The 288,358-nt window shown below is 39.9% G+C and overlaps 10 protein-coding genes and 3 pseudogenes across 22 annotated transcripts in view; 4 read left to right on the forward strand and 9 right to left on the reverse strand.

The window, feature by feature from the left end:
* Positions 1-211: 211 nt before the first annotated feature.
* LOC113169458 lies at positions 212-6,930 on the reverse strand (annotated as a pseudogene).
* Positions 6,931-8,870: 1,940 nt separating this feature from the next.
* On the reverse strand, positions 8,871-12,108 carry LOC113170442 (annotated as a pseudogene).
* A 6,872-nt stretch (positions 12,109-18,980) lies between these two features.
* Positions 18,981-33,539, reverse strand: LOC113169459 (C-C chemokine receptor type 1-like). Its single transcript, XM_026370858.1, has 3 exons — positions 33,407-33,539; positions 32,688-33,062; positions 18,981-19,962 (listed from the first exon to the last, which is right to left on the reverse strand). The coding sequence occupies exons 1-3, from the start codon at positions 33,537-33,539 to the stop codon at positions 19,430-19,432; spliced, it is 1,041 nt and encodes a 346-aa protein (XP_026226643.1). The 3' UTR covers positions 18,981-19,429.
* LOC113170443 (C-C chemokine receptor type 1-like) lies at positions 25,288-28,540 on the reverse strand. Of its 2 annotated transcripts, XM_026372547.2 has the most exons (4): positions 28,504-28,540; positions 27,780-27,832; positions 26,782-26,940; positions 25,288-26,622 (listed from the first exon to the last, which is right to left on the reverse strand). In XM_026372547.2, the coding sequence occupies exons 2-4, from the start codon at positions 27,784-27,786 to the stop codon at positions 25,715-25,717; spliced, it is 1,074 nt and encodes a 357-aa protein (XP_026228332.1). In that variant the 5' UTR covers positions 27,787-27,832; positions 28,504-28,540; the 3' UTR covers positions 25,288-25,714. The 2 variants fall into 2 exon arrangements, with proteins under 2 accessions (XP_026228332.1, XP_026228331.1); XM_026372546.1 differs by lacking the exon at positions 28,504-28,540 and having other exon boundaries at positions 27,780-27,843.
* A 9,795-nt stretch (positions 33,540-43,334) lies between the features above and the next one.
* LOC113170444 (C-C chemokine receptor type 5-like) lies at positions 43,335-46,163 on the reverse strand. Its single transcript, XM_026372548.1, has 4 exons — positions 46,133-46,163; positions 45,496-45,676; positions 44,292-44,450; positions 43,335-44,125 (listed from the first exon to the last, which is right to left on the reverse strand). Exons 2-4 carry the CDS (start codon positions 45,500-45,502, stop codon positions 43,335-43,337), a joined length of 957 nt encoding a protein of 318 aa, XP_026228333.1. The 5' UTR covers positions 45,503-45,676; positions 46,133-46,163.
* Positions 46,164-48,367: 2,204 nt separating this feature from the next.
* LOC113169461 (C-C chemokine receptor type 8-like) lies at positions 48,368-49,861 on the reverse strand (the record flags this gene model as incomplete). Its single annotated transcript, XM_026370859.1, has 3 exons — positions 48,368-49,183; positions 49,431-49,603; positions 49,741-49,861. Coding segments are annotated over 3 exons (1,008 nt in total), but the record flags the coding sequence as incomplete, so codon positions are not given.
* A 1,125-nt stretch (positions 49,862-50,986) lies between these two features.
* LOC113169462 (C-C chemokine receptor type 1-like) lies at positions 50,987-54,195 on the reverse strand. Its single transcript, XM_026370860.1, has 3 exons — positions 54,189-54,195; positions 52,779-52,937; positions 50,987-51,783 (listed from the first exon to the last, which is right to left on the reverse strand). Exons 1-3 carry the CDS (start codon positions 54,193-54,195, stop codon positions 50,987-50,989), a joined length of 963 nt encoding a protein of 320 aa, XP_026226645.1.
* Positions 54,196-55,998: 1,803 nt separating this feature from the next.
* LOC113170441 lies at positions 55,999-64,518 on the reverse strand (annotated as a pseudogene).
* A 4,261-nt stretch (positions 64,519-68,779) lies between these two features.
* cobl (cordon-bleu WH2 repeat protein) lies at positions 68,780-116,605 on the forward strand. 6 transcript variants are annotated; one of them, XM_026371348.1, is made up of 19 exons: positions 68,780-69,250; positions 80,457-80,648; positions 82,380-82,590; positions 84,622-84,850; positions 86,297-86,341; positions 87,171-87,259; positions 87,675-87,749; positions 91,537-91,710; positions 100,706-101,294; positions 103,953-104,126; positions 107,307-107,631; positions 110,158-110,270; positions 110,539-110,730; positions 110,904-111,356; positions 111,444-112,480; positions 112,612-112,845; positions 112,938-113,054; positions 114,427-114,744; positions 115,352-116,605. In XM_026371348.1, exons 1-19 carry the CDS (start codon positions 69,222-69,224, stop codon positions 115,433-115,435), a joined length of 4,680 nt encoding a protein of 1,559 aa, XP_026227133.1. In that variant the 5' UTR covers positions 68,780-69,221; the 3' UTR covers positions 115,436-116,605. The 6 variants fall into 6 exon arrangements, with proteins under 6 accessions (XP_026227133.1, XP_026227129.1, XP_026227134.1 ...); XM_026371344.1 differs by having other exon boundaries at positions 110,904-112,480; XM_026371345.1 differs by lacking the exon at positions 68,780-69,250 and adding an exon at positions 78,828-78,994 and having other exon boundaries at positions 110,904-112,480.
* Positions 116,606-119,555: 2,950 nt separating this feature from the next.
* Positions 119,556-172,354, forward strand: LOC113169628 (growth factor receptor-bound protein 10-like). Of its 3 annotated transcripts, none has more exons than XM_026371197.1 (17): positions 119,556-119,732; positions 132,036-132,144; positions 137,498-137,594; positions 143,222-143,549; positions 145,156-145,300; positions 160,312-160,468; positions 164,093-164,208; positions 164,517-164,591; positions 166,362-166,499; positions 166,723-166,833; positions 166,977-167,075; positions 167,197-167,274; positions 167,443-167,559; positions 167,789-167,852; positions 167,958-168,045; positions 168,188-168,281; positions 168,676-172,354. In XM_026371197.1, exons 2-17 carry the CDS (start codon positions 132,094-132,096, stop codon positions 168,820-168,822), a joined length of 1,905 nt encoding a protein of 634 aa, XP_026226982.1. In that variant the 5' UTR covers positions 119,556-119,732; positions 132,036-132,093; the 3' UTR covers positions 168,823-172,354. The 3 variants fall into 3 exon arrangements, with proteins under 3 accessions (XP_026226982.1, XP_026226980.1, XP_026226981.1); XM_026371195.1 differs by having other exon boundaries at positions 119,557-119,732; positions 167,786-167,852; XM_026371196.1 differs by having other exon boundaries at positions 119,557-119,732; positions 137,501-137,594; positions 167,786-167,852.
* A 1,307-nt stretch (positions 172,355-173,661) lies between these two features.
* On the forward strand, positions 173,662-187,103 carry ddc (dopa decarboxylase). Its single transcript, XM_026370333.1, has 14 exons — positions 173,662-173,760; positions 174,919-175,126; positions 175,333-175,446; positions 175,556-175,675; positions 177,859-177,993; positions 178,701-178,844; positions 179,411-179,477; positions 179,681-179,775; positions 181,000-181,067; positions 181,904-181,980; positions 182,872-182,891; positions 183,004-183,102; positions 185,029-185,130; positions 185,639-187,103. The coding sequence occupies exons 2-14, from the start codon at positions 174,926-174,928 to the stop codon at positions 185,837-185,839; spliced, it is 1,443 nt and encodes a 480-aa protein (XP_026226118.1). The 5' UTR covers positions 173,662-173,760; positions 174,919-174,925; the 3' UTR covers positions 185,840-187,103.
* A 10,435-nt stretch (positions 187,104-197,538) lies between these two features.
* entpd3 (ectonucleoside triphosphate diphosphohydrolase 3) lies at positions 197,539-205,007 on the forward strand. Its single transcript, XM_026369886.1, has 10 exons — positions 197,539-197,741; positions 199,731-199,868; positions 200,268-200,385; positions 200,533-200,692; positions 201,352-201,511; positions 201,617-201,844; positions 202,309-202,572; positions 202,663-202,773; positions 202,863-203,000; positions 204,098-205,007. Exons 2-10 carry the CDS (start codon positions 199,734-199,736, stop codon positions 204,284-204,286), a joined length of 1,503 nt encoding a protein of 500 aa, XP_026225671.1. The 5' UTR covers positions 197,539-197,741; positions 199,731-199,733; the 3' UTR covers positions 204,287-205,007.
* A 3,939-nt stretch (positions 205,008-208,946) lies between these two features.
* The window catches only part of LOC113170429 (RNA-binding motif, single-stranded-interacting protein 3), a 96,996-nt gene continuing 17,584 nt past the window's right edge, over positions 208,947-288,358 (reverse strand). For 3 of the 5 annotated variants that reach the window (XM_026372523.1, XM_026372522.1, XM_026372521.1), the window contains 13 exons: positions 277,910-278,091; positions 268,479-268,537; positions 262,009-262,100; positions 239,482-239,639; positions 238,586-238,665; positions 227,495-227,601; positions 223,838-223,881; positions 220,211-220,307; positions 217,668-217,718; positions 211,280-211,396; positions 210,932-211,018; positions 210,605-210,729; positions 208,947-209,435 (listed from right to left, as the gene is read on the reverse strand). In XM_026372523.1, coding sequence (XP_026228308.1) covers positions 209,432-209,435; positions 210,605-210,729; positions 210,932-211,018; positions 211,280-211,396; positions 217,668-217,718; positions 220,211-220,307; positions 223,838-223,881; positions 227,495-227,601; positions 238,586-238,665; positions 239,482-239,639; positions 262,009-262,100; positions 268,479-268,537; positions 277,910-278,091 — 1,203 coding nt within the window. In that variant the 3' untranslated portion in view covers positions 208,947-209,431. Of the gene's footprint in view, positions 209,436-210,604; positions 210,730-210,931; positions 211,019-211,279; positions 211,397-217,667; positions 217,719-220,210; positions 220,308-223,837; positions 223,882-227,494; positions 227,602-238,585; positions 238,666-239,481; positions 239,640-262,008; positions 262,101-268,478; positions 268,538-277,909; positions 278,092-283,205; positions 283,334-288,358 lie in introns of those variants that run through there. The other 2 variants (XM_026372525.1, XM_026372524.1) reach the window with 2 other exon arrangements.

The raw sequence follows: 288,358 nt of genomic DNA on the forward strand, positions 1-288,358 counted from the left end.
TACTTTATAAAACAAATCAGGTACAGATAATATTTGAAACATATGATGTGTACAAGAAAAGCTTAATACAATTCGTACCATATTGCAGCTCTAGAACCACCAACCCCATGCACAAAACTACACACACTGCTATTTTGTAGTCTCTGAAACTCACTGCAAGCCCACACACACAAACCAGCACTACCTCACAGATACAGTTTGTTCAACATTTTTAATAATCCGATCTCACAGGTGTATTGGATGTCTCTTTATCTGTGGTGTCTCTGAGGCTGAAAGCCCCTCTGCTCTGGTGATTCCAGCAGAAAGATCTAGTCAGCACTTTGCTCAATGACTTTCTAAACTTCTCCCCTATCAATACATAGATGACTGGGTTTACACAGCAGTGGGACAGTGCAATGATCTCAGCAAAGCTCATGGCAGTACTAATGTTTCTTGAAGCCTCAAAGGTGTTCAGAATTCCCAACAGCTCCAGAGTCTGAAGGAAAACTGTGACATTGTAGGGAACCCAGCACACCACAAACAAACATACTACAATAAATATCAGCTTCACAGCTTTGTCCTTTTTAGAGTTCCTGGACTTGGACAGCACAATAAGGATTTTCACAAAGCAGAAAATCATGATGGGAAGGCACACAAAGAGACCCACAGTGTTCTCTGTGAAGTTTCGTAGCATCTTCCAAAAAAGCTGACTGTCCTCTGGGTACAGTGGCTGGCACTGGAAGCTGTTGTCATCTGGATCTATCTCCAAGTCGGCAAATGTCACCTGAGGGGTCGCAAGTATGACAGATACAACCCAGATAGTGATGCTAACTATGATCCCTATAGCGACGTGTCCGTGTTCGCATGGCTGCCACAGCATGAACGATGGCCAGGTAACGGTCCACGCTCATGAGAGTCACAAACAAAGTTCCACTGTAGAAACCCAACTGTTCATGTGAGCAGACGAACAATCAGTGTCAGAACCTGAGGCCACACAGGGTGTGAACAATTTCTACATTATGAACATTGTACAGTGTAACAAAACTAATTGTACTATATGTGAAGAAAACTAAAAGCTAATTTTGTTTTGCACTTTGCAGGAAATACATTACTGACAGTAATTATAGTTAAAATATATAAGTAATTAGACATTGCTGGATTGCAAGATTATTTTTAAAGATTATAGAAAAACACCTGATAGACTCCTGTCATCAGTTTGCATGACGCAAGGCTCTGAGAATTGTAGACCCACAGTGGAAGGGATACAGCCAATATGAAGTCAGACAGGGCCAGGTTGAGAAGACATACATCAGTCATAGTTCTCAACTTGATGTGCCGAAGGAGAACCCAGAGAACGATGATATTACCTTTGAAATCAGTTATTAATTACAAATTATTTGGATTTCTTACTGTTTCCAGTGGGAAACAGCAAATGTACAACATGTCTCAAGAGAGTAATGTAGATTTCATTTTGTCCTTTAAGTTTTAGGCTCTTATCAACATACCTAGCAGACCTAGACAACACAGCATGTAGTAAAGAAGTGGTAAGACCAGGAATCCACTGGACCCATCTGGACTGGAATCCTGATTACAGGTGTAATTGTAATCCGTGTAATAGTCCAGATATATTATTGAATCGTTCTCTGTGGTGTTCATGCTGCTGCGTGAGAAGGAACAGAACATTTATGGATTACTTTGATTTAGTTGAAAGAACTAAAGAGAGCTGGTCATGATACTCACATAACCACCTCCCCTAGTAATCATCAGGGTAGTAATAGTAGTATTTAGAAGTATTACAGTTCAGGTGATTCGATTTCCAACTCAAGACAATAGATGGTTCTACTGCACTGCAATCAGACAACTGACATGACCTTTGACATTTTATCCATTATTTAGGAGACTCCAAAAATGGGGGCTTATGTATGAAATTGGCTGTAATTCCTGAAGGTTAATGTCACACTTTTGTCAAACCCCATGAATTAAAGCTGAAAGACTTCACTCACATCTTCTGAGTTTCATTTCAAATTCAATGTGGTGGTGTACAAAAGAGGAAGGCCAAAAAACGTATCACGAGTGCATTATTTATAGAGTGTATTAAAAAGAAAACCTGACCTATTATCTGAAACCTAAACCAGCTGCGGGTGATGCAGATGAAAACATGTAGAAGTTTCACCAAGAGTTAAAAGACACTAGATTAATTCTGTTCTTCATTAAGAATAACAGGAAATGTGTCTCTCAGTGAAGCAGATGATGGCAGCACCTCTATCACAACATTAATGATTAGCACACACTTGTACGTAATGTTTAATGTTCTGTGTGTATATATGTAACAATCTTGTGGTCAGATTTATACAAAACAACAACAACAACGACAAAAAACAGAAGGCTAGCACATATTAAAGCATACAAACATTTCAGGACAGATAAAACTTGTGTACAGCTTATGAAGGCGCAGCTTATAGAAAGCTTTTATATGTTTGGTCAGTTTACATTGGTGTGTTAAGAACCTGGTCACTGAAGACTAACACTGTGCACATATCTTAATATTATGTATGGTGGCCACAACTGTAAAAACTGGATTTTTTATACCTTTTAAGATTGAACCAATATGCCTCTTAAATTAGCCTGGAGCTTGGCAGCAGTGCTGCTGTTTGAAGACTTCAGGAGTACAGGAGTTGCCCCATTGACTTCTTATCTTTACAATATATTTTGTATTAAATGTTGTAACAACAACTGAGCCTCGTAAATGACTGGATTAATGATGACACTAATAGACTATGTCATACTGTGTTTGAAAATGCTGTAGACATATCATATAAGACAGATACAGTAAAAGCATTTGCATGTCAAAGTGAGAAATAAAATAAAGTTACCTGACAGTCCTGGAGAGAAGATAGTTGCTGGTGTTAAGGTCACTTCAAAGACGTTTAGCTTTGTATTACAACATGGGAGAAGTGAGAAATGGTTTGTACACTAAAAACAGAAGTTGGGAGAAGTGCACACACCATTTTATACAGTATATAAATCTCCTCCGCAAGCTTCCAGTCTGTACAGTACTTGTGGGTTTACACATGACAGCTTTACAGTTGCACTCAAAAACTTTTAACCACCATTGCAAATTAGGTGTATTGGCAACATTTACAGACTTTCAGCTGTTTGCAATGAACAAATTGAACAAAAAAAATATTCATATAGCTCAACGCAACTAATGTTAAACGTGTTTCCTTCAAATTTAACACAAAATGAAACTTTTGATGGCACCCTCTCGTTGTTATGGTGATTCCTGAGGAATCTTAGTCCATTCCTCATGGACTATGGCCTCCAGTTCACTAATACATTTGGCTTTGCATCCTGCAACCACCCTTTTCCAAATCCCACTGGATAATTTCTCTGAGGTTCAAGTCAGGTGACTGTGAAGACCAATCAAGAATCCTCCAGGACTTCTTCTTCTTCTTCTGCAACCAAGCCTTGCTGGACTTGTGGACCTGTTGGAAGGTCCAATGACGTCGAAGCTTCAGTTTACACGCAGACAGCATGATGTTTTCTTGTAGAATGTCCTGATACTTGAGTGAATCCACTTTGCTTTCCAGTGCTAGAGGAAGCATAAGCATCACCAAGCCACCACCACGTTTCACTGCACTCTGTTCCTCCAGACATGCTGCTGATCAACAGGCAACAAGTTCCACAGAACAGAATTCCTAAACTTCTGTGGCTTCTCTAAGTGATGTTAAATATGCTGGAGCCAACATATCTTGTACTTTTGGGTCAGTAGTAGTGTCCTTCTGGTAGTCCTGATATGGATATCTTCAGCGTTTAGTCTGCAACTTGCTGTGCAAACGGAAACCTCAGTTCCTGTTGCCACCAAGCCCTCTACATAGACTTGAGGGTTTTCTCTTCCTGTCTCCTCAGAAATCTGGTTGCAGCCCCCAATAACTTCCCTTTTTTGCTACGCCCTGGTGGTGTAGCCACTGTTCCTTTAACTTTGATTTTATGAACTGCAGTTGCAAAGAAACAGTACTTCCCCTATGTTTTTATTTCCTTTTCCCTGTTTACAAAAGGAAATGATCTCTTCTCTTGACTTTTTTGACAATTCTTTGGACTCTTTGGCCATTATTCTAACATGCAGTCAAACATGACACTCAGCAAACCCCAAGCCAGTTCAGGTAGGATGCCCTCGATTTTCTGCATCAGGTGTGCTTGTCATTTGCGAATGTGCTTGCAGGATGCTGCATGCAGGTTTTTGCTCTTCTGCATGAATAAAGTCATTCAGTCAGTGTAGTGACACAGAGTAACAGTTTTCTGAAAATGGCACCATGTAGAGGAAGTCAATTACTTTCTCTGTACAGGGAAATCTTCTGACTAATACCTGAAGGGCTACTTGACATGGGACTGTTGTATTTAAGAGATAATTCTTCATTTTGAGTCAGTCAGTAGCTTAATTGCAGGACCAGATGAACAAACAGTGACATGTTAGTTAGTCGACTGTCGATATATAACACCGGGGTCCTATATATGCTTTACACATTTCTTCTCAAATAACTACAAGTTGCCATGAATGACTGTTGAAAAAGTTTTCAATCATTTCAAGGTTAGAGTCAAGTCAGGAGGATTACAGTAGCTTGTGACATTTTACAAACATAATACACGTACACACACACTCTAACCAAAGACTGTGTTTTTGTTTTTTTTCTCACCTGCTGTGAACAGAATTAAGAAAGAGCATTCAGATTTTTTTTTTTATTTTACTTTATAAAACAAATCAGTTCCAGATATAATTTGATACATATGATGTGTACAAGAAAAGGTTAATACAATTCGTACCATTTTGCAGCTCTAGAACCACCAACCACATTTACAAAACTACACACACTGCTATTTTGTAGTCTCTGAAACTCACTGCAAGCCCACACACACAAACCAGCACTACCACAATGAAACAGTTTGTTCAACATTTTTAATAATCCGATCTCACAGGTGTATTGGATGTCTCTTTATCTGTGGTGTCTCTGAGGCTGAAAGCCCCTCTGCTCTGGTGACTCCAGCAGAACGATCTAGTCAGCACTTTGCTCAATGACTTTCTAAACTTCTCCCCTATCAATGCATAGATGACTGGATTTACACAGCAGTGGGACAGTGCAATGATCTCAGCAAAGCTCATGGCAGTACTAATGTTTCTTGAAGCCTCACAGGTGTTCAGAATTCCCAACAGCTCCAGAGTCTGAAGGAAAACTGTGACATTGTAGGGAACCCAGCACACCACAAACAAACATACTACAATAAATATCAGCTTCACAGCTTTGTCCTTTTTAGAGTTCCTGGACTTGGACAGCACAATAAGGATTTTCACATAGCAGAAAATCATGATGGGAAGGCACACAAAAAGACCCACAGTGTTCTCTGTGAAGTTTCGTAGCATCTTCCAAAAAAGCTGACTGTCCTCTGGGTACAGTGGCTGGCACTGGAAGCTGTTGTCATCTGGATCTATCTCCAAGTCGGCAAATGTCACCTGAGGGGTCGCAAGTATGACAGATACAACCCAGATAGTGGTGCTAACTATGATCCCATAACGACGTGTCCGTTTTCGCATGGCTGCCACAGCATGAACGATGGCCAGGTAACGGTCCACGCTCATGAGAGTCACAAACAAAGTTCCACTGTAGAAACCCAACTGTTCATGTGAGCAGACGAACAATCAGTGTTAGAACATGAGGCCACACAGGGTGTGAACAATTTCTACATTATGAACAGTGTACAGTGTAACAAAACTAATTGTACTATATGTGAAGAAGAACGATAAAGATTATAGAAAAACACCTGATAGACTCCTGTCATCAGTTTGCATGACGCAAGGCTCTGAGAAATGTAGACCCACAGTGGAAGGGATACAGCCAATATGAAGTCAGACAGGGCCAGGTTGAGAAGACATACATCAGTCATAGTTCTCAACTTGATGTGCCGAAGGAGAACCCAGAGAACGATGATATTACCTGTGAAATCAGTTATTAATTACTAATTATTTGGATTTCTTACTGTTTCCAGTGGGAAACAGCAAATGTACAACATGTCTCAAGAGAGTAATGTAGATTTCATTTTGTCCTTTAAGTTTTAGGCTCTTATCAACATACCTAGCAGACCTAGACAACACAGCATGTAGTAAAGAAGTGGTAAGACCAGGAATCCATTGGACCCATCTGGACTGGAATCCTGAATACAGGTGGAATTGTAATCCGTGTAATAGTCCAGATACATTATTGAATCGTTCTCTGTGGTGTTCATGCTGCTGCGTGAGAAGGAACAGAACATTTATGGTTTACTTTGATTTAGTTGAAAGAACCCAGAGTCAGGATGACATTGTACTGTCGCCATACTAATAGAACAATTATCATTCAGAAATTTACAGGTCAATCTTTAAAAATACTTTATATAAATTAGTTACATGGTATGAAGACAGAAGGGAAATTACCTTACACTTCTGAGTTTTCCAAATGCTACAATTTGACCATTTTTCAAAAACCTTTTTGAGTGTTTAAAAGTAGCTTATTCCAAATTTCGGCACCACCTAACCTGAGGCCTTCCGCATAACAAAGTGGAGTGTGAAATTCTATGTTTTAAACTTTATTGGACAGTGGAGTTGTGGTTTTGTCCTTTAAGAGAAACCACTGAAACTTGAATTGGTTCTGGAAGATCTGACTTTAATCTTAATCTCACACCTTCAATTCATTAAGAAATAACAACAAGAGAAACACTGAGAAGTCCAAACCTCCCTGTACTAATTCATGTAGCTTTTCTCAAAAACAGTAATTCACTTTAGCAATAGTCATGAATGCCACAATCTTGCCAACTAAATGAAGGTTTGGCAGAAAATTCTGATCATATGGGACGATCTTTGCTTATGAGCCAAATAAAACCTATTAATTCTTGTCAATGAAAAGCCAACTAGCAAAACCACTAAAATATAGAAATAAAATTACTACCTACATACTTCAGCAACAATGAGATCTTTTCACTCCTGATCCACTTTTCTTGTGATCGTCCTCTCAAGAAACTTTCCTCGACTCACAAATGCCCAATAAACAGAACGAGAAGAGAATAAAGGTTGTTTCTCCTCTTCATTATGATAAACACAGTGTTCCACACCATCATCAGTACTATCATATGTTCCACTATGAACAGTTTGTAGATATAAACTTCAAAAAAGAAGAAATCATCTGAAAAACATTTAAGTCTAAATGTGAGGGATTTCAAAGATATTACTGGATTTTCCTGCCCTTTAAGTTGAACTTTTCAGATCCAATCATCATTTTATGAGTCACCCATGAAAAGCTTCTGTGAAAAACATTTAGAATTTCAGCTGCTACGACTTGAAACTTCTATCCACAAGCCTAAATGGAGACTCGATGCTCGTATTTCTTTTAATAACACAAACCACCTTCTATTGCGACCATAATCAAATTCACGTGATCTACTTTAAACCACATCTCAAACTTTTTTCCTCTCACTATCAACATAAACCAGAACCACCTGCTTTGACACCCATGCCGACCCTCGCTTCCTGTGGCTGACTTTGTTTACACACACACACGTGTGTGTGCATAATCCTCAACTACATGCTTTGTTTGAAGGTGTAGGAGGTGAGAGATATCTAGTAAATAGGGACCAAACATTTAAAAATTCAAATGTTAATGTGCTTACCACAGTCTTTGCCAAAATCAGTGCTCCTGAGTTTGTATGTTCTTGTGTTGCGCCTCAAGCTTGCATGTCATCCCGTCAACTTGTATTGCTCGCTTTTTGTGTCAAATCCTGCTGCACAGCTCATTTCTGGTAACGTGAACTCTGGGTTTTGTTGTTTCCTCTGCATTGTGTCAAACCTGCAAAGAGGTGTCAGCGTGGTTTTCTGAGAAATGTCCCTTTATGTCTTAACATGTGGCAAAAAAAAAAAAAGAACAGGGGAAATGTATTCTAATGAAGCGCTTTTCCTTTGTTCTTTTAGCAATTTACACACCCACTTCTATGTGTTAGACACACATGAACTTACAACATTTGATGCCTCCAGAATTATAGATGATGTTTTAAATTTAAATGTGACTTTCAAGTACTATGTAAAATTACTATATAAATATGCTGGAACGCCAGTATTTTATTTACTTGTCCACTAAAATAAAAATAAGGTACACAGTACTAACAGGCCACAGCACAAATTAATAATTAATTAGCTAATGCTGATTTGTGAATCCTATTAAATTATCTTTATGTTAAAAAGTATCTCTTTTAATTTTCTCAGCTAAACTTGAGACTTGAAATGAAGCAACCTGCCACAGTCACTAGAGTGAAAAAAGCTGAATGAGTCAACTCAGTCTTGCTTATAGAATGAACAACCAGCAGCACACCTACTAGTTTCCAAAATGAAAGTGCAGTGAATACGTTTCTAAGAATGTGGTACATTTCTGATTATTTTAGATAAGGTCTCAATCACACAGTCATGCTGAAAAAGGCAGTCCTTAAAAAAGTCAATGATGCATATGTTGTTGATAAAAGAAGATTTAAAAGGAGAAAACACACAAAAGTTGGTAACCCAGGGTTACAACAGGGTGAAGATGAGGTGAGGGGGTAACACTTTAATAATCTCAACCAAGTAAACCACCACAATAACAAATCATCAACACAATCAATAGCACACAGACCAAAACAAAACGTGTGTGTGTGTGTATATATATATATGTGTGTGTGTGTATATATATATATATATTTATATATATATATGTATGTATATGTGTGTGTGTGTGTGTGTGTGTATATATAGGTATATATATATATATATATATATATATATATATATATATATATATATATATATATATATATATATATATATATATATACACACACACATATATACATATATATGAAGCATTTAATAACATTTGAAAAATATGTGACAATGATGGCTCGAAGATGAGCCAGAATCTGATCCAAATCAACATTCGTAGCAAGTGATAATCTTTGAATATTCAATAAGTTCTACTTAACTCAGTGTTAGTTTCACCATCAGATATTTGACTCATCATCAGACATTTGAACAAAAACATTTTCAACAAGAAAGTGAAAAATTAAAAATTCCATGTTGTTAAAAAGCATTTTGCTTATAAAAAAACAACCGTATTTTCCATGTAGCACGAATGTCTTTACATCAACATCAACAATGAATTTGAAAAAAATAAAACAAAACAAAACACTCATGTTCAAAAAACATCAGGGCCAAATAATGTTGTGGTTACACACTGTGACGAACAAGGGGTTGGACTAAATGTCCTGCTAGGTTTGCTTCAATATCAACAGGAAAAGGAGGAGCATAGCATTTACAAAACAACTGACATCATATGAAGTTTGTTATGGTCAAAACAAAATATCACAGTACAAATGAGCTCCAACAGGTGTAAAGTAAGGCTGTGCAGGTACAAGAAATCAGATTATAGGATTGGTGATGAAAAAAATGTTGAAAGAAGTCTCAAATACAAGAACGCATGAACCATTAACAAGGATGCCATGCAAACGATGTCCATAAAAACACTTGCCTTCCCCCTCCTACATGGCAAAATTAGAGGTGACGTCAGAAGACCTGGACACAATTGAGTTTTTAACGTACGAGCTGTCTGACATATCTCTGGTGGAGGGACGAAGCATCTTAGGCAACCACTTACTCAGTAGGTGCACGGCTCGTTTCATAAACTTTTGGCCAACAAAGGCGTATATGATAGGGTTCAGGCAGCAGTGAGTGTATGCAAAGGTCTCAGTCACTGTTATTGACAGCCTTATATTTTTGTCTAAGCTACATGATCTTGGCAGTTTCTCTTTATTCTGCAAGAATCTCAAGAAGATGGAAATGTTGTATGGGGTCCAGCACAAGAAAAAAACAACCACGATAGCGATGATCAGCTTGACAACACGGTGCTTCTTTGCAGTCCTCATGTTCACCAGTGTGGGGATGATCCTGCAGTAGCAAACTACCATCACAGTAAGGGGAACTTATGAGACCTAATATATTTGTTGCTAAGGGGACGTACGGACGCTCGGCCTCCTCATCCGGGTCATAGCCACAACTCAAGCCGTGCGACTCATTTGTCACTCTAGTGAAGATGAAAGTTGGTAAGGAGACACTGAAACTCAACAGCCACACAACCATGGTTAAGGCAATGCCAACTCTCAAAGTGCGATATCTTCCCACAGTATGAGCGTGTATGATGACAACATAGCGGTCCAGTGTCATGACAATCATGAAGAAGGTGCTGCTGAAAAACCCGGTGTAGTGGCAGCCAGAGACGAAGCGGCACATAAATACTCCAAAGGTCCATTTACTGACCACAGAGTAATGAGTGTAGAAAGGCAGCGTGAGGACGAAGATAAGGTCAGAGACAGCCAGGTTGAAAAGGCAGATGTCTGTCAAGTTGGTCTGGTTGCGGTGCTTCACCAGGACACACACCACCAGGCCATTACCTTAGAGGAGGAAACAACATGGAATCTGTCAGATTACAATGCATCAAACACACACACACACACACACACACACACACACACACAAAGTCATATCTGATGATACTTCTGAGGCATAATGCATTCACTAGCCCCTTACCCCAATCCCGCAACCATCTCAAGTGTCTGCCTCACCCTAAACCTAACCATTCACAAAACCTAATTCTAACCCTAATCTATCTAACCAAAATTGCTCTTTTTGTGAGGCTAAAATGTCCTCACAGGACCAAAATGTCCTCACAGAAATGGTATCTGAACAAAATGTGTCCAGACAAGGAAATAAAGGCATGAGTGAACATAACCTACCTAGGAAGCCGAGGATGAAAACCAAACTGTAGAGAGTGGGCAGGAACACTTGGCCAAACTCCTTCAAATCCACGGTGTCACAAGGGGCGAAGCTTGAGAAGTTTTCATCATAGTATGATGAATAATCAGCCGGCGTGGTGAGGCTGTCATTAGTTTCATTTTCTGCAGACAGACATATTTTTTACAATTTCTACCACAACAACTCATGTTAATTTTTAGGCGACAGTATCATTGTTATATTATAGAAAAAAGCTAATAAGTGGAAAGGTTCTGGTTGCCTGTGATCAATGCTTGCTCACATTTTGAAGACTCAACATGATTATTCAGACTAACCACTGTCTACTATTCGTGCGAAGGTGTTTTAAATGCCATGTAGCGTTATGAGCGTCACAGGAAGTCTTTTCATCTCTTCGCTATATTACACGAAATGAGGTAAACTAGTAGTAGAAGTAAAACCAAATAAATTAGATGTATGCAACTAATATGTATGTATGTATTAATCTTTCTTATAAGAAAACAATAACTATGGACATTTCCACCACTACACTGCAATGATGTGTAATTTAGGTGAACAACCTTCAAAGTCAGCTAAAAATGTAGTTTTTATGCCACCTGCTGGTCATAACAAGTAAATTTACTATCTTGGAAAAAGATTCCCATGTTTACACATACATCAATAAAGGACAGACAAAATAATACCAACATTTAAAAATTGTGATGTAAATAATTGTCATTCATGTCCCTAGTGGTTTCAACTTGGAATAACTGTATCTGGAAGAGATTTCTTTGTATGTTGTATAACAACAAATAGCATCTGGTGTAAAGGGCATTACAACAGTTACACTAAATTTGCCATTTCTTCAAAAAGGATAAAATAATATAATAAGCAATATCATTATTATGAATAAAGTTTCTAATGGAAATACAAAATATATGTGGTACAGCCTGCTGTAACAATTATTTTAATGGAAAATATTCAGAAACATACATATTCTGCCTACATGTTAAAAAAAACATCCCACATGGTCACATAAATGTTTTTGAACGAGCCCACAATACACTGACCTATGAGTTTTGGATATGGAAAAAACAAAACAAAAAAAAAACAAATATATATAGTTGTAAAAATGCAATTTACCTGCCATGGTGAGATTTCACTGAAGCCTTTTCCAGTCAGTTAATAAGTGGCTGGACCTCAGGGCTCTTTTATTCTCCCCTGTCTGGATCTCTATAGGTTTGTTGTTCGCGAATGTATAGTGATGAACTAACTGTCTTATAGTTTGCAGTCCAATAATAATGAAACACTAGAGCAGATGTTGTTTCCTGTACGTCCCCAAATGTGACTGTGAGATCCTTATCTCAAAGCTACAGTTCACACTGCAGACATGAAGACTAACGCGTCAAAAGAAAGTACTACAAAAATGTTAGATGTACACACTTAAATGACGTGACAGCTATTTTTAATGTCATCGCAACAACTGTATTTTATAACCATAAAGACTCATACACAAATTAATTCACAAAAAATAAGCATCAGTATGTTTTCCAACTGATTGTAGTTTTACATGTTCTTTTTTTTAACTTTGTAACACTGACACATACTTGTACTGTGATACAATTAGATAAATAAGCATTCAGTCCAGTAGAATTATTATGATATTAAAGCATCTGGTTCTCAATCAGGGGTGACATGTTCAAAATGCGGTTGTTCTCTGAGTGACGGGCCTTGTATTGTTTGTGCTGTTCAACTTTGTCCTGTTTTAGGTGAAGCTAAATTGAAATGTGTTTGTAATAGTTTCTGCTGTTCTAACTGATATCTTCTTCTTCTTCCTCTTTTTGTTGTTATTTGTATACCCATGCTGTTGACCAGCCATTATCAATCATCTCATAGAACATCCAAAGAGGTTTCTAGGTAAAACTTTACAGTCTGTGAGTGACCCCATGTGGTGAAAAATGATTCAGAGAAAAATTGACCTACATGAATGTCTGGAATCTGTGAAACCTGTTACTTATGAAAACTCATAAATAACAAATGACTGTGTAAATAGTGTAATTGACCGCTGACTGCAACATCCTCCATTTAATGTTAAAAAGAGCATAATTTACTGGTCAGGTTGTATTTTATTTATTACTTTTATTTTTTTATTATTCTCTGTATGTAAGTTCATAGACTTTAGCATGAACAGCAGCCCTATTCTGGATTTTGAAAAGGTCAACATGTATTCTTCTTATTCTTATTATTATAATTATTATTAGTAATAGTAATAGTATTTTATTCTTCTTATTATTAATGACTTATCTCTGCCTATTTCTTTGTCCAAATTTTATTAGTTGCCATATTAGAAACATACTGTATCTGCAGCACAGGCTTCACAATTAACTGGTAATGTAACTTTAGAGTACTAAAACCCTTTCTTTATGCTTTTACTTGTGTGTGGTATGTTTGGTAGTGGGGAAATATTGTCCAGTTGCCAGCAGCAAATTTCACAGTAATAGTGAGTCCTCCAAAGTAGAATAACAAAACAATAGTGCAAATTATAATGATACACATTATTCCAAAAGTAGAATATAATTGTTATTAGGTAGGTAATCTTTATTTTAACAGACAAAAAGTCTTGATCAGAAATATATCTTCTTTTTTTTTCTGTTGTTAGTTTACAGAGCTATTGGTCATGTTAGTGTGAATTTGTTCTACTATCAGTATTACATTCTCCTTCATTATAACATTTTTTGTATTCAACATAGAACAGAGTGTTGGTACCTGAGCCTGATGAGACTGAGCAAATACATTCACATACAAACACTGTCATTATTAATTGATATGCCTTTTTATTATTTTAAGCATCAATATAATATGGAATAATATACATGTAAAATAGAGTATACAGTTGGTCTCAGAACAACCTGCCTACAAAGCAGTACGGTGGTAGCTAAGTGATGCACTGGAGCTGCTTTGCTTTCTCTGGCACTTAAAAATGACAACACATTGGAGCCAAGATACAGTCATTCAAATATCATACTGTCCCACAAGAAAATGTGCTTGTCTGATGAGTCCAAATATGGACAAATACATATTCCAAATAAACATATTTAAATTTATGACAAGTGATGATCTTTGAATGTGCAATAAGTTCTACTTAACTCAGTGTTAGTTTCACCAACTGTGTGGTAAAAGAGCATTTTGCTTAAGATTTCAGAGGCATGAATGTCCTTCAACCAACTTTGCCAATAAACCTGAAAAAAAACACAAATGTCCATAAAAACATTTGCTTTGTTCCTCCTACATGGCGAAATTGGAGGTGACGTCAGAAGACCTGGAAACAACTGAACTTTTCTTGTATGAGCTGTCTGTGCTTCACCAGGACACACACCACCAGGCCATTAACTTAGAGGAGGAAAACACAGTAAAACCCAGTCTTAAAGTTATTATTTTTGTGAGGCTAAAATGTCCTCACAAGACCAAAATGTTCTTACAGCAATGGTATCTGAACAAAATGTGTCCAGACAAGGAAATAAAGGCCTGCATGAACATAACCTACCTAGAAAGCCGAGGATGAAAACCAAACTATAGAGAGTGGGCAGGAACACTTGGCCAAAGTCCTTCAAATCCACGTTGTCACAAGGAGCGAAGGTTGAGAAGTTGTCATAATAGTATGATGAATAATCATACGTGGTGAAGCTGTCATTGGTTTCAAATTCTGCAGACAGACGTATTTTCAAAAATTTCAATTACAACAACTCATCTTAATTTTTAGGCTACAGTATCAGTATTATATTATAGAAAAGAGCTAATAAGGGGAAAGGTTCTGGTTGCCTGTGATCAATGCTTACTCACTTTTTAAACACTCAACATAATTATTCAGACTAACCACTGTCTACTAAATGCCATGTAGCATTATGAGTGTCACAGGAAGTCTCTTCATCTCTTCGTTACATTGGACCAAATGAGGTAAACAAGAAGTAAAACCAAATAAATGAGATATATGCAACTAATATATATATTGTCCCACAGCTACACTTTCATCAACAAAGGATAGACAAAATAATGCCAACATTTAATAAAAATGATGATTTACTTATTTGTCATTCATATCCCAAGTGGTTTCAACTTGGAATAATTTTATCTAGTAGAGGTTTCTTTTTATGTTGTATAACAACAAATAGCATGTGATGTAAAGGACATTACAACTGTTACACTAAATTTGCCATTTATTCAAAAAAGATAAAATAATATAATAAGCACTAAATTACATAAGATATTGTTTTGTCTTATTATGAATAAAATTTCAAATTTAAATACAAAATATATGTGGAACAGCCTACTGTAACAAACCTATTTTGATTTGAATGGAAAATAGGCAGAAACATACATGGTGCTAGAAAAGCATCCCATACGGTCACATAAATATTTTTGAACAAGCCCACAATACACTGACCTATGGATTTTAGATATGGATAAATATATATATATTATATATATATATATATATATATATATATATATATATATATATAAAATATATATATATTAGACCATTCAGTAAACATGCAATTCACCTGCCATGGTGAGATTTCACTGATGCTTTTCCAGTCACTTAATAAGTGGCTGGATCTCAGGGCTCTTTTATTCCCCCCTGTCTGGATCTCTGTAGATGTCATGTACTCAAATGTACATAGAGAAACTAACTGTCTTTTTGCCAACAGTACAATAACATTGAAACACAGTTGTTTCCTGTACCTCTCCACATGTGACTGTTAGATGGTTTCCACAAAGATCAGGGTGTCACTGTTTCGGAGCTTTGGATTTTTCCCAGTTCTTCCTCTCCTTCTCCCTCTCGACTCCACCCACCAGTCGTCGTTAACCTACTTGCTCTCTGGTGACGGTCCAGGGCAGAGTACTTAGACCTGCATGGTGCAGCAGATTATCTGTTTAAATGCCTGGACTCAGCAGGAAGTCCAGAGCTTGTCACGTCCATCACCAATTAGCCATAAAAACCCTCACAGAGAAGGACTTTCTCACGAACTACTCAGAATTCAGACGCCTCAAGGACCTCATCCCGTCCACCCTCAAAATCCCGTGTTCTTTCATCCTTCCACCACAACAGGCCCGATCCAGACTCTTTGGCCTCCCCTGCTGATAGCCGGCCTGCTACTCCCTTAGCCCATCCTACTCATTGTGGTCATGACCTCCCCACTAAGCCAGCTACGCTCCACACACACACACACACACACACACACACACACACACACACACACACACACACACACACACCTTCTCCCCTGACGTCCGTTGCCCTGAGTCCCGAAGAGGCTTGGGACATCTATAACCAGCTGAAAGCCTCGTCAGCCCCAGAACTAGACCTCCGGGTCTCCAGCGAACTTGAGAACTCACCCTACTGGGGAACCCGTCTTTCTCTGCGGCAGGCACCACGCCTGCCAAACGCAGATGCCCACATCCGAGACCCAGAGCTCCCCCGGTCCCCAGCTCTGAATCCTCCTCTGCTCCAGCTCCGGTTCCAGCCGTCGAGATCGCTCCGGCTCCAGTTATCAAGGGTAACAAGGTTGCTAAAGACAAATTACAACTTGCCTCGCAATCTGTGTGCTATGTTGGCCATATAATAACTCTGGAGGGTCGTAAATTGGGTCCTGAATGCATCCAGGTAATTTTGGATGTGCTAAAAAAAAATATATATATATATATATTGTCTTTTTTAGGCCTAGCAGGCTATTGCCGTCCATGGATTAGAAATTATGTGGAGATCTCCCAACCCCTGTATGACATCACACATGGGGAAAAACAGATGGCCATGAAAGCCAATCTGACTTGGACTAAAGACACAGAGACTACATTTAATGACTTGAAACAAGCTCTTGCAAGCACACCAGACTTCCAGACCACACCAAACCATTTAATCTTTTTGTGTCTGAACGTGATGACTTCATGTCGCTGTTCTTACACAAAATCTCAGGATAACAAACAAAGACCTGTAGGGTACCATTCAAAATACCTTTCAACAACAGAGCGAGTTGTGGTTGCATGTTTGAGAGCATGTCACACTAAAATCATGTGCTATTCTTAATCCTTCAACTCTTTCCCGTAGCTGAAGATGGAAAACCACGTTCCTGTATAGAAGTTGTAGAAACTATGACAACTCCACGTGATAACTTGTTTAACACACCTTTGTGCAATCTGATCTGCAAGAGGGATCTCTCAAATAGTTCACCTTGTGTTGCTTATGCCATATGTAGCAACAGTGAAAGTGCCAGATTGCTTGTTAATTTGTCTGCTCAGGCAGCTGAGTTGTTTGCTCTAACTCGTGCTTTCATTCTAAGAGCTGAAAAAAAATATCACAGTTTACACAGATTCACAATATGCTTTTAAATGTGTGTCATAACTTGTCTAAAAACCATGGGTTTCCAACTTCTACAGGTAAATCTATAGCTTATCAGGTTCTCATCCTTAACCTGTTGATTGCATTCCTGCTTCCTACATCAGTAGCAGTATGAAAACGTCAATCTCTCTCCTGTCTCCCCAATTCTGCAAATGCCCGTTTCTTTCCAAGATAATGTTTTTTCCCTTAATGATGTTTCTTTGTTGCAAGCAGGGACTGATGCTGGTGAACAAGCTTCCTGGAAAAAGAAGTGTTGCAAAAAACCTTTCCTCAGGTGTCTGGGGTAGATCCACAGGGTCTCCCAGTACTACTGAGATCCATTTTACATTTTGTAAATAGACTATGGTATGTGTCAGGGTTTTCAGTCTAAAAAGTATAATTTGTGCTACAAAAAATGTTGGCAGAACAACCAAGATGCTGTTATCGACACACCCAAAACCTTATGAGGGGTCGTCCACATAAAACAATAGGACTCTCTCCATATTAAATACTTACTGGTCGGCCCATGCGACTGACTAATACACTCTTTCCCCAAAACAGGTTGACTTTGACAGGCATGGATGATGAGATGTAATACTGTTGTGCACTTAAACATACTCTTAAGAACATATTCTCTAAGGTAAAAGCTGCCCTTCCTGAGCCTGCAGTGGGCCAACTCCACAACATCCTACCTGGTGACTGGATTGTGGTACAGGACTTAAGGGGAAAGCACTGGCAAAAGCCCCGGTGGACAGGAAGATACCAGGTGTTGCTGACTACCCCCACCGCAGTCCGGGTAGGAGAGAGGGATCTGTGGATTCATGCATCCCTCTGTAAACCTGTTCCACATGATGCCTCCACTACAACGATGGCTGGGGACTGAGAGAATACTACGCTGGACCTGTCTGGTGGCCTTCATCATCATAATAATGGGGGTTATTATGCAAAGGAGAGAACAAAATCATCATGGAGAGAACAACAGCTACTATACATCTTCATCTATTGTCACAGCAAAAAACGTGACCAGGAAATCAGACGGAACCCATCTGTGTGTTTACGACCCTAAAGAATGTAAGGGATGATCAGTGATAAGACATTTGGTATCTTGTGTGGGGGTTGTTTCTTTGTGCCTATAAAAGTGGAAGTGTAGAAGACAGAGTCACAGAACACTGGTGATGTCTTCTCTCCATGCTGCATGTAGCAAACATGAGATGAATCCTCACGCTGTCATGCGTGAGCATTGCTTGCTCACTTTTTGAAGGCTCAACATGATTATTCAGACTAACCACTGTGTACTACTTATGAGAACACATGAAGGTGTTTTAAATGATATGTAGCGTTATAAGCGTCACAGGAAGTCTTTTTATCTCTTAGCTATATTGGACCAAACAGAGCAAACAAAAAGTAAAACCAAATGAATTGGATATATGCAACTAATATATGTATTAATCTTTCTTATAAGAAGACAATAACTATCTGCATGGACATCTCTACCACTACACTGCAATGATGCGTAATTTAGGTGAACAACCTTCAAAGTCAACTAAACATGTGGTTTTTATACCACCTGCTGGTCATAACAAGTAAATTTACTATCTTGAAAAAAATGTCCCACAGCTACACATTCATCAACAAAGGATAGATAAAATAATGCCAACATTTAAAATAAGTCTTAGGCACAGTTAAGAAATTAACTGTACCTAACACTTTTGCACAGTGCTGTTTGTGGAACAGTCTGCTGTAACAAACATTTTTTTATTTTATTGGAAAATAGTCAGAAACATACATTGTGTCAAAAAAGCATCCCACATGGTCACACAAATATTTTTTAACAAGCCTACAATACACTGACCTATGGATATTAGATATGGATAAAAAAAACAAAACAAATATATATAGTTGTAAAAATGCAATTCACCTGCCATGGTGAGATTTCACTGATGCCTTTTCAAGTCAGTTCATAAGTGGCTGGACTTCAGGGCTCTCCATACTGTCTGGATCTCTGGAAACACAGTATGTTTCCTGTACGTCCCCACACGTGACTGTGAGATTGTTATCACAAAGCTACAGTTCACACTGCAGACATTTGGACTAAAAAAACAAAGTATTCAAAAGAAAGTACTACAAAAATGTTAGATGTTCAGAAGCTTGGTTAAGATTTCAGAGGCATGAATGTGCTTCAACCAACTTTTTCAATAAGCATGAAAAAAACACAAATGACCATAAAAACATTTGCTTTTCCTCTCCTACATGGCGAAATTGGAGGTGACGTCTGAAGACCTGGACGCAATTGAGCTTTTCTTGTACGAGCTGTCTGACATATCTCTGGTGGAGGGACAAAGTGTCCCAGGCAACCACTTACTCAGCAGGATCACGGCTCGTTTCATAAACTTTTGCCCAACAAAGGCGTATATGATAGGGTTCAAGCAGCAGTGAGTGTATGCAATGGTCTCAGTCACTGTTATTGACAGTCTTAAATTTTTGTTGAAGTTACACTCCATTGGCAGTTTCTCTTTATTGTGCAGAAATCTCAAGAAGATGGAAATGTTGTATGGGGCCCAGCACAAGAAAAAAACAACCACGATAGCGATGATCAGCTTGACAACACGGTGCTTCTTTGCAGTCCTCATGTTCACCAGTTTGGGGATTATCCTGCAGTAGCAAACTACCATCACAGTAAGAGGAACCATGAGACCTAATATATTTGTTGCTAAGGGGACGTACGGGTGCTCGGCCTCCTCATCCGGGTCATAGCTACAACTCAAGCCATGCGACTCATTTATCACTCTAGTGAAGATGAAAGTTGGTGAGGAGACACTGAAACTCAACAGCCACACAACCATGGTTAAGGCAATGCCCACTCTCAAAGTGCGATATCTTCTCACAGTATGTGCGTGTATGATGAGCACATAGCGGTCCAGTGTCATGACAATCATGAAGAAGGTGCTGCTGAAAAACCCGGTGTAGTGGCAGCCAGAGACGAAGCGGCACATAAATTCTCCAAAGGTCCATTTACTGACCACAGAGAAATGAGCGTAGAAAGGCAGCGTGAGGACGAAGATAAGGTCAGAGACAGCCAGGTTGAAAAGGCAGATGTCTGTAAAGTTGGTCTGGTTGCGGTGCTTCACCAGGACACACACCACCAGGCCATTACCTTAAAGGAGGAAAACACAGTAAAACCCAGTCTTAGCCCTGAGAATTGCTCTTTTTTGTGAGGCTAAAATGTCCTCACAAGACCAAAATATTCTTACAGCAGTGGTATCTGAACAAAATGTGTCCAGACAAGGAAATAAAGGCCTGTATGAACAGGCATAACCTACCTAGGAAGCCGAGGATGAAAACCAAACTGTAGAGAGTGGGCAGGAACACTTGGACAAAGTTCTTCAAATCAACGTTGTCACAAGGAGCGGAGCTTGAGAAGTTTTCATCATAGTATGATGAATAATCATACGTGGTGAGGCTGTCATTCGTTTCAAATTCTGCAGACAGACATAATTTCAACAATTTCAATTACAACAACTCATCTTAATTTTTAGGCGAGAGTATCAGTATTATATTATAGAAAAGAGCTAATAAGTGGAAAGATTCTGGTTGCCTGTGATCAATGCTTGCTCACTTTTTGAAGACTCAACATGATTATTCAGACTAACCACTGTCTACTATTTGTGGAAACACACAAAGGATGTTTTAAATGCCATGTAGCGTTATGAGTCACAGGAAGTATCTTCATCTCTTAGCTATATTGGACCAAATGAGGTAAACAAGAAGTAAAACCAAATAAATTAGATATATGCAACTAATATATATATTATCCCACAGCTACACATTCATCAACAAAGGATAGACAAAATAATGCCAACATTTAATAAAAATGATTATTTACTTATTTATCATTCATATCCCAAGTGGTTTCAACTTGGAATAATTGTATCTAGTAGAGGTTTCTTTTTATGTTGTATAACAATAAATAGCATGTGATGTAAAGGACATTACAACAGTTAGACTAAATTTGCCATTTATTCAAAAAAGATAAAATAATATAATAAGCAATAAATTACATAAGATATTGTTTAATCTTATTATGAATAAAATTTCAAACGGAAATACAAAATATATGTGGTACAATAATAATATATTTTTAATTAATATTTTTTAAGAAGCTATAGTTGTAAAAATGCAATTCACCTGCCATGGTGAAATTTCACTGATGCCTTTTCCAGTCAGTTAATAGTTGGCTTGGGCTCTTTTACTCCCCCCGGTCTGGATCTCTCAGATGTGATGTACTCAAATGTACAGAGAGGAACTAACTGTCTTTTTGTCTGTCAAGTTGTTTCCTGTACGTCCCCACATGTGACTGTGACAATCATAGATCACAATCAAGCTACAGTTCACACTGCAGACATAAAGACCACCAAAAGAAAGTACTTGTCTGTCATGTACACACTCAAATGACGTGAGTGTTATTTTTAGTCTCATGGCAAAAACTGTATTTTTTAACCATAAAGACTCATACACAAATTCATTCACAAAAAAAAGCATCAGTATGTTTTCCAACTGATTGTAGTTTTACATATTCTTCTTTTTTTACTTTGTAACACTGACACATACTTATTCTGTAATACAATTAAATAAATAAGCATTTAGTCCAGGCCTGAGATACAGAAGGTTCAGGGTTCAAACCCTGTCACAGACAGGGGATGGGTTCAATGCAGAAAACCAATTTCATCTGTAACATGTAAATGTGACAAATGACAATAAAAAGGCGTTTCATTTTACCTGGTTCTCAATCAGGGGTGACATGTTCAAAATGCAGTTGTTCTCTGTGTGATGGTCTTGTATTGTTCATGCTGTGCGACTTTGTCCTGTTTTAGGTTGAAACTAAATTGAAATGTGTTTATTCTAGTTTCTGCTGTTAGAACTGATATCTTCTTCTTCTTCCTCTTTTTCTTGTTATTTGTATACTCATGCTGTCCTCCTCTGTTGACCAGCCATTATCAATCATATAGAGCTTACAAAGAGGTGTAGTGAAAATGTTTTGTTAGGTCAAGAGACAACAAACAAACTAACTCAGGGAAAGAAAAGTCACAGAAAGGACAGACTATGATCAAAAACCCACCTGTGTGTTTACGACCCTAAAGAATGTAAGGGATGATCAGTGATAAGACATGTAGTATCTGTACACTGGTGATGTCCTCTCTCCATGCTGCCTGTAGTAAACATGAGATGAATCCTCACGCTGTCATTTTTGCAGGTCCCACTGAGATGGATGTTCTGCTGATCGGCTCCTGAATCCAGACTGAAGGTTACTGCCCGTGTTATGCTGAGTTTTCCAACTGTGTCGAGATCTGCGTCCACCGAGCGGCAGCGCGCTAAACTCCGACAAACGGAGACTGGATCCAGACTGACGTCGGAAACAGGCGACGGACAGCAGACGCTCAAAGTGAGGACAGGACCAAGGTGGACGCGTAAAGCCGGGTACTGAACTGAATCTGATCCGCGTAACGCCGGTTGTGGACTGAGTATATGTTTGTCTATGTCTTATATACTTGTATACTATTTATAAATATCATCCTAGAAAATAGAAGTACTTGAATAAGTAATGAAACATATATAAGAGTCTAGTTTCAAGTCCCACTTGATTAAAATGGACGTGTGACTGAAAACAACTGAAACAAGCTTTGTGAGGACTCCTTCAGTGTCCAGTTTGCAATAACTGCACTTCATAGGACAGACTGTCCAGAGTTAGTGAATGTGTGATAAGATCGACCGTACGATGAGATATGATATGATATGATATGATGAAGCCCATTGAATTATAAGCACCAGTACCAATACATTAGTGAACATGGGAATAAACAGGAAAACTGGCTAAATTGGCTGATCCTCTTAAAGTCCCTGCTAAATAATGGTAGAAAAATGGGGACAGCGTGTTTGAGGATGTTCCACTCTGACACTATGTTACACAGATCATTTAAAACGCTGCAGGATTATATTAGAAGAGGGGGAGGCACAAGTTAAAAGTGAAAGTAAAGCAAGTAGGGAAGAATAAAACTGACAGGCTTTGCAAAAATGGGAAAATAAATCTGCCATTAGAGTAATGGTAAAAATGGAAGAGTAAAGTATAGAGGAGAAAAATAAGGAAAACAGACTTCGATTCATTTCACTGACTCAGATCTGTGATGAACGAGTGAGCTGCTGCTGCAGCCTGAGCTGCCTTTCACGTGACGGCTGGTAGAGGAAGAGTGAAAGCAAAACTTATTTTGACAATTAGTGAGACTTTTAAAGCAAAAAGTAACAATGGTGCAGTTATTGTGTCCCAAACGTGACATTATTATTATTATTATTATTATTGATGTTGTTGTTGTTGTTATTAATAATGTTATATTTTATTATTTTATGGAAGAGTATAACACAATTTACATGTTGATATAATTCTCGAAAGTATTTATGTACAAACATAATTTACATTATATTCACAATAACACTACACACATCTATTAGAATAAAAGACCACTAATTAATTATAATGACATGAATAAATAATGTTTGTCAGGCGTCAGGTGACAAATAAATGAACGTCAGATATGGGACATCATTCACTTCCTTGTTTCTCAGTCCACAGCCCCTACAGCTGTCACGTGACAAATGAACGAAAGAACGAAACGTAACGATCCATATGATAATATAATTTGTGCTACAAAAAATGTTGGCAGAACAACCAAGATGCTGTTATAGACACACCCAAAACCTTATGAGGGGTCCCCAAATAAAACAGTAGGACTCTCTCCATATTAAATACTTACTGGTCGGCCCATGCGACTGACTAATACACTCTTTCCCCAAAACAGGTTGACTTTGACAGGCACGGATGATGAGATGTAATACTGTTGTGAACTTAACCATACTCTTAAGAACATTTTCTCTAAGGTAAAGGCTGCCCCTCCTGAGCCTGCAGTGGTCCAACTCCACAACATCCTACCTGGTGACTGGATTGTGGTACAGGACTTAAGGGGAAAGCACTGGCACCAGCCCCGGTGGACAGGAACATACCAGGTGTTGCTAACTACCCCCACCGCAGTCCGGGTAGGAGAGAGGGATATGTGGATTCATGCATCCCTCTGTAAACCTGTTCCACATGATGCCTCCACTACAACGATGGCTGGGGACTGAGAGAATGCTACGCTGGACCTGTCTGGTGGCCTTCATCATCATAATAACGGGGGTTATTATGCATGGGACAGAACAAAATCATCAAGGAGAGAACAACAGCTACTATACATCTTCATCTATTGTCACAGCAAAAAACGTGACCAGGAAATCAGACGGAACCCATCTGTGTGTTTACGACCCTAAAGAATGTAAGGGATGATCAGTGATAAGACATTTGGTATCTGTATTTGTGTCGGGGTTGTTTCTTTGTGCCTATAAAAGTGGAAGTGTAGATGACAGAGTCAGAGAACACTGGTGATGTCTTCTCTCCATGCTGCATGTAGTAAGCATGAGATGAATCCTCACGCTGTCATGCGTGAGCATTGCTTGCTCACTTTTTGAAGACTCAACATGATTATTCAGACTAACCACTGTCTACTACTTATGGGAACACATGAAGGTGTTTTAAATGATATGTAGCGTTATAAGCGTCACAGGAAGTCTTTTTATCTCTTAGCTATATTGGACCAAACAGAGCAAACAAAAAGTAAAACCAAATGAATTGGATAAATGCAACTAATATATGTATTAGTCTTTCTTATAAGAAGACAATAACTATCTGCATGGACATCTCTACCACTACACTGCAATGATGCGTAATTTAGGTGAACAACCTTCAAAGTCAACTAAACATGTGGTTTTTATGCCACCTGCTGGTCATAACAAGTAAATTTACCATTTTGAAAAAAATGTCCCACAGCCACACATTCATCAACAAAGGATAGATAAAATAATGCCAACATTTAAAATAAGTCTTAGGCATAGTTAAGAAATTAACTGTACCTAACACTTTTGCACAGTGCTGTTTGTGGAACAGTCTGCTGTAACAAACACATTTTTATTTTATTGGAAAATAGTCAGAAACATATATTGTGTCAAAAAAGCATCCCACATGGTCACATCAATATTTTTTAATAAGCCCACAATACACTGACCTATGGATATTAGATATGGATAAAAAAACAAACAAATATATATAGTTGTAAAAATGCAATTCACCTGCCATGGTGAGATTTCACTGATGCCGGTCAGTTCATAAGTGGCTGGACTTCAGGGCTCTCCATACTGTCTGGATCTCTGGAAACACAGTATGTTTCCTGTACGTCCCCACACGTGACTGTGAGATTGTTATCACAAAGCTACAGTTCACACTGCAGACATTTGGACTAAAAAAAACAAAGTATTCAAAAGAAAGTACTACAAAAATGTTAGATGTTTAGAAGCTTGGTTAAGATTTCAGAGGCATGAATGTGCTTCAACCAACTTTTTCAATAAGCATGAAAAAAACACAAATGTCCATAAAAACATTTGCTTTTCCTCTCCTACATGGCGAAATTGGAGGTGACGTCTGAAGACCTGGACGCAATTGAGCTTTTCTTGTACGAGCTGTCTGACATATCTATGGTGGAGGGACGAAGCGTCCCAGGCAACCACTTACTCAGCAGGTGCACGGCTCGTTTCATAAACTTTTGGCCAACAAAGGCGTATATGATAGGGTTCAGGCAGCAGTGAGTGTATGCAATAGTCTCAGTCACTGTTATTGACAGTCTTAAATTTTTGTTGAAGATACATTCCATTGGCAGTTTCTCTTTATTGTGCAGAAATCTCAAGAAGATGGAAATGTTGTATGGGGCCCAGCACAAGAAAAAAACAACCACGATAGCGATGATCAGCTTGACAACACGGTGCTTCTTTGCAGTCCTCATGTTCACCAGTTTGGGGATGATTCTGCAGTAGCAAACTACCATCACAGTAAGAGGAACCATGAGACCTAATATATTTGTTGCTAAGGGGACGTACGGGTGCTCGGCCTCCTCATCCGGGTCATAGCTGCAACTCAAGCCATGCGACTCATTTATCACTCTAGTGAAGATGAAAGTTGGTGAGGAGACACAGAAACTCAACAGCCACACAACCATGGTTAAGGCAATGCCAACTCTCAAAGTGTGATATCTTCCCACAGTATGAGCGTGTATGATGAGCACATAGCGGTCCAGTGTCATGACAATCATGAAGAAGATGCTGCTGAAAAACCCGGTGTAGTGGCAGCCAGAGACGAAGCGGCACATAAAGTCTCCAAAGGTCCATTTACTGACCACAGAGAAATGAGCGTAGAAAGGCAGCGTGAGGACGAAGACAAGGTCAGAGACAGCCAGGTTGAAAAGGCAGATGTCTGTCAAGTTGGTCTGGTTGCGGTGCTTCACCAGGACACACACCACCAGGCCATTACCTTAGAGGAGGAAAACACAGTAAAACCCAGTCTTGGCCCTGAAAATTGCTCTTTTTGTGAGACTAAAATGTCCTCACAAGACCAAAATGTTCTTACGGCATCTGAACAAAATGTGTCAAGACAAGTAAATAAAAACATGCATGAACAGGCATAACCTACCTAGGAAGCCGAGGATGAAAACCAAACTATAGAGAGTGGGCAGGAACACTTGGCCAAAGTCCTTCAAATCCACGTTGTCACAAGGAGCGAAGCTTGAGAAGTTATCATAATAGTATGATGAATAATCATACGTGGTGAGGTTGTCATTGGTTTCATTTTCTGCAGACAGACATATTTTCAAAAATTTCAATTACAACAACTCATGTTAATTTTAAGGCGACAGTATCATTGTTATATTATAGAAAAGAGCTAATAAGTGGAAAGGTTCTGGTTGCCTGTGATCAATGCTTGCTCAATTAAAGACTCAACATGATTATTCAGACTAACCACTGTCTACTATTTGTGGAAACACACGAAGGTGTTTTAAATACCATGTAGCATTATGAGTCACAGGAAGTCTATCATCTCTTCGCTACATTGGACCAAATGAGGTAAACTAGAAGTAAAACCAAATAAATGAGATATATGTAACTATAATATATTTATTTAACTATAATATATTTATTTTAATATTAATATATTTATTGTCCCACAGCTACACATTCATCAACAAAGGATAGACAAAATAATGCCAACATTTAATAAAAATGATGATTTTTTTTATTTTATTTCTCATTCATATCCCAAGTGGTTTCAACTTGGAATAATTGTATCTAGTAGAGGTTTCTTTGTATGTTGTATAACAACAAATAGCATGTGCTGTAAAGGGCATTACAACAGTTACACAAAATTTGCCATTTATTCAAAAATGATAAAATAATATAATAAGCACTAAATTACATAAGATATTGTTTTGTCTTATTATGAATAAAATTTCAAATGTAAATACAAAATATATGTGGAACAGCCTACTGTAACAAACATATTTTGATTTTATTGGAAAATAGGCAGAAACATACATTGTGTTAAAAAAAGCATATACCATACGGTCACATAAATATTTTTGAACAAGCCTACAATATACACTGACCTATGGATTGTAGATATGGATAAATTACCTGCCATGGTGAGATTTCACTGATGCCTTATCCAGTTGCACCTGTCTGGATCTCTGTAGATGAGATGTACTCAAATGTATAGAGAGGAACTAACTGTCAATCAACACAACAGTACATCATATTGAAACAGCTGTTTCCTGTACGTTTCTGACATGTCGACACTTGATGACAAGACTGCTATTTGTGTCATAGCACAAACTGTATTTTATAACCATAAAGGCTCATGCACAAATTAATTCACAAAAAATAAGCATCAGTACCTTTTCCAACTGATTGTAATTTTACATGTTCTTTTTTTACTTTGTACACTGACACATTCTTGTACTGTAATAAAATTAGATAAATAAGCATTTAGTCCAGTAGAATTATTATGATATAAAAGCATCTGGTTCTCAATCAGGGGAGACATGTTCAAAATGCAGTTGTTCTCTGTGTGATGGTCTTGTATTGTTCATGCTTTGTGACTTTGTCCTGTTTTAAGCGAAGTTAAATTTAAATGTGTTTGCTCTAGTTTCTGCTGTTAGAACTGATATCTTTATCTTCTTCCTCTTTTTCTTGTTATTTGTATACTCATGCTGTCCTCCTCTGTTGACCAGCCATTATCAATCATATAGAGCTTACAAAGAGGTGTAGTGAAAATGTTTTGTTAGGTCGAGAGACAACAAACAAACTAACTCAGGGAAAGAAAAGTCACAGAAAGGACACCCTATGATCAAAAACCCACCTGTGTGTTTACGACCCTAAAGAATGTAAGGGATGATCAGTGATAAGACATGTAGTAGGCCTATCTGTACACTGGTGATGTCCTCTCTCCATGCTGCATGTAGTAAACATGAGATGGATCCTCACGCTGTCGTTTAGTTTTGATTCTTGTGAGAAATTTCCACGACATTTTTTGCAGGTCCCACTGAGATGGATGTTCTGTTGATCGGCTCCTGAATCCAGACTGAAGGTTACTGCCGGTGTTATGCTGAGTTTTGCAACTGTCTCGAGATCTACGTCCACCGAGCGGCAGCGCACTAAACTCCGACAAACGGAGACTGGATCCAGACTGACGTCGGAAACAGGCGACGGACAGCAGACGCTCAAAGTGAGGACAGGACCAAGGTGGACGCGTAAAACCGGGTACTGAACTGAATCTGATCCGCGTAACGCCGGTTGTGGACTGAGTATATGTTTGTCTATGTCTTATATACTTGTATACTATTTATAAATATCATCCTAGAAAATAGAAGTACTTGAATAAGTAATGAAACATATATAAGAGTCTAGTTTTAAGTCCCACTTGATTAAAATGGACGTGTGACTGAAAACAACTGAAACAAGCTTTGTGACTCCTTCAGTGTCCAGTTTGCAATAACTGCACTTCATAGGACAGACTGTCCAGAGTTAGTGAATGTGTGATAAGATCGACCGTACGATGAGATATGATATGATATGATATGATGAAGCCCATTGAATTAAAAGCACCATTACCAATACATTAGTGAACATGGGGAATAAACAGGAAAACTGGCTAAATTGGCTGATCCTCTTACAGTCCCTGCTAAATAATGGTAGAAAAATGGGGACAGCGTGTTTGAGGATGTTCCACTCTGACACTATGTTACACAGATCATTTAAAACGCTGCAGGATTATATTAGAAGAGGGGGAGGCGCAAGTTAAAAGTGAAAGTAAAGCAAGTAGGGAAGAATAAAACTGACAGGCTTTTCAAAAATGGGAAAAGAAATCAGCCATTAGAGTAATGGTAAAAATGGAAGAGTAAAGTAAAGAGGACAAAAATAAGGAAAACAGACTTCGATTCATTTCACTGACTCAGATCTGTGATGAACGAGTGAGCTGCTGCTGCAGCCTGAGCTGCCTTTCACGTGACGGCTGGTAGAGGAAGAGTGAAAGTAAAACTTATTTTGACAATTAGTGAGAGTTTTAAAGCAAAAAGTAACAATGGTGCAGTTATTGTGTCCCAAACGTGACATTATTATTATTATTATTATTGATGTTGTTGTTGTTGTTATTAATAATGTTATATTTTATTAATTTATGGTATAAAGTATAAAGTATAACACAATTTACATGTTGATATAATTCTCGAAAGTATTTATGTACAAACATAATTTACATTATATTCACAATAACACTACACACATCTATTAGAATAAAAGACCACTAATTAATTATAATGACATGAATAAATAATGTTTGTCAGGCGTCAGGTGACAAATAAATGAACGTCAGATATGGGACATCATTCACTTCCTTGTTTCTCAGTCCACAGCCCCTACAGCTGTCGTGACAAATGAACGAAAGAACGAAACGTAACGATCCATATGATAATATAATTTGTGCTACAAAAAATGTTGGCAGAACAACCAAGATGCTGTTATAGACACACTCAAAACCTTATGAGGGGTCGCCCAAATAAAACAGTAGGACTCTCTACATATTAAATACTTACTGGTCGGCCCATGCGGCTGACTAATACACTCTTTCCCCAAAACAGGTTGACTTTGACAGGCACGGATGATGAGATGTAATACTGTTGTGAACTTAACCATACTCTTAAGAACATTTTCTCTAAGGTAAAAGCTGCCCTTCCTGAGCCTGCAGTGGGCCAACTCCACAACATCCTACCTGGTGACTGGATTGTGGTACAGGACTTAAGGGGAAAGCACTGGCAAAAGCCCCGGTGGACAGGAACATACCAGGTGTTGCTGACTACCCCAACCGCAGTCTGGGTAGGAGAGAGGGATCTGTGGATTCATGCATCCCTCTGTAAACCTGTTCCACATGATGCCTCCACTACAACGATGGCTGGGGACTGAGAGAATACTACGCTGGACCTGTCTGGTGGCCTTCATCATCATAATAACGGGGGTTATTATGCATGGGACAGAACAAAATCATCAAGGAGAGAACAACGGCTCCTATACATCTCCATCTATTGTCACAGCAAAAAACGTGACCAGGAAAACAGACGGAAGATAGGACGTCACCATGTCACAAAGGACAAGTCTATTTAAAAGAGATAAGACTGGGAATCATGGGAGGTGATCAAACATCCCTGTATGTAAAAACCCCTGATTCATCTGAGATAACTCAAGTAGAACTGGATGACATTTCAGAATGGGAAACTCTTACAGTGAAAGTGACAGAGATGAATGAATTATTTTTGTATGCATTTCATTTTCTTATTTTGTTGTCTTTGTTGTATTTGGTTGACACTCCGTGTGGGATTTGAAGAAAGGTTGCGGCAGCACATGTATGTATGTGTGAAAAAAAAATGATACCGAGGGTTGTTTCATGGAAGCATTGACCTGCATGAATGTGTGAATGTGTGACACTTGTTACTTATGAAAACTCATAAATAACAAATGACTGTGTAAATAGTGTAATTGACCGCTCGCTGCACCATCTTCCATTTAATTTTAAAAAGAGCATAATTTACTAATCAGGTTGTATTTTATTTATTACTGTAATTTTTTTTCTCCATAAGTTGATAGACTTCATAGCATGAACAGCAGCCCTATTCTGGATTTTGAATTTTTATTAGTAGTAGTGGTAGTAGTAGTAGTAATAGTATTTTATTCTTCTTATTATTAATGACTTATCTCTGCCTATTTCTTTGTCCAAATGTTATTAGTTGCCATATTAGGAACATACTGTATCTGCAGCACAGGCTTCACAATTAACTGGTAATGTAACTTTAGAGTACTAAAACTCTTTCTTTATACTTTTACTTGTGTGTTTTGTATGTTTGCTAGTGGGGAAATAATGTCCAGTAGTCTGGAGCAAATTTCACAGTAATAGTGAGCCTTCCACAATAGAATAACAAAACAATAGTGCAAATTATAATGATACACATTATTCCAAAAGTAGAATTCAATTCTTTTTAAGTAGGTAGTCTTTATTTTAACAGACAAAAAGTCTTGATCAGAAAAATATCTATCTTTGTTTTGTTATTAGTTTACAGAGATGCTATTGACAGTTATGTTAGTGTGAATTTGCATTGTAACATTATTTGTGTTAAGCATAGAACAGAGTGTTGGTACCTGAGCCTGATGAGACTGAGCAATTCACACACAAACACTGTCATTATTGATTGATATGCATTTTTATTTTTTTAAGCATCAATATAATATGGAATAATATACATGTAAAAAGAGTATACAGTTTGTCTCAGAACAACCTGCCTACAAAGCAGTATAGTGGCTCAGTGATGAACTGGAGCTGCTTTGCTTCCTCTGGCACTTGAAAATGACAACACATTGGAGCCAAGATTCAGTCATTCTAATATCATACTGTCCTACAAGAAAATGTACTTGTCTGATGAGTACTGTGAGGATGCTGAAGCTTGGTTAAGATTTCCATGTCCATAAAAACATAAGCTTTTCCCCTCCTGCATGGCAAAATTGGAGGTGACGTCAGAAGACCTGGACACAATTGAGCTTTTTTTGTACGAGCTGTCTGACATATCTCTGGTGGAGGGACAAAGCATCCTAGGCAACCATGTACTCCCTCAGGTTCATGGCTCGTCTCATAAACTTTTGGCCAACAAAGGCGTATATGATAGGGTTCAAGCAGCAGTGAGTGTATGCAAAGGTCTCAGTCACTGTTATTGACAGTCTTAAATTTTGGTCAAAGCTACATTCTCTTGGCAGTTTCTCTTTATTGTGCAGAAATCTCACGAAGATGGAAATGTTGTATGGGGCCCAACACAAGAAAAAAACAACCACGATAGCGATGATCAGCTTGACAACTCTGTGCTGCTTCCTCATATTCACCAGTGTGGGGATGATTCTGCAGTAGCAAACTACCATCACAGTAAGAGGAACCATGCGACCTAATATATTTGTTGCTAAGGGCGCTCGGCCTCCTCATCTGGGTCATAGCTACAACGTGCGACTCATTTATCACTCTAGTGAAGATGAAAGTTGGTGAGGAGACACCGAAACTCAACAGCCACACAACCATGGTTAAGGCAATGCCCACTCTCAAAGTGTGATATCTTCCCACAGTGTGAGCGTGTATGATGAGCACATAGCGGTCCAGTGTCATGACAATCATGAAGAAGATGCTGCTGAAAAACCCGGTGTAGTGGCAGCCAGAGACGAAGCGGCACATAAATTCTCCAAAGGTCCATTTACTGACCACAGAGAAATGAGCGTAGAAAGGCAGCGTGAGGACGAAGACGAGGTCAGAGAGGGCCAGGTTAAAAAGGCAGATGTCTGTCAAGTTGGTCTGGTTGCGGTGCTTCACCAGGACACACACCACCAGGCCATTACCTTAGAGGAGGAAACAACATGGAATCATTTAGATAACAATGCATCAAACACACACACACACACATACACACACACAAAGTTCTATCTGATGATATTTGTGAGGACACTCATTGGCATAACGCATTCCCTAGCCCCTTACCCCAATCCTACAACCATCTCAACTGACTGCCTCACCCTAAATCTAACCCTTCACAAAACCTAATTCTAACCCTAACTGTAAAACCCAGTCTTAACCCCCAAAATGTTTTCTTATTGTTAGGCTAAAATGTCCTCAAAGCAACGTGTTCTGAACAAAATGTGTCCAGACAAGGAAATAAAGACATGTGTGAACATGCATAACCTACCTAGGAAGCCGAGGATGAAAACCAAACTATAGAGAGTGGGCAGGAACACTTGGCCAAAGTTCTTCAAATCCATGTTGTCACAAGGAGCAAAGCTTAAGAAGTTTCCATCATAGTATGATGAATAATCAGCCATATTTTCAACAGTTTCTATTACATCAACAAAGAATGCACAAAATTAGAGATAATTTTTTTTTATCTCAATCTCAATTGTCATATTAAATTTTATAATGAAATAAATAAATAAAATAATGAAAATAAAATCAATCTGTACATGGTTTCATCATGCAACAACAGCTTTTAGTTGATGCCTCTTTATAGACAGTGTATATAATAAAGTGATAGGTAGACTAAATTATTTATGGAATTTATGTATTTATTCATTTAGCTCTTTCATAATTTTCACAAAAATTGTAAAATGACAAATAAATAAATAATAAACACAACATTTTAAATATAAAAACATAATAAATTACTTTAAACTTTATTACTTTATTGCCTCATAACAATCCAAATTAAAATCTAAAATAAATGTGATGTAGCCTACTGTAATAAACATAATGATTGATGATTAATGACACAGTACATACGGTGACAAGAAAAACTTTGTGAACCTTTTGGAATTTCATGGTTTTCTGCATTAATTTGTCATAAAATGTAATCGGATCTTCATCTAAGTCACAACAATACAAAACACAGCCTTCTTAAAATAATAGTACACAAACATTATATGTGTTGATGTTTTGAAGAAACTATGGACGTTTACATGTACATGTGTATGAATCATAATAATCAAATTGTCCCTGATGAGCAAGCCGAGGGGGCGAGGAAAAATCTCCCTGAGAAAGCAACAGGAAGAAACCTTGAGAGGAACCAGACTCAACAGGGAACACATCCTCATATGGGTGATTACATACTATGTTTACATTTTCATTTAGTCAAGTGAGGAACAAGGCAAGTAAACAAAATCTAAGTCAAGGAGAAAAAACATAAAAGCAAAGTACTGTCAAAAAAGTGTTTCTGTTTCAAGAGATGTGAGTACAAAAGAGCAGAAAAGTGTTGTACTCTGCCCACTCTGTAGGCAAGAGACAGAACTTGATCCTTGCAGCCACAGGAAGCTAATGCAAAGATCTGAAGAGCAGCGTTACATCAGACCTTTTTGGTTGATTGAAAATGACGTGTTCTGCTGCATTTTGGATCGTCAGTAGGAGTTTGCTGGTAACCCCATTAGCAGTGCATTGTAGTAGTCAGTAGTAGATATGTTCAATGACTGTACAATGAGTTGGGTTGTCCGTCAGGTAGCGTCTGATCTTTCTGATGTTGTGGAAGACATATCCATGAAGGTCAGCCGATCATCAATGATGATCCCTAGGTTTCTGGTAGTCTTAGCTGGGACAATCACCGCAGATCCAATGTTAATGCTGATGTTTTGTCCCAAGGGAAGAATAAGACTTCAGTCTTGGGAATGTTAAGTTAAAGGTGTCTTTCTCTCATCCAGGCAGAGTGTCAGAGAGACAAGACAGTAGAGTCATCCGGCGGAAAGGACAGGAAGAGCTGTGTGTCATCCGCATAGCAGTGATAAGAAAAGCCATGAGAATGGATGATAGAGCCTAGAGAAGAAGTATAGATGGAAAAAATAAGAGGACCAAGGACTGAGCCCTGCGGTACACCGGTGGAGAGGTAATGAGAGTCAGAAACACGCCCCTGCCAGGATACCTTGAAGGTTCGTTCGGACAACTATGACCGAAGATAGACCGAAGGTAGAGCTGATCCAGAGATGCCCAAGTCTGAGAGTGCAGTCATAAGAATCTGATGGTTCAAAGTGTCAAAGGCTGCAGATCTAATAGGTCTAATAGAATAAGGACAGAAGAGTTACCTGCAGCTTTTGTCACCCGTAAGGTCTACCACAATAGGGCCGTTTCTGTGGAGTGACCACTCTTGAAGCCAGACTGATTGACATCGAGGAGGTTGTTCCGGAAAAGAAAGTCAGAGAGTTGATTGAAGGCTGGACGTTCCAGGGTCTTGGCCAGATATGGAAGAAGAGAGGCTGGTCTGTAGTTCTCCACAAGGGAGGGATCCAGAGAAGGCTTCTTCAACAGTGGATTAATCTGGGCCTACTTGAACGAGGTGGGAAAGGTGCCTGTTGTGAGAGAGGTGTTGATGATCTGTGTAATGGCTGATATTAGTGTTGGTGCAATAGCTTGACGAAGAGTAGAGGGGATCAGATCCAGAGAGCAGGTGCTTGGGCAGCAGGCGGTCCAGTATACAGTGAGGGAAAAAATTATTTGAACCCCAGCTGATTTTGTAAGTTTGCCCACTAACAAAGAAATGATCAGTCTATAATTTCAATGGTAGGTGTATTTGAACAGTGAGACACAACAATGACAAAAAAAATCCAGAAAAATGCGTTTCAAAAAGAGTTATAAATTAATTTGCATTTCCACGAAGGAAAGAAGTATTTGATCCCTTCGAAAAACGTGCTTTAGTACTTGGTGGCAAAACCTTTGTTGGCAATCACAGAGGTCAGCCGTTTCTTGTAGTTGGCCACAAGGTTTGCACACATCTCAGGGGGGATTTTGGCCCACTCCTCTTTGCAGATCCTCTCCAATGTTTGGCAACTCGAACCTTCAGCTCCCTCCACAGATTTTCTATGGGATTAAGGTCTGGAGACTGACTAGGCCACTCCATGACCTTAATATGCTTCTTCTTGAGCCAGTGATTTGTTGCCTTAGCCGTGTGTTTTGGATCATTGTCATGCTGGAGTACCCAACCACGACCCTTTTCAATGCCCTGACTGAGGGAAGGAGGTTCTCACCCAACATTTGACGGTACATGGCCCCATCCATCCTCCCTTTGAGGCGGTGCAATTGTCCTGTCCCCTTGGCAGAAAAACACCCCCAAAGCATAATGTTTCCACCTCCATATTTGACAGTGGGGATGGTGTTTTTGGAGTCATAGGCAGCCTTCCTCCTCCTCCAAACACAGCGAGTTGAGTTGATGCCAAAGAGCTCGATTTTGGTCTTATCTGACCACAACACTTTCACCCAGTCTTCCTCTGAATCAGTCAGATGTTCAGTGGCAAACTTCAAACGGGCCTGTAGATGGGCTTTCTTGAGCAGGGGGACCTTGCGGGCACAGCAGGATTTCAGTCCTTCACGGCGTAGTGTGTTACCAACTGTTTTTTTGGTGACTATGGTCCCAGCTGCCTTAAGATCATTGACAAGTTCCTCCCGAGTGGTTCTTGGCTGATTCCTCACCGTTCTCATTATCATTGAAACTCCACGAGGTGAGCCTTGTGTAGGTCCACAATCTTGTCCCTGACATCCTTGGAAAGCTCTTTGGTCTTGGCCATGGTGAAGAGTTTGGAATCTGGATTGATTGATTGCTTCTGTGGACAGGTCTCTTTTATACAAGTAACGAGCTGAGAGGGCTGCCAATGTCAGCTCGTTACCTGTATAAGATCCACCTGGGAGCTAGAGATCTTGCTGACGGATAGGGGATCAAATACTTATTTCATATGACATGAGGGCTCCCTGGGATGTAGAGCAACCAAACACTTCATCGTCAACAAACCTGAGTGATCAATGAGAGTGGGGAAGACGGCATCTAAACATACCAGTTCACCATAATGCTCTACATCCTCCTGATGAGGTGGCGGTGGTCTCCTGAGGGATCTCCTCCCAGACCTGGACTAAAGCATCCGCCAACTCCTGGAGAGTCTGTGGTGCAATGTGATGTTGGATGGAGCCAGACAAGATGTCCCAGATGTGCTCAATTGAATTCAGGTCTGGGGAACGGGCGGGCCAGTCCATAGCATCAATGCCTTCGACTTGCAGGAACTGCTGACACACTCCAGCCACATGAGTTCTAGCATTCTCTTGCATTAGGAGGAACCCAAGGCCAACCGCACCAGCATATGGTCTCACAAGGGGTCTGAGGATCTCATCTCAGTACCTAATGGCAGTCAGGCTACCTCGGGCGAGACCATGGAGGGCTGTGGGGCCCTCAAAAGAAATGCCACCCCACACCATTACTGAACCACTGCCAAACCGGTCATGCTGGAGGATTTTGCAGGCAGCAGAACGTTCTCCATGGCGTCTCCAGACTCTGTCCTGCTGTCACACGTGCTCAGTGTGAACCTGCTTTCATCTGTGAAGAGCACAGGGAGCCCGTGGCAAATGGAGGCTGCAGTAAAGCTGGTAAACTATCAAAACCAGAAATGATAATGATTAGGATATTTCCACCATGCTTATCAACTACATCTATGCTATGTAAAAAAAAAGAAAAAAAACATAACAAAATGCATATTAAGAAAACATGTAACCAGAATAGATGTTTTGTTATGGTATGTGAATACAACTCATCTGTCAAATAATCCTCCTACCCGTAAAGGGAAAGAGCACTAGGAAGTAAGACAGAATAATTCAAAAAAGCTAAATAATAAACAAAATAAAGAGAAGTGTGTGTGTGTGTGTGTGTGTGTGTGTGTGTGTGTGTGTGTGTGTGTGTGTGTGTGTGTGTTAACTGTAGACTCAATCTTACCCTTACTGGTCTTCTAGAAAATGATTCTCACTTCAAATGAAGGCGGATATGGTCAATTGCTTGGAAAACATTTTTAAATACTCATTTCCTTAAAATGAACAGTTGCACTCCAGTTCGTGTTTTTTTCTGCAGTCTGATATGTCTTAAAGTGAAGTTTCTCCTAAAGTAGAAAGTGTCCTTATTCTCATGAAAGTGGAACTGGAAAATGTGAGTAAAAAGCAGCAGACCCAACTGCACCACCCACAATCCAGACACATTTGTCTCATAGCAGAAAGAAAAATACAACAACATCTGAGTTTCATAAGGACTAAAAATACACCAGACAAATTCAGTTCTTCAACAAGACCAGAGGCTCAACAATGTTAAGAGGGAATATAGCCCCACGTAGTCATTTACATCTTTCGTAGCTCAGGTGGTAGAGCAGATGCCTATGAACCCCAGGGTGAGTGGTTATGACATCATCATTGTTCTTGGTCAACCTGACTTTCTGCATCCTGTCACACCTTCCGGTTTAACAGTTTCCATATAATAAAGAGAATCTAGTCAAAGCTGTCATCATATAGAGTAGCACCTGAGTTTAGCATAGCCCTTTAAGTGCTGGACCAAGGAGAGGATGAAGATAAATGGCTGACTGCCAGCTGTGTTTGATACTCACATAAACATGGCCTATCGGAAGTCTAGTCCAACAACAAAATCAAATTAACAGGTGAATCAAAAATGTATTTTTCAGAAACAACAAAAAGCTCCTGAATAGCTTTGGTGCATAACTTACAGTATCATCCTAACTTTGTATGAATACATTTGAAAAGATTCAAATATTTACTCTGACACCTTTTTCCCTGTCCTGAGCCGACATAGGTCCAACAAAAGTTAAGAGGGCAACATAGAATGCATGCAAATGTGCTGTTGAGATGCCTTTAAACACAAACTGTTCTAGATTTACCCAAAAAGCATAAAAACTATGAGTGAAAATGATACAGTTTACTAGCAGAGCCTATAATGTGCTGGGTTGGCCATGGCTTGACAAGCCTTAACATTAAATTGTCTGCACGCTATAATTTGGAACTTTGCTATTTTTATCATAGCCACAGCAACAACCCACAAACATACAGAGACTTCCTGTTTTCTTCCACTGCCTCGTGTTCACACTGCATGTCCAAACACTGTCATACCTGTCACAAAGAGAACACAATAAAATACACTGTGTCACCCAGCAACTGTTTCACAATAACAATTGCAGTCCCTATAACATTTTCTTTCAAACTCATATTGTCAGTAGGTGCCACCTTTGGAGTGTATTTCATTTCATTTCAACCACAGGTAAGAGCCAGAGAGATGTTTGCTTCTTTGCATGTGTCTTGTATAAGTATGGCCCCAGATATTCGACTTGTAGTTTTTATCCTCCTTATGCCTACATTATTTCAGTTTCCTGTGTGAAAACTTGTAAGCTTGGTGTTACATAGGCAAATAGTACACTCTGTAATATAAGTGCATTTCACACAGACTCTTGATAAGTAGTTAAGAAATAATTTCATATATGAAATTAAAAAAAACAGAAGATTTAGTTTGGCTGTCATACAAACTTAAAAAGAAGCCATTTATCATAATATGTGTATGAGTAGATTTCGTGTCCTAGTTTATTATGGTTGTATACTTAAATAATTAAAATAGCTGACTATCAGTAAGTGTTTCAATATTGTAACCTGGTTGAACTTAATGGCATAATAACCACCATGCCACCCCTGCGTCCTACATATTTGTAGGTAGCGATTATTTAAGACACAAATTGAAATCCAAAAGAATTAGCATACAATAGCCTAAACCCCCCCAAAAAAATTATATTTTAATAGAAAATAGACAAAAACCAACAACTACTTAGGGCATTAAAAAAAAGACGTTATAGTTGTTAAATATGCAGTCACATGATATGGTGAGACACGTTTTCCAGTGTCAGTGGTTCAACTTTAGTTTGTTTTTCTCTGTAAGGTTCTTTTTTAAATGCAGTGTCCTCAAATGTACGTTAATGAACTAAAATGTCAGCAGTGCCCTAATAATAACCCAACAGAAATAGAAGTGTAGGTGTTGCTTCCTGTCCCCTTTATGCGAGTGTGAGATCTTTATCAGTCCAGAGTTTATACTTTAAGCTTGAACAATAGCACAACATCACTTTTCCATAAAGTATATACTATTATATTATTTTGTAATGTAATCTTGTACTCTACTTTATTACTTTTGTAATCTGTAATAGTTTTTGGTCATAGACCATTATGATTCTTTAAATGTTTGATTATAAGTCAGTTAATTATTACTGTTATAGCTGCAAAAAGGTTTTACATTCAAACGCTTGTTTTTAGCATTTAGTGTTTTTGTTCTTGTTTCCATGCAATAGACAGTACCATGTAAAACACACAACCTCCTCATCATTTCCATGCACTCAGTGCTGGCTGTGAGGAGTCAAACGTTAGAGTGGTCTGTGAGTGACATCTTGTGGTGTACAGTTATACTTATTTGTGCAGGGAGGTGCTGCGTGATCAAAAGACACATATGTACATGTAGATTATTTATCTAGTATGGAGCCCCTACATTACTTTAATTTGATTCTTAAACATATCGATGACACTAATATTGCACACTGAAACTTAGGTCTAAATTGAAACATAAGCTACAAAACACTACAGAATCATTTAAGATCAGATGATGATGTACAAAGAAAACTTACAGACAAGTAGCTTCTGCAGCTGTAGTTTAAAGGTGGAACATTTTGACAGGACCGGACGATCAATGCAGTAAGAAAATAATGATAATACTGCTACTACTACTTCTCTTTCGGCTTTTCCCATCTGGAGTCGCCACAGCAAATCATCCTTTTCCACCTCACTCTATCGTGGGCATCTTCTACCCTCACACAAGGCAACCTCATGTCCTCTGTTAAGACATCCATATATCTCCTCCTTGGTCGTCCTCTTGCCCTCCTGCCTGGCAGCTCCATTTCCAACATCCTTCTACCAATATATTCACTATCCCTCCTCTGAACATGTCCAAACCATCTCAGTCTGGCCTCTCTGACTTTGTCGCTAACACAGGCAACGTGAGCCGTCCCTCTGATGTACTCGTTCCTTATTCTGTCTAACCTGGTCACTCCTAAGGAGAACCTCAACATCTTCATCTCTGCTACCTCCATCTCAGCCTCTTGTCTCTTTCTCACAGCTACCGTCTCTAACCCATAGAGCAGAGCTGGTCTCACCACTGTCTTGTAGACCTTTCCTTTTTCCTGACACTCTTCTGTCACACAACACTCCTGACACTTTCCTCCACCCGCTCCAACCTGCCTGCACTTGCCTCTTTTCCACACTCCCCATCACACTGAACTGTTGACCCCAAGTACCTAAACACCTTTACCTTCTTCACCTCAGCCCCCTGTAACCTAACGCTTCTACCAACCAAGGACAGATATGGTCAATTGCCTGAAAGTAGCAGAGCCAACTACAGTACACCATACACATTCCAGACTGTGTTCTATGCTAAATATAACAAATGTTATACTGCAGGAGAATTCAATACTGATAGTAGAACAAATTTACACTAACATGACTGCCAAAAGCAGCTCTGTAAACTAACAGAAAATTTCTGATTAAGACTTTATATTCGTCAGTAATAGAGATAACCTACCTAATAACATTTATATTCTACTTTTGGAATAGTGTGTATCACTATAATTTGCACTATTGTTTTGTTATTCTATTGTGGAAGGCTCACTATTACTGTGAAATTTGCTGCAGACAACTGGACATTATTTCCCCACTACCAAACATACAACACACAAAGAGCTGCTGTTCATGCTAAAATCTATCAACTTACATATAGAGAAAAGTGAAAAAAATAAAAGTAATAAATAAAATACAATCTGCCCATTAAATGATGCTCCTTTTAAGATTAAATGGAGGATGGTGCAGCCAGCGGTCAATTACACTATTTACACAGTCATTTGTTATTCATGAGTTTTCATAAGTAACAGGTTTCACAGTTTCCACACATTCATGTAGGTCAGTTTTTCTTTGTATCATTTTTCACCACATGGGGTCACTCACAGACCACTGTAACAGTTTACCTAGAAACCTTTTTGGATGTTTAATAATGGCTAGTCAACAGAGGTGGATAGCCCGGGTATACAAATAACAACAAAAAGAGAAAGAAGAAGAAAATATCCGTTCTAACAGCAGAAACTAGAAGAAACACAAACACAAACATTGGCTTTTCCTCTCCTACATGGCAAAATTGGAGGTGACGTCAAAAGACCTGCACACAATTAAACTTTTCTTGTATGAGCTGTCTGGCATATCTCTGGTGGAGGGACAAAGCATCCTAGGCAACCACCTACTCAGCAGGTTCACAGCTCATTACATAAACCTTTGGCCAACAAAGGCGTATATGATAGGGTTCAGTGAGCGTATGCAAAGGAGGAAAATGTCTGTCAAGTTGGTCTGGTTGCGGTGCTTCACCAGGACACACACCACCAGGCCATTACCTTAGAGGAGGAAAACACATGAAATCTGTCAGATTACAATGCTTAAAACACACTCACACACTGTTGGACTGTGGCTCAATCTACTAGCAAAACTTTCTTCTATGTGACAGCCAAGTCTTGCATGCTTGTTTATAAAGGAATAGGAGGAGATATTTCGGTCTCAAGTAATCAGTTTATTAAACAATTAATTAATAAAGTAAATGAATATTAGCAGCAAAATGAATAAAGCATACAGAGCTCTGGGTCTAAAGCTTCCTATCCCTGACAAACAAGGTGTATCAGATCACGAAGTCTGACTGACTATCTTTCCCTGACCCAGTTCTTTAACATTGCAGTAATTAATAGTCAACAGCAATTCATATTATGTGTTTTAGTGCTCTCTCATTAACTCTATAGTGAATAATGGTTAACATTAAATCACACTTGTGCATATTACTCTTGTCTTTATAAAACATGCTATTCAACTATTAATGCTAGATGAGTACAAATTAAAGCATTAATCAACTACTACTGCTAAATTAGTGCAAGTTAAAACATTAGTTAAGCAGCAAATCACATCATACATTTACGTGTTATAAGTGATTGTCTTTGAATGTGCAATAAGTTCTACTTAACTCAGTGTTAGTTTCACCATCTGTGTGGTAAAAGACAATTTTGCTTAAGATTTCAGAGGCATGAATGTCCTTCAACCAACTTTGGTAATAAACGTGAAAAAAACACAGATATCCATAAAAACATTTGCTTTTCCCCTCCTACATATCAAAAGTGGAGGTGACATTAAAAGACGGGGACACAATTGAGTTTTTAACATATGAGCTGTCTGATTCATCTCTGATGGAGGGACGAAGCATCCCAGGCAACCACCTACTCCCGCAGGTTCATGGCTCGTTTCATAAACTTTTGGCCAACAAAAGCGTATGTGATAGGGTTCAAGCAGCAGTGAGTGTATGCAATGGTCTCAGTCACTGTTATTGACAGTCTTAAATTTTTGTTGAAGCTACATGATCTTGGCAGTTTCTCTTTATTCTGCAGAAATCTCAAGAAGATGGAAATGTTGTATGGGGCCCAGCACAAGAAAAAAACAACCACGATAGCGATGATCAGCTTGACAACATGATCCTGCTTCCTCATGTTCACCAGTTTGGGGATGATCCTGCAGTAGCAAACTACCATCACAGTAAGAGGAACCATGAGACCTAATATATTTGTTGCTAACGGGACGTACGGACGCTCGGCCTCCTCATCCGGGTCATAGCTACAACTCAAGCCATGCGACTCATTTATCACTCTAGTGAAGATGAAAGTTGGTGAGGAGACACCGAAACTCAACAGCCACACAACCATGGTTAAGGCAATGCCAACTCTCAAAGTGTGATATCTTCCCACAGTGTTAGGGTGCATGATGATCACATAGTGGTCCAGTGTCATGACAATCATGAAGAAGATGCTGCTGAAAAACCCGGTGTAGTGGCAGCCAGAGACGAAGCGGCACATAAAGTCTCCAAAGGTCCATTTACTGACCACAGAGAAATGAGCGTAGAAAGGAAGCGTGAGGGCGAAGACGAGGTCAGAGACGGCCAGGTTAAAAAGGCAGATGTCTGTAAAGTTGGTCTGGTTGCGGTGCTTCACCAGGACACACACCACCAGGCCATTACCTTAGAGGAGGAAAACACAGTAAAACTCAGTTTTAGCCCTTAAAATTGCTCGTTTCTGTGAGGTTGAAATGTCCTCACAAGACCAAAATATTCTTACAGCAGTGGTATCTGAACAAAATTTATCCAGACAAGGAAATAGAGGCATGAGTGAACATGCATAACCTACCTAGGAAGCCGAGGATGAAAACCAAACTATAGAGAGTGGGCAGGAACACTTGGGCAAACTCCTTCAAATCCACATTGTCACAAGGAGCGAAGCTTGAGAAGTTATCATAATAGTACGATGAATAATCATACGCGGTGAGGTTGTCATTGGTTTCAATTTCTGCAGACAGACATATTTTCAACAGTTTCTATTACAACAACTCATCTTATTATTTTGGCTATAGTATCGTTGTTATATTATAGATCAATGCAAGTTCTCAAGTAAACTGATAATGTTTTCGTTATGCGAACTACTGGTCTTAACAAGTAATTTACTTTATTGTAGAAAACATTTGCCATGGCTGCACATTTATCAACAAAGAATGGACAAAATTAGAGAGAAAAACTTTAAGAAAAAAAAGAAGAATACACTTAGTGTGCCATGCCTGGCCAAAAGGAGCTTTCAAATTATCTAGAATTGTTGATTTACATGAAGCTACAAAGGGTTACAAAGTGGTGTCTCAGACTTTAGAAATTCACCAGCCTGCAGTTAGACAAACAATCCACTAATGGAGACAATTTATGACTGTGGCTACTCTGCCAAGAAGACAGCCAGTCAAAATGACCCCAAGAGCACAACAAACACTCATTAGTGAGATAAAGAAACAACCCAAAGTGACAGCAAAAGATTTGAAAGTGTCATCATTGGAACTGGCTTAGATCTGTGTTCATGAGTCGACAGAAGGTAAAACATTGAACAAACAGGGTGTCTACAGCAGGACACCATGAAGAAAACTGTTGCTTATTAAAAAGAACATTGCTGCACACCTGAAGTTTGCCAAAGAGCACATTGACAAAATGTTTTGTGGACTGATGAAAATATATCAAAATTACTTTGAAACACTACATCTGGCATAAATTCCGAGGGCTTCAAATATTTTTTCCACTTGCATTATGAGGTTTTTATGGTTGTTCTCAATAATAACACAAAAGATCAGAATTTGTTTTTGTTTGTTGTTTGTTGTTGTGTCATTTCATGACAAATTCATGCAGGAAACAATAAATTCCAAAGAGCTTGCATAATTATTCTTGCCATTGTACACACAACAATGTGTCAAACAACTAGCATCAGATGTTATTACATTAAAATATTTTTTTAACAAGCCTACAATACTCAACATTATGGATATAAAAAAAAATTGTATAGTTTTTAAATATACATTTACCTGCCATTGTGGGATCTCACTTTTTCAGTCTGTGGTTGAACTTCAGGTCTCTTTGTTCTCTGTCTGGATTTGATATCCTCAAATAAACGTTCTTTTCTTCCCTTCCTTTCAAATTTCCTGTATGTTTCCAAATGTGACTTTGAGATCCTCAGCAGATGTCAACAGTTCTCAGATGTTAAGACTAACACATCAAAAGTAAAAGTATTACAAAAATGTTAGGTGTGAACATGTGAACTGAGACAACACTTACTGTACAGATTCACATCTGTAATGAACAGACAGGCACTCACAGCAATAGTATAAAGAGGAGGAACTCTAAATACATCTACTGTTTATGTATATTACTCTATAATATGTTAACCTTTTGAATGACTGTGGGTAATCTGTAGATTGTCAGAAAACCCCACAGCGTTTGATACCTCCATACTCTGACACATACCATATTTACTAAAGCTGAGGCAAAACCAGATCGGAGACTGCCAAAACAGTCAGTAAGACAAAATAATGCAAAATAGTGAAAAAATAAAGAGGTGTGTGTGTGTGTGTGTGTGTGTGTGTGTGTGTGTGTGTGTGTGTGTGTGTGTGTGTGTGTGTGTGTGTGTGTGTGTGTGTGTGTTAGCTGTACACTCCATCTTACCCTTGCTGGTCTTCTAGAGAATGATTCTCACTTCGAATGAAAGTGGATATGGTCAATTGCTTGGAAAATATTTTTAAATACCCAGTAGCCATTTCCTTAAAATGAACAGTTGCAATTTAGTTCATTTTTTTTTAAAGTAGAAAGTCAAGAAAAGACAAATTCAGTTCTTCATCAAGACCAGAGGTTCAACAGTGTTAATGGGGAATATACCTCCCTGTAAAGTCGTTTACATCTTTCACTACTGTGCAGAGCTGTACATTAAGGTTTTGTTTGAGTGTGTTAGACTCTCGACTGAGTGTGTAAGTCTTAACATTAAATTGTCTGCACGCTATAATTTGGAACTTTGCTATTTTCATCATGCTGTAACGGCTGTAATGTTGCTATAAATGCTGTATGCCTATGTTGGCCAGCATCTGCAGCAGTACAAAACAATCACAAGAGACAATGTTTCACTTAGTAAACAATTACAAGCAAACAATATTGTGTTGGCTTTACGCAGACAGTGCCGACATTCAGTTGTTTGAAGGTGGGCACAAGGTTGCCTTCCTCCCTATGCCTACATCATTGCAGTTTTCTGTGTGAAAACTTGTAAGCTTGGTGTTACATAGGCAAATAGTACACTCTGTAATATAAGTGCATTTCACACAGACTCTTGATAAGTAGTTAAGAAATAATTTTATATATGAAATTAAAAAAAAACAGAAGATTTAGTTTGGCTGTCATACAAACTTAAAAAGAAGCCATTTATCATAAGCTGTGTATGAGTAGATTTCATGTCCTAGTTTATTATGGTTGTATACTTAAATAATTAAAATAGCTGACTATCAGTAAGTGTTTCAATATTGTATATATATATATATAAATAATAAGCACGCAATCTTTTCTATTGCTCAAAATAATCTTAATGCCTTAAAACATGAATTAATCAAAAACCAACAACAACTTAGGGCATTAAAAAAAAAAACTTGTTAAAAATGCAGTCACATGATATGGTGAGACACGTTTTCCAGTGTCAGTGGTTCACTTTTAGTTCTGTTTTTTCTCTGTAAAAGTTCTTTTTAAATGCAGTGTCCTCAAAAAACACAACAGCAATAGAAGTGCAGGTGTTGCTTCCTGTCCCCTTTATGCGAGTGTGAGATCTTTACCAGTAGAGAGTTCATACTTTAAGTTTAAACAATAGCACAACATCACTTTTCCATAAAGTATATACTATTATATTGTTTTGTAATGTAATCTTGTACTCTACTTTATTACTTTTTTAATCTGTAATTGTTTTTGGTCATAGACCATTATGATTCTTTAATTGTTTGATTATAAGTCAGTTAATTATTACTGTTATAATTGCAAAAAGGTTCAAAACCAAACGCTTGCACTATCTAGAGGTAATTGATTTGATTTTAGAGTGTTTTTGTACTTATTTCCATGCAATAGACAGTACCATGCATTACACACAACCTCTTGATCATTTCCATGCACTCAGTGCTGGCTGTGAGGAGTCAAACGTTAGAGTGGTCTGTGAGTGACATCTTGTGGTGGACAGTAATACTTATTTATTGCAGGGAGGCGCTGCGTGATCAAAACACACAGATATGTACACGTAGATGCTGTACCGGGGCTTCTGAAAAGTGTCTGTCGCGACGCCATATTGGATCAGGACTCTGTCCCGTCCTGACCAGGTCAAATAATAGCAAACAAAAAACTTCAGTGCTGAATATTACTTCACAGTTGCTCTTTTGCATGAAAAATGTCATTCAGTCAATGTAGTGAGTAACAGTTTTCTGGCAACAAACGGCACCATGTAGAGGAAGTCAATTACTTTCTCTATACAGGGAAATCTTCTGACTAATACCTGAAGGGCTACTTGACATGGGACTGTTGTATTTCAGAGATTATTCACCTTTTTAAACTGAATTGCAGGACCAGATGAACAAACAGTGACAAGAGGATTACAGTAGCTTGTGACATTTTACACACATAATAAACACACACACACACACACACACACACACACACACACAGCAGAACAATGGTTCAAACTCACTGACCAAAGACTAAAAGTGTTTTTGTTTTCTCACCTCCTGTGAACAGAATTCAGAAAGAGCATTCAGATTTTTTATTTTTTATTTTAGTTTATAAAACAAATAAGTTACAGAATAAATTTGAAACATATGATGTGTACAAGAAAAGCTTAATACAATTCTTACCATATTGCAGCTCTAGAAGCACCAACCACGTGCACAAAACTACACACACTGCTATTTTGTAGTCTCTGAAACTCACTGCAAGCACACACACACAAACCAGCACTACCACACAGAAATAGTTTGTTCAACATTTTTAATAATCCGATCTCACAGGTGTATTGGATGTCTCTTTATCTGTGGTGTCTCTGAGGCTGAAAGCCCCTCTGCTCTGGTGACTCCAGCAGAAAGATCTAGTCAGCACTTTGCTCAATGACCTTCTAAACTTCTCCCCTATCAATACATAGATGACTGGATTTACACAGCAGTGGGACAGTGCAATGATCTCAGCAAAGCTCATGGCAGTACTAATGTTTCTTGAAGCCTCACAGGTGTTCAGAATTCCCAACAGCTCCAGAGTCTGAAGGAAAACTGTGACATTGTAGGGAACCCAGCACACCACAAACAAACATACTACAATAAATATCAGCTTCACAGCTTTGTCCTTTTTAGAGTTCCTGGACTTGGACAGCACAATAAGGATTTTCACAAAGCAGAAAATCATGATGGGAAGGCACACAAAAAGACCCACAGTGTTCTCTGTGAAGTTTCGTGGCATCTTCCAAAAAAGCTGACTGTCCTCTGGGTACAGTGGCTGGCACTGGAACCTGTTGTCATCTGCATCTAGCTCCAAGTCGGCAAATGTCACCTGAGGGGTCGCCAGTTTGACAGATACAACCCAGATAGTGATGCTAACTATGATCCCATAGCGACGTGTCCGTGTTCGCATGGCTGCCACAGCATGAACGATGGCCAGGTAACGGTCCACGCTCATGAGAGTCACAAACAAGGTTCCACTGTAGAAACCCAACTGTTCATGTGAGCAGAAGAACAATCAGTGTTAGAACATGAGGCCACACAGGGTGTGAACAATTTCTACATTATGAACATTGTACAGTGTAACAAAACGAATTGTACTATATGTGAAGAAAAACTAAAAGCTAATTTTGTTTTGCACTTTGCAGGAAATACATTACTGACAGTAATTATAGTTAAAAATATAAGTAATTAGACATTGTTTGATTGCAAGATTATTTTTAAAGATTATAGAAAAACACCTGATAGACTCCTGTCATCAGTTTGCATGACGCAAGGCTCTGAGAATTGTAGACCCACAGTGGAAGGGATACAGCCAATATGAAGTCAGACAGGGCCAGGTTGAGAAGACATACATCAGTCATAGTTCTCAACTTGATGTGCCGAAGGAGAACATAGAGAACGATGATATTACCTGTGAAATCAGTTATTAATTACTAATTATTTGGATTTCTTACTGTTTCCAGTGGGAAACAGCAAATGTACAACATGTCTCAAGAGACTAATGTAGATTTCATTTTGTCCTTTAAGCTTTGGCCCTTATGAACATACCCAGCAGACCTAGACAACACAGCATGTAGTAAAGAAGTGGTAAGACCAGGAATCCATTGGACGCATCTGGACTGGAATCCTGATTACAGGTGGAATTGTAATCTGTGTAATAGTCCAGATACACATTTATGGTTTACTTTAATTTAGTTTAAAGAACCAGAAGTCAGGTTGACATTGTACTGTCGTCATACTAATAGAACAATTATCATTCAGAAATTTACAGGTCAATCTTTCAAAATACTTTACATAAATTAGTTACATGGTATGAAGACAGAAGGGAAATTACCTTACACTTCTGAGTTTTCCAAATGCTACAATTTGACCATTTTTCAAAAACTTTTTTGAGTGTGTAAAAGTAGCTTATTCCAAATACCTGAGGTACCTTGGTACCTGAGCCTGATGAGACTGAGCAATTCACACACAAACATTGATTGATATGATTTTTTTTATTATTTTAAGCATCAATATAATATGAAATAATATACATGTAAAATAGAGTATACAGTTGGTCTCAGACCAACCAGCCTACAGAGCAGTATGGTGGTAGCTCAGTGATGAACTGGGGCTGCTTTGCTTCCTCTGGCACTTGAAAACGACAGCACATTGGAGCCAAGATGCAGTCATTCAAGTATTAAAATGTCCTACAAGAAAAACGTGCCTGTCTGACGAGTACGAGTCTGTGAGGATGCTGAAGCTTGGTTATCCTTTCAACCTTCCAACAGGACAATGATCCCAAGTGTACCACCAAAGTGTGGTTGCAGAAGAGGTCCTCAAAGATTCTAGAGTGGCTGTCACAGTCACCTGACTTGAACCCTATAGAAAATCTCTGGTGGGATTTGAAGAAAGGTTGCTGCAGCACATGTATGTATGTGTGTATAGATCAGGCATATAATAAAATGGGAAAAAATGTGACAATGATGGCTTGAAGGTGGGCTAGAATGTGTTCCAAATAAACATATTTAAATCTATGACAAGTGTTGATCTTTGAATGTGCAATAAGTTCTACTTAACTCAGTGTTAGTTTCACCACCTGTGTGGTAAAAGAGCATTTTGCTTATTATTTTAAAGGCATGAATGTCTTTCAACCAACTTTACCAATAAACATAAAAAAACCAAAAATGTCCATAAAAACATTTGCTTTTCCTCTCCTACATGGTAAAATTGGAGACCTGGACACAATTGAGCTTTTCTTGTATGAACTGTCTGGCATATCTCTGGTGGAGGGACGAAGCGTCCTAGGCAACCACTACTCCCACAGGTTCACGGCTCGTCTCATAAACTTTCGGCCAACAAAGGTGTATATAATAGGGTTCAGGCAGCAGTGAGTCTTTGCAATGGCCTCAGTCACTGTTATTGACAGCCTTAAATTTTTGTTGAAGCTACATGATCTTGGCAGTTTCTCTTTATTCTGCAGAAATCTCAAGAAGATGGAAATGTTGTATGGGGCCCAGCACAAGAAAAAAACAACCACGATAGCGATGATCAGCTTGACAACACGGTGCTTCTTTGCAGTCCTCATGTTCACCAGTTTGGGGATGATCCTGCAGTAGCAAACTACCATCACAGTAAGAGGAACCATGAGACCTAATATATTTGTTGCTAAGGGGACGTACGGGCGCTCGGCCTCCTCATCCGGGTCATAGCCACAACTTAAGCCGTGCGATTCAATTATCACACTAGTGAACATGAAAGCTGGTAAGGAGACACGGAAACTCAACAGCCACACAACCATGGTTAAGGCAATGCCCACCTTCAAAGTGCGATATCTTCCCACAGTGTTAGGGTGTATGATGAGCACATAGCAGTCCAGTGTCATGACAATCATGAAGAAAATGCTGCTGAAAAACCCGGTGTAGTGGCAGCCAGAGACGAAGCGGCACATAAAGTCTCCAAAGGTCCATTTACTGACCACAGAGAAATGAGCGTAGAAAGGAAGCGTGAGGACGAAGACGAGGTCAGAGACGGCCAGGTTGAAAAGGCAGATGTCTGTCAAGTTGGTCTGGTTGCGGTGCTTCACCAGGACACACACCACCAGGCCATTACCTTAGAGGAGGAAAACACATGAAATCAGTTAGAAAACAATGCTTCAAACACACACACACACACACACACACACACACAAAGTCCTGTCTCACGGTACTTGTGAGGACACTCATTGGCATAATGCATTCCCTAGCCCCTTACCCCAAACCTACAACGATCTCAACTGTCTGCCTCACCCTAAACCTAACCATTCACAAAACCAAATTTTAACCTTAACTGTAAAACCCAGTCTTTGTTACAGTTCCTCCCTCTGGCCCTGTCTTTTGGTTTGGTTTTGTTTTGTTCTGCCTCCACTCTCCACTCCACAACCGGACTAATTACAGACTCAGTTCACCTGTGCATCCCTCTGTTTTAAAAGCACCCCTCAGTCCTCAGTTCGGTGCTGGTTTGTCACTTCTGCTTATTCATTCATGCTGCACACTACTCCTCCACATATCTGGTCAGTCTGTTCGTTTGTCCGTAAGGCACCTGTCTGTTTTTGGTTTGTAGGTTTGATTTGTTCTGTCTGCGTTCATGCAGTGTTTTTCAGTTGATACTTTGTCCTGTTAGCTTCGTATGTTTGTTCTCGTTTTCTCCTGCCTTAAGCAGTGATTTTCGTTTGCTACTTTGTATTTCTTATTCATGAGTTTGTTTTTGTGTTCTGTTCACGATAGTGTGTTCAGTTTCTAGTTAGTATTTTTGCCTGTGTTTCCACAGTGGTTCAGTTGTTACTTTGTGTGTCAGGTTCTGGTTTTGTTTGCATCTCTCCACCGTGTTTTTGGGTCTTTAGTTGATACTTTGTCTGTTGGTGTTAGTTCCCTGTGTCCCTTGCCCTTTCTCTAATAAATATCCTTTTGTTCTTACCCGTTTGGTCCCCGTCAGTCAGTCTGTTTTTAACAGTCTTAGCCCTTAAAATTCCTCTTTTTGTGAGGCTAAAATGTCCTCACAGCAATGGTATCTGAACAAAATGTGTCCAGACATGGAAATTAAGGCATGAGTGAACATTCAAAACCTACCTAGGAAGCCGAGGATGAAAACCAAACTATAGAGAATGGGCAGGAACACTTGGCCAAAGTCCTTCAAATCCACGTTGTCACAAGGAGCGAAGCTTGAGAAGTTGTCATAATAGTATGATGAATAATCATACGTGGTGAGGTTGTCATTGGTTTCAAACTCTGCAGACAGACATATTTTCAACAATTTAAATTACAACAACTCAGCTTAATTTCTAGGCGACAGTATCATTCTTATATTATAGAAAAGAGCTAATAAGCGGAAAAGTTCTGGTTGCCTGTGATCAATGCTTTTTTTTTTTTTAAAGACTCAACATGATTAAAATGTTGATTTACATAAGTGTCATTCATATCCCTCGTGGTTTCAAATTGGAATAACATGCATCTAGTAGAGGTTTCTCTGTATGCTGTATAACAACAAATAGCATGTGCTGTAAAGGGCATTACAACAGTTACACTAAATTTCCCGTTTCTTTACAAGGATGAAATAATATAAGCAATAAATTACATAAGATTTGTTTTATCATTATTATTAAAGTTTCAAATGGAAATACAAAATATATGTGGTACAGTCTTCTTTAAGAAACCTATTTTAATTTTAATGGAAAATAAGCAGAAACGTACAACAATGTGTTAATAAAGCATCAAACATAAATATTTGTGAACAAGACCACAATACATACAACAATGTGTTATAATATAATATATATAGTTGTCCATCCATCCATTTTCTTCCGCTTATCCGGGGCCGGGTCGCAGGGGGAGCAGCTTTAGCAGAGATGCCCAGACTTCCCTCTCCCTAGACGCCTCCTCCAGCTCTTCCGGGGGGACACCGAGGCGTTCCCAGGCCAGCCGAGAGACATAGTCCCTCCAACGTGTCCTGGGTCTTCCCCGGGGCCTCCTCCCGGTGGGACAGGACCGGAAAACCTCCCCTACGAGGCGTCCCGGGGGCATCCGAAACAGATGCCCAAGCCACCTCAACTGGCCCCTCTCGATGCAGAGGAGCAGCGGCTCTACTCCGAGCTCCTCCTGGGTGACTGAGCTCCTCACCCTATCACTAAGGGTGCGCCCAGCCACTCTGTGGAGGAAACTCATTTCGGCCGCTTGTATCCGCGACCTTGTCCTTTCGGTCATGACCCAAAGCTCATGACCATAGGTGAGGGTAGGAACGTAGACTGACCGGTAAATCGAGAGCTTTGCCTTTCGGCTCAGCTCCTTTTTCACCACGACGGACCGGTACACCGACCGCATTACTGCTGCCGATGCACCAATCCGTCTGTCAATCTCACGCTCCCTATTTCCCTCACTCGTGAACAAGACCCCAAGATACTTAAACTCCTCCACTTGAGGGAGGATCTCCCCCCCAACCTGGAGGGTGCAAGCCACCTTATAGTTGTTAAAAATGCAATTCACCTGCCATGGTGAGATTTCACTGATGCCTTTTCCAGTCAGTTAATAAGTGGCTGGACTTCAGGGCTCTTTTATTCCCTCCTGCCTGGATCTCTGTAGATGTGATGTCCTCAAATGTATAGTGATGAACTAACTGTCCTATAGTTAGCAGTCATCTAATAATGAAACACAAGACCTGATGTTGTTTCCTGTACGTCCCCAAATGTGACTGAGCTCCTTGTCACACAAATAGAGTCCACACTGCAGACATGAAGACTAACACGTCAAAAAAAAAGTACTACAAAAATGTTAGATGTACACACTTTAATGAAATAACAGCTATTTTAAATGTCATGACACAAACTGTATTTTATAACCATAAAGACTCATACACAAACGTATTCACAAAAAATAAGCATTAGTATGTTTTCCAACTGATTGTAGTTTTACATGTTCTTTCTTTTAACTTACTTATACTGTAATACAATAAAATAAATAAGCATTTAGTCCGGTGTAATTATTATGATATTAAAGCATCTGGTTCTCAATCAGGGGTGACATGTTCAAAATGCGGTTGTTCTCTGAGTGACGGCCTTGTATTGTTTGTGCTGTTCGACTTTGTCCTGTTTTAGGTGAAGCTAAATTGAAATGTGTTTGTAATAGTTTCTGCTGTTCTAACTGATATCTTCTTCTTCTTCTTCCTCTTTTTGTTGTTATTTGTATACCCATGCTGTTGACTAGCCATTATCAATCATCTCATAGAACATCCAAAGAGGTTTCTAGGTAAAACTTTACAGTCTGTGAGTGACCCCATGTAGTAAAAAATGATACACAGGGTTGTTGCATGGAAACATTGACCTACACGAATAACAAATGACTGTGTAAATAGTGCAATTTACAGCTGGCTGTGCCATCTTCCATTTAATATTAAAAAGAGCATAATTTACTGGTCAGGTTTTATTTTATTTATTACTTTTTTTTTCTGTCTATGTAAGTTGATAGACTTTAGCATTAACTGCAGTCCTATTCTGGATTTGAAAAAGGCCACCATGCATTCTTCTTCTTATAATTATTATTATTAGTAGTAGTAGTAGTATTTTATTTTTCTTCTTTATATGACTTGTCTCTGCCTATTTCTTTGTCCAAATATCATTAGTTGCCATATTAGGAACATACTGTATCTGCAGCACATTCTTCACAATTACCTGGTAATGTAACTTTAGAGTACTAAAATCCTTTCTTTATACTTTTACTTGTGTGTTTTGTATGTTTGGTAGTGGGGAAATAATGTTCAGCTGTCTGGAGCAAATTTCACAGTAATAGTGAGCCTTCCACAGTAGAATAACAAAATAGTTCAAATTATAGTGATACACATTATTCCAAAAGTAGAATATAATTGTTATTAGGTAGGTAATCTCTATTATTAACAAACATAAAGTCTTTATCAGAAATAGATCTGACTTTGTTTTCTGTTATTAGTTTACAGAGGTGCTATTGGCAGTCATGTTAGTGTGAATTTGTTCTATCAGTATTACATTCTCTTGCAGTATAACATTTGTTTTATTCTGCATTGAACAGAGTGTTGGTACCTGAGCCTGATGAGACTGAGCAATTCACACACAAACATTCCTTATTGATTGATATGCTTTTTTATTATTTTAAGCATCAATATTATATGGAATAAAAAGGTTGCTGCAGCACATGGAAATATGTGTGTATAGATCAGGCAAATAATAAAATGGGAAAATACTGTATGTGACAATGTTGGCTTGAAGGTGCATCAGAATTTGTTCCAAATAAACATTTAAATTTATGACAAGTGATGATCTTTGAATGTGCAATAAGTTCTAATTAACTCAGTGTTAGTTTCACCACCTCTGTGGTAAAAGAGCATTTTGCTTAAGATTTCAGAAGCATGAATGTCCTTCAACCAACTTTACCAATAATCTGGAAAAAAAAATACAAATGTCCATAAAAATACTTGCTTTTCCCCTCCTACATATCAAAAGTTGAGGTGATATTAAAAGACGGGGACACTGTTGAGTTTTTCACGTATGAGCTGTCTGATTCATCTCTGGTGGAGGGAAGACGCATCCCAGGTAACCACTGACTCAGCAGATGCATGGCTCGTTTCATAAACTTTACAGACTGGCCAACAAAAGCATATAAGATCGGGTTCAGGCAGCAGTGAGTGTATGCAATGGTCTCAGTCACTGTTATTGACAGTCTTAAATTTTTGTCGAAGCTACATGATCCATTGGCAGTTTCTCTTTATTGTGCAGAAATCTCAAGAAGATGGAAATGTTGTATGGGGCCCAACACAAGAAAAAAACAACCACGATAGCGATGATCAGCTTGACAACACGGTGCTTCTTTGCAGTCCTCATGTTCACCAGTGTGGGGATGATCCTGCAGTAGCAAACTACCATCACAGTAAGGGGAACCATGAGACCTAATATATTTGTTGCTAAGGGGACGTACGGGCGCTCGGCCTCCTCATCCGGGTCATAGCCACAACTCAAGCCGTGCGACTCATTTATCACTCTAGTGAAAATGAAAGTTGGTAAGGAGACACTGAAACTCAACAGCCACACAACCATGGTAAAAGCAATGCCCACTCTCAAAGTGCGATATCTTCCCACAGTGTTAGGGTGTATGATGAGCACATAGCGGTCCAATGTCATGACAATTATGAAGAAAATGCTGCTGAAAAACCCGGTGTAGTGGCAGCCAGAGACAAAGCGGCACATAAAGTCTCCAAAGGTCCATTTACTGACCACAGAGAAATGAGCGTAGAAAGGAAGCGTGAGGACGAAGACGAGGTCAGAGACGGCCAGGTTAAAAAGGCAGATGTCTGTAAAGTTGGTCTGGTTGCGGTGCTTCACCAGGACACACACCACCAGGCCATTACCTTAGAGGAGGAAAACAACATGGAAACTGTCAGATTACAATGCATCAAACACACACACACACACACACACACACACACACAGTCCTATCTGATGATACTTGTGAGGACACTCATTGGCATAACGCATTCCCTAGCCCCTTACCCCAAACCCACAACCATCTCAACTGTCTGCCTCACCCTAAACCTAACCATTCACAAAACTGTAAAACCCAGTCTTAGCCCTCAAAATATTTTCTTTATCTGATCAAAATGTGTCCAGACAAGGAAATAAAGACATGTGTGAATATGCATAACCTACCTAGGAAGCCGAGGATGAAAACCAAACTATAGAGAGTGGGCAGGAACACTTGGCCAAAGTTCTTCAAATCAACGTTGTCACAAGGAGCAAAGCTTGAGAAGTTTTCATCATAGTATGATGAATAATCAGCCGGCGTGGTGAGACTGTCATAGGTTTCAATTTCTGCAGACAGACATATTTTCAACAATTTCTAATACAACAACTCATCTTATTATTTTGGCTACAGTATCATTGTTATATTATAGAAAAGAGTTAATAAGTAGAAAGGTTCTGGTTTCCTGTGATCGCTGCAAGTTCTCAAGTAAACTATACGATATATACGATAATGTTTTTGTTATGCAAAGTGCTGGTCTTAACAAGGAATTTACTTTATTGTAGAAAACATTTGCAATGGCTGCACATTTATCAACAAAGAATTTTTTTAAATAATTTAAATCTCATTGTGATTTACATAATGGTCACATTCAATTGCAAATAATAAAAATAAAATCTATCTGTACACGGTTTCATCATGCAACAACATTTTTTAGCAGATGCCTCTTTTAAGACAGTCTATAATATAAAGGGATAGCTTGACTAAATTATTTATGGAATTTATTTATGTATTCATTTAGCTCTTTCATAATTTTCACAAAAACTATAAAATGATAAATAAATAATACAAAATTTAAAATATGAAAACATAAACAAAATACTTTATTACATTTTTGCCTAATAACAATCCGAATGAAATTCCAAAATAAATGTGATATAGCCTATTGTAATAAACATAATGATTGATAACACAGTACATACAGTGACAAGAAAAACTATGTGAACCTTTTGGAATTTAATGGTGTTCTGAATTAATTTGTCATAAAATGTGATCTGATCTTCATCTAAGTCAAGAGTGTGAACAAATATAAGGTGCCCAAAATAATGACAAACAAATTCTGATCTTTCATGACTTTATTAAGAACAACCATAAATACCTCCAAAATAGTGACCATCAAAAAGCTAATTGGAGCATACCTGGAATAAAATGAGTTTGGAGGAGTGGACTAGAGCTACTTTGACTGACAAAAAACACTCAGACAGTTTGAATACGCTTATGTGAGCCATACCTCGCCAAAAGGAGCTTTTAGATCATCTAGAATTGTTGATTTACATAAAGCTACAAAGGGTTACAAAGTGGTGTCTCAGACTTTAGAAATTCACCAGCCTACAGTTAAGACAAACAATCTACAAATGGAGATAATTTAGGACTGTGGCTACTCTGCCAAGAAGACAGCCAGTCAAAATGACCCCAAGAGCACAACAAACACTCATTAGTGAGGTAAAGAAACAACCCAAAGTGACAGCCAAAGATTTGAAAGTGTCATCATGGGAACTGGCTAACATCTGTGTTCATGAGTCTACAGAAGGTAAAACATTGAACAAACAGGGTGTCTATGGCAAGACACCATGAAGGAAACTGCTGCCTACTAAAAAGAACATTGCTGCACACCTGAAGTTTGCCAAAGAGCACATTGACAAAATGTTTTGTGGACTGATGAAAATATATCAAAATTACTTTGAAAGATCCCATAATACTACATCTGGCATAAAAAGGGCACAGCATTTAATCATGAAAACATCATCCCAACTGTAAAGTATTGTAGAGGAAACATCATCATTTGGACCTGCTTTGCTGCATCAGCTTGCAGTGATTAAGAGGAAGATCCCCATTGTATCAAAAATTCTTCAGCATAATGTGAAAATGTCTGTATGTCATATGAAACTCTGTAGAAGTTGGGTGATGCTACAGAACAATGACCCAAAACACACAACAGAATAGCTTCCAAAAAACAAAATCCACATTTTAGAGTGGCCATGTCAGAGCCCAGACCTCAAACCAATAGAGATGCTATGGAATGACTTGAAAAGAGCCACACATATGAGACGCCCAAAGAATATGACAGAGCTAAAGCAGCTCTGCAGGAAGAATGGGCTAAAATTCTTCCTGACTGATGTGCAGGGGGGGGTCAACCAGTTATAAATTTCAAGGGTTTAAAAATTGTTTCCACTTGCACTATGGAGGTTTTTATGGTTGTTCTCAATAATGACACAAAAGATCAAAATTTGTTTGTGTTATTATTTCACATTTCATGACAAATTAATGCAAGAAACAATAAATTCCAAAGAGTTTGCATAATAATTCTTGCCATTGTACATAAAACAATGTGTCAAACAACTAGCATCAGATGTTATTACATAAAAATATTTTTTAACAAGCCTACAATACTCAACATTATGGATATTGAAAAAAAAATGTTTAGTTGTTAAAAATGCATTTACCTGTCATGGTGGGATTTCACTTTGTCAGTCTGTGGTTGAACTTCAGGTCTCTTTGTTCTCTGTCTGGATTTGATATCCTCAAATAAACGTCCTTTCTTCCCTTCCTTTCAAATTTCCTGTATGTTTCCAAATGTGACTTTGAGATCCTCAGCAGATGTCGACAGTTCTCAGATGTTAAGACTAACACATCAAAAGTAAAAGTAATACAAAAATGTTAGATGTGAACATGTGAACTGAGACAACACTTTCAGATTCACATCTGTAATGAACAGAGGGGCACTCACAGCAATAGTATAAAGAGGAGGAACTCTAAATACTCTACTGTTTATGTCCATCCATCCATCCATTCTCATCCGCTTATCCGGGGCCGGGTCACAGGGGGAGCAGCTTAAGCAGAGATGCCCAGACTTCCCTCTCCCTAGACACCTCCTCCAGCTCTTCCGGGGGGACACCGAGGCGTTCCCAGGCCAGCCGAGAGACATAGTCCCTCCAACGTGTCCTGGGTCTTCCCCGGGGCCTCCTCCCGGTGGGACAGGACCGGAAAACCTCCCCTACGAGGCGTCCCGGGGTCATCCGAAACAGATGCCCAAGCCACCTCAACTGGCCCCTCTCGATGCAGAGGAGCAGCGGCTCTACTCCGAGCTCCTCCCGGGTGACTGAGCTCCTCACCCTATCTCTAAGGGTGCGCCCAGCCACTCTACGGAGGAAACTCATTGTATCCGCGACCTTGTCCTTTCGGTCATGACCCAAAGCTCATGACCATAGGTGAGGGTAGGAACGTAGACTGACCGGTAAATCGAGAGCTTTGCCTTTCGGCTCAGCTCCTTTTTCACCACGACGGACCGGTACACCGACCGCATTACTGCTGCCGATGCACCAATCCGTCTGTCAATCTCACGCTCCCTATTTCCCTCACTCGTGAACAAGACCCCAAGATACTTAAACTCCTCCACTTGAGGGAGATCTCCCCCCCAACCTGGAGGGTGCAAGCCACCTTTTTCCGGTTGAGAACCATGGCCTCGGACTTGGAGGTGCTGATTCTCATCCCAGCACCTTCACACTCGGCTGCAAACCGCCCCAGTGCCTGCTGGAGGTCCCGGTCTGATGAGGCCAACAGGACAACATCATCTGCAAAAAGCAGAGATGAAATCCTGTGATTCCCAAACCGGATTCCCTCCGACCCCTGGCTGCGCCTAGAAATCCTGTCCATAAAGGTAATGAACAGGATCGGTGACAAAGGGCAGCCCTGTCGGAGTCCAACATGCACCGGGAACAAGTCTGACTTACTACCGGCAATGCGAACCAAGCTCCTACTCCGGTCATACAAGGACCGAATGGCCCTTAACAAAGGGTCCCAAATCCCGTATTCCCAGAGTACCCCCCACAGGATGCCACGAGGGACACGGTCAAACGCCTTCTCCAAGTCCACGAAACACATGTAGACTGGATGGGCGAACTCCCATGAACCCTCGAGCACCCTAGCAAGAGTATGGAGCTGGTCCAGTGTTCCACGGCCAGGACGAAAACCGCACTTGTTCCTCCTGGATCCGAGGTTCGACTAGCGGCCTAACTCTCCTCTCCAGCACTCTGGAATAGACTTTCCCAGGGAGGCTGAGGAGTGTGATCCCCCTATAGTTGGAACACACCCTCTGTTCCCCTTTTTAAAAAGAGGAACCACCACCCCGGTCTGCCAGTCCAGAGGTACTGTCCCCGATCTCCACGCGATGCTGCAAAGGCGTGTCAACCAAGACAGCCCTACAACATCCAGAGACTTAAGGTACTCGGGGCGAATTTCATCCGCCCCTGGTGCCTTGCCACCGAGGAGCTTACTGACTACCTCGGTGCTGCGGCACGTTTGGCCTGCCGATACCCATCAGCTGCATCAGGAGTCCCACAGGCCAACCAGGCCTGATAAGACTCCTTCTTCAGCTTGACGGCTTCCCTTACTTCCGGTGTCCACCACCGGGTTCGGGGATTGCCGCCACGACAGGCACCAGAGACCCTACGGCCACAGCTCCGAACAGCCGCATTGACAATGGAGGTGGAAAACATGGTCCACTCGGACTCAATGTCTCCAGGCTCCCTCGGGACCTGATTGTAGCTCTCCCGGAGGTGGGAGTTGAAGACCTCTCTGACAGAGGGTTCCACCAGACGTTCCCAACAGACCCTCACAATACGTTTGGGTCTGCCAGGTCTATCCAGCTCCCTCCTCCGCCATCGGATCCAACTCACCACCAGGTGGTGATCAGTTGGCAGCTCAGCCCCTCTCTTCACCCGAGTGTCCAAGACATATGGTCGGAGGTCAGATGACACAACCACAAAGTCGATCTAGGGTGTCCTGGTGCCACGTGCACTGATGGACACCTTTATGCTTGAACATGGTGTTCGTTATGGACAAGCTGTGACTAGCACAGAAGTCCAATAACAAAACACCACTCGGGTTCAGATCAGGGAGGCCGTTCCTCCCAATCACGCCCCTCCAGGTATCACTGTCATTGCCCACGTGGGCATTGAAATCCCCCAGTAGGACGACAGAGTCCCCAGTCGGAGCACCTTCCAGTACCCCTTCCAGAGACCCTATGAAAGCCGGGTACTCTACACCGCTATTTGGCCCGTAGGCACAAACAACGGTGAGAGACCTATCCCCTACCCGAAGGCGCAGGGAAACAACTCTCTCGTCCACCGGGGAAAACTCCAACACATGGCAGCTGAGCTGGGGGGCTATAAGCAAGCCCACCCCTGCCCGCCGCCTCTCACCATGGGCAACTCCAGAGTAGAAGAGGGTCCAACCTCTCTCAAGGAGTTGTGTTCCAGAGCCCAGACTGTGTGTGGAAGTGAGCCTGACTATCTCTAGCCGGTACTGCTCAACCTCCAGCACAAGTTCAGGCTCCTTTCCACCCAGTGAGGTGACATTCCATGTCCCAATTGCCAGATTCTTTGTCCAGGGATTGGGTTGTCGAGGCACCTCCACACGGCTGCCACCCAATCCACACTGCACCGACCCCTTATGCGCCTTCCTGCGGGTGGTGGGCCTACGGGAAGGCGGTCCCACGTCGCTCCTTCGGACTGCGCCCGGCCGGGTCCCGTGGGAGAGATCCCAGCCACCAGGCGCTCGTCTACGTGCCCCAACCCCAGGCCTGGCTCCAGGGTGGGGCCCCGGTGACGCCAATCTGGGCGACGTACCCGACCTTGATTTTTCACTCGTCATAAGGGGTTTATGAACTGCTCTTAGTCTGGCCCGTCGCCTAGGACCTGTCTTGGGAGACCCTACCAGGGGCTTAAGCCCCCGGCAACATAGCTCCTAGGGTCATTCGGGCACGCAAACCCCTCCACCACAGTAAGGTGGCAGTTCAGGGAGGGGCTACTGTTTATGTGTTTATGTATATTATTCTATAATATGTTAAATGATAATGTGTTGAATGACTGTGGGTAATCTGTAGACTGTCAGAAAATCCCACAACATTTGATACCTCCATACTCTGACACATACCATATTTGCCAAAGCTGAGGCAAAACCAGGGCTGAGACTGCCAAAACACAGCAACAGGGTCCCTACCCTGTTAGTTAGCTAGACCTTGTGGTTTAGGAAATCACTTCACCCTGCAGTGACACAGGGAGACCTACAAGTCTCCTTGTGCTGTCAGGGAAAAGCAGAAATAAGTGGGCCACCTATTTCACCGGTAAAAATGAGCTGCCAGTTCCTGTAAAATTTTTACCTGTTCATGGGGAATCAGTACAATTTCCACAAGAGACTGGTGTCCTCCCTGTTGCACTGAAGAAACCAGTGTGAGTATTTCCTCTCTGGCTATAAGGGACTAGTTGCATTAGAAATATGTTGGCCCCATGACCCACGTACCCACACCCTAGTCATCCTCAGGGTAATTTCCCCAAGGGGATCAATAAAGTATTCATTAATCAGAAAAGTAGTCATATTTTGTGACAGACTGCCTGTCTGTCCTTGATTTCCTGGTTTGGCCTATTCCTTGTTTTCTCCCTCCTCTGTCAGGTGACCTGCTGATTGATTGTCTGCACCTGTGTCTCCCCTGTCCTTTTTATTAGCAGGCCTGTCAGTCTCCTGTTTGACAGATAGTCTCACACTGATCTGAGAGCAATACTATCCAGCATTTATCTTTGGACTGCTTATCTGATACGAACCCGGGTCAGGTCATTTACTCTTCTTTATTACATCAGTATTCTACTGTGTGACTCTATCTAACCCTTTCTCCTCTTATAGACCTCCTCCCACATTTGAAGTAACCCCGCTGCCGCTGTGACGTCACTAGACCTCCTCACATTAATACTATATTCTTTCGTAATAAACCCTTTTACCTCATCCTGTCTTTCGAGTCATCTCTGGTTATGGAGCCTGATCCTAAAAGTGTGACAGGGTGCTGCAGTAAAGCTGGTAAACTATCAAAACCATAAATGATAATGATTAGGATATTTCCACCATGCTTATCAACTACATCTACACTATGTTTAAAAAAAACAAATATGTCAAATAATCCTCCTACCTTTAAAGGGAAAGAGCACTAGGAAGTAAGACAGAATAATTCAAAATGGCAAAATAATGAACAAAATAAAGTGGTGTGTGTGTGTGTGTTAGCTGTAGACTCAATCTTACCCTTGCTAGTCTTCTAGAAAATGATTCTCACTTCCAATGAAGGCAGATATGGTCAACTGCTTGGAAAATACCCATTTCCTTTAAATGAACAGTTTGTTTTTTTTCTGCAGTCTGGTATGTCTTCAAGTAAAGTTTCTCCTAAAGTAGAAAGTGTCCTTATTCTCATGAAAGTGGAACTGGAAAATGTGAGTGAAAAGCAGCAGACCCAACTGCACCACCCACATTCCAGACACGTCACATAGCAGAAAGAAAAATATAACAACATCTGAGTTTCATAAGGACTACAAATACACCAGACAAATTCAGTTCTTCAACAAGACCAGAGGCTCAACAATGTTAAGAGGGAATATAGCTCCACGTAAAGTCATTTACATCTTTCATTACAATAGACAGCAGTTGCCTACGAACCCCAGGGTGAGTGGTTCATTCCCAGTTCCTCCTGGCTACTTGCTGAGGTGTCCTTGGACAAGACACTGAGTACCCTGTAGTGTAATGCTGCCATACCGTCTAGCAGCTGTCTAACCACAATCATTGGCCTTAGATTTGGCATTCAAACCCTGTCATAGACACCAGGTGTGTCCTTGAGCAAAACACTCCACGCTGTATAAAAACTATGAGTGAAAATGATACAGTTCACTAGCAGAGCCTGTAACACACTGGGTTGGCCATGGCTTGAGAAGTCTTAACATTAAATTGTCTGCATGCTAATTTGGAACTTTGCTATTTTCATCATAGCCACAGCAACAACCCACAAACATACAGAGACTTCCTGCTTTCTTCCATGGCCTCGTCACAAAGAGAACACAATAAAATACACTGTGTCACTGTGCAACTGTTTCACAATAAGAGTCCTTTTATAACATTTTCTTTCAAACTCAGCTTTATTGTCATTCCAACCACATATAGTTGAACCAGTACATACTGAAATGAGACAATGTTTCTCCAGAACCATGGTGCTAAATAAGACAGTAACAAGACAGAACATGGAGCCGAGGACTGCTAAGTAGTCCTAGCCACATAAAGTGCATCCTGTGCAACCTAGTGCAAACAGTGCAAGAACACAAAGAGAAAGTGCAGACAGACATCTGAAGACAGTGCAAAACAAAACACAAAAACAGCAGCGACCAGTAGCTGAAATGTACAATGTACATCTGATGTACTGTAAAAACGATGAAAAACGGGTGTTGAGTGACCAGGTGAGGTTCTCCTCCAGATGAACACCAAGAAATTTGGTGCTCTTGACGATCTCCACTGACACTCCGTCGACGATCAGTGGAGAGAGGTCACGCTGTGCTCTAAAGTCAACAACCATCTCTTTAGTTTCCCCAACGCTTAGAGACAGGTTGTTGGCCTTGCACCAGGCTGAGAGCTGATGTACCTCCTCTCTGTACGCTGACACGTCGTTCTTGCTGATGAGACCCACTACAGTCGTGTCATCAGCGAACTTGATGATCTGATTCGAGCTGTACATCGCTACACAGTCGTGGGTCAGCAGAGTGAACAGCAGTGGACGGAGCACACAGCCCTGAGGGGCCCCAGTGCACAGTGTGGTGGTGCTGGAGACGCTGTTCCCGATCCAAACTGACTGGGGTCTCCCAGTCGGGATATCCAGGATCCAGTTGCAGAAAAAGTAGCTCAGACCCAGAGTTCTCAGCTTCCCAATCAGCTGCTGGGGAATGATGGTGTTGAATGCTGAGCTGAAGTCTATGAACAGCATTCGAACATATGTGTCCTTGTTGTCCAGATGGGTGAGGGCCAGGTGGAGAGTTGTAGTGGTGGCATTGTCCATGGAATGATTTGGACGATATGCAAACTGCAGAGGGTCCAGTGAGGGTGGAAGCTGGGACTTGATGTGCCTCATGACCAGCCTCTCGAAGCACTTCATGATGATGGGTGTGAGTGTAACAGGGCGGTAGTCATTGAGGCAGGAGACAGTAGACGTCTTCTGCACCGGCACGATGGTCGTTGACTTGAGGCTGGTAGGAACAACGGCACTGCTCAGGGAGATGTTAAAGATGTCAGTAAAGACATCCACGAGCTGTTCTGCACATTCTCTGAGCACCCTGCCAGGAACGTTGTCTGGACCAGCAGCCTTCCGTGGGTTGATTCTGCGTAGAGTCTTCCTCACGTCATCTGTGGAGAGATTTGAAGGATCATTTCAGGGGTCAGTGTTCCAATAGTGTAACCTGGGTGAACTTGTTGGTATAATAACCACCATGCCACCCCTGCCACCTACATATTTGTAGGTACATGTATATATACATTAAGCACACAATCTTTTCTATTGCTCAAAAGAATTTAAATGCCTTAAAACATTGATTAATCAAGACAAAAATAGAAATTAAAAAGGAATAGCATACAATAGCCTAAACCAAAAAAATATATTTATATTTTAATAGAAAATTGACAAAAGCCAACGACAACTTAGGACATAAAAAACAAAAACGGTATAGTTGTTAAAAATGCAGTCACATGATATGGTGAGACACGTTTTCCAGTGTCAGTGGTTCACTTTTAGTTCTCTTTTTCTCTGTAAGGTTCTTTTTAAATGCAGTGTCCTCAAATGCACGCTAATGAACTAAAATGTCAGCAGTGCCCTAATAATAACACAACAGCAATAGAAGTGCAGGTGTTGCTTCCTGACCCCTTTATGCGAGTGTAAGATCTTTACCAGTCCAGAGTTCATACTTTAAGCTTAAACAATGGCACAACATCACTTTTCCATAAAGTATATACTATTATATTATTTTGTAATGTAATCTTGTACTCTACTTTATTACTTTTGTAATCTGTATTAGTTTTTGGTCATAGACTATTATGATTCTTTAAATGTTTCATTATAAGTCAGTTAATTATTACTGTTATAGCTGCAAAAAGGTTTTACAATCAAACTGTACTCTATCTAGAGGTAATTGATTTGATTTTAGAGTGTTTTTGTTCTTGTTTTCATGGAATACACAGTACCATGCAGAAAACACAACCTCCTCATCATTTCCATGCACTCAGTGCTGGCTGTGAGGAGTTAGAGTGGTCTGTGAGTGACATCTTGTGGTGGACAGTAATACTTATTTATTGCAGGGAGGCGCTGCGTGATCAAAACACACAGATATGTACACGTAGATGCTGCACCGGGGCTTCTGAAATGCGTCTGTCGAGACGCCATATTGGAGCAGGGCACTGTCCCGTCTTGACCAGGTCAAGTAATGGCAAACAACAGACTTTTGAGACTTTTGTGCTGGTTTAGGCTGCTCTATGCCAATAAATGAGGAATATTACTTCACAGACGAGAAGGGATCTTAGAAATTGTAAGTAAAGTAAATACATTAACGTTACAAAGTTAAACTGTCAAGCTTTAAATAGCTTTTTATTTGAACTAACATAATATGTTAACATTTATTATTTATCTAGTATGGACCCCCTACATTACTTTAATTAGATTCTTAAACGACTTAGGTCTGAATTGAAACATAAGCTACAAAACACCTCAGAATCATGTAAGATAAGATAATGACATACAAAGACATAAACAAGGAGTTACAGACAAGTAGCTTCTGCAGCTGTAGTTTAAAGGTGGAACATTCAGACAGGACCGGACGATCAATGCAGTAAGGAAATAATAATAATTAATAATAAACTAATTAAATAACCCGCATTTGAAATTGAACCAACAATCCCTGTATCATAAAATATATTTCTGGCATTTGTCACTAACCCAACTGCTGAAAAATCAATCGCAAAATCCGTGAGTTATGACGATTTTAATTGTACATAAACCTCTGCCTCTATACTTCATGCATTAAGAGCGGGGGGTTCCCTGATCCAACATGGCGGCCGAGATGACGCATCCACGCCAATGGACAGAAGGGGGTCAGGAGGCATCTACTGTGGGTGTATATAACTATACACCGATCAAAACAGCACAAGGCAAACCGGGGGAAAACATTTAAATTCATATCGTGTGATATATAACATGCACGTACCCCATACCCAGCTTGAGTACTGGTAGTTTTAATCTCGTTGTGATTGGGGCGTAGTGGTAGATCGGATGGATGGATGTCGCTGTCGCCCTCCAGCTGACGCTCCACGAAGGCGGCCTGTCTGGAGTGAGCTCCGTCAAGTTGCTGCAGAGAGCAAGGATCCACGAAACACTGCCTCCCGAATAAAACTGGGAGTCTCAAATACATTAGGGAGCGGTATAAATGCAGTTTAGCAGCCTTATTGCATGTATAAACACACGGAAAGCATGGAAAATAAAATGTAACAATAAGGTTCAGTGCCATATGTGAGACGATCAAGTTATATATGTCATAAAAACCTCGGTTTCTAATAGTTTTTGTATCAGTAATACGTGCGGTGGAAAAGTGGGAAACTAAAGAAAACATTTATCGCGAGTTTGATGAGTCATCTTATTTTGAAAAGTCAAACCGGAAATTCCATGTATTATTCCAATGAAATCGAGGGTGCTCGAGTGCCGATGAGCCGGGGGATACGAAGATTATATCAGGTGGACGGGACAAGTGAGGCAGTCCGGGAGGGGGCCGCCAAAGATATCGAGCACTGAAGCAAGTCTGACTTAAAAGCACAAAGGGTGTGTCGAGCAGTGTGTCTGTGGTCAGTGTCAACGGTCACTTCACGGTGTAGGTAACAGTAACTGTTCCTTCGGGTCCCACTGAGCCGCCGCCGCTCCGCGCTGTCACCTGTCGGAGCTGTCCCAGTCAGTACGAAGTTGTTGTTTTCTTAGCAGGACAACGCGTTTTTATCGGTGCAAACTCGACGGAGGAGAAGTCATTTCTATTCCAATGTGCCCAACTAGCAGGTGGTAGCATTATGAATCTCCACCGAGTTTGAGAGCTACAGCGGAGTTGAGGACCGCTGCCATCCGAAGTTGGATATCACGCAATCACGGCAATGGCTGAGTCCTCCAAACCTCCTTTAGGGTGAGTTAGAATATATTATTACTGGTAATTATTCCTCTCCGACGCTTACAAAGAGGTTACAACGAGCTTTGTAGGTAATTAGATTAATTTCAGCTCAGAAAAAGCTTTTAGTGTTAATTTGACTGACTTAAAAATGAGTGCCATTGGTCAACACTAGCTAAAATTCCTCTTGACTAAGTTATTGTATCACATGTGGCTCGACTGTGACATTTCTATAATAATATTAATAACAATATTAACAATTGAAACCTTTCCCCTTAGTTAATGGGTGTAAAACAACACTGGGCTTATTTGGGCTATGCTGAGTTGCAGCCATCTCTTGTCCATATTTCCTATTTTGATGTGTCCACAGCAACTATTTCCAAAGCATGTGTGCAGTCAGCAGTGACAACAGACTGTTCCAGCAGCTCTCAGTTTCCCTACAGCGTTTTTACCACTCAGAGACAAAAAACAAAAAAAAGTACAAACAGATCAGGATCTAAGCACAATGCAGCAGTGGAGTTGTTTGCTAGAGGAGATAGAAAGCCACAAGGCCCTTTGCTGGCTGAACTACAACAAAAGCAACTGTGGGTGCTGTCTCCAGTGTGCTCCTAATTGTGAGGTGTGGCTCGTCGCTGGAGTTGACATGTCTCCGGTCTTTACATCACATAAGATGAACCCATGTCTTACTGCCACTACTGCCTAAATATCAATATAGGCCTTTCACAAGAGATATTTTTGTCACGTCCCAGTAGTAAAGGCACTAAGAGAGCTGCCCTTAATGTTGTTACTAACACCTGTATTTTTTTTTACTGTATAATTAGATAAACTAAAATCAAAAGGTCTGCTCTGAAAGAGTCCTGTTGCCTTTATTCAACAGACAACACTGTATTATCTCTTCTGGAATGGTTGAATACCAATTTATGCCATTGACAATGGTCCATTTTCCAGTGTCCATGCAGTGCTACTTGTTCATAGCAGTTTTCATAGATGACCTTTCACAGTGAATGTGTGGGATTTCTATTCTAAATATAAAAGTATGATTAGAATCAGTATGCATGTTTTTATTAAATGCGAGTAACGCTGAGTTAAGTTTTTTTTCCCAATAGATTTCACTGGGTTGTCTGTTTATAACAGTAAAGTTTGGATGTCTTTGTGAGTACCCAAGTGCATCAGTAATTATGCACTCCTTAGATGTGATTTTATAGTAACAGTTGTGTAGTCAATGGACAGATCCTCCTAAGTGAATCACTTCTGAACTCAGCATTGTAATTATTGTTAAAAGAAGGGATTTCTGTGTGTCCTGTACTCTAAAGGCATGAATGCTATAAAATCCTCTTAACTCCTCCATATGTAGTGCAGATGTGTGGTAAAGGTTTGTCAGCCGTGGAGTGCAGAAATAAGCTAAATATAGTTTTTTTAACACGGGTGACGTGTGATACTGTTCCAAAGTGAATGTTGATAAAGTGTATTAAGTTAGCCTATTTCTCTTTCTCTTTCAGGAAAGGTCCCTTTAGCTGGATACGTAAACACAGTGATTTCAGATACTCAAGAGTTATTTGGTCAAATTACAAAGGAAACTGGTCTCAGAGTCAGTTGGCAGTGTTATGGTGAAACCAAAATGCCTTTTCATCCAGTCTGTGCAACGTTTCTGTCCATATAAATTACCATGACAACTCCCTTTGTGTGGTGATCTCTCTTCCGTCATCAGACAGGCCATAGCTACTTTGCCACACAGCATAGTCCTAAATAAAACCACCTCATAAAACTGCATTACACTGACACAGACACACACTCATTGTCACGGAGCAGACAGCTGAGGAAGGTAGAGACAGCTCTTTAAAGGGAGTGAAATTTGTTTGTACATGATTATTGAAATCTGAGTAGTGGTGTGTGTGCATGTGAATGTGTGTCAAGCCTCAGCACACACCAGAGGATTGGTGGAAAGAGCATCTAATAAAGCATGGACACAAAAGATAACTAGCTTTTCTCCCAGGAATATAATGAGCACTGACTTCTCAAACTGCATTGAGATCAAACCTAGCTGAAAATGTGGCAATTTCTTTAGTATGTTTTACTTAATCTACTAAATACTTAATACTTAATAACATGTTGTATTTTGATGAGAGTAGTAGATTGTTAAGGTATATACACGCAGTCTTAATTAGCTCACTGGTGTTTTCCTGTACATGTCTGGGCCTGTGTGCCTATTAGTGTGTTGAGTGAGCTTTAGCTCAGAAGCCTCTGATTAATGTGGTTTTGTTACATGTTATAGTTTTACTATCCACTCCCACTGAAGCAATAAGGAAGAAACAGACTAATATAAAGAAGGAAGAACTTAATTCTACAGGATGCTTTTCAAGTCTTCCAAAGGATTTAAAGACCTGTTTGAAATTTAATAGGTCTTTACTGTCTTTCTGCTTTTATTTTTAGTAGACACAACCAGGTCTAACATTGTGAGTTTACTCTAGTCACATGGTTCAGTACCCAGTTATGATCATCACAAACTTGCTTATAGAAACTTTTTGGGACAAAAGCTTGCCACTTTTTTATTTCTAGAATTTGTACCTTGTGAATACTGCAAAGAAATGCAACGCCTCACTAACCAGTTTTAGCATCCTGATTTGTTCCACTATTTATCACCTGTCTGACTGTTGACATGTCACCGTTCTTTTTAAATGCATTTGTTGGTTATACTAGTCTTGTTTCTGTATATGTTCAGTTTTAAAACACTTCCACAGGAAGACCTGACAAATTGTACAGCTCGAGACAGTGCAGTGTTCTACATAATTGTCTGTTTATGGTTTAGCACACACCCAGAGATAATTATTGGCCACCTACTGTCCTGTTTGTGTGTACAGTAAATGCCCGTGGGCACTCACAAGCTCTCTGTATGAAGGTACATTAACACCTGTTGCCATCTGCAGTGTAAACATGAATTTCAAACTGTGCCCACTGGACTGTAATGTCAATCTCATCCTTTACATGCTTTCTGCCATATAGTCTGTCATCTGTTCATTCTTTAAATGGTTTCAGATAAACTAGGTAATGTAAGATGATATTACCCCTCAGTGCTGTTTCTTTTCTCTGCCATGGTCTTACATAGAGGAAGATCTTTAGACAGAAGCAGGCACATCCTTCCCAAACTACACACCCTTCAAAACATTTACTTTATTTAGAAATTTAAGGTTCATGTGGTTGGCAATGCTGACTAAGGGGGTTCCCTATTTTTCTCTTTTATTGGAAGGCTATACTGTATGTACTTTTGGCCAAGAGGAAAATGTCTGTGTGTGTGGTCACATCTGGATACTTACTGGTAGTTTTTTAGTATGAGTTAAATTTAACTCCTGTGAAACTTGAGAGACACCAGAGAGTGAGATTTGAGACTATGTAGTGTTGGCAGCAGTATAGTATGGACTGTATCTACTAATATCTGAATCCATTTCCCAGGCCATCCAACAGGGTGTGGATGCAGTGCGTCCATGAATTTGTTTTGCAAGAGAAGACAAGGACCAAAGTATACACTGATTAGACATATTTGCAAGCATGCATTATAACCATTGCTCGCTTTATGAGTACAACAAGGAGACAGTTTGTGGTGGACCCAAGACAGATGCTGGTCTGTGAATGTTTTAAGTCATAAAAAAATACAATACTGTCTGTGGTGGCTAATGTATAAAGCCAGATGTAAATAATAGGTCCTTCGTCTGTACACAATCAAAGCAGCACCAACGCTCCTAATATATTTACTCCAAAGCATTTCAGGAAACATGCTAAACATTTGAGACATCTAGACTGGCTGTATTAATAGACTGCTGTGCTCCTTATAGACACCTCTACTTTATCTAGCTTGTTTTCCTGTGCCTGTCCTTGGTGAAAGAAAACACTAGCCAACAGTTTTAATGCTAAACTACTGCCTCTGTCAAACTTTTACAGTAGGATCTATCTGACGTTATCATGCAGCTGTTATGGACTGTTCAGGTTTATTTCTGGCTGCCTGCTGTCATAAGTTAGTCACTGTAGTATGTGGGTTTGGAAGACAGATGGACTGCATGTGTGTTACAGATAGGACAGATTCCTCTAACACCAACTGATTTACCATTACTGCAGTATCGCCTGATAAGGCAGAGGTGTGTCTTAGTTGAGAATGAATTTGGATATGTTTTTTTCATTTCATATTTTTAAACCTTTACCACTGCCGCTACATAGCTACTTTCTTGGTTACAGAGAAATCAAAGTATAACCACTTAATGCCACAATGGCAGTAATTTACTAACATGTATAATTTTGAAGATATTATTACTGAACCAGGAGACACTGTCAGCAGGAAGCATATGCACATTTTTATGATGGTACCATGCTCTTTAAGTGTTGCCTTTCTATTGACTCTATTGGTGATTTATTTTCCTAGCTAATGGTTAACTGTTGAGAAGCAAGGAGTTTTGTTTTTGTTTTAAATTTTTTAGACACAGATAAACATTATTTGTGTTATTCCTTCCTAATCTAATGGTCCTGGGTTGAGATGAACTTTGCCTGTCTACTAAAACAATATTGGTAACATTAGTGCTTTTCTTTGTGTTTTTTTTTTGTCAGCAGGAACCTTCTCTGATTAAACATAACACTTTGTGAATAGACAACAGACTTTTTTTCTGCTGTTCTATGCTACTGCTTTCACATTCCATCTCCTTTTCCTTTTTTCTCTAATGTTGATGTCCACACCACTATCCCGTTCTGTTCCCTTTATTTTTGTCCACAAGTCATGGACATATTTTGTCAAATAATGAAGCCTAAAGCTGTTCAGACCTCAGAGTAAGATGGCCTTCTACTCTTATTTTTGGAGAATTTCTATTGTCTTGGAAAATGTCTTGTGCTAATCTGTTAGTGTGCCTGTGTGTCACTGGTCACAACAGGACAAGATGACTACATATTTTAAGGAAGGACAGTATAGAACAGGAGATGAGTAGGGTGGGGTGCTGGAACTTCTCTCCTTTAAGAATGTGTGAATCAGACACTCCTGGATCACTTGTGAATGACTCAGTTTGAGGTGAACATATTACATCCTGGATATCAAACCTTTAAATAATTGTTAAGTGTGTAAGCAGCCTAATTGATCCCAGTGAGTAACAATTTATTTAGCACCTCAGGTGTGGTGGTGTTTTTTAAACTCCCGTGGGTTATTAAGTGTCTGTGAGATACTGCAGTCCTGTGTAACAGAAAAAGCAACCTCTCAAAGTCTCTCAAAAAAATATATTCTTAATTGAAATTCTTTATACTAATAAGATATTGTTAAAAGGCTAATTAAAGGCTTATTAACTCATATCATAAGAACATCATTGTAGATGTTAGATAGTTTATATAAAGCATGCAAAGGTGTGTAGGGCATAAGATATACATGTATAATTACGTTCATTATGGATTTTAGAGAACGTCATGATGTGCTATCCATATTTCTATCTATTATCCTGTTTTTCCACTAAAGAATAATCTAGTCTATCACAGGACTGCCATATAGAGACAGACAACTATTCACCCTCACAGTAATACCACTGGACAATTTAGAGTCACTGGTTAAGCCTAACCCAAACTTAACCCTTAAGCTAATCTGGATGGTAGAAGGAAGACAGAGTACCAGGAGATAACCCACAGGGACAACATGCAACACAGAAAGGCACCTGGTAACTCGATGATTCAAACCCAGATGTAGTGGTTAGCACTGTTGTTACCTTGCTATTCTTAAATATATTATGTAATGCAATATTGGTATAAGATCATGTAGCATGTCTACCCTCATCTTGTTAATGATAATGCATGCATCAATACTTGCTACTTTTTGTAGATGTTCATCGCTAATTCATTTTTATGTTTGAGTAAGAGAGAAAGTGAGAGAAGTTGATTTATAAAAATATATAGATATGATATAAGATATTCCATTTCCAAACTATCACAATAATTTAAACTGCACAGTAAAGGCATAGATTCAAGCATACACAGTATATGCCTACATTATGTACATAGTGTGTCTAATTTATAACATTATTTACTATGGAGGTGATAAATGCATTGCTGCTATGGTGGTTGACCACCTTTATAGTGTCAATGCAGAAGGTCAGACTGGCATTATTCTGCAGTCAGTGTGCTTTTATTGCAGTCAGTTGTGGTTTTAAACTACATGGTTAGTAACATGAGAATCAAGGCATATGCTGAATTAGGCAGTTGTGTACCTAGCAACTGCAAACAAATGCTTTGCTCGGCTCAAATATATCTCCAATATTCACTTCTACACTAGAAGATATTTATTTGTCTGCTCCCTTTTTTGTATCATTTATGTTTCTGTTTCTTTTTTCTTGATCACGCTTTGTTTGTATGCGCCCAGAGTCCACAGCTGCTGCTAAACTAAGGTCGGCTCTCTTCTGCAGTTGAGTGGTGTAAATATAGGTTGCCATGGGGACACCATGACACCCAAGAGGTATGCTGGCCGAGTAGCAGGACAGTGTATGTTTGTGTGCTTGGTGTAAGGGTGTGGCTGAGGGTCCAGGATGTGTATTAACGCTGTGTCCAATGCAGGAGGTGAGAACTCAAGTGTGACAAGTGTGGCTTTTGTTCTAACATACATGTTCTCAAAGTAGGTTTGTGTGTTCCTGAAGTGGCACTCAGGCATAAAACTTTTTTAGTTTGTCACTGTTTCTACTCTCTGCTGACGCGTGCCCTTTATATATTTCCACATTTTGAATATATAATAATGAGTCTAGTCCATTTAGCAAATATCTCATCCACTCTATTGCTCACAGAATAGGGTTATACAGTTTTTAAAATACGTTTAATGTATTCTGTCGTACAAACTTTGATAATTTATTGTACAGTAATATAATTTTACAGCACAAGTACTAAACATTTTGGGTTTGTTAATGCTCTGGCGTGGGGGTGGGCTTAGGGTTTGAGTGTAGTTGTTTGAACCACCAATACTGCAATCTAATCATCAACCTTATGACAGTCATCTCCTCCTACCAGCTCACCTACTGCTGTTGTTGTGGTTCATAAGGTAAATGAGTTCAATCTAAAGCTACTCACTGGAAATGATATTTCCCAATGATTGTGATGACATTTAAGAACAACTGTATTACTTTAAACAGAATATCCTGATTGTTTATGCTCATTTGACTTTTACTCGACTAGCTTTAATATTTGAATGGTCTGGGGTGTATTTTACTTACCATCTAAAACAATTAAGTGCCTTAATTTTTCAAACGAAAGGGTCTTGGAGTGCATGTTATAGAGTGTTTATGTGACTCAAACCAATAATGTCATGTATTTTTTGCATCCACCATTATTAAAAGCCATACGCTTTTGGCTTTATCTCTTGTTTATATTGTCAGAATGTACAAAGTGTTTTGTAGTGAATGTAGGTCAGTTGGAGCTGTGTTATTGGACAGTTAATCTGCTCCTTTCCCACTCATTTGTCTTCAGTGAAAATAGTAACTCATTGTTTCACTGATCCTATTGTGTTACACAAACTCTCAACTAATGGGATGTCCATGTTTCTGGCTAGGGATTAGGGATGTCACGATACCAGAAATTTGTTAGTCGATACCAGTACCAGTGGTATTCCATAATACTCAATAGCAATTTTGAGATCAAGGCAAAACATAAATCAATGATATTAATATTTTTCAACATAAAGTCTTTTATTCTGTTCCAGCATCAAGAATGGGATGTTCCAATAATAAAAAAAGCAATTACTGTTTTTTGTTATTATGCTTAAGAGAAAGAATAGTGCAAAATGCAAATGATAAATAATGAGTAATAAATTACAAGAAATAATATTAATACTAATATTAATACTAATAATACTTACTTAAGCCTAAAGAATAAACCACTGAGACTGCTGCATACAGCCTGCTAACACTGTCACTGTTCTGCATTACGTTTTGTCTTGCTGTCCTACATGCCGTCTTAGTAACTTCAGTAAGTATGTTTCTGTCCCATTGGATTGAAGGTATCAACAGTAGACTGATGATGGAAACTTATATAAGCTGGCAAATGGTTTTTAAGTAAAAATAGGCTACTAATATTATTATTTTAAGCTGACTTTCTAGGGCTGGAATAAATAATCAATAGTCACAATAGTTACTAAACCAAGGTAACCTCCAGTGTGTCTGATTTAATTTGTCGATAACAGTAAGACTGTGATATACATTGATTTAGATTTATGTATTCTATATATTAGTGCTATAAACACTGATGTGATCAATCATGTAATTGAAATGAATTTACTTCATTATGGGGTGGTTTTGAATTAATTCAGTTAGTATACTGCAGGAGGTTTTTAAAATCTTTATCCTATAGTATATACACTGATTTGTGTCTTTGCATAAATACAGCCATCAACCATCCAGAGTGCCTCAATCAGCAGAGAGCATGGATATTACGATTGGAGAGGATGTTGTATTATGTCATTAAGAATGATATCATATATACACCTGAATCATCCCTACTACATTATACCCCACCCTTCAAGGTTTGATAGTGATTGTTGAGTAATAGCTGGCTGTCAGCTTTTTAAAAATGAGCAGTAAGTTCAATAGTAATTCTAACAACAACTGCCAGAGAATCAGGTTGGTTGTTTCTTGGATGATTTTTATAGAAAACACACAGTATTATAAGGTGAAATAACCATCTATTTTCTTACATTATAGTATGTAACTAATGACTCTTTTAGAAACATTATAGTAAGTTGAAGTAGTAGTTTAACATGGTAAGTAGAAAAGCACATTTAATACAACTTAGTGAAAGAAATATATCCTTGTTAGTGCTGTTTAGTCAAGTGAAAAGAACTGAGTAGTTCTGAATGTCCATTAGTAACCTTCTCTGTCTCTTTTCCCTCGGTATGTGTTTGTGTGTGTGAGTCCATTTGTAACTCAGTCCAGCACTTACTGCCCCCCTGTGCCAGAGCTGGGTTTCCAGGGTTGCTTTCGTTCCCTGCTCCTGCTTTGCTCTCTCTCCTTCTCTCTGTTTACACTTGCTCATTCTAACTCTGTGGGAGACGAGGCTTTTCCTAAAGGCGCCTTTGTGTGTGAGAGAGAGAGAGAGAGAGAAAGAGAGAGAGTGAAATGTTATGGCGAGACAAACAGCAAAGGAAAGGTAGAGAAGGATACTAGCTGACTGTGTTAAGCTTGGCTGGGGCCCGGTTGCACAATTCTGAGTCCAGTTCTTTTTACCTTCAAAGACCTCTAAGCTGCTAGCAAAAATGCTTTTCTTTGTGTTCATCTAAATGAGTAAATCTACACATAAATGAATAAACAATATGTTTTTGAATGAATGTTTTAGTTGGTTGCGGTTAAAGATAAGAAATGATATGCTCTGTGATTACACTATCATTGTGATTATTATTATGCTCAATCCTGATTACACTAGCCTGTCAGTCTCATGATTGTCCATTGAAAGCTACTTTCAACATTGCATAATAGGTCAATGATACTATGCGTCCTGTGGTTGAGAGTTAGTTGATATCTGACGTCGCTGGTAATGGTTAACTTTTGCTGGGTTAGAGTCCGCACACTGTTCTGTGTTCACGTGCATTCTTCCTTTGCTGTGCTGTCTTTGCATTTACACTCGGCAGAAGTAACTTGAGGGATAATAGACTATACACCACTGGATTACTCTGCACACACATTTTCTGAATGAGCCAAATCCATGGAACTGGATCAATAATCAGTGAGATATATAACACTTCTGAAACACTTAATCAACGCAGGGAATATTTTTGAAGTGAGTGTTAAATTCTTCTTTTTTAAAATCTAAAGCTAATATTGGTGTTGTGAAGACACAGAGAGAGTACGTGCTAAAATGTGTGGCACAAAATAGCTATTTGTCTTTGTTAGCAGAGTGAGTGTCTAATCAGCTCTGTCTGTCAGGCTAAGTAGAGGTTATGTTGAGCCGAGGTCAAATTCATGGATAACAACACCTCACTATGGGATATCTCCACCTATATGAGCTGTGGATTGAGTATTGATTTATATTACACGTTTCTATGATTTTCATAGTGTTATTGTATACACTAAGTTATGGTATGCAACTGAGTCAACCACATACCTTATGACCCACTAATATCGCTGCTTTGAATATTTTTATCATGCTGCAAAAAATGTTACTGATGAAATTCAAATTCTATATTAATGTAAATTTCACTTCATTGATTCAAACTGTATCTCTTAAAATGAACTGTTAAGACTTGGAATAAGATCACATATGTCAATATTAAAGTAGCAGGTATTAATTACTATTTTGTAAAAATAAGAGTGCCCAAGATTGTCATTATAAAAGGTGTTGTTATAAATTATGAACATTTTATTTAGAGGAGAAGATGGAAAAAACTGCTTCTCAAGCCTGATTAATCTTGACAACCAAAAGGATTACCTAAGCATATCTGAAGACTGTTATGTAATCTAAACAAAGAACAAAGTTATAAACGGAAGCAGAAAAACAGCCATTTTTATATTATATGTATAATATATATAGTATTCAAGCTATTCCTAAGGTGACAATGTGTTTTAATTAGGTCGTGGTGCTGTGTAAGACAAAACGAAAAACAAAAATTACTTGCATGAACTAAAATGATTTATACATACATACATACATTTATTTAAAAAGAAAAGTAAATAAACAGTAATAAAAGTTGGATAATCTACTACTAATACTGTTGTTTCAATGAAGTCATACAAATGTACTGATTTGAAGAGAACTATAAACACCTGTAAACTGTCTCTGTGATTAATTAATCTATATTAATACCTCATACTTCAATTTTTGCTGTGAAAGTAATTCAGTAGGCACCAGCATGCTTGCGACCCTTCAGAGGACAAGGAGGTTAAGATAATGGATGGATGTATAGATGGATCAGTTTTGGTAGCTGGTTGAATAAATTAATAATTGAGTGAGTGAATCAATCAGTCATTAGGACTTTAAAGTTAAATGTCTCCTTTAGCTTGGCGTGCAGTTGTCTGAGTGTTTGCACGCACATATCTTTGTGTGTGTGTGTGTGTGTGTGTGAACTCCACCGTGCGTGATACAGAGAACAGAAAAGAATTGTAAATGTTCAACCATGTACAGACAGAAATGACATACCAGCGTGTAAATAGGATAAATGACGTAGGGCAATTTAGTTTGTTTAGGTTTGTTTTAGTTAATAGTAATCTTTTTTTTTTCTTTTTTGTATATCTCCTATATTCAGGAGAATGAAGGCTCGTGCCCCACCTCCACCGCAGGTCCCTCAACCTGCCCCTCGCCACATCTTCAGAAAAACTGTGCCTGATGGTGGAGGGACGTCAGGTGTGGATGCCAAGGAGAACATGCTGAGGCCCACTGTGGATCTACAGCTAACACTACCACAGGGATACCAGACTTATGTAACTGAGGATGGAAGGTAAGAGGACAGAGGGGGGCCCACAAGCACTGTTGTAACACCCCCTTTCTAATGTGTTTGGGCAAAAGATGTGCTATAATCATAACACTTTGTTATTTTCTTTGATCTGTGACTGCAAAATGTCCCGCCCACTCATACTACACGTACATGTTAATACACTGTTTATATGTATGCATATAAGGATGTTGTGTCAGTCCCCAGACAAATAGTGTGAGACCTGGTTTTCACTTCTTGATCTGTTTGGGTTGTTGTACTAGTGGGGCCTTGTCAAGGGGGTCCCATTCCCAGTCTCAGCACAAGCTTTGTCCCAGGGAGTCAGCAGATAATTGCTGACCTAGTAATGTTCTCTGCCCCTAATGAGATTTTCTTTTAGGGCAGAAAATTAGGGATGCCACCTTGGTACATAAACACAGTGTTCCTTTAATAGCAATAAACTTTAGGCCAGTAGGTGTCTCTGTGATACATCACACTAGTCATAGTATCTTAGGACTGACCAACATTCTACAATTATATATTACTATTTTGTGATCTTAAACTGCCAACGTTTTCAAACCCCTTTTTCCCATAGTGAATCTGAACATCTTAAATATTGTAGCTCTAATGGTATATAATGTATTATTCCTATTTATATGCTCTTTATCTGGTTCTGCCATTGCTTTGTTCCAATATCATGCATATATTTAAATTACTATTTAAACCCAGTCTTATTTTGACAGCACCATGAGACTAAATGAAAAGGAAAACATAGATGCCATATACATAATGTCAGACTTTCCTATCTATGATGTAATTTGTAATTATCTGAACATTTATGATCTGGCATATACCATACTTTATAATAAAGTTAAGTGAGAATGAACTGTGATAGTTTGCATATGAGCTGATAAAAATGCAGTATATGCTTAGCACTTCTCAGATAATGATTGAGTTGTTGTGTTTGATTATAATGCAACATAAAAGCACATTGCAGATTTTAGTCATAGACTGTGTCCATTTGTTACTGACTGTCAATGGTATCCTTTGTAGTGCTATCTCTCATTTCTGTCATTTGATCTGGCTGTTCCCAGAAAACATTGGACACTGTCTCTTGGTTTCTGTATCTCAGGACTGACAGGTAGTACTAAAGGCCTCCTCATTACGTGGACCTTGCCATATACATAAGCAGATACACAAGGCAATGAGGCAGACTTCTTGTATAGACCTCCTCTTGGCTCAGTGGACATAAGTACAGTGGTTTGTCATACCAGTCAGTGCTGTCATTATTTCTCTAGACTGCTATGATTTGTCACTGTCAGTGTAAGACGGTTTTAGTTCTCCCCATTGTCAGTATTTGAACAAAATAACTAAATCATAATCTTTAATTTAATGATTACATGGACTAATAATTTTTGTGTTTTCATAGTCTGGACAGAAGTACTAAAATCCTGTCATTGTAATACAATCAGCCCAATTACTATTTTTACATGAGTAATCGAAACAAATGCCTAAGCTATAGCTGAGAGTGTGGACTGGTTTCTAGTATGAACTAATTACTTTACTCTTCACTAGAGCTAAATCTAGGTAGGCTTTGTAACCCTATCGTCTCTCGTTCCTCTCTTGCTTTCTCTGGCGCTCTGCATCTCTTCCCGCGATTCTTTCCTCCAAACTCCCTCCCACCCTCTCTCTCCTCCCCACCCTTTATTTCACTTTCTCTCTCTTCACCCCTCTTAATGCTTTATCGCCCTCTCTCAGTAAGGCACTGATGGACCTGCTGGTTGAGCTATGTAGCCGCTACCACCTGAATCCAGCATTGCACACCCTGGAACTGCTGTCGCCTGAGGGCCACCCTTTGGGGTTCAAGCCCAACGCTCTCCTGGGATCCCTGAACGTGGCCTGTGTTCTTATCAAGGAGAAAGTCTGGGAGGAGAAAGTGGTACGCAGACCAGCCCCTAAAGTGCCAGAGGTGAGTCACAGTGGGACCTGATAATGCGATCTGGATGTTCTCATGTGTGCTTGGTGTGTTAAATTTTGTATATGCCACAGCATATTTAAAAAAAAAACTTCTGCATCAAGATTACAGAGAAATTGGTCTTATATTTTATTAAAATAGATCAAAGGCTGTCATAATAGATCAACCTAAAACCAGCCGGCGATGAAGCTTAATCTAATGGTCGAACAGTCTAGATGTACTATATTTATAGTTCCTTAGCTTGAAGCCTTGTGTAATATTCATTCCTTGCCTCTCTACCTCTTACCTCGGACCGCTGGCAGAAAGCAAGGCCAGTGAAGCCTATAAGGGCCCATGCCAAGGTAGGAAGCTGGTTGGGATTAAACTGGTTTAGCATGACATTGAAGTCAGTTCTTCCACACTGGGTTTCCAGTCTGTGCCTTTTCTCTTTTTCCCATATTCAATCTGTTTTTACAATTCATTAGCATACCTGTACTTTTTTTGTTCTCAACATTAGTCTTTTTCTCTCTTCCCTTTTCTCTGCCTCTCTTCATCTCTCCTCCTACAGTTTGAATATTTGATGAGTGCCTTACCTTTAGTTACCATGCATTATTTCTCTGCACTTCTCAGAGCTCACTGACTGTTCTCCCTCTATGACCCTCCCTGGCTTTAGGCCAGAGACTTAACACCATTTTAGACACTGAAAGTGTCTGAAACTGTCAGTCATGCCTCTCAGTTTTATCTCTATTCCCATTGTACCACCAGTCTTAGCAGCTGCTTAGCTGCTTTCATCTGTCAGTAAGATACATTCAACAACCATACAACAACCCTGCCCTTTGTGTGGGTCAGAAAGGACAACTTTGACATTGACGTCAACAGTAGGTTTTTACCATACCATAACATTGAACAACAGATAATAAACTGAACCAGCCGCTGTTTTTAAAGGCAAACTTAGGCATCACGCAGCAACAGCTTCACTGTTTGACAGACAAACAACAGACAATAGTCTGCACTGGCATTCCAGTAACAGTAACATCTAAATGTGATAATACTGTTAGCTTCTATTTAGTCTCCTTTTAATTTGAACTACATTACATACAAACTAAAGTTGATACATTGTGGTGCACCAGTGAGTTTTTAGACAAAAAAATAGCTGCAATAGCTATTTTTGGGGTGAGTAGCTATTGACATAAGTCAATTTTAGTCTGATTCTGAGACTCAAAAATTCTAAAAGCAACTGCGAGTGAGAAGAGGAAACTGACTTTAATGTCGCTGAGGACGTGTAGTTAACCCTGTTGCTAGGTGTGACACATTGCTTTAAAAACTGGGATTGATCAATTTGATTTGAGTTGAATGGTCACTTGGATTTCCATGTGGCACTATGAGACTATTATCTGATCAGTTAGTAATATTATGAACATCATTACAGTTATGCTGTTTTTGGACTGGTGTGGTATATAGTGTCATGTCAAATGTGCTTGTGTGATGATGAGCATACAATGGACAGTGAAAGCAATAGGTTTAATTTCATATTAGACCTAGTCTAATTATTGATGCTTTAATGAACATCTCTGTAGATTACATTGGGAACCATACTTTAAAAAGACATTTCTTTAAAGAGCACTTTACAGTTTGGTGTTTCATTAGTAACATGTATAAATGTCCTCAGTCCAATAGTTAAAAATTCCTGCTGGTCTTCACAATGATCAAAAATCTAACTGTATGCATGTCTGCAAACACACATGCACACAGGCATCTGACTGTATATATAGTCTATTAAATGTATCATTTTCTATCAACAACCAGTCTAACCCAATGTCTTTCTCTCTTCATGCTCCTTCATATTTTACAGCTTTTAAAAATTGAAACTCAAAGAAAGCATGACACGTCATGGGTTCATGTTACTTTTATTTTTTATCTTCTGTTTATACTGTTATCTTCAGACTAAGCTAATTCAAGCTAATTCATCAATCTTTGGCTGTTGTTTTCTTTTGTCTAATCTCTTTCATTAAGGGTAACCTTTGTTTTCTCCTCTCTCTGTATCAGAAAACGGTGCGTTTGATGGTGAACTACCACGGCAGCCAGAAAGCAGTGGTACGGGTTAACCCGTTTGTACCACTCCAGGCTCTGATACCAGTTATCTGTGACAAGTGTGAGTTTGAACCTGCACACGTCCTGCTCCTGAAGGACAGCATCAGTCGGCACGAGTTACCGCTGGACAAATCTCTGACAGAGCTTGGGATCAAGGAGCTCTATGTACATGATCAGAGTCTAGGTAAACCTTAACCACTTTTTGTAATTTTCTATTTCTGTTGGGTTATGGTTAAGCTATATACAGTAGAGTATGAGTAAGCTAAGTAAATCAAAAAGTATAAAGCACATTATTATGAACAGAGTTTGGTGCTGCTGTGTGATATTGTCTACTGTAGACTGGGAAATCATCAACCGCCATTTTAGTTTGCTTATGCTTTTAGTGCTTTTAGTGAAATACAGGTCTTTTTATTGCTATTGTATTGTGGGGGGGGGGGGGGGGGGGGGGGCAGCATTTCTGCTACCTACATAAAATGCTTTCCTGTGAATGATGAGCAGGTCAAAACAGAATTGTGCTACAAGAAACAAATAGTTTAACATCAGCCAGTGCCTTAAAATTACGTGTTTACTTAACTCTTCCAACTTATGTTAGATTGTAACATCAATGGAAAATCGGTGTAAAATCAATAAAGAAAGCAAAAGACAATTTGTGCCATAACTGAAACTCAGAAAGTAATGGATCTCCAGCAGTGACCTACATAACAGCAATACACTGTACTGGGCAGCTTGACCATCATGCAAATATTTGTTGACACGTAGTTACATGCATTATTGATTTAACCAACCAGAAATAAAACATGGTGTTATGTTTCTTGCAACATATTCAGCTAAGTGAACCTTGGTAATCACAATTTATCTGTGGGTGTGCTCTAATTAGGATACACCACCCCTTATCTACTAGGAAGCTGAATTAAGTTCTAAGATGTTTGGCTCATTAACATATGTCCATTAACAGTCCACTGCCACTGATATTTATAGAAAATGTTTCCTGTCAAGTACTAAGAGCTTAAGAGTTAAAAGATGGTTTATGGCCATGAAAGTAATGATGAACATTTAGAAGATTATGTGATTTTCATAGACAGATATCATTTAATGTTGTATTTTACACTGCTCGTCCAAAAAAAAAGTCACCATCTGGATTTAACTAAGCAAATGAGCCTCCCACTGGATATTACAGCATGAATGATTAAAGTTTTCAGCTTGCAACAAGTTATTTAACCCTAACTGATGCAGTGAGTAGCTTCTCATTTCTTTAACGACCATGTCAGAAGACACATCCTGTGGTCAAGTAAAAGATGTTAAGCAATGTTATGTGTCCAAAAAACGAGGTCAACTGACTACCTGAATATACTGAATAACCAGGTTATTTATGGAATAAATGTTGCGACATTGCAGAAGCTTATTGAAATAATGTCACGGTGAATGTGTGCCGTAATCAAAGCTAAAGACGGTCCAATGAAATCTTAGAATGTATGACTTTTTATTTCGACGGGCAGTGTATTTTGCCTTCATTATAAAGGATATGTAACCTAAGGAACATTTTAATTTGGTAACAGATGAATGAGCAGTCAGTCAGTTATCCATATATGACATATATAAATGAGATTTTAAATCCTGTCATTTTTTCCAGTTCTCCAGCCTAAAATGGCTTCTGCCCCTGCTCTTAACTACTCAGGTATTAGTCACAACTGTTGTCTGTCTTAGTGTTTGAGATTCTAACCCAACCCGACAAACTGCTGTTTGCTCATTAACCCAGATTTTTTAATGTGTTGAATATGTCATGTCACTTGTCTTTGTTGTTTTGATGGCATTGCTATTTAAATAATTGTACTAATATCATCAATCATTTTAGGGTGATTTATTATTAACTTCACTTTTCTCTACTTTATAGGATGCACATAACAAAGTAGAATAGCTTTGTGATTTTTTTAATGGTTAGTTTACATATGAAGCCAACACTGTTAATATGACACAGTTACTGACAGTACGTCTTCATACATAATGAAGGCTACATAGAGGTTGGCCTTGAGAATAATAAACATATATTGCCCTCTGCTGAGAAAAATTGGTATTTCATTCTTGTCTGTTAAACATTTCATAAAATGAACTTTATTGATAAAAACAAAACTGCATACCTTTGCAATATTTAATAATACTTAAAATAAAATTGCTTTTATCAAACTAACAGCTGCACTATATGTACTTATCAGGTGCTCTCAACAGGTTAACCAACCAAAAGTTAAAAAGCTTCCAAACTCTGAAAGATCTCTTTAAAGGTGTTCAACTAATTAGTTGCATGTGAATGTGTACTTTAAAGTTACAGTACTCCACTGTCATAATGAGCTATTGTCAATTTTGTTGTTTACTAAATTGTTTTATGCATGCTCAAATAATTTGTCTGACACTAGTAGTCCTGAGATATTCATTATTGTCAGTATGACCCTTGTCTCCTTGTTTTTAATATGAGGTATTAACACTGTCATCTTTTTTTTTTCTTTGTGTAGACTCAATTCGCTCCAGTAATACAGCTTTATCGAGACCTGAGAAAAAAGGCCTCCTAAGCATCTTCCAGTTTAGCAGAAGGAAATCCAAGGTAGGACTCTAGAGTGCTATCATTGCTTTTTGGCAATATGTTCTTTTTATACTAAAAGTGAAGGTATTTCTTAAAAATACTTACATAATATATAATATAATAATAAATAATCAAATTTTTTAGCGGTGTAGTTATGTTTTATTAGAATAGTTTGGATTAATTGTACATCCACAATTGTAACTTGGAATTATTGAATTAGAAGTAAGGGTAATGTCATCTTAACTGTTCACAGAGTTCACCTGTGACTTATTGCACAAGTGCCATGTGAAATGTCAAATTGTGTAATAATTTCAAACTAACCTTGAGTAGTGCATGTCATTTACATGAAATGTATCCAGACTAATAAAGGAGGCATATGCATAATGCATGGCTGAACAACTGAATGCTGCATGTTAGCTGTGCCCTCCGTTTACAGACAGAGACTGCATCTATGGATGACATGGATGACTATGATGATAAAGTATTCCAAAATACAGGCACACAATCCAATGTAAGTATAACTAACCCAGCAGTAAATGTCCTAAACGAAATTAGAGTGGGATGTGTTTGGTTGTGATCTCACATCAGTAATATATCTGAAGCATTCCAGTCATTATACAGGAGAATAGAATAACAGAAGCACTTGTACAGCTTATAATAGAATAGCAGTAACAAGTAATAAATAAGTAATAAATTGGACAAATTAAACAAAAGGAGTACTAATCAATTTCATCCTATGGTTCAGTGGTTCCTGATGTACATTAGATATTTGCTTTGTTGAAAACAGGTTAACATCAAGGGCTTTTTCTTTTAAGCCTTTTACAGAGTTGGACCGAGTTACACATTGATTGTTCAACTCTGGTCATGTTTTCTTGTGTCCTCCAGAGGGCAGCAACTCTCTCTAGAAGGTTAGTTAGGTGTCATGGGATCTTCACATCCCAGGTTAAAAGATCAGTACAGTTTTCAGCCGCACTCTTACTACTATATACTATATAGTATATAATATGTATAGTATTATACTATTAACACTTTAGCTTTTTATCCCAGAGCTATTCTGAATGACAAAGTTTAGTCTGTGATTCAAAACAACCTCAAAACCTCCTAAAGAGGGTCAGTGGGTATCATGTTCAAAAGGAATTTGGATTTTTCATCATGAACACCACTGATAGAGATAAAACTGCTCAGAACCACTCCACTGTGTGCTGTGTACACCCATGCGATACCAAAAGTACACAAGATGCTGCATTAGGCAACCATTTACCAGTTATATCCATAATTTAATCATGTTAATTGGATTTTGAAGCCATGAACCTCAGTTCAGCAATAGCCATCTGTGGCTCACCTAAGATCAATATGGCATTTGATTGTGTTAGCTAGAAGAACACTGCCTGGCTGACTCTGATTCACTCTTCTCTATAATTTATGTCTTTGGTCTTTGTGATGTTGCATCATTGGCTCCAATGTCATCCTCGTCTGCAAGGTGGCCATTGTGTTGGTAGTCTCTGTTCTACTCCTTCTTTTTAATGTCTTCATCAGATGATTCTGAGGTCACATATTTTCCTTACAATGTACAGTGTTTCTTTGGGATTCGAAAAAAATAATAACGATGAAAGAATAGGGTAACTTCAATGTAATGTTTCAAACTTTTATTTAATTTAGACTGTATTACATACTTATATTTTTTATATGGTTGTCTCAGCAATATCTCCCCTTCCGGTGGGGTTTTGATGCAGGTGGGCTTTTCCCTTTGATATGATTGTTTTTCAGCCAGGGAGTGTTATCAGAGCACACACAACCATTTATACACACAGGCAAACACACACTCATGTAGACAGAGAGTGTTATTGCCAGAAGGCATCAGATTACCCTACCTTGGCTACATTAGCACTAAAAGCACAGCCTCTTATCTCTAATTGTTCATTAGGGGCTAAACTAGTGTGCGCGTGTGTGTCTTTGTGAGTATAAAATGTAGTTACAGAGGCGACAGTTTTGCAGCCTTTCAGACTTCATATACCACTCATATTTATTAATATGCCCATTATCAGTCAAAAGTTTAAAGAAAAAATAAACAAATTGCTTTCTGTGTAGGGTGTGGCAAAACTTTCTTAAGAGTATTATTACCCCAAACACAGGTGGAGATGCATTGCAAGTTATTTTATATTGCCTGATGCTAAAGATGAACCAGTTCATTGATCATGTGTATGATTACAGAGGTGTCACATTTTGACTTCAACCAGCCTGGTTTAATTTACTCTTTGTAGCTGATCATTCACTCAAAATCTGATCTTTACTGTATTTAATTTCGTCTTCTTCTGGATTCAGCTAAACGCAATAGTCTTGTATTATGTTTTTAACATAACAAAAACTATGGTCCTTGCATGAAGTAGGTGTAGGGATATTGTCCTCTATGCTGCAATATTCTAATATATCTTAAGATTCAAACTTTATACATTTTTGAAATTGTAATGACTTATAGATTGCCATCGTTTTCATACAGTATTTGCATGTGTGGTTTGTTGTAGGATTAGTCTTTCAAATTCTGAAAGGCATACATTAGGGATAAAATATGTAAGCATTATCCCTGGATATGTAGAAGCTCAATACGTTCCTTTTATGTTATTTACTTTGTAATTATGAATGCACTGTGAGCTTGGATTCTTGCCAAGTGCCAGAGTACATTTGCTACTGTTTTCCTCCTTATTTACCAAGGGGAATGAGCAGAATAGAGCAGGTGAAAAGGTCAGACAGAGTTCAGAGTAGCGTTAAATATAGTTTAATTTTATTTAGTAAAAAAAAAAAAACAAACAATTTTGAGTTTTAGATCACATATTGCAATGTTTCCATCCCTACATACTACTGAATAACCTAAATGTTCACACACTGCTGACTTACACATGCCTGTTGGATTGAAATCTCAGGGTAATTTTCCATCTTGACATAATTAAACTAACTTTTACTGCATGCCTGATCACTTGTCCATGGTAAAACCAAATGTGTAATGTGACAGCCAAATGGAAGACAACAGGTGCCATGTGTATCATGGTTTTATCTTCTGTTATCTTGAAATGGGATTTTGGACATGTCTATAGCAGTTTTGATCTCGGTTTCAGAATCATTACACTTCTAATAAGGACTACCACAGATTAGGCCTTTGCTAATATGCAGGACTAAACTTAAAATCTTGAGGACATAATGTTAGAGAAAGTGAGCATCAGTGAGAAACTATTGTATGCATGTGTTTTTTTTTTTTTGTGAATGTACAAGTAATGAAAACACTTTATTTAAGATGTGAACTTGAATTGTCTTACAGTCAAATTGATATTTTATTTACAAATGATCATATAGTGCCTTGAGCCGCATTAACTAAAACACACACTGTGGACCATGATCAGTAATATAAAAAGCTAAATTCATTGCTCTCTGTTGTTCCCTCTTTGTCTCTTTTTAACGTTATCAGAGCAGCAGGATTGCCAGTAAAATATAATTTCACACACTGTAAGAATCAAAATAACAGTTAAAACATTTCAGATTTTTTTCCCAGAATGTGAATAAAGCTGCAAGCGTGCCTACTGGACGCTCTTCAAGACTTTCTTTTCCTTGTTGCCTTTCCACCGATCATTCCTCCCCATTGTGAGATGTTCTAACCTTGGGTCCAATTAATTCTAATGAAGTGAACTTTATGTTCCTTTTTGCTCTGCTTTTATGCTGTATCCAGGCATTGTCTGAATGCATCAATTAATCGGCTTTTAAACACCTTTCTTTTCTTAGATCATAGGGTGGGGGGTGGGTCGGTTCCCCTGTTGTGCCAAGTCTCTGTACCAAGCTGAGCCACGGGGAGGTTCATATTTTCAGAAGCATGTTGGACTCTCTTTGATCAGATACTGAGAACCATTTTTTGCTCCAGTGCTTAAGTCAAGAGCAGTCAGCCTTTCAAAATGTGGTTATACTTTTAACTTATAAATGTACAATAATTTCAGAAAATTGGATTGTATTTTTGAAATAAAATAAAATGAATACATAGTACATATACACTCACAGCCTGTTGTTAGTGAGCAGGATATTCTTTATTACTGTTGAAAAGGTTCACCTAAAAATTTGGTACATAACGATGTTTGGAATAAAATAATAACATAACTATTCTAAGCAATACCTCAGAATTTTATGATATAAGACGCGTGGTGCAACACCAATATGATGACATCAAAAAACTTCACATGCCTGACTTAATTATAGGTCCAGTGCTTCAAACAGTTACCACTCTGAACTTTACCCCTTTTTCTTCTTGATGTTATCCACAGGGGCTGTCTGGAATCGCCAGTGTAGAAGATCGGCCCAGCACCTTAGCCCAGTCTCAGTCAGTCATGACGTTACCCAGGTTGTCTCCCAGGACTGAGACCAAGAAGAGGAGGGCCCCAGCTCCACCTGGGGCCTTGACACCCATTATGGGACAAACTAGTTTTGAAGGTTCTCAGGTAAGGGAATGTAAGAGAACATTTGCATAGCACAATATAACTGGAAAACAGTACAAAACTGGGTTAATAATTGTGTCACTTAGTTGATAGTAACAACAACTCATACATGCAGGGCAAGCAAAAACATCTCACCATTGCAAATATGAAAATGCACTCACAATTAGTGCATCAAATGAAGACTAACTGCATACAAACATAAATAATGTACAGTTCTATAAGGCCGCTTGTTTGTCATCTTAGAAAACATCCTGATTATCTAAATCTCTCTCTAACTTGAAGTGTCATGTCTGCAGTCTGTTGGAAGCAGCCTTTCCTTGGGGTATTATGGCCTGAGATTCAGCACCTCAATAACCTTGTGACTTGAATTGTCTACGTCAGAGCAACAGCTCCCTGTAGTCTCATTATAATGTCATGGTGGTATGCTGGGAAATGTTGTTTAGCAACCAACATTAGTCCTCTCTCCCACTGATAATAGGTTTTGTTTATTTGGAGGAGCTGGTATGTTATTGAGAGGAATCTCTGTTTGTTCTCAGGATGGCATGGAATTAGGCATGGAAGTTTGGAAAACATTTCTAAGAAATGTATGATGAGAATCAAAAGTTACTAAAGGTGCTGCCAGTTTAGTGTCTTTCTCCTTAGAAAAATATTAACAGGGTTGAGCAAGAAAGATGGACCCTAATAAAAGAATTCTTCAAAACACAAGGGTCATAATTGAGTTCAGTCCAATGTTATCTTTTACCTAGTATGTGTAAACTTAACCTTAATCATTGTCAAAAAGTAAAGTACATGTGAGCATGTTCTCTTTGGGATTTATTTAAACATATTTTTAAACGGATGCTTAATGTTTGTTTTTTGCATTGCACTGTGACATTATTAAGATGTTCCTAGTGGGTACTGCGATTATTTTTAGCATTGAAAATAGTTGTTGTGCAAAGAGAGATGGTAATTTATCTGTGCACCTGTCAGATTAAGAGTTATGACAGACACCGCAGCTGAAACACGGACACCACTGGATCATAGGGGCAGCTACATAGAACAGGAGTGGGGAAGGTCATTTAAGGACATAATGGCTGGTCTAATAATAGATTCCTCCCTTTGGCTCTTGTGCATATCTGAACTGTTACCAAGTTGTGTCTGAAAACAAAGTTGTTATGTTATGTTCATGCACATGCACACATTGCAGGGTAATATTGCATTACAAGACATCTCTCATGTGTCACTTGCCTCCTATTTACTTTATTTCTTGTTAAGCAGGGATTCAGGACAGGCTGCTCGCCACACATGTGCAGTATATTTTATATAGTAATAACAAAATAGAACCAATTCTGATTAAAGTTGAACATATATGTTGGTTTGGGCATTTCTAAACCTATACAAACAACTGACATATTGATTAATAAATAAATAGATGATCAATTGCACAACTGATTAACTATTTGCTACTCAGGGCAAAAGTAATTATGCAGTGTCATTTGAGGACACAGCAGTGGCGTTCAAAGATTAACAGCATGCTTGTTGTGTGAATGTGATTAAAACGGATTTGCTTTCTTCACAGTAAGTGTGAGTGTCATAGCACTCAGGTCTTATCAGGGAGGTTTCTTAGGGGCATTGACATTAAAGTGCTCTGCATGACTTGGTTTGTGTACATGTCAAATCACACAGCATCAAAACTAGAATCCAAGTTGTACTTTCACATTTACATAAAATTTGGCATTGTTGCTGGAGGTGGGATTAAACTGCACTAGAAAGAACTGGCAATCTTTACTTGTCAGTAAAGCAACACACACTTCAAAATGTTCATGCTCCAGTGAAAACAGATGTCACGCCATACTTTTTAACTGTAATAGTTCAGATACAGGTTTGTCAACAAGGGATGGGCTGGAAGTGGGCCAGCCTGCTAGAAGGACTCGCACACAATTGATCATTAAATGAGCAGTTTGTTTTTGTTGTAGTTTTTATGTTTGTTGTATTTTGCTAACTTAGACTTGTCACGCACTAAAAACACTTGATTGCAGTTAGCACAGTCTTATGTGTGTGTTTGAGAGAGGAGGATTACGCACATCATAACAGGTCACCTGAGGACAGCTTCCTATGATGACTGTGCTCATTATAGACCTCCCTCTGCTTCGAACAAGCGTAGGTGGTCAACTAATTGTGACTTATAAGACACAGTAATGAACCCTGACATGGTAATATAAGCTATAAGGATGACAAGATTGTTGTAACGAAGCAAAATGCTTCAAATAGCCTGTACAGAGCCAGAGATCACAAAGGGTGGTCATTTAAATCATTGTTCAGTATAGTTTGATTAACATCATTGAGAAAACTAGGAGGATCCGAGTTTCTTTATACGACTTTATATGACTTGAAGTCAGTTGAAAAAATGTGTCAATTTGAAACCCCATTTTTGAGAAAGATGAAAAACAGGCAAATATTAAGCCCTTCCAGTTGTATCCATGATAACTTAAAATTACTGGAGGTTTTGCTATATTCAGTATAAAATATCCTATGTAGTTTGGCTTTGATTTTCTAATGTTTGTGGAATTGACAATGAATTCATATAATGTTTAATATACTACTTAAAAAAGGTCTGCATGTGCTAAATACTGTAGTAAAAGAGCTCTTAACAATGATATAGATTAATGTTATGGTGTTGGTTTGAGAACACCTTTTTAACATCTGTGTTTAAAGTCTAACTCCACTCAAAAATATGTATTCATCAATGTTTTTTGTCTGGGTTGTTTTCACAGGATGATGTGGTCTAGTTTGACACTACAGGACTGATCCATCAGCTAAAATAGAAAAATTTCTATCCGAGTTAAAGGTGTGTGCATCAAGCATCATAGGCAGATATGGAACATTTAGGCCTGTACTGCAAACACAATTATAGCAATTCACTGTACCAGCAGTTTGTTTCCAGTATTTAAACTTTTGAAATGAAAAATATTTGCATATGCATGGGGTTTCCAATAAGAGAGGCAGTGTAAATGTTATTTTAAGAATCTCTAGCCAGGTATTCGAGGTTGTTATTTATTTATTTATTTGTTTTAAAAATATCAGACACAAATTATTCAACACAGAGCATTTTATATATTTTCAAATGGTCCTGGAGAAAATCTTTAAGATCCTGTTTCTTTTACAGTAATGAAAGTAGATCAGGGTCCTTTTTCAGTGTCTGAAGGACATGTTGCTATATGCAGTTGTGAGAATAGTGAATTAGGAAGAGTACTAAAAACAGAAGACACAGTATTCCAGGAAGAGTGTAAAGTCACCTTAGAGTATCGGAACGTGAGATGTTGGAGTTGTCATTGAATTTGTAGAAGTTTGCAGTTTTGTTTCTTCACACTATCAGTCAACAAGCTGCGTCTGTCTTTATGAGAGCAGTGCTGAATTTATGTTTTCATGTTTTATAACAAAGTTCGAGGAAACACAGCTTTGTTTTGAGGGGGGTTTTCAGCAGTCATCTGCAATCTGCTATTGTTGTTTGGAAAGGAAACTGTCTGCATTGTGTCATGTGATAAAAGAGTTTAAAAAAGAGTTAAATAAATTCTGAGCTTTCTGCCTCACTGCCTATCAACAGAAGGTGCTTCTTGAGTAAGTTTATTTGAGCATTTGTGTTACTGTGTGTGTGTAAGAGGAGTGAAAGATAAAGACAGAACAACTGAAGCAGGGAATAAGAGAAAGAATAAAGAGCAAACTGGGTGACTTACAAAGTCATGGAGAGAGACAGAAAGTCAAAGTAAGGTAACATCAACTCTTTAAAGGGCTTGTGGATGCACATTTGAGTTGTGTAACATTAACAATGTATAAGCTTTGGGCTTGTATTTCTGGAATGCCAAGACATTTGGGTGAAAGTTCATAGAAAACAAGCAGCATTAATGAGCACAAGGTGAAGGAATTGTAAGCTCAGCAAACTAAGCAGTTTTAAATCTTCCACTGATTATATATAGTCAAATATAGACTTTCAGGTTTCTTGCACATTCAATATCCCTTATTTAATTTCAACACATATGTACATACACACTTGATTCATTTGATTTCTGCCTGAATTACTTACTCGACACTTACTTTACTTTGCCACGGCATTCAAAATTGATCATCCTTGAGATGTTTCTACAACTTGATTGATGAGTCCACCTGTGGGAAATTCAGTTGACTGGACATGATTTGGAAAGACATACACCTGTCTATAAAGGGTTCCACAGTTAACAGTGCATGCCAGAGCACAAAGCAAGCCATGAAGTCCAAGAAATTGTCTGTAGACCTCCAAGACAGGATTGTGTTGATGCACAGCTGTGGGAAAGGGTCCAGAAAAAATTCTGTCCCTATGCCCTATGTCCCTGTGCTGAAGGTGTTTCAACTTGAAGTATTGATGAAAGGCTGTGAATACTTATATAGATGTGATTTATTTTTTAGTTTTGTGTTGTTAATGGTAACATTTGCACGTACTGTGATGTATAGGTTTGTTTTTTCTCAGTATTTCTTCTGTTTGTTACAAATGACGTGTGTTTGTATCTTGGGACACATGTCTGGACATATGTGTGTACATCGTATCTATGTATTCATGTTTAGTGGTCTGAGCTTTCCGTCAGAAACTGTCTTCATAGTTTTCTGTATGGAGTGATTTAGCTTTTGGGCATGCTGTAAGCCCGTTCGTGCTTGTGTGGCTTCTTGATTTTTCCTTCTGATAATCTGCCACAAAAATAGAGAGTTGGCAGCATCAGTATTACAGTTGTCTGTAACAGTAGTAACTTTAGTTGTCGAATAAACAGGTGTGGTTCAGTCAGCCAGACAAAACACAAGTGATTACTGTATCAGTGTTTAGTAATGTAAAGTTCTGGGAAACCTTGTGTCTGTGTGGGGTTTTCTTCTTTATTTGTTTACTTTTCTTCTTTGTTATGGTATTCATGTTTTTTTTTTGTTTTGTTTGTTTTTTTTGTTTTTTTAATATCACCTTTTCTTTTACTGTGCAGCCTCTGTTTTGCCTCCTCTTTTCTTGCTGACTGGTCACAGCTTCACCCAATTAATACAACCTCCACTTAACATAAACAAAAAAGGTCAGGCTTACTGCTATCGGGTTTCATCACTGTTAGTCCCTGTGGTATTTGTGGTTGGATAGGCTTACTCTCAGTCAGATAAGAATCTGTGAGAGAACAAGAGACCAAAACGAGGGAATGTCAAAGTAAAAAAAAAAAGACAGAATAAAGAAGGTAACCTGGGTGATCCTTGCGTGGGATGTGAATAGAGGTCTGGAAGGGTGTATAAAAGGATGTTTACCTATTTTACCTATGCTTCTGTATACTGTATCTCTTCACGTATTCAAGTTCTTTCCCTCCAAAATTAGTTCATAGCAAAAAAAAAAAAAAAAAAAAGGCTTCCACTTTTGAAGACAAGAAACAGTACTTCCTCTGTTCATCTGTCATCCTCATCACTTCATACTTCCTTTAGATTCCTTTAGAGCTGCTGTTTTACTTAATTTGTGCTGTAGCTGGAAACAGCAGGTGCTCTGGCTCTGGTAGGGCTTTTACATATAGCTTCAAAAGAACCTTGATGCAATTGACAGAGAGCTGTAATATTGTGTTATACATGTTATATTCTGATCTAGTCTGAACATGCACACATGGTTTTCATAGTCAATGTTTTGTCATTTAGAAAACATACAGGAGTTTACATTCATTTACATCCTGATGAACAGTAGCATGCTGGTTTAAATATGACATATGCATAACTGATGCTGTAATCTATACCCTTTTTAACACTTTTACCTGTGTAGCAGACTTGTGAATGATGGTGGGAAGAGGATACAGAACAGTCAGAAACTTTGGCACATGTTTGCAAGCCGCGCACACAGCTCTTGTGTTCACTGTTGCTGGTTGTTGTGTAAACCAACTTGAAGTAAAATTAATTCAGTCTATCACCAAACACTGGGGAGTAAATGTTTCTTTGTAGTGTTGCCTTGCATTTAAGTGTATGGTATACATGACATTTTGTCTTTCTTGTCTGTCTGGTTAGTGATTGTGATTACTGAACTCTGCGTTGGCACTTTAGGCTTTCTATTATGCTCTGATCTTGAAGACTGTGAAAGTCCTCTTGAAACAGAGGAAATTGTATGTGATCAAAGTAGAATAAGATATGCTTGCACTTCAAGCTTTCGAAACATTTTGTGTTTGAAACCAGTTTTTACATTTTAGGTTAATATCTTACAGAATTAAACTGAATATATCCTAATTTGATATTAACTATATATCAGTTTTTATTTATTGTACAGTGTACAAGTAGACAAATCATTCGCTTTGTTGCTCCTCCTACTACAAATACAGCTATTATATGTTCAATTAAATTTATTTCGATTTTATATGTATAGCACCATAACACAGCCGACAAGGATCTACAAGGCACTTTACAGTGTAAGAACTAACAAGATATAACTGTTTACAGAATGATGTTGTTTTGCTCTGTTTCTTAAATCCCTTGACCCAGAACCTGCTGCACTGTAAAGTAGGGAAAAGGTCAAGAAAACATTACATTTCAGTGTGTTAGTAGGACAAAGCACATGACAAAGAAAGTGGGTCAGCCATGTGTCTTCTTATATCTAGCTAGCTTCTTGTACACCCCTCTCTTCTCACACACATTGTTAAATAAAAATCATTTCATCATACACACCCACATGTTTATCATAACGTCACATAATAACCCAAACTCTCTACCAGCCTGCTCTCTCTCTCTTGTGTATCCATACACATTCATCTGCACACACATGCATATACTGTCTGAATGTACTCATGCATGCTGACATGCACAGGCACAGACATACGGTGTACAGCCATATACTCCATTTCACATTCCACATTAGCGCTGTAATGTTGCCCTGTTACAAAAACCCTCTCCCATCAAGAGTCCTTCAAAACAACTGATGAATGGTCACACAAGCAGGTTGAAGCCTCCATGGGTGGCCTTGTCTGACATGTTCCAACATGGGGCCCTTCACCTCTAACCCTAACCATAGAGTGGAAAATTTAAGGGTCTCACCAGACTGTCCTGGCATGGCCTTGTAGGCGCTTTTGTGTAAAGGCACTTTCCCGTAAAAATATGCCAATGTACAAATATGTCTTGTTGTTTCTCAATTGTTCTTTAATCAGAGCCCATACAAAACTGAGGAAAACAGGAAAGTAGCATATTGATATATTGTAACAGCTTGTTCAGGATGTGTGCATTGTGGTTGACGTGTTGTTTTGTCCTGACAAGCTGTGATTAGTGTGGGATACTGGATATATGGTAAATTGACAAAGAAATGTCAGTAATTTATTTTTTTAATCTTCTACACCACCATTTTGTTGAATTGTCACATTTTAGAAAGCATAACAAAAAATAAACTTCCAAGCATTTTTACTGCAAAACTTTCCTCATACAGTAACAGATTTAACCAGTCTTCAGTCCAAACAGCTTTTTTTGACACAAAAACATTGTAGAGAGCTGGAAAGCTTTGAAGGGCTTTAATCAAGTTCTCTATTGTGTTCTTGTTAGTAATGTTACTGTAGAAACAAACAAAATCACTCTGATGTGGAAACAAGGAAGTCAGATAATCAGATGGTGGATGATGACGTCCCTACATCCTGACTTAACCATCAAAACTAAATGGACCTCTGGTCATTTGTTGATTATGTTTCTTTTAGTTTTTGTGTGCTAAAATAAACAGTGATTAAGTCTTAGTCTGATTGAACCCTTGACAATATATAATACATCTGATTCATGATCCATGAATTTGGCTACTGGGATAATAAAACACAACAATTTCTAATTGTTTATCCTAAATAAAATCACTATGACCACTGTGTGGTCAAAACTATTAAATCCAAATTGAAAAAGGGTTTTAGATTTCTTGTATATACAGTTTGTATGGCAGAGAATCATGGCTTCTGTCTCTGACAATCTTGCATAAGTCTATGCTGCATATGGTGTCAATAATCCCCCATGACTACAGTTTTATGTTTCATTTTCTTCACACACACAAACATATTGGAGACCAAGGAAGTCAAAGACAACAATTTGGTTTTATGACCACTGCACTGCATTGCATGGCAAATTATTGAGTTAAGAGAGTTCAAGTTGCCTGTTGTCAAACCTGATTTCTTTCTTGTACTGTTGCATGATGCAACATTACATGGTGTGTGCTCTAGGCATGTTCTCTATGGAATTTCAGAGTGAAGCACAGTTGAACATAACAGCAGTATACAGGATTTCCTAGATATGACTTTTACTGTTCTCTCCTCTACCAACATGGTCATAGAGCTTGTGAATTGATTCTTGACTTTGCAAAGAGGGATATCAACTTGCACAGGATGGCAAGAATGAAAAGAGATAATTTTACATTTGTTACTTGATGAAGTACAATTAAGTTTCCAGAAAAAGTTGTCACACTATGTAAATTATAAATAAAAGCAGAATGCAATGATTTTTTTGCAAATCATTGCATTGTGTTTTTATTTACTTTTCACTCAGCACTCAGCCTTTGGAAACTAATCAAGTGTTGTAGATCTAGGAACAACATGGCATGAGTTTCTAGATGTGTGCACACAGAGGAAATTACATCACTTTGCAAAAAACTGGGCTGTCACTAGGCTGTCATTTTACCTCCTGAAGTAATTCAGAGTCATAAGTAATTCAGTAAGACAGAGGCTGTCCCCTTTAATAATTTTTAGATATACTACTGTAAAGTACACATTTCAATATGTACTATCACAATACTACTGCATTAAATTAACTGTGTCACTGCTAGATGTTATATGTTTTGTAGTCAGGATATTTAAAAGCAGTGTTGGCACTCTGGTGGATTTGAAAATGCAGACGCTTGCCAGAACGTCACTTATTTTAATTACTCAGTAGTAAACTGTAGTTCAGTCCTGGCAGAGTGACTTTACAGACTGATTTATAGTGGAAGCACACATGCATGCACAAGGTGATCACTTAAATTCATTTTCTACTGTCTTCTCTTCAGATTGGCCTTGGCTCAGAAAGCCAACAGAGGAAAAGAAAGGCTCCAGCCCCTCCTCCTACCCCAGCCTCTATCAGCCCTGGTTCTGATGGCACTTCAACCTCCGCTGCTCCCACTCCTGATAGCCATGTTACTAAAACACCCACCCCAGCCTTCTGCACAAAAGTGGCAGAATCAACTGCAGCTTCCTCTACTACTGTGGTAACACAAACAATAAATCCAGTTTCCTTGAAAACTACAGTACAACATCCAGCTGTGAGTCATGCTACCCCAACTGCAAGCTCCCCAACCCCAAGCAACAGCACCATCGACAGTCTAGCTGTCAATGATTCCAGCTCTGAGCTCAGCCACAGCCTTGACGACTCAGATGCTGACCTAGACCAGGCAGCTTCCCACTGTAGCACCCTCAGCAGCAGCACTGCAAGTGAGTCTCAGCCTGCTGTCAAAATCTCCAGTAACAGGATGGAGGAATCGGAAAAGGCTGCCAAAGTTAATCAAGAGGCAACTTCAGCCAGTAGCTGTAGGTCAGAGACTGAGTCAGCCCTCAACCTGAAACTGGATGAAGTTGAGAACAACAGACACAGCGCAATGGGTAATTATTTATAAAAAAATTATACATATAAGTTGATAAACAGACAGTGAACACAGCATGCACGAAAATCCAAACGTAACAAAGATTTAACATCAACAATGTCAATCAACAGTTCGATCCAAACAATATAGAAATATCTTGTATTATTTCAAGCTAACATCTCTCAGCTGGTAGATGTCTCACATTAACGCTATAGAGACCAACAATGTGAGAATTTATATTCTTAAACAGCAACAGGTATAATTTCAAATGACGGCAAAGAGTTTTATAATTATAAAGCAGACTCAGTACCGCAGGCATCGAAGCTGTAATGAGATCTGCCTGTTGTTGTATTTCATCCATATATCATTCTTTGTTTTTGTAATTTTCACACTACAGTACACAAACATTATATTCTAATCAAAGAAAATGAACTCGCTAAACTCTTCTGAACAGTGTTGTTAAAGAAGTCAGACAGAAGTTGCTTGTAGAGGTTTCTCAATGTTTGCCCTCGAGATCTCAGCTGTCACACAGCAGCAGTGCCTGAAACCTAAACTGTCAAGGATGACATACATAACCTGGTGAAAGACTGTGTGTGTGTGTGTGTGTGTGTGTGTGTGCTTCATGGCTGAAGCACAAGAACTAGTGGAGCTGGTTTTCATCATGGCTCATGAAACAATACAGTCCTTGTCTCTTGCCCATGTTTATCAGCCTCTCACGTTGTTCTTATCTTTCTCTCCCTTTCCCTTGCTCATATGCACACATCTCCTCACACAAACCTTCAAAGTTGGCAGATGCAAAGACAGACAGATCCATCACAGATTTAAACAGGATCTACTTGAACTTTCCCTGGCCTCATATTGATCTTTATATAACCTAGATCTTTCTGCATAGCAAAGTGAGATTGCAGTAGAGGGCTGTCGTGCCTGACAGGGGCAGAGATGAGAGAGTTACAGACCTAAGAAAAAGGATGAGAAAGGTGAGAGTACCAGAATGAAGTTCAGAGAAAGGAGCATGGGAAGGTTTTGGCAGCGGGATGACAGGGTAGAAACAAGGGGACTGGGGGGGTTAAAGAGAGCACGATGATGGACAGGTAGATGAAAGCAAGAGAAAGGATGAAGTACGAGGAGGTTAGTGCATTAGACTGGATAGAATACACAGCACAAGGATCATTAATAAATTTAAAGGCATAGCTACTTGCCGGCCTGACCGGGCATTGCCTTCTCTGCTCTCTTGCACATTCTCCCTTTCATGGTTTTCATCTGTTTTCCTTTACAGTATGGTAGAAAGTATTCACTGAGTTACAGTGTATATGTACTAAAATACTGTTGTTTCCAGAGCCAACTTTTCTCTACCAGCTGTTTTTGTCCTGCAGGCAACCTCAGCATCAATTTTTCACATTGACGAAAACACATTTTTCTTTGCAGCCTGACTTATATTTGAAGAGTGCATTCAGTATTTGGCATGTAATGAATAGCTGGTGTACACATTAGGGACAGGCAACTACACCCTGCATGTACAGTGTAGGGTGGTTCCCTATGCTTGTATAGGCAGAGCCAGAAGTGTACACAGTACATTTATTAGGTTTCAATAAGTCTTTCATTTATATAGTAGGTTTGACTTAGTCTTTCATTTATATAGATTATCTTTGGCCTTTCATTAAAGCTATGTGATGTGTATGTCAAGCATTAAACTGTATGTAATTTGCCATGGGAAGGTTTGTGACACATATGTCTAATTTTAAATAAACGGAGGTGGAGCTGCAAACCACTGACAAGTGAAAGTAATATACTAAATGGCATTAGTATCTAGATCTAGTGTTTTTTATAATCTTGGTTTTATACCATTGCTTTTTGCACTGCCTGGTGTTAGACATTTACCCTACAAGTAGTGACTTTAATTATTCTCTTGAAGTCACTGACACTATGTCAGTTTGTATTACAGTTAGAATTCATAGCCTGAGGTTGGTTGAAAGCAGACAACACAAAGAATTTTCTTTAGATTCATAAAATAGTTAAATTAAAAACATGCACACGTAGACTGTGTAACTTCTCTTTTCAATGCAGCTTTAGGGTGAAGCAGAGAGATCACTGTGAAATGTCAATGTGTGTGTGTGTGTGTGTGTGTGTGTTTCTGCTTTAAATCACATCTGCACAATTAGGTTGATGTTGACAGAAAATTATAGTACCGATGTTTTCAAAACTGTGTTTGTATTAATTAGAATGTTACTTTGTGGAGCACCTCAGACCATGTTAGGCTATACAGAAGGATGCCAAAACTAAATCTCTGACCATAGCCTTTATCAGCTTAACATTTGAAGGTGAGCATAATGCTACTTTGTAGCAATGATTGGTTTAAGCCTGTGCTTGTTAATGAATATACAGTGAGTTGGACAAGCCTCAGTGGCAGCCAAGAAATAAAACTACAATTCCACTTCTGGTACCCATTTCTTGTTATTTAAGATTTTTACAAGATAGGATCTCAAACTAAACAACAGAAAATCCAAGGATAAAGCTGTCTCAAAGAAGTGTAGTATGAAAACATAGCCAAGATGTTAGGAAAAAAAAGTCCTATAATGGTTAATAAGAAGTTTGCATGTACAATATTTGTGTGATGTTTCCCATGTTCATAAGCATGATCATCAGTGCCTGCCCCGCCTGCATGCTGTTTGTCCTCCAGGAACAACTGATCAACCAGCACCACCTAAACCTCCTCGTTCCCCAGCCCTGGAGCCGCAGCAGGTTGTCCGACCCCCTGGCCTGTCCACTCCTCTCCCACCCTCCCCTCCCTTTGAGCCCACAGAAAGCAACTCCCCACAGAGTCCCATAGGGTTGGAGGAAGCAGCTCCCCAGTGTAGGTTCCCGATGGACTACATCTCCCTTTTCTTCACTCTCTCTTTTCTTTCCTAGAAGCTGCTCTCTTTAACATCTTTGTCCCAATCAGAGTTTACATTTTTGGAAATATATCTTTCTGCCAAACCTGTTTGCGTGAAATGTGTGTGTATGTGAATATTGCACTCAGGCAATGGTTAAGTTACACTCTGTCTATGTGAGGTCAAGGTGCATTATATCTATAAATGTCAAGCTGCAAGTCATAGGTCAAGTTCCTGGGTCAAAGAGGTCAGGGCTTTGGTCAACACCAATCATCTTTATTTTACATTCATAGAGCACATGGGAGAATATTGGGAGAAAGATGTACATACAGTATACATCTGATACTGAACCACTTGTAAGCCAGCTTAAGTCATTGTTCTTTTCTTTTCTCCCTACCCCATACCCTTGTCTGTAGTGTACTGCTGTGGGCCCGTGCGTCTGCGTTCCAAACACTCCTGAAGTCTATCTCTGGCTTGAACCTACCTTCATCTGACTGTCCTTTTTCATCAGTTCTCTTTTCTCTTGTCTTATTCTCTTATTTCTGCTGGACCTTGCTTTGATGTTTACCATTTTTCTGTTACTGTTTATTCTGCACTCTTGTAATTATTGTTACAGTCTCATCTCTCTCATAATTTTATTCATTTCTGTTGCTTGCTGTCATTTGGCATCAGTGAACTTGCAGGGGCTACTGCATCTGTCCTTGTGATGGTTCAGATTTGATCCTGTTGAGGACAGAAGATGATGCAAGTGAAAGCAAGTTGTGCTCTCCAATTTCATGTTTAAATCAATGCCCTTTTGTGCTCTTTTTTTACAAATGTATGTATATACCCTTTGGTGGTTTTGCATTTCAAATTGATCTGCTGGTTGTCATTGATTATGCATGAGATCAGGGATGTAAGTGGATGAGATGAATGTGGTTAGAAGACTATACAGTGACAGATGAGCTAAACCTTGGACGTATCAGTTACAGTGTAATTTATGAGTGACATGGTAAAATGAGGCTATGGTGCAAGGCCATGTGATAGCTACAGTATCAGCCAGGTTTTTGATGATGTAATATCTGCAGATCAATAGTTGGATAGTATGTATTTCTCTGTTTGTGTGTGGTGTTGTGGTTTAGTTTAAAAACCTGAGACCTGACTGCATGCTGCCCTTGGCAATAATATTTAAAGTGTGGTCTCTCTAAGACATGTTGGCTTTAGGTGGTAGTGGACTGCCATATTAAATTCAGTTCAATACAATTTTATTTGTATAGCACCAAATCACAACAGAAATCATCTCAAGGCACTTTACACTGTTTAATGTTTAAGACCTTACAAAGTATAACTGTATACAGAATTATATAGAAAACCTATTAACCCCATTTAAGCAAGCACTAGGCGACAGTAGAGAGGAAATACTCCCTTTAGAGGAAGAAACCTCCAGCAGAACCAGGCTCGGGGTAAGTGGCTATCTGCCTTGACCAGTTGGGTAGGTTGGTATGGCCAGTAACTGCAATCTGGAGATATGGACCATATGGTCCACTACTACATAGAAAAGAACTACTGGACAAGAATTTTGTGTAAACTGTTGTTATTATTATAGAGATTTATAGTTGCATTGATACTTCACAGTTTGCTTTTGAAATAATTAAACAGTCTGTGTTAATTGCCTGGGGTCTAGAGCAAAGTTAATTATATAATTTGGAATTTGACTGACAAAGATACAAAAACTGTGACTTTGGGCTAAGACAATAACAACCTGTTGGCAATATATTATTACATACAGTCTTTTAGGAAAAGTAGGTAAAAATAAACAATTTTTTCATGCTGACTATGATTTGTTTTTAGCATATGCCTTCTTTTGTAAGTAAAGTATTGCAGATTTAGAGGTAGTAACTGAATTTTGGCTCTGATAATGTCTTCCCAGCAGATCTGATTCTAATTTAATTATACAGTGATCCAGACTTTTCTTTTAATAATATAGTTTGTCATCTGCAAGTTCTAAGCAATTACTGCTGGAGCAAATGTTTATCCGAGGTGATGTGTTCGTATTAAGCCAGTTGAGTTATAATACTGGTTGATAGTGGCTGCCTGTAAAGGTAATCTGTTTTGTTGTTGTTGAAAGCTGAATGTACTTTATGTTTTAAAGACATTTTTCAATTAAATAATTAAAGACTGAATCAAGATTCAAGGATGTTTGCATATGAATTGTGCATGGTTATATTTTGACAAGTAACATGCTAACGTATTGACCTGCATATTCTGTTTGGCTTAACTAAAACATTGCACCTTAAGTCAGATTGATTTGGAGGTTTGAGAACTATGTGTGGGTGTTTAGTTGTGTGTTTATAATGCAAATACTGTATATACTGTACATATTAGAGAACGTGACTGTGTGTGTGTATACATGCACTCACTCTGCATGTGTGCTGATTGTGGCTGCAACTGGCATGACTAAGCTGTTGCTGGGAAGCAGCTGGGAGGACAGCCCTGTGAGTCATCACCACATCTCCTGGAACTGACTGTTCTCTCTACACCATTAGGACCAGACTCAAAACTCACACATACATGCACACAAGGCCATGCACACATAGGAATTCAAATAGGACAACAGTGCTTACCAAAATGCACACACCAGGTATCACTAATGAGGTTACTCGTTTTACAGAATCTCCTTTTGAGTTCCCAGTGCTATGCATATTTGCTGAAACAAATGGTGCATTGATTTTTATTCTTTTGACCTAGACTTCAGTGAGATTAGTGACAGACTAAATAAATTCTCCAAAACCCAAAGGACTGACCAGAGCATGACTGTACTAAAGAGATGAGGTGGCATGAAACAATACTGTCTTTCACTACAACCTAAAACAGTACTGTAAAAATCGAATTAAAAGGGTTTGTTTACAGAACATCCACCCACACATCATTAAAGCAGTTCTAAGAGCCACAAGTAGTTGTGCTCTCGGCTTGTGTTTGTATATTTGTGTTTTTTGGTTTGCGGTGTCAGAATGAATGTTGAAACTAACATAAATGCTTCTTCTGTTTTTTCCTATTGTGCATCACTCTGCATTCTTTGCTTTTTTGTGTTGTTGATGTTGATATGAGTTCTAATTTTGACAAATTATAGGTAATGATAAAAACCAACACTGATGCTAAGATCTCCCTCTATCTTCTACCAGCCTGGCTCCACTCCATGCAGAGCTCCAAAACCATTGGTCAGCAACCAGAAACTGAAATGCCTGAGGAAGAGACTCTGTCACTGGGCAGCTCCAGCAGCAGTGGCAGCAGCCTGCCTGACCAAGGTTATGCTGCATTTGATGGCATGGCAGAGGGTGAGGACTCCGGTGTTGTCAGCTCTCCATCTGACACACAGCCCACATCTCCAGAAGGGAGTTTGTCTTTGGATGGAAGTAGTGGAGGCAGAGGAGAGAGACTGCTGCGACCAATACGGTGCAACTCCAGTGACAGTGATGAGGGTTCTGCCACCTGGGAATCAAGATACAGGTATAGAGAAGGCCACATTTTGATGAGGAAAACCTTACTGAAGATGGTGAGGCACACAAAGCCATCTAAATTGACCCCAAGAGAATTGAATTGAATGAATTGCTCACAGTATCAATTTTACTCTTTCATTTGGTATCCTGCTTCCCTGTTTCTTTATCTCTCTCCCATCTATTACCTGTTTTCTACATCAAATCTTTCCCATCGCTTTGACCTGTCATTATTAAATCCCATTTTTCTGGCAGCTAAGATATTGTATGGGCCATTCACCTTTCTGTCAGTTAAAACAAGCCTAAGCCACTGATAACTAAAACCTACATTAAATCAAATCAATTCAGTCATCAGTTAAGTTCATGCCTTTGACAGAGAGATTCACACCTTTATTTTACTTGAAGAGTGAACCATCACTTTTTCAGCCAGCTGTAGAAGTCAGGTTTTTACCTGTGCAGTAACAGTAATAGCCAATAGCAGCTCCCACCATTTGTTATACTTGACTTGTAGCCAAAGCTTACACCCTCAACTGTCAGTGTTAGGCTTACATAGTTATGGTTCCCGGCTCTTATTCAAAGGTCTTTGTGGAAAATGAATGCTGTCCCACTTCGCATTTTAAGTTGTTGTGAAATGTGTATGGTAATGTGCCCAGACTAGGGATTCTGGATCGATGCTCTCACTCAAAGAAACTTTATGAATTCAGGGTCTGGCCTGATGCTGCTGGCTCCTCAGTATTCCAGGAAAGCACTATAGCCCTGTTTTCTGAGAATGGTTGAGGAAAAGCGGACCAGCCCAAGTCTCACAAATTCTATTTGGTTTGGCCTTCTTGTTGCAATTTGTTATGACTAATGCACCACTAACTCATGAGAATGCTCTGCTGAACCCATGAAGACAGTGAAGGAAGTTTCTGCTGTGGTAATACTATCTTTGCAGCTATATGTTTCAAAGCCAACAGGCTCCAATAAAAATAAAATTCAACTCTGTACAAGCAAAAAATATTTAACTAACACGCCTGTTTTTTTTCCCTACTACTGAACTACATTTCACCTTTTCCACCATTTCTAAGGCAGTAATGGGAAGGGTACCAGCATCAAATATAGTATTTTGAAAAGGTATTTGACCCCTTCCTGATTTCCCCTATGTAGTAAAAGACAATTTAAGTAAACATAAACTACAACTTTTAAATCAGAAGCATAAAGGTGATGTAATACCAACCAGGTATCCAGTAACAGTTAAAGACACTGGGTAGAAATGGAAAGTACTGCCTAAACTGAAAAACATTAAGGTTTATTTGAATTTTGCCACAACACACCTAAGTGACCTTTTTGAAAAAAAATGTTCTATGCCCTGATGAATCAAAAGGTTATCAGGAGATCCTGTCACATCAAAAGGGAATCAAACACAGTATTCCACAAAGGAAACCCCATACACTTGGAAGTGTCAATTAAGGTTGTGGTGATGGTTTGATGCTTCAGGGCCAGAGCAACTTGCTTTAATTGAGTGAAACATAAATACCTCTCCCTACCAGAGAATTCTGAAGGAGAGCACCAGGTCACCGGTCTGTTAGTTGAAGCTCGAGTATAACTGAGCTATGCAGTAAGACAGTGATCCCAAGCATAAGAGTTGAGCTCTGAATAGCTCAAAAACCTAAAATAAAAATTTTGGAGTGGCCTAGTCATGCCTGCATAACCAAGTGTGGTCTATACCCTCAGAATTATTCTCAAAGTGTGGTTTACATTATCTTTTTAGAAATAAGTTGCTCTTCAGTGTAACTTATTTGAACTCTTTGTTATTCAGAAAATGTCAAGGCAAATGGTCAGAAGAAATACTAAATAAACCAAAACTGAGAACATACTGGATTATCAAGTGAGCCTAACATCCTAAGCGACATAACTTTAACCTTACCTGAGTGCTCAGTTGAGATTTGGTACCCTGCCTTTGGCCTTAAAGCTGGATGGTTTCAGAACAATTCAGTTCCAGAGAAGAATAAGAAGAGAATCATGCGTGATTTGGATGAAGCCATTCATGAATCAGAACTTTTGGCATAGCTTAGTTTTTGTTAGTTGCTCCGCATAGCTGTATGAGAGCATGGTGTGTTTAAATGATTTTATGTCTGAATTATATATGTATGTGTCTTGCATTGTGTTTTTTGGATTTACAGTATTTTATTTTCCCTTACCTCTGAAAGTGATGTGACCAGTGTCTTGTTGCCAATGTGGGCTGGATAACTTTGAGTGTAAGAAATTAAAACAAAAGTATATTCATTCATGCACTTGTTAGAAGATCCTAAACAGTTGAGTTTGAAGTACACACAAAAAGATTAGATATTTGAGTGGTTACATAGTTTTCATAGCCCAGTAAGTGATCCATAGCAGTTCGGTTAAGCTATTAAAAATCATGGAGTCATAGGAATAGTAGCTTCCTCTGTGCTCTGATCTGTTTTTTGCATGTCCAGATGTCATGGGAATCTGTTTGCCTTTTTACTTGTGCATATGTGCAGTTGTGTCCTTCACATATTTATTTATGTATTCCCTAAAGGAACAATGACATCATCTCACAGGATAAGTCAAGCAAAAAAGTCAGCTATGAAGATCACCACGTCAAATCCCAGCTCCATGAGACTTTGGCAGATATTAAAACAGGCCTTCCAGGTGAGGCAGCATTTAATGTGGGAATGATTTTTAGTTCAGTAAATGACTTTTTATAATTTTTTATAATACCACTTTAGCTCTAGGTGGGTGTGTCTTATGAGACTGTGTTGTGTATTTGGTATATATCTATAGTAACTCAGTAGTTTAATGTAAAGTTTTTCATTTTCAAAGTTTATGGCAACATTGCTGTACTCCACACAAAGCAGCTGTGCAATACTGAGAGGTGACTAAATAAATAAAAATTGCTTTAATCTGTTTAATTTTCCAGACCACATAGAAATTGTTTCTGCAAAGAAGACTCCCTATACAATGTCCACAGACAGTAATGAGGTGCCAGTGTCTGTAGTCGACAATGATGTGCCAGTCACAGCCATCGATGACGTACTGGAGGACTATAAACAAGACATTGCAGAAAATGAGGCAAAGTCAATTACTGGGACTGAGTCATTTGGCAGCAAAGGTAGAATACAAGCACAATGTTAGGCTTTTGCTGTTTTTGTTGACATCTAATAGAGTTGACTTATCTTGTTTTATAGATTGGTGGAATCAAAAATGAAAGTCTAATGCCAGTTAAAATTCAATTACCCCTTATTATTTCTACATTAATTATTTTTTTACCTCTTTCCATCACAGGCGTAGGCTTTTGTCACCAAGCCAGTATGGAGTCTCAGAACAAAAATAATAATGCTTGTACAACTTCTGACAGTACTGAAAGATGTAGTGAAGACACTCAGCAGCTGGCTCACCCTGAGCAGCATAGGAAGTTGATGGAAAACAAGGCAATGCATGATAAAAAGGAAGAAAAAATTATACAGACAAAAATTAAAGTGATGAGTGTCACTGATACCAGAAGGAAAGAGGATAAACAAAGAACAATATCAGCAGTGAACTCTAATGTTGACATGCACAAAGAGAGTGAGAACAGTGAACTCAGACGTGATCTAATGAAAAGTAACACTCAGTATTTTCAAGAGAAGAAACAACCTGACCTTCCACCAACCACTCAGAGATCAGTGTCTATAGAAAGAGGTGAAGAGATGCATAGAGTTTTTCAAAATAATTCCAGCTCCAACTCTACTTCTTATGGTAAAATCACACACGTCACATCACGCTTCGGTATGAAAACATTCACTGTGGTCCCTCCCAAACCCTCTGTCACGCATGCTTCTACAGGAGGTCCAGCTGGTGCTTTAACTGCAGGTGCCATCAAGATTGATGATCAAGGAAACATGGTGAAAGTGGGTATTTCTAGGAACAAAGCTGATGGTTCATTAAAGTCGGGTATTAATTGTAAGGAGGAGTCTGTTCTTGGAAAAGCCAAGGCTTTTTGGAACTCAAACGAGAGACGAGAAAATAATGTAGCCTGCAGCAAGGGTGTGATTGACAGCGTTAAGGAGAACATGGATGGCCTGAAAAGTACTCCCACTGCAATCTTGGAAACTACATTCAAGAACAGTAACACTGACAACAAAAAAACAGAGAAAAAAGAAATGCTTAAAGAAGAAACTAAAGAACCAGTGAAAGACATACAAGTTGCAAAGGAGGAGGAGGCCGAGGTCGAGAACAAGTTATCAGTGACCAAAAACTTCCAGCCGCCAAGTAATAAACCTGTTCCTCCTCCTCCACTCTGCCCAGACTCCAAAAGAGACTTATTCTTCCTCAAACCATCCAGGCGAACTTCAAGCCAATATGTGGCATCTGCCATCACTAAATGCACCCCAAGGACACCAGTTAAACTCAACTCCATTCCTAAAATCCCTGACTCCTCTGCCTCTGTGAAAACACATACTGTCAGCTTCCAGAGATCGGGTCAGTCCATGGAAGTGACTCCTCTGAAATCTTCCCAGTCATCTTTGTCAGTCAATAAGCAGACTGATGATGATTCTAAATCTAACCCACCTAGCCCTAAGAGGTCTGTGAGCTACTCAGAGTATGTGTCAGATAGCCAGAGGGATTCTGGAGAAGTGATACTGGACGGATTTGGAAGTTGTGTTGGATCCACCAAAGAAACCTCTGATGTGCTGGAACAAGAAACAGCCAAGAACATGCAGACTAGTGGTCCCATCCAAAAAAATGTGACTGCCAATAATGAGAGAGATAATATTAAACAGATTGGACCCAGTAGCCCCACCCCTGCACAAAGCAGTCTTCTACAGTCATCTGCCAAACTACCCACAACCCCAAAGACCATACACCAAGGCCAGACAAGTGTAAGTAAAACCTGGACTAGAAATGAGCCATGTTATGGGTACAGATTCCTCTAGTAACTAGTAAGGAATTTTACAGCAAAACGGTTACTCTAATCTAACTTTATACTTAGTTGTTTTCATCTTATCTTTAGGACAAAAAGGACATGAACCAGCCACCCGCCCATCTAAAACCTGATGTGAAACCACTACATCCTGTCACAGTGTCTAACACTAACGTGACACCTGAATCAGTGCCAGTGACAGTGTTTGGACCAGTTAAAAAATTCAGACCAGTGATCTGTGGACCAATGGCGAAAGAAACGTCTCTGCACAGCAGCCTGATGGAGGCAATCCAGACAGGCAGGGGCAAGGACAGGCTTAAAAAGGTAAGATCAAGATAAACATGGTACATCAATGGATAGTGTAGCCAGCAGCACAAACAGGGATTTTGATATATATGTTGTTATTTCATTATTAGGTATCCACGTCTGGCCCCAGTAGCATGAAGCAAACATCATATGTTGAGGAGCAGAATGAGCGGTCTGCTCTCCTGGCTGCCATTAGAGCCCAGAGCAACACCGAGAGGCTGAAGAAGGTAAAATGCTCATTTAGCTATTTATTATCACTGTGTCTGTCAATATAAGGTTATATAGAGTTTAACTCTAGCCCCATTCCAAGTATTTTACCCACTTTGACCTCCTTTGAAGTACTTTTATACACAAAGCTAGCTGTGAGGCTCCACCAATGTGCACAAGTTGGCAATATCTCAAATAATAATAAGAATATTAAATAGACTCTTATGGTCCCCAGAAGATGAATGTTAATAAGTATGATATGTCCTAACAGCTATTGGATGGGCTGAAGATTCCCCCAAAATAAATTGTAACTTTAGTGCCTACCTGACTTTTCCTCTTGTGCTATTATCAAATGATAACTATGAAATTCCTGAAAAACAAATGAAATTCCCATCATCATCCTCTGTATTTGGTTTGAGTCTTATTTAGCAAATATTAGTGTTTGTGGTTGACAACCTGACTCCTCCTGTCTGTTTTTTGAAGAGTGCCTGGACAAAACACAAAATCCCCAAAATGTCCACAAAACCTTAACCACTGAGGTTGCAAAAGCCAGTGCTCTCTGAGTGCAAGTCCCCAGCACGGTCCAAGAGTGTGTCAGGAGGGACATCTGGAGTAAAAACCTGTACCAAATCTATGTGCAGACCACCCTCCACCATGGCAATCCTGATCACAAAATAAACCAAAAGAAAGAAAAAAACATTGCTAGTCCACTACAATGAAGATAGTGAATATAAACATCATTCCTGCTAATATCAACATATTAGCATTGTCACTGTCATTTAGTAAAACTTGACAGGGCCACTGCATTACTGTGTACTTTTTTAGTATTGTTTTACTTGGAAAAGAACAAACGCATGTTCATATTGCAATTACGTAGCATATAAGGTATGTGAAGTGAATGCTAATGCATACTTCTGTAAAGAAGTTACGCAAGCATGGGAGTCTATTTCCATCCCTCTGTGCAGACTGTGAGCTGTGGTTTGCTGTCATGTAAAGACCCATGTGGAATGAAAGGGGAATAAAACGTGCTGCTTTAGCTGAAACATCTGCGGTTCTATTCTGGAGGTTCCTTACCAGGACTGGAATCTTTGGAATGCTGCATGACTAAATCAGGCTCTGAAGTGTTCTCAAAAAAGTGAAAGAAAAAAACAAATTACCACGTGCAAAAGAAATAAATAAGACAATACAAAAAAGTGTGTAGTGTAACAAAATGAAGAAAGACTATAACACAAAAGAATAAGTATAGAGGATCTGTGGGTGTGTCAGCAGTTGATGCACTTGTGTTTTAGGCCATATGTGGGAGTTCAAATGGACATTTGTGAGAGCAGCTGGCCTCCTGCTAATGTTTATATGTCTCCAGTTATCATTGTCTCACTCCTTTGTGTACTACAGACCAAATCTGAGGCTGCTGCTGAGCTTGAGAAATTCAAGAAGGCAGCTTCCGAAGAGGATAGAAGTGCGCACCTCCCTTCCTCTTCCACCTCTCCATCTATAACTTCTAATTCTTCTACTGTCATTATCCCACCACCACCACCACCCCTGCCACCAGCACCCATGGTTGAACCTCCACCTCCTCCCCCTGTTTTGCCCAAGGGTAAGCCTAACACTGTGGTGCAGCCGAGTGCTAACACCCCCATGAACCCTGCCTTGGCCAGGGAGGCTATGCTGGAGGCCATTCGCTCTGGATCTGCTGCTGAAAGACTAAAAAAGGTACAAATACAGATGAATGCAGCATCTAATTACAGAATACCACAGACTGAAAGTTTGAAGGTTCTTTCAGAAGTGTAGATAAAATGATTCATCTACTTTGCAGTAGTACTGTTGCTTTTTTTAATTCTAGCTGCTTAATGAAAACACAGAATGAATGAAGGTAAAAACTAACACATGCCACAAACATCCCACTGGACTGAATAATATCTACTAGATGGTAAGATAGGAATCAACAACTGATTGTAACATATACAAAGATTAATCTCACAGTAAATACTGTGGATATGAATTACATTCGATTATACTGATTTTACTGATTAGAAAGGCAGTTTAAGGCCATCAGCTGTGTAAAGTTGCCGATTTTAATTGGGCAGGTAGAAAAGATGGCGCTAGGAATAGTGTTTGGAAAAAAATCTGATAATCATAAACAGCATCTCTCTCAGATCTGATCAGGTACAGCAATAACTAATAACATATTTTTGTATAAAGCTGTATCCACATAACCACACAACCTGATGTTGTCTCCTTAGTACGCCATGACCTATTATTGCCGTCATTACTGGAGTGGAGAAATACAAACACGACATGTTGTGTCTCTTTTAACTAGGTCGCTGTGCCGACAAAGACAGTGCATGTGAATGGCAGACTGGGAACTATCCAAGCAACCTCCTCAACACTTCCTCAGCAATAAGAAGGGGAGCCAACATCACCACAATGATTTAATGTAATTTTTTTTTGGTTGTTTACCATTGTGCTTGATAGTGCAATGGGTCACATATTTTGGGCCTTATGCTTATACTAATGCAGGAATAGTAATGAATGGAAATTGTTATTTTCCCTTGCTGAATATTAAAACACTGAAACTCTCTTTATGAAAGGGGAATAAACATTTATGTCTTGCAGGGAGAATGTCTCTATGTTAATAGCCAAACAACTGTAATGAAGGTATCTTAGGTGAAAGTTTTGCAGTTTATTCCACCCATCGTATCACAGCTCTGAGCTTCTAACAGTAGCTTGCCGGAAATTAAGTTTGTGTCCATTTGTGTAACACATTGATGTTTCTTCACACATCTTGCCATCTGTACATTAATTCTCTAGATTTAACTAGAACAAAGTACAAAATGTGTGCCAATAATAGTTTATTTAAATGATTTATGCTTCTTTCAGATTTTTGGTTGTTTTTGTTGACTTTTATTTGTTTTATCATATTTTGGATGCCTTATACAGTTGCTCAGTCAGTGTTATGTATATGATGTTTGCTGTAAAAATTCATTGTAGGGACTACTTAACATTGATTTAACAAGTTATGATTATTGAATTCTTAAGCCCACTTGAGAAAACGGTGGATAAATCCTTGATTATATTTTACACAGATCTGGTCCATGATGCCAACTTCTACAGTTTTTGACTTAGTGAAGGAGAATGATTGTGATTACTGACTAGTGCCTCATCATGCTCCCATTTTAGCTTTTCACGTCCTTTTGTGCTGCTGTTGGCTTTCTTTGGTTTGATATCTCACTTTTTCAGTGGAAACTTTGCTTTTCTTGGCATTTCAATTGCAGAAATCAACAAATATTTCACAGTTGTACGTTAGGTGAGAACCTTATAGCTTTTCTTTTCTTTTTTTGTTTTTTTTTTTTTGTCGCTCAATTGTTTCACCTGTATACTAGCCTGTTCTTACAGCCTACTGCACTTTGTTGAATTGTATATTTGTAATCTAAAGAAACATCATTGCAGTGATAGATTTGATTCCAATCTTTTATAGAAAGCTAATCTGCCGATAGCATGACAGTTTTATAAGCTAAAGCTTATTGCTTAAGTTTTAAGTGCACATTTTTGGGAACTTGCACATTTACTTTTGTCTACCTAATTTTTGATTCAATAAATAATTTTGTAATCAAAAGTAAACAGCTAGCATTTTTTGTTGTTTGGTTGTCTTTCTTTTATAATATTATACCTGCTGTATCTAAAATAGCAGTTGATAACCCTGCCCTGGAAAGCATCACTCTGATGTTCCGGTGCATTTCCCAGCACTGTGGTTGCCTGTAGACTGTGGTCATCCTGCTGTACTTAAGAAATATATTGTAACCACTCTGTCTGCCACACCACAGATGAGCTACTATTCCGGGTAGCAGCTCGTGGCCCTGACTCATCTCTGTGCGGTTGCACAGAATGATTCTCACAGAACTTGAATCTAACCTGCATTCCTGATTCCTGAAACACTGGTCAGTGTGTCCCTTTAGCTTCCCCCCAGAAGCTGATGATGCAAATATCCACATTAGCTACCAAATCACATGGAAAAACACTGTGTATTTTTACATCATAATCATGTCATCGGCTAGGACAAGTGTATCTAGATAGTGAACTAGCGAACTGCACATTTAGAAAGATTAATATGCATATCTGGATTTTTATGGTGTTCTTTACAGGGATTTTACTGTTGAGGACAAAGTGATGTTAAATAAATTCTAGCAGTAGAATAAAGCCTCTTGGCTGTGTTGGCCAGCGAAAGCTGTAAATTCCTGCAGGGGCCACAGACTCATTTGTTACGCTCACTCTACAGAGAGTAATATGCTTTACAAATCTCTGAAGGGTGTGTATGGCTGGGTGAATGTGTCCACAGTTTCAAACGTATGCCTCAGACAGGAAAGGGATGTTACATGTCACCATGCCAATCATCATGCGAACTACCAAAATGTAGATCCTGTAATAATGTAATTCAGACCACGTTAGCCACTTTGTATCGATTGTCCTCAAGAGCCCGAGGACAGATTGATCGGTACGATGGTAGCATTTTGTGGGATATTTTCTTTTATTTCACAAAAAAACGAAAAAAGAATTATATAAAAGTACTGAGTTTCCTCTGTGGCAGCTTTTACTGAAAACATATTCTTCTTCTGTGAGACACACGCTAATGAAAGCCATTCACCCACTGCCTTGGCTTATATTACATAGCTTTGTTACTCTTGACTGGCCGACTTATGAGTGATGGACACAGTGACAGCGACTGTCAGCAGGGGTGTATGTTGACTTTGTGTTCTAATGTTGGGTAGTCTACCATGTATCTGATCAATCACTTTGAACAAAGGACCTGTGTGATGCCGAATGTCTGATGAGGTGAAATCGGCATAATGTGGTTTAGTTTATGTCTCAGTGCAAGTCTCGCAAAAAAAAAAGGCTTTGTTGCATGGTGGCACCCTGCATATGAGTGACATGATGTGTTGTTGTGTCTCAAGTATGTGTGTGTGATGCAACGGCTGCACAATGTCTTCCCCTGAGTGTGTGTTTACACACGGGGTTCACAGTGTGAGCCTTCTGTTGTTCTGATCCAGACTCATACACACATAGCTCAGGACTGATGACCTTTTTCCACACCAGACTACCATGGTGCGTTCCCATCACTTAACATAATCCATGTCTGAAACATCACAGGCATTATGAAAAATGAAGTGAATGCTGGGTTATCCCTGGTGTCAATGAAGTCTGAGGCAGAGCTTTATTATACACAGTGCTGCAGAGTTCAGTTCCAGTCGTTGCCTTTGGTGCGTGTCACGTTCTCTTAATCTTTTCTGAATATGTATATGTTTTAAACTAGTTGACATCTAAATTGCGGTAATACAACAACCCAGGGTATACCTCTTGATGTTGCTCTCAGCCATATAAACATCAGAAGATCTTATGCAATGCACTAAGAAGGCTCAGAGGGATAAAATAACAACAGTGACTGGAAGGTAATTCTGTTGCAATGAGATCCGACCCCCAGTTGTGCAATATACATACCTCACAGCTACTGCTGTTTGTATTTCTGATTTTGCCTGTCAGAACAGGGCTTTTAATTAAAAGTGAGCTTTTGTTCTTGAGTTTGCAGTGTACCGTAAAGATATTCTTGTCATGTGATCACCGTGACCACATCGTGAACATTTTATTTGTGACGGGTATTTTTAGGGACTAATCTGTAACATTGACATATAAATCAACAAACATGTCCCACAGCCATCAAAGACATATAATAATTTGAGATGCCTATGGAAACTTTGATGTTAGATGCACTTTTCTGACAGTTTTAAGAGGCAGAAAAGAAACGTTGTCTTTGCTTGTTGTGTTTGGATCCAAAGAAAATTGTTTTCTACTAACGTGGTGAGCTGTGTCATGCCGTTCACAATGATTCACACAAAAACAGCAACATACTTCATGTCCCCAAAGTTAAATTTAAACTATCCACCGAGGAAAGTGTGGTTGAATGCATCAGTCCCAGCACAGAACTCTGCTTAAAGTTCAGCAGTTGTTTGAATGATCTTAATTAGCATGATCCTTAATAAACAGCAGTGTGAAAGTGGATCTATACCAGACACTAGGGAAAATTAGAAAAAGCTCTGGATATTGGAAACGAAGCTCAATAAAGTTGATATTTTAAGGACTTTTGAAGGGTGCTGCTGTGAGAAATCACTTTGACCTTAATAAAGATGTTTAATAGACAACAGCTTAAACGTGTAACCTGTTTAAAATGTTGTTGATTTACACACTGTCTTTGTTGTATAACCTTAGAGCGCACACTCAAGTCTAAATGCTGGGGAGGCAGCTTTTAAAAAAAAATAAAAAATAAAAAAAGTAAAAAAAAAAAATAAAAAAAGAGGAATCCTCCGAACACGCCCTTCTTCCCACGGGACCTGAACGCCGCATTAATCACCGCTCATTTGTGGGCGTGTTCTCGTCTAAAGGGGGCGGGCCTGTTTGCGTGCGTGAGGATATGCGTGCGTGTGAGTGTGTGCGTCCTCTCCGGCCGCTCGAGATGAGCTGTCTGCAGCCTGTGCAGCCGCTGTGCCCTCCTCCTCCTCCTCCTCCTCCTCCTCCTCCTCCTCCTCTCCTCGCATATGTCTGTGTGTGCGTCCAGTCCGGGAATGAGAGCCTGGCCTGATCCAGCGCCGCCCGGGTGTCTTCCTCCCTGACTCTCCGCGCTGTAGCCTCAGCCCGTGCGATCCGGCCGGAAGGTGAGTGCACGGTACCGGGTGACGAGTGTGTGTGTGTGTGTGTGTGTGGAGGAGGGGGGTGTTAAGAAAAGTGTCCGGAGTGCGCGTGTACCCAAAAGTTTAACGCTGCGATGACACGCGTTGTGCTGCGGGTGGGAACACACGTGCACCGTGCGCGTACCTTCCTCTGTGACAACGTAGCGCCCCCCCCCCCACTGAACCGTGTAGCCGGGTCCGCTCGTCGTGCTGCGCCGCGGCGTGTTTCAGCTCGGTTCCTCCACGGACCCGTGAGGTCTGTGTGTGTGTGTGTGTGTGTGTGTGTGTGTGTGTGTGTGTGTGTGTGTGTGTGTGTGTGTGTTTACAGTTGCGTAACGACAGTCTCCAGTCGCCTTCCGTTGACTTTCTATCTTGCAGGACTCCCACCCGTACTGCGCCCCCCGCACCCCCAACTCAGTTCTGTGAGAGTTTCTCCAGTCTCGCCTTTTATCGCCTCCTTGTCCTTTTGGCAGCGTTTGCTTTGGGGGTTGGGGAGGGAGGGTGGGGGGGGGGTGCGCAGAGGCGTTTTCCCAGGCCTACTCATGTAGCCCCACTGCAGTGGTCCCTGGAAGTGGGCTCCGGGGACTCCCAGGGGGTCCCTGGGTGGGTTCCAGAGGGAACCCGGTGAAGTGAGGAGCAGGATAGAGTTGAAGTTCTGGAGCCGCATCAGCCGGACACAGTAAGACCAAGAAGCTTTTTAATCCCTGAGCTGACCCTGTGAAGTGTGCACTTGTTCAGCAGGTCTCCAGTAGTGAAGCACTCTAACAGCTACGGTAATGTGTTGCCCTCTGGGAGTGTTGTGAGTCGACACATTGGGATCATCGATGTAGCCTCTTTTCAAACTCCTCTCAATCATCCTCGAGCGTTCTAAATAACCACAGTGACTGCAAACCCACGGCTCCTCTGTTGTTTCTTTGTGACATTTATTTTAAAGCACATGCTGCAACTTATAGATACTGCAACATTTTCACTCTACAATACAAAAACCTGTTTAATACAGGTAACACAAAGAGACAGAGGATGGGGGGGAGTGAGTGAGAGGGAGCCTGATCACTGATTTAACATTATGTGCAAATGGCTCAGCAGAGTAACTTTTCATAGACTTCACAGTCTAATTTGTCCTGTCATTTGGGCACTTATCCAAATCAATTTCTTTATTGGCTGCATGTGGTCTCTGCAGAAACTTGCATAACCACCAAAATTTATGATTCTGGGAACTATCGACATTGGCATGTGTGTTGTGAATGCAGATTAGGGCACTCACTGCGAAATGTGGTGTCAGGCTGAAAAGCTGGACTAATGCGCATGGATACGTTTGCAGGTAATGAATTCCACCAAGTGCGTATTTCCAATGGGAACTCTTGTTGAAATCTTGAGATGAGCGTGTCTCTGGAGGGTTAAGAAATGTAGCGTACACCTAGTGTTGGGTTTGTCAGCTGCACGGACAGAGCTACTGATCTTGTGTTTTCATAGGCGGGACGTCTGTGGTTTCAGGTTTGCAGGATAAATCCCAAGTTGCGAGCATGAAATAATACTGTTAGGTAGTTTTTGTCAGCAACCTTCCTGTAGTTCCTGAAGGGAAGTACACAACCGATGCTCCACTCGAGTTAGGGAACGCACCCTAGAGCATATAGTTGCCTCATACATGCATGGTTCTTTGCTTGTTAACCTCTTAAGTGCGAATGAATACGAAGTTTGATAAGGCGGTCGGTGCTGTGCACAAACATTTATTATTTATTAATTTTTTACTCTGTTCCATTCAAACTCAAAGAGGACTTCTCTTTTCCTGGCTTCTTTTTTTTTTTTTTTTTTTTCTTTTAATTATGTTGTGGTTACATCTCTGTGCACATGGCAACTGTTTGAGCTGTGGTTTCTTTCACCCCCTCAGCACCAGTCCTGCTATTTCAAGTCAATGCTCAGTAAGCACAGGCATGACGGGGCATGAACTCTGCAAGGCTGAAGGCTGCCAAAAGGCTGCTGACTGCTCATATTGCACATAATTATACTTACAATAAGCTATACTCAACTCTCTGAAGGAGAGTCAGACTTGTGCTTTTCGCCTTTCAAGAGACTCCTTATAGAATCTAATATCATTTGGTTCTGTTATTGTTGTTGTTCTCTCATACTCCATTGTTTTTATTGATATACTGCATGCTTAGAAAAGCTTTGAAGCATAACCGAAACCTCAGTCTCAGTTTCAGCTTCAGCACTTGCCTCCATGCATATATACACATAAAATTGAGCTTTCTCCTTGGCTTGTGTGCATTTAGTTTCAGCTGGTCAAAGAAAGCTCAAAGTGACAGATATAGCCTATTGGCTGGTATTGATGGTGTAAGAGCTTGTGGTCCTGCTTTAGGCAGCATTCCATTGGGTCTTGCATCAGCCAGCACTGATTGAGCTCTGGTCAGTTTAGGCTTATACACTGTTAATACCCCCTCCCTGATGTCATGAGTCCATTAACGGGACCACAGCATACTTCGTGTCAGTCAACGGACACTTTGCCCTCTGTACCCAAATGCTCAGTGGTCAACAACAATCCAGTGATGTTAGGTACTCATGTTTGTTTTCTGGCTAAAGGTTAAGTTTGGACTAAACTGCACAATCTGTCATTATTTTCTACATACTGTACATACTCTATATGTTTGTTCAGTGTCCACATACTTGAGCTTAAAGCATTCCTCAATCCTTTGCATTTATGTTGGTTGAATTGGTACTTGAACCACAAGTCAACAGATGTTAAGGCTAATGTGACCAATTATTGTTGATGTTTTATGTACTTGGTATCTCAACTGTAGCTGCTGAGTAATCATGTTCTTTTTTGTGGGAAGTCATTTCTAAGAGCCTAAACCCTTGCCAGGGGTAAAGCTTGTGGTATTATTCTTCCCCCTTCTCCTCTATATTATAAATATGGACCTGTACAAACCCAAATCTTACCACTTTCCACTTGTGATGTAATGCTTGCCTGTCAAACCACCACAGTTGAGTTTCTCACTGTCTGGTATTGGTCCAAATGTGACTGAAACCAAACCCATGTGAGAGACAAGAATGTTGCCTTTATTCTGTTGGTAACTAAACACCTGAGGGTCCATGGGCTCCGGTGTGTACATGTGAGGTGGTGTGAATGCACAGCAATGTGTCAGACAAGTAGACGTTCCTGATTCCCCTGTGCTCATTTTGTTTTAGCTCTGTGTCTGCCATCCTTCAGTTTATTTTGTCTGTTTATACATCTGTTTAGCGCAATGTCGGCCCACCTTAACTGTCTCTGTCTTTAGCTGGCCTTTCTCCTAGTTTAACTGATTTTATCTCTGTCTCTCTCAGTTGATCTTTGTCTCAAAATCTGTAATGCAGAATCAAAACAAAACATGCCTAGTTGACTTTGGGAGATGTACCGTGTGATTAAAAACAAAAAGGGCTTTTTTTCCAGAAATATTTACCAGTGATAAAAAAAAAAAAAAGAACTTAAAATACGGGTGTTCTTTTCTAGAAGGATAACACTGTGCTAACTTATGTTTCCCTCTCAAGCTCTGAATATAGAACTTTTGACCTTATGTACATAGCTTGAAAATTTGGGAACCATTTACAATTTCCTCCTAAAAATGGTCAAATGAAACCCAATTAAAGAACTCAGACACTGAAACATATTTATATATTTACTGTGGAGAATTATCTAATCTTTATATTGGAGTGTGGCAAAAGTATGTGACTCTATTCTGCAACAATAAGATATGTTCACATAAATATTTCTGAAGCCCTGCACATGGAGAGACTCAAACCAGTTCAGCTTCAACTTAGGGATGCTAGTGTGCTTATTTGCATAAACGACTTGCTTCAAGTTCTTCCACAGCATATCTATTGAATTAAGGTCAGCACTTTGTCTCTGACCTTCAGAAATCTTAAATTTCTTCTGTTTTAACCATTCCAAACAATGGGTCCAAGGATTTCATCCCGATCCCTAAAAGCAGTCAGGGTGTCATTGTCTAGCCTGTAGAGGTCTGTGGGTCCCTCCGTGGATATGCCTCCCCAGGCCATCACTGACCCACCACCAAACTGCTTCTGCTAAATGATGTTACAGCATAACGTTCTCCATGGATTCTCCAGATCTTTATGCCTGTGACATGTGTTCAGGGTGAACCTGCTCTCGTCTGTGGATAGCACAGGGCGCCAATGGCGGACCTGACAATTCTAGTGTTCTATAGTAAATGCCAGTTGGTGCTTGGCAGTGAGCACAGGACCCACTAGAAGACGTCGGGCCCTCAGACTACTCTCATGAAGACTGTTTCTGATTATTTGGTAAGAGACATTCACACCAGTGTTAGAGGTCATACTGTAGGGCTCTGACAGTGCTCATCCTGTTCCTCCTTGCAAAAAGGAGCAGGTACCCGAGTAACCTGTCTCCTGTCTCCTGGAATCTCTTCCTTGCTCTTGAGACTGTGGTGGGAGATGAAGCAAACCTTCTGAAAAATGGCATGTACTGATGTGAAATCCTGGAGGAGTTGGACCCTAACCAAATGCAAAACCAGTGAAAAAAACAGAAAAGATGAAGATGGGAAGAAAATGTCCGTGGCCTCCACCTGTAAAATCATTTCCTGTGTAGGGGTTCATCTCATTGTCACCTTCTAGTTCACCTGCTGTTGATTTAATTAACACCAAAACAGCTGAAAGTGATTACCAACACCCTGTGGTACTTAACTGACTAGATCAGTGTCCCAGAAGTTGAATTAACTTGATGCTATACTCTGATTAGGAAGTGTTCCTTTAATTTGTTTTAAACAGTGTACAAACCTGTGTTGTCAAGATCACTTGACATCATTTGACATCTTAGTGGAACAAAGCAGCACCTCCCAGTTTTAAACCTGATTGTCATCTCATTGATTGCCCATATTTTGTTGTACATGATTGCATTTTCTGCCCTCTGGTTTTCTAGTATTATTCCCAGACTTAGAAGCGATTTGGATTTTAAGTGGTGTATTTAGGAATAGGACTTATGTTAATTCCTTGTTAATATGATTTTTTTTTTCAGCCAGCCAAGTTTGTTAGCATTCTTAGGAGTGAGTACATACAATAAATCCTGTGCGCCTTTCCCTTCAAGTGGTCACAAAGCGCTTCAACCCTTTTCTGGTTCAAGTTAATTGTTTTACTTACAAAGTTAGATTTGTTTGGCTTGGATTAGAATTTATCCCTTTGTTGAGGGTGGTGATGCCATGGTTTGAGTAGGGTTGTGTTCTTAAATAAAAGTAGATCTAATGTGATAATTCTGTGTATTTTACCACAGTCATAAGTTGAAAGAAGCTCTGTGCTGCTAGAAATTTTGATAAAAAGGGTTGAAAGAGAAGAACGTATTCTTCTGGGGGTCACCATTGTGGACAGCTTCTGCACAAGCACCATTGCTCCCAAGCCCCATCCATTCAGCGATGTCATTGCATAAGACCAGTTCTTCCAAGCAGTCCAATGAAATCCTCATCCAATTAGGCACTGTCCACAATTCCAAAAGGCCTTTCTCTCATAGACTGGAGCTATTCAGCCTCCCCCGGCATGACATCAGGCCCTCTCTTATAGCTCCACTTTACGCTGCTGCTCTCAGATAATAAAAGCTGCCAATTAATGACTAATCAACATGTGCAACAAGCACATCCAGCGAGGAGTGACTACCATCTAATCTGCTGATTAAAACAGAAGACAGAGATGCTCTGTTCAACTCGCTCTCCCTGTCTCTCAGTGTTGCATTGCTGCAGAAACAACAACCAGCCCACACACCCAACCACACACAGATTCTCTGACCAACTCATTCGAGAGGTTTTGAAGCTGATAATTGGAATTAATTGCGGTGTTCATTCAAGGGTTTCTAGGAATACCAAAGGTTTTGACTAATAGTCAGTTTTGTTTGTTAGTGTAGTTCCATTTATTGGCTGGAGTAAATTCTGATGTTTTGACATTTTTAAAGTAGGCGATAAAAGCTTATTTGGTTCAGTTGTTGTGTGATGTAAAGTAATGAGTCGGTTAGATTATTATTCCGTTCAAATTTAAGATTAATCAAGCTTCGGACAAAATGGTCTCACTTAAAGCATCTGGCTAGTTTAAACATATATAATAGATTAACTGATCTCACCTCTCTACAGGGTGGGTTATGGACAGTACAATCACTTCAATGGGCTCCACATACACCGAGTTGGATCCATGCCATGTCTTGAATTAAGACGCTGTTTATATTCTGGTCTAGAGTGCTGCAGAATGAGGTGAGGGGAAGGGTTAAATCGAGGGGTGTGAAGCCCAGTGAGGGTTTGTAGGGGAGGGGGTAATTGATGTGTTAGAGTTCAGTATGGGGTAACAGAAACAGGATGATAGGAAGGTTTAGGTGAGTTTGTTGGGTGTGGTGTATAAGAGAGGAGTGTGAGCACTGTCTGATTTCATCAGATTAGAAAAGTGGGGGCATCTCTGCGCCATTAGCATTTTTGTTGCACTAGTGTTGATGCTTAATATGATGGCATAGATTGTGGCACATGGGTAAACCTAGAAAATAACTTAGAAACATACAAAACAAATTATTTAATTAAACCTGAAATCACATCTCTCTTGGTCATTATGGGGCATCTTTAAACATAATGAAACTGTATAGTAGAACATTATAAAAGAACTGCTTTCACATTACACATAGTCATGTGAGCCATTGTTAATATAAAAATACTGGAGAGTTAGAGCCATGACATGTGCTGTTAGGACATTATTCCTTCATGAGTCATTTAACCTGAAATTGAAATTATAGCACAGGCTGCTCTGAACTGGCTATAGGTGTAGATGTGTGAGACTAAAACACCATTCAGAAATGTGGACAAACTGAAACCAAAAGCTGGGGGGAAAGCTACTATAATTTGACTGGCCAGAAGATGGGCCCTTGGCCAGTTGTATGCGTAGTGTATATAAAAAATATACTAGTATTAGGTATCAAGTTAAAATGCTGTAAATGGTATTGAAGACTTAGACTCATATTGGAACACATACCTGCATATACTCACTGCTTTCACTCAGGCTTCAGACACTTTCATTTGAAGATAAGTGATGTCAGCTCTCATCTAGCTGTATGTCAGCGATGCCTCCGGGCTGCTATGGGATTCAAATTGGAATGCTGTGGGTTTGGGTTGCATTGACACTTTTTTTTTTTTTTTTTATGAAATTATGAGCACCTGTTTATTATTGAGATTTTGCATGTAAATGTGCTGTCTTCCAGTAAACCTGGAACCTTTCAGTAAATCCCAGGACTTAAATATGGTAATGTATAAAATAATGTGAAATATTTTTAGTTTAAATGCTAATTTAAAGTGTGCCACTGTAATTTAGCTCCTAAATACATTAGTATTTGATTTTATGGTATTATTTCACTCTGCCTTGTTGCTCTGGCTCAGATTTCTTATAAAAAATCCATAACAGCTACACAGACTCTGTTGGGAGGGTATAAAGTTTAACAGTAGAAAGTGTACACTTGCATATTCTGCTATATGATCCCTGTTCATCGCTCCTCTCTCCACTACCCTCCCATCTCCGACTTTCTCAAAAATCAATGCTGCTGTTTAGTGAGATAGGGGTTCAGTGTCCTGTGCACGCGTTTTTTTACCCAGTGCTCTGTGTGGAAAGAATGTGCTCTCTGCATTCCAAAGATGACTGAGCAGTGCTGAACAGCCCAGTGTTAAGCTGTGTCCAGTCCAATCAGCTGAAGTCAAGCTGACCGAGATGAACACATTTTACAATCTACACAGGGAAAGTTGACACAGCTGTGCAGCTCAGCTGTGCTGATGCTCTTGTTAAGCACTGTGGGATTTGTTTTATGGCTGCTGAACCCAACAGGGCAGGTTTCAGGTTTGTGAATGTATTGTTCCATAGAATTAATCCTAAATGCAAACAGACAGACTATAGGGTTGTTTTCTTATAGAGTTAATATGTTTACATAAGAAATTGACAATGAGTGACTCATCACCCTGGCTGCTGCTATTATTTTCTATATGAGGTACGTGCAACACCAGTGTCCATAGCAGAAACTGCATGTTAGGAGCTGTTTCACCCTATTGAAACTGTAACATGGCATTCTGAATATTTAAAGCCCTTTTTGGTTTGATTTAAACAATAACGATAAACAATAAATATGTGTGTGTTCCAAGAAATGACATTAAACTCACTGTAATAGAACTGTTAGTTCAGTAATAACACTGGCCTTGGTAGAACTGTTTTAAAAAACTTTACACATCACATGCTTTTATTTTCAAGAGACCTTTTTCTGTCTCATCTAAATAAATGCCACTGAGCGCTTTTAAAGTCTGACTTAAAAAAAAAAAAAAAAAAGCACTGACCTGCACAACCATGTTGCACTATGTCTCTGAATGCCCAGCTCTAAATACCACCAGTATTTAGAATGTTTTTACAAATTCAGAAAGGACAGGCACATACACAGAGAAGTGAACGCCTCCCAGAAATGAACAGAGGCTGCCAGGCAGGTAGACGGGGACTTGACATGTAGATACAGAGACGAGTAAACAGAACTGTAGAGAGCAAGAGAAGGCGAGGGAGAGGGAGAGAGCCAGGTCGAGACAAAGTTACAAAGTCAAGCGATTTGATAGACAGACAGGAAAGGTAGAAAAACTAATTAAATGGGGAGGCAGGCTGACAGTTAAGACAAACAAACCAGACCAACTTACAGGAAGGTTTTTAAAAACTTTTTCATTTTTTATTTTTATTTTTATTTTTTTTTACAAGGAATGTTTGGCAGCGCAGCTCATAAGACTTTTATTTATTTCAGGTTTGGCCTACATACAGTATATGAGGTTAAAAGTTTAATTTTTCCATTTCCCACTCTAGGTATTTTTATTGGACAACTTGGAAAGGCTTAAGGAAGGGGGAAAAGAACTTAATAACATGTTATTTAATATGGGAGGAAACTGTGGTCTAAATAAGCAACGACTCTATTTAAAACCAAAATGAGATTTAATAAACATGATTCTGAATGTATATTTATCATTTGAAAAGAGACCTAGACCTGCACAGTTTGTCTTTTGCAATCCCTCATTCCTATTTGTATCAGTGCACTGGCATTGCATGTCGTATTTTTCCTCCTGGTATTGGTTGCAAACAGTCCTGCAGCCTCCAAAGTCATCTCAACATCCATCTTTGGTCTGGTGAGCTGGACAGACACTGATCCACCACAGTGTAAAAGAGGAGAACTGTTCAGGGAAATGTTTCTGCCGTTTCAATTAGGCTTTACTTTAAATAGCCCGGGTTTCTGATGATCCCAGACCTCGCCTTTGGCTTCTCTGCAGGGCTTATCACCCGGGGATGTTGAAGCTGGACCCTAGAGATGTAAGCACATATCAGCGCATTAACCCCTGGGCTGACTAGCATGTAGCACCAAAGCAGCTACTTTACAACTCTGTGCTGCATTTGTTGATTCTAGATACACTGGGGCCAATCCTTTTTATTTTTATTTATTTATTTATTTTTTTACTTTAATAATTTATTGGTGAAATTGTATGTAATACTAAGGTCAAAGTGTTTCATTTTGACAGATATTTAAGCTGAATGGTGGCCTTTCCCAAGTGAAACTGAGGATCCATAACTAATTCAATCTAATCTCAAGATCCCTTGAGATACTGTCCAATGTACATCATGACTGTGTAGTAAAGCAGCTCAAAGCAGGATGTTTATAGTGTGTTTTCTTTTAGCTTTGCAAGGGGACCCACACATATGGATCCTTTTAGAAATAATTCAAATCACAAACTATAAATATTCTAGATAAATACAGTAGTGTTTTTGCTGTGAAGTCTCACTCAGGACGGGACTGGAAAGGATTTCGGATTCATGGTGGACATTATTGAGTCCCCTGTGTTTGTCCACCAACTAACATTCACCCTAAACTTTGATTAATCCAGCTGCAATGACCTCACCGCTGGGTACAGCCAGAGCACCCTGGTGTCCCTCTTTCTAGTGCACTGTCCCAGTCTGGGATGGTTAGATTTCACTACTTTGGTCAAGTAGAAGGAATCGAATCAAAGTGCTCTGAGAAGGTCTAATCCCTGCCCTGGAGTGGCTTTGATAGTGTCAGTGTGCAATTAAGCATAGGTGTGTGTGTGTGTGTGTGTGTGTGTGTGTGTGTGTGTGTGTGTGTGTGTGTGTGTGTGTGTGTGTGTTTGTGTGTGTGTGTGTGTGTGTGTTTGGTCAATATATCAGTCACTGAGGGTCACTGTGGTACATACGAGCGCTTTGAAACGCGGGTTGTGAGGTATTTTAATGCTGCATGGAACGCTTGAGCTTTTTCCCATGTTTTATCACGCACAGCTGAAGCAGGATTCACACCTGTGATGTTGAAAGCAGGAGCGCAGTTAGTTAGTTGAACCCTACTTCTGTCCCTCTTACACAACCTCCTGACTCTCGAAATATAATAAGCACTCAGTTCAGCCACAGCTAGTCAGCAAGTCTGTGCTGCCTAATGAGGGGCTGCTCAGAGAGCTCAGGCTGATGTTAATTTGTTTTGTTTTTGTTGTAAACTGTGTGTCTGTAAATAATGTGTAAATGACGAGCTGCCTTTGCATGCCAGCCGACAAGGCCGCACACACACCGATTGACACTGTAACACTCACGCGCACACACACACATTACAGTCATTACAAGCAAGCCCGTTCGGCAGCGCTAGTGATCACGGTGCCAAGCTCTGTTTAGAATGCATTCATGGTTTTATCATTATTTGTGGGATTTAAATAAAGCTTTTTATTTTTAGTTCTTTAAAAAGACTGAAAGGGACAGCTCTGACTGACAGTTTGTCATCTCTTCAGCTGACACAGTGTTCTGGAAAATTCATTACAAGAGGACAACTTCAGAGTTTATAGTTGATATTTCAAGATTTAAAATTTTTTTTTCTACAATAATGGACAATTTTGTCACAGTACAGGTGTTAATTCAGCATAAAAAGCTGTTTCATGTTAGTGTCTGTGTCATGCCGTAAACGGTACACGCATACATTCATCTATGGGGAGAAAGGCACGCAAATACTTTATAAACACTGTACAGCCACAAGGGCAGCTCACCTCACAACCACTAGTACAAACACGAGATAATATTAGCTGTCTATAAAATGGCAGGTTATATTTTCAAAATGCCAACGGGGGGTCATGAACTGTGGCATAAAAGAGCATCTTTATTGTGAGCGTGAGCTGCTCGGCTCCAAAATTACCCTGAGGGTCTAACTTAAGACCTGGAGAGGTGCCTGCAGGATATTTTTGGGTCTGTGTTTACAGGTGTTTGTTCAGTGGCAGCAGTTCCTACAGGTTAATAGGATACCCACTTTAAGAAGTTCAAATAGACTAAAGGCCATGCTGTTGAATTTGTGGTTATATTGACCCAAAGATGGCCAAGAGCAAGGCTTCATAGAGCAGACGAACCTTTAAAGTTATGTTAACTTACACAGACCGCACCTCAGCAGATGGTTCCATAATATATTGGTGTGAAATTGAAGTATGGTGAGACTGTTGGTTGGGTAAGAGTCCAAATGGTAAAATGAATCAAGAAACCAAAGCTGGGAAGACTTCTGAGGAGGGAAGCATCTCATTTTTAAAGTCTCCCAGCTCAGTAATGGAGACTTGCATAATTCAAGGCACGTGACTTCTCTTTAGCAAACCTCTATTTTCTTTGCAAATGTACTGCTGTGCAAGTGCAAAGTGAAGTCTTTTATCATCCAAGTAAAAATCAGTATGCCTGAAAATGTGAATTCATTTTACCCTCAGCAATAAACGTAAAGCCACAACTGCAGAGTTCAGTTCAAATTTGAAATATGGTCCAAAGCCCTGGCCCTCTATATAGCTGTCTTTACATAACAGTGGAAACCTATTAGGAGAACCTGGTAATGACCCATCGCCACCTTTCTGGAAAGCTGCAGTTGAGTGTTAAAAGTCTACAGTAGTACCAAAAAACAAAAGGAACTGCCTCTTTAACCATGTGGTCAAAATACAAAGCAACTATTTCTGATTTTGAGCATGTGTACAAATCAACATTTCGACACATCAGTTCTTTTGCCTCTGCTTTACAGATTATAAACGAGCACCGTTCCTCCCTTGTTGCTTGTTGGTGTTGATTACCGTGGGTCTATGTGGGTTAAGAAGTGCTCTGTGCTTTATCTGTCTTCTCAGAACTTAGACTTCAACTTGCTTTCCTTTGTGTCAACCTCCTCTCCTTCCTCTCTTGGACCTTCTCACCCTCCCCCCTCTTCCTGCAGAGTTTTCCACTAACCTCCATTTGTCTATTCTTATCTCTCTGCAGGTTCCACAGTGTCCATCTAATACTGAAACTGATACCAGAGAGCTGACAAACTCAAAACATGGCTGTGGCCGGATGTCCGGATTATTTCCTGCATCATCCAAATTATCAGGTAAGTGGTCACTTCTTGTTTTATTTCTTTATCAATAATTCATATGCTACTTTAACAAGTCGATTAATGTTCGTTGCCAGTTTCGACTAGTAGGATTATCAGTTCATTTGAAGGTTTGAAAATTCTAATGAGGGGCTGAATGTGAGTCTTAATGGGATAAGAAGAATTTCTAAAGATTTTGGACTCAACCACCACCACTGTCAAACAGAAAAGAAATGTAATCGTGCTGGAGGTCTAATGAAACCCCACAGTAACATCTAGGAAACTAAAGGCGTCTCTTGCACTGTCTACTATCAGTTTTACAGTCTTCAAGTAGGTTTGCATGACTAATTTGCATAGAGGAAGCCACTAGTCTCCAAAAAAAGTACCATTACCCTTCCACCTTCTACTGTTTGTGAAAAATGAAAATAGCTCATAAACTTTCAAACACCACTGTATCTCATCACTCTTCAAACTACAAACTATACATAATCACAGTGTAATTCAGGAACTCGTAACTGAGGTTGAGTTGTAAATTTTAGCTTAAGCTTAATAATTAAAAATGGAAAAATCTAAAGGCACTATTTTAGTTTCTGTATATGTCCTTGATGCAGCATGTGGCACAGAAGAAAGATTGACAGAGACAACATTTGTTCATTTGAGGCTTGGGTAGAAAAGCGGCCTCTACATCAACTTGTATCCTGATGTGTTGCTCAGATTTGGCTGGTAGACATCAGGTTTTAGATTGAGTCGACATATTCATACCAACCTTCACAGAGCAAAGGCCTTCCAAACATTTGTATAAGGGCAGTAGCTCTATTAGCCTGATCAGAAGCTTGTCTGTTGTCTGCTCGTTATCTGGGTCATGACTTGATCTGTGACCACTCACCTCAGAGCTCAGAGAGGTCACGGAGTTCACCCTGCTTGACTCTCCCAGGTCACCACAGCTTAGAGAGACGAGCTTTTATGAAACCAAAGATCTGTGTGAGGCACTGAACGTGTTTGTGCACTTTGTGGCATAGTTGAGTCAGGGCTGCTGGTGTGTATATTGTTTCTGTGCTTCTTATTGCTTTGTGGTTTAATAACAGAACAGTTCAAAAATGAACCCAACAAAAATAATACTACAGGGTTTGAGCATTCGCTGGAGGCTGAGGTTACCCCCCTTTGGCACAGTAAATAATCATACAGTAATACAGTCAAAACATTGTGGCTGATCACCTGACTAACTTTGTGTAGATCTCCTTCCGCTGCTAAAACGGCTTCGGCACATCAAGATGGATCAGATTACCATTTTCAGAACAAACACGATCAATCCGGCCGTCTTCCATTGCACCATGGTCCAAATCTGATGCTTATGTGCCAACTGTACTGTAGGTGCTGTCAGCTGTTAACAGGGATCAGCATGGGAACTAATCAGCCTGTTGCTATGCAGCCCCATACGTGGCAAGCTGTGATGCACTGAGTGCTCTGAGACATGTTGATCACAGCCAGCATGAAACTACAGTAGCTCTGTGGGATCACACCAGACAGCGTTTTGCTCTTTATGCACCTCAGCGAGACTTGAGTGCTCACTCTCCTGTTGCTGGTTGACTGGTTGTCTCTCCTTGGGCCACTTTGTAAGGACTCACCACTGCATACACAACCGGACCTGCTGTTTGGAGATGCACTGACCCTGTCGTCCAGCCATTACAATTTGTCCCTTGTCACAGTCACTCTGATTCTTACTCTTTTTCCCTTTTCCAACAAGGGTTAGACTCAAATATCTGGATATCCGGTTGTTAGATAGGTATTTGATTTTCAATTTAATATTCAGATGTTTTGAATATTCATTTAATTAACTAGATTTAAGATACCAGTAATATTTTAACTGTAATTCCCTGTAACTGTAATTTAAGATAACGTTCATGGCCTTTACTAAAAGGCATTCTTAGTGACAGGATGATAGCTGACTAAAACACTACACCATACTACTGGAGCTAATATACATTTTATTAGGTTGGATAAATGTAAAACTAACCACGGTTCTCAATCGTTGTAACATTTGAGTAGATGGTGGCACATAAAAAATGTTGTGAGAAAGCCCGAGACAGCTGATTTCTTTATGTCTTTGCATTATAAATCTGTTCAATGGGAAGACACACAGTAGATGTCTGACCTTACAAAATAATAACATATAAGCCATATCTCTCCCACAAACTGGGTGCTTAGGTAAATTTTCTCCTTCCCTTGTTGCTTTCCACGTCTCTGTGGTGCTGAAAGTCTCACAGCACCGGCTCCTGTTTCTTATTCTCGACACACCGGGTCAAAGGTCACTACATAGTGCGATTAAACACAGTTAATGCATTCTTTCGACTGCCCTAATAATTATTTTATAATGTGAGCACAGAACATTATTGCGTTAAATGCCATGTTTTAGCCTCATATAAACAGGTATTGCCAGAATTAACACTCAGTTTTACAACTAATTTACCGTATGTTTTGCAACACATTGAGATGTGACTGTATTATTAGGTCTGTTGGGCAAATATCTACAGTCATTGTGAATGCAGGTAAACTTGTCTTGCAGAAAGTTAAAACCTTTCTTAATTCTAATGATTGATGATAATCCCATTGAGCTGATCGAGCATCTTTGGAAAATGGCATAATAATAAATTCCTGAAAAGAAGGAAGGAGTCCACATTCCTAAAATATGTGGGAGTGTGACTTTATCTTTGCTCGGCTGTGCTGTGGCAACAGCTACAACTGATTTCCTAGAGTACAAACAAACAGATAAACAAAGCACTAGAGCAGACTTTAGTGTGGACTCCTGATCTCATTCTGCTTAATTAGGTAAGAGCTTCCCACTCGTCTTGTTTTCATCCATGTTATAACGGGACTATCCGCCTGTCAGCAGGAATGATCTGACAAAAGCAAGGATCGAATCCCTTGATCTCATACCCACGTTTCTAAAGCTTTCCGAGAATACTCCGTTTTACGTAGGTATCTGACCATAATGGAACCTGCGTATGTGTAATACCGTTAAACTTGTTAATCAATTATTTTTATCGATCGAGTTCATTCTCAACCTAATGCGCTACGTCAAAGCAGTAAGTCAAGTATTGCTTTGGATTCAATCCCTGCACAGAATAACCTCAGACTGACCTCCTCTAAAGGTGTAGCTTTGACATTGTGGCCCAACCTACAGAGCTTTGAGTCTGTCTTGCTTTCATTGGCTTAACCTTGTTTCTGGCCTCACACTGACCCCTTTTAAAAAGCTGAACCCTCACCCCCTTCAGCCTTATTTGAAGTTTCTTTCAGCTTCATCAATATGAAAGGGCCCTTATATGCTCCTTGTCAAAACCTGGCCTACCCTCAGTCCTTGTTTGACCCCTCTTTAAGAACTTAAGCAACACGTGTGTGTTTTCATGTCTGTGTATGTGTCTCGGTCTAAGAGAGAGTGAGGGACAAAATAAATGAACAATGGTAAAACAAAGAACACCTGTTTATTACAAAACTTTTTTATCTACTTTTTTTTAATGTTCTCAACCTTATAGGCTTCAATAAACCAAATTCATCATTAGGCAGTGGCATAGCTGAGGATTAAACTAAACTGTTAAATATATAGAATTAAGCCCCTAAGTTAACATTGTGTCAAAAATGGAAAAATATGGTTTTGAAATGGGAGAGATTAGTGTGGGATTCAAAGATGGTTTAACCAGTTAACTCATTTACTCCCACACAGCCATGCAAATCAGTATTTAGCAGCATCTGAGTGCTGTTTGGGTGACTGGGCTGGGATCAGTCACAGTCTGGTAGCTGGACCTCCAGACCGTGTGTGTTGACATGGTTTGCTATGTCACAGGAACAAGTGGCGTGACGCGGTGGTTATTTCATCATTATTTCTAAATTAAAAAAGCAGGTTAGGCCCATTAAGAGCCAAAATTTCTTTTTCAATTGAACCATAACGTCTGGAACTCAAGACAATGCACAGATGGAACAATGCGATGTAATGATTGGATGCGGTTGGGTTAGTTGGTATAGAAGAGGGGGCTGTGACACTGTACATCCAGTTATAGCCAGTTTAGTGTGAATACAGGCCCAAAGACAGACACCAGGGCGACATACTGAAGCGTCTGAGAGAGCTTGTCCTCAGCGGTTATGTATTGCCAGATTATTTAAATCCTTACGTTGAAGAATGGAGACATCTGAGTGGATTTCTACGAGCACTTCTGTCACAGTGAGTCAATTCTCTTTGAAGCACTCTTCATGGATTTTTGTTATAATTATATCCACTCACTTTAAGAATTTACAAATAAAAATAAGTACTGTCCCCACTTTACTAAACGAGACACATTTCTGTGTCTGAGTCTGTGGATTTACACGATGGATACCGTAATCACCATCATTCAATCATCCTTGCTAATTTTCTACTAAAAGAAAACCCAAACCCGACACAAGCCATGAACATTTGTCATAAACACTTCACAGAATATGTCATTCATATAAATAAATAAAAAAAACTAGTGTAAAGGGATCCGACTCGGCCTGCGATGTCCGTCACTGGTATAAATGAGGCACAACAACCGCAGCAGCTCTTATTACAACATCAGAGGAGGTCTGCTGTGTAAGAGACACGGAGTCAGGAGCAGTGTTTTTCTGGACGCTGTACTCACAGTACGTTCTGTTCCCTCTCCTGCTGTTACACACAACACGCAGCAGCTAATCTAGAGTTGCCCTCTTCAGCAGTCGCAAGCGCAAGACACAAATCCCAATAAAAAGATCCCATAAACATACATACTTTACTGTAGTTTACTTTTGTTTGTTTGTGTTTTTTCTTGCTGAATAGTTGCCATGACTGGTATTTGAAGAGAATGTGTAACAAAGGTCAAACCAGGACACCGTGGTCCTTCCTCTGTGCTCTGATGCACACCTGAACATGTTCACACACATGTTGCTGATGTAACTGTTTTCACACCTACAGCAAAAGAGGAGTAGAGACTATTTTAGCTCAGCTTTACTGAATTTGTTGTAGTTAACACCAGAGGACTTAATTTCATTACATGCATGTATCTGATCCACTGACCCTCTGTTTGTAGTTTAATGGAGCTTCATTAGCCTGTTGAAGTAACAGTTATCTGTCATTCGGACATACACTTTGTTACTTTGACCTCAGTGTTTCTCACAACGTCATTTATACCCACGACTGTAATGGAGAAAGTCAATCAGTTAAACTAATTAGTTAAACAAAAAAAAAGTTGTATTATTAGTCTAATTTAGTAATTGGCAGCTCTTTTCATTCCTGAAAAGGTTAATTATGTGGGCTTGATATATATTTTAATCTCTCTGTTTACATTTAACACAATTCTTTGTCCTTTCTTGCTTCTTTCTCTCTCAGCAGGACAACATAGACCGGTCCTCCAGTCGCAGACAGAGTGACCTCATTGGTCCGAGCTTCCAGCAATCAGCCAATCGGAGTTCTCCTTCCCATCAAGGTTGGTTTTCAACAACCGGTAGATACTGTGTGTTAAATGTGTGTGTGTTTTTGCTGATGCTTTGTTGCTGTTGTGTGAGACTTGACATGTGATATTGCATCTAGCATCTACTTTTTACTTTTAGAAATGAACTGTAAATAGCACTACTACTGTTCTTTTATGTGTGTGTGTGTGTGTGTGTGTGTGTGTGTGTGTGTGTGTGTTTGTCTCTCGTCTCAGTACGGTGTGGAAAGCCGGTTCCTGCCCATTATCCTCCACTGGACTAGAGGGTGGGTGGAGGGAAATAATATATATTTGGGTCTCTTCCGCTGTAAACATTTCAGCAGTTCAAAGGGCGATCTGCTTGGACGCAGGGTGCCATTATAATTACGCCGCCTACCTAATTGTGCCATTCAGGGTTCATCCATGACAATCGGAGCATGAGATTTAAGCACAATATTGGCTCAGCATGGGAGGTAAGGGCGGGCAGTCTGTGAGGACTCAACGAGTGAATTGGAACGCTTGGCCCTGGCATGGGAAATAAATGGAGCAGAAATTACATTGTCAGCTTTCAGGATCAGTCGGGATGGAGAGAGTACCCAGAAGGATCGGGGAGCCAGATGAGTTTCGGTGCCTTTAACTAAGGAACAGTTGTGTTTACTCTAAGACATTTTAAGTGGATACAGTTTTTGTACTGGAGATCATGCAATGGCCGTACTGGAAGTAAATAACATGTCTTTAAATGACATGTGCTCAGACTTTATCACTTATGCAGAGATTTTGAACTATGCTCCGTACCTTTGGTTTTGTGGAGGAATAATAATAATGCTTACTGATAATAATACTCACTGATATTATTAAACTGGTTTTCTAATAAACCCACACATTCACTTTGTTCTTGTAGCCACCAACTATTTGCTGTGTTTGCCATAAAGCCACAGTCATAAACCTATTAATATTACAGGCAGTACGGTGGCTTTGTTGGAGCACCAGCTGCTATTATTTCATGCGTTTGGAGTGAGATACTAATGAACGGCTCATCAAGGCATTTGCAAGTTAGTTTTTGATATTGAGAAATAGAACTAGTTCCACATGATATTCTCAACATCCTTTCTGATAATAGTCCTTACAACCCATAAATTAGTATTAGTAGTAGTCATAAGTAGAATTTTGGGAACATTGCAATGTGCTGACATGTCAGTCCTCACCAGTTTCACTGCTTTGTGTGGTGAACTTTGCTCAAATCAGTTGAGCGTGATGGTCTGAAAGTTATTTAGTAATTTCATTGGCCAGTATCTCATGATATCATGTGGTAATGCAGTGCAGACGTGTGAGAGGGTTACATCCTGTTCCACTGTGTAGCAGGGCCGCCAGTGACATCAAACATGTGCGTAATTGTGCTTGTTTGTATATGTGGCATGACTGAGCAGTATTTGCACTGCTCAGTTCGTGGTTGGTGGTAACCTTGTGGGTCTAAGAGCCAATGGACTAGTGTGTTAGCTAAAACAAATGTTTGATAAGAAGAGAATCTACCGTTTGTCTTTTAGATAATGTTGTTGGGAAATTGTGTTTGTGTGTGCGTATGACTTCACTAGCTCACCTCAGACCATGTGACCAATGTGACCATTTCTCTGGAGGAAGTGTGTGTGTGTGTGTGTGTGTGTGTGTGTGTGTGTGTGTGTGTGTGTGTGTGTGTGTGTGTGTGTGTGTGTGTGTGTGTGTGTGTGTGTGTGTGTGTGTGTGTGTGTGTGAATGTTTGTCATATGGGCATGCAGCTGCTAGGCAACTAATCCCATCAATGGTACCAATGCAGTGCAGTAATCTGACGGCGTTGCTCAGCCATGATCTCAGGCATGAAAATGAAGTTCCCACCTCCAGTTATTTCAGTTATGCCTTTGTAGAGGGAGACCTCCACTTTGGCGTACGGTCCACATGTCGGCACAAATACAGACGAACTTTCACTAACAAACAGTAAGAGACCACGTTCCCGGAGAATGGAGCTCTTACAGAATTTTAAAGAAAAGTGAAATATGAACAGACGACAAAATAATGGGAAATAGGTTTGCTGAATAGTTTTTGCAATTCATCACTCTGTTTTGAATTTGACCTTTTTTTTCCATTCATACATGCATACACACATCATCCCACGTCACTTTTAGCTTTTGTGCTTGCCCAGTTTGCTTTTTTTTTACTTTTACCACCTGTCACACTTTGTAATGTCTCACATACCACTAAATATTAGTTTTCTCATAAATGCAAGGTTATAAATGTGGATGTTGAATGATAAATAAGTTTGAATTCAGTTAGGCTATAATAGAGAGAATCATCAAATTTCTTAATTCTTAGTTACACTTTTCTTGTTAATGGTGCTGAGGATGACACTGGTTATTTGAGCCGAATACAAACATCTGTGTAGCTGTGCTGATGTTTATCAGGTAATTCACACAGTCGTCTTCACCCTGTATGAAACCACTCCTCTTTTCAGTGTTTTTATCTTTTTGTTTACTCCCGCTCCTCCTTTGCCTTGTATTCACCTTCTGTTCCCTCTGACCCCCCAACCCTATCCCTCCCCATTAAGAGCCTCTGCCCTCTGTGGGTACGTGCTGCCATCAGAGGTATTGTACTCCCCAGTGCAGAGCCACGCTTTACAGTTTAGACTTGCTCTGTCTATACACTGGCTGATCCCTTTGAATAGAAACCCCTCTGCTGGGCTTGTATGTAGAGGCTGTTCACACCCCTTTGTGTGTCTGCTGTGTATATGTGTGTGTGTCTGTGTTCAATTGATGTACTGTGAATGTATACCCCTTGCATTCCCCTCTTCTGTCTGAGGGTTACCCCTTCCCTTTAACTAGCCGCCATGAATACAAATGGATAGGCTGCATTCCTGCATTAAGGAGAACCATATGGATCTGTCATCAATACAATAGTCTTATTTTGGCCATGTCACACTCATTCAGCGCACTGCTTTGGACGCTGCATGCGATAATACTCATAACATGTTGATCTCGGGTGTCATTCAGTGGATGGATATGTTCTGTAGCGTTTGTTCCTTGTGAGCAGCTGTAAGAAATCTGGATATTCTTACTGTCAACTCTATCTCCCTCTACATCTGCAGCTTCGTGTGCTCCCTGCTGGCTGAGCTGCTGTGATATTTTAAGAGGATCTAATTAATGGCTGTAATATTGTAGGGCCTGGCGTGCCGTGGCCGCTCTGTGTTTGGCAGGCATAAATAAAGGTGTTTACGTGCCCTCTTGAACCTGCCAAGGTCAAGTAGCTGGAAGAATTTCTATTTTTCCTATTCTCTATCAAAGAAATAACGACCATAACGTTTGCTCCAGGATCAAATCTTCATGGGTCTGAATCCTGTGCGTGCGTGTGTGCATGCCTGGCGGGTGCATGACGTGTACCTTTGTTTGAATGACTGTAACAGGCATAGGTGATTGTGTTCGTGTGAATGATGGTGACACGCAAATCTTACATCCACGCATGTCTTTATGGGTTGTGCTTCTTTGAATGCGAACAGCTCTGCCAATCCCCCAGCCAGGGGCCAAACTAAGTCAGACTTGTGAGGAAACTTATTTTCTCACACTAGCTTGAGGGCATGTGTCTCACCTAATGAGTGATGGATGATGAACAGATGATGTGTTCAGGAGCAAAGATTTGGAATTTTCCTGTCTTTGGACATAGTGTCTGGTTTCATTTGACAGGAGTCATTGAGCAGTTCTTTCATTATACTGAAACAAAAATATATTGAAATCATTATTTTTCTTATTGTTATCTTATTGGTCTCATCTTGCTCTCTTCTTAGTCCTCTTCATGGCCTTGTGTATACCCAGTGTCCTTTTGGTATATAGCTCTTTAGCTCTCCAGGCTATCTATAAGTAGCTGCTCAGCTTACCTGCCACTATTAATACCCACAGATTAACCACCTGTGATTCACAGGCACCTGTGATACAGCTACCTGACACGTTTTCAGGAAAAGCTCCTAAAAGGCGACGCCTACATTTTAGCATGAAGTTGGAGCTGTCGGTGCTGAAGACAGAGCCGCGCTGCTGTATCCAGGGATGGAAATGTTTGCCAGCCTATAAACGTGCGGCTTGTGTTGTTGTTCCCTGTGAAACATTTTTTAAGAAAAAGAAAAAAAAAAATATATATATATATATATATATATATTATATAGTGTCTTTCTGCAAACCAATTTCTTGCCAGGCTGAGGGGCTCACTTTGAAGCCAGGGCTGTTAAAACTCAACATCAATCAAATGACCTTTTTCAGTGTCGGCTCTCTACTGCGCAGTGAGACTGTTGGCTGCTTTAGAACGGCATGACCCTCACACCACCTCACATGATCCAGCTGTCAGCTGCTACGTTCCCTGAGCTGAGGGGAAGTTTCATGAGTCACCTGGAGCACATCTGAAGTCCTGACAACGGATTACCTCTGACAACAGGGAAATTACAAAGCTACACTGACATTACAAATATACATTGGCAGTGTTCCAGAGATGATATCTCTCTGTTCCTCTGTGGTAAGAACAAATGTGACCCATGCTTCATTAGAATAAAATCTCCTTTTGGTGCGTTCAATAGTAATGTTAATGTTCACCCAAGATTTCTTTGGGGTTCATTCATGTCAATCGCTGCCCCCTTTAATTAGAGCTTGTCACCCCCTAGTGGGTAAATTGTGTATTACAGCAGAGTTGAAGGCTCTGGATACTTAGATCTAATGAGGAATTCATGATGAGGCTAATTTCTTTTTCATAATAAAGAATTATTGATCATAAGATGAGTTACCACTGCAGATTGGAATTTAGAAAGAGCAAAGTCAGGTGGCCACTTTACCCACATACTAAGACTCTGACAGTATGAATGAGTCAGATGAAAGTTGGGCTCACGTCACACTCACACACAGTAAGTTGAAGAATTCACTTCATGAATCTGTGTTCACAAGAGTTTAGAGGACATTGTCCTCATGAACATTGCCTCTGCTCTCAACGTGGAGCAGAGGCTTACGTTATGATGCCTTCGCTGTAATCCCCAGTGTTGAGTTGAAACGTGTTACGGGCAGGTTTGTGCTTGTACCTTTTTTCTTTTTTTTTTTCTCCCTAGAAATTTGGTTCACAGCACAATGTATGTAGTCAAGATAGTCTTGCTGATTGAGCACTCTGGCAAAACCAGTTACCAACGTGTGTGCTAGTGTCTGTTGTGCATGTGTTCTTTCACTTTTCTTTTTTTTTCTTTTTTTTTTTTAGTATAACTGGAAATTAAGGTGGTGCAAACTGAGGTCAAGGGTTCAAATCCTGGCCACAATGAAATGACAGAGAATTAGAAATGGTACAGGAAAGTCCCAACAAAATCCAGGGACTTTACGTCTTCTTTTTGTGTGTGTGTGTCTGCACAGCTTGAAATGAAAGCAGCAGACTTATACTTTCACTTACAGTAGCTCTTATTGTATTGTTGTAATGTGGGGTTTGATTTGATTTATTTTTCGGTCCATCTTAAGTGATGTGTTTTCTGCTCTTCTGCTGCACGCTGTTCCCTGATTAGTGCAGTTCTTCTAGTTTTCCTCAACACTTTTTACACCTGTCCAGAACAGTGAGACAAGAGAGACTTTTCTGTCTTGTTTCAGTGATTTGTTCTTTTCCTGTTCCAGAGGATGACGTGGACCTAGAAGCCCTGGTGAATGATATGAACTCCTCCCTCGAGAGCCTGTACTCCACTTGCAGTGGTCAGCAGACCGAGTCCACCCCACTACTGCACAACGGCCAGACCTCTTCCACACACCAACACCCCCACTCCCATTCCCACCACCACCAACATCATCATCACCATCACACTCAACACAGCCAACAAAGGCAGGGTCACCACTCACATGCGCTAAGCCATGTCTCCCCAGAGCCGCCCTCGTCTTCATCCTCATCTGCGGGCTCGCCACAAACTGGCCTCCGACGGTCACAGCCCATGCACATCCTCGCTGTTAGGTAGGTGTTCGCATAAAATGTGCAGATTCTTAATTGATAAAAATAATTCCTCTGTTCACTTCAGCAGCACACAAAAGTACAACAGTGGAGTTAAAATTATTAGGCAGTAGATAACGATTTGATGGTTAGAAAATGAATCAGCAACCATTGTGGTAAACAAACAACTCTCTCTTTTTAGAAACTAAAGCCAAAGATTACCTGGTGTTGGTTGGATGAACACTGAATTTGAATACAACATTTGAAGCTTCTGGAAGTTGTCATAAGCATTTTTTTTCTTTTGACATTTCATAGTTAATTTTAACATTGAGGAAACAAGAAGTTTCTAAACTTTATAAATAAATAAAAATAAGGATATTTATAGAGAATACCTAAAGAAGTCTGTCAGTGAGCAAACAAAGTCTGGCATTCTACATTTGCACATAGAGCTCAAACCCCTTGTTTCTCTCCATTATGGAAAAGAGGTCTTTCCCTGTACACTGTCATACCTCCACACCCTCTTAGTAATTGGGCACAATGTTTCCTCACCTCTCCTCATCTGTGGCCCTTGAATAACCTGTTCCTCCTTGTCACTCCCACTTTGTCTCAAATTGCATCCATCAGCAGGAGAAAGGTAAAAAAGTCTCATTTATTTTAGCGCCTAGTGCAAAAGTCTCTCTTAATTTAAGAGTAGCAACACATATTCAGCCTAAGGGTATAATAGTATGCTTTGAGGAGCGGGTATGCACATTTACACATAGACACTGAGGCAGCAGAAGTATGGCTGCATACATACAGACTCACATTCACAGTCGAGCTGGTGTCAGCTCCTATTATTCGCCTTTGGAGCGTTTGACAGACACAGAGGAGGGATGATCAGGTAATGGTGTATTCTGTCTTATGAGCTCTCTTTCTCTCTCAAACACACTCACAAGCTCACAGACACAGGCCCCGAAGTTCTTATTATTCAGGTCCGACCTCTGGATAACCCTGTTCTCAAGCTCAGATGAGACGACATCAAAAGACCCGTTCCCTTTTGAACTCACTGGGTTCTACACAGAGACGGAGCCGGATAGAGAATGAGACTAAGAGAAAGAGTTTCTTACACCACTTCTCTGAGTTGGCTGTCGACTTTTCACAAACCTACCTGCACCTTTTTCTTTTTTAAGTGATTGAATCCTGAGAAGTTTATGACCAACTGTCAAATCATAATTTCTCTTTCAGGCCACGAGCTCAAACTGTAGGTGCCAAATTGAAACAGTTCTTTTAAGAGATGTCTTGATTCAATATTGATGTGTGATAAATATTGCAGAAAATTAGCTAGCAGGCTGCGGGGGTCTGTGATATCCACTTGCTGGGAGACTGTTCATTATGGGTAGATCAGACAGAAACGGACATGAGCCTGAGTACTGTACAGCACTGCGTTATTAATTCTAACTCCCTTGCATATATTTCAAATGTGTCAGCAAGACTCATTTCAAAGTTCTCCTAGTTCACTTTTTAAGACTGTTTCAAGTCATTACCTTAGGCTAAAGTATAAGGTCGTGACCTGGAACTGTCTATATTTTTAATCATTTTGCCTGCAAATGAAGGCACCTTCTCATCTGTTGTCCCTGTTTCCCTTGTCCAGGAGGTTGCAGGTGGAGGAGCAGCAGCTAAGGACCTCATCTCTCCCAGCCATCCCCAACCCCTTCCCTGAACTCTGCAGTCCAGCAAGCTCGCCTGTTCTCAGTCCTGGGTCCCTACCTCCTGGAGAACCATCCACTGGCAAATATGTAAGTGGAAACCCTGCAAAGGCTCGCAGTTAAAACTCCACCTCTCTTCAGAACGTTTGATCATTTTCAGGAATTAAGAAAATGTTGTGCTCTGCTTTAAAATTCGGTTGCACGGGATGCACAGCGTTTTTCTTCTGAGATTGAGGGCTGCTCATGTCGGATGCAGTTCCCTTTGCAAAACAGGATATGAGACAGATATGAGACATCTGCTTAGTTTGATTTACAGCTGTGTTGACAACTGAGGCATATGTGACTGAAGATACTTGTTTTGAAGCATGCAGACTTTAAATATCATAAATCAGCTGCATTTAGCGGTCAGCTGTCTGTTGAACGCAAGCATTTAGGAATTTTCCTTGCTTTACATCTGCCCCGTGTTTTGCTCATCTGAGGCATGCTGATTGCTTGCATGTGATGGTACCGTATTATGCAGCGCATGTATCTGCTAAAGGCGGTTTGTGGCTTTGTTCGAGGGGAAAAAGAACGAGGTGAGAGCCGAGGAGCAGAGTGGCTGTGTTGTGCGTACCTGCGCACGCGATTGTTTTTCAGCGCTGTTTGCGTTTGTGTGCTCATGTGTTGACAAAGATTTAGAGACTGGACTCTCTGTTCCTGGAAGTCAGAGTCCCTCCATCGCCACTGTTAATGATCTTCATATGGGGCCAGCCGGTGCTGGTTACAGTAACATACCAGTTTACAGTAATGTGAGGGCGGACTGTTTCTCATAAATACTCTTCCTGACTCCGATCCTGGCCTGACCGTGTGGCTCCTATGGTGAGAGATCATCGACTGCTCTTTCAGTTAAGTCATTTCGAGCCAAATACAACTCTGAATTTAATATGACCCGCTGTATTTTCTCAAATGTCAGCTCACAAATCACTTGACGGATTAATGAACTTGTGACGTCCAGTAAATGTTTCAAGAATTGGGAAGTTGTGAGGATTATCAGTTGCCATCTGTGACACAAATAAAGCTTCAAATGGTTAATGTTGGACTAAGTCTTGGAAAGTTGCATTTCATTCCAGTCTTCATGAGTGGGAAAGTTGTTTCTTCCTTTGTGGGAATGTTGTAGACTTGAATTATTTGCAGTGGAATAAATTCAACACTGCATGGTAAATCTCAGTTTATATGGTACAGGTCACAGATTAATGTGTCACTAAATGGTTATGAGTTTTGCATGGCTTTGTATAAGTGAAGCAGGCATGTCTGGTAAATATTCAGAATCCAATTTATTACACTGGATGACCTGCTGAGGACGGGAATGTTGTTGGTTTTTTGAATTCCCAGGCGGCCTGTTGAGAGTGCAGTATAGACCAGGAAGTGGAGTGTGGGATTGGAGGAGGTGCAGGGGAGCTGGAGATCAGCCTTGATCTTACAGTAATCAGATGCTAGAATGAAAGTACAAATGTGACGAGGTGATTCGTTAAAAACACTTTTCAACACCATTCGGAGGTAGCAGATCTGTCTTGGACATCATAGTCATGGCCCCACATGACGGGAATGCAGTTTCCGATCTTCACTTACTGCTACCCACCCAACATTTGCAACGAAGAAGCGAGGCAGCGGAACCTGGAAAGTTGAAGTGCTTGTGTATGTTGCAGTGCACACACTGTGCAGCACACTCGTGCAAACTTGTGTGAATGCACCGTGATTCCATCCATGCACATGGGCGTATTTGTTAAGATGCATGTGCCTCTGTTTTTTTGTGCTCACGTCTGCCTGTTTGTGAGTTCTGTAAACTATTTACAACATTGGCAGTATCTGTCCATTGTTGATGGCAATGGAAAGTATGTCTCATTGTGGCTGTTCTTTAGTGGAAATTCAATTCAGCACCTTTCTGCAGCGAAAAACCTCATCACACACACACACGCCGGTGGTGTTTTCTTGTAAATGCGTATTCTTTCCTCGAGTGCTTCATACACTAGAAGAGCTTGATGATCTGTTTAGGGTTTGACACATGGGATGGTGAGCAGAAAAATCATTGTTCCCGGCCCATTATCCATCACACTTCATCACTGTTCTCTTTGCTGCCAGTTTTTCTATTTATCTTTAGGCCTCCTCGTCAGCCTGTCTCTGTCTACTCCTGTCTCTACCCTCCAACCATCCAGTCAGCAAACCTGTTGTTGAGAAGTTTCTCTCATTAGTTTACAGAATTTTCCAACCTCCGGGCACTTTCTGACAGACTCTAATGCTTCTGTCCTTCTGTTTCTCTTTACCTCATTGCTTGGGATCTGTGCAGGATGCGTGAGGACACAGCACAGGGATGTCAGGAATCACCGGGAAGCTGTTTGACATGGCCCTGTGATTACCTCATTCTCCCGTGCTGTCCTGTCGCTCCTGCTTTTTCCCATTTTACCCTCTCTCTGCCTTCTTCTCTTCAGCTTGTGTTTTAGGTAATTACACTAAAACCCGGCACAATATGTTTGGTGATTGAAAACACAGTGCCGTGTTAATGTAATGTAGCTGTTCTTACAGTCCAGGTGGTGCTGCTGACGTGTTTACAGCAGGTATGCGTGTGCCAAACTCCAGACTCAACTGTCTGTTCATGAGTGTAGCATCAAACATTGAAGAATGAATACATTTGTTTAGTTTGGGAATTATGTGATGATTAAGAGCATCAAATGGAAGGTGGCATCTTTGAGCACTGGCACCATTCCAGCGTGGTATGTGTGAAAGTGTGCACAGATGGACACATATCTGTAAAAAAAACATACTTTCTGCACCTTTTAAGGGATACTACAAACCTAATCTGTGTTTCTATGGAACTATGAAACTGCATCTTTCCATATCCAGCCTGCATACTGGCCAAGAAGCATTAAAACCACACTAGCCTTCAGAAAACACTAATGCATGTTGTGCAGTGGAAAAACCTATAAGAAGCCTTCGGTGCAAAGCAGTTAGCCAGTATATCCATTAATTTTCTCAGTCTAGGTTTTTGACAGACTGTCCTCAGTACTGTAATGCAGAATATCGTTTTGCACTTGGACACAGTGTTCCCATGGCTGCCCCAGTCATTCTAGTGTGGGAACACTGATTTGATCACTGGGTTGCCAGGTTTTGTTGGATTTACTGTACTTGGACTAGATGTCCTGTAACTTGCTGTGCTCCATAGTATTTCAGGATCCCCACACCCTGTGTCTTATTATCTTTTTATCAGTCTCTCTGTGACTGCGTGTCTTGGACTGTGTGTTAATATGTATCCTTCTGTCCGTCAGTCACCCTTTCAGCCTCAACTCCAAACATTTATTTTAGTTACTATTCTTTTATTTTAATCTTAGCTGGACAGCAGTGTTGCAACAGTGCCGTGCTGTAACATTTCAGCTCACAAGATGAGTAATTATTCACACATGATGAAGTAAGAGGCCTAAAATAGCACATGGTGCCAGACAAGCAGTGAATGTTGGGTTGGACAAATGTGCTGTTGGTGTTCAGAGCCAGTTATTGTCCAGTTGCACAAGTCTGACTAAAAATAATGCTAAGGCTTTCTGTGCGTGCAGGTTTAACCAAACATGCTGTCACGCATTCTAGCATTGACAATAAAATGCTTTATTATTGCCCGGTAGGTGACTTCTAGGTATGTAAAAATGCTAGAGATTATACAAATGTTGCACCTATTTGTATTTTACATGCAGCAACATGTGAAAGTGGACACTGTTAAGTATGTAAATCGTTCCTGGTTGCTCAAATAATGCACCTGTTTATATCATTAACATGTACAGACACATGTGCAGCACATAATTAAGATGTAGAACAAACCAAAGTATGACCATAAACCTTTAGTACAAGCACATTGAGGTTTTGAATATGAAAAAAAAAATCAACATTTCTTGGAGCTTGCTGCTCGTGCTTAAGAGGAGACTGAAGCGAGAAACCACGGAAAGAGGCTGCAGTGAAAGCCTGATAAAGCATCAGAAAAGAAGAATCGCAAAAGTTTGGTGATGTCGGTGGCTTGATGCAGTTATTGCAAGCAAAGGATTTGCAACTCTTCTTCAACTATTCACGTTAATATGTTTTAAATCTGTTTGAATTGATAGAAGTGTGCTGTTTCCATCTATCATTTAATAACAAATGAATCCATATGTATACTTACTGCATGTTGGGCCTCTATTTGTAAATCATAGAAGTATTTAGAATGAATTTTTACATATCAACAAGCTTTCTTTATATATTTTTTGCTATAGATGAAAAGCTGTAATAATAAGAGTGATACTTTTCCTGAGCCCTCTCTGTCTGTCTCACTCTCTTCATGACTTTGCCATTAGTTGAGTCAGCCAGACTTTAAGACTGTGGCATCTACTTATTAAAAGAGCATTTTGCCAGTGCTGCCAACATCATGTGCTCTGAGCTGAAGTATAATTTCAGTGATGAGCTCATGTTGTTGTTAGCAGTCTCCATCTCAGCTGGTCGAAATTACTGTGCGAGTGTGTGTACCTCAATTGTAAATCTATTTTTGTATGAGTGAATGTAAATGCAGGTATGTGTTAGGCTGAAAACAAAGTAAACCGAGCATGATAAGTAGACATTAACTTTTTCAGTAAGACAAAGTGTGGTGCAGTAATGAGGCAAACGGCATACTGTTTCTCTTTGCATCCCAGCATTGTACCAGCTGCTGAGTTTGTCAGTATTCGAGATATGCCGCAGAATATAAATGTTGCATACACCGCCTCAGAATAACTACTCCAGCTGAAAGAAATGAGAACTTTGCAGAGTTAGCATGAGCATGTCATTTTCAGTAAGTCCAATATTTAGGTGGCAGACACGTCAAACCATATTCTTACGGTGCTGTACACATAATTACACAGTTTGAGTTTTGTTCACAAATGGTATCTGTGCTGGTACAATACAGTAGAGGTGAATTTGATTGCGAAATTCAAACTGCCCTGTCTAGCCAGCTGTTCAGGTAGGTAAGGTTCTCCATCCTCCTCACAACTGTTGCTCCCCACATCGCTTAAAAAAAAAAAAAACAACTTTGGCTAGGATTAAAAAGTATAAATCTTTAAATAATTTAAATTTTTGTCCCTGCCAACTTCTAAGAAAAAGTATGTTTAGCTGCAAAATGCAGCAATATGTTGACCATTTAGCTACTAACCTCGTCTGTCTGCCCCTTGGTGCTAAGCAGGTCATGTGCGGGGGGTTGAAAACGGCGGCCAGCTGCATCCAGACATGACGCTAATGGGAGCAGTGAGAGTGAACCGAAAGAGGAAACCAAAACAAATAGCTGAAAGAAGCTCAGGCACTCACACTCACACAGGCACTTCAAAATATGAATAAATATAGCTTCTAAATACCAAAGAATAGCTACTATAAGAATTATTACTGAAGTTCTGTTAGCACCATAAATACTGGTTCCTGAAAAGAAGGCAGCAGGATTTAAACCAGAAACACCTGGTACATAAATGATGGGCATCAGTCCATCCCTCCTCTCACTCTTGGCGTTGAAGCATGGCATTCCCTGGCTGTCTCCTTCCTGAATATTGGAAATGCAGTGGGTCAGAGGGCAGATTTTTCCACTGTAAATGGAAAAGCAGAAAGGAATGCTGTTGATGCCCAAACCGTTGGCCTCGATGTGTGGGAATGTCTTTGGACCTTTACATGAGCGTGTGTGTGTGTGAGCGTGTGTGTGTGTGTGTGTGTGTGCTTCTCATTGTAGTGCTGATGTGTTCTGCAGGCCACACTGTGCCGAGATCAAAGGTGACACAATGCCAGAAATCTGCTGGCTCACTCTGTAGTCTGCTTTTAAATGGATCTTAAAGTGGAACATGGAGCACACACTGATACACACACAAACACAGCCACTTGTTGCATTGTGTAATCACCGTGGTGTGTGTAATTTGCAGTGTTTATGCCACTTCAATTGTTTATGACTTTGTGATTATTTATAACTGACGTGAATATAAATAATGCGCTCAAACTGGAAGTTTTATTGAGCTTGTGCGTGTAGGCATTCGTGTGTGTATGTTAGATGCGTGCCTGCCTACTGGCCTCCTAATTCCTAACATTACATCTCGTCTGTAGACCCAAGGAAGACACACAAACACACACTTGCATGTTATCTGATGCCGTTTGTGGCAGAGGTAAAGAGAACATGCAGGCAGTACAGTAACCCTTTGTCAGGGACACACGCACATGCACACGTCATACCATGCCAACACATATACTGTACAAATTACATTGAGTGGCAGGATTTGCAGGCTTCAATGCTGTGAAATACAAATTGTTTGGTTGCTGTTGATCAAATGCCACCTGGACGAGAGCCAGGCAGGTTGTGGTTGAGTCTGGAACATCTCATGTGTCAGGGCCATGTTTATCCCCCCGCTGCTAAATAGAAACATGCCTCGATCTGCAAGCTAGACCTGCTACTGCCACAGTGCCACGGAGACGCACGCACAAATGTAACACACATACACATGTCCTATTGTTGAATAATAAGTGAGGATAATTAGCTTGAGTAATGGCTCTGGTTAAATATAGAAAACTGGTGATGGACGAAGCCACCTGGGAACAGATCAACATCTCAATGCGTCTGTTTAATTGAAAATTAGTTTTTGAAAACTATTATTACAAACACCGAATACGCTAGATAATATCACAAAGTAAATATCTCACTTAGTCAAATAGTTTGACACATGAAGTTGGTATTTTAATTATTCTGTAATCCTGCATTGTGTTAATGATATTACACACCTGCAGTAAATATAGGTCAGCACTGACTATAAAGCAAAATAGGCAGGCTGTCAGGCAGAATAGGCAGATATGGATGGATGTCCCTTTAATGCTAGCTTTAAATGATGTCTTCATAGTTAATATTTCAGTGCTTTTTGAGGTTAATAAGGCAGTCGCATTCCCAACATTTTAAAGTGTTCATCAAGGTAATTATATGAAGCCACACGTAATAAATATTAGAAAGTAGGGAATAATTAATAATTCATTTCTGGATGAAATGTGACCAAATCGCTGTCTTCGGATGGGTGGACCACCCAGGCACGGGGGAGGATGATGCACCTTTAATGGGCCGTCTTTCACATTTTCTCCCAGAGGGCATGCGGTGTAACATTAGAAGCCCCAAATTTCACCCGGTTAATAGGACAAGATCCCATTACTCATGCTGCTTATGGGAATCCCTTACGTCCAGTATCTCCTCTTTCTCTGTCTCTGTGTTTTTGATTGTCTGACATACACACGTGTTTATGTGCATTTAGGGGCGTTCTATTAGTAGAGATGACACAATGTCAAGTTTAGTTTATGATAACTTATTTTAAGTGTGTTACACCTATTGGCCCGTAAATATATTGACCTGTATAGGTTTGTGAGTGTCCGTATGTTTCACAAAGCATCTGAGTAAAGATGAACAGTGCTAGGCTCATGTAGGTCATGGAGACTGCACATCTCTCCCTGTCTCTCTCTCTGTGTCTCTCAGAGAAAGTAGGACAGCTCAGATTTCTGAAGCTACTGCTATGAAACAACAAACAAGGAGGGAAGAAAGAGGCGTAAGCGCAAGGAGAAGAGAATAATTAATGTAACTTATTAGTGTCAACAGATTACAGGAATTTAATTTTACAGATATTATTAGATGTTGAGGGGTAATGGACGTCTAAACAGGGAGAAACCGCTCAAGGTTAGAAGATGTGTCAGAAGACGGGGCATAGCTTGTCACTAAAATCCATTGGAAGCTGTACACATTACATTTAATTAAAGGGAAGAATGTGGAAATGAAGATATATCGCTGAATGCAGTCTTGATATCAGAGTACAACTTAACCCCCCCCACACACACACACACACAGATTTGAATACAAAGACAGACAAGTGACTTGACTCAAAGAGCCGGCTTTGGGATTTGTTTCAGTGAAGAAAGAAGAAGAGAGTGACAGACAGAAGGTTCTGTGATCTCAGCATCTCTAGAGAAAACTTCCCATTATCGAGGACAGTTTGTACACAACAGTCGTTCCTCTTGAATGGGAAACGATTGTAGTTGCGTGTGATGCTACAGCAGGAGTCCTCTTTTCATACTCATGAGATACAAGGAAATATGCAGTAGGTGTTTTCCCTTAATAATGTAACGTCTCATTCTCTGTCTTTCTTTAGTTTTATTAATATTTCTTTTTATTTCTACTGTCCATACATCCAGTTGGACCATTTCCAACGTATTGCCAAAATCATGCCAATTCTGTCATCCTTTGTTTGCCCAGTCGCAATTCCGCTGCCCCCTCATTCTGCCCTCCTGCTGTAATTGGACAATGTCTCCAAATCAGCAGTGGTCTGAAAGGACATTTGCTGCCTTGGGTTTCCTGGCACTCAGCCCTGGTGCACAATTAAGCATCCGATCCCACTTTTACTCCTGTTGGTAAAATATTTGGCTCCATGCGGAGTGTTTCTCAGCAGGCAGTCGCAGTAAATAGGGGAGAGATGATTTTCCTATCTCAACACAGTTTAGATGGTCTTTAAGAAACGTGTTGCTCGACAGTGTGCAAATGTTGTTTAGGTACATAATAAATATTTTGTACATTTCAATCGACTGCTAATACTTTCTAAAGGTTTAACATCAGGAAGTTTTAGTCACTAGGTCACTTTTTCTTTTTTTTTTCCGTTTTGTTTTAGCACGTACAAAGAGTGTGAACTCTGTCAGATAACTTCAGCATTAAATCCTGATGCAAGGTATCTCAGTATAATCAGAAACTGACAAACAAGAACCAAAATAGCGTTGTGATAGACGTGCAACCTCCTTCTGCAGAATGCAGAAAAAGTTGGTTTCTCTCATCATATCCTTTTATCAGGTATTCACTTATTGTTCTAACTTCAGATCAAATGTTGCCTGTCTGACCTGGATTTGTGCTTCCCGACCTGCTAATCGCTAATTAAATTTCACCCAACATAGCTCCAGATTTTTCCTTAAATATTCCAAGCCTGAGTGGGTGTTAAGACCTCATTGTTTATAGACAGAGCCGGTTCTGTGGGCTAACTAACTAACTACCCAATGTACGGTGTACGGTCTGATGCATGGCTGCACAGAGATGGCAGCCTGCCACTGTACATGGATTTGTATTGTCAGTGTGCACTGGGAATCTCTTTCTCTATACATCTCTCTCTGTATATATTATCCCTCTCCCTCTCTCTCTCTCTCCTCCACCTTCCTTTCCTTCTCCCCTGCTGTCTTTCTGTCCCCTTCCCACTAAATCTCTTTCTGCATTCTTTTGCTTCGCTCAGCCCAGATAGGCCTCTGTGTCTTGGGTCTTAATTTGACACGGTAATTGGATGACAAGGGACAGTTCACCGTCCCTTCCTCATGAGTCAGCAGAGTTTTCTTGGCTGGTGCCTCCCACTCTTGCTGACTACAGGCGCTGAGTGGGGACGGCCAATTGTCCGAGGCTCATTCAAGTTTTTGTGTCTCCATCTCATCATCCGGACGTCAGTTTCCAGGGCGGCCCAGACCACACACAGCACCACATTACAGTCTGAGGGGCTTTATAGAGAGTATTTGTTAATGGGAATATGGAGCTGGGGTGGGACGTGTGAGCCAAATCAGCTTATAAATCGCTACAGTTCTTTTTTGGCAACATGTTGAGCTTTTGTAAGACAGAGACAGAGCGGATAAAGAGTTTGCTCTTGGCAAAACTGATGACCTGTTAAAAACAACTTGAAAGTTTATGTATGGGGTGTAAGTAAATATATTACTATGGAAAGTCTGATATAACACGAGGTAAAAACAAAGTTATCCATTTATTGGTTTATTTATTATTTACATTTTCCACTGTGGACACATCATTCGTCATCATTATCAGAATTATTTGTATGGAAAGCTTCCAGACAAAAAAACATTTTGATTTGGATTTATTAAAATAATCAGTCATGTTATATTCCATGTTCTCTCAGGTTTTGTATTCTAAAAGGTTCCTCTTCAGGGACTGTGTTTTCATGTCATATTGGTAAAATTATATATATTAAATAATATCTTGCTTAGTCAATTTCCAACATCTTAAAAGTCTTGATGCTATTAACTGTCAAACTAATGGGTTGCAAGTATTCTAGTGTACATTGCATGAGATCTGAGTCTACAGTAAGTGAATCTTTTTTTAGCCCATAGTTGTACACAGCCTGAACGCTAAATTCAGGGCATGAAAGTCCCCGTGCTGGTTAATGAGAGAGAATTCCCCTGTTGCGTTGATATTCCAGGAAAAGCTGACATGGGACCTGGCATCGAGGGTGAACATACATATGAGACATGTTTGGCAGCTGTTATCCAGGTTACATGACCTTTTCAAGTGTTTCACAACAGAACCAGATTAAGAAATGGAGCTTAATGTAATGTGTGTGTGTGTGTGTGTGTGTGTGTGTGTGTGTGTGTGTGTGTGTGTAGGCTTGTACAGGCTTGTATGCCTAATGGCTAATAGTCTTTTAGAAGTGTAATCTGTACACAGTAACTCCTATCTGATGTAATGGCTTGTAATGTGTATGTAATACTGGTGGAACTATTTATAGACCAGCAAACTCTCAAAGGGGTGTGTGTGTGTGGCGTTTGCACAACACACGTTCTCATACAGAAACAGAAACTATCTACATTATGTAGCTTATCAGTGTGTGTGTGTGTGTGTGTGTGTACGTGAGCACATCTGGGTGCCTGTGTTTGAAATCGAGTGTGTTTGTGTGCGTTGCCCGAAATTCTCAGTCTGTCCCTGGGGGATTACATCACAGGGCAATTAACAGACCTGAGTCATGAGTCATCAGAGAGGTTGAGAGACACAGTTACACTGTTAGAAGCATTTAAGATAAAGTCAGGACAGTGATCTTTCTTTCTCTCTGTCTTTCCTTCTGTTGATAGATAGATGCCATCTTCTTTTTTCTCATTCCTGTCTGATGCCATTACAGCTAATCAATGATCAACTCCTGCCCAAATGATTCTAGGTCATTTGATTCATTTGCCTGTGAAGGCAGCCCAGAGTGTTACCTTATGTGAGGTCGAGCTTTGCAGTAATGCATGCTCTCACCTGATGCTTATCACCACTTTTAATTTTTTTTTTTTTTTGTATTATAAAAGTGGTTCAGTAGGGCTAAAAAAAAAATAATACTTAGCATTGGACACAAGGATAAAACAAACAACATAAAATGATAATGAGGTGGTCTTCCTAATTAGAAGAAGACGGTTCTTCAGATGATTCATGCTCCTTGATATTGTTTTTACTGCTTATTCGCTGTTCCTCCTGTAAGTTGATCTAAGTCTTTTTATTGATAATAATTACAGTAATGAGTAATTTGTCAATATTTGTGACCTCATCTCTTGCCTTCATGCTCAAATATTCCATTCCTCACTGGCAGTAGATATTGAGCTAAGCTTTGGTGGAGCTTTGTGTGACATGAGATCCTTTTCATACCCATTTTAAAGATGGTTTGTATTTTTCTCAGTTCCACAAATGTGTAGCTGTCAGTTTTCGTTACATTGCGTGTATCTTTACTACACAGGAACAAATCCAACCAGCGTCAAAAGGTAGCTCATCTCTACATAACTTTGTAATGACTTTCAGCTACTTCTGGGTCAAAGGGTTTAGGTTAACAGAGGGATTGACCAACTCTTACAGTTAGAGCGCTAAACCTGTACTGCAGCATGTACATGTATGTAGCCTCCTTGGGGTTTTCCCTTCTGGCTGACTGTGACGTAGACGAGGGTGTGTGTCCTGCTCTGGGTGAGTGTTTGAGAGCTGTGGCAGGGAAGGGGGTGGGTAGGAGAGACAGCTGTGCAGGCTAGATATGCAGTTAACAGTAGAGAGCATTCATACTACACATTCTGCTGCAGTGTGTCACCAGACAGTCTCCCTCGCTCCCTCTCTCCCGCTTCCCCCTGCTTCCCACTCCTTTTCCTTTCGCTTCTCACGTCCGTCTGTCTCCTGTTTCTCCCTAGCCCCTACACACGAGCACTCGCACATGCACGCCCACATACGTGCTCGTGTGCATGTGCAATGATATCCTTCCCTCTCTCCCCTCCCCCAGCCGCAGACTCACCCTTCCCCTCTCCTCATCGCCTCCCCAAAGTTTCCCGCTATAGTAAATTAAGTTGTATCTCTTTTACTGCTACCACTTTTACCACCATTTCCTCCTTCCTTCTCTGGAACTGTGCTTATTCCTGGATTACACCTCACCCACACATGTGCAAACACACACCCTTCCACTGAAAAAGTAGGGGGGGGGGTTGTTGCTTCAAGGACAACATAAAGCAGTTCTTGCAACTTCCAGACGGGGTGTGTCGAGGCTTTTGTCCGTCTGATGCCATATTAAATATCGGAGTTAAAAGGAGGAGTGGGGGGCTCTGTGACTGTCTGTGAGTGTGTGTGTGTGTGTGTGTGTGTGTGTGTGTGTGTGTGTGTGTGTGTGCATGTATGCAAAAGCCTCAAGGTTTTTTGTTCTTTAGAGAGAAAGAATGTTGGCACGAAGTTAGCCACCAGGGAAGGAAGAAAGGGTCAGAGTGCTCAAGTGCTGCTCCAGGTTTGTATCATTTCATTTGCTCTGTAATGAGTCTTGTTACTGCTGTGCGAGGCAGAGACATCTGACTGGGGAGTTCAAAGTTAAGCCACAGGGAGGGAGGATGGGAGGGAAAGCAAAAGAGAAGCAAGGAAGCAGAGAAAAACATACAAGCCAACACGCCCTCACTTGAAAACGACAGAACATTTGGAGGCAACAGAGACATGACAAATGCAAAACTTTTTCCTACAAAAAAAAAAAAAAAAGCGTTCCTTTATCATTTCTACGTTGTTGCTGCTCCTCTTCCTGCTGCCCCACACCCTTCTCAGTGGAACGCTGAACAGAAACTGAAGCAGGTCTGAAAAAGTTGGCTGCGTCTGTGCATGACTGTGCGTCTGTGTGTCTACTGGAGTGTGTGTGCCTCTCAGGGAGTGTGTATGTGTGTGTGTGTGTGTGTGTGTGTGTGCCCGGGTCTGTGTGGGAATGATTACATCAGCCTGCTGCAGCCTTATGATTGGTTGGTGAGCGTGTGGTTTGATTCAGTGTGCCTCGGAGCCCGTGGCTGAGGCTGTAACCCTTTGTGAGGGGGAGAGGGAGGGAGAGAGAGAGAGAGGGGGAGAGAAGGGAAGATAGTTGTCAGACTCAACCGGCACTGGAAGCACTGTACTGTACCTGCTGCCATCCATTTGCTCACTGGCTCTGTGTCTCTGTACAGAAACTAGCTTTAGGTCATACAGACAGTGTTTGGTTTTTTTAAATATTTTTTAGGACAGGGCTGGCAGCCTGGATACACTGAAGGACTAGTATCCACGCTATGTGACAGACAGGTAGCACAACCGCTGTTGCTGTTCAGTTTTTTTTTTTATCTGTGTTTTTGGAGGAGACAAAGCAACAAAACAGCAAGATTTTCAGTCTTGGTGACTGTGTGCGAGTGTGTGTGTTTGTGTGTGTGTGTGTGTGAGTGAGTGAGTGAGTGCGTGGGGAACCAAGCTCACTCCAAAAAATGCCTTCGTGTTCCCCGGACTGCTGCCTATTGCGGGCCGTGGAGGTAAGACCGCTCTCTTTCTGCGTTTTCTCCGTTCTCCTTGTGCGTGTGCCTCTGCTCGCCTCCTTCTCTTTTTACATTTTAAGACGTTCCCTCTTTGAAGTAACACTGTGCTTAATCGTAGGCGAGAATTGGAGTGTGTAAATACCTTAAAGGCTGAAGACAATTTGTCTTTTTCGAGATGTGAGCGGAGCAATAAAAAATCAGCCAAATATGCCAGCAGCTTTGAATGATTGCCTCTCTGGCGCTTTTCGACTTGAGCTTTTTGGATGGATAGAGTGCCTCAGGCCTGGTTTGTGCAAAACTGTGATGCAAGCTGCGCCTTCACTCAGGAAGAGAACAGAATTTCTTTGTCATGATATATTATGTGGGATGCATGCATGCATTACATGTGTAGGCTTAGCGGGCGGGATTCCTGTGTAGGCTAACAAGGCTGGATTCCTCTGCAGGTTAACTAGGCTGCTCCAGTTTTCTCTTTGAGCCATTAGACGTGTGTCCTGAGAATGTGACTGCGTGGTTTCCCAGTGGAAAGCTAACATGTGGACATTTAATCGAAGTACACCTCACTAGGAACTGCAGATATATTTCTTTAATTTATGTTGATCTTCCAGATGATGGGAATGAAAACGTTCCCTTCATTATTTACTGTTGTACAGAAATATCTGGATGGAAATAAGCATCTCTTACACAAACGGGATCTCACATCTGTTCAGCACCTGATGTATTGTTGCCATACATACATGATATTGTATATTGCCTGGGCAGATAAGTAGTCTTACTATGGTCTTATAAGTAGTGTTATTAATGGAAACATTAACATGTGAATCATTGTTTATCATGAATTGGAAGAAAATATCTATATATTATATATCTGTATCTGTCTTGAGCTTGAGGCATATTCGCTCACGTCTCATCTCTGAACACTTGCATACATTTCCTGGATAAATTATAATTAGAAACATGCTTACTTCCCCTTTCAGTGTAGTGTACCCATTTGACATGGGCAGCCCTGCTTTGTGTGCTTAAATATATACTATATATATATATATATAGTATATTTGCTTCTATATTATACCAACAAGTTTCTATAATAAATCCTTGTCTGTGATTTCTAACTCCACAATTGCTACATAGTTGTGAATGTCTGTTCTTTTCTATTGTGCGCTATAATTACAGACCTTTGTATGCCTATACCGTATGGGGTGCTATATGATAAATACTCTTCTAGTGTTTGAAGAAAATTGCTGGCTTCACCCTCCTATTAGGCTGGATTTTCACATTGGTTTGTGTTAAATGACTTTATCACAACTAAGGGTTTCTCATAAAAATCTATATTGCATCTGTCATTTTAGGAGTATTTGTTGCCACTATATATATACTAGGTGTATTTGTTTTTCTTTTTGTATATTGAGATGGCACACATAACTGATAATGTCTATTCTCACTAATGAAATTCCCTGTTCTTTAGATTGCCAAAGTACTTTTAAATGATCAACACTGAACCCTAATCTATTTTCTCTTTCCAGATTGTGAAGATCTTCAGTGAAGATGGCATGGGTAAAGTGGTGGAGATCCCAGCCGACATGACAGCCAGAGACCTGTGCCAGCTCCTGGTTTACAAAAGCCATTGTGTGGACGACAACAGTTGGGCACTTGTTGAACACCACCCGCTGCTAGGTCTAGGTAAGAGGCAGAGCCCTGCAGGCCGAAAATATTGTTCACATACATCCAAAAGGCCCAAGAGAACACACACTCTCACTTGCCCACACAGACACTCAAAGACTTTTGGGTGGGCTGAGACATGCTATACAACCACTGAAATACACCACTGACCACTGACATCTGCATGCATGTGTGCCCGCATACTTGGGCAGGCAGACAGGCGCATATTCTCACACAGGCATGAATTCAAGCATGAGTGCATGCGCATACTACACAGAGCCATAATGTCCGGTGATATAATCAAGAACAACACGGTATGAATGGTTGTTGGATCAGTACTATGCAGGAGAGAAACGTGCACACAGTAAGCTGAGAAATATGTAGGTTAAACGCACTGATCGACGTGTGCAAACAGAAAGTGATAGAAATGGACAGTGCACATGAGGTCAGAGTTGTTTTAGTACAGATGGGCCACGGATTCTGTGATTCACTAAATGGAGAGTTAAGGGGAAAAAGGGAAATTACAGATGTACAGTGGAGATGGAGCTGATAGATGTTAGATTGAAGAATAAGCCTAAACTAACAATAATTGCAAGAAAGAATGAAAAGCTGTGTATGTTTGAGCTCAGAGATTTTGAAATGTATTCCATGCACAAAATCAGCAGCTTTACCTTTAAATGGATGCAGTCTATCTGAGGGTAGGAAGTTTAACAAAACCTTCTTAGGGAATTGGCAGATACACTCTTTGTTGCTATCTTATAAACTTAAGAAGCACAGCAATTGATAGATTTTACAACCTGAAAAATAAACCCTTTAGACTCTTTAAAGCATTACAGACTAATAGATTATTTTGTCGGTGGTTGGTGGTAATGTTTATAGTTTTTGCAGAGAAAAGAACGTGAAAGCAACAAGAGAGGCTGCTTGTGTCTAAGGCATGGATTAAGGTGTTATTGTGATTCAAGATTTAAAAGTATAATTAAAGTAAATATATGTATATTCTTGGTCTGGACAAAGATCCTAGGCAACTTGTTAATAAGTTAGTTATGCAGAAAATATATAGTGGTTTTCTTTTTATTGTTGTTGTTTTTTTTCTTTCTGTTTTTACTGAAGGGGAATTAGGTGAATGACTTAGTGTGGAAGCCAGCAGATGAGAAGCTGGGGGAAGAAAAAGTGATAATTGAAGGTTATAGATTAGGAGATGAAGCAATGTAACTAATAAAGAAGCTTTACCAACTCTTTTCTGAATCAGTCGGCATAATCTTATTGACTCAATGCTATAAATGGCACAGCAGACAGTTGAGGGAGATGACTGATGGATCAAAGGATGTCTTTCATGTTGGAGGTTCTTTAGTTCAGGATGGGGCATTACCGTTGTCCTGAAAATAGAAGCTCTCGATGCCTCAGAAATCATCAGCAGTTCCTCAGGTAACATAGTTGAAAGATTATCTTTTATTATTTTTCATATATTTAGAAGTAAACGTGGCTTAGGCAATGACATGGAAGTGAAAGGAAGTAGTTGCAGTGTAGCTCACTGCACATTTGCTCTCATTCACTGTTTATAACGTGTTAAGACACATTTGGTTACAGAATAGGTTGATTTATATCCTTCAGCAGCGAATATGTCTTTAAATTATGAAAAGTGTAAAAGAAGAAAACAGCTTCACTGTTCCAGGGGCGAATCAAAGAGCTATAAGTTGCTGCTGCATTAATAAGGAAGAGGGCTTTGTGTTTCTGTCAGGGCGATTTTATGTTCTGACTTGGCACTATAACAGTAAGTTTGGAGAGCCTGTGGCCAGCTGAACGTTAGAAAACCCAACCTCCCCCTCAGGAGAGGGCGATTATAAACCACTTATAGAAGACAAGTTAAGCCTGTGCTCTGTGCTCATGTCTGTACAGTTTAACAGATGTGGAAGAGAAGGGGGTGTCGTTTTATATAGAGCGGTGCGCCCGGTTGTGAAATGTAGAGAGACACAGAGAAAAACGAAAAACTATAAAAAAAAAACGATGCTCCGTGTGTCTCCTTGTTTATTGACAACTTGTCAATAAATTTGTTAGTAATAAATCTGTTGCTGTGTCTTCACACGGGCTGTTATGCTGTCATATATGGAAACCTTTGGAAAATATATTGCATTATTCAAAGTACAGGTCTCTAAGCTCTAACCTAAAATTTCACCATCCATCATGATCTGATTATATTTCTCACCTGTGCTGCCAACACAACGCTGCCAAATACAGTTAGGTTGGCTTATTGTGAATGACATAATTTTTGGCTTGAACTCAGTCTATTTTATTATAGCCCTTCTGCTGTTCTGGCGCACCTGTACTGCAACCGTATTCTTTTCAGGTCTGGAATGACTACTTATCATATTTTATGTTTAGGAGTTCCAGTAAATGAAATGTGATGAAGCAGCAGCGTGCTGATTGTTAAAAGTCAAGGGCTATGCTTTTGCCACTGAGTGTGGTTCATGTGTGAATATATCTTATATCTGCACATCTATATGCAAATAATGTAAAATATTGGGAGAGATATTGGATTGAATCTGAGCATATATAGACTGTGTAGGGGTGAAATATGTAACTGTAAAGATTTGGCTTGTTTGGATCTGTTAGTTGTCTAATCTGTTTGCTACACCTTTGCTATAGTTAGTTGCTTAGTTGTTTCAGTCATAAACTGTAAATCTCAATTTGTCTGCTGATATTTTCTATCTTGTAAATGTCCAGTGTAAAATTATTGATACGTTAGATTCTGCTCTGTACACATATGTGCTGCGATGCTTAATGTGCGCACGTGGTTGGGTGGTAGACGAGAATAGAAGTTTCAGAGACACACGAACAATAGCGTGTTTGAGTAGAGGGGCCTTTTTCCCGGACGTCGCTGCATACTCTTGGTTCAGCGCTGAATAGGATAAAATGGTCCTTTTGAAATAAGTAACACTGACCTCTACTCGTCAGCCCCGAAAAAGGTTAACAGCGCTGGGGACAGTGAGGTAGTGTTGCCAGGATGACTCACTGTCACGAACACGAGTGACTCACCAGACAGGCGACAGGATGAAACGGAAAGGAAAAGAAGATCTGTGACAGTTGAAGAGAGCGACGAAGGGGATAGAGAGGGAGAACATGACATGAGATAACGATGGAGGAGAGAGTTGTACAGCGAGACTTCTCTGAAGTTCTCCATTTCACATCAAAAACAGATATCAGACCATGTACTAATACTGCAAAAGTTAGTTTAGTTGCAAAATTTTAATTAAACCTACTGGGGGAAGGGAGTATGACTTTTTTTATTGAAGGCAATAAAGAGAGCACTTGTAAGGCTGCAGTTACAGCATCACACTCTCAGAATATAAATCACTGGGACCTCTGACCACCTTCATACAAGGACACACTGAAAGAGGCTGGTTTGATCACCAGTCGTAGCTCATTAAGTGATCGCAGAGGATTAAAAACTATTTTACAGATAATTCTCAACCACCCAACAGGTCAAATCATCATTTGAGGTGAATGATCCTGTAAATGTGATCAGAACGTTACTGAAAGAGGATATGTACTTAGCAGTACCAAGTGTGAGCTGCAATTGAAAGAAAATAATGGAGTTTATATACAATAACAAATAATAACAAATAATCCCTGTCTGTCTCCCCTCAGAGCGCTGTCTAGAAGACCATGAGCTGGTGGTTCAGGTCCAGGCTTCTATGAACAGCGACAGTAGATTCCTCTTCAGGAAGAACTATGCCAAATATGAATTCTTCAGAAGCCCTTTGGTAATTGCTTTTTTTTTTTTTTTTGTGACATTTCTGAACATGCTGTGTCACTTCTGATGCCCTCAGTTTACAAATACACCTGTGAGATGTGAGATTAAATGAAAGGCACGTTTCTTGACAAAGTATCCCTCTTCATTCTCTGGTCTGTGTGAATATTATGACAGCCGACTAGAATAATCAGACGTGGTTAACATTCCTAACCTATAATTATTGCCACAGCGGCTGATGTTCTCCTGTCTTTGTCTGTCTGTCTGTCTGTCTCTCCCTCCCTCCCTCTGCCTTTCTTCACCACCCTCTTCTTCCACCAGACGTTTTTCCCGGAGCATATGGTTGCATGGTGCCAGGAAACCAATCGGGCGATTCCACCGTCTCAGCTTCTTAAGGTACACAGTGCCCGCAGATGCACGGTTTCTCTGAATGATTTTCTCTCCTCATGCTGTCACGCACACAGATTAGCTTACCTCGGAGTCAGCACCTGCTGCATACTGTACAATCAACTGACATACCTAACCTCTGACCCTTAGACAGTGTGTGTCATCAGAGCCTGCAGTAATAACTACTGTTGATCCCCTGTTGACACATGACCGTCTCGACACACACACCACAGGCCCGACACCTGTGATAGATGGAATTAGGCAGTCAGAAATAGAACATAGAGTACTCTTCTTCACCTGCATACCGAATGTTTGCACAGTACAAATTCACACGCGCGTGTCATGTTGCTAGTCTGTCACGCAGACCACTCACCCACACTTACAGTGACTTCTAAAAACATATGAAGAAAATATCTGGGAGGGGAGCAGAAAAAAAAGGTGACTTTGAGGAGCTTTGGTCTTAATGGATGGAGGTTTTACATGCAGCCTGGCTCTCTGGTGTGTCCTGTAATGGAGCTGTCGAAGACAAAACCACAAGTGGAATCCACCCCTTTATCCTTGCCACTCACAGAAAGCTTTTAACTCTCCTTCTGATCACATAGGCGTTGTGCTCCATTAAGCTCTGCATAGAGGAGTCTGTAAATGAATGGAGATGGGTGAGCCAGAACTGTGTCAGGAATCCCCAGTGTTTGACTTATTCTAAACACAAGATCTTTGCACTCAATTAGAGTGCTGCCCAAACCGAGTGAGCTCAACCAGGTGTTGAGGGTGCAGAATTCAATGCAAAGGTGCAAGGTGTAGGCCTCAAAAAGAAAGTTTGTGTGCGTGCACTGTGCAAATGTTGGAAATTTCTCATGCACGGGGCCCATTGTAGGATGTTTCCAAAACACTGCGAAACATATGCTTTAAATATTGAAGGGTGCTCTGGAACAGTTTACCTTCTAGCCGCAAGCCACAGAATCCAATTCAGCTCCATTAACTTAACCTGCCACTTCATGGTGTGTGATATTTTTGTGAAATGTGAAAACTGTACGGTTAAAAAGTACTTCAGATACCCACAGGACACTTCAGGCTTTAAAGGATTCCAGTAGGAATATATCCACTATATCCACATGTTTGTTGACAGGCTTGTTGCATAACATGTAACTTTTTGTCTTCCAACATGGTCTGTAGAAATATGTCTTCAGAAGTTAAAGGCAGACCCAGATTTGTGCACACTGTGCTACACACACCACGTGTTCACTTTATTAGGCACCTGTATATCCCTGTGCTTTCCAAAACAACTATTCTGCTGTGAGGTCTTCTTTTCTGATGCCTTTAATGGTCAGTCTTTGTTGACACTGTTGGGAAGGCGTTGATTAAATTAGGTGTTTTGTGCACTGAGGTCATAGTCAGCGATGGCCACAGAGTTTGTTCAGATGACTGCGCGTTCAGCACCGTCCAGTGTCTGGCTTTATCACGGTTGCTACTGTGGTGTGTAGGAATTCAAGCTGCAGCCCATCTCAGCCATCAGCTGTCAGTCTTGCACCGATGCAAGAGCCCAGATGACACTCTGCTGTATGATTAAAAAAAAAGTAGTCGCCTCCCGCCTGTGATTCCTCTACAGATGGTGTCTCCTGCTGCTTTCAGTATCTGCAGTGGCCGTGGCAGTGAGCGTATATAGGCTTGAGTGTTGCACTCCACAGTCAGGGAGTCAGTGGTGGAGAACAGTACAGAGCGAATAAAACAACAATGTTGTGTGCTGCCACTGCTTCATGTCTTCCATGCTTCTACTTTTAGAACTTCCTAGCCACCAGTAGCTGTCCAGAGATCCAGGGTTATCTGTATGTGAAGGAGGTGGGGAGGAAGTCATGGAAGAAAGTTTATATGTTTCTGCGGCGCTCAGGACTCTACTGTTCTACGAAAGGAACCTCAAAGGTAAGAGCAACTTCACATCTTGGTTTATCACTGAAGAATTCACATGCATACTAGACAAAACATTATAATAATAACATACTAAACACGCCGGTTTCAACCAAACTGCCTTGAAAGAAAGTGCTTATCAGCTTGTTATTGATGGTGGTCTCTCTGTCGCTCCGTGTACCTTTTGGGCTGTGTCTCTCTTTGATGTTCTGACTTATTAATTTCCTTCTGTCTACAGGAGCCCAGACACCTACAGTTACTAGCAGACCTAGAAGACAGCAACATCTTCACAGTCATCACAGGCAAAAAGCAACACGGTGCACCCACAGACTACGGGTTCTGTATCAAGGTGAGTCTAAAATGAAAAAGGTGAAGGTGTTTTTCATCTATGTTTTCTATTTTAAAAGGTCTCTGGATATGAAATCTACTCAATTAATCCCATCAGTAGTAATTGAGGTAATGATGATGATTCTAAAACATGTTGATGTGCAGCCCAATAAAGGTCGAGGGGAGTTGAAGGAGCTGAGGATGCTGTGTGCTGAGGATGAACAGGGCAGGACCTGCTGGATGACTGCTTTTCGACTCTTTAAGGTAACAACGCGTTGGTCTCAAATACTATGGTGAGATGGGGGAGGTACATTTCTTAGCAGCAAAACTAAGTTTATAATATATTTATTGTTTTGTTTACCATTCTGTTGTCTCTTCTTTACAGTATGGGATTGTATTGTACCAGAATTATAAGATTCCTCAGCAAAGAAAAACCCTACTCTCACACTTCTCAGCACCTGTGGTAAGTTTGCCGCTTCTTCTTGTTAAATTCAGTTTAAGCACCTTAATCCGAGCAGTCGAGAAGAAATACATTCATCGAAATGTTTACTTGTGCCACCTCACTTTTTACTGCACTCTCTCTGTCTTGGCATCTGTATCCACACTTTCATGTGCCTCTGTCTCCCCCTAGCGGAGTGTTTCGGAGAATTCCCTCGTGGCAATGGATTTCTCAGGGAGGATAGGCAGGGTGATCGACAACCCCGTGGAAGCTCAGAGCGCTGCCATGGAGGAGGGACATGCGTGGAGGGTGAGACGCATTTAATTGTGTCTCCACACATGTCTCCATTTATTTTTCTCAAATACTCATACTAAATAAATTGGTTTCCCTTTTTAACATTATTCCACAGTAATCATTACATCTAATCCAATCAACACTTGTTTCTTTTTGCTTCACCCACCAAAAAACATAAATACAGTAGAAGAGCTCATGAACTAATCCCTGTTGTATTGTCTCTGTGTGGCATCTCTCTCAGAAGAGGAGTCAACGAATGAACATATTAGGCTCCCACAGTCCACTTCACCACTCCTCGCTAAGCTCGGGTAATTGCAAAGATTTAAGATCACTACCTTCTTTTCCTATTTTTCAGATTGTATAATGTGACACATTTTAAAGAGTGTTTTAGAATTAATTTCTCTTCTCCACAGTCATCCACATAGCCCAGCTGTGGTTCCACGGCAGGATAACCAGAGAAGAGTCCCACCGTATTATCCACCAGCAGGGACAAGTAGATGGGTAAGTGAGCTGAAGCATTTTTTGTGCAGGCACTTTACCTATCCACACAAACACAACCTTTTTTTTTCTTCTTACTGCATTAATGAAAGGTAAATCATTTGAATGTCCTTCTCACAGTCTCCTCTTTTCTCTTCGTGCACAGGTTGTTTTTACTGAGGGTCAGTCAGAGTAACCCCAAGGCATTTGTGCTCACGTTGTGCCATCACCAGAAAATCAAACATTTCCAGATACTACCGGTATGCATTTCCTGATGTTTCGTGCTTTTTATTATTCTGACGTGCAGATCAAAATGATTCATGATAATGACTGCTGAGTGCACATACAGATAGCATTGTTGCATGTGTTGGCCCATTACCTTTACCTTATTGCTTACTTAAAATTAAGGGCAGAGCATTAAAGGGATACTCTAAATTTGGTTTTGATTGAATAAAAAGCTTGGAACATGGAACTCTTTACAGCATCATTTTAAAAGAAGAGTCTAGTGTGATGTGGTGTAATCAATGTAAATGATTTTTTTCTATAAGGTCTAAATATCTGAGGCTTAAGTTCCCCCTTTTTCACCCTTCCCTTTGTTTTCTCTTGCCATGTGGTGTCCCTGCTCACTGTTGTTGGCCACCTTGATCCTGCCAGTGTGAAGAGGACGGCCAGATCTTCTTCAGCCTTGACGAGGGCGCCACCAAATTCACCGACCTGATTCAGCTGGTGGAGTTCTACCAGCTCAACAGAGGAGTGCTGCCTTGTAAACTCAAACACCCATGCACCGTTGTGGCCTTATGACATCTTCGGATCATGACCCCATGACTCCTCTCACTTGACTTGACTCTGCCTAAAGCAAAGAAAACAGCAAGACTCTGTTGGCTGGTTCTTTTGGTTTTATCTCTATAAGAAGCTGGTGAATTAACTCATGTTTGATTGTTGTCGTTTTATATTGTGAGTCTGCCGGAGACTGCTGACTTGTTGAATTTCTTTTAGTTTGCATGGATGTTTGAGGAGTCGGATACACAACTTTCGCACGTGGTTCCTCCCTCAAGGAGAGAGAAGATAAATGAACACTGCCGTTTGTGTCAATGCTGTTGCAAAATCTTCCACGATCTTGCTACCCATAGTCATCGATAAGCTTGGACCCAGAGACCCTTAAAGTCTGATCACACAGCTCACATGGAGACTGCATTTCCCCTCAACTGGACAATCAACAGGACATTTCAAGGTTTTGTGTGGACCACCCTGCTCTTTGAGAACAAATGGTCTCATTCAAACTTTTCATCAAAGAATATACTGTTATTGGAAAGTTGATTGTTTCTTAGTTTTGTGCTCAGTGAAATGAGAGTGGCCTTCGACCTCTCTGGTGTTCCATTACTTTGCTGTGAGATGGTGCCACCGCCCTCTAGTGTCATAGGCATGCAAAAGCATGTCCAAATTTAACAGTGGATCAGATCTGGAGGCAACCTGAAGGAAAGGCTGAGGAAAAAGTGTGGAAATATTGAAACAAAGTATTTTTTTAATAGTGGACAGTTTAAAACCTGCATTGTGTACCCTCATCTCTGACCACACAGTGTGTTCTTTCTTATTGAATACATACTTTTCAGTTCTTTAATATTTTTTTACATCCACTTTACAATTATTCATTCATTATTCACGTTCAATAAGCTACAGTAAGACATTATCAGCTCATTCTGTGCGTTTTTTTTTTTTTTTTATTGCATGCCCACACCCGTGCACCTTTTCCCAAAGACAAGTAAGCGAGAATCAAACCGTGGTGTCATTTGGGGTAAAATGAAGAGTAATGAATACAGTTGTGACTTCAATGTTGAAATGAAATCCAGGCTACTATTTGGGGGAATTTAGTTTACATTTTTATTGTGTTTGGTTTTTTTTTTTTGTCTGACTTTCCTCACCACAGCGCAGGGAGAGAAAAACCACTAAATTTTTCTTCAGGACTTTAACCCATATAACTGATTATTACTAACATAATAATCAGTAAATCTAATGAAACACAATCTGTATTACTCTTTGCCAAACAAAAGTAAATTAATGTGAGATGTAGAGGTTGTGGTATTGTTGCCTCTTTCTTGCACTCACTGTATTCCCACAGTTACCTCTTACCTATTGGAAGTCAGCGAGGCGTCGTCCGACTTGCAGTATAGGAATATAGATAAGTACGCTCTGCTTCTGGCAGTTTGTGTCACATCAGATAAGAGGGTGACAAGTAAAAATACTTTGCAGTGTAGCAGCAACATTAACTGGAAATGGATACACACAAACAAATCCTATAGGGCCAATTTTAAAAATGCTAACGTCACTTCCTAATCCCTAGTGCGTGATGTGTTGTCAAGCCACAATAACAAGAGCGGAGGGTTTTTTTCTGCAGTCCTAGATAACTTGCATCTTTTTTTTTATTGAGAACGATACTTTGATTATTCAAAATGCCACTAAATAGATAACACATGAAAACTATTTCAAATTCTGTCAGGACATAGGTTAATGCTGGACAGTCGAGGTTGTATTTCTGTTGATATTTAAGATGCGTTTGCAGTTCACACAAGTGACTCCTGGTGACATAGGTTCAGAATTATCTTCCTGTCCTGTTTTCCATTTCAACAACTGAAATTTCGAAACACTCACAGTTAAATTTTTGCAGGTTATTTCTCTTCAGGCCACCACCCAGCAGATCATTCATAATCCACTTATACAATGTGTTTGTACTCACTCTCCACCAAGGTTTCTTTTGAACTACAGGCTGTTTGAAGGTGCAGTCAACGTCTGAGATGCAGAATAGCCACAATGTGTTGACACTATGTGCATGGTCACCATTATATATCTAAGATGCAATGACTCAATCCTTTTTTTAAGTATTGTTGCAGAAAAATGTATTTATTTATCTGGATGTGACTGATTACTTGAAAATTTTAGATTTCATCTTTCTCAGCGCTGTTCTATACTGTTTTATTTTGTCATTACAGCATAAATGATTGACCATTGAATTTTTTTTTTTTTTTTCAAGTTTTGATTATTCAAAAAAAGAATTGTCAGCACTTATGAAGTGATGTTTCAAAGCACACTGGCATCCATAGTGTTAAACAACAACATCGTCATTCCAATACATGACATCAAACAATTTCCCAAAGCATTAGCCACTTCAGATTTTTTTTTAATTTGATTTAATATTTTATTATTTTACTTCTTTCTCCCAGATACACACTTTCTTTAAAGAAGAAATCATTGAATGAAACAAATCACCACCCCCACACACATTCAGATCCAGTGAGGCATTGTCCTGATTTCTACTGTGTTCATATACAGAAAAATCCTAGTACATATTATTCAGCTCACACAAGACCTAAAAGTTTAGTCGGGTTACAGCATCGACGTCCTTTCAGCAGAATTAGGAAATTCATCATCATTTGCATGAATATGTATTTTGACTTACTGATTTGCAGATATTTGGACATGAATCTATCTCCTAGTAGTTGCTGAACTCATCTTAGGGCATCTTAAGGTATTTAGGGCATCATGGACTTTTTGATGTGAACTGCTTGTAAGTACAAATCGACTCCTCTGCACTTATCCTCAAACTTCCAATATTAGCTACATTTTTCTTTCTTCCAGATGTGAATGGTAGCAGATGTTAACTTGTGTGGTACATGTCAGGTAGCTTTGTAAGGTGCCATTAGTATTTGGATGAAAACTGTCACAGTCTTACTTGTCAGGAAGCTAATTCAGTGTCCACATTTTTACACTTACTACACAAATGAATGTAACTGGGTTGCTCAGGGTTGACTTGGGGCATGTTAAAAACTACTAGTCCATCGAAACGTTAGGACTCTGTGTTCAATATAATGATGGATTCCTGAATATTTTAGTTTTATAAAGCTGGAAGTTGTTAGTTTTTCTTCATTATTTGCACCACCCATCTGCTTGTTGTAATTACTTGAAAAATATCCTTGCGGCAAAATTGAGTACACAGAGTACTATTTAAGAGTACTTTTAGTTTAACTTAGTTGTTTTTATTATTGTTTAAGTTGTTTGTAAGAAAGCATCAAATAGCTGCATAAAATAAAGCCCCATCACCAACAACGTTACCTATTCAATTTCAGTCATTCAATCGCGCAACAACAGCTTCAGCGAAACACAAAACACCTTCAGTTGTCCTGATATGTGGTCAATTAGAAGAAATAATCATTTTTGATGACATCATATTATGCTGTGTCTTAAGGAGATGATCAAGAACACACAAATGTGTAAATAACATGGCACATCAGTTTTTGGTATCCAGGTAACCTGTAACCAGGTGTGGTGCCACTGAGTTTCCCTTCAGAGGGAAAACTCATTGGTACTCGCACCAACTACCCGATGAACACAATCCTGCAAAAGAAAACGACTTCAAAAGATTCTGGCGGAAGGTGATTGATGGATTATCATCTTGGCTCTTGTGCATTTTCATAACATTGTCACAATGCAAGATACCGTGGCTGTACAAAGGAGTAAAGTAAAAATCTATATATAAAAATATAAACCTTTATGTATTTCAGGGAATGCAAAACGAAAACAGTAACTTATCTCTTTTTTGTAAGAGAGAGCTCCTGTATTCATAATGTGCTTTGCTTCAATCTGTAAATAGTTGAATGGCTTATAAATCTTAATTGTAACCTTTTCAGGTATTTTTGTACAAATAAGGGACTGATATATTCTGTTTATTGTAATTAGAATAAAACATTAATACATTGATATAAAAACACTGGGTTTGTCTTTGTTAAAGTACAAGTGCTATAGAAACCACTTCCTGGGCTAAACACAAACATTAAGATGAACTGTAGATGAAGTTCTGTTGAAGTTCTTCTCAATGAGTAACCCTATGTTTGTCCACCAGATGGCAGGATGCCACAACTGCAACCACTGACAAAAATGAAGTAACACCGGTCTCTAGAATTTGAGAAACTATCTATTAACAATGAATATAAAGCAAATAAATCCTGCACAACATGCAATTTGTGATATAGTAATGGGGATTTAACATTTAATCAGGTTAATGTGTAAAGTAAGAGAAGCGCATTGGTCTTACTGGAATATGACATCATCTGTGTCGTGCACTTTGAGTTCACAGTCAAAGTAGTAAAGTTGCAAGGCAAACAGAGATTAAAGATTAAGATTTGTCAAGCTTTTTAGTCTATTATGCAATTTCTTGTCATCTTAAAATGTACATAGGGTAATAACTGTGCCCAGTGTATCTGTAAACAAAAAAAATCGATTTAAAAAAACGGGATTGACCTCAAATTAGATGAAAGCAACCTGGCTTCGCTATAGATATTTTAAACAGCGCCCTCCTTCCAGACTTCATAGAAAAATACTGTAATACTGTGTAATATTATGTTCATCTGTCATGGTGGCTTTTTATGTGTGAATTTGACTTAAGGGCCACAGGAAAACGCAGCATATGCAACGTGCACTCATGCTATCACCTTTTTGAAATCTTATGAATCAGTCTCCTGCATTGCCTGGGAGCCCTGTTCCTATTGGCTGGTCTAGTAGGGCTTGATGGGGTGGGGGTGGTTAGTTACGAGATAAAAGGAGCAAATGTCTCTTGTTCTGCTTACGCATACACACACACACACACACACACACACACACACACAAACAAACACTCACCACATGCGCATTTGTCCGTTTCTCTGTCCTTTCTGTGGACGCTAAAGAAGAAGAGAGGATCCACCTGAAAATGTGAGTATATGGACACACACACACACACACACGCGCGCATATATATCCAACATGCCTAATCCTATTTGAGATAAGGATAAGGATAAGGGCTCTGCATGCATCTGTACAAGGGAAAGCGATATGCACTGTCAAACACTTGTTGAATGATACGGCATGAGTGAAGAACAAGGAGCAATGTCCACATGTTGCACAATTTGATCAGGCAGTGTGAGAGGAAAGTGGATGAGAACTTATTTCAAGGCTTTTGCTACAGTCGAACTATTTTATTGTGCTGCAGCATGTCTGCTCTATGAAGTATGATGTATTAAGTATTGTTTGAAGTTGATAAATAGATCCATTAATGTCACTGAGTCATGTCTTTACTGATCCAGTTATCCACCACTGTGATCAAAGAAATCTCCGTAATAAAGAAGGTTTGTAAAAATGCCCAGAGTTCAGAACAACGGTCTGCAAATATAAAATGACTTGCTAGCAAGATTTTCTTTGCATGTCAGTCCATAAAGTGGAAGAAAACTCACCTTTGATCGGACCGATTCAATGTGTTGATATAACAGTCAGTGGTTCGTACATGTACATTTTGAGTGAAGTCATAAAAGCTTGACCTACGCTGCGTTTCTCTATTGGACCATGTACTGGTACTGGTGTGGAAGTGACAATTAGATTACTCATTATCTCATAAAAGGCACACAGGTACAACGGCTTAGCTGTTCATATTGCTTAATTTGCCCCACTTTGCAAGCCTTGCTAGTGGGGATTACAGTAAACCAACTGCATGTTATGAGGGGTTGTTAGAGACATCATTCAAATGAATCCTCTCATAGACACGCGTGAAACCAAACTCACTATATACTAAACTGAAAACCACTCACACACAGTTTAACCTACTAGGGTCATTGCATAGATGCTGTCACAACTTGGAGCGTGAACACAATGTGACTAATACGATTAACAGTTTGACACCTCCACCCGTGGTGCAGTGGGCACCACAATAATACATGTGCAGCCAAGGTGTTCAACTCTGTTTCAAAAGTGAAGATCTTTTTGTGCAAATTTAAATAAAGTTTTCAGTTGTTGTTGACTCTGTAGTGAAACTTTATTCTAACCATCACACACTTACACCCAGCTGGTTGAAACAAGTGCTCCTGTGCTGTGTTCCAGTGGCAGCATGGATGCAGCAGAGTTCCGACGCAGGGGAAGGGAGATGGTGGACTATGTGGCCGATTACCTGGAGAACATAGAACAGCGCCCGGTCTACCCAGATTTGGAACCAGGGTACCTTCGTTCTTTGATCCCCAGTGAGGCCCCGCTGGAGCCTGAGAGTTATGAAGACGTCATGAAAGATGTGGAGAGGGTCATAATGCCCGGGGTGAGCACATAGTGCTGCAGCTCGACATATTCTCTCACAACCTCTTTTCTGACGTTGTTAATTTGAACAAGCTTAAATGTTTAACCCATCTCGGTGCAGTTTAAATGAAATAAAAGTGGATTATCATGATGCTGCCCTTTTTATTTAATCCCCTTGTGTCTGTGGCTATTAGAACATTTAGATTTACATATCTTCTCTGTTTCTAGATTACCCACTGGCACAGTCCGTACTTCTTTGCTTACTTTCCAGCTGCTTCCTCTTACCCTGCCATGCTGGCTGACATGTTGTGCGGAGCGATCGGCTGTATTGGCTTCTCCTGGGTAACAAACACTTGGTTGTGTCTCTGCGTCTGACTTTTTATTGCAAAGCTGTCTGTACATTTCGTTCACACTTACACTCATTTTTATTTGTATTTTGGGTGTGTTTTAGGCTGCAAGCCCAGCATGCACAGAGCTGGAGACCGTGATGCTGGATTGGCTCGGAAAGATGCTCCAACTGCCTGAGTGTTTCATAGCCGGGACTGACGGTCACGGCGGGGGCGTCATTCAAGTAAGAGTTTTTAAATTGTCTGTATTTATGTCGGTGTTACATCATTAAATAAAATTTTCTCAGAATGTTCTCCGCTTGTCTTTAAAATGATAGTGGCAAGAAAAGCCAGTGAACTATTTCCACTATCTGCTTTTTGTGTGTGTCCACAGGTACAGAAAGTACTTCCTTGAAACTATTGCTGCCAAAAGCAACAACTAGTTATTATATGTTATTTATATATTTATTTTATAGTTTAATTAAAAAACTATTTGAATTCCTTTTTTTCAATCTAAAGATTGTGTTTTTTTTATTTTAGAAATGTTGTCTTATTTGAAATATTTATTTGTATTCTATTCATTTCAACGAGCAAAGGGTTCACTTACTTTTTCTTGCCACTATGAGGCTATTTCTGGTTACATTTATTTTGGTTACCAATGTGTGAAAGGAGCCATGACTTTTTGAAGAGGTTCTACTTCTTAAATGTGTGTGATTTAATTGTCTTGTTTGACTTTCAGAAAGACAAAAGTGTTTATACGTCCCCACAAGCAATTTATGAACTATTGATTGTTTGTCACTTCCTCTATCTGGTTCACACCAGCTGAACATTTGCAGGAAATTGCCTTTTAAAATGTCATCCACAGGCAGAGATGACGAGTATGGTGCTGGGATTGTTTCGTGTGGCAAAAGGCTAAACATTATTTTAGCGTTGCATTGACTGAAACAGCAGCAGATGATGCTGTGTGTGTGCGTGTGTGTGTGTGTGTGTGTGTGTGTGTGTGTGTGTGTGTGCTTCTGCCATAGTGAGCAGTAAAGCATGAGAGTGCACTCTGATGACAGATCATTTCATGCCTCTCATATTGTGACCACCTGAGTGTCAGGGTGTGTTTATGTGTGTGTGTGGTGTGTGTGTGCTCATCTGCTTCATCATGTTTTTGTTTCTGACTTGTCACTCTCCTTTTTAAGTGCAGTTTACCAGCTCACTATGGCAACGCATGGGGCTGCTCTCACTGCAGCAGGGCTAATGAGTGTGTTGTGACAGCACATTGCTAGTCTGTTATTATAAACCATATAGTAACACAAAGGGGGAATGGCATGGTTTCACCACCCTTAGATGTCTCTTTTTACCCAATGTGTGAGTCATTTGGTGGCAGGACAAGGCATTTCGCCCATGATTAAAATAAATTACAAATGACAAAAGCTGAAGAGTCTAATTGACTTGCAGTTGCTCTTTTGATGTGAACTCCATCTTTAGCGGTAGTACATCACTTCCTATGTCAAAGTGTATTTATGCAGTTTCTGTTTTCAGCTGGTAAAGGGAAGAACTGCAATAAACGCCTGCCCAGTTACATTTATAACAGGCTATACTTCATGATTACTGATATTATACTGTAGGAGGATGAATGAAACTGGTACCAGGTTCACAGGCATAATGTGGTCAGTGTGCCGTGTGAGCAGTAGCAGGAAGTACACTTTTGGAAACCTAATGTTTGCTTTTGCTTTTTGTTTGCTTTAATAACTTGGAGCATAATCACAGTGATTCGATGGAAGGTTGATTGATTGATCCTTTCTGTGGCTCCCTGTCTACTCAAAGATGAAGCTTGTTATACTCTAACTCAGATGTGGTTTTGACAAAAATGACAAGACCCATATTAGCCTTTGTTGCGCTTATTGATTCAATCATTTGGCCATTTCATTGACTTTCTTGTCCTAATGCCTGTTCAGACCTCAGAGGCCACGCTTCACTTCATTATGTGGACTAAAATATTCTCTTTGCATCAGGATACCTGATGCTGCCTCACGAAACAGTTTTTAAATACTGTGAGTTTCTTTTTTCTAATGAGGATGTGGAGCTCTCACTGTCTTCAAATCACAATGAATGGCACATACAGTATATAGCACAAAGCACCGACTACCTCTGTTTGTTTGTGTGCTATTGCATGGACAGTATGCATGACATGTCCTTTGCTAAAACATATGACTAAATAACTCCCAATTCAGCTTTAACTATCCACTAGAAGTAGAACATGAAGAATGTCTTCTACTAGCTGCTGAATTATACTTAATTTTTCATTTAGATGTGTAGATGACGATTGTTTGAACAAAAGCAAATATACTCCATGTCTTTAATTCTTTCTTTTGTAAATACAGGTGACATTCAGCCCAGTGGAGCACTGCTTTTCAATTTTCCTCTATTTTTCCAACAGGGCACAGCCAGCGAGGCGACCCTGATTTCCTTACTTGCTGCCCGTTGTAAAGCCATCCGCCGCGTGCAGGCCACTAACCCTGAGATATCAGAGGCTGAAGTTCTCTCCAAACTGGTGGCATACACCTCTGAGCAGGTAGCTATAAAAAATATACTCACGAACACGCTTCATGGGACAGACAGGACTCTGTGATTCCTTTTGTTTATCTATATTCAGAAAATAGTGAATCATTTTAAGAAAGTATTAATCAATCCCAATGCACAATCGTCAAGGTGCCTTTTGAAAGTTCATATGAAATTCACAACCATTCAGTTTACTGGACAATAAAATTGACTATAAATGTAATTAAGGGCTGTGAAATTGACAACAAACACAGTGAACAGCCAGTACAGCTGCGTGATTGCAAAGCTTTGCAAATGGTCTCATTTAGTAGCAGTCCACGTGAACTCAGATCATTAAAGGTTACCTCTGTGAAAGTCCAGTTCTTCAGTGATTGAATGAGACAGAGGGTCAGTCAGGCAGTAGCTGGCTCTGATCAGGTTTAATACCAGGCTGACTTTGTGATTGTGTTAGGGAGTCGCCTGAGGGCCACACAGACCTTTGCAGAGTAAACAGTCGTTTCTCTAGTGAAAAACGCAGGTCAATGGTTGTACATGTCTAAAGCAGGTAATGTATTGTAGATGATGAGGGGTCGTCTTCATAAGATCTGAGGTTGAGAACGGTACAAAAGCCTCAAAGAACAGCACTCGTATTTATGTCGACCAAACAGGCTTCAGCACTGTGGTCCAACGACTTGCTCGCTCTGGGTTTTCTCACTAATGTTGCCTGTCCTTCTCCCAAAGGCTCATTCTTCAGTGGAACGTGCTGCTCTGATCGGAGGAGTGATGATGAGGAAGGTTCCTACAGACAAAACCTATGCTGTCGGAGGCCATATGCTTAAGCAAATGGTGGAGGAGGACAAAGCAGCTGGATTCATCCCTTTCTATGTAAGAAAAGACAAAAATCAACATCCACTCAGCTGCCACAGAGTAAACACACAACACACAGACAGACACAACAATATTTTAATTATTAAATACTGTTAATTTTTCTACTGAAACTCAAACATCTGCTGTTGGACTGTGTTTGTTACGCGTGCAAACCTTACAACTACTTGCACAACCACCCACTGAGGATGCTGCTGTGCACACCCCGAGGCTTCTGTTGAAGGATAACATTGTTTCTGTTGAACATAATGCATGTCTATCTGGTTAAGCCCAATAATCCCTGTCTAATGTAGACCTACAGATCACTATCAGCGTACAGTATTCAGAGGCTGCAATAGCCCATCCGTTCTGAATCAGTGTTTCTGTCTAAACCAGCTGGATTTATTTGTCTATTAAAAACTGATATTGTTTTTTCTACATAAACAATATGTAATTGTAGCTGCAATGACTGTGAATTGGTGTCTCATTTCCAGGACAAAATAGTTTAGATTCAATCCATCATTTTTGTAACAGGAATGGCGCAGGTAACAAAGCACTCTGGCATTGAATGTGTGTGTTTGTTTCAGTTCTGTGCGACTCTTGGCACCACTCCATCGTGCGCTTTTGATCACACCACCGAGTTGGGACCCATATGTGAGTCAACCGCTGCGGCAACATGAGATTGATTTGATTAATGTCAGGAATTGAAAAAGATTGTTTGGTCCTGGTGCCTTTTTTAGTTTTACAATACACACACACACACACACACACACACTCGCACCTAACCAGGTGAGAGAGAAAAAAAGATACAACAACCAAAGTTTTAAAATAAGTTCTCTGCTTCTTGTCTGTTCCAGGTAATGATGAAAACATGTGGATGCACATTGATGCTGCGTATGCTGGCAGTGCATTCATCTGCCCTGAGTTTAGGCCTTTGTTAAACGGCATTGAGGTATGTAGAAGTATACATTTTTTAACCTTGACACTCTAATGGATGTATGATAGGTTAAATATGGTTTAACCTGAAGTGCTCATCATCTCCACATACATAGACAGAGCTGGTGCTGATTGGCAAGAGAACTTGTTTCTGTTCAGCTGCTTGTGAAATATCTCCCATATCATCTATGAAAGTAAACACTGACCACATGCTGATTATTTCCAGCTGATTTAGTTCTGTTTGAAAATGGCGTAATGTTAATGTCAAGGAGTGAGTAATATGCCAAACAATTGGCATGAGACGTAGGAGCATCAATTTGCTTTTTGAGGCTGCCAAGGCAGCTGTTGCTCCCCAAGCTGTGCAGAGACGCAGAGATAAGGGCAGAGTAATTTCCTGAGGCAGCGTTAGACCTTTATATATCACTGTTTATTAGACACACAAGTTCAAACAATGTTGGCAGTCAGAGAAGACCGTCTTGGCTGTAAAATGACCAACTGTTGTCTTATCTTTTCTTCTACAGACATCTGTAAAATTGGGGAATTTAAGAGAGAGACAGAGAAAATTCGCAAACTGGTTTGAGACACTTGCAGTAATACTTAGTGTTAGATAGTATGGAGCTCATATACAGCACAGAGATTATAGTACATCACTTTGAAACTTTAGAAGGTCAATAAAAGTGTTCGACAAACACATTAAAACAGAAGCCAGTCTTTTTGGGCAGCGCAGCCCTGATGGAGGGGTGGTTGCTAGGATATGAGTGATGGCCGAACGGCAACCACCCTCTTTTGAATCAGTCAGCATGGCAACTGTCATCCTAGAGCCTGCATCATATTGTCTGCCTACGTTGTCTTATTGCATTTTAGGAGGAAGAGAAAAAGGATATTACAAACGATATCAAACAAAAAGATGAGAACAGATTAGGACAGGTTTTTCTTTCTTTGAATCAACCCTGGCCATGAAAGGGTTCTTTTCTCATGCACTCTGTGAGCTGTGGGCTCGATGGGCCTCTTTTGCATTTCAAATGAATTGTCCATGCTTTAGTGTAGATAACTGTTGGTGAGAAGCTCGTCTCTGCGTCAGTAATAATAAATAAAGATTTACACTTCTATGGTGCGCTTCTGCAAAATATTTTAGGGCCACTAGATTTCATTTCTCTATGATCACCTTATTAAATTATTCCGACCTCCCTGAAAGCCCTTCATATTTTATCATGATATCATTTTTGTTATATCTCTATAGTTCGCGGACTCTTTCAACTTTAACCCACACAAATGGCTTTTAGTCAACTTTGACTGCTCTGCAATGTGGTAAGTCCCAAATATAAAAGTCACACTTGCTACAACTCCTGCACTGTCCTTCACCACTTATTCCTACTCTGTTAAGTACCTTACTGGTGTGGATAAAGAGAAAGCTAAGTCAGTAAACTCGAAATGACACATAGACACATTTTTAGAGCTATCCATACTATTGTCAGCGTTTAGTATTTTATGTATTTCTAATTTGTCAGAACACACCAATTTATATCGGACTCTCAGGCCACTAAAGTAACAACAAGCACTTATTGAGCAACAGAACTGATATCCATCTACAGTACACTTACACTTGTCATGTGCACAGTAAAAATAGAGCTGCGCTTTCCACCTGCCCCTTCTGTCAGCGACAAAACAACAAAACGAGACATGCACGGTACAAAATAGAAACAAACCCTGACATGTCATAGAGAGAGCTTCTTAAAACCTTTTCCATCACCTCTGGCTGGTTTAGCTGTCTGAAACATGTACAGTAAAGCCTTTACACTACTTTGTCCAAATACACTAATGAAGCTATTGTACAGTAACTCACATGAAGATACATTTACTGTATCTAACATACATAAAGACCTTTTGACATGCGATACTGTCTAACAATATGGTATATGGTATATGGTCAAATGTAAAACACACTGAGGCAATAAGACAAATAATAGTATCAGTATCACCTGTTGCACAACATTGTGTGAAGTCTACATGGATGTACTCTGGTCACATCTGACAAAGCAAGAAACCTTTTTACGCAAAGACTAGTGAATATACACATTGCACAGCATAATAAAAATGGATAGGGTTAAAAGGTTCAGTAATGGTGAAAAGATTTTTCAACACAGGGTGAAGAAGAGAACAGACATTATCGGAGCCTTCAAGATGGAACCACTCTACCTGAAACATGAAAACCAAGAGTCAGGTAGGGGGATTACGCTTAAATTATCTGAAGAAACATTCACAGAACAGGTTGGGTGACGCTGACGTGTTTTGCATAACACAACGAAAATGAATAGCTGTGACCTTGTACACCTCCAAAGAGCTTTTTGCAAAATAGGTGTCACGGTTAGGGTTATAATTGTAAATAAATTCTGTGAGTCAGCAGAACAATTTCATAATCCTATCTTGCAGGAGTCTACATGAAGTCAAGCCCATTTACAGTATTTGTAACTTAATTTAATTAATACACACCACTAACATCATTTATTATTCTCTATCGTCTAGTCTTTAGAAGACTAAAGCATGTGTGCTGTGTGTGGTGATATGCATACTTCTATCCTGCAGATGGGCTAAGAGCCGCACTATAATTTGTCTGACAGAGAAGCAGTCACAAAGACAGAGACAGACCAACTCACTGAGGCTCCTTACAAAAGCCTTCTCTCATACAATCTGGACTCTTCAATGTAATTAGTGGTTATTAGCACCAGCTAACACTGGCTTTCATTCTGCAGAGATAAGCTATCTGTAGCCAGTGGTCTGTGTGGGCTGACAGTGGTGTGATCAGTGAGTTACAGTGAGTGGGTGCGATGACGGAAACACCTGGAGGATCGAACACTGGATCCAAAATGCAACAGCTTTGCAATAGATGTGTTTCAGATTCTACTAATGTTCAATGGCAGCACTTTGGTGGTTAAACGTTACCACTGCAGGTTGTAATCTCTGCTCATTTCAATCAGGATTCTTTTTTCATACTTCCTGATAAGGTATTTTATCTAATGATGGTTCACACTGTAAGTGAGTCAAAAAGGCTTTTAGCTGCACTTCAGACACTAATAAAATCTAACGTAATGCCATTTGTTTTTCTCTTCAACAGGGTTGGTCACAGATTATAGGGTAAGAGAAAGCTAATTATTATAAAGGTAACCAGCAAATCAACATCTGTACTGATGATCTTGACCTGGCAGCTCTAACCACTGTCCTGTTTGCCTCCTCATGGGTCCTGCAGCATTGGCAGATTCCACTTGGAAGAAGGTTTCGCTCACTGAAGTTGTGGTTTGTCTTCCGTATGTATGGGCTCAAAGGTCTGCAGGCTCACATACGCAAGGTAGACAACTAACTGAATATACGTTACAGACACAGCTTGTATGATCTGGTTTGAACTTGGCCTAGCAGTTCAAATATCTGAACAATCATCAAAGACTAACATAGATGGATAGAGAGTTGGATCAATAAATAGATACGTACATACAAACATACCAACACGATGCATTACAAAGTTAAATTTAGCAGCATAATATCTCAGTCACACAAAAGCAGTAAAATACTATTATTTATTATATTATTAACAATATATATTTATTGCAAACCTATTGTGATGAACTTAGTCTAAACCCTGATCTCCTCGTGCTTTTTAAATTATACATGGCTAAAAGATTAGGACACCACTTTACTTTTTCGTTTCTTCCATTCATCTGCCTTCTCTCTCTTTCATGCTCCGGTTCATTCCTTCTATCCAATCACTACTCCTGAAAAAAAAAAAAGAAAACACTTCTGATAATCACATATGCTTGGTCTTTATGGTAAATGCCATCCCCCTTCCTCCCTCCCACACCTTACCCCTTCTAATCCTCCTTACCGCTAAAGTCCCTTCAGTCCACTCCCTCATCATCTCTCGCTCCATCAGCATGTCCTATCAGTCATATACTGTACGTCTGGTCTGTAGCCTCTTAACGACATTTTCTCCTGCTTTTTCTACTCCAAACCATCATTTTCCCAGTGCCTTTTCTCCTTGGTGCTTCACCCCTGTGCGCCTGTTTCTCTCCCTCATCTTCCTCTCCTCTGGCTGGTCTGTCAATCAAATGAGCCTGTTCTCTGCCTGTTTCCTCTCCATTTAAAATGAAGTGGCAGAGGCAGCACGGATCCCTCCAGCAAAAACCCATGACATGCCACTTTACTTCAAATGTATCTTTCAGAAAATTCATGCAGTAATGCTTACCATCCTTAGTAGACTATTACTGATACAATGTGTTGTCATGTGTCTCTTTCCCAGACAAACAAATTAAATTTCTAATTTGTCTTTATGTCTTTGCAAACTTAATGAGCTATTCCCATGTGGACAAAATTAGTTGTATGTTAATGACAGCAACATTATGAGATTTTCCTTATCACAAAGACAGTCAGTGAGAATATACTAGAATATGCCTTGTAAGCAAGTCTGGATGAGGGTGGATTATTGTCAGTTGTTGGTCATTTAAGCCAGTCTTTGCTTTTATTAGAGAGGAATTGTTGGTGGTATTTAACTTTCAAAATGCAGCCTCATGACTTAGTGGGCTCTTTGATCATAAGTGAATTAATCATGTAGTAGGAGCATGCTTTGGTCACACAATGCCATTTCCGAAAATCTGATTTTGACACAGAACATGTCATGGTTAATGAGGCCTGATTTTAAACTCATTTGAACCGAGACTCCCAGGCTGGGCATGCTTATCTTTGATTATCAGTAGTTTGAGATCAGATTGTAACATTCATAAATAAAGAGGTTATACTCTGAAAAGCAAAGGAAATTGGTTTTGCTAGCGAGTTACAGTCCAAGCTCCGTGGGGAAAAGTGCTCTGATCTAATACAGCACTGCCATCTAGTGAAAATGATTGAAGTTACAGTCTTCACCCCAGTCACGTGGATGTGATTCTGATTTTGTGGTCGTATCGTATTGTGTGACCAGGCAACAATTTCAAATAGACAGTTTTCCCATCCAATGCTTTTTTTTGCACTGCATTAATCCTAATTGTGTTTTTTTATCACTGACCTGTCTTGTTAAAATTGCAATGACTTTTATGTAAATCTATTGTGAATGGACATCAAAAAAAAAAAAAAAAAAAAAAAAGCTACAGAGATCTGCAGACTAATTAGAACAAGTGGAGCAGTGCAAAAGAACACTGTCAGCATGGATATTAGTGGTAAAGTACATAGGGTAACATACTGCAGTGCAAACAGCACCAGTTATAATATACCTTATGTCTTGTGTATGCAGCAAGTGGCCCTGGCTAAAGAGTTTGAGAGTCTGGTGCGAGCGGACAAGAGGTTTGAGATCTGTGCTGAAGTCATCATGGGACTTGTTTGCTTCAGGCTTAAGGTAACAGCATACTGTATACATTGAATGATCTTGATAAAACATGTGGTCCTCTATTCCCTTACCCTACAGAACCCATTTTTTTAACTAATCAACTTAAAGTCACGTAAAGTCACATTCCACAGCAGAAAATAACCCACCTAAATAAATCATTCTTTTCTTGAAATTGCTTCTATCAGCACAGTAAAGCTGAAGTCTGTGAGGTCTGAACAGTGCTAATAAATATTTACCTAACAATGAGTGCTTAGGTAAGAGGTGAGTTATATACCATAACACATTAATAGTAATAATGAGGATAAACAGTAAAGAGAAGTTAAAGAGTAAAGAGACTTAAAACCCAGTTCCTCTGTGATTAAAGAGAGACAACACCAACCATTATTATTATGATCTAATAAACTTTTGTTTACATGTCGTGGAGGTAGACTGTAGATTGAGAATAAAACTGCACTGTGCCCTCAGGGACCTCACAAAGCATCTACTGTAAATAACTCTCCTTGCCTCCTCTTCTCAGGGCTCCAATGAGCTGAACCAGAACTTGCTGAAAAAGATCACCAAGAGCCAAGAGATCCACCTGGTGCCTTGCCAGCTCTCAGGCCGCTTCGTCCTGCGTTTTGCCATATGTGCACGCACTACAGAGTCACGTCACATCCAGCAAGCATGGCGGCACATCACACAGTTGACTTTTGAACTTCTGCAGGAGCCCAGTCATTGACTACCCTGATGCCTACATGAGTACCAAAGTTAGGACGACAATTCTGAGTTTCGTGTTGCAAATGGATAATGTCTTAAAGGGAATGAACAATGATTTCACAGTTCATGTCGCTGTATGGTGCGTTTCTGTCTGCAGCCAGGTTATCCAGTCATGTGGTGATTACTTTGCTTATTTTGTGATGTTGGAATTTGATGTTGTAAGTGAAAATGACTTAAAACACATCCACCCCAAAAACTCCAACGTGCAAAAAAGATGTGGTGCATACCATTTTTTCTATTTGCAGTTTATGTCCCTATTAATTTAGCTTTTATATGCCACTGTCTGTACTTTATTGTGGCTATCATGGACTCATCCTTGTGCAGTCTTGTCTTCAGTGTCTATGCCATGTCATTGTCTTGTGTGTAAAAACTGTCTTGGTTGAATTCAAATGTTTATGTTCTCTGCAATGAATGTATTACACATATTATGTGTGACTGAACTTCCGGTTGTATCTGTACATTCTGTGGGTGCTCACGCAAAAAAGGCTTTTATGTACTGTACTGTAAATGTTCAGTGATACATTAGATTAAATGAAGGATTGAATGGAGTGGAAATTGTAAAAGTTGGTGCATGCTGCACGGATAGTAAAGCATCTTGAGGCAAGTTTGTGATTTGAGATACAGCATTACATAAGCAAAAAAATAAAATTGATTTGAGAAAGATTCATTTATGACATTACTGATTTTGTATATTATATGGAGTGCCTTCCTGTGAGGTTCAAGTAGAAGTTTGTAATGTGGTGAACAGACCCCCGTTTGTGTGTACTGAGCAGGCTGACAACTATCAGTATGCTAATACCTGCGTGTCTGAAAGACTATTGTTCCTGTTTTCATTAATTTAGCTTGTGATTAGACAAAAGATTATCTCATATCAATTATACTACTTTTATATCTGTTTCATCGATGAGCACATTAGTGCTTACAGTCCCAAGACAAAGACTTAACTTCTACTTCACAGCGCTGTGCTGAGAGAGAAATCTGTGATCAAAAAAGTTGTACAAATTGTGAATTTGTAAAAATATTCTGCTTGCACACTGTTAAACACTAAGTTCATGCTCATAAAGTAGTTTCACAATGTGTACCAGGGATCTAGGATCCCTCACACAAGAAAAGTCTCAAGATTTATGATGAACAAATGTAAAAATCCAAGAATCTCGTTACCCACATCTGTAACATATTGTGATTACATTATGGTTCACAGCTTACCAACACCTCGTATCTGTCTGCAAGGATATATATAAATTTGTGGTGTGCCCACCACACTTTGTTGTTAATTCCAATAATTGTGTTAAAGTCAAGTGTTGTTACTGATCAAGGTGTTTTCTCTTTGCCTTGGCTGTGTGCTACATGCATGGTATGGGATTATTTCAATAAAACCTGTTGCAGAGTTCACAAGATTTGATTGTGCCAATTGTTTTATCAGTTTTGTCAAAATACCACATGTGATTAGGAAGTTGTTGTTTCCTAGTACTGTATGTAACTGACTTCATCTTTTCCAGTCGGCTGTCTTCTTTCAGGGGTCCTCACAGCCAATCATCTATCCTCTGCATCCTCTTCTCTTACACCAACTAACTTCATGTCCTTTCTCACTACATCCATAAATCTCCTCTTTGGTCTTCCTCTAGACCTCCCGCCTGGCAGCTCCACCCTCAGCATCTGTTCACTGATATGTTCACAATCTCTCCTCTGAGCATGTCCAAACCACCTCAATCTGGCCTCTGACTTTATCTCCAAAACATCTGACATGGTCTGTCCCTCTGATGGACTCCTTCCTGATCCTCTCCATCCTCACTCCCAAAGAGAACTTCAACATCTTAAGCTCTGCTACCTCCAGCTCTGCCTCCTGTCTTTTCTTCAGTGCCACTGTCTCTAAGCCGAACATCTTGAACACCTTTCCTTTAATTCTTGCTGATACTCTGTTATTACACAGCTCCACAACAGTCACCTCTTATACTCTTTTTTCAGTTTCATTTTCCTCATTCATCAACTTTTCAAAGTATTCTTTCCATCTTCCCAGAACACTCTTGGCATCTGTCAATACATTTCCATTTCTGTCTTCAATAACCCAAACGTGCTGCACATCTTTCCTATCTCTATCTCTTTTGGCTCGCTAATCATCTCTCCCTCCTTACTGTTCAACCTAGCAGATGAGGCCCTGTACTCCTGTCTTTTCTGTGTCCAACTTCTTCTTAGCTTACCTCTCACTCTGTATACACACCCGGACTACTTGTTTACACCATCACGTCTCCTTGTCCACTTTCCACTTCCCTGATGACACACCAAGTACCTTCATACCTGTCTTCCTGATCACATTAGCTGTAGCTGTCCAGTCATCTGAAAGCACCTCCTGACCACCCAGAGCCTGTTTCACCTCCACCCCAAAAACTACACACCATTCATCTTTTTTTAACTCCCACCATTTCGTCCTCTGCTCAGCATTAGTGCTCTTCCTCTACCTCACCACCATAGTCATTTTACCCAACACCATCCTGTGTTGTCTGGCTACACTCTCCTGTGGCAATGCTTTGCGGTCACTGACCTCTTTCAACAACATTGGTAAGATGTAGTCCACCTGAGTGCTTCTTCCTCCACTCTTACATGGCACCCTATGCTCCTATCTCTTCTGAAGGAAAGTCTTCACTACAGCCATTTCCACCTTTTCTCAACAGTCAACAGGCAATCTGTTGGTCAACAGCACCAGTGACAATCACTGTTAACCCGGGCCGTGACCAATCCGGTATGGAAGTTGTGTTGATGATTTTCATGTTTGATTTTGCCAATATTTTATGTCGGATGCCCTTCTCCCTCTGCATTTATCCAGACTTAGAACTGGCACAAGAGGACACTGGATTGTGCCCCCTTGTGGTTACCTTAATATTGTATATTACTGAGAGAGAAGTTAAAATGCAGCCTTACACAGTCTCACTGTTCCTCCACTGTGGATAGTCAGTTTAAGATGACAGGTGTACACACACACACACACACACATGCGCACACACACTCTACCAGTTAGCATGCTCAACAACTGAGCCTCCTCTGACCATCCTAATCCCAGAGGACAAAGGCTAGAGTTCTATAAATACAGATGAGGACTCAGTATTAGAGGTTAATTCTTTGCCCCTGATTACCATTCACTGCTACTGTCCTGCTCCTTCATTGTATTATATGCTAAACTAACATACATCTGCTGGCAACTTTATGCAGAACAACCCTGTACAAATGTATGTCATCTGTACATCCCTCTACATCATGTTATAGATGGTTTTCTACAGTGCCAAAGGAAAAAAATACACATGGTCTGAACTGAATTATTCATTTGTAAACTAGGATGATGGGGCATAGGGGACATAACAATGCTATTGCATAGGTCCTAGTTCAAGTACTTGTAGTAGTGTACTTGACCTGCACAGCCTGTATGAATAAATGATCAGCCTTTAGTAGACACTTTGTTCACTTAGGTTATTGAATGAAACATAAATAATTAAATGTACACAGAGGGATAGATGAAATGTAGAGGGACTTATTTAGAAATGAAATAAAAACCTCTTTATATTACAATCATATGTATTTTTAATTCATGATTAAATGTACCTGTTTTATAAGTGTTATATGGTGATATTTTTCATGCACAAGTTCAAGGAGAGAGAAAAATCAGACGGACATTTCTGCTAGCAGCACAATGCAGAATGGAAAATGGCATCTTATTAAGACACAGTAAGACAAAAAGTATTTGTGCTCATATAGTAATTTCACATAGCAATAATAATATATGAGCTATAAAAAGCTGAAAAATTGAGGTGATATTACATCATTAAGACACTGTTTATTTATTTACAGTGCAGTATAAGGTCATGGCAAAAGTAACACATCTTACTGAATTCAACAAAAAGATAAACAAAGACACATCATTACATATAAATGAACATACATTTCCTACATCTTTGTTTATGTAGTATAAATTTTATGACATAAATCCTCTATGGGTGTAGAATTACTTCAGGCCTACCAATTGTTTATATGAGTTGTCCAGCCTGAGTGCATTGATACAAGGCGATATAAAGCATAGAACCACAGTACTAATTTACACTAGTATAAATACATGTATGTTTGTGAATTTGTAACACATGATGCTAGCTTTAGTGTTGCTGTCTTATCATTATTCAATGTATTTAGAGTTGAAGGTACCTTTTTTTGTCCACAAAAGGGCGCCATTACACACTTTGTTTGGAGAGAAGCCGTCACAGTTTTCACCAGCTGACAATTGAACTGTATATTCACACAACTAGTAGATATTTTGTTTGTAGAGTCCTAAGGGTAAAGCAAATGCACACAGTGATATAACAATGTACACTTCAACAGTGCAATCAACGTTACCATACTGCTAATGAAATGATTGTATGTGAAAGGGATTACCACTGGATATTATCATCCAAATCTGCAGTTTGACACAGTTAAGCTTCATAGTTTTTCAGCTTGTTGTGGGTTTTTCTGCACCGTATGGTTACATAAAAATGTTATTCGTTCATTCTCACCTCTCTCATCAGTCTCCTTTTTGACTGCAGCAGGCAGCATCCTCTCAGTGTAAAAGCTCTAAAAGCCTTGTACACTACCTGCCCAGCTCCAACCAGCAGCATTTAGGTGCTAAAGAGGCAGATATTTCCCCTTGAGGAATTGGTGGAAAGCAAAACAGATTTAAAAGGAGAGTGAATAATGGACTTATTTTCATTGAGTGGCCATGTATTTGTGTAAATGGGCTGCTGTTTGGAAAAGTTCAATATATTCACTAAAAAGATGATATGTGTTTTGTTTTTTGAAGGTTTGATAAATGCATAGAGATTTATAGAGAGTATGAAACAATAGCTTAACTAAATGTCACGGAGGAGAGTGTGACTGACTGAAGATTACTGCGCAGCTACGGTGCAGCGCCTGACAATCTGGACAGTCAATGTTATTGTTTTCTCGATTTCAAAAGAAGCAGGGACTATGAGGTTAAAGTATTCATATATAGCTGAATACAGACATTTACTATTTGATGTTATTGGTTGAGCATTTGTCACACACGTCTTTTCACTTAGGATACATCAAATGGTAAAACATTACTAATCTATAGCAGCAGCCATCAGCTGCTAAAACTGAAGTCACAGCTACACTTGAGAACTTAATGCCCTGAGTCAATGTGTACTGATTGCTATTAACACAAACACTTAGAATTCTATTAGGATAAGTGTTTTTTCATTAGATAATTCAATTTTACCATCATGAGTGTTATTTTAACAGCTTTGGTATGCAAGACATATGGGGTTGGGTTACATCTTTCCTTTGAATGTCTCTGTGTAGCATCACTGGCAGAGAAAAGCATTTCCTTTACTGTGTGATGATGTGTCATTATCATAAAGACAGTTTGCTATAGTGACTACCCAGGGAGTCAGTCCTGCAGAGTGGGCTAATGATGGGAGGAGAGAGTGAAGTAGAGGGGACTGGATTTAAAACCAACTAAACAGTGCACTGGAAACCCACACATTAGTAAATTTACTCGGCTTTTATAAATTTGGCACAGCAGAGTGATTATATATGACTATATATGATGTATGATCACATGCATACATGTACAGTATGCATCTGTCTATATAATTTCTGAGATATGGTCATCGGTAAGATGGTATACATGTATGATATCTTATAACCTGTGACCTGAGGGTCTTTGTATTACTGGAGTATTAATTCACTGGAGATAACACTGCACTGTGATAGCAGTCTCATTATATTAGATTACAGTAATAGTATTTCAATGGTATAGCCACAGAATTGGATCAAGTTTCACATCCTATAAAATAATTCTGATTATAGAATACATCAAACAAATTGTATTCCATTTGTACTGTGGTTGAGAGGAAGAGTGTGTAAGTGAGAAAAGAAGTGTAGAGTAAATATGTTAAAGACAAAGTCAAAAAGAAAGGGTGAGAGCAAACAAGAAAACAACAAGAAATCAATTGAGAGAGAGAGAGAGAGAGAGATGGCAGAAGACAGACCAAACCTAATTATCTACCATTTCTCAAGCAGAGATATTCGAATAGTGACACTGTTGGTCTTTCTGTGCATTTCCAGTGGCTCTGTCCTCTAATTGATCTGCCCGCAACATGGCCACAACATTTCCTCCTTGGGCTGTGGCACAGATTCCTTAGGGTGTTTCAAAGTACTGACTCAGACACACAAACAATTAGCGAGAACATCTCTTGGCGGCTTTCCAAATCTGTGCACACGGTATCGACAGTCTTAATGTACAGTGTAGCTGGTAATGCTGCGAGGCCACTTAGTGGTTAAGGAGCTTATACATCAGTACAGTTTAACATTAAACATGAAAATATTTGAAAGAGACATTATTTGTGTATTTTTCAAAAGGTCCTTTATCTAGTACAAAAAATATTAACACATGCTTTTTAATAGTAATAACATAAAACAGTGACACATATTTTCTTTATAAAAGGCCTAACAACAACACCCCTAAGTATTTAAACATCAAATATATATGGATTATTCATTAAACCATACATTAAATTAAAAAAACAGACATGAATCCTTAACTTTTGGTGGTCTTCTGATGATATAATGTCTTCATTTAGGCTTGGGGCTTAAGCACTGTTGTGGTGATAATAATTTGGTACATTGGCAAGAAAAACTTTGTGAACCTTTTGGAATTTCATGGTTTTCTGCATTTCTAAGTCATAAAATGTGCTCCGATCTTCATCTAAGTCACAACAATAGAAAAACACAGTCTGCTGAAAATAATAGTACACAAACATGTTTTCATGTTTTTATTGAACATAACATGTAAACATTCACAGTGCAGGTTGGAAAAAGTATGTGAACCTTTATACTTAATAACTGGTTGACCCTTCTTTGGCAGCAATAACCTCAACCAAACGTTTCCTGTAGTACAGAGCAGACCTGCACAACGGTCTGGAGTAATTTTGGACCACTCCTCATTACAAAACTGTTTGTGTGTAGCAATATTCTTGGGATGTCTGGTGTGAATGGCTCTCTTAAGGTCATGCCACAGCATTTCAATCGGGTTGAGGTCAGGACTCTCACTGGGCCACTCCAGAAGGCGTATTTTGTTCTGTTGAAGCTATTCTTTTGTTGAATGACTTGTATGCTTTGGATCATTGTCCTGTTGCATCACCCATCCTCTGTGGGGCTTCAGTTGGCGGACAGATGGTCTTACGTTTTCCTGCAAAATGTCTTGATAAACTCTGGAATTTATTTTTCCATCAATGACAACAATCCGTCCAGGCCCTGAGGCAGCAAAGCAGCCCCGAACCATGATGCTCCCTCTGCCATGTTTTACAGTGGGGATGAGGTTTTGATGTTGGTGTGCTGTGCCTTTTTTTCTCTACACATAGTGTTGTGTGTTTTTTCCAAACAACTCAATTTTTGTTTCATCTGTCCACAGAATATTTTGCCATTAGTGCTGTGGAACATCCAGGTGCTCTTTTGCAAACGTCAAACGTGCTGTGATATTTTTTTGGGACAGCAGTGGCTTCCTCCGTGGTGTCCTCCCATGTACTCCATTTTGTTTGATGTTTTCCTTATTGTAGACGTGTCGACAAAAATGTTAGCATGTGCAAGTCTTTAGCTGACACTCTAGGATTCTTCTTTACCTCATTCAGCATTCTGCGCTGTGCTCTTGCAGTCATCTTTACAGTACGACCACGCCTAAGGAGTGTAGCAACAGTGTTGAACTTTCTCCATTTGTAGACAGTCTGTCTTACCGTGGACACATGAACATCAAGGCTTTTGGAGATACTTTTCTAACCCTTTCCAGCTTCATGCAAGTCAACAATTCTTGATCGTAGGTCTTCTGAGAGCTCTTTTCTGCGAGGCATGGTTCACATCAGACAGTGCTTCTTGGAACCAGTGGTGTGTGTTTTTAAAGGGCAGGACAGCTTTCAGCAACACATCCAATATCATCACACTGATTGGACTCAAGGTTGGCTCACTCCTGGTCATTAGGCTAGGGGTTCAGATACTTTTTCCACCCTGCACCGTTAATGTTTAAAGCATCTGGTAAATGACTAAATGTAAATGTTTACATGTTATGTTCAATAAAAACATGAGCAGACTGTTTTTTTATTTTTGTCAGTTAGATGAAGATCGGAGCACATTTTATGACAAATTAATGCAGAAAACCATGAAATTCCAAAAGGTTCACAAAGTTTTTCTTGTCACTGTATGTTTCTACTTAAAAGAGAGGTCAGAATAAGAACTCTGCATGTCCTGCAAGACCGTTATCTTTATCTTTCTTGATCCTGTCACCTTTGACCCTTTGGTCAAGAACTAACAGCCAGGAAATGTCAATGCCATTTTCTGCACTGTGAGCACATCTTTTATGCCAATATGAATCTTACTGTGAACCTTAGTAATCGGTTAAATAAATAACAGTCCAGAGAAGTCAGAGCAAGATGAAAACAAATTGCTATTATCACCATTAACCCACCTTTGACAACCAACTAGCATGCCCAATTCCTAATCTCTAAATGAACCCAGATGATGGGGTTCAAATACAAACAAATGCTTGTTTTGCCATAGTTGTGAGACATGCAATGATATAAGTCATTTGCCCCAGCCCAAACCTGGGTCAAACAATTTTAAACCTTCAAATGGTTCTTTGAAGTTGTCAGGATTTATTAGGACACTCCTATTGTCTAGTGAACACTAGTGAACCACATACTCCAAGTCAAAAGAACTAAAAGTAATTCATGGCTTTAGCTTTTATTGTGTAGTTTTTATTGTGAATGTCATAATGTGCTTCTCTTTTATTTGCACTTTAATTCTCCTGTCCTCAACCCTGTAAGTGTAACCTCAACACAACCTAATCTTTTTTGAAGGTTCAAATATTGACTACTAAATATTGTGTTCAATGTTATTCAGGTAATCTTAAATTATTATTTTTTGTAAATCCTAAAGGAATGAGCCTACAGTCTGAAATGAATTATTCACCCTGTACATTTTACAAAAATAATATGTTTAGTAAAAAGAACAAGAACATTAAGATGTAGTTTGTCGCTTAGGACTCAAACCACAAACTTTAGTAAGTAACTGTGTTCTAGTAAAGAGCCAGGCTTCTTCATCAGCTTTATGTTCCATCATCCTGAACACCTCATCACTGCAAATGGATCACGACTTTATTTATTTGGACTCAGTTCTGCAAAACCAGAAGCCTCCCTGGGGTACATACCATATTCCACAAATCCTCCAGTCAACTTACATAATTTCTGGAGCTTTTATAAATAACAACTTTAATCAGCAGTCTTGCAAATCATGTAAGCTGTTGGACACTTTCAAAGGTCGTGCATTAGTGCTGCAGGATTCCAGCTGCATCAGAATGGACACATCTCTGAATAAAACAGGCTAATAGATGCACTGCAGCACTACCAGTGTGCGATAGGTATGTAATCAGTATCCAGGAGGCTTGGAACATATAAGTTTAATAGGAGCCTCTCTGCCTTTCTTGTATTTCCTCTCTCAGTGCAAATCAAATTCTCAGCATCCTGTCTTTCCGGTTCATTCAGACCTGTGGGTTTCAGGTCTCACTTTAGCCAGCTAAAAATACTTTATCTTCATTCACTGCCCACCCAATCAGACATGTAATTCACTTTGACTGGCCCCATCAGTATCTTCTCTGTAGACAGTACAGAAATCAGAGGACCACCCACATTCTGAGGTGTCAAGGAATCCACTAGATTTATAAAGCACCCACAAATGATGCAGTGAAAAGAAGTGCAATTGTTAAAAATTGGAAAGAAAAAAATGTGTTTGATTAATGTGACAAATCAAAATGAAGCAAAGTGCAGACTGTAGACAAAGTAAGACCTGCTGTTAGATGTTTATATGTTTTTCTAGTTAGTAAGGTAACCACCTTCCAGTACAGTAATGGTCCTCTACATCAATGTCCTCTACATCATACAAGGTTCATGATTTCATGAACCTTGTATAATGGATAATGCCGCAGGGCTCAGTTCTTGGTCCTCCACTCTTTTCCGTCTATACTATAAGCCTAGGTTCCATCATCCAGTTGTACGGTTTTTCTTATCATTGCTATGTTGACGACACACAGCTCTGTCATTCCTGTCATTTCCCCTGGATGACTCCATTATCTCACTACACATGTAGTGCATGCCTCGCCAATACTGCTGAATGAGAGAGAGGCACTGCGCTCTGCAACCGAACAACGTCTTGTGGTCCCCTCACCTCACCCCAAAAAAACCCCAGGCAAAACTTTCCAGCTCTGTGGTTCCCCAATGGTGGACTGACATACACACCTCTGCATGCTCAGCTGCCTCATTCTGCTGCTGAAAACAGAATTCGCTACACTTAAATCTTTCTCTGCACAAAAAAAACAAACAAAAAGCACTGCACTTATACCCCATGAAACTGAAACAGCACTTTACTTTAACGTTTGTCTCCTTGGCTTAGATATTTGTTTGCTTTGTACCTCATTGGCAAGTGGCTTTGGATAAAAGTGTAAACTGTAAATTGTATTCTTATCTTTTTGACAATGGGTGAAGCGTCAAAAACAGATCATCCTACAGTAGACGTGCTGTCTCCTAAATGCCAGTACTATTTTCTTTAAGTAAACTATAACCTCCAATCTCCAAGGCTGAGACACAGGTGAATTATCTTGTATTTCAGCAGAATGGACAGAATGAGTTCATCCAGCGCTGTGGTAAGACATAGAGCTGTTTTCAGAAGCAGAACAGTTGCAGCCCCACTTACCAGCAGATTGACTTTTTCAGTTAAAACTGGTAGAGTGCATTTATACAGTTCTGAAAATAATGGATAATAAACTATTGTGAAACTACAATAACAGTGAACACAATGTGTAATTGACAGATTTCATAGATTAATTAACAATAATTTTTAGTATAAAGTAATTAGCATTTCTTGTCTGAAAATGATTTGCTCATTGCTCTGACCCCCCCACCCCTCTCCTCTAATGTAATATTACACAGATGCACATACTGTAAATGTAGGCACTTCTCATGTTTCCAGACACGGCTGCAAAATCCAAACACATGTCTGCATGAACATAGAGACACACACACACACACACACACACAATTAGAAGCATGCTCTCAGCTCTTCACTGTCTGTCTCTGAAAGCAAAACAAACATACTGGGTTTCAGTAGAATTTTCCACTTACACAACAGTACTTTGTCAAAACGACGCTCAGCTTTCAGTGTAGCGAGTTTATCAATGGAAATGAGTACTTGCAGGTATCAACAGATCCTTGATTGCTGGTACAGTACTTCAGCCTATGCTTTTTATTGTCCACTGTCCTTAAATTCAAGCCCCTCACATAAGAGCTGACTTTGTGATAACCCTTGCAGCAGACACTCAGCCACAATGCACTTTATGGTATTGATTACATCAATTAACTTTCCAACCCCTCACCCCCTTCTCTATTCTCACATTGTTCCATGCATACCTACAAATACATGTCATATATCTGTGCTTAATCTTTAAACACAACAAGGAACGGTGCTTTACTGCATCATTCATCGACTGTGTTTCCTCGACTGGTGTGAAGGAGGAGGTGGTTAAATTTGGATTTTTATACACGTTGCTCCTCCCATGTTCCCTCTCTCCCTGACTCTTTCTGTTTGAGATGGGATAGACCACTCCTGTTCCTGTGGGCCAATTGCTCTTTATACCTCTCACACCCACAGCATACCCCCCTCGTTCTCTCTCTCTCTTTTGCCCTCTGCTTTCGCTGCTCCCTTGTTTCCTACTGTGTTTCTTTATCCCTTCTCCATAGCCATCTAACTTACACTCGGTACTGGGATCTACAAACCTGCTCTTCAAGGTAAGAAACACTCCTCCTATTTCTCACATGCATTGATTTACCTTTATTTTCCTGTTTAACGCAAAAGTACTTTTTCTGTTGCTAATTTTAACAGCACTCTTTTGCTTAAAGGGTTACTTAACACAGCTAACTCTGTTTCATTGTGTGTTGTTGTTATGTGTTGTCTAATTCATTCTGATATGCTGGAGTGTGATTTGCTTCACTCCTGACACTCCTGAGGACCAGTCTCTACAAGCAAGGGCGACAACATGTGCAAATATGTTGTAAAACTCACAACGTCACATAGTTGTCTGTACAGGGCTGCACTGTGGCTGTTGTCAGAATGCGTAAATGCAAACCTAAAACTTGATCTTGTTCACTCTTCTGGTTGCTCCATCTTAACACTACACTTATACATCACAGCAATTGCTCAAGAATCTCGGCTCCACCTTGGATAATACTCGTGTTAAAGACTACATTAACCCTCAGCTGGATAGTGAAGCCAGAGATCAATCATTTTGTAAAACTGCAAGCTTTTGGAGAGTCAATTTCACAGAAAATGTGTGACTATCTACTACTCTTCTACCACATATTCCTCTACAAGTAGAGGGATCCTTTAATTTTTCTACTCAAGCAAAAACATACTAATGTACCACCCCAGAAGTACTCCACTAAAGGAAAATGTCTTTTAAACAATGTAGAATTTGATAAAGATTAGTTTGATTAATGAGGAGATGAATTTGACAAATTATTAAAGGTGACTTAAATGTGTTGTTATCTACAGACTGTGGAATAAAAACTGAAGTTGGTAAAGGTGAGGTTGATTTTAATCACCTTCCATAGTGACCGGAGGTTAATGCATTAATGATACATGCAGCATTTCTTATGTTTCTCACAAAGGGTTGACAGTGTGGTGCAACTAAATCTGACAGACACCCCATATCTTTTTCACAAGCCTTGACAAACGTGCTTCAAAGAAAACTCTGACAATGAAATGTTAGGAAGACCAAAGGCAAGCATCTGCCAAAGACATCGGACATGCTTGATGATATGTCATCCCATTGTAATCACACCTTGACTAACAGCTTTGACGTGCTTGTGCTCACTGATCTTCCTATGGTGAACGGTAATAGTGTGTAAGAATAACAAGCGCAGCGATTACGGTGTCGTTAGAGTCTGTTGATAATGGAAAAGTTGAATATTTGTTTTGGATTTGTACAGCTTTAAACTTTTCCAGAGAAACCTACCATAAAAATAAAGGAGAAGTGTGAGATACTGTAGATGGCTGCTGCTTGTTCTAAACTTAAAAAGTGCCTGAGAGATGCTTTTTTTCTGCTTGTTGATTTCTGCTGGGGCTGTTATTAAATATGGCTCTTAATTTATTCAAAAGCATTACCTCACCACATGACACCAGCATTTCACACTTCATTAATTTTTTGGTATGAAAGACAAGAGTGTTGTTTTTAATAGCAAGCAAAGAAACTAAAATAAATCAGGACATGCAGTGTGTTCACAGGTGTGTGTTCTGTGTTTTGTCTCACAGTCAGTTGACGTTTGAGTGTGAACTGTAATTGCATCTACATTGCACTTCTACAGGACTCGATGACAAATGTTTGTGAGAAATCTTTTTTAGACTTGCGTATGTGTCGTTTTCTTCCTCACTGAAGCACATGGTGGAGCTGGTGTGAAACACTGTTTTCTGTCATAGAGTATACAGCAAACATGAAATTGAAGTAGTTTTTGCAAGCAGGCCCCTGATCAACTGCACTGTTCTTAGGTCTTCTCTGCCTGACGGGCACGTCTTCAACCCTCTGTATGTGCTTGTTAAACCTGGTGGTATTGTTCAGTCCATCAATACTATTAATGCTGCCAGCATTTTTTTCCAGCCTAAAGTAAATAAAGTTTCCTATTATCGCTCATCATCACTTTTCAAACATCTCCACGTCATCACTTTGAGGGCTGAGATGCTTTTAGCGATCACCTCTTTTAAATCCAGTTTCTTGCCAACAGGAAATGGGTTCCAAGCAGAAAATCGGCTACAAGTGTCGCGTAGCAGGAGTGTTCTTTCTCCTGTTGGCCAGTATTGCTGCCCTTGTTGCTGTTGCCGTCATTCAGGACAGGTGGAGGTTTAAAGAATACAATGAAGAGGTGAGATAAGCAGATGCACAAGTGTTCTTCGAAGGGGGCTTACATTTTGTATGGCGAGCTCCTCCACTTCAACAAAGTAAAAGTGTAAAGAATTCATCCATGTACAAAAAAGAAAGACAGACAGGTATACACCTAGCTCTCAAACACACTCATCTTTTAATGTGATGCCTGAGATAATTCAAATAGCAGAGTCAGAACTGCTAAAAGAAGATGGGTGGTGGTGGTCGAACAGCTTTTCTGTAGTTTAAAACACTCGCTACAGTCTCAGCAGTTTGATGAGATTAACAACATTTAGGGCTTTTACAGCTGATCTTTTATTAATCAGTATATGATGTGTAATCAGACAGTCCAAATTAAAATGTGACCTTAATTCTCCTTTCTTCTTCTTCTTCTCTTCAGTATGGCATTGTGATAGACTCGGGTTCATCTCGATCCAATGTGCACTTGTATAAATGGCCCGGAGAAAAGCAGAATGAAACAGGAGTAGTGACTGAAATCATGAACTGTAGAGTTGCTGGTGAGTCCTTGTCATTACAACGCATTACAGGAGCTAATTCAAGTAAAGGATGAAGAAGTCTTTGAAACATAATTTGTTCTGGCATGACCTATTGTTTTCTGTGCCTGTACTTAAGAATGTAATTTTAGCTTGGTCTTGTGCTCACAGGTGATGGTATCTCTGAGATGAAAGTTGACCCACAGAAAGATGCACAGTCATGGAAAGCATTCAAAGTCTGCATGGACAAAATCATCGAAGTCATTCCTGCACAGAAACACAATTCCACACCTCTTTTTCTGGGAGCTACCGCTGGAATGCGACTGCTACAGTGAGAAAGTGTAAAATTTAATTTTAGCTTTAGGGTATTTTCTCATGATTACTTATAATGTGTTGGAGAGTGATGGACCTGGACTGGCAGCTCTAAATGTGAGGTTCTGGTACACAAGATCCCTACGGTGCTATAAATGTCATACAACTCATGCTACTTTTTAATCGACTTGATCATTCATTCTGCACCACGGTGCTGAAGTTAATTATGCTGGTGAGCTCAGAGCAATATTTGTTAGGTTGTTGTTTGGCTTTGAAATATGTAGAAGTATGAAATGTAAAGAAATGTTAAGTCCACAGAACCCATTTACTATGTACATTTAGAAAATATCATAAATTATGCCAGTGTAGGAGACATTTCATGAAATATGCTTATTCTCTTTCTTGCTAAGATTAATATTACACTTCTGTCTTCATGGTAAATATGAAGACAATTAGCTTAGCTGGAAAGACTGAAAGCCTCCATCCACCTTTAGCCTAGCCATGCTTGTTCTCGCCTCTGAGCTGTCTCTGTAACTGTCTGCTCTTAATATTTAGTCTACAAAGCTGTGAGTGGCCTCAATCTGAATGACAAACAATTACTGTAACGTCGATTCGGTTTTTGCCTGCTACTGATAGTAAGATCTGTAATGTGGCTCCTTTGTTCTGCCTTGCCCTAAGTGAGAAGGAGCCACAGAGATCCAGAGAAATCCTGGCAAGTCTCAGAGAATATCTGAGTTCTCTGCCGTTCTCCTTCCAAAATGCCTCCATCATCACTGGCGAGGAGGAAGGGCTGTATGGGTGGATCACTGTCAACTACCTCATGGGAAACTTTCTAGAGGTAACATATTCTCTCTACTTGTACCTGTCTCTTTAAATATGAAAAAATGATGCTGCCATTCAATAACAGGACCATCACGTGTTTCTTTTCCCATTACATCTGCAGAAAAACCTTTGGAACACCTATGTGCGCCCAGCAGGAGCAAAGACAGTGGGATCGATGGACCTCGGTGGAGCATCGACACAGATCGCGTTTGCGGTACAGGATGACCTCATGGGACCTGACTACATGCATATCAAACTGTATGGTTACCCTTACAACGTATACACACACAGTTTCCTCTGCTATGGCAAGAATGAGGCTGAGAAGATGGTTATGGACAAAATAGTGCAGGTACGCTGCTTTTGATTTTGTCTTTCGTATTTATGTTTGTATAAATAAACTGAACTGGGAGGTGGTGCAGGAGTGGTGGTTGTGTTTCAGAGTTTTCTCTGTGATTGCGTTTAAGTACACACGGCAGTGGGATTGCATGCTTCTTTTGCATACATGAGCGAACCGAAATCCATTTATACCTAGTTAAGAATTGATTAGTGAGCTGTTAACAGGCAAAGAGAGGTCAGGATGCATTATGTCATTAAGACCCGGAAATGTCAGGAAGCTGTGAGAAACACATTTTTCTGGTAGCTTATAACATTGTTCTTGAAAGTATGTCATAAGTATGCTCAAATGTTCTGACATAAAATGTTATCTTTCATTTCATATTCACATCAGCATCCTTACATGACATTGTGCCCAAGTGGCTTCCTTCTTTATCTCATGCTCTCATCTCTCCTGTCTTCCTATTCCCAACATTCCAGGAATCATCTGATCCAAGCAACATTAGAAATCCCTGCTACCATGACGGTTTCAACATCACGTTTGACGCCTCATCCATTTATGACACAGAATGCACAAAGAAATCAAAAAACTACAAACCCGATCAAAAGCTTGTCATGGTGGGAGCCGCTGACTCAGACAAGTGCAGGAGCATCGTGAGGTCTATATTTGATTTCAAGACTTGTTCCTCATCCCAGTGTTCCTTCAACGGTGTCGAGCAGCCATCGGTCACTGGAGAATTCATGGTAAGACCTAGTAGAAATGCATGTAAGCAGACAGACAAAGATGCAAAACCACCTACCGGTAATATACTGCACGTCTGCTGTTCCTGACAGGCATATGCTGGATTCTTCTACACTGCTAAGATTCTGGGGCTGAATGGCACATCGGATCTTGATCAATTCAACTCCTCGGTCAAGAAATACTGCCACAAAAACTGGGGAGTGGTGAGTTCTTCCAACTGGACTACAGCTACTGTATACTCATAAGATGACTGAATGCTGGATTCTCTAATGTTTGTTTCTGCTCATTTCAGGTGAAGAAAGAAAATAAAGACATGCGTGACAATTTCCTCAGGACCTTCTGTTACGCTGCTCACTATGTCTTCACTTTGCTGACAGATGGTTACAAGTTTGACAAAGAGACCTGGAAAAACATTAACTTTAAAAGAGAGGTTGGTTAAATAACTCTGTGTAACATAATAATGTCCACCGAGACATTTCTCGCTCCAGCTACTGCATCTAACATTACGGAGCCAGTGCATATCCACTGCATTTCTTCTCAGTGTTAAAGTTAAAAGAGTTGTTGTTTGTCACAGACATTTAACAGCCTTTAACATACAGAAGCGCAAATGAGGCCACCCACTGAGACCCATTAAAAGACAGTAGGCTGACATGTCCAACATCTGCACACAAAACATTTGAGGGCAGAGTGAAAGGCTGGCAGTTTATCACTCTGGGATGCCCTGAGGACATTGACCATGTTTTACAAAGGAATCCCTCATCAGAAGGGAATTCCCTTTGTGTGACACCCAGCCCATCACTCTTGAGCCATAAAGAAAGATTGTATTTTATAAATTCACACACTACAGCCGCAGATTTCCCATTGCGTGGCAGTCGCCGTTTAGACTAAATTGCAAGAAAGGACCTAAAAAGCTGGCGATGTTCCCAATTTCCAATCCCACAAAACAAGAGAGTTAGTGTGCTGTGAAGTGCCTTTGGGGTATCTGTGAGTCTGGCCATCGGTTGGTAAGTCCCCCTAGAGGAAGTTGCTGAGGACACACACGTTTCTAATATGTTCTTTGGGTTTAATGACTCATCTTTTGGCCGAGAGCTAAAAGAGCTAAAACTTCTTTTCTGGGCTGTTCATTTTTTAATTGACATGCAAAGTGATGATAACTGAGTAGCAGCATGTACTTCTGAAACATAACTGGGTGCAGCATGAGAAAACTGTCTGCTGTGTTTCCACTGTTCTCTCTCCTCTTTCCACTCACTCCAACCAGTTAAGGCAGATGGTCGCCCACCCTTAGCCTGGTTCTGCTACAGGTTTCTTTGTTTAAAGGGTATTATTTCTTTTCACCGTTGCCTAATGTTTGCTCATGTGGGATTTGGGCAGGTTTCTACATAATTCTATACACTTACATTGTTATATCTGGTAAATCCTTAAACCCTACATTTTAAAGCTCTTTGAAATTACTTCTGTCCTGAGTTGGTGCTATATAAATAAACTAAACTGAATGGAAAAATTTAAAATCTCCTCTTTTCTCAACAGGTGAAGGGAACCAGCATAGGGTGGAGTTTGGGCTACATGCTGAGTATGTCCAACATGATCCCGTCTGAGGTGAAAGAAATCCCCCCCATGACAGATCCAGTCTTTGCCGGCCTTATCTTTCTATTTTCAGCACTAACCATTGTAACTGTTGTCTTGGTTTTCATCATCATCATTCGCACCTGCTACTGAGAGTCTACGTTATAAAGGAAATTATCTGCCTTTAAAACCCTTAGGGACTGCTGTAATTCTGCACGTAGCTGGAAGGTAAAGTAGCATATGCAGAGGCACTTATACTCGAAGTTGAGATGATGATGATGACTTTTTTTTCGGCCTGAGCCATTTACACTTGTGAGAAATCATCTCACTGCTTGGAAGTTTGAGTCTTTATATTTCACATTGTGACACTGGTTTTGTTGAAAAACTAAAGTAGCAAACACATTTTTTTACCTCAGGGAAACTTTTTTTAAACCTTTAGTTCACTCTGGTCTTTGGCAAGTACCACTAAAAGGAGATCTAACTAAAAAGCTAAACACAGTGATGTCCACACATTGCACAAATGATAAAAGAGCACTCAGAAATGTCCATGTCCTAATTTTTGCCTTAGATTGAGAAATCATTGTGCAATAATAAAATGAGACTACATGTACATTCACAAGTTCACACTTGTGTGCTCTCTTACACACATTGACTCTCAGGCAAAAGCACAGGTTATTCGCTAACAATATTTTTTCCCCCGTATTATTCATATAATTGCAAAAAATGCAACTGCTTTTCATACACAATGGTACCTTGTCACGGCTTTATTGTGAGTATTTTATACTATGTATGAACTAATTTGAAACTGTAACCACTCATACCCATCATTTACTGAATGAAAAGCTCCATAATAAATAGTGTATTGAATGTTAAATGTGTCACTGTGGGTCTGTGATTTTGGAAAATAAATATCGTTATGCAAGTGTGACAGTACACTTTACATTTATACGTTATGTATATTTGATTTGTTAGGATCAGTGTTCCTAATTAGTTCACATTTTGCATTACCTTCACATGTTCATATAGTTAGGTTTTTAAGAATGATAACGATAATTGTAGAGTCATAGGTAGAGTTTCCAGTTGTAAAATGTTGCTATCCTGTTTGGTTATACCGTAAATTGGATGAATGCCATACTGTATGTCACCTCAGGGTTCACATATAGCAACCAGTATATGAAGTACATGAGAGATTTCAACATATGAAGAGCAGCTCAAATTTTAAATAATGATGCCAAACCCCCCTCAGTTTGCAACAGAAACTCTGATGGCTATTGATTTTTGTTCTGCAGCAAAATAAAGTGATGTTTTCACAGGGATATCCAACATCATTTAAGACTGAAAACAGCATAAATATAAACATTCTCCACTGCACTCTCTTTCAGAAGCTTTTTGAAAGTACATACTAAACATACTGTATAACTATACCTTTTGTGTCTGTTACATTATAGCTCATTAAAGCTTATATTATTTCATTTAATACTAAACTCAAAACTCAAACAATCCTAGTTGGAAGCTTCTTCAAATCTAATCTAGTGTGTTGTTAACTAATAGCTTTAAACTACAAAGTCAGTCTTTCTCCTGACACAAACTGTGTACAGTGATGCACTCTAGTGGTAGTGCCTTGTACCTGCAGAATTTACACGATGAGTACTGACTGTTTGAAACATTTTTTATTGAAAGATTTGTCTAAAAAGAAAACAAATAAAGAAAAGAGGCATTTCAAACTACAGCAAAATCCACTGGTTCTACAGACACTCTCAGAATCACAATTCGAAACATATGGTAGGCATGTGACCAAGCAAATAAAAAAATATCATCATCAAAGTTATTTCTGTTGCATCTTCCTTTACACACCTGTACAAAAAAAGATCTCATAAATATTAATTTGTTCTTGCTTTCTCTTCTCTCCCTGTTCTGTCAATAATTTACTTTCCAAAAGAGGTTTGTGTCTGCGTGATTTTGGTTGAACCGTGCTTTTTCTATGTGTCTGTTTCTATAAACGTCCTGTCATTGGAGGAGGGTCAGGTCAGGTGGGTGGAGGCTTCGAGGGAGTGGCCTCATAGCCAGGTCAGTCAGTTAAAGTCCATAGTAGTGTTTTTGCTTTTTGTTCCATTCATTGAATTTTCTCATTATCTTGGTTTAAAATGGTCAGTTACTATGTCACTATGGAGGTGCACCTATTTCACACCCACCCAAAATAAGACAACCTCAATCCCCAATACTGAAGTGTTTAGCAGCTCACACATTTTAATCAGTTCTGAACAAAAAAACAAACAAAAAAAAAAAAGGCGACAAAAAAGAGAAAAACAAAAACATTTCATCTTTTCAGGAGATTACATGTATACTCGTAAGCGGAAATGATTTTGTTCAACAGAAATGCCCTTTCCTCTTACAGAGATCACCACCCTGCTCACATTTTTAATGGCTTGTGTTTGGCAAGACAACGGCATCAAAAAAAGACAATTTGTTGCACGGACTGAAAATATGCATTTCAAAATGATTAAACAGAGCATTTCAGAAAGCCAACATAATGAGTTAGAGCATCTCACTGTCAGTCAATGAGAAAAAAGTATGTGAAATTTCATGGTTTTCTGCACTTATTTGTCATAAAGTCTAAGAGTATTAACAAATATGATGTGCCTAAAGTTATAACACAAGAACAATTCTGATCTCTCATGCCTTTCTTAAAAACAACAACAACAACAACAACAACAAAAAAAAAAACTCACAGCACGTGTGTAAAAATATTTGAACCCTTTAATAATAAAGACCTCATAAAAAGCTAATTGGAGTCAGGTGTTAGCATAAGATGAAACACTGAACAGGGAGCAGGGTGTATATGGCAGCGCACCACGAAAGAAGCTGCTGCTTTTGTCGTAGTTTTTTGTTGCCTGCTGTTCTTTTCTCTCTCCTATTTTTACTCGCCCCAATTGGTCGAGGCAGATGGCCGCCCACCCTGAGCCTGGTTCTGCTGGAGGTTTCTTCCTCTAAAGGGAGTTTTTCCTCTCTACTGTCCCCTAGATCTTGCTCAAGTGGGGTTGTTGGGTTTTCTATGTAATTCTGCATACAGTTATATTTTGTAAGGTCTTAAACCTTACACTGTAAACTACCATGAGATGACTTCTATTGTTATTTGGCGCTATACAAATAGAATTGAATTGAATTGCTTAATAAAAAGAACATTGCTGCACACCTGAAGTTTGCCAAAGAGCACACTGACACTCCACAGACACTGCATTGGCAAAATGTATCGTGAACTGAGGAAACTAATATTGAACTATTTGGAAAGAACACACATCATTACATCTGGCATAAAAAGGTCACTGCATATCATCATGAAAACATCATCCCAACTGTAAAGTATGGTGGGGGAAACATCATGATTTGGGCCTGTTTTGCTGCGTTAGGGCCTGGCCGGCTTGCAGTGATTGAGAGAAAGGTGAATTCCCAAGTGCATCAAAAAATTCAGGATAATGTGAGAATGTCTGTACGTCAGCTGAAAACACTGGAACAGGTCTACAACAGAATGGCTTTAGAAAAACCGAGTCAGAGCCCAGTTATTAATTCCAAGGGTTCACATTCTTTTTCCACTAGCACTATGAAGTTTTTTTATGACATGAAAGATCAGAATTCCTTTGTGTTGTTATTTTAGGCAAATTATATTTGTTAATATTCTTGACTTAGATGAAGATCAGATCACATTTAATGACAGATTATGGCAGAAAAACAAAAAGATTCACATACTTGTCACTGTGTATGCAAATTTAAAGCATACACACCAATATTCCACAGGATATTATGCATTTTCAATCTCTTTACCACTAAACTATAGTAATTTATTTCCAATAACATACCTACCTCCTCCGCTGTCTCCATACCACAGAGTGTCTAGTCTCTCGACAAACAGTTCTAGATCGTTACCATGTTTGGCAAACAGAAAGAGTTTTGTTTTCTGGATGAGGCAACAATGTTAAAGACTGACTGCACATTCTCAGTCACTGATATAAATCATCTCTCACACTGACAGCATGAAGAGTAAGAAAAGAAGATCTTAGTTTCAGACGTGAAAAAAACAAAAAGCAACATAAGGAAGATCTCTTCACTACCTAGTTTCTTCATCTTTGGTATAAAATATGCCATCTGTAGGCTGCGTTTGTTCAACAGTTAAGAAAGACTCAAGAAACTGTCAACAGTTTAACTAAAACTATTGCTTTTTGCACATTTTAAAATCCTAGCATTTGTTCTGCTTTTAAGTCAGAAATGTTACTTTTTCGTTTTTTGTTTTTTTTTTACTTTTCTTTTGCTGTGACATAAGCAAAGCAGGCAAAGCAAAACCAACTGGAAGGTAAAGAGACTGCAATCGAAAATCATAGAAATTACAGAGGCAATGGAGAAATACAACTTTTATGATAAACTAAACTGCCTTTTCTCAGGATCAGCGGATTGACCCTTCCCACAAGTCACATTAAAGACATTTTTTCCTACCAACCAACATCATCTGCACTGCACCACATAATTTAAAATCATCTTCATACAAATACAACCTTTTTTTTTTTAAAATCCTGTACAGATAGCTTTGTAGATTTCATCTTAGAGACTCTCACAAACTCAGAAAACTTAAACCATTCGATCACTCAGTCTTTTTTTATAGTTCAACACTGTGGAAACATTTTTCCCAAAGTTTGAGAAAATTAAGGCAATAAAGATTTACGAAAACATTGATATTCTAGAAAACTACTCAAATAATGAAAAGAATGAAAATAATGTAGCTTAATATCAAAGGAAGACAACCTGTTTTTTCTCTACACTTTGCTTCCTTTCTTTTTTTTTTTTTTTTTAATAAAAAAGTCTGAAAATCTACCTGCACATTCAAGCGTTCTTTTTGTTTTTGTTTTTATTTTCTGTACAGCTTGTTGGTTGAATTTAGATTTCAGTCTACGTCTTCTCTTTTTTTCCTTTGGAGGCAAAGTCCAGTCTCACAGTGAGAAATGACAAACTCAATGTTGCAGACTGTGTTTTATTTCATTGTCCTCGAGTTCAGCAAACCATTAACTCTTTATTCTTCTGTCTTTTTCTTGGTTCAACCAGGTATGAAATATAAAATGATTTTTTTTTTCTTCATTTTGTCTTTTATTTGGTGCCTGTGCACAGTGGAAGCATTCTCTCCTCAGTGTTGTCCATGTCACCATCTTTATTTTATTTTTTTTTGTCCCCTTTTCATTTTGATTCTCTCCATGTCTCCAACGCCTCAGTGCAGTCCTTCTGAAGGCAATGCAGCAATGAGTCCAACCAATCTTCTTATCTAAAAGGGACAGAAAAACAAGTGAGTGAACAAAACTATAGAAGTTAGTTGTGAGCTTTCTTTGTCCAACTGCTGTAAGTAAAGACAAAACGCCAGCTGGTTATCCTGGAGGCCCGGGAGGAGGGAAGTTATACAAGCAAGTGCTGACATGATACTATGAACAAAAAAGACAAAATGCAGTTTGCTTAAATGTGAAACTTCTGTGCTTGTAGCTTTAGTAAATAAGATGTTGGTACAGTTTGAGCTGAATCTGTGTGTATTTGGTAAAAGTAAGGGGGTAGATACCCAGAGGTTTTGTGGGTCTGCCATAACTTACCTGTTATAAGATTTGTTTTTAACCAAAACACATCAAATTACTTAAATTACTACTATTAAGCACTGACTGCTGTTCATATTAGTATTGTTAGTTTTAGGTTATTTGAACATTAGATTCTGTTTTATTGGTTGTAATGGTCTTTCTTTGTTCGTCGTAGTGAGGCTGGTGGCGGCCTCCATCCACGGGTGACGGGAGTTCACTCAGCTTTATAATAGGATGGTTTGTGTTTGCATGATTTTGTGGTGCTTTTAGTTGATTTCCGTTAGGTTTTATTCATTTGATGCTCTTAATAAATAGCTGTTATCGCCGTTAACCCGCTCTGGCTGCTGTAGCATCTTCACTGAAGACCCTATTTGTAATCCACACATTAGCAGTGCTGGGTATTCAGATTCGGAGCATTATATTAGCTTAGCAAATAGCCTGGAAACAGATGGGAACAGGTAGCCTGTCTCCCTCTAAAGGTAAACTAATCAGCTCAGCCAGCAGCTGTAAAGCTTACTGATTAACACATTCCATTTTGCTGGCTCAGTCTATAAAAGATTAAAGTCTTAAGTTAAATGCTTAAATATTTAAACAGAAAAAGGGAGAAGATGCTAAAAATAAGTGTTAAAATAAGTATTTGTGACATATCTATCCCAAAAAGCTTACTAAGAGAATCCGGCCTCCATTCTACTTGGCATCCACTTTCAGCAGAACTGTCACCACCGTTTCCGTAAATGTAAAACAGTAGAAAAACACCTAATAAAACTTGACAGTGGCAATGCAGAAGTGATATAGCAATAACATAACACCGCTGCACCAGCTGTACAATAAAAATGTCATAAAAATAAAGATGTCTACTCACTACACTCACTTAGTCTGCTGGTAAGAGTAGGCTGTGGCATGATCTCCTGTGTTCTCGACTGATAAAGGCTGCTGCCCGCTGCCGTCCTGCGAGGATGGGGCAGCTGTTTGTGGAGAAGGATCTGTCACCACGCCCTGATGCATGAAACAAAGTTATTATACAAATAATACTCAATTTTTTAAGTCAAATTACTTGTACGGTACTCACATTTGACATGCAGCCATAAAGGCTTTCAACTCTCTGCAATAAATCCTAAACAGCTCTGTCTAAGTATAGGCTGGTGTATGAAGGTATAACCAGTGTAAAGCCAATAAACAACTTATTTTTGCCCCTTACTTCCACTGTGATGGCAGAGGCAGGCACTGCAGTGTACTGTGGAATGTAGGTTCCTTGCATAGGAGCAGCTGCTGCAGCAGGCATGTACTGCGGGAAATGGGGGGCACACATAATAGAATAAAGTCACAAACAATATGCCAGCCACATTCCCTGGAATAAAGGTAGTGGATGGGACATGTTTTTTACACATTGAATATAACATCTAACATGTTTTCATAATGGCTTTTTTGTTTACAGTTACAGATGATCACATACATTTCTATTGACTAGTTACAATAATGATGTTACAAACCAAACTGTTAACACACATATGTGCAAAGCAAGAGGGTTTTTAAAGCTGGAACTCACAGTGCCTGTAGTGCCCAGAGACAGGTGGTTCATCTGTTGGGTGAGAGGAGCCATGACACTGGGTGGGTGGAGAGACAAACTGGGCTCTATGGCCGTGGCTGGGGCGATGACAGCACCCTGAGGCAAGAAGGAAAGACACATGACCGGCTGTATTATAGATGCTGCCATTCAAGGTGAACAAAGTAATATATCCAGTTAGTACCACCGTATGACAACTAATGAAAATCACTGAAACAAACAAAAACGCTGTTGATGAAGTTGTAAGTGGTGGCATTATACAGACAGTGACAGTATTAAGGCATGGTGGAGGAGAAAAGACTGATGTGGACACACCTATGAGAGGCTGGGAATGAGAGGACAGCGAAATATAGTACGATGAAGGAGAGTTAAAACCGTCTTAATAAAACCAAACTAAGTTACTTTAAGGAAACTTTAACTTTTAAAGTTAAAGTTAGATTCATAGCTAAGGAGTTGGCTCGTGGGGGGGATGGTGAGGAGGGCTGTGAAGAGGAAGCTGTCAAAGGAGCTGCTCGAAAATCGTTTCGCATATTGAGCATAACATTCATAAATTAGTCTTATCTTGGTTTTATATTGTTATTTGTGTGATGTGGTTTTCATCCATAACGGTAGTGGTAACACTCAAATAAGACGATATGTGTTTAGTTTCTTCAGTAATTCAGGGTTGTGAACAGTTTCTCCTCTGGTTTCTATTTTGTCCTATGATTGCTTTTTCATCAAGTCTTTTAGTTAAGATATTATGGATTTTCTACTGTCAGTTTATACTTGAAAAACATTTATATCTTTAACCTTCTTTTTTTATGTGTAACCACATTAAGCAATTCTGTTCATAGCTGACTTCAGTAAATCAGTATGTTAGCCTTTTGGCACAGACCATCTTGTACTCTCGGGTGCCCCAGACGCTTTATAAATGACTTGTTTTATTATTCAAGCGCTAAAGACAAATTGAAATGTCATCTCAGTGCTCTTGGCTGTTTGCAGTTTGTATTTTTACTTGTTTGGTGCCTGTAAAAATGACAGCTTGTGAAGTTATGGGGGAATATGGTTGGGCAGACTGACCACAACTACCACAACATCTTTGGACAGAGCACAGGCTTTGATGCACACACGGTAATCAAACTTCTCATTTCACTTTTCATTTAGGTCGGTTCAAAAGAAGAATTCAACCTGGACGCACAGGCAAAATGATCATAGCAAATTATATTAGTGAAAAAAGTGTATTTTTTTTCTGCAAACAGCTAAATAAACCAAGAAGCAAGCAGAAAAGGCATAGACTAACCCAGTTAAGACTGATCACTACAAATAGTTTGACTTATTGTACATGGCAATGCAGCCAGTCAGCCAGCTTGTCAGGCAAGCTAGACAGAACATGCCTCTGAATGGAGCAGAGAAGCTTTTACTGTAAATCTCCTCAATATGATGGGCTTTGATGCAGCCTAACACCTTGATGCGCTGAGCTCCACTCTCCCAGTGCAGCTCTGCTACAGGCTCAGCAGCTCTGTATAGATTTAATAGGAAACTCCTCGCACTGTGTGATGAGATTACTGGCAACGTCCCTGCAGCGGTAAACACTGTTCATTCGTGATAGCTGTTTAACTACACTTCCCATGAGCACAAACGGCATCAGTGTCTGTGTGTCACGGTCGCTCGAGAGAGAGCAGTTGCTCCTTCGGTAGCCGCACGTTGAGACAGGATGTTAGAAGAACACACATCAGATTGAGGTGTTTTAGGCACCAGCCCAGTTGTACGGCAGCCGTCTTCACATCAACAGATCTACTCACAAAACCTGCACAAAGCGTTGGCTTAGGAAAGTAAAGTTAGAAGCCAGAATCTAGCTACGGTAGCACCCAAGCTTTTCATCCATCTAAATAATAAGTTCTCTTGTTTAATGATTTCTCATCCTCCCCTTGCTTTTCCTTTCACTTCATCCAATCTCGCAGCAGGCGTCCATAGAGAGGGAAAACTGCGTAAAGCAAAAGGAAACCCACAATGACTAATTGTCTGCTCTGATTTATAGCTGTACAAGCGTTAAATTTGCTATCTCTGCATGTGTCTGCATGTGAAAACTGCATTAGTTGCTGTGTGATGACTGTATAATTGTATGAGAGAGACAGAGAGAGAGAGAGAGAGAGAGTGTGTTCATGTTTTCATGTATGAGACGTTTTTCCCGGGGTAAGCAATAAATGAGTATGCAAGACAGACAGTTATCTTTTCCCTGAGGACAGGAGATACTAGATCTGTTTCAACTTTGAACTCACACTCTCTCTCTCTCTCACACACACACACCCTCTCTCATCCTCCCCTCCTTTTGCTGTCATTTTTCCAGTAGAGAAGTGAAGCTGACTGGCAGAGTGCTGCAGGCGCCATGCAGCATCAAATACACAGGATTAGCGATAATGACACCCGTTTATGGAGAAAACCACTAACTGCTGCTGGTGTGACGGGACCACGGTGTGTGTGAGCACGCGAAGGATGTGTAGCATGAACACCGTTTGTTCTCTTTCAGGTGGCGTCTTTCGAAAAGCAGATATTTGTATTATGCTACAAAACAGATTCTCCATACTTTAACCACACCCTTTTTCTTTCTCCAGTCTCACCTTTATTGTGACAGACAAAAGCACTGGGTTGTACAGCACTGCACTAAAGAAAAAAGCACAAATGTTACTGGGTTGTAAGGGTAAACGTGCACCCACATGCATGCATGGGTGACACGCACAGCATCTCAGGATTAAAAGAGAAACAAACCGAGCATTGTTCACTATTTGCAGGCTCAGATATGTACTGAACTGTGCTTTCTTCCAATACAATCTTCACCCGCTTTGTCTCCTCAAATGGGTTTAACATAGCAATTTAACTCAGGAAGATCTGAAATCCCCATTCTTGGGATGTCTCATTACAGCCCTCCCCAATAAGCCGCCTTCCTTGTCTTTCTTGCTATGCATGGTTAGGGTAATGCATTCATTTCCTGTAGGGGGATTTGTGTGTAATTATGCACAAAGACATCCTCTCACTAATTAAGATGTAAAGACAGGGAGTTCAAGTAATCTGGGCATTCCACCAAGGCTTGGAAACACACAGTCCTCGAGGCACTCCGCTGTGTGGAAAGGTGTGTGTATCTGAATTGCGTCTGTGTGTAAATATAGTTGTGTGAGTGTGTGTGCACTTACTACTGTTTTTATTTCTCTCATTCTTAGTTTTTAATAAGAGACATTCATTTTTCTAGTAATCCCGTGTCTACAGAGTGCACCTTTCAAATTATGTGTATGAGACAGTTTTACACCGTATTGGTGCAAAAAACATATCAAAATCTCCAAATGTATGACGGATTGTTTACTGACTGGTTAGCAGAGGCACGCTCATGAGCATCGACCTAAATGTGTCAATGAGCGCACACCATTAATCAAAGAGACATTAACTGTGGCACAGCAACAAGGAAGCCTCTGCTACCATAGGAACAGAATTAAGCTTCTGTGTCTCTCTCAGTGTCCCTACCCGATGCAGCTATAATTTGCCAAGATTGTCTGTATCCAGGAAATACAATGACTAGCCTTTGCCTTTGTTGTCTAACGAGGATTTTGCAGAGACAAGGCTAGGGAACAGGCGCGCACAGCTCAGACATGCCTTTGCAGAAGTTGTTTTCTTTTCTTTGTTCTTCATTTCTTTGTAATCCCTTCTTTCCTCTGCCTTCCCTGCACCTGCCTCTCTTCCCTGTCCTCTCTCTGTCAAACGCAGGCACATTTTGTATTTTCTTCTCCAAAGTCTTCTGAAGTAATATTAAGAAGCCTGCCAAATAATTAGATGGGACATTTGTCTGAGAACACATTTACAGATGGGTATTATCCTCTCTCACAGACATAATTTAAATCAGACATGACAACAGAGTGTTTGTAGCAGTTGGCAGATAGACACAAAGAGGAAGACAGATAGAAAAAGAGAACAACAAGAGAGGGAGTGCAACAGAATTTGGAACTAGTTTACCTATTGTGTAAGGCCGTATTTGCTTCAAATCTTCAGTGTTTGGATGAAACACAGTAGCATATCTGTGCTGCATTGAAGTTCCACCCCCATACTGTTGACAATTTTCACAGCTCATACCTGAATTTATAGGTTTTAAGCACATGTTGGCAAGACATGCTTGCTGGTAGACAGCGATCTGAACGATAAAATCTGTCCATACCGCAGGATCACATCTTTGCATGAGACTTTATTTTGCAGACCAAATATTAGCAATGCAGGAGGCTGCTGTATCATAAATCTTATTCTTCTATAACAAAAACAAGCAGAGGAGACAGTGTCATCGGGAGATGTCAAAGCTGTCCAGATACTGCGGCAGGCCTGAAAGCTTCTGTCAGCCATGATGGCCAAGATCAGTGAAATTCTCATTTGATTGTGCAGTTGTCTTTGCAATTGACACCTCTACTTCCTGACTGACAGACATTTTCCCAATAAAATGTGAACCATATGAATGTTGTCTAAGGGGAGCACATTTTCAGAACACGTACAAACCTGTGGGCACAAAAGTCAAATGCATGTTTTAGAGTTAATAGTTTCATAAAGATGAAATTCAGGTTTATATTCAGCTGGAGCACTTTCACGGTTACTGTACTGTATGCTCCCAATACAGATCTATTGTGTCTATCTATGTGTTTTCTATTAGCAATGCTGTGCTGAGAAATAATCAACCAGTAAACAGTGCTGAAGTGCTGAGACCCCATTTTATCACCTACAAGATAGGACAAAACCTAATTCCTTCCTCCAGTTAAAGACGGGATTCTATGTCCCATGTTTGGTTGAAGGTGTAGAGATGAGATTTTCTATGTTTGGGTAGTTACAGTATGTCAGACTCTACATTACGCTTTGAGTGAAGCCTGCAGAGGCTGAAAGCTCCTGTTATGATAGCTGTGCACAGTCCCTGGCTAAAACAAGAGGATAGTGGTGGAAAAGCTTCAAGTTATTTTTGTTTGTGGTCGAGCATGAGAGGAGAAGAAAGCGAATCCGTAGGTGAGCGCAGGTTTATTGTATATATTGATTGTACACACAGTGCATATGTGTGGGTGTGTTTCAACATATACATGTACTGTTTAAAACAAGGTTGTTTCCATCTGTGTATCTCACTAAAGGTGTGTTTATGTGCTTAGACAGAGCTCAGACAGTCCAAAATCCTTCAGAGGCCAGACCTGATGCATTTCATTTTTGCTGCACTGTTGTACCACATTGTATCTTTTAGGATCTACAACATATTGTATGATTTGGCACTGACATATTTGCATATGTATTATATGGATCACTGTATAAACCTGATCAATAGCGACCAGTTTACACTGTAATTAAAATCTGCATTTTGTGTGCTGCTATACTTTGTCTCTAAATGTCTTGTAGTTGTACTTGTAGTTCCACTTCACACCAGCAGAGAGCAGCCTCTTATTATGGAATTCAGACCTTGCTCCGCTGACTCCTCTCAGCTGCTTTAGGAGGTTTTTAACAGGCTGATTCAGCAGAGTGAGACTCGGAAGTAGGGCTACAGTTTTTTCTTGGAGTGACCTGAGTTTGGCTCTCATACGCTGCTGCACTTGTTGGAAAGTGTGAGGGATTTATCTTTCATCAGCTGGATTTTTGAAATTGTGTGATGCTTTTATAGTGATGACATATTTTATTGATTGCTGAAGGGAAATTCAATTTATCAGTCACTTGCTCCATCGTTTGCACCAAAGTTAAGGAGCAGATTGTAAAGCCCACTGACAAAGTTCCCTTCTGATGTTCTGGATTATCAATTTGTTTAGGCACACCTAGACACTCAGTCTTTTAACTCCTCCCCTGAGGGTGTGCAGAGGCAGACAGAGGAACAGTGTTATTCCAGCAGCAGTTTTCTCTCCTGAACAACTGAACTGTACATTTGACATTAGATACTGCTTCAAGTTTACATGTTACCTGCCAATGTCATATACACATTAGTTCACATACCTCACCGCCGTCTTTATTGAGAACATACTCCATTCATGTCATCAGCTTACATCTTTGTATGCTTTTATACTCAGCTGAAACCGAAGCACCTTCAATTGACATAGTCTATGGAGCTATAACAATTCAAGTGACTTAAATAAACTTAAAATAATAAGTGTTAAGAAATTAATTAAAGTGACAATGGATTACTACCCATTAGGTTTCAGAAGATGAATAAGGGATGTTAATATGACATTCACATGACAATCTTTGATATAATGAATGAGCAGACTGAGAAGCACATGAGGAACAAACATGCAAACATTACACATGTAAATTAGGGGCTACAATGTGGAATAAACTGAAGCCACGACTGGGGATAAAGAATGACACCCAAAGAAGAGGTTTGCTAAAAAAAAAAAAGACTTACTGTGGGTTGCATAACATACTGTTGATGTGGCATCCAAGATGTACTCTGGACCTGTGGACAAGTGGTAGAGGAGAGGAGAGGAGAGGAGAGGAGAGGAGAGGAGAGGAGAGGAGAGGAGAGGAGAGGACAAAGGACACCAAAATAGATAGAGGGTAGAAAGAAAAGAAAAACACAAGGAAAGAGAAGATCAAAAAGAAGATTGTTATAAGTGGGTAAAGAATAGAGGAGGAGAGAACATAAAGGACAATTGCGAGACAGAATGACAGGAAGGGAGAGAAAATGAGAAAACCAAAGATGGGAAGGGAGAAAATTAATCATTAGCTCAAGTCTTTACAAGCCCATTTCAGAGCCTTAGTCCCTGTGGCAGTGTGTCTGGAAGAATATTACAGCGGTAACAGCGGTCCACTATACAGTATGTTACGTTGTAATTATAAGAGGATATGAAGACTACAGAGAGCAATACAGTCTAATAATTACTGCTGCACAGTGCAGGTTTCATCATCAAAGCCTGTCTTGGCCACAAATCACACTTTTATCTTCTGGTACCCAAAACCCTTACACTCTGTTTACCTTCTTTCCTATACCTTTGCTTGTTTTTGCTTGACAATGAAGACATTTGGGTTTAAGATAAAATAATGGAGATGAAACAACAGTTCAGAATTTCAGCTTTATTAATTTGATGCTACACCTCGACTTTACCATCCTACCCATCAATCTCGCAGGACACGCTCACCAGCGCCACACGTTTTCCCTTTTTTTTTTTACTTTCATGTCATGTGCATTGTTTGATCTTAAACACAAATGTCCTCAGTGTGCAACACTAACATTCATTTGCACACATACAATGTGTTTAGCTGTTTATGATAGTTACATGCATGTGTTTGTTTGCTTGCTTGCTCACCTCTGTCTGTCTACAAAATAATGCAGCTTAAGTTCTGCTTGTGTCTTCTTGTGTTTTCCTCAGAAAGCAGGATGTGATCGTGCCTCAGTGTGGAAGGAGTGTCATTGCATTTGTCTTTCTCATTTACAGCGGTGTTTCGTGCAAGACTAAATCTGTGGGCGAGGACTGGTGTTTGTTTTAAAGTCTATGTGGTTGACAGACTGAGGATCAAGTACTGAGTCCAGCTCTCACTTAACCACAGCTACAGTACGTCAGCAACCAGCTTTGACATGAACTGCTGTAGTGTGTATATATATTGATAGGAGGATAAGCCTGTGTTAAATAATTGTTATTAATAATTGTCTTGAATGGAGGGAGTTGATCACTCTGTTTCTGAGAAAGCACAAGCTTTACTTGACCTGAACAGAGTGTGAACACGTGACATCGGTGAAAAAAGTGGTGAGAGCTGTGACAAGTAATGAGGGTCTGTCAGCCAGGCACGGATCTTTACCACTCAACTACCAGATGCCACTAACACAAATCATTAAAAATGAGTCATGAATATATTCCTTTTCAAAATATTTAAAGCTGGTGAAAACTGTAGGTTTTAGCTAACGTTAAAGAAACAGGAGTAAATACAGTGCAATTGTTGGTGACAATTTTCAGCTGTTAACACACACATTGTATTCTACTGAGCATTTGTGGAAACAGGACAATTTATGTAAAAAAAACGAAATTATCCATGGTTATGGTAATGAAGGAATACCCTGTGCAGCAGTTGGGGTTCAATGATGTCTTCTTACCAATTTCTAAAAACAATGGAATCAAGCTTTCATCACACTTAACAGAATCACTTCGCTGCTGGTTCTGGTCCTTTCACGACATTTGTTACTGTGACGGTCCACGAATGAATGTGTTTACGTGCATATGATTTGAAGCCGGTAGCGCCAGTGAAATGATGTAAGAGAGTCAGAAGTAGTTTGAAAAGTCAGCACCGCCATTATGAACATACTCAGAATAACCTACAGTGAAGAAAGACACTCACTGGGAGAAAATACTTTAACCAAACTGCTCTGTTCCTTGTACCTCAAAATTATATATATTATATATGTCAAAAAGAAAACGGATTACGCCATTTTAATACTTGAAGAGTAAGAAAAAAGTAAGAAATATTGTGCATCAATATTATAAAGCTTGTTTTTTAATAGTATTCATATATAAATATATATATATATATATGAATACTTTCTTGCTGTTATATCAGAAGAAGCTACAAATGTATGTAAAGGCCCAAACATGCATAAAAAGGAACTGTTGCCCAGTTTTCACTTACTCAGGGAGGATTTGTTGGGTTTTCCATATAACTCTCTCTAGTTGTATATGTTTATGTAATTCTGTAAGGTTTCAACCTTACCATGTAAAGATGATTGCTGTTGGGGCTATATAAATAAACTGGACTGAAATAGACCATGAAACTGTCAGAATCTTAAAAAATACAGTGATATAAATTTTTGGTCATACTGCCCAGAACTACTGACAACTACTATCCTTTATCAGACAGGCAATTTTCCAGTGAGCCTTGTCATTTATTGGAGCCATGGAAAAGCTCCTAGAGCCCCTAGGCTTGACCTAACTCAGTAAACCACAGACAGGGTCCGCCTACCTGATATGTGGAGACAGGAGAGGCAGCAATGAAGGGTGTGATTGATGTCTGTGCAATCATCCGATTAGTGGAGATGCTGTATGGTGAAGAGTAGAACCTATGAAAGGAAGAAAGAAAAGGTTTAATTTTGACCAGTATCAACCAAATGTATGTAAATAAGGTGAAACCGAATCACCATAAAAGGTGAGAATTAGCCTCTTTCTACCACCTTGTTTTTAACCACCTAATAGACTTCAAGTCACAGCTGACAAAATGGATCATGGATGGATCAGAAATCATCAAGACTGTCATGGAAATAATAAATATTGCAGCTTCCTTCTGTGTCATACAGTACTATCAAAAACATCTCAGAATGAGACTTAACACACATAATGTTAGAAAGGAGTCTGCTCCTGCTTCCTATGCATAATAATGAATTACCACCCTAATGTGTGAGTGGGTGAAATACGTATTTCAATATTGCTCATTATGTTCCCTCCTACGTATACTCCACTTTGCAGAGGAGGCTGCATTACATCTGCATTTTATACTCAGTTTACCTCTTTTCCTATACCCTTGCTTGCCTTTATGATTTTGCTCCATCTTTTTTTTTTTTTTCATCATTTCACCCCCTTCAGCCCTGCAGCAGTAGAATGCCGTGGCTTGCGGTGCTTTATTTATCATTGTGTACCTAGAGAGGACATGTTTCATCCGCCAGGCCGTGTTGCTGTGCCCGATCGATCCCAAAGTGTCTGTTGACTGAATAATGGCGCAAGGGAGAGGAGGGGTGAGAGAAGAGGGGAGAGACAGACAGAGAAGCCCTCCCTTATCTAGCTCTAACACAGCCATGATTATATAAAAAGGTACTTGCCACAAATCAAGTGTTGCTTAACTGGGGGAGAAAAGTACTTAAAAGCAACTGCACTGCTGGTTATTCTAAAAGGTTATTGCAGACTACAACTCTTCTTTTTTTTTTAATTTTCAGCATTTCACTCTTGTTGTCTAATTGTCTATTGTGTATAATACATTACAAAATTCACAGATGTGACAATCGGGCTCAGCAACCAGCCAAAGACAGGAAAATGTAGATATATTGATGCTACCCCACTATGATGCACGCACACAAGGGTGAAATTGATTCCTGATGTGCCCACCTGTTCTGCTACTACACTTTCTGTTTTACATTACATTCGTTCGGTCACTGATAGCACGAGCAGTTTTGAGCCTCGGATGCAAGATGCAGGCCCTCAGATATTTTTAAACTATTGCAGTCCAGTGGGTGAGTCGGTTTCCAACTGCCTGTGATAAGCTCCAGAGCATGATTGTGCTTCACACGCACTTCCAGCGGCACTGTTAGATTTTTATGCTCTACTTGGTGTGCTGAACCCCAAGTACTGTACTTGTTGTACAAAGAGTCATCACTTACGCTCTACATTTCAGAATACACATCTTTAGAACCAGAAAAAGGAATCTTATACATTATTAGCACTACATATTTTCCCTTGACAAGGTTCAGGTGCAGCTTTATTTTGTGTTTTATCTTAGTTGTGTTACTTAAAGTCATGCTTAACTCCCTGAATGCTCATAGCTTGTCTTAATATTTCACCTTGCAACTCTCAGCACTATACTACAAGTACTCCAGCTACACAAACTGTGTGCGTGTTGGCAATCCTGCACAGTTTCAGTATCTGCTGTTCTCTTTGAACTTTTGCATTGGCCATTTGCATTTATTTACACGTTTGAACTTTAAACATCTTCAGAAATTAAAAGGTTTGAACTGAAATAGATTGAAGTTATAGTAACAACTGGAACACGTGATGACCAATGACAAGAAAAAAACTCCTTTATTGATCCTTCAGCAGTATGGATCCATCTTTTTGACTGTACTATTAATGCATGACTTGTATTAGAGATACTGTATTACTGTCACTGATGAATATAAATGAGCAAATGCAGGCAGGTTATTCAATATGCTTCTCTTATTGTGTTTATTGTATTTTTCATTAGAGTGATGTGTATTGAGAGAGAGAAATAGTAGGTAGAGGACAGATCCAAGGTTATTGATGGAGGCTATTAGCCCTGAGCAGCTCGCTGTCAATAGGGACTCCAGCATGGCTGTTTAAACAATACACTAAACATGTAATTGCGAACAGAACATTACGACAGGATTAAATTTAAAACCTCCCTGTGAATCCCTGGTGTGATCTAGCCGCACTGTCAGGAGTTTTCCCCGAAAAATTAGCGGATGAGTTAGTGCCGACCTCAGTGACTTTTCAGTATAGAAATGTGTGGGCAGGAGAGGCGGAAGATCGAGAGAACAGGTAGAGAGACAGAGCGAGAGCAGCAATAACAGAGGCAGGGAGAAAGAGAGAGAAGGTTAGAGAAACAAGAAGACGGTAAACAGACCAGAAAGAAGGTGGTATACCGAGAAAAAAAAAAAGACCCAGAGAGAGTGAATGTTGTGTCTCTCTGATTAAAGTGAGGGCAGGCCATGCCAAAGCAGTCTGGGTGGTTGGAACACATGTTTCCAATAACATGAGATTGGCATCAGATTCTTAAAAAAACTGCTCTTCTCAAGCTTGGATAGTCTCATAAACCTGTAATTGATTTGCACCCTTTCCCTCTCCTTGGGCTGACTTATTTTTGCCTTTACCCTCTTCTTGACCCCAGCCGGCCTTCCCTCTTTATTCAACCCTCTTCTCCCCCTGCCTTTCGCCTCTCTAATTAGCAGCATTAGCATTTCGCAGCCATTTAGTGCTGCGCCCGGAGGGAGCTCTGATGACCTCAGAAGAGAGGTCAGATAGGGCTTCAGCACTCCAACTGTACAGGCACACATAGAAAGATGCCAGAGATGACCAAGAGCAAAGGCGCTGCTTGGAATTGGAGAGCAGGAAGAAAGGAACTAGCCAAGTCAACAATGTGGTAAAGAAAAGGGAAGTAAAGAAGGAGTTGAAAGTTTAGTGGTGATATGAAAAAGATAAATGGAAGCAAATTGAATAGCAAAGAAAACAGCACAGGCGACAAAGAAATAGAAAAGTAGGACTACAATAAGGACTAAGGCGAGAAGAAGAAGGAGAAGAGACACACAGAGCTGCAGGGAAGCATCTCCTGGGATCGCATCACCAGCAGCATTCCTAGCAGACAGGACCAATCTCCAATTTCCCTCTGAAACAGGCAGACACCCAGCTCTCTGCACTCAGCCTGGGAGCACTGCAGATAGCCTCGGCTGACGAAAGTCTTACAGCGGCACTGCAACACCGCCCAACTTCCCTGTCTGCAATCAAAACCTACAAGTCTGACAGCTTGTATGCATAGGTGCATAAATAAATGCTCTGTCTGCATCAGTCAAATGGGAGAATGAGCACAGGAGCAGGAAAGTCAGAGGGAGAGATAAAGTTTAGGTGTTAATGATCTGTGCATCCTGGGTGTGTGGTCTGCTCTTTTGCGTACAAGCACTCTTGTGCAAATGCTGAGGGGTCGCTGATATGGGTGCATGCATGATGTCTGATATACAAAGGCTCATAAACAGGTCAGACTCCAGCACTTTATGGAGTTTGCTAACATTTGGCAAAGAGTGTGAATCAAATTTGCAAACATCTAAAGTTATACAGACAAATTGTAAATCTGAGAAGAAAACCTTTCACTTACCCATTCTGCATCGCGGTGGGATCATATGTTAATGCCATACCACTCTGGAGAAAGAGATAAACAGAGAAATGCATACACGTAAAGGTTAGTATACCTGATATGCGTTTGGAAAAATAAAGGTAATGTACTGAGAGAAAAAGAGAGTGTAGAGAGGTACAGTAGGTAAGTAGGTAAGTTCGGATGTAAAATAAAAAATGAACTTAAGCTTTCACCTGAAAAACATCACGATAAACAAGTACTTATGAAGAACAACATAATCCTGCAAGACAGGGTGAAGTTACTGTATACTGACCAACAATACTCACAGATATAGGAAGATTGTAAGTGTGTGTCGTGTGTATGGCACCTTATGTGTTAGTGTCAGACTGAAAACAACTAAAATCTGAAATATAAATGATATAAATACAATTCTTTTCACAAAATGAGCTTAAACAAAGTAGTATAATAAAAAATGTTTAAATTCCTTCAATTCCTCACTAATCTGGTAAATGCTGCTTAATGCTACACTCGCACTTCACACACATGAACTCAGTGAAAACACTGATGTAGAAGGATACAGACATTAATCCACACTGGATGCTAACACCTGAGGTGATCACATCATACTGAGATGAAAATGTCTTAAAATTGAGTGAAAATCACCAATGATTACCAACTACACGGCCTGTCCAAAAACATGAATGTAATATTTTGTTGGACCGCCTTCGGCTTTAAATGCTACGCTCATTCACCATTACATCGGGGAAGTGAAAATCCATTGATGGAATAACCTGGTCATTGAGTATATTCAGGTAGTCCCCTGACCTAATTTACTGACTATACCAACTGCAGCAGCCTCAGATCATAGCACTGCCCCCACAGGCTTGTAGAGAACATACAACATATTCAATAGCTAACAAAAAAAAAAAAAAGGATTTATGTTCAAGATGAATGACAGTATCATAATGAACTCAAAGCTTCAAGAGTGTATTTTAGTTGTCCAAGTTATTTTTCTCTGTCCCTCCTCTTCACCATTGAATATTGTCCCTATTAAGTCAAGTATTCGTCATTAAGTGACACTTTTCTCTCTGAATGTTTTCTGTGTCACACTTTCTCTCTCATGTGCAAATGAATGAGACTGTATTTCTCTGCTGAGCTTTGAAAAAGATGCTCATCCACGCTATTGCCTCGTGGCTGTCTTGGAACAGACTTAAAGCAACAATAGTGTCATCAGTCCTCTAATGGTTATTTTTCTCCTTCTCTATCTTTCCCTTACACAAGTAATTTGTACTCGCTCTATATTCCACACATGGCTCTTCTCTCCAAATTGGCACATGAGTTGAAAGTGTGCCCTTATGCTGAACTCCGCTGCGATGTTTGGTTTTTTCCCAAACAAGGTTCCTTGCCAGGACTGGGGAAATACAGGATGCAGAAGCAACATAAAGGAGCGCCACACACTGATGACATCAAATACAAGAAAGTAATCAATCCAAATCCTGGGATTTATTTTCATAGCAGTCCTCAAACAAAGGCAAGATTTAAACCAGGTTAAATTTACATTACATTTACACAATATCTCTAGTTTTCACCTTGTTTTATGCAATAAAAAATCTCTGAGCCAGCTGCTGTATGACACCAGCATTAGTCCAGGAATATGTATGTTTAGATATGTGTCTGCTTGTGTTGCCTCTTATCTATAACACAAGTGCCCAAAGTGACAAAAGGGCCAAAGAGACACAAAACCACCACAAACAACTACAACTGTGCAACTACAAGGGTCAAATTATTTAAAAAGGCACATACCAGGCACATGAGCAATTTAAAAGAGGCGCCAAAATGTTTCTAAAATGCACGTTTTGTGAGGAAAACAAAGTTGTTAAAATACCGTAAAGCTACAGACCACTCTGCTGTTGGACGAGACATGCGAGCATCTTGAATGACCTGAAAATGACAGAAAACAACCGCAAGCAGTGTGTCCGTGTGCCCTTTTTTTCTTTAGGGGTTTGCTTCTATGTAGGAGGAATGGAAGGGGGGGTGGTTACATAGGCTATGCCCTGGAGCCTGTTGTCTTGTAATCCACCCATGTGTATCCTACAGCATGTGTGCTTTCCTGCACAATGTTAAACGTGTGAGTGATTCTTTGTGTAATACATGCTCTTCCCAGAGACCCAAGGCCAGACACATTGAAGAGTGAGGGGTTCTGGGAGATTAGGGTCGGCTGACTGAGTGTGAGGATGCAGCGGGGCCCCACAAAGCACCTCCACAGCCAGATGTCTCTATTAGTCAGCCTGGACTCTGAGACCTGGCTCCAACAAATGCACAAAACTCTGTAGGGATGGTTTTCCTCAGCAGTGCCAAGTGGGGCTTGTCAGGACTTGGGCCACTGACAAATGTGTGAGGAATCCCACTGAAAGCACACATCATTTATTTTAATCCAGCTGACAATTCACAAATGTTGACAACAGGATACAAAGGAAAAATCACCACCACTGGGCCTCCAATGTTAGCTAAGCCCTGACGTGATTTGTCTAGTTGCTTTCACAGAGAAACTAAAATTGCAATCTGTGTCTGCTGCACACGGACCCACACTCAAGTCAAACACGTACACCGTGGTATCCTGTTTTTGTTGTGGCGGCTCTCGTTTCAGCGTGCGGTTGTTGTTTCCCTTCACCACCCTGCTCTTTCACAACCTCCATGTAATGTGAATGTTGAGAAACTGTAAAAAAAAAAAAACTGCACTCACTGGGTGGGTGGTGACATTATTATTCACTTTCCCTTGTTCTGTAAATTAAAGCTTTGGTATCGACACTAACAACTTCTGAACTCTCAGCATTGTGCAATAGTCAGTCTGCTTTCAATTTGCTGCTAAAGGTTTTATTTCTTCTGAAGATGACAGACTGGAGGTGGGAGTTTCAACAAAAGGAAAAAACAACTTGGCGTTGGGGTCTTGCAGAAACCTTGTATTTTAAATTTAACAACCTTTAAATATGCCAGCTTTCATACTGTCAACGGCATCTCTAATTCAGCCTACAGCATGTTACTGGAAATGAAAGCTGATAATAACCCTGCAGGGGGGCCTGTCAAGCTTTTCACATTCAAAATGTGAAAAAGAAACTGATGTCAAGGGGAACATCAGCTACATGTTTAAAATTGATGAATAAAGAATGAGTAACTTTTTGGACCTGCAGTAACTGAAGCCGCTGTGGACACTGAGCTGAGACACTACCACCTATTGGACTGTAAACACCAGCAGTACACTCTCACTCTTACTATTATGGTGAGATTACTTTTACACTGTTGCTGCAAAGCTGAGTAACAAAAGGTTTAGAGGAACGTTTGTGGATACCACCACTTTGGTTTTGTTCATTTTACTACTTCATCTTTCAAAACCCCTTGTACGCAAACTGTACTCATACTGATTGTGAGGAATTAAATCCTGTTGTTGATTTAAGAAATATCTGCTGCAGCACAAATCTGCCTGAGGAAAAATTCTATGCTGCTTTCTTTTATAGTGGCAAAGGGTAAAAAGGATTATGTTGTAATAAACTGATTGAAAGACGTGGTTATTTTGTTACAATTTGCCTTTTCCTACTTGTGTTTCAAGAAAAGGCTGATGTGGGTGTATTATGGGCACTGGTGAAATTTTTTTTGATGATTAAATAAACTGTTAAGCCTCACCTCTCCTTCCCGTGTCCATGGTCGGCCATTCTGGGGATACTTGACCTGGGTCTGCCTCTTCTTCTGGCCTCCGTCAGCAAACTTGCACAGCAACGGCTCTGCTGGGGCTACGGAGTGAGCCAGAAAGAGAAGGAGACAAGGACGAAGACAGATTTGGATTAATCATCTTAATAACGTAAGAAAGAAAAACACATTTCATGAAGAATACATTTCATCTTCTTAGAGGGTTAGAAGTTACAAAGACAAGATTTAGGACAAGGAAGTTATGCTGTGGTTAAAAACAGCACTTCAGCTCTTACACATTTATTTCTTCCACCTCTAATCCAAACTTCTAAACAACAGCAGTTATCGCACTATCGCTACAACTCTCACAACCATGCTTCAACAAAAGCAGCCTTGACGTGGAAACAAACCCGTGGGCCAATCATCAAAGCAGGGTGACCATGGTTCAATCGACAAACCAAATAGGCATACTTAACACGCTAAATAACTCCACACTGCTTGACCCCCGGGCAATAGACTGTGATTGTGATTGCTCCAAAGACAACACAGTCCTTTTCTGGAGCATAGAAAGAAGAAAGCCTTGATTACAAATAGGATTAGCTTTGCGTGACCTCCCATACAGAAGTTCACTAAACTCCAACTTCAACCTAATAAGCTGCAGGTTAAAATACCCTCCAGGTTTCTGAAGCAGAACAAAGTAGCTGGACTGGGCAACGATTATCCTACAGAAAAGTTTTTGTTCTACTGTTTTATTTTAAAGATATATCTTTAGAATTTGCTTTAAAGCTAAACAGCATGAATAAAGGCATCTATTTCTTGCAAAATGCTTCAGCATGACTCCTCAAACACAATAAAAAGCATTCTCCTGATGTGATCCAGGACACTCATAAGACACTTGATGGCTTGTGTAGTCAGAGAGTTGACAGTGTTCTGTTTTCTGTGACCTCTCATGTTAGGCTTTATTTATTTCTTTCCTGCTGTTCAGACACATGCACACATACACATGTGTAGTCCCTAAACTCAGAACCAGCATTTTAAGCAGGATAAACACAATGAGCATATTAGAGACTGAGAAAGATGATTAGTTACAGAAATAACTGAATGAACATATCATACATACTGAATTATCTCATTATTCCAGGTTAAAGTGAATTCTGCCCTTAGGTATCTTGGCTTTAATGCAGTTTAACAGTTGCACAAACAAATTTACTGAGAAGTCTACAGAACTGTATATTAGTGTAATTAAGTTCGGTAATAATGAGGAGACTGTCCTCCCAAGAAGAACCACAGTTGTTCCAGCAAGTACTGCAAAATTATGCTACTGTACATATTCAAGTAAGAAAATGTTGCACTAATAATGGCAGGCACAGATGAGGCAGTGATGCCGTTATAAAGCCACATAAATCTGCATAGAGAGGAGACACTGGTCCACAAAATGTTGGACTTGAACACAGAATATCACTTTCTCCTAATTCCAGTTATTGTTTCTCGAAGCACGACCACGATCATTCACTAATCTCAACAGTGTTTATTATTGTAACCATGATAACAAAGGTCCCCTAACCTTAGAAAAATAGTCATTTTAACTCAAACCGCAATGTTTTTCCTAACCTTAGGAAAGTACTTCATTTAGTCCAAACCATGATTTTCACTAGACCAAAACATAGCATTGTTGTACAGACTCTTACCAAACCTTTCCCATATTATTGTCAAGTGATACAACACTTTTTAAATGTGACCTTTTAGAAAGGTAAGGACAAATTAAGATATTCTGTTGAAGGAGGCATCAGTTAACATGACGCTGGATCGTTCTAGATGAGAAAGGCAAGCAGCATATTTCTATAGCCAGTTTGGAGGACCTGATGAAAACCATTTCTAACTAGCAAATCATTTTAACAGTTTGCTGAAATACTGAAGTCAGTTAAATCCTACTTTAACTTTACATTTTAAAGCTGTACACATATCTTTAGCAGTGGAACCCGGTCCTAGCCACAAGTGTTCTGTTCATGTTCTGATTTGGTTTTATGAAGGAACCTGTTGATCCTGAAATTGAATAAGCCATCTACTCTTATGCATTGCATCTGACTGACTTTAATACGTCTACCAAGGCACGTTTAAATCACTGATGCATCGTTAAAGAGGCTGTTAGCTGGCGCTCTTGTCCTATTTAAATGGCAATGATTTCAGACTGCAGAGAAAGTCAAATTGTGGAGTCTCATCGCCACGTGTAGCTCAGAAATAAAGACATTCTTTCTATGAACCAGCATCATCATGCGGGTACTGATTCACACATTATGCATGCCAAAATAAACTATGCAATTATCTCACCTACTTCAAGAAAAATGTTTCTTCATCTCAGTAAACTGAAAAATGAGAAGTGGTGTTCTCAGCAGAGAAAAGTATTCACAGCTCAAGGTTGAGATGCGAGTGATTTGGAATGCCTGGGGCCTGGATGGGTACTCTATCCAGGGCTAAGCAGACGGAGAAACAGTGTGCTGTGTCATTACACTGCATTCAGGAGTGCTTTTATTTTTCTCTTTTTACTATTTTAACTTGATTTCTATCTAAATAATAGGCCCAGAGTTAAGACCTCTGTTATCATCTTTGCTGTTTAATCGCTCCCCTTCTCCTCCACTCCTTTATCTACACTGCTCCATGCATTCATATACTGTACAGTTGGTAAACAGTTGTGTGTGGGTGATGTTTGGTGGGTTTGTGTATCACTATGTCCCAACACCAAAACCAAGAAATAAAACCTGAGGAAGACGTTTCCTAAAAGAATCAAGGGGCACTAGCTGAGGGACTATTTAAGCTATTGAAATACTGTTGCTCCTTTAGTAGTTCATCAATGTGTGCGTATTTGTATGATAAATTATTTCTACTTAAAGTACAAGAAAATATGTGATGTGAGGACAGAAACAACTGACGTAGGCTTAAAGGCAGCATCTGTTGGTGTTGCCTTTTACTACTGTGACAAACTGAGAAAGCCACATTGTCAGTGGTTGACAACCTGTCAAGTTTATACTCAGGACATTTCCCTCACTGCAGTACCACACTAAGACAGCAGATAATCCTGCTGATCAAGAACAATTTTTCTGTCCGTTGTATTTGCATGAAATCATATCTCCACTGAATCTGTTATTTTTAGTTAGCAGGCTTATTAGAGACATAGCACAAAGGGCATTTATTGTTAGAACTAGGGATGCAAAAATGTTAAGTTAAAAACTCTTATTATAAAAAATATCCCTTGACATGATGCCTGATGTGATTAACAGACTACATATTAAAATCTCAGTGTACTTTTCCTGCATTCACCTTCCGGGTGTCCCTCATGTTAAGACTCAGTGAGTAAAGTATGCAGAATAATTTGAGAGGGAAACATCTGTGCTTATTAAATGTGACACACAGCAACAACAGGAGGGACATTGCCCTTCTGCCATTTTGTATAATCCCCAATCGTATCATACATCCCACATAAACAGACAGATCAAAATGCACATACACAAAACGGGTGCTGTAAGCTGTTTTTATATCAGAGCTGGTGAAATGGCTCCAGACATTAAACACTGGCCCAGCGCTACAGGGCAGTGTTTACATGCACAAACACGCCTACGCACACACATATGCCAATTTTGTTATAATGTTTTGGTTGCCTTAGTGCATCTGGATCTTGAATTTAGTTTTTTTTTTCAGAGGCTGCTGCAGGAGTATTTGGTCTGGCAGGCCCATTTATGGGAGACCACTGTGTTTCTTTTTTCTATAGATAATTCAGTTTAGTACACTGCTTCCACCGCTTAGATACCCGGAGTTTAATCCTATTATTATTTAAATCTGACATGCCAGATTATAGTGTCATGTTATTACACAATACTAATAAAATAACACATCAGAGAAGGTGGTGTTTGAGCTGTATGGTTGAAGATGACTAATTGGAATAAATGAATGAAATCATTGAAATCAAAAAATGAAATAAGGCTTAGAACAAAATGTTTCTGTGAATTTGCTCCTGTTTGCTTGAAAGATATAACAAGTGTCATTTAGGAAATGTATGGTTCTTATTGTATTATCATCAGATAATACATGAAGAAAAGATTAGACTATTTCTGTCTAATTATAAGTAGACAATATTACAAAACTTACAGTTCAAGCCATAATTTCTTTGGGACAAAAGTGGTCTTGCCATTGACTATCACTGAATTTGTATTAGTGAATGTGCAAAATGTTCAAATCAACCAAACTACAAAGGCAGTTTGTCTATTTAGTCATTTAATTTAAAAAACACTTACTAATTTTCAGAATTTTTAAAAGGCTCATCTGTATTCTAATGCTACTGATGGAGTAAATGGAGCATGACGTATTTTAATTATGATACTGAATATTATTGTTAACACTACTACTAATAGTAATATCATCACCTCTACTGGATTAGCTTCAGGTGATGGTCATAGTTGCAGAATTGTAAGTGAGTGTTTTTCTCACAGGGAGAAGAGATATACACTCTGCATCTAACTTTATATTCAGCCACAAGCCGTATCCTGATGATGATAATGACAATAATGAATGTTATTTATTCCTAAGAGGCGACCTTAGTCACCACATAATCAGGAGGTAGCAACAACAACTATAAAACACCCAGAGACAAGATTACCTGTGGAAAAAGCTGCTAAACTGGTGCATCAGATTAATTATTTAGCTTGCTTTCACAGCTACATTACTAAAATATGCTGCATGTCACAAGAGGGCTTTAAAAGGAAGAAGGACATTTTTAATTGTCAGTTTGACCCCCGCTGTTCTCACTCTTGAGGCTCAGTAACATGAAGTGATGAATTCATGATGAATTTGGGTCCAGCTGCATCTGGCCTCCCGAAACAGGTCACTTTCGGGCATGTCGAGTTAATTAACACCGAAGCAAATATTTGGATATGGTAAGCATTTAGAGAGATGTGCATTTCTAGTAAACACGACGCAGAGTTGAAAAGATGAAATTCAATCCAAATGAAATAGGAAATGTGATTGCAAATAACTGCAGAAGTCAAACATAAATCTATCTTCGTAGCCCCAAGCAAAACAATTTTAATGCCTCTCCAGGTTGTGTTTTGCTTGTCAGTGCTAGAGAGAGGGGTCTCGTACTGTAACGGGGAATCTAAACACTCTCATTTTGCAAAGCCATCGACTGCACTCTGAGGACAACAGCTCAGGTCTCATAGAAATTGAATGGAAGCAAAATTTGGCTGCTTAGTGTGTCGCATTTGGTGGAGCCATAGCAGAAACAGCAGGTGACTGTGACTTGTTATTTAGCTGTTTTTTGACTGTGCCCTGTACTGTAGGTGTATGTTATCATGACATAGGCTTGTAATTCCTAACAATGAAATGGGACACATACAGTAGACTTTAACAAGTATTCAAGATTCAAGATTCCAAAAACTTTATTAATCCCAGAGGGAAATTATTTTGCCTCATACCATTGTTCTCAAAACAAACAGAAAGAAAAGGAACCACAACCAGGAAAGAATGCATGTATGTATGTTTCCTTTGGTAATAATGTACGATGATGTACGATGTACTACCATGTAGTCAATGGCTTTTGGAAATAGATTTTCTAGCTTACAAGGCCTTTATGTTTTTTGTTTTTGGTTTCCCTGACTTGGGTGTACATGCTAATATTTAATCAAAAATGAAAGCGTGATCATAAAATGTACCTTTTTGTACGTCTTTCAATAAATGTGGCCGCACATTGCACATTTATTAATGAACCACTTGTCATGTAAATTTGCAGTGGCCCAAACTGAATCTGAAGTTCCTGTTTTTGCTTTGTTGAGCTTCATTTTTATGAGGAATCCGTGAACTCAGACATTGAAAGACCAAAAATAAAAAAGGCCCGCCCACACACTGAGCTACTATGTTGTGCATGTAGTTGTGTCACTGCACTTTTGTGTTTCCCACTAGTTAATGTAACTAAACAATGTAGGTTGTTGCAAAGAGCTGCAAACAAGACAAGAGCAAGTAATTGAATTGAAGTGGTTTGTATTTATACCCATTAACTAAAGCGACCACTGATTGATTTTTATGGTTTAATTAATTTACCGCCAGTGAATAGATCCACTCAGCTTTTTGTGTTTTCTTTGCATTTTTTGGGCAAAAAAAACATTCTGACACGTTTTCACTCCAGGCATAGGCAATGCAAATACCATATAAAAGGCATGAAGACAGAAAGAGATGTCAGCAAAATGACAGAGATGTTGTTTGTATATCAATCTGAAAGTGTGTGTGTGCGCACAAAAAAATGCTACAGTGTAAGAAACGCACCGGTGCTCTACTGATTTGAACTGGAGATTTTTATCTGTGGAATTTTCCATTTAACTGACAGGATGTGTACATAGGTAGCAGAGTGGACGGTTTGTACTGTGGGAAGTGGAGCACACAGTGTTACCAGTCATTTGAACTGTGGGATATTGCAATCTGCAGGAGGGAGGCACAGAAACTGTTAAAGCTCCAGCAGAGCAAACAAACATATCCATCTCATTTCTCGTGTGAGAGGCAGATGAGAAAAAGAAAGAGGAAATAAAGGATAATAAGGGGGAGGAAGAAGCATACAAGTTACTGTAGATGACCCTGGTTAAGAGGCGGAAAGCTTCTAAGAGCACACAACCTGTAGATAAACAGACAAACTCACTGTAGATGGCACAATGGTTTCAGTTATCACTGTAGAAGTGGAGCGATCTCATATTACTGGGACCAAATCCCTCAAATGGGACAATTCTCATTTAAAATAAAATTCAATCCATCAGCAAGCAACATGGGAGATCATTCAGTTGGAAAATGGGATCCAATCCCCAAATGTGACAAAATGAGGAATCCCTCAGCTGTGCTGAATGGGATGTAATCCTTTTTTTTTTTTTTTAAAGACACTCGGCATCAAAGAGTGCAAAGCCCCAGGACAGAACAATACACACTCTGGAGGGTTACTTGTTCAAGCATTACACTTGACGGGCGCCAACAATTTCCCACCATAATTAAAAAATCTAGATTAGAAAATGTTGATTCATGTTGCTGTTAGCAATTCATAGCATCATTAAAGTGAATGGTAAGGACGGTAAAATGAGAACTTTGGATTTAGAAGATACAGTAATTACACTAAGTTTAGAAAGCTGATGGTCTTGATCAATGACACCAAACCACTCTCCTGATGAAAGGAGGTTACTGTAATTACATTCACTGTATTTTCTCAGCATAACAAATAAACAAACAAACAAAATTGACTGTGAAACAAGTGGGAATAAGATGGATGAACAGACTCATCCAAACGATGAGATGGCAACAAATGTCTTTGAAGATTTCTGAGCAGCATTACTGTGAATTGGACGATGCTTCAAAGTCATATTTTACCACCTATAGCACTGCCTAAATGCTGAATAAGTGGCTCCAAACAACACGTGTAAGCTGATAACAAGTCTGGCAGTGTTGTTGTTTTGTTTTCTCAGTGATGCCTCATTCAGCTTTTTCCTCCATTATCAGGAAAATTAAATAAAATTAATTTTTGCATTTATGGAAGTATTGAACCACTTCTGTAATGAATGGCAGCTTAAAGCTTCATGATCGTGCCAGGCATATAAGGCTGTACACAGTTTTGAAAGCATCCAGATTATTGTTGAGACTACTGCGGCATAATGGGCTTTCTCTGAGCTCTGCACTCCTTTCATTCATGTCCTGTGTTTGTCTTCCCATCAGGGGAAGGCAGGACGCAGAGAAATCTACAGCGAAAAAGCTACAAAGCTCCAGCAGACAGTGGGAGACACAAAGCTTAGTCAAAAAAAGACACACAAAAAAAAACTAATGGGTGAAGGCGAAATGGAAATGTAGCAGTGGAGTATGGGGAGTTTGAGATTGCGATAGGACAGAGACGGTGTGAGCAAGAAGATAAGTGGACGCTGCTGCCCCTACAGTATTAACTTATTTACAGCTTGTGTTGTAGTATCATAGTCTCCCATATCCCACGGTTATACATACGTACAGTTTTCATTTATCGTATAACTTAGAGCCTGTATCCATTTTTGCAGCTTGTTGCCATGATCAGATCTCAACACATCTCTTTGACTCTGGACATTTAAGTGACACCAAACATGTTCTGAGGCTTATTACCAAGTGTCAAAAAAGAGTCAATGAGAGGAGAAATTCTCAAGTGTGTAGGCTGTCAGTTTGAGGAATAAACCAAATTAATTAAAACTGCAAGTTATTTATTATTGGATTTATTTACGTTATATCCAAACAGGGAAAAAAGAAACAAAAAAGGCATTTGCATTCCCCAGAGTGGAAAGAGCAGACTCCAACAGTATGATACACATTTGACTTATCGGGAGTTTTAATATTTGTCCTGTTTAGTTTGGTTCAATCAACTTTGCATTATGTGCCTAATAAGTGCTGTTTGTTTCTGGGGATGTGCAGGTTGTCAATAAACATCTCACCGGACACTGGTGTGAACTGTGTGCGAAAAAACGAACTGGACTGCACAGTACAGTGACATCAGAAGCTAAATGATTTCAATTAAATGAGCTCTTAAAAAAGATATCTTCTACACAATCTTTATAATTAATGTTCGGCCTCTAGGTCAGTTTAGATCCTTTTGTACCCGTGGTAACACAGACATTATGCAAGTGAGTCTGTTTTTTCCTTATTTTGTGCTGTTTGAATTTGTCATAAAGAAGAACAGAGATACATTTTTATAAAGCCTGACCTGATCGTCATGTTCAAGCTGTAGAAAAGGGTGTGCTCTTTATAGCTAGATAGGGACTACCTCCCACTAGTGCTGACTCTTCCCCTCACAGTATGGGGGCAGAACATAATCGAACCACAAGCACAGGGAACACAGAATTACAACATACTAGTATAGTAAATACACATCCTGTGATTACTCAATTTACACCTCGGATTGGACTGTCATACCTACAAGACCGCTCTACTGACTAAAAGGGATGACAGTAGGAGCAGCAAAGATGTTTCCGACACTGTATCTATGGAGAACTCATGCTGTGGAGCTATTCCAGAGGCCTGGAATACAATGTAAATACAATCTGGACATCCTGTATTTATACATGGGAACCTAACAATGAAAATGATACAGATCTGTATAGTTACAGTGCTTCCTGTCTCCAAAATAGATAAAGGTGAAGAGCAGAAAGAAAAGTCTGTGTCTGATCTACGTACTCTATCTCATCAGAAAACTGTGGATCAATGTAATTCCTGTTCACAAGGGGTGATGGGAGCTCGGGTCATGTGATCAGTAATTGATTGTGTTATGTGAATGATTGATCTCACAGCTATAGAGTAAAATATAACTTTTGCCTTTTGTCAGTACATAAGGCTGGCTCAACAGGAACACAGGCAAATCATTAGTACAGTAACACATTACACAGTATCAACAAAGCAGGTTTAATCTTTAGGATGTTTCCGACAACACATGTAAGTAATAGGTAAGCTAACAACAAAGCACATCAAGCCTTGTCATAATGTCACGGAAACAGCCTTGGAAGTGCCACAGATTGTCAGTGACACAGAAAGCCAGTGACATAAATCAACAGAACCTGGCTTTAAGGACACGTTTTGTCATTGCAGCGGTATTCGCTGTATGGTTGTGTGCATTTGGATGAGTAGACAGATTATCTGCCTGGTCAGATTCTCACAGCATTAATAAATACACATCACACAACATCTAGATGAGCAAGAAGAACATGGGAATTATAGAGTTATCACAGAAATGATGACTTTATTTTAAAATCTTTACCATCAAGTTTTCTTTTAGGATTTGCTCTGGAACTAAGCTTATCTACCTGCACATTTACACAATCATGAAGCCTGTTGTGTTAATATGAGGAGTAAATATTCTGTGTTTCTGACACACAAAAAGCAAAACGTGACCTGATGCATCATTCACTTGGCACAAAATTCCACTGCTATACCTCACAGTTTATATTAATTAAGAATTACAGTAATGTGTGTGTGTGTGTGTGTGTGTGTGTGTGTGTGTGTGTGTGTGTGTGTGTGTGTGTGTGTGTGTGTGTGTGTGTGTGCGTTTCCAAGTGAGAAACTGAGCCACCCATCATGCTGTACCTCACAAATCATACTGCCAGAGCACGGGGCACAGCTCTCTCTGTCTGTCCTTAATTTCCATTTTCTTCACTGTGGCACCCCTCCCGTCAGTCTATATCTGATCCCTCTGTATCTCCATCTCTTCTTTCTCATTCTCTGTCACTTTCAGTTTGGTTCTCCCCTCTTCAGCTTTCTTTTTTCTCCCACCTTGTCCTTGTTCTCTTATCTCTCTCATTTTTAGTCATCCCACTTGGCACTCTTTCTCTCTATGTCATTTTCTCTCACACCCACACAGTCCTCGTCCACCTTCTCCTCCTCTTTTTTTCCCCTTTCTTTTCCTACATCCTGTCCTCACTAGGACTATCTCTCATCCTTCTCTCATACCTTCTGAGTTAAAAGGCAAAAGGGGTCTTTGTTGTTCATTTGGGGGACAATCAAAGAAAGATGATTTGCTTTAGGGGATGTCTTTCTGTGTTTGAAACATGTGCCATGTGAGTCTGTCTTAATCTGTAGAACCATACAGTACGCTCACGTCAAGGTGGTCTAAGGAGAGGTGGGGGGGGGGGGGGGGGGGGGGGGGGGTGCTGCAGCACTGACACTGCTATGTGCACAGATAGAGATTTACCTGCTTCTGACATTTTCTGCTGGTTAACGTCACACAGGTTTGTTAAAAATCTTGACCTCATCACATACTATAACCACTCTGCTCTTTCCGCCTGACACAACAGATTTCTTCCAGTACTTTTTATCAGCCCCCTTTGAATTTATAGGACGTGCTTTTTCAAAGTTGACAGCAAACTGTGTTCGTGGTCATATAATCTGACATTTGAGCGGAACAACCTTTGTGTGTTTCTGCAGGAAAGTTGAATGCATGATGCCACACATGGTGCTGTATCTAGTGTATATGAGCACCCTGACCTATAGAGAAGCACCTGGGGCTTGCTATAGAGAAAAACACAGAGACATAAAAAGTTTGACACAGTTGCCTTGGTGACTGGCACCTACCTGTCATGCCTGGAGGGGTTTTCAAGAATTTTCCGTTGAAATTTTGGATTACCACATCACACTTTTCTGTCGATTCCATCCTGACACACACAGAGAGAAAAATTGCAGTAGGGCCATTATATGCCTGTCTAAATATGCATCTGTGCTTGGTTGTCTGTGTATGCCTAAGCAAAATGCCTTAGGTAGGCCTGAGGATGTGTGTGTGTGTGTGTGTTTGTGTGGGGTTTCCTCTCTTTTGTCCCAGCTTAAAAGCTCCATTCAGTCTGATCTGTTGTGTGTCATGTCCTTTTTGTCTGCCCCTATTCAGCTCTGCTCACCCAATCACAGCTCAATGACTAATTGCCTGCTTGGCAAGCAAAAGCCAGTGTCTGAGTGTGTGTGGGAGAGAAAAATGGGTGACAGAGAGAAAGAGATTGTGAATGTGTGTGCATGCGATATGTGAGCACGCATGTCTTTGTGTGTGTCTTGGGTTTGCTTCAAATAGCCAGTGACCCTGAATGGTGCCCTGACTGCATTCTAATCACTGGCACACTCCACAGTGTAACGGAGAAGACCCCACACACACACACACACACACACACACACACACACAGAGGAGGGTGAAGGAGCCAAGGGTACGAGAATGTGGACGAGTATGATTAGAGCTTAAAATTCTTTGGTTGTAAATGGGAGGGAGTCATAATTGTCTCTTGCAATTATCTAAAGCATGAATCTGGGCCATGGTACAATTATAAATCATTATTATTTAGTGTCTGATATGTAATTACACAGTACTTTGTCAGGTAAACTCTAAATACATTTTGATGTGATTGACAAAATGTGTCTGCAACCATACAATCCAGATAATAGAATAACAGAAATTCAAGTGAGCACTGTATGTGTCTTTCCATGAATACCTCGCAAAGCCAACTCCTCTGCTCAGGCCATTGGCATCCCTCAGTATCCGTGTGGAAATTACATGACCAAAAGGCTTCAGCATGTTCTCCAGTTCCTGCTCATCCATGGACACTGGCAGGTTGGAGATGTAAAGGTTAGTGGGATCCTGTTCCTGTTGCTGTGGAAAGAAAAAAATACATTGGCGTCACTTCATTTTGCAAAACATAAGCAAAAAGAAAAGAGCAGTTGTACAATTTAGTTTGGTCTTAATGAGTAAGGTGCTGACTGAAAATGTGTTTTGAAAGCATTCCAACCAACATTCAATTACATTCAATGGCCTCCACAATAAACAGTTTTTCTCCATAAAGAAAATAAAATTAAAGTTTAAGGAGAATTTGTGATATTGATTCTTAATAATTAAACCTCACCAATATCCATATTAGATAAGAGATTAGATGAGCCGCTCATATACATAAACAAAAATGCGGTTGAAGGGTTGAAATGTTGAATGTATGCTGGTTCCAGGAGGATGAAGTAAATCAGGACACAAGAAGAAATGAGCTAACTACAACCCTCCACTAAATGCATTTAAGGTTAACATAGTGCCATGCAAGTTGTTTATTTCCATAATCATGACTGAATATCCCACTGCAAGACATCTGTGAATTTAACTCAAGTGGCAAATGCTCCTCAAATGAGGAATTAACATTTCATTGGGAAGGCACTGCACCGGCTTCACACTTAGCACCCCTGAAGCAATAAAGAAACCCTCTCAGGATTCATAGATGTTAACACAGTTGCATTCAATTTTACCACAGGAATGAGGGAACCTCCTTCTAATGTGCCTCTTAGTTAGTTAGACTAGTATACTTCAATTATTTGTGTTCTGTTTGGCAGCACTCCATTGAAATGATCCTCCACAGGAGACCAAAGCCTGTGTGTGCGTGTGTAACTTATGCACTTGCAAATTAAAAAGGGACGGATGCAGGAGAGGGTGTGATGAAGAGTGCTCCATTTTACAGAGACTTACTTTTAACAAAATGGGAAAAGGGAGAATAATACATGCATGTTATATATATTTATAGTATATATATATATATACTATGACCACTTTATTAGGTACAATCTAATGCAATCCAATACAGCAGCTCAGCCACAAATTCTGCTTTTACACTGTTATTATTTGTCAGTTTGTGCTGAAACCATCAGAAAGGAAAATTCTACTATTTGTTTATAACTGTGGTCATAGCGGGTGTTGAAGTCATACTGGAGTATTTCTAATGTTTTGGCTTGATCATTTTTGACTGGATTCCTCTTCTATGCTGTAGTGATGTTTGTGGCTAATACATTTTCATTATGGGGCTGATGCATGGGGCTTAAATTTGTAATTCACAGTCTTAGCTTACTACAGTCACTGCCCAGAAGTGCCTCAAAAAGTCTAATTATTTTGATTCCACTAATGACATAAATACTTAAGTATGTATATTGTGCATATTCAACATACATGTGTGTTGTTGGCAGAATATTTGTTTGTTTTAACAATAAAAAAAAGCCCTATGTGGCATTTTTAACCCAAACATTTTCATTATTCATTGAGGATTTTCCTTTGCATGCACCAGGGCTGTTTCATTTCAAGAGGGGGAGTTCCAAATCTGACAGTCTGTGACCAAAGCCATCTATGCAATCAGTGATTCAGAATAAGCAGAAGAGCTTCAGTGAAGACGTCTGAAATATTTTACCTTTTGTCATCACTAGGGATTTGATTTGGCAGAGTGTCCAAAAGTGCCACAGTTTGTCTTCCCACACAGAGCAACTGGCTTTGCATGTAATCTTTTACATTTGGGTGAATATTTGAGTGTGTGTGTGTGTATACGCGCGTGTGCATTCATGCAAGCAGTGTTGGACGAAAGCAGCAACATCAAAGGCCCAGAGTCATGTGTAACAGCTGTGGAATCTGTCATTGATCTTCCTTAGACAGTTACGTCACTGAGATGATCAAACCCTTTTACTTGTCACAGAGCTGGGTGAAGTCATGTTTTGAGGACAACACACTTTTTTTTTTTAGTCTGTCTTCCACTCTGATCACCACATGTCAAGAGGTGAGGTGCTTATTATCATAACATTGACAATGAAGGTCAAGTGCATGATAATGACTAATTGCACTGACAGAGCACGACCCCGCTAACCCAGTAACAACAGATAAAGGTCACTGAATAGTCTTTTGACATTTGAAGCAGGCAGCAAAAATCAAGGGTCTTGTTCCGTTTAAATTCAGCTTTGTGAAACGTTTGTCAAAAACTTCTCAAGACGTTATATTCCAAAGCTGCTGTCTTTTTGGCACACCACTGTTAATGTTACTGTCTCAGTCTTGCAGGTTTACAAGGTTAAAGGGTAAAGTTTTTTGCACTTACTCAACAGAGAAAGAAGCAATTATAAAATAAATCACTTTAATTTAAAAAATATATAAACTAGGCTACTGAAGCCTCACTTCAGCTTCAAAGACACTGTGAAATTTGTCCCTGGTTGCCTCTTTTGTAAGCACAGTAGGACTTAATATCTTAATCTATGAGCCATAGGAATAATTACAAGAAGCAAAAGCAGTTTCAATATTCATGAGTTTAAGCAAGGTCTAATGGAGCAAGCATTTAAACCTATCCAATGTATTATTTTTATCAGGTAAGATTTAAGGTCATGATGAGGAACTTTGCATTATCAATGGGAAGTATATTTGACTACTGTGAGCTGTCCATTGATTAGATCAAAATATATCCGGGTTTGCAAATGCCCAAAAAAACTGCCCCAGGGGATTATTTTCATACCAAGTAATATGCTTCAGCAAAAATAACGAGAAACAACATCTTAATAAAGTCTCGGTTGACAAACAGGGAATAGCTGCTGTGAGAATCCATTACAATAAAAATAGGAACTTTAAGACTCTTACAATTGGACGGCGCAAGTGAAGATTCAGCGGTCAAACACCGTCTAAAGCTTAAAGTTATTAAAAGTACATCCACATCTGAGCAACAGAAAATTCAGTGGCAGAATCAATGGAGAAACCCAAACACATCCATCGCCCTGTCACACTTTAAAGCTGCGAGTTTCTGAGTGTTTGTCATTCAAACAAATTAACTCCAGAGTCTGCCCGAGGCTACTCCATGTCTCCGGTGTGCTTTACATTCTTACTGTGGCCGGTGGACTCTGTCATCATCAACAATAATTAGACTCAAAGAATTTCAATGTTTGCTTCTAGAGTTACATTTCATGTAGAGCAGAATTTCCTCTGGTCGTCTGTGGAGAAAACACTGACAGAATCCTGTTCTCCCTGTTTGCAGGCCATGAAAAGATTAAATGGTAAAACAGAAGATTTCCTATGCCTGTGGTCAGTGTGGTTACAAGCTAATTTAATTCAAAAACAATATGTCTTAAACTAAATCTCACAGTGGTTTGCCTAATTTCATCTAAAACTGGGTCAGCTGTTTTGTTTCAGCACACATTTTCCACACAGTTTCCAGTTACTGAGGATTACTACAAAATGAATGAAAGCAGATTTGTGCGAACAAGGGGGGATGCTATAACCTCTCCTTCGCTTATCGAGTTACTGATTACAATGCCTACTCCGCTGCCTGCCTGAAAATCCTTTGTTTTCTTTGTATCTTTATATTATCCCAATCCAGGGAAATCAAGAGTGAGATGCGTACAAAATCAAAAGGGGCACCATGGTGGATTACTGAAATCACATTACACTTCACTACACCATCTCTACACATAGTTGGCTGTAAAACACATTTATTTGCACGAGTGCTTCTGGGATATGAACTAAAGTGTTTTGGAGCATCCACATGTGAATGAACTCTGCTTGACTTTGCTCAAAGTTGCTGTTTGCATAAAGTTACTTCTCAGTGATCTCTCACTCTGCATGCTGCAAATGATTCACCTCTCTTTCTCTGTCCCTTCTCTCCCTCTGTCTCTTTGTCTCCCCCTCCCTCTCCGTGTAACATCTGTCATGAGCTGGAAACAGCTTCACACCAGCTGTGCCTCTCCCTGACTGTGTAGCCTGCCTGCCAGCCAGTCATCCTGTGTTTTCAGCCCCATTAAGCCCCATTGCTGCATCATCATAGCAGGTCTGTGCCTCTTATCGGGCTACTTCCTGGTTACCTTGCATTAACACCTGCTAAAGAGCTACAAGGTAAACATAGGGCAACTGTACACAGAAAAAAAAAAAAACGCTGGCTGAGTCTGTGTGCTACATGGGTGGATGTGAGGTGAGACGGTACTTGAACGTCTATGCAATCCCGATTGCATCTCAAATAGCAACACTTCACACCAGAAATGACACATCTCAGCCTCCCACAGCCCCGAACTCTCCGGGAATGAGCGCTTACTGAAAATGGATGAAATTAAGTAAAGACAACTGGCAGAGCCGGTTCATAAAGAAGCAGCGTATGATTAAGGAAATCAGAGTTTCTATTCACTGTGTGTTGACTTCTTCCGTCCTCTTACTCCAGCTTGTCTCTCACCTAATCCTGCTCATTTCCTCTTTTAATCCATCTATTCTTCCTCCTTCTTCGCCCACCTCCTCTACCCCTAACTTCCTCTTTTCTCATGCTCACCCTCCTCCTCCTTTTCCCTACTTGCTATTCGCCCCTCCTCTTCCTCAGATTAAAACCTAATCTCCTATAATGGTATCCTTGCAGCCTAAAATGCTATCTGAATGCTTAATTAATATTTAAAGAGCACAATTTCTTCTCCTCGTCCTTCTTGCCCTTTCTTTTTGTCTCTCTCTATGCTCTTTATGCTCTTTTTCCTCTTCACCCTATTCTCATCTTTATTCTACTTCATTTCCATTCGTCCCTCACCAATAACTCTTCCTTTCTCTGCATTTCTGCCTTCCTCCATCTTCCTCTTACTCAAGCCATGTTCCGATCTTTCATAATGATTGTCTGGCTGTCTAAACGCCCTCTAACGGCTTAATCAATACTTAATGAACATAACATAAATACTTTATGAACCCTAAACCCTGAAATCCCCGGGGTTTCATTAGCCATGGAGATATACACTTTTCTCCATCTTCATGATGACTAGAGGCTCAGTGAAATCAACACTGTATACTGATTACATCATCATTTAGTCTGTGGTCAGTTCATATTTGTAGGGATGATGCTTGGCTGCTGATATCACTCATATCAATGTGTTTGCTTTTGTACTATAGGTGAAGGGCGTGTTAATGTTCTTTCAACTACAGGTCTTAACACACCGACTGCATGTCCAATTACTTGCATGAACAGTACATTATGTGAGTGCATTTTTAAAAATAGAAATGTTTAAAATTAAAATGCCTGGTGACTTCCTGCAGGTTCCAGCCAGTAAAAGGCCGCTGTAATGTCAGGGTTCTTCCAAGTCAGGAGATTCCAGTGCGTTTGGTTGTACAGTGTGTGCTGTTCAGAGCGAGAAGCGCCACAGCCTGCAATTTCCTCTACCTATTTGTGTGTCGAATGTCTCTAGAGTATTAGGTTTAATGCGCAACAATAGAAAAAGGGCACGGAGTTCATCCATGTTATCACATCCTGTCAACTTCCAAGAAATATTTTTTAAGCCAATAAAGAAAACCCTACACCATGTTTCTTTGGTGTGGTTAATTGGCTACAAAGGTCATTTACCTTAGCAATCCTTTGAAAGATTGAGCTAATGCTCCTGCATCATTAAAATTGAGGTTAGAGGCTTTTCAAATGATGGCATACTTATGAAAATATTCAGAAGTAGAAAAGCTGTTTTCCACTCTGTGGCTCTCTAGTGGCTGTGAAGTGGGAAAGAAACCCTGACTATTCAAAGAAATGGCATCACACTTGACTAAGTGAGAGACTGACTATGTTTCAATGTTTAATTCAATTTCTTGACGGGCAGAGTGTTTTTCCTCCCTCTGGCTTCCAACACTGCCTGCGTCTTCACACTCTGCATGAGTCATTTAAAGCAATAAGAGAGGCCTTTCTAGATAATGGGGACACACACACATACTTTTCTAGTCACACATGCAGTTATTACTCAATTCAGCCATTCATATACATGTTCCCCTCTTTCTCTCCAGCCCTCTTTTTTTTTAAACTTCACATTGCTCTCTACTGTCCTCACTTTCTCACTGCAATTTTAACACAGCTCCTTTCCATCTCATCCCATATTTCTCTTTTTTTCTCTCTCACTGTCTCCACTGTGTGTATTAAAAGGCCAGTAATTCATCACAGAGTCATAGCAGAGAGCAGTCCCTGCTGCACACCAGTGTGCAGGCTGCTTGTCTGCCACCCATCCAGAGCCCGAATCAATCACCCAATCCTGAGACACTGAAACTAGAAGGGAGGTTCAGACAGAGATAGAAGCAAGAGAGACACACAGATAAAGCCAGAGGGAAGGAGAAAGGGTGGAGGTGAACATACAGAGAGACAGAGAAGCTCTGGGTGGACTAAATAAACATTTCCTTGGCCCAATGCAAACGTAACATATAAATGTAAAACATTTAACTTCCCCCTGTGATTCCCAGTGTGACCTAACCCTAACTAAAACCACGGGCTGTTCTTTAACAATTTAACACACAAGCACAACTTGTGAGTGTGGCCCTGATTCCTAACAGCTGAGCTGAAGTAGTGTCACTGGTTATGTGGTCGATTCAGAACCAGCCAAGAACCAAAATCTGGCATTTAAACTAAAAAAAAATATGTTTCTTATCAAGTGAGGATCCCCCAGAAACAAATCTGTGATCCATTTTGGGATTAAGATTGCAACTTTGGCTGACTGGTAAAATGTGTGAGCTCGCACTGTGGGAAGCCCATTAAGCAAAATGCATGGTTGAAGAAAGTCGAAAAAAGTTTATGGACACAAAACACATTATGGTTGTGACCCTCATAACACCAAAGGCCTTAGGTAAGACTCAAAGGCAAAGGATTTCGAAGGCAACCAACCATGCCAAGGCACTAGTATACAACATAAAAATCCATGTAGAGGGATTACGCACACACATAAAAGCGCGTAAAAAACAGATTCATTGAGTGTAGTACACACACATCCTTCCCTCTAGCTCTCTTTCTTTTCTCTCTCTCTTCTCTTCTGTAGAACTGAATGCTGTAATCAAGGCTAATGGGACTCAGCTGTTGGCCAGTCTAATTACCTGGAATGCAGACGGCTGATCTGGGAGACAGGCCTACACGTAAACACACACACACACACACACACACACACATACAGTCAAGTAGTCTCCAAAGACACATATTCTCCTCACTCAAATAAGTGAATGCATGTGTGCAATGTAAGGCAGCATGTACTTGTTTGTATGTCGTGTTTCTGTGGTTTAACGGGGTAAACAGAACGTGTGTGTGTGTGTGTGTGGGTGTGTGTGTGTGTGTGTGTGTGTGTGTGTGCGTGTGCAAATAAGGTCAGTAAAAGCTCAGGGAAAATTGTTATTCCTTTTCCAAGTTAGAAGTTCCCTGTGAGCAGCTTGGCTTGGAAAAGCGTGTTGTTAAATTTACACAAAACCATTCTAGTCTCCATTTCTCTTTCTCTTTTTTTTTTTACTAAGTGAATTATTCCAGCTATTTCTGACCAGGGCCAGTTTTTCCCATCACTTTGCTGTTCAACCAAATTTTTTGCCTCGGACTCAGACGGTGAAGTGGAAGGATTTTTAAAACAATCGATCAATGCCAAGGCAAAATAACCTTGAGTGAAAATTGAAAACCGTCTCTTATGTTTTGCAAACATTTTTAGTGGCAAAGCTATGACAGAGCAGCATGTCAAGTGCTGCGAAAGGGGATGAAGAACTTGGGGCTGATTTAAATAGTGTTTAGAATAAAAACAGCCAACAACACAGGACTTTAAGAAATATAACAGTACATCCCATCCACACATCTGATTTGGGCATTTTAAGATACTAAGTGGACAACAATGTTCATGAAAACAGAGGGATTTTCAAACAAGTCTCTTTTATGCCTGATAAATGTGTCTTGGTGTCATCTGAGGCCTTGTCAGCCTGATGTCGTAGTGTCTGCCCGAGCAGAGAGCAGGCTACAGGGAAATCCTTGCTCTAAATGATTAATGGAGTCTGCAACCAAGCAGGGGAGTTGTCTATGACTCTGCAGGTACAGCCCAGAGGAAAACTGTGCGGCTCACAATTGTCTTGCCTTTGTCTCCTGAGAAGTAAATTACATTCCTATTTTGAGTGTTCTGAATTGTTTCTCTAAACCTCATCTTAGTAGAAATATGGAGATCCCTTTAAGTGAAATTAGCTCTGAATAGCTTTCTTAGGCTATGCAGGGTTCACCTTTAGCTATATAGATAAAACAAAACTTTAAGAGTCAAAATTGAGATTTACTTGAGACTACTTTTCTACCATGCTTAAATCTCAGGGTAATTATGCCTCCATAAGCCTAATGTAAAGTGAAAAGGTTTTGCAGTGCTTTAAATGGACACAGTCATTTTACAACTGCTGACATCCCACAGGGAGCAACACGAAGTCCAGTGTCTTGTCCTATAACACTGGCCTTGGAGTCAGTGATCAAACTATTAATGACAAGCAGAAGAGCTCTTCTAGCAAATAAGCCGCTTGCCCTTTAGTGCCTATATGTATCTATATGTATTATATGTAAGGTAGCAGCATATGAAAGAAATCAGGTTGTCCAAAATAATGTAGCAGTTGTTGAAAGAATCAGTTTTGCTTTACTCTAGCCTCACAAAAAAGATTTAATTTTTTTTTATTATTTTACATTTAAAACTGTATCTGGTCTACTGACAATGGGTGTTTCATTATTGGATTGACCAGGTTTTAGGGTCATATAAAAGTGGTGTGTCATCAGCGTAAAAACATACTGTGTCTTTTAAAAGAGTCAGCTGCAGTATGCATCTAAAAAAAACAAAAAACAAAACATATGCTACAGTCAACATAAACATAAAGGTTCAGATTAGAACTGAAAATCCGGATGCCTTCAGGAATAAATATACAGCTACATTAACTGATTTAATTTGTCTGAATCTGAAAGCCATTTCATGTCTCTATTGCGTCTTGCTAAAGACACTATTCTTCACTGCGCTGTTATTTCTACTTTGGTTGACAGTATTACGGTCCAGCTGGTAGGGTCTTCTACAAACCCTGGGGTTGGTGGTTTGATTCCTACACCCCACCCCCACCCCCTGTTTCCTGGCAACATGTTGAATTGTTTCTGGACAAGACACTGAACCCTGAACCCTTGGCGCCTGAGTTTCCCCAAGGGGATTAATAAAGTATCAATTATTATTAAAGACTGTCAGGAAGTGCGGGGGTGAGAGAAGATAAAAAGTGGTTAATTGGTCAAGAGTGAGACTCAAACTTTGCAATCTTGGGTGCATGATCTGCTGTTTGCACTATGGCCCTGCACTGTGTACTCCCACAGATTAGAAAATAGTTCAGCTCTACTCCCAAATAATTCTTTTGCCAATCTCTCTCTCCCTCTCCTTGCATTTCACTGAACTGTTCCTTCATTGTCTGTCAGAGCATTTCATTACAAAAATGCAATAAACCACCAGGCTTGGTGGATTGCTGGATTATCATTGAGGAAGCTTTTTCTTGGATAAGGAAAGAGTAAATTAATAAAGAAAGTTTTGAGACAAACTTATTGAATGCAGGTTTGTTTGTTTCTGGCTTCCCTTTTTTCCCTACTAATAGCGCGCAGTTTGTCCTCAGACAAATCATTGGAAAATGAAGTTAAGAACCACAGCTAGAGAAGAGAGAAAACAAATTAAAAGGAAACCGCAAAATTAAAAAAGTTCTCGAAAAGTTAGAGGAGTAGGTTTGTGCTCTTGGCAGTGCAGTGATTAAAACATTAAGCATGGCCTCAGACATGAGAATCACATTGCCGCAAAGGGAAGAAATGTATTTGAATCTGAGCAGAGGTGTTTTTTTTTCCATTGTGTCATGTTACATGAATGCCAAAATGAATATGAAGAAATGTGGTTTATATGAAAATTACAACCAAAGAAAGGTCTGCTGTCAGCTTTATATGTCTGCAAGTAATTACTAAATAAACATCATACATGCGCTGCATCCTGCATTCAAACATTCACCGATTTGAAAACAAAGCCCTCTCGAGGGTGAGCAAAGAGTGCAAATGAGGAGCTTTAAGGCAAAGGCTGCAACCTTCTTCTCACTTTAATTGTACTGCAGTAAAAGTCTGAAAATGAGACTGTCATATCATCCAAGGGCAAATAACTCCTGCAGCACTAATAAATGTTACACAAGCTGGTTGACTTGCTGTATAACAGAGAGTTAAGCTGCCCATGTCCACCCACACCTTCTGCCGGCCTCGGCTATAAAGTCCTGGAGAGGAATACTGGTTTACACTTCAATAAAAGACCTTTTTCATCAACTCTGCTGCTCTCACTGCATCTGTCAAGCTGTAATCCAACCATCAAGGTCAAGTGTGTGTGTGTGTGTGTGTATGTATGAATGAAACTGTGTGTGCTGGATGACCTTAGTGCAATCAAAATAAAGGCGAGTTTAAATGTATACAGTTTAAAACGGTTATTTTAAATGCCGTGCAAAAAGCAGCACTACATGGCAAAGACTGGCTGTCATTAGTTCACAGCTAAACATGCTCACACCAACTGATCATTTTTCTATGGGAGCCCACTGAGCTGCTCTGTTGGAGGAGTTGGAGGGGTTTACATTCGCTCAAGGACACTAACCTGTGGTTGCTGAAGCACTGCTCAAGTTATTTTCCTTCCTCACATTTTCCCTGCGACTCTGGGGCTCCAAAGCAGAGATCTCCAATCTACATCTTTCAATTCTTATTCAACGATTCAGTCCATCCAATGGATATCAAATTATAATTCCGCACCATTATTTATATGTGTGTGTCCAGTGACATCGGTTTAAACACACCCTGTCATAGGAACATATCAATTTAACAACAAGTATGTGTGTTGCTCGTGGTTTGTCTGCATCGTGTGCACACGTGCGTGTTGCATGTTTTGCGATTCCACCTGAAACTATTTCATCCTGATCAATGCTTTTGTCCTACAGACCCAGAGCCCCATAAGCTGTGGCCTGTTGCCATGGTTATCTCTATTTGAAACTAGAGGGATTAACCTCCAGGGGGATGGCTTGGGAGAGGAGGAGAGGGGACAGAAAGAGAACGTGTGAGCGAGATGAGCAAAACAAGACGAACGGAGGGAGAAAGTATCAGTGAGGAATGTGATGACAGACGAGATAATCCAGAATAAAAGACCGAGATACAGATAGATACAGTAAATACACTGACTGCAAGAGAGACACAGCGAAAAGGAAAAAGCAAACATACATAGAGGGACTGAGAGTTAAGGGATATTAAGCACATGGAGAATAGTCAAACACAAAAACAAATATGTGTCTGACTATGTTGCCAATTTTATTCCCTTCTTGAATTCTGGTTTGGCTTCGTTTAGCTTAGTTTGTTTTAGCCGTACAGAAACCCCTAGTATATATTTCAAAGTAAATATTATGATTCTCTCATTGACATGTTGCTATTCCATTGGTTGAAATTAAGGTTTGTTATGAAAAACAACAAAATGCAGCCGCCGCCATCGCGCTCGCAGTACACGCTGTTCAGCAAACGATCCTCCTTCTCAAACACCGGGTGTGTGAGTTTGAACCCGAGCCCTCTGGTTGAAGAACAGTCTCCATGCCACAGATGAGGTTTTCAAAGCATCATTTAGCAACATGGAAGGGAATTAATTTAATACGCTGGCAGGAAATAAAAGCATATAAAGTGTACCAGTTCTGCATCAGAAGGTGGCTGTTTGAAGATACAAGTTCTTTGCAGAATGCAGGCGCTCTGAAGACGTGCTTCGAGTGTGTGTTACTGCGGTGCTCAGATGACAGAGCGGAGATTTTGCCGCTGCCTTTAGATGTTGGGACAAGGGCACTGTGGGGCCAGCTGACAGCTTGGTGGACCAAGGTTATTTACTTTTAGAAAGGGAAAACCAGCCTGAGTCAGCACATATTGCAAGGGCAGCCACACACACACACACACACACACACACATGTAAAGAGACATGAACAGACAAGGACTTCTAACTTTCATCTCTGATACATGAACACACACAGACACACAGATGCACCACTGACTCCACACACAAACACACACCCACACACACCCACACACACACACACACACGCACACAGCCGAGAGGTTAAATAGACTCATCGCTGGAACACCATTGAGAAAACAGCAGCCTAATTACCATCATATCCTCCTCCAAGGACACCCCATGACAGCACACTCACATTCATATATTCATTTTACCTGTACCAAACACATCCTCCCCTCTTACAAAGCCATTAGGCTCTAACAAGGGTTCTTAAGCCCTTCCAGCCCAAACTGAGCAGGTTTAGTGTCCTCCTGAGACAGAGCCTCATTAAAGCTTCGTCATACTAACACCCACTACAAACCATCTTGTATTGTAGGCTGACTCCCAGCAGTGCCATAACCCCAAATTGTTCTTGTCGAGGATCTGATCATCAAGAATTCACCACTAACCAGTCAACCAGGTAATAATGATCTCATCATCAATACCCGTAGTGCTCACTGTGTGTATTGGCATATTCACAGTTACACATAATTTCATATGATTTATTATAATAGCATGCATAGGAGTACAGAGCCGAGAACTAACCAGCACCCTAACCAGTGCCAGAAATAAAAGGAACACACCAGTGGTCAACTGGCTAACGACACAAACTGTTTTTACATGTGGTTTTAAATGTAGCTTAATTATTCTGTATAGCACTTTACCTAAAAAAGGGGCATATTGTCCATTAAACCAAGTGTTTAAAATGAACAATCATAATACTGACTGGATGTTTAATTTGATTTGCATAAAGTAGGTGGGGCAGCATGGTTTCGTGCTAGTTAACTATTTCAGAATCATTTGTGAATCAGCACTCTGATCTGAATCTCACTCAAAAATGCAGTAATTTTTATGATGACTTATAATATTCAGATTTTAGGCACAAAAATTAATTATTTTTTAAAACAATTTAACACTGCAGCACCACTTAACAAGGAAGCAAACCTGAAAGCCAGAAAACTTTTTTTGGCTGCACCAGGCAAACGATTATCAGTCAAACGACTGGACGTCATGTTTGAGTGCGGTATAAAACTCTTGTGTTGAGTATGTTGAAGTGTCCTTGGACAAGTCACTGAACCTCCACGCTACCCAAAAATGGCAGACATTGAGACTGTGGTGCTGGTCCTAAGCCCAGTGACAACTTGGTGGGGTTGCACAGGAGGGGCATTTGGAGTAAAACCTGTGCTAAATAAAATGTACTGACCATGACCCACTGTGGCGACCCATGAGGATAAACTAGTAGGGGCAGAAAAGAAAAGTCTGCCCAACACAATATGTATATATTTTGTTTGCAGTGCTACTAGCATTGGAAACAATATTATAGTTATTCACAATCAAATCATCTGATTTTAATGTGCACAGCATTCATTAGAATTATTTCTCTGGAAAATAGTGCCATATGTTTTTGGTGAAGTAACTGTGTTATTATAACCCGACTAACTCTGGATTTGTAGAAAAGTACACACTGTATCTATATTGTTAAAAAAAAATGTAACAGAAAGAGTTTGTGCTTATGGTTTTATCTTGATTTTTAATCTTAAGGACCTTTGCTGCCAAGAGGTACACATGCATACCAATCTTTCATCTGAGCAAATGTTACACGGACCACCAGGAACTGCAGGTCATCAGGATTCCTAGTGTGTTTGTGTTTAGATCAACAGAGGCAACTAAACCTGATGACCTCAGTGAAGAAACCTTTTGAGAGGAAGAAGTGGAATGAGCGTGTGTGATCGAAATCAAATGAAAGCAAGAGAAAAGAGAAGGACAAGTGGCGAGGCAGAGTAGACAGACTGATACAGCGAGTGAGAAAAAGCCTCATTGGTTTTCAGTGGGCATGTGCAGACTCAGACGCTCTGAAAGGTTACAGCATTTGATTTGTGATATTCTACTCAGAAAGCTCTCTCGCTCGCTCTCGCTCTCTCTCTCTCTCTCTCTCTCTCTTTCTGTGTGTGTGTGTGTGTCTGGATGAGCAGCTTCGCTACTGCTGTTCACCAAGTTTGATGGATGGCTGAATTATGCCATCGGATTGTGAATCTAGCCGACTCTGCTGTCTGCCCAATGACAAACAACAAACATGTCTGGTCACCAATAATAATGAGAGATGTGAGGACTGAACAGCCAATCGGAAAATAGACTTAATATTGTCCCCATAAAATAAGGACATTTCAGTCAGCGTCTCCCACTGCTATTAATACACTTCATTCACATGCACTCTGAGGAGTGTATGGAGGTAGATTTTAAATGCAGCACCATCCTTTTCTTCTTCTAACCCCCCCCCCCCCCCAACCGCTTTTTATCTGGACTTTTATTTCCTTCTTGTACTTCCTCCTTGATCACTTTGCACTCCCCCCTCTCAGAGTTCAGGTTGCCCACTCCATATTCACTCCATCTCTCTCAAGCCTCCCTCACTACAGCTCGGGCTTCCCACTCCCTCCCTCCATCAATCTCTCACATGCACCCTCCCTCGCTCCAGCAGCCCACTCAAAGGCTAATTCCACAGAGGGAGAGAATGTGAGGAGAGGCGTTTTATAGTGTTTTCCAGTTATCTCTGTCCTTATAGAGCTGTTCTCAACCCAGCTCCATCAAACTAAGCACCACCCCCACTCTCCAGCTGCCTACACCATTCCTCCTCTGTTCACAGCAATATTTCCCTCATTCCTCTTTGTTTTCCATCCTCTTCGGGGCAATGCTGGGGTGATACTGAATCTGAGGGATTTAACTCCAAAATGAGGCATTCACAGCTGCACAACATCTTCCTCGGACAAAACGATAAGCTGGAGATGCTGCATTACAGTCTAAAACAGCTCATTTCAAAGCTTTTCTCTCATTCAAAAATCCAGCTTTGACGCTCTTGGGACATTTTCCTTTCGAGCACAGACATCTCCACTTAACCATTACCCAGTTTTCTGCTGTCAGGCCTGATGCAGGGAACTGAAGAATTTATAGCATGTTAACTGCTGCCGTCCACGGAGATACGTTTTGAGCTCATCAGGAGGTATAAAGCTAAAAATCAGTGACTTAAAATTAGTAACTAGGACCCTTCATATAACAAAATGTCTTGTTTGTGCATGTCTGTGATGAGCAGATGTAAGGACTCAAAAATTAACAGACCCGTGACAGCAGATGTGATGCATTTTAACACTTTGAATTAAAGCAACTCAAATGTCACAGATGGCATTCATCCCAATTTAAAAGTAGTCCTAATCTCCTCTGTATCCCTACTGGTGTGCCAGTGCACTACTCTTTGTTTGGTTACCTACCCCTTTTGCCGCTCTTTATCTTAGAAAAGGCTTCTGCATCAAATAGGAACATTTTTATTTTAATTATTTTTATTGTATAAAGGATTTATGGTTTGTATGGAAGGTGGTACAGTGGTGTAGTGGTTAGCACTGTCACCTCAGAGTTACAAGGACCTGGGTTTGAAGCCACTAGTCAGTGAGATACTTTTTACTACTTAGAAAGTATTGTGTGCATTGATGAGAAATATTTTTTCATTAGCAATACGACAGACTCGTACTCATCTTTCTTCGGTTCCCCCCTCCCTCTGCCTTCTGTACTCTTTCTGCCTCTCATCCCGTCCATCTCTTCATGTCCCTTTTCTCAGTTATCCACTTAACTCCTCTCCCTCTCTCTCTCTCTCTCTCTCTCTCTCTCTCTCTACCATATCCTTCCACACAGACTAACATAAAAAGATGCACGCACACATACACATACACACAATCCAGGGCTGGTAATGCAGGGTTAATAAGATTGGAGTGCAGCTGATGGTTGTGCACATTCAGGCCAGATTACATTTAATTCAATTGGGTTTCACTCACTAGGCTCCCTACCACTCGTCTCTTCTCGCTCCCTCCCTTTTCTCTTTCTCCTCATTGTCCTCCTCCTGCTTTTGTTGGATCAGAGGTCGTCCAGCCTCACAAAAAGACACTAGTTCACAAAGAAGGTTACAGCATGTGCGCACACACACACACACACACACACACACACACACACACACACATTGCACTTTCATTTAAGAGTTGCTATGAATGCATATGTACACCTGTCCTTGGCCACTTCACTGTCCTCCACTCAAACATGATTCATTATCTTTATTTTACAATGTCAACTCTGCCTTGAACCAGACACGAGGATAGAGCCCACAATTTAAAAAAAGAACATTATAATTCATCAAATGTATAACGTAAGATTCAAATGAAGATTACATTAGACTACTACTAGGCTATTTAATCCCACTATCTATTAACTATAGCAGAGTCTGATTCTGTTGTATATTATGGGAAACTCATCTGACACAGATCCATGCCAGAGGAGACCTTCAAGGATAGGAGTAAGAAGCTCTTTCCAAATTCAAAACCTGACATCATGAGTTCATATGCAAAGTTGAATTCCACTCAGTAGTAAAGTGATTTCAAATCCAGTTGAAAATAAATCACAGTTTTACCTCAGTCTTGTCGAAGTGTCAGGCTGGCTGCAGGGAGCGCTGCCGTTGGCGTGTGATTGTGTGCAATCTATATTATAGACACTGCTGTGATATAAAACAAGACTTCGCTGGAGAACAAACAATATTGTCTGCATCTTTCAGCCATCTGCAGCTTTAAATTCTTCTTTATCCCTTCATTATCTCCTTCCACTGTACAATCAAAAAACGTTGAACCGCATTTCTCTCTTTTTGTCAATGCTGACAATAAGGGCATCTTGTATGTAGAAACTTTACAGGAATTTTCACTTGACAAACCCGACTGGAGGCTCAGTGCTGATATTCAACATGTTAATCAACTGACCCATACAGCATGAGCAGCCTGAGTCTGAGATTCTGGCTGAGTGGGAAGGCCAATCAAACTAAATGTGTAGTATAAGTATAAGTTACCACATACAGGTCACACAGTGTCTGATCTGCTTTTCACTGGGTCCATGGAAATTTAAAAGTGGCACAAACCTGATCGGAAAATAACATCCTGTGGGAATCTGCTATTCTTTAGCAAGTTTGGCAAACTAACAGCCAGTTAGTCCGTCTCATTAGCTTCCACTTTCTGAGTGGAATACAAACATAATGCCAAACGTTTACCGTTCCAAGAGACGGAGATTATAAATTATTTACAGCTGATGGGAAACAAAACTTTTTTAAAAGAGCAGCAAAAATACAGTATATCAGGTCACATCGTCCAGTCAGAAGTGCACCATAGACATTGATCATGTCTGTGCCGGCAATGCAGGCTGTTTCTACAAACACTAATTTATCATCAACAACAAATAAATAAATAAAAATCCACAATTTCCAGTTAGTTATGCTTTTAAGCTTTTAACAGAAAACCTGACATCATCTTGAATTTGTATGCAAACTTCAATTTCACTTAAGATAAAGTTTAGTCCAATTAAAAATAAAACGTGTTATTAACTAAATACAAACAGCATGTGCAGTGTTTTGACTAGTCTGTAAGCTGAGTATTTTATTCCTGGTTATTATTTTACTGTGGACAGCTGTCAGGAGGTAGAGTGGTTGTCTACCAATTGTGGGGTTGGTGGTTTTGAATCCCAGCTCCTCCTGTCCTGTCCTCCTATTTTGAAGTGTCCATGTGTCCTAACTGGCTGACAACGGCAGAAGAGGGCCAATCCCAAGATACAGGAGGTAGAGAAATAAGAAAATAAAGGGGAATACACAAAAAACTAAAAGTTAAAAACAAACAGATTTGAACAAGCTGGAGTGAAAGATGAGGGGAAAGTCAAAGAAGTGAGAAAAAGAAGGTGACGCAGTTTCATAAAAAGAAAAGCAACAAGTCAAGCAGAAAGCAGGGCGAGACAGAAGGAAACGCTCATGTACTCCTGCGTATGTGTTTTTGTCTTCACTCATCTTCTTTTATGTCTCAGTCAGCTCTGTCGTCCTCCTCTTCCCCTCACTAAAGTCAGTTGTCAGAGATATACACACACACAAAGGATATACAGGCATATACAAGCTGGGTACACACACACACACACACACACAGGCGCAGACAAGAGGACTAACACATGTTGAATTCATGAGTAAAACAAGTCTAGAGAACATCAAGCATCTAGCTTCACCCATCCACACACACAAAACATGAGAATGAAAGAAAATAGAGGCAGAGCCGAGCGCACAACTGGACTAACGCAAGACTTTAATCAGGCCTGATAAATGAAATTAAAAATAAAATTCACTGTATGTGAGAGTATCCCTGTTCTCTCCGTCTTTCTCATCACACCTAGCTCTCCTCTTTCAGCACACACAGACCCCCCTCCTGTCTCCTCTCTCACTATCGTTCATTCCCCTGTCCTGACTCAACCCTGTAACTAATGACTCTGGAGGAGTCATTGCCGCACCTGCTGCAGACAAACACACACACACACACACACACACACACACACCGAGAAAAGAGGGGTTAAGAAATAAAAGAAGAGGAGCGAAAATGAGAAGGGAGGCTGCAGAGGGGTTAAATGAAGCAACAACAAAGTAAAAAAAAAAAAAAAAAACACAGAGAAAGAGATGAGGGGAGAAAGGCAGAAGGTGCCAAGGACAAAGTGGAGGGGAGAAAAAGAAAGGGAGAGAAGAAGGGAGGGAGGTGTGAAGTGTCACTGCCAGTGGTACCATCTCACCATCTCACTAATTAGCATTGTGACCTTGGTCCTCAGTAACTGTTATTATACACACAAACATACGTGCACACACACACACACACACAAACACACACAGGATGTGTGTTAAAGCAGCGCCCTGATATGAATTTTAATACATAATGTATTTATATTGCAGTAAGTGTTTCCACAGAGGACGATCAATCTTTTGTAATGGCTTCACTCTCTCTCTCACACACACACACACACAAACACACACACACACACACACACCATCATCATCACACACCTGTGTAAAGTGCATTATAAAAATCTATACTCAATCACTCAACACTCAAAATATTCATAACGCAGTATTTCAAGTTTCTACTGTCTTTATGCTATCGACAAGTTTGAAGGATGACACCAGGTGTTCAGTGGGGATTCCACGGACACACACACAGCAAGAGAGAGCGGGAATAGAGCATCGCGACTGGAAAACGATTTGCAACAACAGGCAAAAGAGAGGAGGGGTACAGCTGTGGCGGTAATCATCTTTCAGGTCAACAGTAATTACCAAGAAGACTGAGGATGCGATACACACACGTGCACACTTTCTCCTCTTAACATCTCAGCTTGCTGTATTTTCGTGTTGTCTCATTTATTTCACAAATAAAACACTACTCCTATCACAAAGTAGATGTCAGTGCAACCTAAGGGTTTAATGGATAAATGTGTTTCGCAGTGAATGCAATTACATACACAGCCAACGGTCCAGTGCAGTTTCAATTGTGCTTTTTGCTCCTGAGAAATACCAGGGAACCCTCAGACCCCTTACACTGAGAGATACACTGATCAGCCACAACATTAAAACCACCTGTCTAATGTTTTACAGGTCCCCCACTGCCACAAGAACAGCTCTGACCCAATCATGCATGAGCTGCAAAGACGATTCATCAGACCAAGCAACCTTCCCTCCACTGCTTCCTGTTCTTATTCCGACTCCACCTCGCCCACTGTACAGGGCTTGCTTCCAGCAGTGGACAGAGGTCAGCATGGGACAGTAACTCTTTCATGGGACTGGACCAGATGTGCTAAACCTCTCTCCGTGCTCACTTCAGTGGCCCTCGGGTGACCGTGACCCTGACTCTTGTTCACCAGTCGTCTTTCTTTAAACCACTTCTGGTAGATATTGACCATTACAGAAAGGCCCTGAAAACCTGCCATCCTGCAGTTTGCCAGTGATCAAAGTCGCTCAGATCCTTACTCCTCCAACGCATCAGCTTCAAGAACTGCCTGCTTACTTGTCTAATATATTCCACCCCTTCACAGGCACCATTGTAATGAGATAATCAATGTTATTCACTTCACCTGTCACCTGGCTGCTTTACATTCTTCTTTTGTAAACTTCTTGCTCTGATTTGAGCCTCCCTCTCTCTCTCCTCCTGTTCCTGCAATGCAGCTTATCCAGGTTGTAAAGTTTGAAAGAGTTACTTTTTGTTTTTTTTAACTTGAACTGATTTGACAGTCGACGCTGTCATCAAACAAAGCCTGACAGTCTCAGCATCAGAGGCTGTCTGATGCTGAGACCCTGGAACCTTTGGCTCCAACCTTTTTAACTGCTGCATGTTTGTTGTTGGAGCTTGACTCTAGCCCTGTCTGACATTTTTTAATGGCTTCACAGACCACATAACGTTTTTCTTATTTATTGTCTACACTGTTGTTGTTTTTGGGCCTTTTAGGATGCAGACGACTCTAATAGAAGTGTAACAGATCAGTTTAATTTCACTCAACATGTTTAACTCACCACTTCACTGTGCAACTTTTTATCTTCTGATCTTTTTGATCTTCTTGAATCACTTTTTTACAGTTTAAATTTTACTTAAAAAGATCACTTTAAATCATAAATCTATATTATTAAATCTGGTATTTGTCTTTTTCTTTATTGTCTGCTCCCTTTTTTTCACAGCATCTTTCAATTCTTGATCAAATAGATCTTTTTCGGACAGAGTGAGAAAATCCCAGGTGTTAACTCACTTTTTTAAGTGTGAATGGAGAGAACACAGAGCTGCCGAATATCATAAGCTTCACATCCACTATTTCCAAAATAATTTACAAGGCAGTAAATGTGTGTTTTATGAACGCTTCTGTAATGCATGTTAACTTTATGAGGCAAGGACATTAGGCTGTAGGACACTCACTACAGCTTCCCTACTTATCTATAAGAGACATTTGAGTTTAAATTTTTAATGCATTTCAGCATTGCAGTCCACCACATGCTTAGAAATGTTTCATATCAGATCAGTACAGCTTCATACGTCCCTTTCTGCAAAGCTCCACTCCCCAAGAAAGAATCAACAGTCACCTTTCTTACATGTCTCGTCTCTAGCTAATCACTTCTTTTCTCTCTACACTGCCTCCCCGCTCCCTTTGGTGGAAAAACTCTCTTGCAAATTAGAACTAAGAACTAAAGTTTCTGTCCCAGCAAACCTACAAAACCCCAGTAGGTCTTAAGAAGATGTAAGAACTCAGATGGCATGAGTTTTCACTTTGACAAATGCGTTTCAGTCAGTTTAATTGGTACTGAATGTGTTAAAACCAAGATTTTGTCAAACCCCAATTAGGCTGCTCATCTTACAAAATGTTAACAGCTCAAGCTGAAAATCCAACATCAGTGTTTTCGAAAACCGAGTTCGTCATCGCACTCGGATTTAGGAAAGCTTGCCGGCACATCAGACGCTCTGTGCATAATTACCGCATGAAACAGTAAGAAGTCTGTGTAATTTCATTCGGAATTGACTCCTTGCCCTCCATCGCATCCCTCTGGAAAACTCAATCTCCAAGGAGTCGAGGGCTCTTCTCTCTTTAATAACAGCTAAACACATCAACGCTGCTCTTCCGAATGCCCCACCAAGCCGTTAGGAACAAAATAAGAGATGGAAGTCTAATGAAAAGAGGTTTAATAGAAGAGCAAGGCAAAGGTGGCTCAGAGGCTTGCTGCTGTTTAATTCAATGGGATGCTCCTGGTGCCTGAAGACTGGCCTATTTTAATTGCACTCCTCTCTCATTTATAAAAGGAAGTATGCAGTGATACAGTCTTAATGAATCTGAAAGCAAGGCAGGCTATTCAGTCTCTTTCTCTCACACGCATAGAAGGATAATGCGATTGTGCTGGTTAGGCCCACATGTTTTGGCATAACACCACTGTCTACAAATGCCAGCTACACACACACACACACACGCACACACACACGCACACACAGACTGAAGAGCAACCTGTGTGTTTTCTTTGGAAGAACAAACACGGTTGTTTGGGCGATTCACTGGTACTGTAGAGTGATGTGATTCATGCTAATATATGCATGTAAAACTGATTTAACGCACTCAGCCCCTCTGTTTTGTACTCTCTTGTATCTCTCTCATGCACACCTTCATGTGCACACAGGCACATCCTCAAGTATTAACACTATATTACCATTTGATAGTGAAATAGAGAGCAGATACAGGAGAAACATAAAACACAGAAGGACTGACCAGAAAATAAAGAATAGGAAGGAATTATCAATGACCCCATCATAACCATTGCCAGTAATCAATAACTTTAATATTAACTCATCATTGACTTGATCCAAGCTACACCTACCACTTTCAAATCAATAAATGTAACAGTATTACTTATTATCTGTTTTATGTGGCTGTTGTCACATTATGACTCCAAATAATCCTCAACCATCATCCCCAAGGTGATTTTAGTCAATGCCTGAGTCTACCTGGGGTATGCAGTATTACATAAAACCCAAACACCTCAACAACAACAAGTAAAACAGAGCAGAGAGAGCGAGGGGAAGAGTGAGGCTTACCTTCGCCATCTGTGCCTGGACTCCGCTGGCTTTGAGCGAGGCCACAGCCTTCTGGGCTGCTGCAGGGCTGTCAAAGTCCACAAAGCCATAGCCTGCAAGACAATCGAGGCAACACAAAGGTAAGCAGGAGTAGGGTGAAGAGAAATAAAATAAAAAAAATAGAAATAGAAATCGAGTCAGTTAATATGGTTCGGAATATTATTGAGCAAATACAGCCGGATGTTAATTTCTGTCAAAAACCCAAACTGTGTTTTGTTTCCAACACTGCATAAATCCAATAAATGTGTCAAAATCAAGTCTGGTCACGTATTTAATGAAAGCTGCTATTTCCCCCATTAAATGTGTTTCAGCACAGAACATCAACAGAATTGGTGTCAAAAGAGTAGCTCTTGCTATCATGTTTATGATACAAAAGATCCTCGTAATGCCTGCACAAGTTTTTAATGACTATAATGGTCTTTCCGTGAACTTCGTAATATTCTCTGCAGATGCGCACATCATTAACATGTGTACCGATTCAGAGCTGAAAGAATCCTTAGCTTTACAAGCAGAATCCACTGACTTTCTCCCGTCTGATGTTAAATATTCTAATGCACTGTACGTGAGCTCATTTCACTCTCTGCACCGCTGACATCGAGACACATCTCTACAGGCAATGCACTGAATATTGTGAAGTGATTCACAATCTTGTTTAAATAAAAAAACAGAAAAAGAAGAAGAAGAACCTCGGTGAGTTTTACTGCGATAAGGATTTTATTAAGCCTTGTGTATGGCTCTGAGTGTGTGTGTGTGTGTGTGTTTGCCTGTGTAGTCCAGTGTATCTGTCAAACTGTTGATGCTCTGGGGGGAGCCAGTTTGGGCCCTACAGGAAGCGCTGAAGGACAAAAGGTCTAACCACACACACACACACACACACACACACACACACACACACATTTCAATCTCAACTTTTCTAAATACACCCCGCTTTACTGGGTCACATGGGTGGGGCTGGAAATAGATGTCAAGCAGACGGAGAGAAACAAAGAAGACAGCCTGTCTGCAGCGTGAGTGACAGTTTGTGTACCAAGGTGTGTGGTACAGTATATGTGAACAAAACTGAGAGACTGTTGATGCAAAGTTGGTTTTGGCTGTGTGTGTGTGTGTGTGTGTGTGTGTGTGTGTGTGTGTGTGTGTGTGTGTGTGTGTACAGTACGTGAGAGGCTAATAAAAAAAAAAGAAAGAGAGGGAGATACTGACACACAAGCAATAAGCCGGAGGCGAAAAATGTTCGAAAAGCACAGCAGTTTGGAAATTCCAGCAATTTTTGAGTGGGCTGCATGTTAACACAGTTAAATGATCCACATTTCAAAAGCTTTACTCATTTCAATCCTAAATGTAAACATGTTGAGAACAAGGGAATACACTTTCACTTTCTCTCTCTTTCTCAGTCACACACACACTCTCACACTCTCTCTCTCTCTCTCTATTCCTACATTCCCAACATCTGTTCCTCTCTGTCTTTTTCAGGATTTTGAGCCATGCTCTGTTTTGCTGATAAGCAGATGATCTTTTATTGTTCAAAGGCAGCAGGCTGCTTTCACAGCAATGTCTGCACTGCACAAACACATTCATATAGTTGCTAATGAGAAACTCATAACTTAGCCAAAATAGGCTGAGATAAACACCCATGCAAGTTCTCACTGTAGTCTGTGGACATAGTGTGCACACATTAACGACTATGACAAACTCAGGTCCACACAGATATCCACAGAACGCAGATTGATTTTACAGTCACACACACATGCACTAAGACTGTTTACTGAACTTTATCTATGCATATGTTGAACTTAATAAAAATGCACATACAGTTGCAGCTAGCCTGGCAAAAAAGGGTTTAATTTTATTTTTTTATTTTTGTAGAGTTCCAAATCTCACATATTACTACTTCAACAAATGGCTGTTTGTTTAACAATGGACTCATGCAATTAGTGGGAAAATCAAAATCAAAACACAGCTCACAATTGATAATTCTGTCACTACTAACATCAAAAAAAAGAGGTTACCTAAAAATAATGAGCAGCATGTAGGTTTCTAATGTCACAAAGCTTTATCAGAGCAGGACAGACCATTGATGTCTGTCAACCTCTACACAACTCAAATTATATGTACAGTAGCATAAAGCTTCTAGACAGCAGCAGTTTTGTTGAGTAGTTTATTTAATAATTTCCTCATGTGTAATAATTAAGCACAAAATTCACTATGGGTTATTTTATTTCTGTGTTATGAGGGCAGTAGGGGGTCTGAGTGAATTCCTTCTTACTATTATTAACCTGTGGACTTAATCAATTATCTAGATCCATCACATACTTGACAAATACAATTTACAGTCTGTTGTTTGCAGTAGTGTGAGACACAATTAGGTGTATTTAGTTAGATGAAACGCTGGAAGTAAATATATATAATAATATAAGAATAGTATTTTCATTTATTGTGAATAATTAGTCTTTTTTTTTTTTAGAGTAGAGTAAGGAAATAGTCATAAAATGCACACACACAGCACCATGGGGTGATAGGTGCTAATAGGAATTTCTGATATCCACACAGCTCTCAGGTAGCTGGCAGATTGTGCCAGTTTACCTCCATCAAACTCGAGGTTTGAGACTTTAATCTTCAGTGTAACCACTTCTTGGAGCTGCTCTGTTTACAGTGATTTACAGATGAATTATGAAAGCTCATTTTCAAACATGTCCTTAGTATTACTGTACCAGAAAATTGAGTCCAAGTCTCGGGAGCCTTGTACATGCTCTCTAAATAAAATATTGAGTTGTTGGCATGTAATCTAGCTTCACCCTGCATATTTGAATAAGTCCTTACATCTGTATGTGTTGAGTTTCCACTTGTGGTGAAAACATCACACCTATACGTCAGACAGTATTCACCGTTTCAGTGACACTAATGCTAGGGACGCTGTTTATTTAAGCCCTTACCTCATTCACTCTCAAGGAGAGATCTGTTTATTCTGAAAATACATGCCCCCCTTTCCCTCCTCTCCAGGTTAGAGGTCAGCTATCAGCGACAGGGCAAAGCCTTGCTGCGGGTATGGGTTCACTGTCTTGCTCAAGGACACTTCAGATGGGAGGAAGCTTGTTGAGTCTGCGAGTAGATGTGTGCCTTCCAATCCGACGGACAGTTTGCAAAATCACTTCACCGTACTTCTGGCCAACATGTAATTTGTACATTTTCATATAACCTTTGCACTAAATCACCACCCTCTTTGGTTCAATAAAAACTCTCATCTTATGTGAATGTAAATGATAGCTCTCCAGGGCAGGATGATAAGGATATTTTCAGAGAATGAAAGAATGAAAATAATATCTCTGAATTATATAATCCTTCTCATTTGTGCCCTGTCCCTCCCATCTGTGGCCTTCTGATGAGGCTGAGATGAAAATTCATTTTGCTCAGTCAGGCCTGACAAATGTTCCACTCATGAATGGGGGGGGGGGCATTTTATTATGAAACACACTCACACATGAACACATCCCAAGCTTCCATCTAATCTCCTGAGCTCTCAGAGTTCCTGGCCTTGGGCCATTATAGCGGGCTAACCGAGTACAGAGGGAGCAGGAGAGAGGCGGAGCAAAGGAGGAATGGGGGTGACGCACTGAGTTGGGGGGAGAGGGATAGAGTGTCACACACACACACACACACACACACACACAGAGAGAGCAAGAATGAGATGAGCAACCAAAGAGGAAGGGAGGGAGGGAGGCGGAGAACAGGCAGGAGACATGGAGACAGTGAGAGGGAGGGCGCTTGTCTTTGGGAAATGGAAATCCTTTACAAACTGAAGTGGTTTCCTGTCCGTTCCTTCCTCTATCCTGTGCTGTGTGCCCTCTTCCTCCCCCAGAGCTCCCACGCTGCTAACTAGAAAACTGTCAGTGTATTTAACACTGAGCTTGGCGCAAAGTAGCACTTTATAAAGAAAAATTGTTATATTACTTCAGAGAACAAAGACGTTTGATTTCTTTGTTCGCTGAGATGACAACGATTTTAAGAGTACGAGCGCTATCCTAATCCTCAGGACATATGTGTGCACCACAAATTCATCCGTTAACATGTTGGTTCAGAGAGAAACTGTTCAAAGACGAAGAAGCATATATTTCCCAATCAATGCAATCATAAAGCATCAGAGAAATTCAAAGTCCACGGTATTCACACGACAACAGCAGTATGGAAACTGATCTCTGCAGACCTTTTATTTATTCACCTGTCTCTTTGTCTAGATCCCTCCTCTCCTCTACCTCTCGGTCTGAAAAAAGATTCCTGAGAACAAGAGGCTGTCTGCTAAATCACCAGTCTGAAAGGATCCCCTTCCTTTTCTGTCAGGCCCAGGTTACACCTCCTCCCTCTACCTCCCCGAGTCTCCTCCCATCCATCCTTCCCTTTCCAAGAGAACTCTTTGTGCCAATTTGTACTCTCTTAGTCACGCTAAGCACTTATCTTGTCCCCACTGAATGCCTCTGCAATCAAACCAACACTTATCCGGTTGTAAAGCATTCTAATGGCCGACTGATAATGAAACTCCTTCATTGTGAGATAACAGCTGGCTAAGAGATGCATGAAGTTTACTGTACATCACCAGCAGTGGATTTGCTGATGGGAGCCACAGCCTGTATAAATCCCCTATTTCAAAACTCTTTTCATTAGGTCACTGTCTGAATTATATCTACACCACATCACACATCCAATAGTTTCAAACACTTTTGACTTGGCTTTTATCTCACAAAGTTACACCGTGTACGCTCTTAACATACAGCACACATTCTGTTGGAGTGGCATCGGCCAGGGGTAGAGCCACCTCACAAACCGTCTTACTGTACTATATATCTAAATGCTTGCTCTGTATCCATGTGAGTCTACAAAACACACCACCCCCCAGCCTCATTATGGAGATGGGGATGTGGGTAGTGAGGAAACATGTCACCCAGTGCAATGGTGTGGCTCATCGAGGTGTTAATACTTATTAAGCACAGAATGAGTTAACTGTTATGTGTTTGGAACTATTTAAGTGTTAAGTACATACAGTAAACTGGCTTTTCACATTCAATTTGATACTCTGTAAAATAGTTATTATTTTCATCAAAGTCATAATAAGCAAACAAACATGAACACGAGGCTGCACTGAAACCAAATTTTCGATTAACCCTAATAAAAATGAATTAATGAGAAGAGAAAATGGAAGAATAACTTAGAATTAATATCACTGGGTTTATAGAATATTCCACCTTCCCCTTGGTTATCCTGTAATGATATCAAGACAGACATTTCAATATGCTTTCAGAGCTCAAAGCCATATTTGATTATGTGATGCTAAGGATGAGTCTGTAAGATTTACAAAGCTGCCCAATTAGAAAGATCCGTGATAATAACTGCAGTCAAATTGTTTTCGGGGGGAGATTCGGTGAAGGTTGGTTTTCCCATTACAAAGTTAAAGCAGTGGGGACTGCAATCATTTACTCCAAATATTTTATTCAAAGTAATCAGTGGTAGAGTGTGCATTACCATCTCTACCATCAGGATCAATCAGACCAAGTTTCCCTTCACCTGCACATATTGGAGCTGATGCGCTGATTACAGGGCATTTGTGCTGTTGTCCTAAACCATGTCAGGATACCTTTGAGGAGGAGGCAGATGAGCGGCAATCATGCTGAACACATGCTCATGTGTGCCTCTTCAGAAGCAGACAACTACAATCATATTGATTACTGCTTTGTTCAGGCCACTCCAACAATCTAGCAGACCCTCGTCGGAGGACACTCGAGTGAGTCTCACTCACCGCAGAGACTATTTGAAACACATTGTGGCAATTGTATGGTGTTCTCCATTTTGATTTGGCCAATGACAGCAATATCAACATCTTATTCTCAAAAGCCGCTTAACTGCTTGAGTGCTGTCTCATTATGGTGAAATCCTGAAATCATCATCGCGGAGGAATAAAACAAAACAGAGGTACTTCAGCAGTTCAGATTGATTAAACGGCGGCATGGTCATTACGGAGGTCAATGTTGTTTTGGTGTGTTGTGCACTGTGAAGAAACACACCCGTAACACATAGACACACACTAGTCTAATGCCAACGCGTGACTTTTGTGCACTAGCACACAGGGTGGCTCACACACAGGCTGAAGCAATTTGTTTTAATTTGATGTCACACTGTGTGTTGACAGACATTTTAGGCCTTTGTGAAAACCTTTAGGTGCTGATTAATTGGGGATGAAAAAAAAAAAAAACAAGAGGAAGGGATATAAAAAACAGAAAACCACTCCCCACAGTGCACTGATTGGTCTGCCTTTAAGCTGCCAAGTTCAATCAATGCTCAAATGATGTTTTCCAGACTCAAATCAAAATCTGAGCTTGTGAAGTACAGGTTAGACTTTGCAGTGCAGGATAAACACTACTGGATAAAGTCAATGGATTCCCACTCACCTTTGCACTGATTGGTGTTCTTGTCCAAGATGGCCTTCGTTGACACAATCTTACCATATCTGTAAGAAACAACAATGAAACATTATGATTAGCCTAATGGTTTGCTGTTGTTGACATCTGTGGCAATGCTGGTTGTAATTTGAATCAAAGATATTGTTAGTCGTGGCTCTGGCAGCGTCTGATTCCTGGTTCACCACTTTGCTCAGAATTGAAATATAAGCCTGACGATGCGATCCAGCTAATCAGTGGCTTGCCATGACGTTCATGGCCCCTGACGTTTCATCTACCGCCACCATGTGTTTCATTTTTGCGGTTTTGATTGAAGTGTCTCAACGACACTGCACTCCAACTACTGAGTGGCTTGCACTGAACTTTGGTACAAACATTTATGGTCCCCTATAAAACAACTCGTTAATTACATGAACATCTAACTGTGTGTGTCCACTGCAACAAATGTCCCTTGAACTTTGTGAAGAACTCACAGTTCCTGTGTTTCCACCTGACAAATCAGAGTGTGATTCTGAGCTGTCTAATTAGCTTAATCTTCTGTGGCTTCGGTCCTGCTATGCAAACACATAGTACAATGTACTGGAGGAAGATTTACCCCTGGGAAAGTCCCTGGACAGTGGTTCATCTGAAACTGAAGGCAATTGAATTTAATCAAAGAATCGAAATATCTCAACGATTTCATCTGACAAAAAAAATGTAATTTCTTTCAGTTTGAAATTAGAGAGTTTCAAATTATCTGTGCATCATGTTCTTTTCATCAAAACTGTTTTTTCACTGATTGCATATACAGTAATTTGCTTTTGTTGAATCAATGTGCAGGCAGTTGTTTGATTTGTACAAAAGCATTTTCAACAGAGTCGGCTTATGTTTAGCAAATGTTCACATGCTACGAGTAAAACAGTGAACACGGTCAACTTAGTGCTGTATGTTAGCACTACCGGTACCGGTACAAGCTTTTAACCCAACTCACCACTGTAGCCTCCTCGTCTTAATTTACATTTTTATGATGTGGTTACGTGAAAAAAAATGTATATCAAACTCTGAGAAATGTAACCCCTGGAGAAAAGACACTAAAAACGACACTCAACACTGAACAAAAAAATGATCCTGCCACTGCTTCTTGGGGGGGTCCATGAGAGATTTCACCTTATCGTGCTTACATTTTCTGTCTGTGCTTCTATCTTTCCATTCTGTCCTCATCTGTTTCAAAATCCAACCTCGGGCCTCAGAACACAGCCAGTACTGTCTCATAAATGATGGTAATAACCAGACAGCTGTATGGCACCTAATCCACTAGAAGGCCCCATGAAAAAGAAGGACAACCTCCATACCTCTTTCTATCTGTTCTCCCTGCCAACTTTTAAAGCCTGCTGTCCATTTTGCTACCTTGCTTTTTCCCATGTTTGACACCACTGCCTCTCTCTCTGTCTCCTTCCTTTATTCTTATTCTTCTTTCTCACCACAATCCCACTTCTATTCTTCAGCTCTCGGTTCTCAAAAATAAGTTAATAACGTTTCTTATCGGCTTTGTCTTCCAGTCTTCCTGGAAAGAGTGGAATAAGCAGCATAAAAAAATAAATAAAACTGAGAAAGAAGCTGAAAAGGTATGAGGAGAGCCATGGGAGGAAGAAGTAGAGAGAAAGCTTGCATCGCTGAGATCAGTCTGGATCACTGCCTGGTTCTGGCGATGAGACTTTTTAATTAATGTCTTAACACTGCTCCACAATGACTGACTGGCTGGCTGAGTGACTATCAAACAGACTGACAGATTGACTGGCTCGCTGACTGGCTGATGGCCTGAGGTGAGGGATGGAAGTGTATTCCCTCTTCCCTGGAAAAAAAAAAGAGAGCGAGAGACTCTGCAAGGAAGGAGACAAAAAAATGATAGAGGAACCAGGCAAAGATACAACGCAGGAGGTTATGAACAGAGAGGGTGAAAAAAAACAAAGCAAGGGGAGGGTGGGAGGGACTCTGAGGAATGAGAAATAGATGAGGAGAGGGAGAGCAGTCAGTCAAAAGATAAAAAGAGACATTGAAGGCGAAGAGGAAGCGAGGTAGTCAGGCAGCGATGGAGAGATAGTAAGAGGTGTTTAATAAAGAAGAGATCATTTAGTTGTCACCATCAGGAGAGTCTCTGTCAGCCAACTGCTTCCGTCAGTGAGAAGAAGAGAACAGAGACCAGCTCGCCTGACAGCCTCGCATCAAACTCTATTGGGACAGGAGACTTTAGAAATAAAGGCAGAAAAAAGACTTTAAAAAGCTGCTATCACACATAACACGACAGCTGAGTAGCTTATGATCTCCAAATTGGTGGGGAGAAAACCACTCCTTTTTTATCCAGAACAATGCACAATCTTCACACATTCTGCTGCAATTTAAGATATTCTGAGGGTATTTATAAATCCACAAACTGGGACAAGCTGAAGTCAAATGTAATGTTTATCTGGGATTTTTTTTTTTTCTTTCGCTTGTGATAAACAGGGCTTCTGGCCTGTGGTTCAGGGACCAATTCAACGGTGGCAGACGCGAAAAACAAGACAGGACTAATCACCCACACTTCTTCACGAAGAAAAAAAAAAACGTGCAGCAGATGCAAACACGCTGCAGACGCAAGGCAGCATCGCAGATCAAAAACACCGAAGTGGTAAATCACACACGTTGCACACACGCCATCTGGCACTAACCAGCTCTTTGTTGACTTCTGCCTCTGTGCGATTCAAACCTGAGCGCGTGCGTATCAGTGTAAACACCTAGAGTGCGTGTGCGAGTGCATGTGCCTGGACACATTTGAGCATACAAATGTTTGTGTGGGTGAAAGTCAGTTGCAGTTGCGAGTTTCTGCGGAGTGAATATGAATGCGTGACAAAGATCTTATGCGCCGTCTGTGTTTTGGCAGGTTGATCTTCCCAGCAGAAAAGCGAAACACTTCCAAACTCTGTTTGTACATTGTTTGTGTGTGTGTGTGTGTGTGTGTGTGTGTGTGTGTGTGTGTGTGTAAAAAAGAAAGAAAGGAAAAGAGAAAGTGAGAGGGGGGAGAGCAGAAGAGAAAGACATCTAGCTTGACACATTATGAAACTTTGAAGAAATGTGCTCACAGTTGCCGGTTTCACAAACTGAAAAACAAATACAGCGTATGTATGTTTAATGCGTGGCTGCATTTGTGTGTGTTATTATCATGACATACAAGTATAAATCCACCTGTTCCTTCTCTAGTAACACAGTTTAGCTGCACTGAAAAGCAAAAGAAGAGTAGGAGGAGAAGAGGCAGGGAGAGGAGAGCTGGATGACGCCATGGCCCTAGGGAAATGTCAAATTACAACAACACAGCGCCATCCAAAATGGTGTCTCACTCTGGACTTGACTCAGTGCTAAAATTCCATTTTATCCAAACAGCTGAAACAATGTGCTATTGTGGTGAAGAAATGCAGTATTGATAATAGATCAGATGACGAAGTAAGGCAGTTGGGTAAAGCATGAACTAAGAGGAGAAGAACGTGCAGAATATCTTCTTCCAACTGGAAGGTTTTCATTGATTCCAGCAGAAGCCTGGTGCTAGTCGAAATAACGCTGACCTCTACTTCACCCAGTGGCAGTGACACAGGAGACGCTGCTAAAAACTTAGCACAAATATTTAAAAACTACAGAAAGAGGGCTCAGTGGCGCCCCGTGGAAAAAGTTCGTAATTCTGTGTAACAAAACAGTTTTCAGTGTCTCTTCCTACACATAGAAATCGGTTAAAGGTTGTTCCTTATGTACAGTCTGACTGAAAAAAAAACTAAAGATGCAGGAATTATTTCATACCCATCACTAACCCTTTTGCTGATTAGCTACATTTGTTCTGTATGTATAAAATGTGGGGACAAAGGCTTTGGGAATGATGGTGAAGTTAAAGAAATTAACTAAAGCTGTTGAGGAAAAATGGTACAGTCAGTGTATAGATTCCTGTTGCATCATCATACCACTGTCAGCCACCAATCCCATTAGACCCCCAGTATTTATTTCCTGTTGTGTGAATTGCATAACTGCTACCCAATAAACCAAAATAGATTAAATTAAATCCATTCTTTGGTGGAGGATTTGATTATAATGGTTAATATTTTTAACTACTGAGATAAAGGCTACAACACTGCACTCATTTAACAGCTCTGTGTATTTTAGAATAGGCTTTATAAAGCAATTAAAACAAAACAAACGGCAACAAAGAATCTTGAAATTAGCCCAAAACCTACAGATATCCACCTGATGACAACACTTTCTATTGAAAGAAATCTTTACACATGAACAATGTTAATGTTTTAAGACAAGAAGGTTTACTGATAAAATCAAGAGGTCGGCTACTGTCTTATATTTTGTCTCTGTAGCATATGATTTAAACTACTCACCAGGACTTGGTGGCGAATGTACAAATCTCTGTTTTCACTGTGAGTTCAATGCTACCAAACCCCACGAAATAGTAGTAAAAGCATGAGAGGAAAGCCTTCACTCTGCTGGGTTCATGTAGAGTAGGCTGACAGTCTGACTTACAGTATGACAAGACTTTTAGGATAGGGTATAGTACGTGTTTTCCTCAACACATGGAGGATTTGTATATTGTAACCAAGAGTTACAATATACAAAGAACGGTGAGACCACTGAAGCTGACAGTGTTTTTCTAGGCCAAGGAGGATTGTCAATACAAAACTTAGTGCACCAAATTTTAGCAGGCTTGACTAAATCTGTGTGAAACGTCCTTCTTTCTGTATGTGTGTGTCTTTGTGTGTGTGCGTGCGAGCATTAATGGCAGTCCTCAGAGAGCCCTATAACATATTGTTTTATTCCTTTTATTCAAAACTGTCAGCCTGTGGATGCTCACATTTTAATGTCTAATGAACCACAGTTCTTATTCACATACAAATTATTTCTACATCTGTCAGTATATATGTGGCCATTATATACAGTACATTTGATGCTTATGTGTGTTGTGTATGAGGCTCTGTGTGTGTTTGAGAGTGTGCATTTACGAGACTACAGATACAGGTTGGTCTCTGTGTGTGGTATCTCCTAATTGGGGATCCGATAGGGCTGTCTTGTCTCTTGCATTTCCTTCATTTCCCCCCCCTCTCTGCCAGTTAGACTCAAACAGACAAACACAGAGGGAGGACTGAGAGAGTGCAGTGCTTCAGAAGTCTTCAAATTTATTCCCCATATGAAGTTTAACAACTTCAGGCACTAAGAAATGAAGTCTTGGAGTGTTTCCATGATGAAAAGGCAATGTGCCGTAAATTTAGAAGGCTCAATGTCACTGAAACATTAAGTTTATCTGCTAAAAGGACTTTTCATAAAGTTTGAATCAGGAGCCCTAAGGCACTTTAATTTTGCGGTGCATTTATGAATTGGAATTATAGCAGTAGTGTAACAGTGGGTAAACTACTGTAACCACAATTGTATGGGTATCATGAAGCACTAAAAGTAATTTTTAATGAATAGATTTTTCGTCAAATAAGGTGTAATAACACAGAGGTGCTGGCAAAAGAACATGGCTATTGACGCTATGTTCGGATTATACCAGAAAACCTTAATAATAGATGGAAAAAAGATAATGGAGATAAATCTTGTGCAAAAAAAAAAATATAATTAAAGTGTTGACTTAATTGTACATATGAAAAGTAAAAGAAATAGCTGGTTAACAGATGGAAAAAAAGCAAGAGAGCACTTCTAATGAAACAGACCGGCAGCTTTATTGTGATAATTTGCTATTGATTTGGACTCGGTCGCAATTGCTTGAAATCTTCCTTAAGAAACTTGTGCATTAAAAAATACTTCAGAGGGGATAAACTACGCCTTCCAGTAGACCAGACGAGACATATGACTGACACTGTGCTGCCCTGAAAGGCAACTAATTAGACGTCAGGTGACACAGGTGATGATGTATAAAGAGTGCAGAGGGTGAAATCAAATTTAAAGCAATTCACCTTCCCATGGCATTCCAGTCATATTGTATTCACAACAATGGAATGGATAGGATGAACAGGTCGCAGTGACCATGACCTCTGACCTTCAACTACCAAATCAAACCACTCCATCCTTACATCCCAATGTAGATTTCTGCCAAATGTCTTCAAGGTATTCTTGTAATCCTGCATTAGGTATAGTACAGATGTAGCCTGTGATCGACAACATCTAATCAGCTCGTCTTTCAGTCCAAGTGCACATTTGTGCCAGATTTGAAGAAATTCCTTCTTTCTCTGACTCATTGAACCCAAACAGCAACGTTTCCCAAACCTGACAAACATCACTTATTTATGCTGTGTGGAGCTCTCTGCGTTTGATCGACATGCACGTCACTCTCCAGTTAGTTTTGTTGCACCTGCAAAGGTTGGACAAATAACACTTATCATTTTTAGCAGTGAATGGAGTTGGTGATTCATGCAATAAGCAGCCTCGCTAAGGCCACCTGCAGCAGAGGACTAATCACCTAGAATATGTGAAAATACCTGTGTGGGTGTGCAGGACCTTTCATTTAGTGTAATTAAAAATGGTTAGGTTTTTTTTTTTTTTTTTTTTTTGTAAGTCACATTATCATTTCATTCGCCCTTTTAACAAAAGGAAAGATAAATGTACAACTCCACAGCATCCAAGCAAACTCAGCCAGGTGATGGTAATAGTGTGATATGAAACTGAATGGACTGAGATTGTTATGAAAAAGGATTGTTTCAGAGATTAACACAGTTTTGTCAGTCATGGACTAATGCAGAATAACAAGTGCAGCACAGTGCATATCGAACTATAGTACCCTGTTCATTGTAACTGTATCGTTCTTTTCTATTTTGTCATTTTCCCATTGACAAGTACCTATTTTATTTGTAACATGTCACCATATTTAATAGCTATTAGTTGAATTTATTCTTGTCTCCATAGTTTTGCTTAAGATAACTAAAGATGGAATCTGTCTTTAAAGTATTAAGTAATGCATTTGATGACAGAGGGATCTTTAAAGTGTTCAGTTTCTTATCAATCAATAGCTACTAAAGCATCGAAGACATTAATGTAAAGCTTTAAAATTTCACATTCTGCAGAGTTTAGAGAAAAATCAAACTTCTCATAAAGATATTATAACTGCTTATTAATGAGACAGTGTAAAGTCATTCAGTGTTTCAATTTCCTCTCAAGTCTTTTATGTTGTGATTTCTTCTGACTAATAAAAGCTTCTCTGACCTTGTAGTTAAATGAATGGATGGATGGATGGATGGATAGATAGATAGATACAGTAGCAAGAAAAAGTATGTGAACCAATGGTGGTTTTCTGCTTTAATTTGTTATAAAACATTATCTGATCTTCATCTAAGGCAAGAGTATTAACAAATATGATGTGCCTAAAATAATACCTAACTAACACAAAAAAAAAACATTCTGACTCAAAAACACTAACTAGAGTCAGGTGCTAGCATACCTGGAGTTTGGAGGTGTAGAATAGAGTTACTAGCTGATAAAAACACTCAATACAAGAAAAATCTGAATTGTTTTTGTGTTATTATTTTAAGGCACATTATATTTGTTAATACTCTTGACTTAAATGTAGATCAGGGCACATTTTATGACAAATTAATGCAGAAAACAAATTAATTTCAATTTCATTTTTCTTGCTACTGTAGATAGATAGTGAGTGAATCAGTGGTGAAAGACAAAGACAACAAGTGTGACTGAAAGCTGGTAAGCGAGGGAGTGAGAAATTGCCCTTGTGCTCTGCTTTAGATTCTGCTCACGTTCTGCTCTGTCCCCAGACGTTAAAAGTGTGTCCATAGTTTGGCCAACCGGGGGAGTGATTGGAAATGTCAGCTGACAACAGCACTTTTCACTGACACTCTGAGAACTGGCACAGAGACAGAGCGAGGCATGGAGGGAGGGGGACTGAGAGAGGGGGACAGAGAGGAGAGGAAGGAGGAAACAACGATGACAGAACAGGAAGGGAGAGGATGGTGCTGCTGGGCGGATTGGCACACAAGAAAGCCGTGCTTGGTAACAATGAGGATGAGGATGACACTGAGTTGAAAGAGCACTTGTGTATTTTTGTGTGTCAGTGTCAAGGGACCGTCCTTCCGTTATTCAATGTTAACTGTGCGCATGAATGAAATGCCTGTTTACGTGTGCACGTGCATGCGTGCATGTCATGCCAGTGAGTGACGGGAAAATGGCACTCAGTCTATTTCCAAAAGCTGAAGAGAGTTGAAAACCCACGACTGCCACCCAAGAGCACACACAGGACCAGTGCCCCACTGACCTTTCTTAAATGTTACTTGGCACACTGACTGGGCCTCTAATGAAACTTTTATTGGCCCCCATTTTTCACCCTGTTTCTCCAGAATGCCTCCAGGGCTAAGCTGAAATACAACAGGCTTGAACTGCAGCTGACACACAGAAGGAGGAGGTATGGTGCATCCGTGTGTGTCTTATATCTTCTCCACATTTTATTCTTTATCAGTGAACGAATTAGACATTTTGATGAGTCAATTTAAAACTCGTACCTGCAGAATATGCAGCTCTATACACAATATAATCTCCAAATATATTTGATAACATCAGGTAATAGCGGAAGGCAAACAAGATTTTCTCTCAGAGGGCTTGTTTATTGGTTGTGTTGCATTACATGTTGATTCTTTCCACAATGGGACATTGAGGTAGAAGAAATACCAAACTCTATTTAGTCCTGTGTCCAGCTATAGATTCACCACATTAGTCACGTTACAGCAGACCAGAGATAATTGAGTAACCACATCATCTAAGTTATTATCAACAAGAACAAATGCACTCAACTACATTTCTGTGCTGGTAGAACCACAGGAAACTAGTGATGCAGCTTCAGTTTGTGCTCAGTAAGTAGCTGCTGCAATGAATGAGTCAGCTTGGAGCTGGTAGTGCAGGAGCTGATTGGGAGAGACCAGAAAAGTGCAGTCCAGACATTCCCAGGACCATGTAGAGTCCACACTGTCAATGTTAGCTTCACACAAGTGGAAAAGGTAGAGAGAGCAGCTGTGATTAATAATAAGACTACAGAGACTGAGAGATATGCCACACAGAGTGTCTCACAGTGTTTGAAAATCAGGGGTTTGAAACCTCTGCCAACAAACAGAAGGATGTGTGTGTGTGTGTGTGTGTGTGTGTGTGTGTGGGTGTAGGTGACCCTGTGCAGAGGGAGCGGATGGGTTAGGCCCTGTTGGGTTGTGTTTTTTCCTCTGAGGAAGCACAGGGGAGGGACACAGAGGTCAAGAGCAAAATGTTGATACTCATTAGAAGCTGCTGTTGGACTCACGCAAAACTAATTAGCACAAGCAGAAGTGAACTGTGCAGGAATGAACCCTGCTACAGTGACGGACGCTGTCTGGTGCATTTGCCGAGTGATGCAAAGTCAGATTTGGTAGAATAGAATAGAAAAGAATAGGACTCACGGCTGGCAGAGTTTGATGAGGTCCTGGTCGGTGGTGGCAGGTGGCAGGCCTCTGATGTAGAGGTTGGTCTTACTGAGTTGCTCCACTAGTCCTCCTCCTTGACCTCCACCTCCACCACCTCCTCCTCCTGTTGTGCCTGGGCTGGGCGGAGCCATGGGTGGAGGGGGAGGGGCATATGACTGCTATGGAGACAGAGAAGAGAGAGAAGGGAAGATCACTTCAAGGTCACAACACAACATTTTGCCCCATTTTTCCCAGAAAGGCCTTTTCAAGCTCTGTTCCTCAGTCCTATCCGATACACCAAACATCTTCCTACCAGCCTCGCATCACTTTGAATAATCTCTTCCCGCATCAAGTGCCACCACAATAACTTGGTTCAACAGGAAGCACATCAAATAAAGGAAGCAGGATATGTGTAATTAGTAGTGCTTCTGATGATCATGGTACTGAGTTTAACTAGAGGAGCTTTTAGCAATAATAATCACAAGCTGTGCTTTAATGGCTTTGCAATAAACATCGCTTCTAAGACGGTGTCATCATCGCGAGTGTACACCACAGACATGACCACAGATAAATCAGTGAACTGTAAGAGCAACAGGAATTGTCTAGACAGGTAATTTAGAAAACTGAATCTTATAATCTCATCATTTAATTTGTTTTCAGGCTCAAGCAGGCTTGAATCAAACAGAGAACAGACTAATATGATCCGAGAACAACCTGGATCATATTGCATTTTCTTTATGAGCGGTCTCGATACTTGCTACTACGTCTTTAACCAGAAACCCAGTCAACCAGCGTTTAATTCAGGCTTGGGCCCTTTATCATTCCTAACTTGCTAAAATGTTTCCCTATCAGCCTCCACTGTCCAATTACACAGCTCAGTACTGACTAAATGACTTAATAAGATGACTGTTTCTGGCAGAGGGAAAGGCCAGTGTGAGGATTAATGAGGGTTTGGAACTCATGGGTTTACAGTGCACACACCCTGGCTGCCCAGCGCCTTAGGCTAACTATTAGGTTAAGTTTGGAGGAAGTAAACAAGTCAGATGGCTCATATGGCCGCAAGCATTCAAAACTCTCTCTGTCTGTTGCCTTGATGTTTAAAGCAAAACAGCAACACGGGCTCTACAAAGAAGTCTGGCCTCAGCATCTGTCCCGCTGTTAGGAACAGTTTGAGGATATCACAGAGCAGTTCCACTGTCTGCCCTGATGACACACGAGAGAGACAGGGAAATAAAGTGGATGGAAGGGAGAGAGACAGGTGAAACGGGAAGAGCGTACGTGCACGCAAGCCTGTGTGCGAGGAACAGTGTTTGTGATAATGACAGGTTGTCACCACACAGCGACGTGAAGCCTGAGCCAGCTCTGATATTAATCCATTACCTGTACTTCCCTGAACTAGCACATGATTCCTGACACACACAGACACACACAGGCGTCGTAAAAAAAATAAAAAAAAGACACTAACAGGATTCAACACATGTTCAGCAGACAGGCAGGAGTAAAAAGAGAAGGCGCTTGTGCAGCAGTGGCATTCGCAGGCCAGTGCTGCACAGTGGAGAGCAAGCTTATACAAGTCAACAAAAAACACGACAAAGTAGAGAAATGTAAAGAGCTCTGCGGCAGGTAATGCTTCACGTTTAATGGCTGTGATAAATACCACTGTATATAACAAGTGCCTCCTAAAATTCTTGCACTTCGAAATTGTTCCAATGCCGTGTTCACTCCGAAAATATTGTCTCTGGGTGTGCAAGCTGCTGACGGTGCAGATGAATGCTAAAACGTGCCAAAGTTGACAGAACCGAATGAAGTAGATGATAAGGTCAGAGAGAGAGAGAGAGTAATCACCAATCACTGAATCAGCTGTCAAGAAAAACTCTCACCTACTTTGCTGAGATTTGTTGTTTTTCGGTTTTCTGTTTAATATCACTGTAAAGAGAATCTGTTTGGTTCAGATACAGTTAAACAACAAATAGAAATATGTTACCTTGGGCTCCAGGAAACAGTGCCATTTTATACACTGAATAATGACTCAATAATAAAAAAAAAAAACATTATCAGTTGCAGTCCAAAACACTGTGTACTACCTAAAAATCAAAAAACAAAATAACCATTTGTTTTTTTCAATTTTCATTTCCAAAACCAGAATGAAAAAAAAAAAAAAAAAAAATGGATAACAGTTTGTTTTACGATTTTTGTGCTCAAATCAAAAATGGAAAAAACGGATGACAAGCACAAGCACTCACATTCCAGTTTTTATTTTTTAATTTGGAATTATTGACATGTTGTGCCAAAAAGTGACTGCCAGAAACTGATTGCTGACACGGGAGCGTGCACAGCCTGTATCTCTAACTACAGCTACTTATTTTTGGTATCAAACCATCAAAAAGTGCATATGTCCCAACATGTCCCTGTAGTAATAGCGATGGTATGTCTTTGTAAAGCTTGATTGTTTGAGGACATTTTATGATTGAATGCTACCCAGATTAAGCTACAATAAATGCAAAGTCTTAAACGTCCGTTATTTCCTGAAACTGTATTCTTATTAAAGACATTGTTTCCATTGCTAGAAACTAGACTGCAGAGCAGCAGCTCAGTGACCAGCAGTGTGAGAATTGTGCTGAGAAGGGGATGTGTGCATGCATGTGATGTCTGTGATCATAATAATGAAAACCTCACTGCTTCAAAGCCTGGACTGTGTCTTGGGCTGGTTTGATATGAGCCTCTCACAATGGGTTTGTTTACAGACCACACCTGAAAGATAACACGGATTCAAGTTTGATGGGAAGTGTCAGATACAAATAAAAGAGCCCAGGCTGAAATCAGAAAGGGAAAGGCTGCTGGAAAAAAAGCTATAACGTGCTTAAGACACTGCACAGATGGCATCCTTACCAGCACGATGCCAGGACATGCGACATCTACACATACACAAAAACATACCCAGACTGGCACACATACACACACACACATACACACACATACACACACACACACCTTATCTGTATACATTCATATCATTCCACTATGATTTGGAGCAGACTCACATAACACATACTCAGATGTCCAGGTATGTACAAATGTATAAAGCCTCCCTCCTTCCTCTCACTCACTGACACTCACACACACACACACACCCACACACACCTGATCAAAGCCTTTACCCAGGGAACCTCTTTCAGCCAATTTGTGCAGCTGTCAGGGTCGGACCGATAGTGAGCTGTGTATGTAATGTGTCAGAGACTGTGATAGGGAAATCCTTTGAAACATTAAAATCTCTCTCACTCCCTCTCCCTGGCATCCATGCTTTCTCCTCTCTTCTCCTCTCGCTCACTGTGAAATTCAACTCTGCCATCTCTCAGTCTTGTGCTCTTTTCACCTCTATCTTTCTACACCACACATTCGCTCTATATTTCTCCCTCTTTCCCTCCTCCTCCTCTGGCTCTTCTCTTTCTCCCGGTTTCCGTCTTTTAAAGATTAGTCTGCAGGCGGAGTGTGTGGACTGAAGGCTGCCTCTCAGCTGGTATTGTTGACACACTTAGTACAGTGGAGCAGCTCTCACAGTGGGGAGAAGGCTCAGAGGCAGGGACGCAAACCGTCACACAAAACAAACACCGTCACTGCGTTTTTGTAGATTACATGCACAGCAGAGCCAGTGAACAGCAATACACCGCACAACACTGCTGCATGGTGCGACTTGATGGGCACACAGACATGACTAATAGTGTGATTACCCTTAACCTTTTTCCTTAGAAGTGTTGAAATTCAAAATTTTCTTTTTCAGGCATACCTGCATGCCACTGATTTGCCATAGAATAACATTTACATTTTCCATTTACTCATTTGGCAGATGCTTTGCTCCAAAGTGACTTATGAGTGAGGTACAAGGCAAGAAAAATATCCAAACTTCATTAATCGCCCTGGGAAAATTCTTGTGGAATATAGACGACATAGCCAACTACCCCACCAACTGCGCCACGGTCATCACAAAGAATAAAACAAATAAGCTGTGAAATGAGCAGATTTCTCGCTTACTCTACAAACCACTCTACCAAACACTTGGCTTTCTCTAAATTGCAATAAAAAAACGAAACTTTGGAAAAGATCAGATCACATTTCATGCAAAAAACAAGGAAACTGCAAAGATTACTTTTTCTTGTGACTGTATAAGAAAACACACACACATACTATTCAGGTTCAGACACATTTCTAATTGCTTTTGTCTGTTCAGACAGACAAAAGAAGCAAAAGACAGCACCTGGTATGGTGCATCATCATGGCCAACAGCTGGGTTACTTGCATGCGTGTGACCATCAATCCCAATATACCCCCCCACACCATCAGTCGGTGTGTATATTGGAATATCAGAGAACATTTGCTGCCACCAAGCCATTGTCTTTTCCTGAGAAGTCACAGGATATCTCAGCAGGACACTGTCAGGCTTTACTCATGTGTAAAAGTGTGTTTTCATTAAACAAAGAGTGTGTGTGCTTCACTCGCCTGTCTGCAGTCCAGATCTGTGTCCTATTAAAAATTTATGGAGCATCATGTAAAGGAGAATCACACACAGAAACTGTGGATCACTGAGGAGCCGAAGTTTTGTGTGGGCAAATATTCATCTTCACTCACAACTGCAACAATTAGTATACTGAGTGTAATCAATAGGAAAGATGATGTAACACAGTGTTAAACTTGCCTCAGTGCAACATTTCTGTTGTGTCACAGGCTTCAAACTTTAAATTTGCTGATAGTTACAAAATACAGTAAACTTAGTAGAGGAAAAAAAAAATTATCTTTGTACTTTTGTCAGATAATTAAAGGTTTATTAACAAATCATAGATTTTACTTACAGCATCTTGAAAAAACAAGTTTTCTGTAAACACATAACAAAAAATGCCCCTAAATATAAATATTAGCCTTAGAAGTTAGTGGGGGGTTCCAGTGACACTATTATCTTCAGTAAGTCAGAGACCTTAGTTTTATATCATATATCATTTGCACTATTTCAATTGATAAAAGTCCTCATTGTGCTGCACCACTGAACTCTTCTAATAATAGGTTAATACTTAAACTTAAGTTAACTTTGAACTAAAGGTAAGCAGGGTTTTTAAACCATAAAGGTATCATAACTGAATCCAACAAATACACCAGCTCTCTATAAGAACTGGAGCCCAGTGACAGGCAGCACGTCTAGTTAGTAAGCTGCTGTGTCTGACAGGCTTAACGCTGGAACATTTGAGCACTTCGTGAGGACAGAGCACTGTTAAATAAAAGTAAAGGATGCAACGCAGCTAATTACCTATAATAGCTTCCTCTGTTTTGGAGCTGTCTAAATGACTTGTTGGTCAAACATGCAGACTCAAAGTTCACCAAAGTTGAATTAGATCCAAAAAAAATGGCCCCATTAGTGAATCCACTGATCACCCTACATTAGAGACAGCGAAAGAGAGGGTGGCCAAGGAAGGAATAGATGGTGAACAAGGCCGATGGCCAATGAAGAGAACGGAGTGAGAAAGTATAAGGGGAAGGAGGATGGGACATGGGAGAGCGAGTTGTTCCGGCCTCTTCCGATGCTTCCTGAAACTCAGAGGAAAGAATGCCGGCTATTTTTGGGACCGGCACTGAGATTCTCTCTTACTCTCAGTGCCTCTAAACACAGCAGCGGAAGGGTTTAAGGAAGAGCTTATGAATACATTGGAATGGAAACATGGCTCCCAATGTGCAGTTCCCGTTCGAAGATTACACAAGCAGCTAAATTAAGCCGTTTCTGTTGGAAACCTTGAAAAGACAACAAATCATCTCTTTAGGAATCGACAAAAAAAAAAACAACTGCTTCAGTGTCAGATTGGTTTGTCCAGGCCTTGTTTGATTGGATGCGGCTTCGGGGTGTTACAATCAAAACCCAGGAGAGAAATTAAGACAAACAACGGAAGATATACAACTTATTTATGTTATTGGAAGCAGAGATGACTGTTAAAAGTCTGTTTAATGCTGCGAGAATGCTGGTGATATCCAATAGGATATACTTACAGGTTTCCACATGACAAAGTGAGGAATGTGTCCTGTAGGCTAGAGGCATATATTATGATTAGTCTGGAGAATATTACACCTGAGGGTTATTTAAGAAAACTATTTCGAATTTCAGCTCCGCGATCAGCTCAGAATTCAAGGAAAATTAGTTTTCTCTTACATGAATTGCACTGATAATTGAGTTTGAGCTGGCAATCATATGGTGTCAAGTCAAATGTACAACCTTCAGATCGCTTTTCTTACCAGTTAATGTACAATACAAAATGAAATATCAGTCTTTGGAATTGGTGCCATTTGTCACTGGACAAGACTCACCACAGAAACCACTATATTTTACATGTGTAATACTGGATTTTACTACACCCTTGAGCAAATAGAGCTAGAATTAATATAATTTAAATCTTGTTAGGGTTTTTAGGACCTGCAGACTTCCCCGTAGTACTCACTTTAAATAAAAGTGCAGAAGGTTGACCTGTCAGAATATAGTCTGCATGACCTATTTTACCTCCCGTCAGAAGAATAATGCAAATGGAAGCAGCAACCTTCGTACAGCTTTTACAACAACAACAGCAATTAAAAAGAAATTCAATGTGGTATATTTGACTGAAAAATACTGCTGGTAAACTCATATTCATCAAAATCTTTCCTTTGTCTCATCTAATAAAGCTCCTTCTGATATTATCTAAGTCTTTATTCCAGCATTTTAGAACAGGCAGTGTGATAAAATCACTTCCACCGACACGGATCTTACTTTCTGCGTAGACATCTAGTCACCACAACACTTCACGTACAGTACTTTCACTTTCACTCTCTTGCTTTCTCGTTCATGTCCCACCTTTCCCCTCATCTCCTCATCACACTCCAGCTTCCCTTCCCAAATGACTCCTCCCCTGTTTCTTGCGTCTCCTCAGAAGATCAGGTCATTTAGGTTGCTTCCCAGTGGAACACCATGTTCCAGCTGTCTACCTCTCTATCTCTCTTGTTAACATAAGCAACAGCAGCATCAACAGCGCGGGCTGTCACAAGCAAGTTGCACAAACATTGTAGGAGGACATGCAGTCTGAGCTCGCTGCTCACTGACCTGGTGGCAGATAAGGAGATGATGGAGAGTGACTGTGGTGAGTTGCTGAACTCTCAGCAAATTCCTGTGGTGCTTTTGAGAAGGTCAAAAGCAGAGAGGGCACGGGCCATGTGTTCGTTTACGGGCACGCTGTTCGACTGAAGATTAATTTGAAGCTATTGTTCTTGGGGTCATGGCTGAGTGAGTGACTGTATGTGGGGTTATGGGAACTCTTAGTGATTAACTCACTGACATGAGCTTATGCAACAACTTCCTGTATTTGGGTGTATTCTGTATGTGAATGCTTGCTGAAAGTAGTTTACTTGCAAACGCACTTGTGTCTTTGCTGTAAACAGTCACCTAAACTAAAAAGTCTAACTGCACAGAAGCAGCTAGCCCTGCACCCTCTTTCTAAAAAAACTCCCTGAGTGACATCCGACTAAATGTTTCCACTACATTATACTTCCCCCATCCTGATGATTTCTCCTCCACCTCTCTGACTATACCCACCACCCCCCCCCCCCCAAAAAAAAACAAAACACATAAGCTGCATTCTTCTGTCTTAATTGCATGACCTCTCGAATGCAAGTTTCAAAAAGGGGAAGAAAACATGCATATTGAAGAGGAGCTTTGCACAAAGCTCTTTTATTATGTATATTTATGCAAATGACAGGTTCGTTTATTCAAGGAAGTCTGTCTCGCTCCTCCTCTCATTGCCCCCTGGTCAGTTTTCTAACCCTGCAGGTGTGCACAATGAACGCCAGCGGATGAGGTTCGTGATTGGCTTTATAGAAAACCTATACGACATATGGAGGCTTTATTGTTCTTCAGTGACTCCCCTCAAAGTTTAAAATGAAGCAGTGTTAAATAATGCAGAGTTCTATCAGCGGTAGGCCTCACAGTGGTTCTTTGTTACTGCTAATAAACTCTGGATGTCTTCTTAAAAGGTGAACTGTATATTCCTTATTCATCCGGCAGCACTCCTATCCCTCTTTATCTTATCATCTCCTCCTTGCATATTAATAATCCCATCCTGCCCTCCTATGTCCCTCACCTCTTACTGTCTTTGTCAAACATTTTGCTTTTCTCCTCCACCTATATAACTTCATCCCGTCGTCTTTCAGCTTCAACTTTCGCCTCCTCCTCCTCATTCCTCAGCTGCCGACAGTCTCTGCCCTCTCTACTTTTCTTTGCCCATCATCTCTTTTCCTCTTGTCTCATCTCTTCGGCGTGCTCACACTCCTATCTGCTGCCCCTCTCTCCTCCATCGCCGTGCAGGAGATTAAAATATGAGGAAACAATCAAGCTTTGGCTCATTAGCATATGAACAGGGGGCCGGCAGGCAACCGCACACATGACAACAGTGCCCTGGAAATCCACCGCAGAGCTTTTCTTTAATCCGAGGAATGACTTTTTACCATATTTTGTTGAATGAGACAGAACAATAATTTGCCAGTCCTCTCAGGCAGTCAAATTACCATCAGAATAAGAGGGCATGAGAATAAGACACAATGCTTATATAGCATCAGGTCAAAGAATGCAGACTATAGAAGAAGTGTGCAGACAGAATAATGTTTCTCCACAGCAACAATGAGAAGCTAAAAGATATGAATTGGTGGGTTTGTGTGTGTGTGTGTGTGTGTGTGTGGGTGCACACAATTCTGCGTCGGCTTTGTCTTCTCGCAGCAACAATGAGGATCTGAAAAGCTAGCAATGTGTACGTATGTGTTGTGCATGTGTGTTGAGGCGGTTCTGCTCTCATTAGTGAATCAATTAACATTTCTCTATAAAGATAACAACATCACAGGTTGTGACATACAGTATATTGCGTGGGAGTACAAGACAGCAGAAATGGAAATTGTATAAGTTATTAAATTACTGAAACAGGCAGCCAAGTAACAATATGAGATGTTGGGGAATTTATTCTCCATTGTGGAAGTCTGTTGCAGAGGTGGAAGTTATGAGAGCGCTCAACAGAGTAAGTGCTGGTCTACAATATATGAAATTGTGTGTATCAATATTGTGTACCACGATAAACTGCTTGAAATAAACAATTACATTTTCCAGGTGGCCATATGCAGTCGTAAACAAAAGAACACAAACAGAAAAATGCCCTTCAGTATCATGGAACAGACAACTTCATTTTAAAACATGAACGATCACTTTAGATAAACCTGTCACTTATAACCAGACTAAGAGCTCTATTTACCTGTAGGTGCAATAGTCCAAACACAATTTTAAAGCATTTTTCCTCTGTGAAAGTATTTATTTATTTTTTTACTCTGCACCTGTTTTGCAATTTTCTTGGCACCAGTTGAACTTGTTTGCACCACTGTGGAAGAGAAAAGCATAGCATAAGCTGTGTTTATGCTGATTTGTTGGCGTAGTGCAATTTTGATGCTCATTTGGCATTAGTGATAAAATCTACCCAGACCTCCCCGTCTCTTATCGCAAATCCAGATGCAGTGCAATTGTTGTTGCACTGCATCTGGGGCAATTCGTGGCACAGACACAGACTACTCCTCAATCAGAAACTTTTCTGTTATTTCAAGCACATCACAAATACATTTGTTGATTACACTAAGATAATGACCAACAATAGACCTGTGACATGGGCAGTGTGTATTTTCAGCACAGCAACGCAACGTCTTTCACTTTTATTTTATTATATATTAATTAATTTACAAATCTGCAAACTGTGACAGGTTTGGTTAAAAAATCAAATTAGTACTCTTTACTGATAATAACATCATGCAGAGTAATGCAGCTTGAGCTCCATCAGGTCATACTCCCTGAACTTACAGTTTTAAGGTAAAAATGAGCAAATTCCCAAAAACACATCTATCTTCCTACAATGGAAGGACGTGAGTTTGCACTTAACAACAGGACACAGCTGAAGTAAAGTGTAAAACAACCCCAAGGTTGATGTATCATGTCCCACATAATCAATGTTAATGGAAGTCATAAGAAAACAGTGTAAACAACAACTTCTATTTAAGGCCAACTCACTGAGCTATGGTAGCAAACAGAATGTGTAACTGTAAGACATGTGATGGTGCAGTAGGAGTCTGAACATAGATTATTTGGCTCATATGATCCTGTAATGGAACTACAGGCTTTACTGGAATTCCACTTGTGAGGGAAGCAGTGTTGCAGGGTCAATGCACTGCAACATCTATATACAGTCTAATGTAACACAGTTCAATATGCCCCCTCTCCTTCAGACCAACCAGGTCTGGTTAGGTCAGGTTAAACACACTAATCTTTACCTTGTCTGCGCTCAGGGTCACTGACCATTTATATTATGCTGCTTCCTTCCTTCACTGTGTCACTCATTCCTTCCTGTTTCCCTCTCTGCTATA

Source organism: Anabas testudineus, chromosome 16 (assembly GCF_900324465.2).
Source record: "Anabas testudineus chromosome 16, fAnaTes1.2, whole genome shotgun sequence".
NCBI classification, from domain to species: Eukaryota; Metazoa; Chordata; class Actinopteri; order Anabantiformes; family Anabantidae; genus Anabas; species Anabas testudineus.

Excerpts from the sequence above, each read along its gene's own strand:
- LOC113170443 (XM_026372547.2), bottom strand. Across the intron at positions 26,623-26,781 it reads TTTCATCCTCGGCTTCCTAG|GTAATGGCCTGGTGGTGTGT; the intron begins GTAGGTTATGCC and ends TCCTCCTCTAAG.
- LOC113169459 (XM_026370858.1), bottom strand. The coding sequence starts at position 33,539 with ATGGCTGATTATTCATCATACTATGATGGAAACTTCTTAAGCTTTGCT. Across the intron at positions 33,063-33,406 it reads TTTCATCCTCGGCTTCCTAG|GTAATGGCCTGGTGGTGTGT; the intron begins GTAGGTTATGCA and ends TCCTCCTCTAAG. Across the intron at positions 19,963-32,687 it reads CATCTTCACTAGAGTGATAA|ATGAGTCGCATGGCTTGAGT; the intron begins ATGAGTCGCACG and ends CTAGAGTGATAA.
- LOC113170444 (XM_026372548.1), bottom strand. Across the intron at positions 44,126-44,291 it reads TTTCATCCTCGGCTTCCTAG|GTAATGGCCTGGTGGTGTGT; the intron begins GTAGGTTATGCA and ends TCCTCCTCTAAG.
- LOC113169462 (XM_026370860.1), bottom strand. Across the intron at positions 51,784-52,778 it reads TTTCATCCTCGGCTTCCTAG|GTAATGGCCTGGTGGTGTGT; the intron begins GTAGGTTTTGAA and ends TCCTCCTCTAAG.
- cobl (XM_026371344.1), top strand. The coding sequence starts at position 69,222 with ATGGCTGAGTCCTCCAAACCTCCTTTAGG. Across the intron at positions 80,649-82,379 it reads TATGTAACTGAGGATGGAAG|TAAGGCACTGATGGACCTGC; the intron begins GTAAGAGGACAG and ends GCCCTCTCTCAG. Across the intron at positions 107,632-110,157 it reads ACCTGGGAATCAAGATACAG|GAACAATGACATCATCTCAC; the intron begins GTATAGAGAAGG and ends TATTCCCTAAAG.
- LOC113169628 (XM_026371195.1), top strand. The coding sequence starts at position 132,094 with ATGGCTGTGGCCGGATGTCCGGATTATTTCCTGCATCATCCAAATTAT. Across the intron at positions 160,469-164,092 it reads CCACCCGCTGCTAGGTCTAG|AGCGCTGTCTAGAAGACCAT; the intron begins GTAAGAGGCAGA and ends GTCTCCCCTCAG. Across the intron at positions 166,500-166,722 it reads CTACGAAAGGAACCTCAAAG|GAGCCCAGACACCTACAGTT; the intron begins GTAAGAGCAACT and ends TTCTGTCTACAG.
- ddc (XM_026370333.1), top strand. The coding sequence starts at position 174,926 with ATGGATGCAGCAGAGTTCCGACGCAGGGGAAGGGAGATGGTGGACTAT. Across the intron at positions 175,676-177,858 it reads ACGGCGGGGGCGTCATTCAA|GGCACAGCCAGCGAGGCGAC; the intron begins GTAAGAGTTTTT and ends TTTTTCCAACAG. Across the intron at positions 178,845-179,410 it reads CTGGATTCATCCCTTTCTAT|TTCTGTGCGACTCTTGGCAC; the intron begins GTAAGAAAAGAC and ends TGTTTGTTTCAG.
- entpd3 (XM_026369886.1), top strand. The coding sequence starts at position 199,734 with ATGGGTTCCAAGCAGAAAATCGGCTACAAGTGTCGCGTAGCAGGAGTG. Across the intron at positions 201,845-202,308 it reads TTATGGACAAAATAGTGCAG|GAATCATCTGATCCAAGCAA; the intron begins GTACGCTGCTTT and ends CCAACATTCCAG. Across the intron at positions 202,573-202,662 it reads CGGTCACTGGAGAATTCATG|GCATATGCTGGATTCTTCTA; the intron begins GTAAGACCTAGT and ends TGTTCCTGACAG.